The sequence below is a fragment of the Mytilus galloprovincialis genome, chromosome 3 (genome assembly GCF_965363235.1).
Source record: "Mytilus galloprovincialis chromosome 3, xbMytGall1.hap1.1, whole genome shotgun sequence".
Taxonomy (NCBI): domain Eukaryota; kingdom Metazoa; phylum Mollusca; class Bivalvia; order Mytilida; family Mytilidae; genus Mytilus; species Mytilus galloprovincialis.
Window position 1 is genome coordinate 91,462,738 of NC_134840.1, and position 243,793 is coordinate 91,706,530.

General features: G+C 35.1%; 2 protein-coding genes and 121 non-coding genes across 123 annotated transcripts; 62 read left to right on the plus strand and 61 right to left on the minus strand.

Moving 5' to 3' along the window:
- Positions 1 to 10,322: 10,322 nt before the first annotated feature.
- LOC143069373 (glypican-6-like) lies at positions 10,323 to 43,463 on the minus strand. The gene is made up of 8 exons (XM_076243969.1): positions 43,094 to 43,463; positions 37,753 to 37,917; positions 32,688 to 33,079; positions 26,519 to 26,684; positions 19,072 to 19,202; positions 14,558 to 15,015; positions 12,648 to 12,823; positions 10,323 to 10,924 (listed from the first exon to the last, which is right to left on the minus strand). The coding sequence occupies exons 1-8, from the start codon at positions 43,254 to 43,256 to the stop codon at positions 10,527 to 10,529; spliced, it is 2,049 nt and encodes a 682-aa protein (XP_076100084.1). The 5' UTR covers positions 43,257 to 43,463; the 3' UTR covers positions 10,323 to 10,526.
- Positions 43,464 to 118,973: 75,510 nt separating this feature from the next.
- Trnar-ucg (transfer RNA arginine (anticodon UCG)) lies at positions 118,974 to 119,046 on the plus strand. Its single transcript has one exon. It is a non-coding gene; the product is annotated as a tRNA-Arg (tRNA).
- A 552-nt stretch (positions 119,047 to 119,598) lies between these two features.
- On the minus strand, positions 119,599 to 119,671 carry Trnak-cuu (transfer RNA lysine (anticodon CUU)). The gene has a single exon. It is a non-coding gene; the product is annotated as a tRNA-Lys (tRNA).
- A 438-nt stretch (positions 119,672 to 120,109) lies between these two features.
- Positions 120,110 to 120,182, plus strand: Trnar-ucg (transfer RNA arginine (anticodon UCG)). The gene has a single exon. It is a non-coding gene; the product is annotated as a tRNA-Arg (tRNA).
- Positions 120,183 to 120,734: 552 nt separating this feature from the next.
- Trnak-cuu (transfer RNA lysine (anticodon CUU)) lies at positions 120,735 to 120,807 on the minus strand. Its single transcript has one exon. It is a non-coding gene; the product is annotated as a tRNA-Lys (tRNA).
- Positions 120,808 to 121,245: 438 nt separating this feature from the next.
- Trnar-ucg (transfer RNA arginine (anticodon UCG)) lies at positions 121,246 to 121,318 on the plus strand. The gene has a single exon. It is a non-coding gene; the product is annotated as a tRNA-Arg (tRNA).
- A 552-nt stretch (positions 121,319 to 121,870) lies between these two features.
- Positions 121,871 to 121,943, minus strand: Trnak-cuu (transfer RNA lysine (anticodon CUU)). The gene has a single exon. It is a non-coding gene; the product is annotated as a tRNA-Lys (tRNA).
- A 438-nt stretch (positions 121,944 to 122,381) lies between these two features.
- On the plus strand, positions 122,382 to 122,454 carry Trnar-ucg (transfer RNA arginine (anticodon UCG)). The gene has a single exon. It is a non-coding gene; the product is annotated as a tRNA-Arg (tRNA).
- A 552-nt stretch (positions 122,455 to 123,006) lies between these two features.
- Trnak-cuu (transfer RNA lysine (anticodon CUU)) lies at positions 123,007 to 123,079 on the minus strand. Its single transcript has one exon. It is a non-coding gene; the product is annotated as a tRNA-Lys (tRNA).
- Positions 123,080 to 123,517: 438 nt separating this feature from the next.
- Positions 123,518 to 123,590, plus strand: Trnar-ucg (transfer RNA arginine (anticodon UCG)). The gene has a single exon. It is a non-coding gene; the product is annotated as a tRNA-Arg (tRNA).
- A 552-nt stretch (positions 123,591 to 124,142) lies between these two features.
- Trnak-cuu (transfer RNA lysine (anticodon CUU)) lies at positions 124,143 to 124,215 on the minus strand. The gene has a single exon. It is a non-coding gene; the product is annotated as a tRNA-Lys (tRNA).
- Positions 124,216 to 124,653: 438 nt separating this feature from the next.
- Positions 124,654 to 124,726, plus strand: Trnar-ucg (transfer RNA arginine (anticodon UCG)). The gene has a single exon. It is a non-coding gene; the product is annotated as a tRNA-Arg (tRNA).
- Positions 124,727 to 125,278: 552 nt separating this feature from the next.
- Trnak-cuu (transfer RNA lysine (anticodon CUU)) lies at positions 125,279 to 125,351 on the minus strand. Its single transcript has one exon. It is a non-coding gene; the product is annotated as a tRNA-Lys (tRNA).
- Positions 125,352 to 125,789: 438 nt separating this feature from the next.
- Positions 125,790 to 125,862, plus strand: Trnar-ucg (transfer RNA arginine (anticodon UCG)). The gene has a single exon. It is a non-coding gene; the product is annotated as a tRNA-Arg (tRNA).
- A 552-nt stretch (positions 125,863 to 126,414) lies between these two features.
- Trnak-cuu (transfer RNA lysine (anticodon CUU)) lies at positions 126,415 to 126,487 on the minus strand. Its single transcript has one exon. It is a non-coding gene; the product is annotated as a tRNA-Lys (tRNA).
- A 438-nt stretch (positions 126,488 to 126,925) lies between these two features.
- On the plus strand, positions 126,926 to 126,998 carry Trnar-ucg (transfer RNA arginine (anticodon UCG)). Its single transcript has one exon. It is a non-coding gene; the product is annotated as a tRNA-Arg (tRNA).
- Positions 126,999 to 127,550: 552 nt separating this feature from the next.
- Trnak-cuu (transfer RNA lysine (anticodon CUU)) lies at positions 127,551 to 127,623 on the minus strand. The gene has a single exon. It is a non-coding gene; the product is annotated as a tRNA-Lys (tRNA).
- Positions 127,624 to 128,061: 438 nt separating this feature from the next.
- On the plus strand, positions 128,062 to 128,134 carry Trnar-ucg (transfer RNA arginine (anticodon UCG)). Its single transcript has one exon. It is a non-coding gene; the product is annotated as a tRNA-Arg (tRNA).
- Positions 128,135 to 128,686: 552 nt separating this feature from the next.
- Positions 128,687 to 128,759, minus strand: Trnak-cuu (transfer RNA lysine (anticodon CUU)). Its single transcript has one exon. It is a non-coding gene; the product is annotated as a tRNA-Lys (tRNA).
- Positions 128,760 to 129,197: 438 nt separating this feature from the next.
- Positions 129,198 to 129,270, plus strand: Trnar-ucg (transfer RNA arginine (anticodon UCG)). The gene has a single exon. It is a non-coding gene; the product is annotated as a tRNA-Arg (tRNA).
- A 552-nt stretch (positions 129,271 to 129,822) lies between these two features.
- Trnak-cuu (transfer RNA lysine (anticodon CUU)) lies at positions 129,823 to 129,895 on the minus strand. The gene has a single exon. It is a non-coding gene; the product is annotated as a tRNA-Lys (tRNA).
- Positions 129,896 to 130,333: 438 nt separating this feature from the next.
- Positions 130,334 to 130,406, plus strand: Trnar-ucg (transfer RNA arginine (anticodon UCG)). The gene has a single exon. It is a non-coding gene; the product is annotated as a tRNA-Arg (tRNA).
- Positions 130,407 to 130,958: 552 nt separating this feature from the next.
- Trnak-cuu (transfer RNA lysine (anticodon CUU)) lies at positions 130,959 to 131,031 on the minus strand. The gene has a single exon. It is a non-coding gene; the product is annotated as a tRNA-Lys (tRNA).
- Positions 131,032 to 131,469: 438 nt separating this feature from the next.
- Trnar-ucg (transfer RNA arginine (anticodon UCG)) lies at positions 131,470 to 131,542 on the plus strand. Its single transcript has one exon. It is a non-coding gene; the product is annotated as a tRNA-Arg (tRNA).
- A 552-nt stretch (positions 131,543 to 132,094) lies between these two features.
- Trnak-cuu (transfer RNA lysine (anticodon CUU)) lies at positions 132,095 to 132,167 on the minus strand. The gene has a single exon. It is a non-coding gene; the product is annotated as a tRNA-Lys (tRNA).
- A 438-nt stretch (positions 132,168 to 132,605) lies between these two features.
- Trnar-ucg (transfer RNA arginine (anticodon UCG)) lies at positions 132,606 to 132,678 on the plus strand. The gene has a single exon. It is a non-coding gene; the product is annotated as a tRNA-Arg (tRNA).
- A 552-nt stretch (positions 132,679 to 133,230) lies between these two features.
- Trnak-cuu (transfer RNA lysine (anticodon CUU)) lies at positions 133,231 to 133,303 on the minus strand. The gene has a single exon. It is a non-coding gene; the product is annotated as a tRNA-Lys (tRNA).
- A 438-nt stretch (positions 133,304 to 133,741) lies between these two features.
- On the plus strand, positions 133,742 to 133,814 carry Trnar-ucg (transfer RNA arginine (anticodon UCG)). The gene has a single exon. It is a non-coding gene; the product is annotated as a tRNA-Arg (tRNA).
- Positions 133,815 to 134,366: 552 nt separating this feature from the next.
- Positions 134,367 to 134,439, minus strand: Trnak-cuu (transfer RNA lysine (anticodon CUU)). Its single transcript has one exon. It is a non-coding gene; the product is annotated as a tRNA-Lys (tRNA).
- Positions 134,440 to 134,873: 434 nt separating this feature from the next.
- Trnar-ucg (transfer RNA arginine (anticodon UCG)) lies at positions 134,874 to 134,946 on the plus strand. The gene has a single exon. It is a non-coding gene; the product is annotated as a tRNA-Arg (tRNA).
- Positions 134,947 to 135,498: 552 nt separating this feature from the next.
- Positions 135,499 to 135,571, minus strand: Trnak-cuu (transfer RNA lysine (anticodon CUU)). Its single transcript has one exon. It is a non-coding gene; the product is annotated as a tRNA-Lys (tRNA).
- Positions 135,572 to 136,005: 434 nt separating this feature from the next.
- Positions 136,006 to 136,078, plus strand: Trnar-ucg (transfer RNA arginine (anticodon UCG)). The gene has a single exon. It is a non-coding gene; the product is annotated as a tRNA-Arg (tRNA).
- A 551-nt stretch (positions 136,079 to 136,629) lies between these two features.
- On the minus strand, positions 136,630 to 136,702 carry Trnak-cuu (transfer RNA lysine (anticodon CUU)). The gene has a single exon. It is a non-coding gene; the product is annotated as a tRNA-Lys (tRNA).
- A 438-nt stretch (positions 136,703 to 137,140) lies between these two features.
- Trnar-ucg (transfer RNA arginine (anticodon UCG)) lies at positions 137,141 to 137,213 on the plus strand. Its single transcript has one exon. It is a non-coding gene; the product is annotated as a tRNA-Arg (tRNA).
- A 551-nt stretch (positions 137,214 to 137,764) lies between these two features.
- Trnak-cuu (transfer RNA lysine (anticodon CUU)) lies at positions 137,765 to 137,837 on the minus strand. The gene has a single exon. It is a non-coding gene; the product is annotated as a tRNA-Lys (tRNA).
- Positions 137,838 to 138,271: 434 nt separating this feature from the next.
- Trnar-ucg (transfer RNA arginine (anticodon UCG)) lies at positions 138,272 to 138,344 on the plus strand. The gene has a single exon. It is a non-coding gene; the product is annotated as a tRNA-Arg (tRNA).
- A 550-nt stretch (positions 138,345 to 138,894) lies between these two features.
- Positions 138,895 to 138,967, minus strand: Trnak-cuu (transfer RNA lysine (anticodon CUU)). Its single transcript has one exon. It is a non-coding gene; the product is annotated as a tRNA-Lys (tRNA).
- A 438-nt stretch (positions 138,968 to 139,405) lies between these two features.
- Positions 139,406 to 139,478, plus strand: Trnar-ucg (transfer RNA arginine (anticodon UCG)). Its single transcript has one exon. It is a non-coding gene; the product is annotated as a tRNA-Arg (tRNA).
- Positions 139,479 to 140,030: 552 nt separating this feature from the next.
- On the minus strand, positions 140,031 to 140,103 carry Trnak-cuu (transfer RNA lysine (anticodon CUU)). The gene has a single exon. It is a non-coding gene; the product is annotated as a tRNA-Lys (tRNA).
- Positions 140,104 to 140,537: 434 nt separating this feature from the next.
- Positions 140,538 to 140,610, plus strand: Trnar-ucg (transfer RNA arginine (anticodon UCG)). Its single transcript has one exon. It is a non-coding gene; the product is annotated as a tRNA-Arg (tRNA).
- A 551-nt stretch (positions 140,611 to 141,161) lies between these two features.
- Trnak-cuu (transfer RNA lysine (anticodon CUU)) lies at positions 141,162 to 141,234 on the minus strand. The gene has a single exon. It is a non-coding gene; the product is annotated as a tRNA-Lys (tRNA).
- Positions 141,235 to 141,672: 438 nt separating this feature from the next.
- Trnar-ucg (transfer RNA arginine (anticodon UCG)) lies at positions 141,673 to 141,745 on the plus strand. The gene has a single exon. It is a non-coding gene; the product is annotated as a tRNA-Arg (tRNA).
- A 552-nt stretch (positions 141,746 to 142,297) lies between these two features.
- Positions 142,298 to 142,370, minus strand: Trnak-cuu (transfer RNA lysine (anticodon CUU)). The gene has a single exon. It is a non-coding gene; the product is annotated as a tRNA-Lys (tRNA).
- A 434-nt stretch (positions 142,371 to 142,804) lies between these two features.
- Positions 142,805 to 142,877, plus strand: Trnar-ucg (transfer RNA arginine (anticodon UCG)). Its single transcript has one exon. It is a non-coding gene; the product is annotated as a tRNA-Arg (tRNA).
- Positions 142,878 to 143,428: 551 nt separating this feature from the next.
- Positions 143,429 to 143,501, minus strand: Trnak-cuu (transfer RNA lysine (anticodon CUU)). Its single transcript has one exon. It is a non-coding gene; the product is annotated as a tRNA-Lys (tRNA).
- Positions 143,502 to 143,939: 438 nt separating this feature from the next.
- On the plus strand, positions 143,940 to 144,012 carry Trnar-ucg (transfer RNA arginine (anticodon UCG)). The gene has a single exon. It is a non-coding gene; the product is annotated as a tRNA-Arg (tRNA).
- Positions 144,013 to 144,564: 552 nt separating this feature from the next.
- Trnak-cuu (transfer RNA lysine (anticodon CUU)) lies at positions 144,565 to 144,637 on the minus strand. The gene has a single exon. It is a non-coding gene; the product is annotated as a tRNA-Lys (tRNA).
- A 438-nt stretch (positions 144,638 to 145,075) lies between these two features.
- On the plus strand, positions 145,076 to 145,148 carry Trnar-ucg (transfer RNA arginine (anticodon UCG)). The gene has a single exon. It is a non-coding gene; the product is annotated as a tRNA-Arg (tRNA).
- A 552-nt stretch (positions 145,149 to 145,700) lies between these two features.
- On the minus strand, positions 145,701 to 145,773 carry Trnak-cuu (transfer RNA lysine (anticodon CUU)). Its single transcript has one exon. It is a non-coding gene; the product is annotated as a tRNA-Lys (tRNA).
- A 438-nt stretch (positions 145,774 to 146,211) lies between these two features.
- Trnar-ucg (transfer RNA arginine (anticodon UCG)) lies at positions 146,212 to 146,284 on the plus strand. The gene has a single exon. It is a non-coding gene; the product is annotated as a tRNA-Arg (tRNA).
- Positions 146,285 to 146,836: 552 nt separating this feature from the next.
- On the minus strand, positions 146,837 to 146,909 carry Trnak-cuu (transfer RNA lysine (anticodon CUU)). The gene has a single exon. It is a non-coding gene; the product is annotated as a tRNA-Lys (tRNA).
- Positions 146,910 to 147,347: 438 nt separating this feature from the next.
- Trnar-ucg (transfer RNA arginine (anticodon UCG)) lies at positions 147,348 to 147,420 on the plus strand. Its single transcript has one exon. It is a non-coding gene; the product is annotated as a tRNA-Arg (tRNA).
- Positions 147,421 to 147,972: 552 nt separating this feature from the next.
- Positions 147,973 to 148,045, minus strand: Trnak-cuu (transfer RNA lysine (anticodon CUU)). Its single transcript has one exon. It is a non-coding gene; the product is annotated as a tRNA-Lys (tRNA).
- Positions 148,046 to 148,483: 438 nt separating this feature from the next.
- Positions 148,484 to 148,556, plus strand: Trnar-ucg (transfer RNA arginine (anticodon UCG)). Its single transcript has one exon. It is a non-coding gene; the product is annotated as a tRNA-Arg (tRNA).
- A 552-nt stretch (positions 148,557 to 149,108) lies between these two features.
- Trnak-cuu (transfer RNA lysine (anticodon CUU)) lies at positions 149,109 to 149,181 on the minus strand. Its single transcript has one exon. It is a non-coding gene; the product is annotated as a tRNA-Lys (tRNA).
- Positions 149,182 to 149,619: 438 nt separating this feature from the next.
- Positions 149,620 to 149,692, plus strand: Trnar-ucg (transfer RNA arginine (anticodon UCG)). Its single transcript has one exon. It is a non-coding gene; the product is annotated as a tRNA-Arg (tRNA).
- Positions 149,693 to 150,244: 552 nt separating this feature from the next.
- Positions 150,245 to 150,317, minus strand: Trnak-cuu (transfer RNA lysine (anticodon CUU)). The gene has a single exon. It is a non-coding gene; the product is annotated as a tRNA-Lys (tRNA).
- Positions 150,318 to 150,755: 438 nt separating this feature from the next.
- Positions 150,756 to 150,828, plus strand: Trnar-ucg (transfer RNA arginine (anticodon UCG)). Its single transcript has one exon. It is a non-coding gene; the product is annotated as a tRNA-Arg (tRNA).
- A 552-nt stretch (positions 150,829 to 151,380) lies between these two features.
- On the minus strand, positions 151,381 to 151,453 carry Trnak-cuu (transfer RNA lysine (anticodon CUU)). The gene has a single exon. It is a non-coding gene; the product is annotated as a tRNA-Lys (tRNA).
- A 438-nt stretch (positions 151,454 to 151,891) lies between these two features.
- Positions 151,892 to 151,964, plus strand: Trnar-ucg (transfer RNA arginine (anticodon UCG)). The gene has a single exon. It is a non-coding gene; the product is annotated as a tRNA-Arg (tRNA).
- A 552-nt stretch (positions 151,965 to 152,516) lies between these two features.
- Positions 152,517 to 152,589, minus strand: Trnak-cuu (transfer RNA lysine (anticodon CUU)). Its single transcript has one exon. It is a non-coding gene; the product is annotated as a tRNA-Lys (tRNA).
- Positions 152,590 to 153,027: 438 nt separating this feature from the next.
- Trnar-ucg (transfer RNA arginine (anticodon UCG)) lies at positions 153,028 to 153,100 on the plus strand. The gene has a single exon. It is a non-coding gene; the product is annotated as a tRNA-Arg (tRNA).
- A 552-nt stretch (positions 153,101 to 153,652) lies between these two features.
- On the minus strand, positions 153,653 to 153,725 carry Trnak-cuu (transfer RNA lysine (anticodon CUU)). Its single transcript has one exon. It is a non-coding gene; the product is annotated as a tRNA-Lys (tRNA).
- A 438-nt stretch (positions 153,726 to 154,163) lies between these two features.
- Positions 154,164 to 154,236, plus strand: Trnar-ucg (transfer RNA arginine (anticodon UCG)). Its single transcript has one exon. It is a non-coding gene; the product is annotated as a tRNA-Arg (tRNA).
- A 552-nt stretch (positions 154,237 to 154,788) lies between these two features.
- Positions 154,789 to 154,861, minus strand: Trnak-cuu (transfer RNA lysine (anticodon CUU)). Its single transcript has one exon. It is a non-coding gene; the product is annotated as a tRNA-Lys (tRNA).
- A 438-nt stretch (positions 154,862 to 155,299) lies between these two features.
- On the plus strand, positions 155,300 to 155,372 carry Trnar-ucg (transfer RNA arginine (anticodon UCG)). Its single transcript has one exon. It is a non-coding gene; the product is annotated as a tRNA-Arg (tRNA).
- Positions 155,373 to 155,924: 552 nt separating this feature from the next.
- On the minus strand, positions 155,925 to 155,997 carry Trnak-cuu (transfer RNA lysine (anticodon CUU)). Its single transcript has one exon. It is a non-coding gene; the product is annotated as a tRNA-Lys (tRNA).
- A 438-nt stretch (positions 155,998 to 156,435) lies between these two features.
- On the plus strand, positions 156,436 to 156,508 carry Trnar-ucg (transfer RNA arginine (anticodon UCG)). Its single transcript has one exon. It is a non-coding gene; the product is annotated as a tRNA-Arg (tRNA).
- Positions 156,509 to 157,060: 552 nt separating this feature from the next.
- Positions 157,061 to 157,133, minus strand: Trnak-cuu (transfer RNA lysine (anticodon CUU)). The gene has a single exon. It is a non-coding gene; the product is annotated as a tRNA-Lys (tRNA).
- Positions 157,134 to 157,571: 438 nt separating this feature from the next.
- Positions 157,572 to 157,644, plus strand: Trnar-ucg (transfer RNA arginine (anticodon UCG)). The gene has a single exon. It is a non-coding gene; the product is annotated as a tRNA-Arg (tRNA).
- Positions 157,645 to 158,196: 552 nt separating this feature from the next.
- Trnak-cuu (transfer RNA lysine (anticodon CUU)) lies at positions 158,197 to 158,269 on the minus strand. Its single transcript has one exon. It is a non-coding gene; the product is annotated as a tRNA-Lys (tRNA).
- A 435-nt stretch (positions 158,270 to 158,704) lies between these two features.
- Positions 158,705 to 158,777, plus strand: Trnar-ucg (transfer RNA arginine (anticodon UCG)). Its single transcript has one exon. It is a non-coding gene; the product is annotated as a tRNA-Arg (tRNA).
- A 551-nt stretch (positions 158,778 to 159,328) lies between these two features.
- On the minus strand, positions 159,329 to 159,401 carry Trnak-cuu (transfer RNA lysine (anticodon CUU)). Its single transcript has one exon. It is a non-coding gene; the product is annotated as a tRNA-Lys (tRNA).
- Positions 159,402 to 159,839: 438 nt separating this feature from the next.
- Positions 159,840 to 159,912, plus strand: Trnar-ucg (transfer RNA arginine (anticodon UCG)). The gene has a single exon. It is a non-coding gene; the product is annotated as a tRNA-Arg (tRNA).
- Positions 159,913 to 160,464: 552 nt separating this feature from the next.
- Trnak-cuu (transfer RNA lysine (anticodon CUU)) lies at positions 160,465 to 160,537 on the minus strand. The gene has a single exon. It is a non-coding gene; the product is annotated as a tRNA-Lys (tRNA).
- A 434-nt stretch (positions 160,538 to 160,971) lies between these two features.
- Trnar-ucg (transfer RNA arginine (anticodon UCG)) lies at positions 160,972 to 161,044 on the plus strand. The gene has a single exon. It is a non-coding gene; the product is annotated as a tRNA-Arg (tRNA).
- Positions 161,045 to 161,597: 553 nt separating this feature from the next.
- Positions 161,598 to 161,670, minus strand: Trnak-cuu (transfer RNA lysine (anticodon CUU)). Its single transcript has one exon. It is a non-coding gene; the product is annotated as a tRNA-Lys (tRNA).
- A 434-nt stretch (positions 161,671 to 162,104) lies between these two features.
- Trnar-ucg (transfer RNA arginine (anticodon UCG)) lies at positions 162,105 to 162,177 on the plus strand. Its single transcript has one exon. It is a non-coding gene; the product is annotated as a tRNA-Arg (tRNA).
- A 551-nt stretch (positions 162,178 to 162,728) lies between these two features.
- Positions 162,729 to 162,801, minus strand: Trnak-cuu (transfer RNA lysine (anticodon CUU)). Its single transcript has one exon. It is a non-coding gene; the product is annotated as a tRNA-Lys (tRNA).
- A 434-nt stretch (positions 162,802 to 163,235) lies between these two features.
- On the plus strand, positions 163,236 to 163,308 carry Trnar-ucg (transfer RNA arginine (anticodon UCG)). Its single transcript has one exon. It is a non-coding gene; the product is annotated as a tRNA-Arg (tRNA).
- Positions 163,309 to 163,859: 551 nt separating this feature from the next.
- Positions 163,860 to 163,932, minus strand: Trnak-cuu (transfer RNA lysine (anticodon CUU)). The gene has a single exon. It is a non-coding gene; the product is annotated as a tRNA-Lys (tRNA).
- Positions 163,933 to 164,366: 434 nt separating this feature from the next.
- On the plus strand, positions 164,367 to 164,439 carry Trnar-ucg (transfer RNA arginine (anticodon UCG)). Its single transcript has one exon. It is a non-coding gene; the product is annotated as a tRNA-Arg (tRNA).
- A 551-nt stretch (positions 164,440 to 164,990) lies between these two features.
- Trnak-cuu (transfer RNA lysine (anticodon CUU)) lies at positions 164,991 to 165,063 on the minus strand. Its single transcript has one exon. It is a non-coding gene; the product is annotated as a tRNA-Lys (tRNA).
- A 4,618-nt stretch (positions 165,064 to 169,681) lies between these two features.
- Positions 169,682 to 169,754, plus strand: Trnar-ucg (transfer RNA arginine (anticodon UCG)). The gene has a single exon. It is a non-coding gene; the product is annotated as a tRNA-Arg (tRNA).
- A 552-nt stretch (positions 169,755 to 170,306) lies between these two features.
- Positions 170,307 to 170,379, minus strand: Trnak-cuu (transfer RNA lysine (anticodon CUU)). Its single transcript has one exon. It is a non-coding gene; the product is annotated as a tRNA-Lys (tRNA).
- A 434-nt stretch (positions 170,380 to 170,813) lies between these two features.
- On the plus strand, positions 170,814 to 170,886 carry Trnar-ucg (transfer RNA arginine (anticodon UCG)). The gene has a single exon. It is a non-coding gene; the product is annotated as a tRNA-Arg (tRNA).
- Positions 170,887 to 177,837: 6,951 nt separating this feature from the next.
- On the plus strand, positions 177,838 to 177,910 carry Trnar-ucg (transfer RNA arginine (anticodon UCG)). The gene has a single exon. It is a non-coding gene; the product is annotated as a tRNA-Arg (tRNA).
- A 550-nt stretch (positions 177,911 to 178,460) lies between these two features.
- Positions 178,461 to 178,533, minus strand: Trnak-cuu (transfer RNA lysine (anticodon CUU)). The gene has a single exon. It is a non-coding gene; the product is annotated as a tRNA-Lys (tRNA).
- Positions 178,534 to 178,967: 434 nt separating this feature from the next.
- Trnar-ucg (transfer RNA arginine (anticodon UCG)) lies at positions 178,968 to 179,040 on the plus strand. Its single transcript has one exon. It is a non-coding gene; the product is annotated as a tRNA-Arg (tRNA).
- Positions 179,041 to 179,592: 552 nt separating this feature from the next.
- Positions 179,593 to 179,665, minus strand: Trnak-cuu (transfer RNA lysine (anticodon CUU)). Its single transcript has one exon. It is a non-coding gene; the product is annotated as a tRNA-Lys (tRNA).
- A 434-nt stretch (positions 179,666 to 180,099) lies between these two features.
- Trnar-ucg (transfer RNA arginine (anticodon UCG)) lies at positions 180,100 to 180,172 on the plus strand. The gene has a single exon. It is a non-coding gene; the product is annotated as a tRNA-Arg (tRNA).
- A 551-nt stretch (positions 180,173 to 180,723) lies between these two features.
- On the minus strand, positions 180,724 to 180,796 carry Trnak-cuu (transfer RNA lysine (anticodon CUU)). The gene has a single exon. It is a non-coding gene; the product is annotated as a tRNA-Lys (tRNA).
- Positions 180,797 to 181,230: 434 nt separating this feature from the next.
- Positions 181,231 to 181,303, plus strand: Trnar-ucg (transfer RNA arginine (anticodon UCG)). Its single transcript has one exon. It is a non-coding gene; the product is annotated as a tRNA-Arg (tRNA).
- Positions 181,304 to 181,855: 552 nt separating this feature from the next.
- Trnak-cuu (transfer RNA lysine (anticodon CUU)) lies at positions 181,856 to 181,928 on the minus strand. The gene has a single exon. It is a non-coding gene; the product is annotated as a tRNA-Lys (tRNA).
- Positions 181,929 to 182,362: 434 nt separating this feature from the next.
- On the plus strand, positions 182,363 to 182,435 carry Trnar-ucg (transfer RNA arginine (anticodon UCG)). The gene has a single exon. It is a non-coding gene; the product is annotated as a tRNA-Arg (tRNA).
- Positions 182,436 to 182,987: 552 nt separating this feature from the next.
- Positions 182,988 to 183,060, minus strand: Trnak-cuu (transfer RNA lysine (anticodon CUU)). Its single transcript has one exon. It is a non-coding gene; the product is annotated as a tRNA-Lys (tRNA).
- A 434-nt stretch (positions 183,061 to 183,494) lies between these two features.
- Trnar-ucg (transfer RNA arginine (anticodon UCG)) lies at positions 183,495 to 183,567 on the plus strand. Its single transcript has one exon. It is a non-coding gene; the product is annotated as a tRNA-Arg (tRNA).
- A 552-nt stretch (positions 183,568 to 184,119) lies between these two features.
- Positions 184,120 to 184,192, minus strand: Trnak-cuu (transfer RNA lysine (anticodon CUU)). Its single transcript has one exon. It is a non-coding gene; the product is annotated as a tRNA-Lys (tRNA).
- A 434-nt stretch (positions 184,193 to 184,626) lies between these two features.
- On the plus strand, positions 184,627 to 184,699 carry Trnar-ucg (transfer RNA arginine (anticodon UCG)). The gene has a single exon. It is a non-coding gene; the product is annotated as a tRNA-Arg (tRNA).
- Positions 184,700 to 185,418: 719 nt separating this feature from the next.
- Positions 185,419 to 185,491, minus strand: Trnak-cuu (transfer RNA lysine (anticodon CUU)). Its single transcript has one exon. It is a non-coding gene; the product is annotated as a tRNA-Lys (tRNA).
- Positions 185,492 to 185,925: 434 nt separating this feature from the next.
- On the plus strand, positions 185,926 to 185,998 carry Trnar-ucg (transfer RNA arginine (anticodon UCG)). The gene has a single exon. It is a non-coding gene; the product is annotated as a tRNA-Arg (tRNA).
- Positions 185,999 to 186,548: 550 nt separating this feature from the next.
- On the minus strand, positions 186,549 to 186,621 carry Trnak-cuu (transfer RNA lysine (anticodon CUU)). The gene has a single exon. It is a non-coding gene; the product is annotated as a tRNA-Lys (tRNA).
- A 434-nt stretch (positions 186,622 to 187,055) lies between these two features.
- Positions 187,056 to 187,128, plus strand: Trnar-ucg (transfer RNA arginine (anticodon UCG)). Its single transcript has one exon. It is a non-coding gene; the product is annotated as a tRNA-Arg (tRNA).
- A 552-nt stretch (positions 187,129 to 187,680) lies between these two features.
- On the minus strand, positions 187,681 to 187,753 carry Trnak-cuu (transfer RNA lysine (anticodon CUU)). The gene has a single exon. It is a non-coding gene; the product is annotated as a tRNA-Lys (tRNA).
- Positions 187,754 to 188,187: 434 nt separating this feature from the next.
- On the plus strand, positions 188,188 to 188,260 carry Trnar-ucg (transfer RNA arginine (anticodon UCG)). Its single transcript has one exon. It is a non-coding gene; the product is annotated as a tRNA-Arg (tRNA).
- Positions 188,261 to 188,812: 552 nt separating this feature from the next.
- Trnak-cuu (transfer RNA lysine (anticodon CUU)) lies at positions 188,813 to 188,885 on the minus strand. Its single transcript has one exon. It is a non-coding gene; the product is annotated as a tRNA-Lys (tRNA).
- Positions 188,886 to 189,319: 434 nt separating this feature from the next.
- Trnar-ucg (transfer RNA arginine (anticodon UCG)) lies at positions 189,320 to 189,392 on the plus strand. Its single transcript has one exon. It is a non-coding gene; the product is annotated as a tRNA-Arg (tRNA).
- A 552-nt stretch (positions 189,393 to 189,944) lies between these two features.
- Positions 189,945 to 190,017, minus strand: Trnak-cuu (transfer RNA lysine (anticodon CUU)). Its single transcript has one exon. It is a non-coding gene; the product is annotated as a tRNA-Lys (tRNA).
- A 434-nt stretch (positions 190,018 to 190,451) lies between these two features.
- On the plus strand, positions 190,452 to 190,524 carry Trnar-ucg (transfer RNA arginine (anticodon UCG)). The gene has a single exon. It is a non-coding gene; the product is annotated as a tRNA-Arg (tRNA).
- Positions 190,525 to 191,076: 552 nt separating this feature from the next.
- On the minus strand, positions 191,077 to 191,149 carry Trnak-cuu (transfer RNA lysine (anticodon CUU)). Its single transcript has one exon. It is a non-coding gene; the product is annotated as a tRNA-Lys (tRNA).
- A 434-nt stretch (positions 191,150 to 191,583) lies between these two features.
- On the plus strand, positions 191,584 to 191,656 carry Trnar-ucg (transfer RNA arginine (anticodon UCG)). The gene has a single exon. It is a non-coding gene; the product is annotated as a tRNA-Arg (tRNA).
- Positions 191,657 to 192,206: 550 nt separating this feature from the next.
- Positions 192,207 to 192,279, minus strand: Trnak-cuu (transfer RNA lysine (anticodon CUU)). Its single transcript has one exon. It is a non-coding gene; the product is annotated as a tRNA-Lys (tRNA).
- Positions 192,280 to 192,713: 434 nt separating this feature from the next.
- Trnar-ucg (transfer RNA arginine (anticodon UCG)) lies at positions 192,714 to 192,786 on the plus strand. The gene has a single exon. It is a non-coding gene; the product is annotated as a tRNA-Arg (tRNA).
- A 552-nt stretch (positions 192,787 to 193,338) lies between these two features.
- Positions 193,339 to 193,411, minus strand: Trnak-cuu (transfer RNA lysine (anticodon CUU)). Its single transcript has one exon. It is a non-coding gene; the product is annotated as a tRNA-Lys (tRNA).
- A 434-nt stretch (positions 193,412 to 193,845) lies between these two features.
- Positions 193,846 to 193,918, plus strand: Trnar-ucg (transfer RNA arginine (anticodon UCG)). The gene has a single exon. It is a non-coding gene; the product is annotated as a tRNA-Arg (tRNA).
- A 552-nt stretch (positions 193,919 to 194,470) lies between these two features.
- On the minus strand, positions 194,471 to 194,543 carry Trnak-cuu (transfer RNA lysine (anticodon CUU)). The gene has a single exon. It is a non-coding gene; the product is annotated as a tRNA-Lys (tRNA).
- A 434-nt stretch (positions 194,544 to 194,977) lies between these two features.
- Positions 194,978 to 195,050, plus strand: Trnar-ucg (transfer RNA arginine (anticodon UCG)). Its single transcript has one exon. It is a non-coding gene; the product is annotated as a tRNA-Arg (tRNA).
- Positions 195,051 to 195,602: 552 nt separating this feature from the next.
- Positions 195,603 to 195,675, minus strand: Trnak-cuu (transfer RNA lysine (anticodon CUU)). Its single transcript has one exon. It is a non-coding gene; the product is annotated as a tRNA-Lys (tRNA).
- A 434-nt stretch (positions 195,676 to 196,109) lies between these two features.
- On the plus strand, positions 196,110 to 196,182 carry Trnar-ucg (transfer RNA arginine (anticodon UCG)). Its single transcript has one exon. It is a non-coding gene; the product is annotated as a tRNA-Arg (tRNA).
- A 550-nt stretch (positions 196,183 to 196,732) lies between these two features.
- On the minus strand, positions 196,733 to 196,805 carry Trnak-cuu (transfer RNA lysine (anticodon CUU)). The gene has a single exon. It is a non-coding gene; the product is annotated as a tRNA-Lys (tRNA).
- A 434-nt stretch (positions 196,806 to 197,239) lies between these two features.
- Trnar-ucg (transfer RNA arginine (anticodon UCG)) lies at positions 197,240 to 197,312 on the plus strand. Its single transcript has one exon. It is a non-coding gene; the product is annotated as a tRNA-Arg (tRNA).
- A 552-nt stretch (positions 197,313 to 197,864) lies between these two features.
- On the minus strand, positions 197,865 to 197,973 carry Trnak-cuu (transfer RNA lysine (anticodon CUU)). The gene is made up of 2 exons: positions 197,937 to 197,973; positions 197,865 to 197,900 (listed from the first exon to the last, which is right to left on the minus strand). It is a non-coding gene; the product is annotated as a tRNA-Lys (tRNA).
- A 10,595-nt stretch (positions 197,974 to 208,568) lies between these two features.
- On the plus strand, positions 208,569 to 243,085 carry LOC143069374 (glypican-5-like). The gene is made up of 7 exons (XM_076243970.1): positions 208,569 to 209,104; positions 211,721 to 211,897; positions 229,826 to 230,529; positions 236,572 to 236,837; positions 237,796 to 237,898; positions 241,196 to 241,394; positions 242,793 to 243,085. The coding sequence occupies exons 1-7, from the start codon at positions 208,948 to 208,950 to the stop codon at positions 242,906 to 242,908; spliced, it is 1,722 nt and encodes a 573-aa protein (XP_076100085.1). The 5' UTR covers positions 208,569 to 208,947; the 3' UTR covers positions 242,909 to 243,085.
- Positions 243,086 to 243,793: the final 708 nt, after the last annotated feature.

Here is a 243,793-nt window from a genome sequence, read left to right on the forward strand (position 1 = left end):
ACTTACTCTATAATGGTATTTTTTTGCTTTACGATAACCTTTGCGTTTGGTATAACATTCACTGTTAAAATATTTTTTACGATGATTATATTTTTTACAACCATGTTTTTTGACATTGCTAGTAGTTTTAATCAACATATCAGCACATTCAGCAGCATTCTTAATAATACTAATATTTATCCCATTTGGCCTTGTATAGTACATATTACAATTTTCAACTATATCATTAATTGTTACAATGTTTGTATTTTTGGGATCAATGTCTGCCAGTCTAACTAAAAGTTCATCTATCTTGTTAACATCTAGGTTTTCTTGGAATACTGTAGCCCGGTCTCTAAACCATTTAGGTTTGGTATGTGATTCATTATCACTTTTTTCTCCACACTGAACACAGTCAGATCTACCGGTAGTATCAGCACACTGAGCACAGTCAGATAAGCAACGAAAAACTGTCAAAGATTTGAGTTGTCGCCCGTTGACCGATATGTGGAAACGGTAGTCGTTCCCACATCAGCCCAAGTTGCAAAATATTTTATTTAGTTACCTTGTTGAGGTAACAATTCACACGCGTATTACACAACTGAAACAAGTAAGTTTTTTTTTGAGTTACAGCTTAAAACCAACAAGAATTAGCGGTTTTTTTTTCAGACTTCATACTATTTATTCCACAACAAATTAAAATACAGAAATGATCGAAATCCATTTTTATCTGTTCCTTTTCAATACAAAGAACCGTTGATATCCCATTTGGCCTTGTATAGTACATATTCGCTTAAGTGAAGCACGGACACAACACCACACATTTTATACCGGACTGAGATATACAAAAGAAATGCTCTAAATAAAAACCAGATGCTCCGCAGGGCGTAGCTTTATACGACCGCAGAGGTTGAACCCTGAACGGTTGGGGCAAGTATGGACACAACATTCAAGCTGGATTCAGCTCTAAATTTGGATTGTGATTAAATAGTTGACACAGCATAGGTTTCTGACACAGAATGAATGTGTTCTAATGAACTTAAAATTTTTGTTTTCTCTTAGAGCAATTCACTATGCTGTTGAATATTAATCCTCTCAAAAAAAATGTTTGAAGAAATTTTCTTTTTTATTTCAAATGAGAAAAATTGAACCCAATTTTTTTAATCACATCCCCCTTTCCCTTATTCCAAAACTAATCTCAATTAATTAAAATTTCTAATGGAGTTTGCAACAATAACTACTCATTTAAATACATCATAAAATATTAAGATGTAAAAAAACTGCTTGCTATCACTGAATGGTAAAGATTATTTTAATTTATCAGTTGGTAGTAAAAAGTGAATATACATTGTATATTGTATATAACAAAGATTTAAGTTGATTCTGGACAAAGAAAGATAACTCCAATTAAAAAAATATCTTGCTATTGCACAATATTTTGCAATTAGATATTTCTTGCTTACTATTCTGGACAAAGAAAGATAACTCAAATTAAAAAAAAAAATTGCTATTTCACAATATTGTGCAATTAGATATTTCTTGCCATTGCGCAATACTGTGCAATTGAAAAGACTTGCTATTGCACAATACTTAATATAATAATTTTAGACCCTGATTTGGACCAACTTGAAAACTGGGCCCATAATAAAAAATCTAAGTACATTTTTGGATTCAGCATATCAAAGAACCCCAAGATTTCAATTTTTGTTAAAATCAGACTAAGTTTAATTTTGGACCCTTTGGACTTTAGTGTAGACCAATTTGAAAACAGGACCAAAAATGAAGAATCTACATACACAGTTAGATTTGGTATATCAAAGAACCCCATTTATTCAATTTTTGATGAAATCAAACAAAGTTTAATTTTGGACCCCGATTTGGACCAACTTGAAAACTGGGCCAATAATCAAGAATCTAAGTACATTTTTAGATTCAGCATATCAAAGAACCTAACTGATTCATTTTTTGTCAAAATCAAACTAAGTTTAATTTTGGACCCTTTGGACCTTAATGTAGACCAATTTGAAAACGGGACCAAAAGTTAAGAATCTACATACACAGTCATGACAGTTAGATTCGGCATATCAAAGAACCCCAATTATTCAATTTTGATGAAATCAAACAAAGTTTAATTTTGGACCCTTTGGGCCCCTATTCTGTTGGGACCAAAACTCCCAAAATCAATACCAACCTTCCTTTTATGGTCATAAACCTTGTGTTTAAATTTCATAGATTTCTATTTACTTATACTAACGTTATGGTGCGAAAACCAAGAAAAATGCTTATTTGGGTCCCTTTTTGGCCCCTAATTCCTAAACTGTTGGGACCTAAACTCCCAAAATCAATACCAACCTTCCTTTTGTAGTCATTAACATTGTGTTTAAATATCATTGATTTCTATTTACTTAAACTAAAGTTATTGTGCGAAAACCAAGAATAATGCTTATTTGGGCCCTTTTTTGGCCCCTAATTCCTAAACTGTTGAAACCAAAACTCCCAAAATCAATCCCAACCGTTCTTTTGTGGTCATAAACCTTGTGTCAAAATTTCATAGATTTCTATTAACTTAAACTAAAGTTATAGTGCGAAAACCAAGAAAATGCTTATTTGGGCCCTTTTTGGCCCCTAATTCCTAAAATGTTGGGACCAAAACTCCCAAAATCATTACCAACCTTCCTTTTGTGGTCAAAAATCTTGTGTTAAAATTTCATAGATTTCCATTCACTTTTACTAAAGTTAGAGTGCGAAAACTAAAAGTATTCGGACGACGACGACGACGACGACGACGCAGACGACGACGCCAACGTGATAGCAATATACGACGAAAAATTTTTCAAATTTTGCGGTCGTATAAAAAAATCAATCTTCCAAATTCAATCATTCAATGAGATTTTCAAACTCAACACCAAACAATGCAATAAATGACAGGACAAGGAATTATCAGAAAATACTTGCCACTGGACGTTGAGCAACTTAATATCGACCATTTCATCTGCAATTGAAACCTTCTGTTAAGTCCGAAACATATATAGATATACTGTTCCCAGGTAAATAGTACTTGTAATTTTGTTTATAAATTGGCTTTTACAGCATTTCTGTCTTCATGAAATAGTTTAGTCGTTGAGCTGTGCAATCAGTAGTTACACATTGTAGTTTGCGGATAACGAGGAGCTGGATATGTTATGCCTGAGACGAGTTTTTGATTAATTTTGTCCTACATTAAACCTGTTTTTGTTAAGTATGAACTTTACAATCCTTGAACAGTTTTCATAATAAAACTAAATCTTATAAAATGAATTTGTAGTATTGGATCTCTGCTCTGGGACATTTGTTTTCACATTCGAGCTAATTTACATTTGTATCTATAATGACCAAGCATACACTCGTTTTGTGAAAAGTCAGATTTCTTGAACGGCTTTGCATGTGAAAATACATTTTTTTTAAAACTTATTTGATGATTTGAATGTTATCATTATATAAATACAATACACAGATATATGATTGAAATTATCTGTACCTTTCAATAAATACATTTCACTACTGTTTCAGGTTAGATGAAGATTGATGCCTGTTAAAACGTTTAAATCCGCTGCCTTTTTATGCACCTAACTTAAGTCAGGAGTCTGTTGTTCAGTGGTTGTCGTTTCTTGGTGTGGTTCAAAAGTTTTGCATAGATTAGCCCGTATTTTTTCTATTTTAATTGCTGTACACTAGTCATTTTTGGGCTCTTCATAGCTTGCTGTTTGGTGTGAGCAATTCTCCGTGTTGAAGGTCGTACCTTGATCTATAATTGTTTACTTTTTATACATTGTGAGTTTGTGACTTTGAATATAGAGTTGTCTCTTTGTCAATCATAGCACATCTTCTTATTTATATAAACAGTTTTAAAATGTTTAAGTATGCTTAAATATGCACCCCTTCTGCATATGTAAGCAAACACAATGTGTTTAAACTAATTATCAGTAAACTATACATGTTTGTAAATGTACTAATGTGTTGTTGTATTATAATAAATGAAAGGAATAAACAGTATACTTCACCGTGTCTAATAAAGTACCCTGGCAAACAATTGTTTGGTCTTGATAAAATCTACTACCCAGTATGGTGACAGACCACCTACAGACATGGAAATATGTCGGATTCATGGTTATTTGCATGAATTTGTAGAATGTACATACTTATATTACTATTTTCGATTGAAAGATGTCATATTTTCTTTATCCGTACTAGATTAAGGGAGCACTCTTTATCAGATGTATTTTTTAGTTATGTCTTCATCTTCAATTATACAATGAATTTTTAATATTTTGATATCCCTAGTAGTTATTCTACCTAACTTTTTAAGAATCTATTGTAAAGTTGTTCCAAGATGCAGTAGACCAGACAGAGCAGTTGAAAGTGACCTACTTTTGCTGTAATATCTTTACTTAGGTGCATTTAAATGTGGGATTAGTGTATTGCATTGTCTTGTCCTGGAAATAAGCTCTGCTGTGAAACTTATGATCAATTCACCACGAATTAAGAAAAATTAAAATACCACTTATGTATCAGTGGTTTGCCTTCTTTGAATAAATAGTTTTTAATCATAATCAATTCAAAAACATCTGGTTGTGAAATGAAATTAATTTCTGCCTTACATTATGGACTGATGTATATTCTGGATGAAAGCAAATAATGTGATATGCATAAACCATGTTTAACATAAAACTAATTTTTCAACAGGCCACAAGGTAACAATTCTGCATGGAGACATGTCTCAATTTTATCAATGTGTGGCCTACTCATATTTCCTTTTCTTTCAATTGCTGCCCACATCCAATATGATGAATATTCTGGCATATAGAGTTAGTCAGTTTATTGTAACTACATTAGATGACATATGGATTGGTTTTTAATTCCAGTGGGAAACATTACATATGTATCAGTTTGAGAATATTTTAATGTGATATGAATATGCTCTGTACTACACAAACATGCCAAGTTTGATTTTTAATATGCTTGTTAACAAGTAACAGTCAGCAAGAAAATATGTCAGCAGACCCCCAAAAAATATTCCAAATGCAAGCAGGAACAAATAATATTATATGCAGTTCTAAGATGCAAGCCAAATGATCTTTGTTCTTACTGACAAATGCTGTGTTCTAACAAGGAAGCAGCAAATACCAATTTTCCAAGTCTTTGATTTTATCTAGCCTATGATTGAACCAACAACATCAGACAATCGAGCAGAGCATCCTACCATGAGAACAGAGGAGGTTCAATTGAAACTTCAACATCAGGCATCCCAGCAGAATACCCTACCATGAGAACAGATGAGGTTTTTTGTAAAAGGAAGTCAGTTACATTCTGTTACATTGAAAGGAGGTTTATTTTGATGATCTATAAATCAGTTTGCCTATTTGAATCAGTACATTTGTAATTATCATTTTTTAGAGTTTCAATTATTGTGGTTCTACTGTTGGAAAGATATAATAAATTCTTTAGGCAACTTAAACATTGAAAATACAAATACAAGATATTGTTATTGTTTATAGTTTTATTTCAGTAAAATAAAGTCCTCGTTACACTGAGTTGAGGAATACATGTTCCTACACGTATAACAACAATGTGTACAGGCTCTGGAAAAGTCAACAAGGATTGAATGTCAAGGCAGTCCTATCAATAAATATTATCCAGATAACTAATGCATTCTATAGAAATTATGTTAATGATTTGTGTACTTCCATTTTGATAGTCAGGAAACCGGTCGATTGTGATATTGCTGTGAGAACTTGCTTAAAATTTTTTTATTTTCAAATGCTATTGAAATGGTAGAAAAGACATGGAGTAATATATGTATATCAAAAGAACTGTTAATAATAAATATTTTTCAGTTTTTTAGGTTTTTTTTTAGACCAAAAGTAAATGAGTGAATTTGAAGACCTTCACCTTGAAATTTACAATTCAATCCTTGTTCACCTACCAGAACAATTTGTATTTCAATGAAGTTTGATTTTATGAAATAAAAAAAATCACATCCCTTTGAACTTACTATCTTTAAATGTCTATAATTTTCACATAAATATGTCAACAAATTACTGTTATATTTCAACAATCATGCAAATACATATAAAATCATATTTATTGATGATGCATGAACAAAAATATGATGAAAAGCCGATTACATTTTGTTAGAGAATTAAATAATAATACTTCCTTCTCTCTTCAGTTTAAGTTTCATATCAATTGATTGCAAACTTTCTTTTAAAACCTTATGGATTAGTCTCTGAACTTTATCTCAAGTTTGTAGCACAATTTGTTATCAATGAAATTTCTGCACCTGATTGAGTTCAGAGAATATACCATGGTTATAGGACTTGACACTTTTTTACTTTCATGGTAGCACAAAGAAAGATAATGGCTGGATTAATCTAGTCCTACTAAAATGTTTTAATGCTGTTTAATTTTTAGGCTACACACAGGACTATAAAAAGAATAGTTTGTGTCCTTCCAAAAGAAAGTATGCATAGAATATCTAATTATTTATATTGAATGCAATATTACTTTCAAAATTGATTCTAAAAATGTTACAGTTGGTACATGTAAGTTCAATTATGTTGCTTTTCATCATATTTTCAACAAAACAAAAAGTTTATATCTACAAAGGTGGGGTTATGATGAAGTTACAAAAATACTTTTTTTGCATGTATAATAACTCCCAATAATTTAGCCAGCTAAGCAAAACATCAATAAGTGTAAAATGGATTTCTTACAACTGAAAGAAATAAAACCAGAAAATTACGGCTAGTTTGTATGATCAGCAACCTGCACATTACAACCAAACCGTTTTTACAAAAAGAAAATGTACTTCAAAAAACAGATACTAAAAGGATATGTAATTTTAAAGTCAATGTATAATGCTGAACAACCCTTTTAAAACAACTTTGGCTACATGTATCAGTAACAGTACTGATGAAATTCACGTCTAAATTGTGTAATTTATCCAAGAAGAAATATTTCAGACTGAATGTATTTTAAATCAATACTGCTGTAGTTAAAAATATGTTTTTCCCAAATGTATACCATTACATAATTCAATCTATATCGAGATTACTATCAAGAGAAGATGATACAAAAACTGCATATCATTTAAGTTATGAACTGAGATTATTTCAATCGACTAGACATTAACAAAACATCTATTTCAAACAATATTGATATATATAACAAAACAGTAGATGAAACTGCTGAACTCAATTCTAAAATAAAACAGAATTAACTTTTCTTTAATCATATTTTATAAAATAAACTAAACATGAATGATTGTAAGTAGAAGAGCTAGAAATCTTTGTCAGGCCACAATGGCAACTGTCCGAAAGCTACTAAGTAATTTTGATAGCTTTTCTATAAAGCAATTTTTAAACTACTGCATACATTAAAATGTGCAATTTTATTGCACTATTAACTTTTTCATCATCGTAAAAATTTCAGAAAGCTCGTTTAAAGTTTTGCAAAATACATTTAAAAAGAACAAATTTGTATGTACTTACACTAGCATCCAGTGTAATTACAAAAGACAATAACAACATACACATATAAAGCTATTTACACAAGTTTTCAACCAGAGATTTATTACAGCAAAAAATAAATAAATACACTAACCTTTGGTTCATAACTAACACATATAAGAAGTAAACAAAAAAATTGTAAGTAAGTGTGTATCAACCACAAGGAAAAATACAGTCCTCATGGTACTGTCACTTAGAAATAAACAAAGAGCCCAATTCAGCCATTTAGCAGGAACATTGATTTTGTTCTTGTGTACTTAGGCTTGAATCATTTAGATAAATAAATTACGGTTTCTTAGCCTCAACTTATACTAAAAATATATGCTTTTTATATTTGTCAAATTTGATAGAAAATCTTGAACTTTATCGTACTTGCAAAATAGTTCAAAGACAAACAGTAATTGTATACTTTGGCACATAATTTATTTACTGTTTGTTCTCCTTACCCCACTTTATTTTCAGTTAAGTATTTAAATACTGCATAAACATTGAAGATAAAAATATATAAATCATACAAAAAGGAAATTTTTCACTGAACTTTCAGTACAATTTCTTTAAAAAAATGCTTGTATAATACCTATTAACATATTATTACCCGAGACTAAAAAATAGCTTGTTTCTCTGGCAGACTTTCATAATTAAAAACTAAGCTTAGAAGACAAGAGTAAAATTGCTCATAAAAATAGTACCTTGTGAAATAATGCCATGAATAAAATACAAATTATCTAAAATGAAATGGGTTTATAAAAATTGTTTATTGCAATTTTTTTTTTGTATTTGTAAAAGCATTGCGGAATACAAGATAAGATAAAGTGTGCTAAAAATAATAATCTTAAAATGTGCACAAAAATTAAAATGATGAATATTCCCCTGAGAAAACTCATATCCTAAAGAGCATTTAAAATTTTCTGCTAGTAAATTGATTTTAGACTTAAACTTTTGTATAAACATCCTGTTAAATCTCAGTAGAATAATGCTGAGTTTGAAGATTGCTCGTTATTTCTCACTGTGCAAAAATAGCAAACTTTTGGAAAAATGGAAAATAAGGTTGTTCCATCAAAAGCTCTTGTTTATTTGTTTATACTTTCATGTAAATGTAGCACATTATATGAAACCTGCTGTAAAATGCATAAATTTTAACAAAATGAGTGGTTAAAATATACAGAAGATATACTGTTATGATTGTTTTTGGTTTGTTGTCCCTACCTAGTCAGTGAAATTGGATATGTTTTCAATTGTGCCTAATTGGAGAGCCTTTCCATTGATAGCTTAACCCACAAGTTTGCTATTCAGAAGTTCAAACTTTCCCGATTGGTTGAAATCAAATGAGTATCTCAGTCTAAAATCTATTTACTAGCGTTAAAAAAAGCAGTAAAAACTTTAGCTTGATTTTGACACATTGAGGTATTTTCACTTTTGGTTGGTACATGCAGCGTAATGAGAACTTAAAACATGATCATATCAGAAATTAGTTATTAAATCAAAAACTTATGATCAAAATGTGACATAAGTCTAAGAACAAGCCACAACATTTTTTTTGTGATATGTCTTTTGTTATAAAAAAAAAAGCAAAAAATATCATATTTACAGCACAACACAGAAAAATGTCTGCTAACTGGCAATTATTAATTTGACAGTAACTTTTGATTACATAACAAGCAATGATCTTATACAGCTAATACAGGGTACAAATTGTTAGGCTACAAATCAATGCAAAACACATATCATCACATAATATACATGTAATAGAAATTAACACTGCTGCTTTTTAAAAATACATCATTGTTTTAAAGCTATTTACACAATCAATTCCTTTCTGTTGGAACATAGCACTTTTGTAAGTATATATCACATCTTATCTTACAATTTTATATTTTGATGTATTTTGCAGCGTAAACAATATTAGAAATGAAGGCAAATAGTTCAGACAATTATTGCTTTCATTTTTTTGTTTGTTTACTATCACACTGATTGATCTTTCAAGAAATAAAATCTCGTTGTTTTTTCTTTTCTTTATCTTTTTATAAAATGATGTAGTAAAATAACTATCAATTAAAAATAATTTTTATATAGATTTTTCAGATATAAGATGTAAGAATTTTCTAAATTTACAAATGTCATTAAGATGGAAAAACATAGTAAAAAATATTTCATGTGCTAAAATTTATTCTTTGTTTAGTATGGTAATAATCCTTAACAATTATGTCTGCCATTTATATAAATTTTTGATACTCAATTAAATCAAACAGGGAATCTAAATTGATAGTGTGGAGCAAAAAAAATTGCCTAAAGATTAATCCTATTTAAATTTTTTTTTTTGATAGATGAAAATGTGAATGACCCAATATAGAATTTTAATATGCAAATAATGCTTCTAGCAACATTTAACTACAATTGTACAATTTACAGACCGTTGTTATTTTTCTTCGTTGAAATAAAATTGAAAATGGAAATGGGGAAAAACTGCTTTAATAATATGATCAAAAATTACTTATGCAGCAGTTCATTTGTTATGAGGGGTAACAATATTGTAATGATAAAACAAGCTTCTTTTCTATGACCACACATCTTCTGTGACTCTTGACAAATCAATAACATGAGTCCCTTTTTTGCCAAACATGTGACAATTTGGGCAATATTTAATGATTTAACTTTGACTGAGGTACATGTTTATGATCAATTTTTGTCTTTTTGGGCACTCTAACCAGAAGTGTTTTCCTATTTTTTTTAAAGGAATTAGCAAATCTTTACCAAGTTTTCAAGAATCTTTGCAGATATTCCTTCAAGTGCACTTTTTCTTCATATCACATATTCTCTTGACTGCATCACAGAGTATGAACACATACATCTATCACCCTGACAATGACCTACTCTTTTTAGATGATTTTTTATGATATTTGTACAATGCAACATAAAAAACAGGACACAGAAATTGTAAGTACAGTCCAATATGCTGAACAATTTGTTTGTGCCTATTTGCTATATAAAAGTATCCACAACTCATAAAACTGCCCATAACATTGTGAAAAGAGTGATTAAACAGGATATGGATATAGATGACAGATTGTTTGCTGAATTTTGATTCCCTCCTCGAGGCTGGTTATTACCTGAAACAGGTCTCGGTGTTGTTTTTATATTATGATATTCTGGGCCGAAATCAAAGGGTTTTTCTTTATTTCCTGTTGGATCAGACTTTGTAGGAACTTTGCCGCCGTGTCCGTGTTTATTTTTATTCCAGTGATTTTTATTTTTGTGATAATCTTCATCGTCTCCCCTGTCTGCTCCATCACCAGACCCACTTCCTTCAATTATGCCACTTCCTGTTTCCCGATTAAATCCACTTCCTGTTTCTAAATCATCGTCACCACTGGAATCACCACTGTGATCAGTCACTGTTTCTGATGGAAGAAAAATAATTAAGATTTTCACAACTGCAGGATATTCAATAAATAATCAGCATTTTGATTATTTTGTTTATTATCATTATCACAAAATTATGTAAATAATAAAATGCCCTTATTTGACAATAATTTTTACGCAATAGCTCATTTCTCTTATAACTGGCTAAAAGAAAATCTTCTTTGTTCACTTTGGTCAACAACTGTCCAAGTTCTTCAGAGGTACTGTACTGTTTGAATGTGAATGTTGTACCCCCTCCCCCCCTCAAAAAAATAAAATAAAAAAATAGTGGATTTCCATGGTATCTATTGTCTTACAATGGTACAGTATTTTTCATTTTGCTTTTCCCACCTATCATTTATTGTTTCGACTTCATATTAACCATGTGTGCAAGAATAATACTGGTTCTGTCTAATATATCAAGGTATTGAGGTTTATAGCTGTTTTATGGACAGATAATTATCAGTTAATGTATTTTTCATTTGTTTAATCTCTTGGTATCAACACATATAGCAGAAGAAATTGAAAATTGAAAGACATGAATTAAATATTTAAAAGGGGTCACTGAACTTGGTCCTATTCAATAAATCTTTAACATGACGCAAGACTAAAATATTTTATGATTTTTTTAAAAACCCAACCCCCCTTTTTTTTGATTGACATGGTTCCATGTTGAGTACAATAAAGCAAATGTATAGATTACATGTTATATTTCTATTGGAGCTTGAGGGAATAAAATGTTACTGATACACCCCTCTCCAGATAAAGAAATAGTTGTATTATCTTTATTTCATCATTGCATAAGTAATAATATTTTTAAAACCTGTATTTTACGTAATGCAATACATTTAAGTATTCCAGTGGTTTTTAAAAGACGGTGTAAAGCTTTTTTCATTTGATAATGATGGGAAGTGATTGTTCTGAGAAAGTTTTTAACTAAGAACATTCCTGTGGGTTATCAAGAGTGATCTTCTTATCACACTGATGAAAACTTAACCTTGGAAGTTTATATGTACCAATTCAACAATAATTATTAAACTGCTTTTACAGTGTGGCATTTTGACTTCTTGTCTTGTATCAAATTAAACATCATCAAGGTTGTTAACAATTAGGAGCCATCAATAGACAATGAGTTCGATGCATTTCCATCAAAAACTCTGGTTTTAGTGAACGTCATTTGTGCATTTAGGGACGTCGTCACTTCCATTCCAATGTTGAGCAAGTGGTTGGAAAACTATAATTCTCTATTGTACGAATTATTCGGCAAATTGAATTCTCAAAATTGTCAATCAGCATTGCTATCATTAGGGAATTGTCATTAAGTACCTACAGAACAACCATTATTTCTAGTTTATCCTGCACAATGATGATCACTAAGACGCTTGATGAACGTAAATAGTGCAGGGATACCCCTCTATCTGGTAAATGACGTCATAAAGGCGCATATAATTGACGAGTTTTTCCTCGGTGACAGATGAACTCGAAAGTGGTCTATTATTTAAGACACTGTTTGGATTTGCAAAATGTACAGGTTTCTTAAATCAATTTTTTTGGTTCTGTTTTCTGTTAACTATCAGGAAATCTTTTTTTAACAGGATATCTATAAATGTACAATATATTGATTTACATTTACCTCTGATATATCAAATCCTAAATTCACAGGTTATGTTTTATCAGACAAAAAAAAATCAAAATTCCTATTCTGTGGTTATCAGTTATTACCTGTGTATATATATGTGACATCACCACCTTTGTAGGCTGTTTGTAATTTATCTGTGATAATTTTCAGCTGTATTTTTTGTTGTTCTATGATGTAATTGGCCTCGTTCACGTCCACTGTCACTTCTGGATTGTTTATTTGGTTAATTACACCATCTTTCTGGACCTCAGCCTCATACCTATAAATAAAGAAACAAATAAATAACAAAGATAATAAATAACTAAGCTGAAAAGTACAAATTGACTGAAATATATGCAGGTAAGAGATGTTATTGATCCCAAAAGATACATAAGGTCAAAAAGATATACAATAATGACTTGTTTCAAGTATTTCAAACATACAATTTTATGAGGACTTAGTGAAATGACTCAATGTTATCAATTGAAAAAGGTTTCCATAGACTAACATTAGTGTGATTTCTCAGATTTCATTTACACTTCACACTAACACTAGTTAAAGGCTTCAGCAAACAAAAATCTGATCAACTTTTTTCTGGGTTTGTAAACAGAAACACATTTGTTTTGCCAATACTTCAGCTATAGTTTGCTTTCTACACTTCTGTCCATAAATAAGTGTGCACAGCAAAACTTCACACTTGAGACTGGAAAGAAGCAGGTAACTAGACTTTCTGTGATAATGATTTACTTCAAAGCACTGCATTAACTAGACATACACTATAAAAATCTGTTCAATCTTAAAGTACATCCACAAAATCAATCAAAACAGGATTTATATTATACATGGGAAATCTTATAGCCTTCAACTGAGATTAAAACATGTTACAAAGATAGAATTACTATGCATTTTTTAATAAGGGACAATTAAAAAATAAGCCAAGTATATCCAATTCCCACATTTTTTACAAGTTACAGAACTTTTTTCTCTCATTTTCCATAGGTATTCATATATCTATTACATGTGAATCATTTGTCATTATTTTTTCTTGTCCAATTAGCAAGTACAAGTTTGATTTTCATGCCTGCATGAGAACAACATTTATGTTTCATTAGCATATGTTTTGTTTCGCATCATAACTATGCATGTGGAAATTTGGTGGTACAAAATTGTAACAAAGTATAACTAGCACCCAACACAACCAGCATCAAGTAGCTGGTCATTATCCACTTAAACCTTGAAATACTGTCAAACAAGACCACAGAAAGGGTTTGAGTCCTGCTCCCTTCATTTAAAAATTCCAAGAATGCAACTTATTTTCATTATGAAAATTCTGCAAGGCCTAAATGTCAGTGACTTTTTCCTCTTTCATAAAAAATGACCTTGAAAAGGTTATTTCAGCAGTTTTTGAATTCTAAAAATCAAAACAACAAGCCAACTGAATTACAATATCATTACCAACTCAACAACTAGCCCCAAAATTACTTTAAAAGCATCAATCATTGTAATACATGCTCTCATGAAGTAAGTAGTACATCGATTACAAAGTGCCATAAATTAGCATGTCAAATATTTTAAAAGAACAATGAACTTTGGAACTGAGGTAAAGGTAAAATGAAACGACAAAGTTCAGGTTCATATCATGAATTAACTGATACAAAATATTTTCAATCTACAATGTATCCTTAACAGTCTGATATACAGAGGAATTTTAGTATCACTAAAAATCTTTAAAGAGCATAGTTTCATCAAAATTTTAAAAACTTCAGGTTTGTAAATTTTACACATTTCCCTTTCCCAAACTTATATATTTATTAAAGTTCCACGAAAATCAGTTCTGTAAATATCTAACCTTTCAGCAATATTAAACTATCTCTTATTGGTGTGATGACTTTAAATAGATTACAAAACATGTTGCTGTGTACCCTATTTTTTAACCTGGACATATTTGATGCATATTCATGGATTTCAGTCATATGCAAATTGATGAATAATTAAGGTTTCAGAGATTACAAACCTAGCACGATCTTGTCCATTCCAACATTCATCATCATTATCAGGCTGTGCTGCTATCTTGTCATCATTACAAACAGAATATGGAAGCTGTATCCAGAAATCTTTGGCAGCCTTGACCTTGTCCTTAATATCTCTCACTAACCGGTCTAAACTGGTACCTGCAGCTGTTGTTGGTTTGACATTTTTGCCTCCTGGTGGTTTGTACTGTCCAACGAAATGTTGGTCGTATGGGTTTTTCTTTTCAGCAGCATCCCCAGTTTCTGGTACAACTTCACCTGCACCAAAATTGAGTTTACCTCCAAAAGGGTTCTCTTGTGGATCATCAGCCTGGTGGACCGGTGTAATTGGAGGTTGTCCATGATGATCTTGGGTGGGAGTGCCTACAGTGGAGTTATCAGCAGATCTCTTTCCTCTTACCCCAGAAGACTGTGTCCTAGGTTTCCCACATCCTTCAAATATCTGAAGAAAAAATAATTAATTCATGTACTTAAATCTCAGATAAATAATTCTGTTAAATTCATATTCAGAACAGTCTGTTTCAAGACATATTCAAGATTGGATATCAAACAACTTATTACCATAAATATACAATCAAAATTTGCATTATTTGATTATTTTTTTTTTCAATATTCATGTTATAGCATACATGTATGTCAGTCAATTGTTGTACTCTATATTAGAACATTTATAATCCTTAATATGGGGTAAAAAAATAAAGGCCTCAGGTAATCATATAAGCTTAACAGTAACTTTGTCTTTGTCTCATGTTTATTGATTCACTACATGGAGACCATAAAATTCAGACATACTGCTCCACTAATGGATCTACAACCATAACTTATCTCAAGCATAGTAATCTACTGCTGGTAAGAGATATTATGTTTCATGTATAGAAGATACTCTACTGGACCCCTCTCAAACCACTTCTATTCTTCCAAGCTCACTAATCAAAACCTGAGAAATTATTTGTATAGATCTGCTTTAACAATTAAGTTTAAGACAAAGATTTGCATCATAAAGTAAACCTTGTATCATTAAATGAAAAAATCAATGTACATTCTGATACATGATATACAATCTAGACATGGTTCAAGCTACAGATGGGTTAGTTAAGACATTGTTCTAATTATTATGGTTCTTGAAAAAACATGGTTTCGGCTTAAGCAATGAAATAATTGTTTCAGGCGCACAGCTGGGTCCAGTTAGACATGGCTCTTGCTGCTTATAACCCATAGTTTTGAACAGCTTTTAAGTTTATAAGGGTTTACTTTAAAAATAAGTTAATAAAGGTTATGTATAATATAGGGTTCTAGTGACTTAAAGTTTAGTTTAACATATTTCAAGTTTAAGCTGTCATGGCTGTAGGTTTACTAAGCTTGATTATATTAAGTTTTCCACAAGGTTATGGTACAACAAAACAAAATGCCATTTTACAAGGTTACCCTGTGCATTTAAATCTGACGAATTGACTATTTATATACAATTGTACAGCATGTCAATGATCTATATTGGTAAAAGACATGCACCTATTGGTCATGTGGTGAAATCTGTTGAACCAAGGGCTCATTTGGCAAACTTACAAGTCATTTTATCTCCATGATCTAAAAATACTTTTTCGAGGTACATGGATGATAGAACCTGTCAGGTAGACATTTAAATTATGTTCATTTCTCTCTTATCCAGATTGTTCACTAAAATGACACAAAGGCCCAAATTCATTCCTTGAAAGAAAAGCCACTTAAAACAGCAAACAGATAGGATATAACTGATCGAAAGATTAGACTTCATACAAATCTATTGTGTGTAAAAAAGTGATTTCCTTCTTAAAATTGATTTAACAGACCTGCTCAATTTAAGGAATGTCTTAATGTATTTTCACCTTAATCAATCTGGCAATGCATGCATCTGACCTGCTTCATTAGGTTTCTTCAATTTGTTCAGACAAAGTAGAAAATGAAATTTCTATTTAATCCAATAATGGTCCATTATTAACGCTAAATCTGCAGGTAGACTAGTCAGCCTTCATGCATTAATAATCATTATCTAACCTCAGATTCACCCAGTCTTTAGTATCTATTAAATCAAAATTCTTTTGCATGTTACATTTTTTGTACATCAAAGGTAATTAGAGAGCTTAGATAATTTGTGTGGCCAAGTATCCTTTTTAACAAACCGATATTTGTGTCACATTGTCACTTCTTATTGCATTTCATTTTCTATTATTTACAAAGAATGAAGTCTGGTATAAAGCAATATAAATTTCTGTTATTAAGAATGGCACAATTGAGAATCTGTTCTCTTTGAAATACTAGTCACATTACAAAAATATCAATATTAAATTCTTTAGTGAATAGTATTAATTCAATGGACTATATTTCTTGCTTTTTATGTTCAATCAATGAAGACGTGAACCAGTTATTCCATTTGAAAATTATTTGGTATTAAAGAAGTATTTGTAAAAATACTTTTCTTCTAAAAAGTTATCCTAAAAGCATTCATTTATTTTCATTTTACAAATTGTTTTTTATATTTTGCTTAATTTCAGATAATTGTGTTTAAAACAATTATAATAATATAATAGTAGCTAGGTAAATGATAATCAACCTCTTCCCCCTCCCATTTATGTTTTGGATGTAAATTCACTGATCCCCTTTTCTAGATTTATAAAAAATACTTTACTTCACACAAACATATCTACGAATGGCATATATCTCTTTTGACAGAAGTATAATTGAAATCCATTCTTTAGTTTTATGGAAAAATTCATAACCAAAATGGCATGCAACTCAAAACATAACGTTATTTGTGGGGGAACTTCCATATTTGATATAAAGACCAATTATAATTCCTATAGTATAAGTATCTATTTTGAAAAACCCCACACTATAAGTACCTAGAATTGGAAGGAAAAAAATGAACACCTCTTTAAATAAGGTAGACATTTTTATTAGAAAACTGCGAGATTAGTTGGAATTGGGAATAAAAGAATCAATGCACAAATGGTAGCTTTCTAAATAATTTTGAATAAATCAAAAAGACCTATTTTTCTTTTTTCTATTTTGAAACTTCACAGGTCATAGACAATTCCCTTTGGTAAACAGAAAAGATGTAGGAATGGTTTAGTAATTAACAAGAAATGAATCAACATGCTTTAAAGTAACATATTTAAGGATTGACAGAAATGTTCTATAACTGTAACTGTCAGAATGGGTTTTCCACACATTGTTTACAATGCTTAGGCTGTGGTAATTAAAACTAGAAGATTGGTTGCATAACCACATGGCTTTAGTGCATGTATCATCATTCAATACGGAGGGTCCCAACCTCAAAAAAAGTTTTACATCTGTGCTAAAAGTCTGCAGGAGATGTACTTTCTGTCTGTTAAATATGAGGCTCCTGGTCTGTGATTAATGAATGTATTTGATGCATGTAATGGCAAAGAATTCCTCTATATTAAATTTCCATTAATTGCCAATAAGAGCTACATTAAGGCAGGTTGTTGAAGCTTCTTCAAGAGCTCCATTTACTACATTAATTTGTAATTTATTAAGATTACAGACTACACATGCATTCTGTAGTAACTTGTACATTAAGATGCATATTTTTGAAATGAATTCCAGATCCCATTTTTTTTCGATAAATCATAAAATAGAAATCCATAAAACAAAGCAGTATCTATTTTATTGGACATAAATTGCCATCTAAGATAATTTTAAGGTGATAAAACCTCATCATTTTCTAAAAAGACATCAAGAAAAGAAGTTTAACTGCCTGCTGTTAAATGTCCTTAGATCAACAAGCTTCTGTTAAGGATGAATAAAACATGAATAGACTATTCAAATGATTATTTCATAAAAGAAGTGAATTATGACTGTTTTTAAGGTCAGGATCAAAGGTAGAAAAAAGAGACCAGATAATTTTTTACAGTGACCCCAATCCCAAGACCTTAATACAAAATCACAATAGATTGCAAGTCACACAAATTTGATGATTAAAGTCTTAGGAACTATTACCTATTACTTCTAAATAAGGAACTTTTATGTGTCCAAAACTTGTTAACTATATTCAGTATTAAAATGATAAATTTTACAAAACAAAAGACTTAAGATAATCTTTATATCTAATAGATGGACCTTAAACCAAAAGAAATAATCTAAACCCATGTCCCCTGCTAATGTTACTTTATGAAACAAAAGCTGACCCCAGTCATATGCTTTGTAATTAAAGTAGGTTTAAACTAATGTCTTTTTATGATCTGGGGAAATTTGTTTTCATTTAATAAATGTAGCACTTTCCTCTAATTATAAAGTAATAAAAACCAAACAAGAAAGACACATGTCCATATCATTTTAAAATTTTCAATTAAACTCAATCTTTCAATCATTTTGATCTGATGAATTATCTTTTCTAAACATTTAACTTTCTTTCCAATCTTTCTTTACCGACCCACTAGACTAGCTTCCACTGCTTCAATCCAGTCACAACTTGTTTTGTTGTAAGAGACCTTATACTAACCTGATCACGGACTGTGATGCTGTTCTCTTGAAGGATCATGATGGCATCAGAGATTTTCACATCTATCGGATCAACAACAGATTCAATGTTGAAAGGTCCCTCCAATCGTATTGCTAACTGTTTCATAGCCTCTGAAAAAAAAAATTTAATGGTTAAGCAAACAAAAATCTATTTGCATTTTTTAAATCATGTGTCTTTCATACATCTATATAAAAGTGCAAAACATCATTATCTTTTTTTATTATTTTTGTATAAGCTTCTCTATATAACAATATTGTGCTTTTTTGTTCTGCTATCTGTAAGATTAAAAGACATCATAAAACAAACTTTAACTCTTTTTATAGTTAAATCAATTACTTGTTTTCAGCAAGAGTCACTTTTTAAATAATGTCTATAGATCAAGACCGCAACTAAGTGGCCTTATTCCATCAAGAAATAATGTCAATAGATAAAATTTGATTTCCACTTTTTATATGTTATTATCTTTCAATTCTGGGCGTTTTAATAGCCTTAAAATATACAGGTCTCTTATCTAGTAGATGTACATTAAAAGAATTTTAAATCAAAATTGTGCCTTCCGAAATTTTAGATTACATAACCTATAAGAACTATGCATGTTGACAATTAAATCAAGCCATTGCATATTATTTTCTAGGTTTACGTGTTGTTGAAATTGTTAAGATGCATGTGCACAATTGCACAACACCATTTATATTTAAGTAGCATGGCATGTTTTCTTTGTTAATTCAAAGAATACTTCTGTATTCATGGGCAGAGTCCTTCATTTTTTTATCTTTTCACCTGATGGGAATTCTCATTTTCCGAAAGCCATTTTGATATCACGTAATGAGCCTATACATCTATGTTCCATCAATGTAAAAGACCGCTGCTGAGTTTTATAAAATGTGAGTGATAACTGCAAGAGACACTTCATTACACAATCATGGGAATTAAACTTTAAGCAATTATCTGGAACAATAACTGTTTTGTAGTAACTTTTCACAAGTAATCAACATTTTCACTTTTATCTGTATTTTACGGTCTTTTAAATTGATTTTTGGTGTTCAATAATAAATCTATTGTATGATCTCTTCATTTCCATATCCCAGGATACTTTTATCTAGTAATTAATTTGTAAAATTACAACTTCTTTCTCAATGGACTGCTCGTTCACCATAAATAGATGCTTTGGGGATTTGCAAAATAAGCATTCATTGCATGTATCTTCAAATGGCCAAAAATCATTAAATCAGAACTTGGCTGGAAAGTTTACTGTTGAAATGGCTACAAGGGTGTACTTAAGATATTATGAGGAGATTTTTGTCTATGTAAAAATCTGATTATGAACCCCATCATACCAAGTTTCAACAAACATCAATGCCACACACAACACAAAAATGAAAAGGATAAGATCAACATGAAATTGTTTCTTTAAGCCCCCTCTCTATCATGGACATGTTTGGCAGTATACTTTATAAGAACATTGCTGATAAGGTTTAAAGGCAAGTAACCTTCTACATCAACTGTAGGTCAATTGGTAAAGGTCATTTTGATGGTGGGACAGATTAAAGCAGCCATTTCATGATAGTATACTTTATCAAACTGATCAGGTTCACCAAACGATAGAAATCTTATAATGTGCCTTCTTCAGTTAACTTTATCCTTTATTTAGTTTTTTGAAACATCCATAAAATACTTCACCTTAAATGACCTTCAGTTATATGAATATATCTTATCAAAACACCTTTGTTAAACAAACATAAAACCTATATATATCACCTGACCAAATGACTAATTTTACATGTCAAAATTGATAATCGGAAAGAAATATTGGCCTTTGATGTTAAAACCTCAGTATATATTCTCAAATAGAAAGATCTTTAACAAATTATGATATAGGATATCAGGTACAAGTCACCTCCATTGTGAGTCCAGTCTGAGAGCTTATTAAATGTAACTCAACCATATATAATTTATCTATAAAACAAATCTAAACCTTTATATAAGCCAAATACAGAAAATAAATCTGATGAAAATATTTAAAGTGGAAATCAATTAGTCATGCTAGTTACGATTTTAAGGTGTGAAGTATTTAATGAAAGGGCTTAAGTTTCCTTCTTTCACCTTATTTCTGCTGACCAACTCAAGTTTTTGAACTGAATTCCACCCTTCCCCCCAAACTGAATGTAATGATTGACAGTCTTATCATTTGAACCATAACTTCTGAAATCACATCTGGTGCATGAAAAGATAATAATGATATCATTTACTAAGCTTTGATCAATATTGTTTACTTTTGAACCCAGTTGTTAACCAAATCTCCGACCAGGTCTGTTTACACAATGATAGGGGTAAGACTATGTCCAATATTGAAAATTATGGCTATCATAAATTACACGGTACTCAAGTACGACAACAGTACCCTTAAACAGTCATTTACAAAGGCTCAATAACTGACATTCTTCTAGTCTGTTCTACAGCTATTCTCATAACATTTCAAAACAAATATATCACACATTTCCACCAATCTGTTAATTAAAATTACTTATATCTGGATGTACAATTTGAACCTCACCTGTGCACAGATAACAGACAGATTTCAATCAAACAGAGGATTTTTTTTCTTTTTTGGAATTTTGCCGATAGTCTACTAGAATAGATCTCAGCTTAAGAAAAAATCACAATCTTCCTTTGATGTAGCAATACAATAACTTGTAAATATTTGTCTTGATAAATAACTAATTAAATGTATTAGGGATGTACCCCAGAGTTCTGTAAATGGGATGATTTTATCATCAAAATAATTTCCTTTGTTAGTACATGTATAGTATATAGTGCTCCACGGGAAACCTGTTTCCTACATAGTTATCTACTAACCTATTTTTGACACAGGAAGATGTGGATCTTGAATATTATTCCCCAATTTTAAGTTGTGACAGATATAATCAATAACAACATATTGAGGTATATGAACAGAACCCAGAATACTACAGACGGATACATAAATGAAAAGTCATGCTATGGAAAATGTAGTTTCTAGAAAACATTTTCAAATTGAAATATTCTCTTATTGAGTTATAAGGTATAATGTGCCTTCCTTATCCTTGGCCTTAATATTTATTTTTATCTAAAATGGAATAACATAAACATTATTTTTAGGTGTGACTTATCTTTAAACTATAAAAGCATTGATGATCTAATTCATATGAACTTGAATTCAATTCAGGTCATAAAACGCGGAAACTTTTTTTAACTTTTATACATAATTTCCTGTCACCAAGTTTTTTACAGATCTATTCAACAAATTTGTACACAAAAGAATGAAAAATGAAAATTACAGATTTAGGACAGATAGAATACCGCCTACAACATTATCATGGAGATCAGAGTGTATAGTAGGAAAAGACTTTTTCTGGATCCAGGCAATTTTCTATTTTAAAGTGCTGACCTCACAATTAAAACTTGAACCTTCTTTATCAAACAAATATTTGAACTATTCAGTATGTCATCAAATCAATATTTGCTTTAGTTTCCCAACACTTCTCCATACTTGACAAAATAGGACTGTAAATAATGCGCATATTTAAACTTCCGACGACAACGATGAAAAAATGAAAAGGTGGGTTGTTAAATAACAAGAGACAGTGACGAGACTGAATCACACCGCATACCTGAGGGTTAGAAATGTAAACATACAAGTGTTTAAACAAAGTCAAAAATGTTCCCACTTGGAATATTTTTTATAGAAAATTGACGCCATAATTTCTGTACATTACTTTAACCAAATAGAGAAAAGCTTCACAAATAACCCTCTGTCACACGTAATAAGCCAATTTCTACAGAGATCAAGACCTCTAAACTGAAGCACATATTATGGCCATTTATCATTAATTACAACAAGTGATTTATCATAATTTTTGCAACCTTTCAAATTCAGTTAACAAACAATTTACACACAAAACTCTTTTTTAAGTGATATTTTGCCTGTTATTTTATTTAGTTAATATCTGAAAGGCAATCATCATAATTGACAACCATAAATGAAGGCTCTGATGATTCATGGAAATTAGGGGGATCAATTTGGGATTTACATAAAAAAATAAATTGCTCACTACTATTACCGAAACGATATAAAGTTAGCTGATTGAAAAAAAATTTCAACTTCTAATCTGTTCGATACAAAAAAATACATTTAAATGTCTTGCAATATGTTTAAAATAAAACCATGCATCTGCAGATCAGTGCATGTACATCTGTTCCCGTCTTTCATTTCATATTTAAATCCATACCCTTTTTTTAAAGAATGAAAAAAGATGACGTTTATGGTTTGAATGACTTTCTTAAATGATTTTAATCTCAATCTAAGAAACATAAGCTACATTTTATAAATATTCACAAAATAGGTTCAGGTTTCCAATATTTGAAAACAAATAAACATGTCACACTTATAAAACTTATTTTTGGACTATAAACACCTTCACAAAATATTTATTCTTGAACTCAAGATGTCATTTTAAGGCTATAATCCTCAACTAATTTTTGAAATACCAAACACTGAAGTTTCAATCAAGAATACACAACAAATACATGAACATTTTTAAAAGATATTGAATTAAAAGACTCATTTGGTTATGGATGGCATAAATGTAGTTCCAAGTTATTAGCAATACATGTACTTATCAGTTATCAATTTAATTTTGTTTGGAATGAGAAGATCTTGGGAATTTTTAATCAGTTGGTAAAGTGGGGGGTTGGTATTCAGACATTTTTGTTTATAAAAAGGGAAATCAAATCCCAGGATTCTAAAGTCCTCACTGGATCTTCAAATGGTTATACACTTTATACTTTAACATTACCAGAAATTTGAAAATCTTCATTTGGTAAAACTTAGATTTAGTTATTTTAATTAGCCCTAACCCTACCTACCCAGAAAATAGCTGCCTACTCAAAATCTTTTATTGTCCTGATCTGAAAATATTTTTTTTTTTATTCAGATAGGCATGGACAATAAACATCTGATACTTAAATTTCTCTTTGCCAAAAAAAGAAAATGCTAACCTACCGTATCCACTGTCTCGATGTTGGGTAGGGTTTGGGCAAACTGAAATATTTTTAAGTGTGGCCTTAACATGTATTTCATTTTGTTATATCTCTATAATGTAGCGTGTTCTGTTCAAAAGGTACCAGCTTTATAAAGTCATAAGGTCCGGTATTTTACATGCACAATGTGACTTCTTTTTATTATTGCAGTAAATGTAACCCCAAAACCTAATAAAAAACAATAGACAATAAATATTAAATCTCATTTTTTTTACAGCTTATTATCTACCAACAACCTGCGAAATAAATCTTTTAACCATAAATGTCAACTGAAATTTCATATTTCATAAATTCCTATAAATTTTAATAGGTTCTAAAATGACTTGAACGATTATGTGATTTATGTAAATCAACATATTTGGGGTGCTTTAAATGTTGCAGAATCAGTAAGGGATGGTACTAGCCTTTATTAAAATGGTAGCATGTTTTTTTGGTATTCTAAAGGGTTCATATATATATATATTTGTATGTGAGTATTTAATGAAAAACGAAACTATACAGAATGGGTAAAATTATTAAGAAACTCAATTAAGTTCTGATCTACATTTCACGAGAGATTGCTTAATTTCAGACCATATAGATGGGAAGCATGGTTTTCTGCTTAGTTCCAATAATAAACCAATAAATCTGGCAAGAAAAGTAGGGCAAGAGAGAGCCACAATGCAATTTTCCATATTAATTATTCTAAGGGGCATAATTACTCCCGTATAAGTAGTGGATTAGCAATAATGATCACACAAGTCTTAGATTTCAACAATATATACATTTGAAATATTTTTATAAAACTATGAAAATAATAAAATTGAGAATGGAAATGGGGAATGTGCCAAAGAAACAACAACCCGACCATAGAGCAGACAACAGCATGAATGTATGTACTTGAGTACTTGAAAAGGTTATTTCCTTTTAATTTATTATTTACACATCCAAGGGGCACAACTTCAATAGAAACAGCTGATCAATGTTGCAAAGGGGACATAACTAATGGGGACATACCGGTAACTAATGGAGACATAACAGGGTTCAATATTAAAACTGTTAAATCATGTTGGCCCTTCCCCCTCATAGCAAAAAAACATGACACATAACTTGTCCCAAAAGGGGACAATAATGAATGTCCAACTAGTTTTACTAATGAAGGAATTCCATGCCGTCTTCTCACAGAACCCGACAATCAATACTTTCCTGTAATATTATTTTTAGCAAATGTCATGATGAATTTTTGATGTTATTTGTATGCTACTTTGCCCCTCTAATAATGGGTGTAATTTGTGCTTAATTCAGTAATTTTTATAGAAGATTACAGGTCCATTCAAGGATTTGAACATTACATTCAAAATATTGTATACATTGAAGCTTTTTAAAAAATGTTTATTCCTACTTTATCATTTTTCTTTTCCTTTTCAGACAACATAATTGATATATCTATATATAGTGTCCTTTTATTCATAAATTACGGGCTTGTTTAATATACTTGTTAAGTATTTTAAAGTGTCATGACTCCCGTTTATGTTTTCTTTTTTTCTAAAGTAATATAGTATAAAATTCCTTCCACATGATGTAATTACACCATGACAGATCGGTCTTTCTCGGTTATACAATATAAGGTGATTACTGCTGACATATGGCAGATTCTGATTTCAAACACCCTTAAAATATTCAATACTTTGACTTAAATGTGATACTTTTTTCTTGTTCAAAAGTCAATTAGGTCTGGTGACAGATTGCGTCTATTCTCGCAGTCTTATCCAGTCTGATATACATGTGCTCCCAGCTGTCTTACAGATGACCTCGACATTATAAGGAGACAAAACACGAAGAAGTGTCACAGCAATTTATAATGATGAAAGTAGTGTTATAAAGTACCACTGCACATTAAGAAAACCGCAGAATGCCAAAGATTTTTGCAACATTACTGAAGTTTTTAACATGTCTTTGAATCATTTTAAATATTTCGCGTTTCAACTTTCTCTTTTCTCACTGTGTGGATTTCCTTTAATGATGATGGGGTTAACTGAGGGAAAAGTATCTTCAAAAACTGTCATTTCAAGATTCTTCAGGACTGTATTTCCTATTGTCAATATACTAGAGTTTAATAAGATTTTCAATTCAATTTTACAGTCTATCTCTAGTGGCAACAGACTTGACTTTTATAAATACAATTTAAATGTGGAATGCCAAAAAAAGATTTCATTTCTTTACCACAGAAAGTAATAAAAAATCTTATTACTTGAATTATTCTGGAAATTTATAAATTGTATACCAGTTTATCTTTTTATACATGCAGGTGCCATTACTAAAAGCAACTGCAGTTTTGTGGTTGTTTCGTTATTAACCAAGATCTTACCAATATAATCATTCCAAAGAATATTAAGTTCTGCATGGTAAGCTAAACATCCCTTCATGGTATTCAGACAGTAATTGTTGCATGGCTTGGTTTGTGTAAGGCCTCGGCACTGTGGACAGTAGGACATTCTCATTAATGCTTTGGTACAGGCTGGTGTTGGTCGAAGCTAAAAATAAAATGGCAATTTTACTTAGTACACAAATGTGAACGACAAATACTCATTAATCATTCAGTTTTAACCTTAGTTTAAACTGTTTGTGGAAGTTATATTTTCATAAGCCTTTTCAGCAAATCTAAGTTGACAACTGGTGAAAAATTCTGACATTAGCAATCAACAATCAGTGAAAACCTCAAAACAATATTTCAATCTGATGCCTTAATTTATTAAGTATTAAAATTAAGCAATCTACACCCCAAATTCATGACAAAGAGAGAAGCCATGATGCTTGGGATCTCGCTGAATTTACCAAACAAATTTAATCAAGTGTTTACCGGCCCAGACCAGTTTCTACTGGATTCCAGCATCGGGTAACTTATTTAATTTAGGTATTCTCTAATCAATTAATTGACACTTATTGACTTAATAGTAAATCATTAATTGAAAACAAAATTAACTTCCATTAATATATGCATGTACTCTCAACACCAAAAATCAAGATATATAATACTGAACTAAAAAACTTCATTATAAAATGTGTATTCCATTCTGATCAATTGGTAATAAAAGAAAATCTTGATTGTTACCACCACTATCCTAGTTATAAAATCAATAATTATTTTTTTGTTTTACTCCATGTGGGCTGGCACATAGGGTGACTAACATCAGAATGAACGTGTCTGCAATGACATTAACTCAACTTCTCAACCTAAATCCAATATTAAACATGTGATATCATATTAAGATATATTATATATTCATCATAGTTTAATTAAGATATGTTCCAACTTTCAGAACCCATTGCATAATCTAGTACAGGCTGCAATATGCTGCAACATATTGTCGAGACAAAGTTAAGACCTCAAGAAAGACATGTCTGCTACGTCTGTGACCAATTTTATCTACATACACCTTTCTTCAGATGCACCCATTCATAATGACATTGTTTCAAAAGAGCTTTATTTGGAAGATCCCATTGATACAGTTATGAACTGATACTTCACATAGAATTTAAATACAGACATTTCATGATTTTGTTTGAGATAAGATAGGGTAATTTTCATTAACATTTATATGCAATTATGGTAAAGGCATCAAAGACATGGACTCTGAATTATTTATAATTTATTAGGCTTAAAAATCAGTGTTAGCTAGACATGGATGGTTTATTAATTTTACAGATCCACACACAATTTTTCTAATAAAAACTTTGTCTGCTATGTCTGTCTTAATCTTAGCCCAAACATATACTCACACTACTACAAATGCTTGCCTATGAATTTGTAAAAACATGAAAACATTTAATCTAAGTTCTTTCATGATTAGTCTTGCCTCTAACACTTAAATTTTGTAAATTTATAGTTTTAATCTTTTTTTAACAATCAATGAAATTTATTTTTAAATTGTATTAAAAAGCTACCTGACTCAAATAAGACCAGAGTATGACTACAAATGTTTTTATTATGCATACATCTGCTCTGCCTCTACCATCATCAATATGTTGTGCCTAAAGGAATTGTATGTGTTTTATTGGTGTATCTAAAGAATTGCACGAAATCACAACAAAATGAAACCACAACAACTGTCTTCCATGAGCTGACTAATTGGAAAAGTAATTTGGTCATTTCAACTATTTAAACCTGTGCTTAGACAAATAAATCTACTGATTTCAATATCTAATGCAATAACTGGAAAGATTTTCATATAACTGGGAGACTTGAGTCTAAAAATATGTAGTAGTCTAAAGAATAGACAGAAAACGAAATTGCATAACAATCATTGTCAATGCATGCCTCTATCCATAATTCTAAGAAATCCTACTTTAAGTCAAGTGTATTCTGAACTTTTTTTGTGTTGTCAGAGCTCCAGATAAGCTGCGTATTTGCGTGATCCCGCTATACAAATAATAAAAAACCCAATGCAATTGCCCATTGTTGGGTTCAATAACCCAATTAATTCAAAGGGAAACCCAATTATATGCCAAAAACATTAGTTCTCAACCCTTTTATTGGCTACAGTTTACGTTATTTACCCTTATCTGTTTACAGTCGTTGCGTAAATCTTTAATTTTTTATAATATTCATAATTGGAAATTTCCTTTCGTCCTAAAAATAAATCCCTGCATCAAGTAGCTGAAATGGGTCCCTGTTGGAGTTTTCCATTGCTTAATAAGTACACGTTTTTTAAAACATTTCAATCTTCTCGGCGTTTATCCATTAGCATGTGTCATGAAGTCATATTTGTTTCGAATTGCTCGGGATTTATCATAACATACATTGAATTCAAACAAAAGTGTATGTCCGATAAAAATATTGAATAGAAGCATGTTTTCTGCTTCTTTTGAAAAGCTGAGGGAATGTACTGATGATAACAAGACCCAACCAGTTTTATTAGGAAGCGTCCTCGAACGCACGGGCGTGTATGCATACCTTAAAAAGAACATTGCAATCAAACATCAGGTTTTCGTCAAAAAAAAAAACAGTTGGAAAAAGTGAAAGGCCAAATCAATTATGACATGATAAACATGATAAAGCACCAGAAACCTAAAGTTCTAGTAAAAGACAACTAAACCAGTAGATTTATGTAAATTGAATAAAACTTAAACATTCATGTATAATTAGAGTTCTTATACTATTTTTATTTCATTTTACGGTTAATTTATGAATACACATATACAGGCACTGTCACTGGTCTCAGAATTTATTATATAAAGGTACATGACGTGTGCCTGTGAATACACATATCCATTTTTGTGAGAAAACACAAAACTGGCAGAAAGTTTAAAACGGGACACAAATTGAACCTACTATTGCTCCTCAGTGAATAAACCAAATAAAACAGCTAGCAAATAACCCTAAACCAAATAAAACAGCTAAACAAAGAAAGAAACACATTTAAGATGGAAAAAAATCTGGGGTTGATATTGCCTAAATATTCAATATTGTGTTGATGAAAAAACCCAATACATTAAGGAGCTTGGTGGTGAAAAACCCAATTTGATATTAACATGAGGGGTGAACTGGAATTGATAATGCAATAAAAAAACTTTATCACCCAATTATATAAGAAAATGGTGGGTAAAAACCCCAATTTGTGAATCCTTATCTGGAGCTCTGGTTGTTATGAAATTTACGTTCTATATGTACAATCAATTCTAATTTGTTTTCCTCAAGCTTTTTACATTCTATGATGAATAAGGTATATAAATAGGCTGATAAAGAGTAAATGTTGTTCATTTCAATTTAAGTACTTAATGGACTTGTTTTAGAGTTACAGTACCAAAATAAATGTATTTCAAGAGTACTTTTTGACACATTTAGATCTTAAGTGTCTTATGTATAATATATTGCCACTCATTTACTTTTTGTACAAAGTTTTACATTTACACCATCAAAGATAAAATAATCTTAGCAAAAATTAAATAACTGCAAGTAAAACATGCAAATATGATAAAAGTGTTTTGAAACAGCCATTAAATCACTGCACCTCAAGCCATTCTGTATGAATAAAATATTACAATGTAATAAAATGTGAACTGAGTTCAACTGCTGCTTTCATGTTCCCTATTTAATGTCTACCTTCATTTATTGAAGAATTCAACCACTGTTTACAAATAAACAACTGTCATTTGGAAAATAAAAACAAAACATTTAGTAAAACTTTAGGGAGATTTGTGTTCTTAACACTGTTTCAGACCATTCACTGCTACATGGACAGTGAAACATGGTAGAATATATAAGTGTGACATGATCATCATCAATAACAAAACCATTACCCAATTCACGATCCATCCCCTTCAAACAAGTACCTACATTAGATAATCTCTTTACAATGTAAGTCTTTTCATATATTTCTTCAAACTAGGAAGACTGGCAGAAACATGCATAAGAAAAAAACTCAAGAGTTTTTTCTGATATTTTTACCACTGCATGAGGAATTTCACAAAGAATGACAGAAATCTGAATCACAGATCCTTCCTGAAATTTGTTGAAGGACAAGAGGACATGTGGTCGAACTACAATGATTCATCAGACAGACCACAACAAGTCTAACCAAAAATGTAGGAAACAATCTTATCTGTGAAATCAGGAAAAATTAACAAATTTCCCTGTACATTATTCTATTATTATATTATTTTTTTCAAAATTTAGTGATTTTGTTTACTCTATAAACATAAATGTAAGAATAATCAGGTACAAAATTTAAGTCTGAATCTGATAAAAATGTGGCAATATTTTTTTGTTTTTATTCTGATTATATATAAATTCCATAAAAGGGGATCAGACATTTTGTTTATCTACATGTAATGTTTGTTTATCTATTTTTCAACAGATGAGTGGCCAATAACTTTATGCTTGCCCAAAGTAGTGATAGCATGGTAGAGAAAATGAATAAATGCTAAATAACACATACATGTAACAGTTAATTCAAAATCTTCACAGAATTTACTCATCATGGTGTGATTTTTATATAGGAACATTTATTTGAAAGGGACTAGTATCCAGACACAGATATTCAGACAGACAAATGAACCTACTGACATAGAATAAAAGCATGTTTAGCTGATTAAACAAGTTTTATCCTAATTTCACAATGTCGATGTTATCCAATGAATTTTCCAGCCTAATAAATTTGAAGTCTTATGTTTTGGCAAGGCTTTTGTAAGCCTTAAAGTTGTTTAAATGCAAGGTATATATTATACTTAAGTACGCCTATCAATTTTCCAACCAGTATATGACATGAACTTGAGGCAATTCATTTTTCACAATGAAGGTCAAAAACCTCACTGAATTCTATTCCTTATCAATCAGTCCAGACTTCATAGGACAAGTTAGGGAAAGGTCCTTTGTGTCAAGAATACTTAATCTTCATTCTTCAGTAGTCTTGTGGAGATATTTTCATCACATATGCAGTGATTTCAACACATTCATATAAGTAATTCTTAAGTTCTAAAGAAAAATATATTTGGTGGAAAAATTTACCAGGTCACTGATCAATTTTTTTTTTCAGCTAATGAAACTAACTGGTTTTGATCTTTTTTATGTTTTGTTTTGTCTATTTCTGAAAACATCTGGCGAATAAAACAAGGAACTTTGGAATTAGTATAAATGTTTTTTCTACTGTAACAACATGATGAAATCCCTGGCCTCTGCATGCTAATGAATATATCTTTGGACTTAAGGATTTAAGAAAATCTGGCTTGATTTGCATGTCAGAGTCCAGACTTTTTAAGTATGGACTCATCTTAATGAGAACTCTTAACTGTGAATTACGGAGGGAAAAGACTTTTTTCTGTAACATCAATGTTTTGTTTTCTTCCATACCCAAGTGTTCAAACAATTTCCCCAAGTTTGTAGCTTCACAGAAATGTGTTTCATACAGCGTACCTGTGTGAAACACTGAGATAACTGGAGTCAATTGTATGTATTAGCTTAAGTAAATAAATGTATGAAAACTGTAACCTATGCTGGCAACAGAGAAATGTTGTTTCATATCACAAAGTTCAGATACAGAAAACAACAGAGTTGTGTTTGTCTTTCACAGGGGTCAGGATGAACTTGTTTGCAGAAGTTTACAGCCTATATGTTTTACTATTACACTTCAAATAAAGTATTTGTATCAAATATATTAAAACTGTTGTGTACATGTTCGTGGCATCACAATCTCATAATTCCAAATCGTTACATTTTTTTTAATGATAAACTAAAATAATTAACCATTCAAACTCCAAATATACAAAGAACCGGTGAGAAAATGTCTTATCTAATGTTGGCGTTTTCGTTTGAATGTGAAAAAAAAAGTTATATGTTTTATATTATTTCATACATGTGATACAGACAAAATTTTAACAAAGGCCTTGTAATTCATAACAAAAATTTACATGAAAAAAGTTCTTTAGAGAATGGATGCAAGTCTTTCTTTCCTAACATTAGTCTAAAACTAATCAAATATTCTATGGATCATAAGCCATGAGCAGAGTAAACTATAATACTTTATTCTTAAATTAAATACCTTTGCAACTTCTAGAATGACATCTCTACCAATGGCCAAACCTTGCACAAATGTTCTTGCAGCAATAAAAGATCGCCTTACTTGGCTGGATAATTTTTGAGGCACAGCTCCAAAAGGTTTCAACTGGTCCATTTTGCTAGTCACACACTTAAGATAAACATCATCAAATTTATGTTGAACATTTAATAACTGGAACATTCGCCGCAATAAGTTTTCGAAAAATTTGTCTAATGTGGAAGTAAGGCTTTTGTCTGTTCCTTTATAATACTTCAGTAAATCTTCAAATAATTGTGTAAATATTTCTGCATTTTCTCTATAAAGTAACCCATATGTTTTAACAAACATTTCATGTAAGTCTTTCTTGGCATTGTGTAATAATTCTGTAAAAAATTCTGAAAAAGAACAAAACAATTAATTAATATTACAAATGTATATTCTGTTAAAACAAGTGAAACTGCGAGCTACTGCTCACTGATGATACCCCCGCCGCAAGTGGATAATATTAATAGTGTAAAAATATGCAAGTGTTCGGTAAACAGGAAGTTGTCGAGTGATGAATCTGAAAATGCATCACACGGTATAGCTGACTTATAAAAATCCTGAAACCAAATTTCAGAAATCCTTGTATTGTAGTTCCTGAGAAAAATGTGACGAAAATTTTTTACTTGGTTATCATGTGTAAAATCATACAAGTGTTCGGTAAACAGGAAGTTGTCGAGTGATGAATCTGAAAACGCATCACACGGTATAGCTGACTTATATAAATCCTGAAACCAAATTTCAGAAATCCTTGTATTGTAGTTCCTGAGAAAAATGTGACGAAAATTTTCAACTTGGCTATCATGTGTAAAATCATACAAGTGTTCGGTAAACAGGAAGTTGTCGAGTGATGAATCTGAAAACGCATCACACGGTATAGCTGACTTATATAAATCCTGAAACCAAATTTCAGAAATCCTTGTATTGTAGTTCCTGAGAAAAATGTGACGAAAATTTTCAACTTGGCTATCATGTGTAAAATCAGACAAGTGTTCGGTAAACAGGAAGTTGTCAAGTGATGAATCTGAAAACGCATCACACGGTATGGCTGACATATATAAATGTTGATACCAAATTACAGAAAGGGTGGATGTGTAGTTCCTGAGAAAAATGTGACGAAAGTTTCATGGGACGGACTGACTGACGGACTGACGGACTGATGGACGGACGGATGGAAGGACTGACAGACAGAGGTAAAACAGTATACCCCCCCTTTTTTAAAGCGGGGGTATAATAAACAATTATAAAAATGTATAGTGTAAAAAAGGCTTTACATAATGAAATTCTTTTACCAGTGGATTCTGATGACTATATATGGGTAGTTTAGAGCAGGTGTTATAAATGTAAATTAAAATGAATCCTTTTTTAATGCTTAAATTGACCATTTAACTTAACTTCTTTACAGTGTTAACTTGAAAGCCTGAGATTATCAAACAGACATAAAAGAAAGAAATAGATATGCATTATAATTGTCCTATATGACCTAAAAGCTTTTATTCAACATTTTTATTGAATTGAGACTTTGGTAGCTTTCATCTGTGCACAATCTATCCCCAATGAAGTTATTAACAAAGCTTTTTAATCTTGAACAATATACTTTCACCCAGTGCCATTCTAAGACTTATATATATATATCTCTATTTAGCATTATTAAAGTACACGTAACAATGACCTGTATTATCTTTAGGCATTCAGAAAGTTTTCATTTCAATTTCATTCACATATTTACGATTGTTCATCTTTGATTTATTTTTGCACTTTGATGTACTTTTCATTGATCTACCTTATGCACATTTCTGATCTGGCAGCTACAATAAAAACATGTTTTTGATATCATTTGAGATAGCCTATCAAAATGCATTACTTGAGTAACAGGCTTTCAAAGCAAACAAAATATATGACGCAGATCAAATTCAAGTTGATCCGGCTATATAATTTATTCTCTTCATCTCACAAACTAAGTTTCAAATTTTTATGAAAGTAATATATTAACTCAGTACATTGTATAAATGCATACTAATGCATACCAGTTGCCTATTGAATTAGAAGAATATACATACATTTCAGCTCTGTCATATTTACATAAATAATATAAGGTTGTCCTTCCACTTATAGGAAACCTTTAAGCATGACAAATTGAAATCAGGGGTTAAGATTCTCATTTTCTGCTAATACAATGAAGAGATTGTCGGACTAATGAAAATCCTGAACTTTCATTCAGGAATTCATAAATATTAAAATGAATTTCGAAAAGCCAATACACATATGTTGAAGAATGTACCCAGCAGCGATAACCTCCTTAACTTATACTAAGATATCAAATGTATGTACAAAAGTGTCAGTTCTCAGGTCACATTTACATCATATTCAGTCATTAAGTGTACAAAAGAAAAAAATATTTTATCAATGGAAAATGAATGAACATTCCATAGTGTTCTTAAACAAAGAATTTTACAGCAATATTTCTAACTAAGAAAGTTTAAAATTTTGATAAATATATACTAGACTAGTACACATATGATTAGTTGGCAAAAAATTGATATAAAACTTGTTTGCTTTAACTCCAACTTTTGTCTAAAGGTTACAGATTTTTAACTAAGGTTTGGCTTGGTAGTTGCATTATTGATGCGTACCTGCATTGCTTTCAATTCTTAACAGTTTTGAAATAGAAATTTTTAGTTCAGAACACTTTGAAATTATTGTGAAAACTGAGATGATTCACTAAAATAAAAACTCCCATTTCAAATTTCAATATCATTATTAGAATGCAGCATTTCCTGAAACCATAATAATCAATATTGCATTTGTGTCCATGCCATAATATCGAATAATTGCAATAATAAATACAACCAAAGATTCTGAATTAACAGACCAATTTACATAAAACATTAGCCATTAGTGGAATGGAAGACAGGAAAAATGTAAATGCACATGTATACATGTACATCTTAGAACACATATGCTTTTATCAACATATGGTAACTGTTTCATGTACAAATGTACTTGTACATAAATGTACAGGTCATTCAATGAATAATTGTCGTGTACATGTCAGTCATGTAACCATGACAGTGTATCTACGGAAGTTCTTTGAAAATCCTGTGGTCAACCAGAGTGTCATTTCTATCATTAATATTATATTACTCAGACAATGTCCACCTTTATTGACTTGTGAATGTAACAGATGACCATTATATGAGATCATGATTTCTAATCGATAGGCATTTATTATAAGTTACATATGTAACAGCTTTTAACAAAAAATCTCTCCTTAATTACTACATTTATTTATCTGTCTGCACGTCTCAGCCAGATTACAATTACAGATGTAGAAGCCAGTAATTCTGTCATGGGTCTTCCACGGCTGTCTTTTCATAATGGCACCAAACCGTAAGAAAATTTACAGATTTTTTGGCATTGGGATTTTTACAGATGATGTTGGTGTTAGAAAGTTTGGCCTCCGTTCATACAATATGACTGTTAATTAGTTTTCCACCCTACCATCAGACATAATGATTTCCATTAACAGTTTGGTATTGCACAAAACCATTTTGCTGATTATTTTTCTCAGACTTGGAGTTGATTAGCCGAAGACAAGTGAGGATTATTCACTTGCGACAAAATTGGCGATAATCAACGATTTTTCCTCGATACATCTTAATTCCATTCTGTGAATGGATATCAGATAATCACAAAGATGGCTAGGTATCCTAATCCTCTTGTCAACATGGCTTATAGAAATATGCATCTTTGATGAAGACATGATCTATTATTTATTTATCTACCTTATTAATTAACAATCCTCAATAACACTTTCAACATCAAACAAAACCTTATTGATTAGATAAGACACAAAGAAGGTCCAAAGATTTTTCTATATAACAAGGTTATTAAAGTGATAAACATACCACCTTCAATCGGGTTCAGATTTTCTCATTATTTTGAAAACCATATAGAAAAATTTCTAAGGGATTAACACAGTATTATATATGTCTTTATGACTATAACTATATAAGCTTTATACATGTAGCTGGGTAACGATTTCATAGGGAATCAGTGTAAACATGGTTGAACAGAAGTAGTAATAGCAATGAGTTTCTTTAACATACATGTACATTGTAAATACCAATCATCGCAACAAATAAAAGGCATTTTGTTGTAATATTCTTGTAAAACATGTATATTAGTTTTGTTTACTTTGTTTCAGAGCTATTTAGAATGGAGAAATATTAACCTTAGAACTAGGATAGTTGGAAATTTTGGGCACAAAAAGCCAGAAAATTGGTTGACACAAGACTGATCTTTGTTTAAATGTACTTTTAAGTAGACAGCAATATGATAAAAGGGGAGTGAAAGAGTACCCCCTTTTTCAGATACAAGTGTAAACTTACATGTACCTTTTGTGTATAGCTCAACTCAGGATAATTTTTTGCTTGCATTTAGTAAAGACACTTGTCTCATATCAAAAAGACTTACATACATTGACCTTTTTTGTTTGATATAATTATGCTGCTATTTCATTGAAGAATACCTAACATCTACTTAAAAAAAATATCTAAAACGGATTCTTGTTAATGTCAGGATTTTCTAGATCTACGCAAATTAGAAATGAAGATGAGAAACAGACTGTTTGAAGGCTGGTTTAGTACAATGTATCAACTATATTCTGATAGGGTCAGCATTTTCTCCATCAATAGTTAATGAAGTGGAACATCTGAATGTATGATGCTTCAAGCTGACATTAGAATAAAGATTTTGTCAATCATTCAACAAAGATCAGGAAGAACTGAAAATAGCCAAAAGGATTCAAGTGTTCATTTTTAAAGATACATTCTTATCAAAACCATGTTTCTCTGATTTTGACACTCATATTTTTTGTCGATCATTCAGATCAAGATCAAGAAAAAAGATGCTTAAGGATTGAGAAATGATTCAAGTATTCATTGTCTACTAGTTTTCCACAAGCATCTTCTTTACAGACAAGACTGTTATCTTCCTCTTGCCTAAAAAACAGCCAAGAACTTACCATCAAATTTTCTTGTTCTTGATACAAAAGTACTCTGTACATATCTAAATGACTGGTCTACTAAACTATCATATTCCTTGGCACTTAATTCACGTAATTTAATTTCCATGTCTCTTGTACAACATGTGTACCCATCTCCACGTGGACACACCTCTAAATGGTCTCCTGAAATCACACAAAAGTTTATATGTCAAAAATTTCAGTTACAAATTAAATGTACAGACAGTATCTTTCTTCATCATTATTATAGTCGATATTAAGAGTTCCTGCATACATGTATGTATGTTAAACAGTTAAGCTGACCACAATCATAATGGAATAGATTAGGCTTCAAATGTGAAACTCTTCAAAAATATTTTAAGATCAGATTTCAATGCAAATGTTGTATATTCAATATAAGACTCATAAATACAGACATGACAGAAGACATGCACGACACTGTTTATTAGTTCAACTATTAATTATATAAAGTCTAAATGTTCAAAAGCCGCTTGAAATTTAAACAAAAATAAAGGTATAGCAAAATGATTAAAACACAATAAATAATTGATACACAATTTAATTGTAATTAATTCATTTTTGTATGAGACACAGTACATGTACATGAGACAAGAGAAATGAGAAATTTAATAAAACCTCTCAGACAAAAGTTGCAATATTAAAAGTGCCGGAAACTACCTCAAGAATTACCCCTCCCCTCCCCAAGTGTTTGGACTTCTACAATTACTATTTTAACCTCAAGTCAAATTCTTCACTGTCTAATTTTTACCTTAAAACAGTACCATCTAGTAGAACCCTATTAATTAAAATTTTCCTTATTTTGTCATAATGAATTTATCATTAGGCAAAAACTTCTTTAGCAATGCATTACATGTCTAATGAAATAATGCATCCATTTGAAATATTGCATACCACCAGTTAATGTACATGTAATTAATTGTCACTCTTTTTTACAATTATGCAGATGAAACATGAATTACTACACCATGGAAACTCTCTACCTAAGTGATATACAGCATACAAAGTGTTGTAACAATATACAAAAGTAACAGGATTATTTTCTTGCAATTAACAATCACACATCTTTGATAAATTTGTAATTACTTTACAATTAACAAATTGATTGACCAAATATACATGTATCTTCATCAATCAATGCCTGTGGCTAATCTTTTAGACACCTGATAAGTTTCAGTGATCACAGATAACTTCCAACATTTCTATCAATTTCTGTTCTCAGAGGTTATAAACTGATAATTTATCTTCAAAACAATGAAAATTATTTCACTTATTTATGATTCAAAATTTGACATTTGTCTATAACTTTCCTTTGTCATGTTTGTTGAAAGTACTTAAAATAATTTTGAAGATGTGAAACAATTATTTATGCTCCCTATGGCCATTTTAAATCAATATAACTGCAAAAAGATTTTTGTCAGTTAAATAATTTGTACATGTTGTATACATACACGTAACCTCAAAAACTTTTCTCATTAACATACAAGTATAAAACAAAACAAAACTTGATAAATAAAAACTTGTGCTGTCCTGAAGTAAAGTGTATCTTATATAATTGCATAGCAATATAATGTGTCCCACAGAAAGTAACCAAAAGCTAGCGTGCAATAAATTCCAATATTGCACTAGTGCAATAAATCTTCAAAATTCATGATGTCACCAACGACAAAATCTTAGTTTAAACCAATTTTTACTTTCAAATATTATATTGCTATTCAATAAAAGGGTTATTGCATGAATATTGGGGAATATTGTCCCTCGTAGAACATACATTGCACTTGCAAGCTCATGCAATATAAAATTCTACTCTGGACAATATTCCCCAATATTCATGATATTCATGCAATAACCCTATAATATTATCTGATACTATGTTTAATTTATGGATACGGTATAGGTATTTCATGTCAACTCGCATGCTTCTGTTTCATTCAACCTTGTTAAATAATAGCAAAAAATAAACCTATAAATTTTATTTTAATAGACTAGACACAAATTTAACTTTAAATGTTTTACAGCAGGTCAACAAGTAAACTGGAATCATTTAAATGCCTTTTTGCTAAAGAAAATAATTTTAAATTTTTAACAGCTAGTGAAGCGAAAAATTGTCTGCAAATGAGAAATTGTATAAAGAAGATCTTGTCCTGTGATCATCTCATGAGGTCTGTCAAATACTATAGATAAGGATCTAGGGATAATCCACCTTCAGGGAATTTTGACAAGTTCACAATCACTAGTCATAGTGTGACAAAATAATTACTAAATCTTGAACAAAGCTATGTACAATAATTACATGTAATACCATTTAACAGGTTTTTTTCAGTAAATAGCCTTAAGTCATCGGAGATCACATGACACTCAGGGGTAATTTTTTGTAAGGGATCAATTTATTATTTGAAATAACTGTAAGGTAATCAGGCAAACACTTTACAAGTCAAACTAAGAAAAATATTTAGTGACTTAATCCTTCTTTTTAAGTGCTAAAGCTTTGATCTAGTATAAATAAGGATTTTTAGTATGTTTTTGTAATGTTATTGCAATCTTAATGTGTGAGATTTGACAATTTACTGTTTACTTCAGAAGGAAAAACATAAGACAATCCATACTTATACTAAGGTGTCACAGAATATGTAAACATGAAGTGATATGACATCCAAATGTTTTTTGCAAATCATGACAATTCTGTGTGATGCACAATCTTAGTTTTTCAACACACATTGAATACTAATTTTGTAATATAATTTAAATCTCTGCAGGACATGTAACCCAACCCAATCCTATCTTCAGTTTTTATCTGAAGGAATTTAGTTGAAAAATATCCAAAAAATATTGAATTCCATCATTCATTTTGTACATGTGTAAATAGCTTTCAAGTTCAGTTACAATCATCAAGTTTATAAAAGTTGAACAGTGCTACACTGTAGGTTAATGCATTTTATCTTGTAAGACAAAAAATATATACCTTGAATTTGAATGTACTAAATATAAGCTTCTGTTGTTACCTTTTTTCCCTTATTTTAAAAAAAAATATTGTTGCATCAAAAAATACTTGGTTGGACAAAAATATATGTACATGTACAAATGTGCCATATTGGTTCTAGTTTCTCAATGTACTGCTTAAACAAATTGGTTAAACTTTTTTTTTTACCATTTTTCTGAATAAGAGCTTAATATTTCCAGTACTTTGTCAAAACTTTATAAAAAAAAAAAAAAAAAAAAAAAAAAAAAAAAAGAAGATGGTTGATGTGGCAGGTTTTAGGAACCCAAGACCATGAAGACAGTACACGAGAAACTGATTTAATTCTTTGCCTTAATCACAAAGGTCATTTTTACAGGGTCATCAGATGTCCACTTCAGTTCATAACAGCAGGTGCCCTCAGTGAATTAAACATGTCAGATATGTGACCTGTAATTATCACATGTATTATACAATCCAATGGTGTCCCATAAAAGGTTCACATAAGAAGTGTTACATTTTTTACCTCCATCACTTTAGTGAATGATAACAAGGGCCATGATACTGTCAATATCAGGTGATAATAAATACAAAATGTTAATTCATATCATGTGAAAATTTACATAGGTAATCAGCTTTATATTCAAAATACCAACAATTTATGCAAAAATGTCTTTAGCACAAAGGCTGTCTTATAAACTACAGGAACAAAAAATGTCTCAGTTTTCAATTGGTTTTGTAAGGAATGAACAATATACACCTAAACTGTTTGACAATTTAGGAACTTTTAATTAATATAAAACAACTTTAAAGCTGTGCAATGTGTAAAAAACACTGAAAATTTTGGGAGGCATATTCTATAGTTTCCTCTATAACTAGAGTAAAAATTTCTTCTGCATGTACATCTCTTAATTTGTATTCATCCCAAAGTATATGCATAGTCTACAAGTACAAAATGCAGAAACATCCCTTAATCTGTATGATATCAAAATGTACAGAAGCAAACATTCAGCATTACATGTATATACCAAATTCAAAAGCTTCAGAAACAGTATAAAATTCTTTCAGATTAAACACAATTGGTCATTATCTAAACCAATGGCCAGAGAATAGACAAATTTACATGTAGTAGGAAAATGATTTACGATCTAGCCAGGGGTAAACAACACAAGGGTAGTGTTTGATGTTGTTGATTTACTCACTTTTTCATGGAAATTTAATGTGCTGATTACTGACCTTTTATTGTACTTTATTGTAAAAGTGATTAATACTATAATTTGTACCTGTCCAACTTAAATGGTCACTAGTCGTAAAATGGCTTTACACTATAACCAATACTCAAATTAGCAGGATAAAAGCCTAGGCTCAATTTAACAAGAATGTAGCTAATTACGTGTTTGTGCACCCTGTACAACATGTGTAATCATTTTAAACATGCATGAACAATGAACATTTAAAGATAAATGCAATAGGGTTATATTGGCATGGGACTTGCCAAAACAATCACCTCATACATTGAAGGATACAAAAATGGGGGAACCTCACATTTTTTGTTAAAAGAAATTTTAAATTGACATTTTTTGTTAAAAGAAATTTTAAATTGTGCAGATGAAAATTAATTGAAAAGGTAACAATATTTGTTTTCACTTTTGAATCATGTAATTCTTAACGTTACATGTAAAAGGTAGTAAAGACTAAAAATCTCTTATTGATGAAATTAAACCAATGTTGTAATGAATGATAAATAATAGCTACATGTATAGACAATAATTGGAACAGAGGCATTATAACACCAACTTCTGATCAACTATAGCAGGTCATTTTATACTTGTTAACCCATCCTGAAATAAGACTTAATTGCACTCTCTGGAAAGACAAGAGTTTGACCATTTTTCTTTCAGACTTTAAATGATATCTTGAGACACATAAAGAGGATTAGCAGTATACAATATATCCTTTATGTAAAAAAAAAAGTTTGCTGTAGGGAAAACCTTCTTTAAATTTAATTGTCAACTTACACCCAACAAGGATTACCTACAGGACATATATATCTTCAAAAATTTCAAATATTTTAATGTTAAGACTTGTATATATATATATATGTAATAATGGCATGGTAAGATCTACAGTTTATATTAATGAAATGTATTTGTTTTTATGTACTATAACTAATTGAGAAAATCAGAACACATATTTAAGTGTAATATTAATAAAGAAATACATTTGTTTATGATGTATGATACTACTTGATGATTTGTTTACTTAGTTTGAGATCTGGTCTTTGTGAGTGTAAATGTTAGCAATGCTGTCGATGTTAATTTTGTGTAGAATTTGTGGAATGAATGAATGAAAACACGTGTTTTGTACCTGATATTGCCTGGATGGGAACTTCATTTTCATTTCCTCCTTTTTCTGTGTAGGCTCTTTTCACCTCAATACAAGGTAAACTGTTCAAACAATTAGCACACGCGATAAAAAACGTCAGTACACACCAACACAACCCTTGATTTACTGTCAGTTTGGCGGCCATTATATTTTTCTTCCGACAAAAACAAAAGATTTCTGTATATTCACCTTACATTTGAACAGAAAGTACACAATATTAATATTAAAACATAAAGAAAATCACTGCTTATTATCCATTAATTTGAATATTTATGTAGTAATCCACATTTTAAGTCGAATCATTATCCCGTTACTCAGTTGTGATGATCATCTTCCATATCTGTTTACCAGTCTGCTGTTCCGTTGACCTCCCCCGGCAATATGTACACAAATAGCCACTAGGAGCTGTCAAAACAATCAGAATTGATATGTCAATTTTAATTTGATCACCAAAAGATAAAAAGTGAACAATCAAAGACAAATGGAAATATTGTTTTTTCGATTCTTCGATAAAAAGTGAAATATTTGAAACTAAAAAATTGGGGTATCAATTGGAACAGCTCGACTTCCTTCTCAATGAGTGCATTAAAACAGCTGATGTGATTGGTTGTTTCACAAGTAGTGGCATATATTAATTATAAAATATTAGGTCATCGGTGCCAAGTTATAAAAGGGAGTAAAGTGTCAGTTTAGATAAATGAAAAAAAAACTTAAAAAAAGCTTAAAATTACGTGATTTTTTTCCATTGCTTAAAACAGAGAAAAAAAAAATCAGTTTTAAACTTTTTGAACTGGAAAAAACTTAAATCCCACAAAACGTTAACTGAATAGAAGTTTCCATTATCATCAATATTAGTCCGGCCGATCGGTGAAAAAATTGCTCAAAGAATGAGGAAAGCACCAATTTTTACATGATGGTACATTTTTGTGTACTGAGCAATTTTAGCTATGGACCCACCCTTAAAATTCAAAATGGCGGCTTATTTCAAGATGGCTGCCGTACGTTCTAAAATATTTTCAAATATTGCACAAACCACAGATGATTTGATGCTAGAAGCACAAAAATCAACATATTTTAATGACTTGGTGTACTAAGCAAGATTTTGTTTTGATCTATCTTTGATATACATAATGGCGGCTATTTTCAAAATGGCCGCCTTGAAAAATAAGCAAATATTCATTTTTGAGAATTGACCTGAATATAAGCATTTTATTGATTTAAAGTGTCATTTATAGTATCTGTCCCAGTTCTGTCCTTTTTGATTTTGCCTTCCTTGTCATTTCATACACAAAGTAGTTGCTTTCATAAAAAGCTGCAGTCGTAGCTTCATTAAAAGCTGCACTCTGTGTTGTCTTGGGTCACACATAAAAGCTGTGGTTTGGGATTTATCTGCCTTAAGATATTATTCAGTGCCTATCTTTTTTCTTGGGTCGCAATATTTTGCTATTTGAGATATTAAACTGTGAACTGAGATTCATTTAAACACATATCAGTGAAATGGCAGGAATTGAGGACAACACGGACAAGAACATTAAAATGGCAGAAACTGAATCACTTGGGGATATGGAGAAACCACAGCTGAAGACGTTTTAACAGAGGACAGCTCAGAAATTACTATTAAACTATTGTACCAGGAATTTTTAGCAGATAGAAAATCTAATGCTCAAAGAACAGTTGAGATTTACCGCAATATAAAACAGAGCGACGCGCGAATTGATAAGATATGTGTTGGTCACATTACGTTTAAAGCTGAACAGAAAGAGGCAATGAATATTAATAACGAACAGATGAGAGCAATATCTCGGCAACTTCAGCAGTCTGAAGACATGATAGACCACAAGGCTAGTAATAATTGCTTGGCGGAATTGATGGTAAGACCAATACGATATTCAATGTTGTGGTGAGATGAATGGACAAGCTGACAACAACTGAGGAAGGAGACACAGTTCAATTTAAAAGTGCATTTGAACAGCAGGGTACCTTCCAACAACTGGCATCTGTTGTAAATGAATTATTGGACAATCGAAATATAGAAGTTAAAAATCCTCTAATGGACACATCATCTAAGCCAAAATGTGACCTTAGCCAGTACAACGCAAGTTTACCAAAAGTACACAACAAAATCCATGCCTTGGGTCTTTCCCCAATTGTAGTTCACATGAACCATCAACCGCACCAACTATGTTGAAGTTGTCTTCACCATAAGTCAAAAGTCAAAAGTCCTATGTCAGGGCCCTTGGCCCTGCATGAGACAGTTCAAATTATTCAACAACAATCTCTATTTAAGAAAATACTACAAACCTCTAGTACTAATCATGTGTCTTCTTACGCGAACTGACCATCTACTATGAGTCAATAATATTAAGTTAAGAGCAGCACACCATTACAGAAACAATTGGCTGCAAGTGGATTCTATCAAGCTTCTCCAATGCTGAATGCAGTGCCTAATACTTACGGTATCATCCCTGTCGAGTCAATAACAAATCCCACATTTATCACTCCAATTATGACAACCTCGTCAGCGAAACCAAAAGAGTGTAGCAACACCTCTTCTTCAGACTCCTCATTGGAGAGACAATATACCCGATGGACCCAAGGGACCGGAGCCGAAGCCCACCTCCCAAAAAATGCAAAAACTCAATTGGAGAGGATCCATGACTTGGGCGGCGTTCATTTACCAATTTGAACGAACTGTCGGTAGATAACAATGGTAAAACAGGAAAAATGTGTGTATGTCCCAGATTTCCAGGCTGATGTTGGCTTTGAGTACGCTCGCAAGGTAAACACAGATGATAATCCAAGGCCTTAAAAAAAGCATTCATTTGGAGCAGCGCTTCAGCAAGAAAGATCAAACCGGATTGGAACTGAAGCAATCCGTTGAGGATGTAAAGACAAAGATTATATAAGGCATGTTCTAGAGAGGAACCCAGAAACATTCAACAAGGCGATTAAAACAATTGAAAACTAATTGCAAACCAGATGGCCTTATATGGATCAAATGGTGCCAATTATGACCATCGACAAGTCTACTTTGCTGATGGCGCAGTATCACCGACCGATAAAAGAAATATGAGCAGTCCTTTGGATAAAGAGGTGCATAACTTCACACAAATTGTCACAAAACTAACTGATGTTATGCTTTCAACTAATCAGCATAACCGTGGATTGGCCGATCAATATAACATCGGTTCTTCTGATCAAGTAATCATGGAAGATCACCAGTTAAATGGTAGATCACCTGATCAATCTACACGTGGAAGATCTCCTGAGCAATACAATCGCGGTAGATCGCAAGATAGAAATACACCCAACCTTAATGCCTATCGATCAGCAACACCCCCCACTAAGCTAGATATCAACCAGGCAGAAGCTAGCGAACAATAGCTAGCGAACAATAAGCCAGCGAACAATAAGGCGATATATCGAGAAACCAAAAAACAGAATAAGACAACAACGGCCGTTAAATAAAAAAATATTTAAAAAGGCAGAAAATCAGTTAAAATATAGCAATTTAAACTCAATTTTGAAATGGTTTTTATCCAATCTATTGATTTAACAAGTCGCATAACTTTTTAGGCTAATATTCAGTACCACAATAACTATGCATCTATCAACGGATTATTTGTAGGTGTAGGGCCACCTATGCACCCTCTTCAATTTAGAACGTATGTAAAAGTAGTCCTACCCTGTAAAATATAGCACCTTTTATGTCATTGTTTAATCTAGAGCTCAAAATTTGAAAAAAATGTCAAAAAATTAGGAGGGTCGGCCTATTCCAGGGCTTCTAGAGAAAAATAATGAGGGGTGTCACGGGGAATGACTATATAGGTCTTGTAGAGGAGAAACAGGCGCTTCTTTTGCGCTAGATATCGAAGGGCGCTATGTTCAAAAATCTGAAACTAGAGCTCAAAATTTGAAAAAAATGTCAAAAAATTAGGGGGGTCGGCCTATTCTAGGACTTCTAGAGAAAAATAATGAGGGGTGTCACGGGTTATGACTATATATGTCTTGTAGAGGAGAAACAGGCGCTTCTTTTGCACTAAGTATCGAAGGGCGCTATGTTCAAAAATCTGAAACTAGAGCTCAAAGTTCGAAAAAAATGTCCAAAAAATGGGGGTAGGGTCGGCCTATTCCAGGAGTTCTAGAGAAAAATAATGAGGGGTGTCACGGGATATGACTATATAGGTCTTGTAGAAGAGAAACAGGCGTTTCTTTTGCGCTAGGTATCGAAGGGCGCTATGTTCAAAAATCTGAAACTAGAGCTCAAAATTTGAAAAAAATGTCAAAACATTTGGGGGGGTCGGCCTATTCCAGGGCTTCTAGAGAAAACTAATGAGGGGTGTCACGGAGAATGACTATATAGGTCTTGTAGAAGAGAAACAGGCGCTTCTTTTGCACTATGTATCGAAGGGCGCTATGTTCAAAAATCTGAAACTAGAGCTCAAAATTCGAAAAAAATGTCCAAAAAATGGGGGTAGGGTCGGCCTATTCCAGGAGTTCTAGAGAAAAATAATGAGGGGTGTCACGGGGTATGACTATATAGGTCTTGTAGAAGAGAAACAGGCGCTTCTTTTGCGCTATGTATTGAAGGGCGCTATGTTCAAAAATCTGAAACTAGAGCTCAAAATTCGAAAAAAATGTCCAAAAAATGGGGGTAGGGTCGGCCTATTCCAGGAGTTCTAGAGAAAAATAATGAGGGGTGTCACGGGGTATGACTATATAGGTCTTGTAGAGGAGAAACAGGCACTTCTTTTGCGCTAGGTATCGAAGGGCGCTATGTTCAAAAATCTGAAACTAGAGCTCAAAATTCGAAAAAAATGTCAAAAAATTAGGGGGGTCGGCCTATTCCAGGAGTTCTAGAGAAAAATAATGAGGGGTGTCACGGAGAATGACTATATAGGTCTTGTAGAAGAGACACAGGCGCTTCTTTTGCGCTAGGTATCGAAGGGCGCTATGTTCAAAAATCTGAAACTAGAGCTCAAAATTGGAAAAAAATGTCAAAAAATTAGGGGGATCGGCCTATTCTAGGACTTTTAGAGAAAAATAATGAGGGGTGTCACGGGGTATGACTATATAGGTCTTGTAGAAGAGAAACAGGCGCTTCTTTTGCGCTACGTATAGAAGGGCGCTATGTTCAACAATCTGAAACTAGAGCTCAAAATTTGAAAAAAATGTCAAAAAAATAGGGGGGTCGGCCTATTCTAGGACTTCTAGAGAAAAATTATGAGGGGTGTCACGGGGAATGACTATATAGGCCTTGAAGAGGAGAAACAGGCGCTTCTTTTGCGCTAGGTATCGAAGGGCGCTATGTTCAAAAATCTCAAATTAGAGCTTAAAATTTGAAAAAAATGTCAAAAAATTAGGGGGGTCGGCCTATTCTAGGACTTCTAGAGAAAAATAATGAGGAGTGTCACGGGGTATGACTATATAGGTCTTGTAGAAGAGAAACAGGCGCTTCTTTTGCACTAGGTATCGAAGGGCGCTATGTTCAAAAATCTGAAACTAGAGCTCAAAATTCGAAAAAGAATGTCAAAAAAATGGGGGTAGGGTCGGCCTATTCCAGGAGTTCTAGAGAAAAATAATGAGGGGTGTCACGGGGTATGACTATATAGGTCTTGTAGAGGAGAAACAGGCGCTTCTTTTGCGCTAGGTATCGAAGGGCGCTATGTTCAAAAATCTGAAACTAGGGCTCAAGATTCGAAAAAAATGTCAAAAAATTAGGGGGTCGGCCTATTCCACGGCTTCTAGAGAAAAATAATGAGGGGTGTCACGAAGAATGACTATATAGGTCTTGTAGAAGAGAAACAGGCGCTTCTTTTGCGCTAGGTATCGAAAGGGCGCTATGTTCAAAAATCTGAAACTAGAGCTCAAAATTTGAAAAAAATGTCAAAAAATTAGGGGGGTCGGCCTATTCTAGGGCTTCTAGAGAAAAATAATGAGGGGTGTCACGGGAAATGACTATATATGTCTTGTAGAGGAGAAACAGGCGCTTCTTTTGCGCTAGGTATCGAAGGGCGCTATGTTCAAAAATCTGAAACTAGAGCTCAAAATTTGAAAAAAATGTCAAAAAATTTGGGGGGTCGGCCTATTCTAGGACTTCTAGAGAAAAATATTGAGGGGTGTCACGGGGTATGACTATATAGGTCTTGTAGAAAAGAAACAGGCGCTTCTTTTGCACTAGGTATCGAAGGGCGCTATGTTCAAAAATCTGAAACTAGAGCTCAAAATTCGAAAAAAATGTCCAAAAAATGGGGGTAGGGTCGGCCTATTCCAGGAGATCTAGAGAAAACTAATGAGGGGTGTCACGGAGAATGACTATATAGGTCTTGTAGAAGAGAAACAGGCGCTTCTTTTGCACTATGTATCGAAGGGCGCTATGTTCAAAAATCTGAAACTAGAGCTCAAAATTCGAAAAAAATGTCCAAAAAATGGGGGTAGGGTCGGCCTATTCCAGGAGTTCTAGAGAAAAATAATGAGGGGTGTCACGGGGTATGACTATATAGGTCTTGTAGAAGAGAAACAGGCGCTTCTTTTGCGCTATGTATCGAAGGGCGCTATGTTCAAAAATCTGAAACTAGAGCTCAAAATTCAAAAAAAATGTCCAAAAAATGGGGGTAGGGTCGGCCTATTCCAGGAGTTCTAGAGAAAAATAATGAGGGGTGTCACGGGGTATGACTATATAGGTCTTGTAGAAGAGAAACAGGCACTTCTTTTGCGCTAGGTATCGAAGGGCGCTATGTTCAAAAATCTGAAACTAGAGCTCAAAATTCGAAAAAAATGTCAAAAAATTAGGGGGGTCGGCCTATTCCAGGAGTTCTAGAGAAAAATAATGAGGGGTGTCACGGAGAATGACTATATAGGTCTTGTAGAAGAGACACAGGCGCTTCTTTTGCGCTAGGTATCGAAGGGCGCTATGTTCAAAAATCTGAAACTAGAGCTCAAAATTGGAAAAAAATGTCAAAAAATTAGGGGGGTCGGCCTATTCTAGGACTTTTAGAGAAAAATAATGAGGGGTGTCACGGGGTATGACTATATAGGTCTTGTAGAAGAGAAACAGGCGCTTCTTTTGCGCTACGTATAGAAGGGCGCTATGTTCAACAATCTGAAACTAGAGCTCAAAATTTGAAAAAAATGTCAAAAAAATAGGGGGGTCGGCCTATTCTAGGACTTCTAGAGAAAAATAATGAGGGGTGTCACGGGGAATGACTATATAGGTCTTGAAGAGGAGAAACAGGCGCTTCTTTTGCGCTAGGTATTGAAGGGCGCTATGTTCAAAAATCTGAAATCAGAGCTTAAAATTTGAAAAAAAATGTCAAAAAATTAGGGGGGTCGGCCTATTCTAGGACTTCTAGAGAAAAATAATGAGGAGTGTCACGGGGTATGACTATATAGGTCTTGTAGAAGAGAAACAGGCGCTTCTTTTGCACTAGGTATCGAAGGGCGCTATGTTGAAAAATCTGAAACTAGAGCTCAAAATTCGAAAAAGAATGTCCAAAAAATGGGGGTAGGGTCGGCCTATTCCAGGAGTTCTAGAGAAAAATAATGAGGGGTGTCACGGGGTATGACTATATAGGTCTTGTAGAGGAGAAACAGGCGCATCTTTTGCGCTAGGTATCGAAGGGCGCTATGTTCAAAAATCTGAAACTAGGGCTCAAGATTCGAAAAAAATGTCAAAAAATTAGGGGGGTCGGCCTATTCCACGGCTTCTAGAGAAAAATAATGAGGGGTGTCACGAAGAATGACTATATAGGTCTTGTAGAAGAGAAACAGGCGCTTCCTTTGCGCTAGGTATCGAAAGGGTGCTATGTTCAAAAATCTGAAACTAGAGCTCAAAATTTGAAAAAAATGTCAAAAAATTAGGGGGGTCGGCCTATTCTAGGGCTTCTAGAGAAAAATAATGAGGGGTGTCACGGGAAATGACTATATATATATGTCTTGTAGAGGAGAAACAGGCGCTTCTTTTGCGCTAGGTATCGAAGGGCGCTATGTTCAAAAATCTGAAACTAGAGCTCAAAATTTGAAAAAAATGTCAAAAAATTTGGGGGGTCGGCCTATTCTAGGACTTTTAGAGAAAAATATTGAGGGGTGTCACGGGATATGACTATATAGGTCTTGTAGAAAAGAAACAGGCGCTTCTTTTGCACTAGGTATCGAAGGGCGCTATGTTCAAAAATCTGAAACTAGAGCTTAAAATTCGAAAAAAATGTCCAAAAAATGGGGGTAGGGTCGGCCTATTCCAGGAGTTCTAGAGAAAAATAATGAGGGGTGTCACGGGATATGACTATATAGGTCTTGTAGAAGAAAAACAGGCGCTTCTTTTGCGCTAGGTATCGAAGGGCGCTATGTTCAAAAATCTGAAACTAGAGCTCAAAATTTGAAAAAAATGTCAAAAAATTAGGGGGTCGGCCTATTCCAGGGCTTCTAGAGAAAAATAATGAGGGGTGTCACGGGGAATGACTATATAGCTCTTGTAGAGGAGAAACAGGCGCTTCTTTTGCGCTAGGTATCGAAGGGCGCTATGTTCAAAAATCTGAAACTAGAGCTCAAAATTTGAAAAAAATGTCAAAAAAATAGGGGGGTCGGCCTATTCTAGGACTTCTAGAGAAAAATAATGAGGGGTTTCACGGGGAATGACTATATAGGTCTTGTAGAGGAGAAACAGGCGCTTCTTTTGCGCTAAGTATCGAAGGGCGCTATGTTCAAAAATCTGAAACTAGAGCTCAAGATTCGAAAAAAATGTCAAAAAATTAGGGGGGTCGGCCTATTCCACGGCTTCTAGAGAAAATTAATGAGGGGTGTCACGAAGAATGACTATATAGGTCTTGTAGAAGAGAAACAGGCGCTTCTCTTGCGCTAGGTATCGAAGGGCGCTATGTTCAAAAATCTGAATCTAGAGCTCAAAATTTGAAAAAAATGTCAAAAAATTAGGGGGGTCGGCCTATTCTAGGACTTCTAGAGAAAAATAATGAGGGGTGTCACGGGAAATGACTATATAAGTCTTGTAGAGGAGTAACAGGCGCTTCTTTTGCGCTAGGTATCGAAGGGCGCTATGTTCAAAAATCTGAAACTAGAGCTCAAAATTTGAAAAAAATGTCAAAAAATTTGGGGGGTCGGCCTATTCTAGGACTTCTAGAGAAAAATAATGAGGGGTGTCACGGGGTATGACTATATAGGTCTTGTAGAAAAGAAACAGGCGCTTCTTTTGCACTAGGTATCGAAGGGCGCTATGTTCAAAAATCTGAAACTAGAGCTCAAAATTCGAAAAAAATGTCCAAAAAATGGGGGTAGGGTCGGCCTATTCCAGGAGTTCTAGAGAAAAATAATAAGGGGTGTCACGGGATATGACTATATAGGTCTTGTAGAAGAGAAACAGGCGCTTCTTTTGCGCTATGTATCGAAGGGCGCTATGTTCAAAAATCTGAAACTAGAGCTCAAGATTCGAAAAAAATGTCAAAAAATTAGGGGGGTCGGCCTATTCCAGGGCTTCTAGAGAAAAATAATGAGGGGTGTCACGGGGAATGACTATATAGCTCTTGTAGAGGAGAAACAGCCGCTTCTTTTGCGCTAGGTATCGAAGGGCGCTATGTTCAAAAATCTGAAACTAGAGCTCAAAATTTGAAAAAAATGTCAAAAAAATAGGGGGGTCGGCCTATTCTAGGACTTATAGAGAAAAATAATGAGGGGTTTCACGGGGAATGACTATATAGGTCTTGTAGAGGAGAAACAGGCCCTTCTTTTGCGCTAGGTATCGAAGGGCGCTATGTTCAAAAATCTGAAACTAGAGCTCAAGATTCGAAAAAAATGTCAAAAAATTAGGGGGGTCGGCCTATTCCACGGCTTCTAGAGAAAAATAATGAGGGGTGTCACGAAGAATGACTATATAGGTCTTGTAGGAGAGAAATAGGCGCTTCTCTTGCGCTAGGTATCGAAGGGCGCTATGTTCAAAAATCTGAAACTAGAGCTCAAAATTTGAAAAAAATGTCAAAAAATTAGGGGGGTCGGCCTATTCTAGGACTTCTAGAGAAAAATAATGAGGGGTGTCACGGGTAATGACTATATAGGTCTTGTAGAAGAGAAACAGGCACTTCTTTTGCGCTAGGTATCGAAGGGCGCTATGTTCAAAAATCTGAAACTAGAGCTCAAAATTCGAAAAAAATGTCCAAAAAATGGGGGTAGGGTCGGCCTATTCCAGGAGTTCTAGAGAAAAATAATAAGGGGTGTCACGGGATATGACTATATAGGTCTTGTAGAAGAGAAACAGGCGCTTCTTTTGCGCTAGGTATCGAAGGGCGCTATGTTCAAAAATCTGAAACTAGAGCTCAAGATTCGAAAAAAATGTCAAAAAATTAGGGGGGTCGGCCTATTCCAGGGCTTCTAGAGAAAAATAATGAGGGGTGTCACGGAGAATGACTATATAGGTCTTGTAGAAGAGAAACAGGCGCTTCTTTTGCGCTAGGTATCGAAGGGCGCTATATTCAAAAATCTGAAACTAGAGCTCAAAATTTGAAAAAAATGTCCAAAAATTAGGGGGGTCGGCCTATTCTAGGGCTTCTAGAGAAAAATAATGAGGGGTGTCACGGGGAATGACTATATAGGTCTTGTAGAAGAGAAACAGGCGCATCTTTTGCGCTAGGTATCGAATGGTGCTATGTTCAAAAATCTGAAACTAGAGCTCAAAATTTGAAAAAAATGTCAAAAAATTTGGGGGGTCGGCCTATTCTAGGACTTCTAGAGAAAAATAATGAGGGGTGTCGCGGGGTATGACTATAAAGTTCTTGTAGAAAAGAAACAGGCGCTTCTTTTGCACTAGGTATCGAAGGGCGCTATGTTCAAAAATCTGAAACTAGAGCTCAAAATTCGAAAAAAATGTCCAAAAAATGGGGGTAGGGTCGGCCTATTCCAGGATTTCTAGAGAAAAATAATGAGGGTTGTCACGGGATATGACTATATAGGTCTTGTAGAAGAGAAACAGGCGCTTCTTTTGCGCTAGGTATTGAAGGGCGCTATGTTCAAAAATCTGAAACTAGAGCTCAAAATTTGAAAAAAATGTCAAAAAATTAGGGGGGTCGGCCTATTCCAGGGCTTCTAGAGAAAAATAATGAGGGGTGTCACGGGGAATGACTATATAGCTCTTGTAGAGGAGAAACAGGCGCTTCTTTTGCGCTAGGTATCGAAGGGCGCTATGTTCAAAAATCTGAAACTAGAGCTCAAAATTTGAAAAAAATGTCAAAAAAATAGGGGGGTCGGCCTATTCTAGGACTTCTAGAGAAAAATAATGAGGGGTTTCACGGGGAATGACTATATAGGTCTTGTAGAGGAGAAACAGGCGCTTCTTTTGCGCTAGGTATCGAAGGGCGCTATGTTCAAAAATCTGAAACTAGAGCTCAAGATTCGAAAAAAATGTCAAAAAATTAGGGGGGTCGGCCTATTCCACGGCTTCTAGAGAAAAATAATGAGGGGTGTCACGAAGAATGACTATATAGGTCTTGTAGAAGAGAAATAGGCGCTTCTCTTGCGCTAGGTATCGAAGGGCGCTATGTTCAAAAATCTGAAACTAGAGCTCAAAATTTGAAAAAAATGTCAAAAAATTAGGGGGGTCGGCCTATTATAGGACTTCTAGAGAAAAATAATGAGGGGTGTCACGGGTAATGACTATATAGGTCTTGTAGAGGAGTAACAGGCGCTTCTTTTGCGCTAGGTATCGAAGGGCGCTATGTTCAAAAATCTGAAACTAGAGCTCAAAATTTGAAAAAAATGTCAAAAAATTTGGGGGGTCGGCCTATTCTAGGACTTCTAGAGAAAAATAATGAGGGGTGTCACGGGGTATGACTATATAGGTCTTGTAGAAAAGAAACAGGCGCTTCTTTTGCACTAGGTATCGAAGGGCGCTATGTTCAAAAATCTGAAACTAGAGCTCAAAATTCGAAAAAAATGTCCAAAAAATGGGGGTAGGGTCGGCCTATTCCAGGAGTTCTAGAGAAAAATAATAAGGGGTGTCACGGGATATGACTATATAGGTCTTGTAGAAGAGAAACAGGCGCTTCTTTTGCGCTAGGTATCGAAGGGCGCTATGTTCAAAAATCTGAAACTAGAGCTCAAGATTCGAAAAAAATATCAAAAAATTAGGGGGGTCGGCCTATTCCAGGGCTTCTAGAGAAAAATAATGAGGGGTGTCACGGAGAATGACTATATAGGTCTTGTAGAAGAGAAACAGGCGCTTCTTTTGCGCTAGGTATCGAAGGGCGCTATATTCAAAAATCTGAAACTAGAGCTCAAAATTTGAAAAAAATGTCAAAAAATTAGGGGGGTCGGCCTATTCTAGGGCTTCTAGAGAAAAATAATGAGGGGTGTCACGGGGAATGACTATATAGGTCTTGTAGAAGAGAAACAGGCGCATCTTTTGCGCTAGGTATTGAATGGCGCTATGTTCAAAAATCTGAAACTTGAGCTCAAAATTTGAAAAAAATGTCAAAAAATTTGGGGGGTCGGCCTATTCTAGGACTTCTAGAGAAAAATAATGAGGGGTGTCGCGGGGTATGACTATATAGGTCTTGTAGAAAAGAAACAGGCGCTTCTTTTGCACTAGGTATCGAAGGGCGCTATGTTCAAAAATCTGAAACTAGAGCTCAAAATTCGAAAAAAATGTCCAAAAAATGGGGGTAGGGTCGGCCTATTCCAGGAGTTCTAGAGAAAAATAATGAGGGTTGTCACGGGATATGACTATATAGGTCTTGTAGAAGAGAAACAGGCGCTTCTTTTGCGCTAGGTATTGAAGGGCGCTATGTTCAAAAATCTGAAACTAGAGCTCAAAATTTGAAAAAAATGTCAAAAAATTAGGGGGGTCGGCCTATTCCAGGGCTTCTAGAGAAAAATAATGAGGGGTGTCACGGGGAATGACTATATAGGTCTTGTAGAGGAGAAACAGGCGCTTCTTTTGCGCTAGGTATCGAAGGGCGCTATGGTCAAAAATCTGAAACTAGAGCTCAAAATTTGAAAAAAATGTCAAAAAAATAGGGGGGTCGGCCTATTCTAGGACTTCTAGAGAAAAATAATGAGGGGTGTCACGGGGAATGACTATATAGGTCTTGTAGAGGAGAAACAGGCGCTTCTTTTGCGCTATGTATCGAAGGGCGCTATGTTCAAAAATCTGAAACTAGAGCTCAAAATTTTAAAAAAATGTCAAACAATTAGGGGGGTCGGCTTATTCTAGGACTTCTAGAGAAAAATAATGAGGGGTGTCACGAGGAATGACTATATAGGTCTTGTAGAAAAGAAACAGGCGCTTCTTTTGCGCTAGGTATCGAAGGGTGCTATGTTCAAAAATCTGAAACTAGAGCTCAAAATTTGAAAAAAATGTCAAAAAATTAGGGAGGTCGGCCTATTCTAGGGCTTCTAGAGAAAAATAATGAGGGGTAACACGGGGTATCACTATATAGGTCTTGTAGAAGAGAAACAGGCGCTTCTTTTGCACTAGGTATCGAAGGGCGCTATGTTCAAAAATCTGAAACTAGAGCTCAAAATTTGAAAAAAATGTCAAAAAATTAGGGGGGTCGGCCTATTCCAGGGCTTCTAGAGAAAAATAATGAGGAGTGTCACGGAGATTGACTATATAGGTCTTGTAGAGGAGAAACAGGCGCTTCTTTTGCGCTAGGTATCGAAGGGCGCTATGTTCAAAAATCTGAAACTAGAGTTCAAAATTCGAAAAAAATGTCAAAAAAATAGGGGGGTCGGCCTATTCTAGGACTTCTAGAGAAAAATAATGAGGAGTGTCACGGAGAATGACTATATAGGTCTTGTAGAGGAGAAACAGGCGCTTCTTTTGCGCTAGGTATCGAAGGGCGCTATGTTCAAAAATCTGAAACTAGAGCTCAAGATTCGAAAAAAATGTCAAAAAATTAGGGGGGTCGGCCTTTTCCAGGGCTTCTAGAGAAAAATAATGAGGGGTGTCACGGAGAATGACTATATAGGTCTTGTAGAAAAGAAACAGGCGCTTCTTTTGCGCTAGGTATCGAAGGGCGCTATGTTCAAAAATCTGAAACTAGAGCTCAAAATTTGAAAAAAATGTCAAAAAATTAGGGGGGTCGGCCTATTCTAGGGCTTCTAGAGAAAAATAATGAGGGGTGTCACGGGGAATGAATATATAGGTCTTGTAGAGGAGAAACAGGCGCTTCTTTTGCGCTAGGTATCGAAGGGCGCTATGTTCAAAAATCTGAAACTAGAGCTCAAAATTTGAAAAAAATGTCAAAAAATTAGGGGGGTCGGCCTATTCTAGGGCTTCTAGAGAAAAATAATGAGGGGTGTCACGGGGAATGAATATATAGGTCTTGTAGAGGAGAAACAGGCGCTTCTTTTGCGCTAGGTATCGAAGGGCGCTATGTTCAAAAATCTGAAACTAGAGCTCAAAATTTGAAAAAAATGTCAAAAAATTAGGGAGGTCGGCCTATTCTAGGACTTCTAGAGAAAAATAATGAGGGGTAACACGGGATATCACTATATAGGTCTTGTAGAAGAGAAACAGGCGCTTCTTTTGCACTAGGTATCGAAGGGTGCTATGGTCAAAAATCTGAAACTAGAGCTCAAAATTTGAAAAAAATGTCAAAAAATTAGGGAGGTCGGCCTATTCTAGGGCTTCTAGAGAAAAATAATGAGGGGTAACACGGGGTATCACTATATAGGTCTTGTAGAAGAGAAACAGGCGCTTCTTTTGCACTAGGTATCGAAGGGCGCTATGTTCAAAAATCTGAAACTAGAGCTCAAAATTTGAAAAAAATGTCAAAAAATTAGGGGGGTCGGCCTATTCCAGGGCTTCTAGAGAAAAATAATGAGGAGTGTCACGGAGAATGACTATATAGGTCTTGTAGAGGAGAAACAGGCGCTTCTTTTGCGCTAGGTATCGAAGGGCGCTATGTTCAAAAATCTGAAACTAGAGTTCAAAATTCGAAAAAAATGTCAAAAAAATAGGGGGGTCGGCCTATTCTAGGACTTCTAGAGAAAAATAATGAGGAGTGTCACGGAGAATGACTATATAGGTCTTGTAGAGGAGAAACAGGCGCTTCTTTTGCGCTAGGTATCGAAGGGCGCTATGTTCAAAAATCTGAAACTAGAGCTCAAGATTCGAAAAAAATGTCAAAAAATTAGGGGGGTCGGCCTTTTCCAGGGCTTCTAGAGAAAAATAATGAGGGGTGTCACGGAGAATGACTATATAGGTCTTGTAGAAAAGAAACAGGCGCTTCTTTTGCACTAGGTATCGAAGGGCGCTATGTTCAAAAATCTGAAACTAGAGCTCAAAATTCGAAAAAAATGTCCAAAAAATGGGGGTAAGGTCGGCCTATTCCAGGAGTTCTAGAGAAAGATAATGAGGGGTGTCATGGGGTATGACTATATAGGTCTTGTAGAAGAGAAACAGGCTCTTCTTTTGCGCTAGGTATCGAAGGGCACTTTGTTCAAAAATCTGAAACTAGAGCTCAAAATTTAAAAAAAAGGCAAACAATTAGGGGGTCGTTTCATCTACAAAGACTCATTAGTGACGCTCGAATCAAAATAATGATTGAAAGGCCAAAATAAAGAACATTGAGAACATAACATTCCTAGTAGTTTTGCAAAATACAGGTAAGGCAGTCTATTCCTGGTGTAGAAAAACCTTAGTTTTTTCAAAAATTCAAAACGGTGTTAATTTATAAGATTATATCAATGATAAGCAAAGTCAACACAAGTGCTGACTACTGGGCTGGTGATACCCTCGGGGAAATAAATCTCTACCAGCAATGGCGTCGACTCAGTGGTTGCATTTTAAGTTTTAACTCATCATAGATACCAGTATTTAAATTTTATATTTACGCCAGACGCGCATTTCGTCTACAATATATCAGTGAATGTCTTGTGAAGGAAAAACAGGCGCATCGTTTGCGTAAGACTTCAAAAGGTGCTATAGAAAAAGGAAGATGTGGTGTGAGTGCCAATGAGACAACTCTCCATCCAAATAACAATTTAAAAAGTAAACCATTATAGGTTAAAGTATACGGCCTTCAACACGGAGCCTTGGCTCACACCGAACAACAAGCTATAAAGAGCCCCAACATTACTAGTGTAAAACCATTCAAACGGGAAAACCAACGGTCTAATCTATATAAGCAAAACGAGAAACGAGAAACACGTATATATTACATAAACAAACGACAACTACTGTACATCAGATTCCTGACTTAGGACAGGTGCAAACATTTGCAGCGGGATTAAACGTTTTAATGGATCCAAACCTTCTCCCTTTTTCTGAAACAATAGCATAACATCACAACATAGAAAAACACACGATAAAATATCAATTGGTAGACTTAACTCAATCAAAAAACGTATGATTACACAATGAACGAATATATTTGATCTGCAACATCTGAATACAAATGCATAGTTAATTAAATATTAGAGACAAAAATTCATGAACAAAAAGCTAACAAACAAATTTAAACAAAGCCATGGCAGGACATCACTGAGAAATATTTAACCCTTCGAAAATATTGATCAATATTCACTTTAGAAAAAAACCGGTTTTAAAAAAAATAACTATAATCTTGAAGTTTATACAAATGTAGTAAGAATAATGCTATGTTCAATTTTGTCGAAAGGAACTAAAAACTTTTAATGAAAAACTCAACTGTCAGACAAGAACGCGAAAACCAAAAAAAAACATATCATAGTCAGCAAAGACTAATTTGCAATTTCTTGTCATATAAAGTCATAATTTCCCCATCCGAATAACATGATAAAAGAGTTTGTAAAATGTGTTATGTAAATACTGATAAAAAAATGCTGATTACTGGCTGATTTTCTTTTTCAAGGGTATGTCGAAAAGAAAACGACGAAGATAAAAAGAACTTTAGTGCGAATGGCAGCTGGTATATAACCAAATTGGAATTGAAATTAAAAAACACTCTTTATTTTTTTATGATATAATTTGTTAAAATAGAACTAGTTAAACACTATTTAAATATCACCTGAGTTTGATCAATAATTATCGACTCGATAAGTTCTTATCTGCACATCCAGCTCCTGTACCCGTACACAGCAAAACATGTGTTTCATCCTCATTGTTTTCAACACTTTAAATAACCAAGTTTATAAAGTTATGTGACTGACACCTTGAAATAGGTCCTCCACAACTCATAACAGCAGCAGGATGGCAGATTATCAGCATGAGAGAGGCAGGAATGTCGCTGTGACAATTGCACGTATTGTCGTTCATCACTTTTCCACTATAAGTCGTTTAGAGAATAAAAATTAGGCAATACACGATATAAAAGACTATCCGAGAAAAAAAGACCCCCTATACCACCTGCTAGGGAAAATCAAGCATGATGAAGCTTAGTCAGAAAGAAACCCATTGCATACAATACAATCCTGGAAAGAGAGAGGTGGGCATACAGGAGCCTTTTAACAATAATTGTTCGAGATTGAATCATCTCTACTGGTTATTGTGCGATAAGACCATTTCAGGGACGTTTGCTTACGAACAGACACACAGTTATCCGTATCAAATGTAGTGCAGAGCTCGCCAAAATTGGAAATTAGCATCTTGGAGGAAGATTCAATGTTCAAATGGAATTAGGCTCATCTTTCTTGGCCAGATCGTAGCCCGGATTTGAACCATATCGAGCATATTTGGGACACTATTGGGCGGAAAGTGCACAAAAGGACACACCAGTTCAAACACATCATGAAATAAACAATGCCCTTCATCAGAAATGGTTAATGCTACCTTTACATTACTTTATTAGCCGATTCATGGCAGGAATCAAAAGACGTTGAGATGCGGTAATTCGTTTGATTGGAGGCTGCGCACAAAGTACTATTTCTTTGGCGTATAACGACCAACCATGATGCGAACAGTCATCTGAAGATTAATTTTGAAATACCTGACATTGTAAAGTTCGACTACAGTAAAAGTTGAAAAATGCATTTTTTGTACAAAAAACACTACATTTTGTTATTAAAATTGTGGTTGCCAATGTTATCATAAACTATGTTTCAATAATATCCTACACATATTTTATTATATTTCATCCAAAAAAAGAGGCTGATTTTTCAAGTTTTAAAAAATCAAGGTGCTGCAATACTTTTTTCCATGTGTATATATAATACAGCCGTGCGTAAGATGGGTCCATTAGGGTTGTTAACTAAGCGTCTTTTTGAAATAAGTCACTCGCCTATTGCAAATAAGCAGTCGATGCTCAACATAAGAATACAACGACTCGCAACTATGTGAGTTAAAGAACATAGGTTGTTAACTATGCACTATATAACCGACTTCATCTAGTCAGCCGTTTAACAAACCTCATCTTCACAAAAGTACAAATCGGTATAGGTGTCTCTATAGAAAAGTTTGTTAAACGGATAAAATATTTCGACGTAAATTCGAGAAACGATGCTTGATCGTTGTTCGTTTGACTGAAACTTGGATTACAGTTCTGTTTCAACAGAATAAAGAATTCACGTTTATTCTTCGCATCATTTATGTTTTACTTGCCAATATGACTAAGTGCCGCCCAAGACCAAGAAGTTGTGATGATCCAGGTTGCTTTTCATTCCATATTCAAGTCAAGCATTTTCATAAAACTATGGACGGAAAAGATTACCGAATTCAACAACAAAGAGATCAATGTACTATGTATAATACACTGCGTTGATGCCTACTCTATCGATCCCGTAAGATTTGAGGAAACTCGAGTTTTTCTCGATCACTGAGATCATACCATGATGGGGAAGATGAACTAATACTTTAAAGCCAAATATATTCGCACTTGCGTGATTGGTACTTTAGATGATCTCTTAACCAACAAAAACACCACCAAACAGAGACCGACTTAGGACATGTGGCCGCAACTTATAAGAAATATGAAAGATAATAAGGTGAAGTGTAACTTGTATGCAGACATACTAATTATACAGCAGGGTCAGTTCCGCGTGATTACCAATTCCAGAATTTTAACAATGAGGAAAAACAGGGTTCCCGAACTTCTGAATACCGCGTATCGCATCTATAATCGTATAATTGGGGTGATGTAAATGATCTCTTGGAGGAATGGAAAGGTATTCTCAGTCATTTATTTTTTGGTTCAAACAATAAGACATGGAGTCACAACCTCTATTTTCAAACACAAAGGTTCGTGGTTCCATCTCCGTTTCTGGGAGACAATTTCAGGGACCAAATTTTCGGCTCTTCATTCACACCATTTGCGAGTATTATCTTCTGGAACAACGATAGTCTGTCGGAAGGATACGCGACTGATCACGTGTTAAAAGAGAGCCATACCACTTGCACGTAAAAGACAACTTGTTAGCTTCAAAAAAAGAGCAGGCTAATGGCGCTACAAGGCAGCACTCGCACAATAAAAGTAGAAAGGGGTATGATTACTAGTAATTTAACTCATAATAACTTGTTTCCGAAATAACTATGATTTAACTAACATCTCTAGAAGGTCTAAATTCTTGATGATTCTCCAAGACTGTAAAGGTTATGAAAATGTAAAGGTTACTACTTGTAACCAATGATTCAGCGGTTTTCTCTGATAAATCAGAGTAACTACTATGAATATATGCTGCATTCTATTAAACAAGAGATGTCGACGTGCATCAATTTAATTTGCGTGCATGCCGGTGCTATTGAGAGGAGTGACTTGCGGGTACACATTGTCTGTAGGTGAAATTATGATATGTATTCTTAAAAAAACGATAGTATTGACGGGTAAGTTATAACTAGATGATTGTGAGGATTGAATAAAAAAAATATAATTTGACGGATTTCTTAATCTTAACGAACATTTACGGATTTGTTTGCTAAATCTCTTCCACCACCTTTTTATAAGAGGAATCTTCTGCAATTTTATCATGATGACCTATATAAATGTCATTTTTTGTGAGTATGAATCTAAAATTTCTCAATTTTTATATCGAAACTATCCAGTTATGTATCCAAAATTCTTCTAAAGTCTTGTAAGTGCTCGTTCATTTCCGGAACAAATGGCTTTTAGCTTTGTATTACTTTTCCTTTCTTAAAATAGAAATAAATGACTTCTTAACTATGTGAGAGATGTATTAATCATAGAAAGATGTCAAAGTGACGTGACATTACATTGAGTGCGGCACATAGTAAACGCCATGTGTGTGGTATTTACGAGAGGTATGAGTATGATGCAACGTATTACCCTCAATTTTTAAGGTTTCAATATCTACTCTAGTTTGTCTCAACACATCTCACTCCGTGAATCTATTCAATTTCTCTTTCTTGTTCTTCTTGTTTTGCTTACCAAACATTCATCACCTGGATCTCAGCTGCCGTTTTATTTTCGTGAAGTTAACAAATCAATGGTTCTGCATGTTTGAATTTGTGGTCATACTTGTCCAGCTTGTTCATTATTTTATTTTCACGTTCTTTTATTGCTGCATCATATTTTATTTGCATCCATTTTATATCCGTTTCATACGTGCTTTTGAATGAACCAACATTTCATTACAGAATCCGAAATGGCCCTCAGAGGTTTCAGGATGGTGATATTGTGGTAATTCATGTTCCAGTATCTGAAGAAACTATTCTTGATCGTCCTTTTTATCAATGACCCTTTCTGTTGTTACTTTCCCTGAAAAGTATTATTCAAGTTGGATGACCGTTTCCGATGGATTTGGGCTCTTTTTGGTGAGTCGTCCAAGTTCGTCCCAAAGATGTCCCATTGGCGATAATCTGAAGACAATACTGGCCACGGCAACACTCGAATGCGATTATTCTCCAAAATTCATTAAAATGTGTTTACAACGGGCGTTTTCTGTTTAAAATGTAGTTTAACGGTGCCTTCGGAGAAACGGGAGAACTAGTGGAGCCAGAATTTCGTTCCTATACCCTTTTGCATTTAGGTTTCCTTCCCTTATTGTCAGATCGGGGCGTTCCTGGTAGGTTATCCATCCCATACCATTAATTCGCCACCCTAAAGCCAATTTGTTTCCTGTACGCACGCATCAAAAAGCATGCCTTGTACCTGCGGCAGACCATGTCTCTGCCATCGATAAATGTCAAGTTGAATTTCGATTCAGCGGTAAAAAGGATTAGTCTCCATGTTAGTCTATGTCATCGAATCCGTACCCTCTCCATTCAACTCGCGACATCCTTCGATTCTGCGTAAGGATAGATCACTTCAACGAACGACGAGCTCTTAGGCTGCCCAGATGAAGTCGGTTACAAACTGTTTGCACATATAGCCTATTTTTGTTTCTTCCATGAGTTTCTCCAAATTGATTACGGAGATAAATAATGCGGATTTGCCAATCTTCACATAACTTCGTTTCATTAAGTTGAAACCTCGGGGACGTTAAAATGTTGTACCAGTATCTCTAAGACGAGCATTTAGCGCCTTTCAAAGTCATTCTAGAGACATTAAATAGTGCTCGATACATTTAATGATCAAAAGGACAACTCAGTTCCATCTCTATAAAGGTAAATGGTTGAAAAAATGCGTATATGTTTGAAATCGGAAAATGGCGTAAAGTTATCTTCGAATTTAAAAGAAAATACAAAATGATCATGAATAGATTATTCAGGTCATTAGTTTTAATCGTGAAAATATTACAAACTAATATATTAAATATATTTTACTTAAAAAGCAAAGTAATGTTTCTTTTTTTATATATACACATGGAAAAAAGTATTGCAAAATATTGATTTTTTAAAACTTGAATAATCAGCCTTTATTTTGGATGGAATATGATAAAATATTTGTAAAATAATATTGAAACATAGGTTATGAAAACATTGGCATTTTAACGAACAAAAAATGTTTGAAAACAAAAATATTTATCTAACCACAATTCTAAAAACAAAATGAGGTGTTTTTTTGTACAAAGAACTGCATTTTACAACTTTTACTGTAGTCGAACTTTACAATGTCAGACATTTCAAAATTAATCTTAAGATGATTGTTCACATCATGGTTAATCGTTATACGCCAAAGAAAAAGCACTTTGTGCGCAGTCTCCATTTAAACCGCCACTTAACGTCTTATGAATTCTGCCATAAATCGACTAATTTGTTGCTTAGGTAGCAGCAACCATTTCTGATGAAGGGCATTGTTTATTTCATCACGTGTTTGGACTGGGGTGTCCTTTTGTGCAAATTACGCCCAATAGTGTCCCATACATCCTTGATATGGTTCAAATCCGGGCTATGATTGGACCAAGGAAAATAAATAGAATTCCATTTGAACAATGGATCTTCCTCCACGATGCTTATTTCCAATTTTGTCGAGCTCTGCACTACATTTGATACGAATAACTGTGTGTCTGTTCGTAAGCAAACGTCCCTGAAATGGTCTTATCGCACAATAACCAGAAGGAATGATTCAATCTCGAACAATTATTGTTAAAAGGCTCCTGCATGCCCACCCCTCTCTTTTCAGGATTGTATTGTATGCAATGGGTTTCGTTCTGACTAAGCTTCATCATGCTTGATTTTCCCTAGCAGGTGGCATAGGGGGTCTTTTTGGTCTCGGATAGTCTTTTATATCGTGTATTTTTATTCTCTAAACGACTAATAGTGGAAAAGTGATGACCGACAATACGTACAGTTGTCACAGCGACATTCCTGCCTCTCTCATGCTGATAATCTACCATCTTGCTGCGGTTAAGAGTTGTGGAGGACCTATTTCAAGGTGTCAATCACATAACTTTATAAACTTGGTTATTTAAAGTGTTGAAAACAATGAGGATGAAACACATGTTTTGCTGTGTACGGGTACAGGAGCTGCATGTGCAGATAAGAACTTATCGAGTCGATAATTATTGATCAAACTCAGGTGATATTTAAATAGTGTTTAACTAGTTCTATTTTAACAAATTATATCATAAAAAAATAAAGAGTGTTTTTTTAATTTCAATTCCAATTTGGTTATATACCAGTTGGCAATCGCACTAAAGTTTTTTTTATCTTCGTCGTTTTCTTTTCGACATACCCTTGAAAAAGAAAATCAGCCAGTAATCAGCATTTTTTTATCAGTATTTACATAACACATTTTACAAAATACTTTTTTCCATGTGTATACATGTACATCTATTTTTATCAGACAACACCCGCACGTGGACGAGGGTACTTATACCGTCTTTAAGGTTGTGGCGCTTGTATTGTCATTGATAAAGTTAACTGGTCTGTATGTAGTTTTACTATCATACTTTTTTAACAATGCAGTATTCTTTGCTGATTTTGGTTATCTGGTACAAAACCTCCGATATGAAAAAAACTTTTGAAAGAATAAAAAGTAGACTGTCTATTAAGTATGTAAGTGTATATAGAACTTTAGGTTATATACCAGCTGGTATTCGCACTAAAGTTCTTTCATCTTCGTCGTTTTCTTTTCGAAATACCCTTGAAAAAGAAAATCAGCCAGTAATCAGCATTCTTTTTATCAGTATTTACATAACACATTTTACAAACTCTTTTATCATGTTATTCGGATGGGGAAATTATGACTTTATATAACAAGATTTTGAAAATTAGTTTTTACTGACTCTGATATGTTGGTTTTTTTTTTTTTTTTTGGTTTTCGCGTTCTTGTCTTACAGTTGAGTTTTTGTTTTTTTTAGTTCCTTTCGACAAAATTGAACATAGCACCTTTTGAAGTCTTACGCAAACGATACGCCTGTTTTCCCTTCACAGGACATTCATTGATATATTGTAGACGAAACGCGCGTCTGGCGTAAATATAAAATTAAAATACTGGTATCTTTGATGAGTTAAAACTTAAAATGCAACCTCTGAGTCGATGCCACTGCTGGTAAAGATTTATTTCCCCGAGGGTATCACCATCCCAGTAGTTGGCACTTGTGTGTTGACTTGGCTTATCATTAATATAATCTTATAAATTAACACCGCTTTGAATTTTTGAAAAAAACTAAGGTTTTTCTACACCAGGAATAAACTGTCTTACCTGTATTTGGCAAAACTGCTAGGAATGTTTGGTTCTCAATGATCTTCAACTTCGTCCTTTATTTTGGCCTTTCAACCATTATTTTGATTCGAGCGTCACTAATGAGACTTTTGTAGACGAAACGCGCGTCTGGTATTGATGATGAGTTTTTTTTTTGTTATGCCGCTGTTGGGTGACCCCCCTAATTTTTTGACATTTTGTTCAAATTTTGGGGTCTAGTTTCAGATTTATGAACATAGTGCCCTTCGATACCTAGCGGAAAAGAAGCGCATGTTTCTCCTCTACAAGACCTTTATAGTCATACACCATGGCACTCCTCATTATTTTTCTCTAGAAGCCCTGGAATAGGCCGACCCCCCTAATGTTTTGACATTTTCTTCAAATTTTGAGCTCTAGTTTCAGATTTTTGAACATAGCGCCCTTCGATACCTAGCGCAAAAGAAGCGCCTGTTTCTCTTCTACAAGACCTATATAGTCATACCCCGTGACACCCCTCATTATTTTTCTCAAGAACTCCTGGAATAGGCCGACCCCCTATTTTTTTGACATTTTTTTCGAATTTTGAGCTCTAGTTTCAGATTTTTGAACATAGCGCCCTTGGATACCTAGCGCAAAAGAAGCGCCTGTTTCTCTTCTACAAGACCTATATAGTCATACCCCGTGATACCCCTCATTATTTTTCCCTAGAACTCCTGGAATAGGCCGACCCTACCCCCATTTTTTGGACATTTTTTTCGAATTTTGAGCTCTAGTTTCAGATTTTTGAACATAGCGCCCTTCGATACAAAGCGCAAAAGAAGCGCCTATTTCTCTTCTACAAGACCTATATAGTCATACCCGTGACACCCTTCATTATTTTTCTCTAGAACTCCTGGAATAGGCCGACCCTACCCCCATTTTTTGGACATTTTTTTCGAATTTTGAGCTCTAGTTTCAGATTTTTGAACATAGCGCCCTTTGATACCTAGTGCAAAAGAAGCGCCTGTTTCTCTTCTACAAGACCTATATAGTCATACCCCGTGACACCCCTCATTATTTTTCTCTAGAAGCCCTAGAATAGGCCGACCCCCCTAATTTTTTGACATTTTCTTCAAATTTTGAGCTCTAGTTTCAGATTTTTGAACATAGCGCCCTTCGATACCTAGCGCAAAAGAAGCGCCTGTTTCTCCTCTACAAGACCTATATAGTCATTTCCCGTGACACTCCTCATTTTTTTTCTCTAGAAGTCCTAGAATAGGCCGACCCCCCTATTTTTTTGACATTTTTTCAAATTTTGAGCTCTAGTTTCAGATTTTTGAACATAGCGCCCTTCGATACCTAGCGCAAAAGAAACGCCTGTTTCTCTTCTACAAGACCTATATAGTCATACCCCGTGACACCCCTCATTATTTTTCTCTAGAAGCCCTAGAATAGGCCGACCCCCTTATTTTTTGACATTTTTTTCAAATTTTGAGCTCTAGTTTCAGATTTTTGAACATAGCGCCCTTCGATACTAGTGCAAAAGAAGCGCCTGTTTCTCTTCTACAAGACCTATATAGTCATACCCCGTGACACCCCTCATTATTTTTCTCTAGAAGTCCTAGAATAGGCCGACCCCCCTAATTTTTTGACATTTTTTTCAAATTTTGAGCTCTAGTTTCAGATTTTTGAACATAGCGCCCTTCGATACCTAGCGCAAAAGAAGTGCCTGTTTCTCCTCTACAAGACTTATATAGTCATTCCCCGTGACACCCCTCATTATTTTTCTCTAGAAGTCCTAGAATAGGCCGACCCCCCTATTTTTTTGACTTTTTTTTCAAATTTTGAGCTCTAGTTTCGGATTTTTGAACATAGCGCCCTTCGATACCTAGTGCAAAAGAAGCGCCTGTTTCTCTTCTACAAGACCTATATAGTCATACCCCGTGACACCCCTCATTATTTTTCTCTAGAAGTCCTAGAATAGGCCGACCCCCCTAATTTTTTGACATTTTTTTCAAATTTTGAGCTCTAGTTTCAGATTTTTGAACATAGCGCCCTTCGATACCTAGCGCAAAAGAAGCGCCTGTTTCTCCTCTACAAGACCTATATAGTCATTCCCCGTGACACCCCTCATTATTTTTCTCTAGAAGTCCTAGAATAGGCCGACCCCCCTAATTTTTTGACATTTTTTTCAAATTTTGAGCTCTAGTTTCAGATTTTTGAACATAGCGCCCTTCGATACTTAGCGCAAAAGAAGCGCCTGTTTCTCTTCTACAAGACCTATATAGTCATTCTCCGTGACACCCCTCATTATTTTTCTCTAGAACTCCTGGAATAGGCCGACCCCCCTAATTTTTTGACATTTTTTTCGAATTTTGAGCTCTAGTTTCAGAGTTTTGAACATAGCGCCCTTGGATACCTAGCGCAAAAGAAGCGCCTGTTTCTCTTCTACAAAACCTATATAGTCATACCCCGTGATACCCCTCATTATTTTTCCCTAGAACTCCTGGAATAGGCCGACCCTACCCCCATTTTTTGGACATTTTTTTCGAATTTTGAGCTCTAGTTTCAGATTTTTGAACATAGCGCCCTTTGATACCTAGTGCAAAAGATGCGCCTGTTTCTCTTCTACAAGACCTATATAGTCATACCCCGTGACACCCCTCATTATTTTTCTCTAGAAGCCCTAGAATAGGCCGACCCCCCTAATTTTTTGACATTTTTTTCAAATTTTGAGCTCTAGTTTCGGATTTTTGAACATAGCGCCCTTCGATACCTAGTGCAAAAGAAGCGCCTGTTTCTCTTCTACAAGACCTATATAGTCATACCCCGTGACACCCCTCATTATTTTTCTCTAGAAGTCCTAGAATAGGCCGACCCCCCTAATTTTTTGACATTTTTTTCAAATTTTGAGCTCTAGTTTCAGATTTTTGAACATAGCGCCCTTCGATACCTAGCGCAAAAGAAGCGCCTGTTTCTCCTCTACAAGACCTATATAGTCATTCCCCGTGACACCCCTCATTATTTTTCTCTAGAAGTCCTAGAATAGGCCGACCCCCCTAATTTTTTGACATTTTTTTCAAATTTTGAGCTCTAGTTTCAGATTTTTGAACATAGCGCCCTTCGATACTTAGCGCAAAAGAAGCGCCTGTTTCTCTTCTACAAGACCTATATAGTCATTCTCCGTGACACCCCTCATTATTTTTCTCTAGAACTCCTGGAATAGGCCGACCCCCCTAATTTTTTGACATTTTTTTCGAATTTTGAGCTCTAGTTTCAGAGTTTTGAACATAGCGCCCTTGGATACCTAGCGCAAAAGAAGCGCCTGTTTCTCTTCTACAAAACCTATATAGTCATACCCCGTGATACCCCTCATTATTTTTCCCTAGAACTCCTGGAATAGGCCGACCCTACCCCCATTTTTTGGACATTTTTTTCGAATTTTGAGCTCTAGTTTCAGATTTTTGAACATAGCGCCCTTTGATACCTAGTGCAAAAGATGCGCCTGTTTCTCTTCTACAAGACCTATATAGTCATACCCCGTGACACCCCTCATTATTTTTCTCTAGAAGCCCTAGAATAGGCCGACCCCCCTAATTTTTTGACATTTTTTTCAAATTTTGAGCTCTAGTTTCAGATTTTTGAACATAGCGCCCTTCGATACCTAGCGCAAAAGAAACGCCTGTTTCTCTTCTACAAGACCTATATAGTCATACCCCGTGACACCCCTCATTATTTTTCTCTAGAAGCCCTAGAATAGGCCGACCCCCCTATTTTTTGACATTTTTTTTCAAATTTTGAGCTCTAGTTTCAGATTTTTGAACATAGCGCCCTTCGATACCTAGTGCAAAAGAAGCGCCTGTTTCTCTTCTACAAAACCTATATAGTCATACCCCGTGACACCCCTCATTATTTTTCTCTAGAAGTCCTGGAATAGGCCGACCCCCCTAATTTTTTGACATTTTTTTCAAATTTTGAGCTCTAGTTTCAGATTTTTGAACATAGCGCCCTTCGATACCTAGCGCAAAAGAAGCGCCTGCTTCTCCTCTACAAGACCTATATAGTCATTCCCCGTGACACCCCTCGTTATTTTTCTCTAGAAGTCCTAGAATAGGCCGACCCCCTTATTTTTTTGACATTTTTTTCAAATTTTGAGCTCTAGTTTCAGATTTTTGAACATAGCGCCCTTCGATACCTAGTGCAAAAGAAGCGCCTGTTTCTCTTCTACAAGACCTATATAGTCATACCCCGTGACACCCCTCATTATTTTTCTCTAGAACTCCTGGAATAGGCCGACCCCCCTAATTTTTTGACATTTTTTTCAAATTTTGAGCTCTAGTTTCAGATTTTTGAACATAGCGCCCTTCGATACCTAGCGCAAAAGAACCGCCTGTTTCTCTTCTACAAGACCTATATAGTCATTCTCCGTGACACCCCTCATTATTTTTCTCTAGAAGCCCTAGAATAGGCCGACCCCCCTATTTTTTGACATTTTTTTCAAATTTTGAGCTCTAGTTTCAGATTTTTGAACATAGCGCCCTTCGATACCTAGCGCAAAAGAAGCGCCTGTTTCTCTTCTACAAAACCTATATAGTCATACCCCGTGATACCCCTAATTATTTTTCCCTAGAACTCCTGGAATAGGCCGACCCTACCCCCATTTTTTGGACATTTTTTTCGAATTTTGAGCTCTAGTTTCAGATTTTTGAACATAGCGCCCTTCGATACCTAGCGCAAAAGAAGCGCCTGTTTCTCTTCTACAAGACCTATATAGTCATACCCCGTGACACCCCTCATTATTTTTCTCTAGAACTCCTGGAATAGGCCGACCCTACCCCCATTTTTTGGACATTTTTTTCGAATTTTGAGCTCTAGTTTCAGATTTTTGAACATAGCGCCCTTTGATACCTAGTGCAAAAGAAGCGCCTGTTTCTCTTCTACAAGACCTATATAGTCATACCCCGTGACACCCCTCATTATTTTTCTCTAGAAGCCCTAGAATAGGCCGACCCCCTAATTTTTTGACATTTTTTTCAAATTTTGAGCTCTAGTTTCAGATTTTTGAACATAGCACCCTTCGATACCTAGCGCAAAAGAAACGCCTGTTTCTCTTCTACAAGACCTATATAGTCATACCCCGTGACACCCCTCATTATTTTTCTCTAGAAGCCCTAGAATAGGCCGACCCCCCTATTTTTTGACATTTTTTTCAAATTTTGAGCTCTAGTTTCAGATTTTTGAACATAGAGCCCTTCGATACCTAGTGCAAAAGAAGCGCCTGTTTCTCTTCTACAAGACCTATATAGTCATACCTCGTGACACCCCTCATTATTTTTCTCTAGAAGTCCTGGAATAGGCCGACCCCCCTAATTTTTTGACATTTTTTTCGAATTTTGAGCTCTAGTTTCAGATTTTTGAACATAGCGCCCTTCGATAACTAGCGCAAAAGAAGCGCCTGTTTCTCCTCTACAAGACCTCTATAGTCATTCCCCGTGACACCCCTCATTATTTTTCTCTAGAAGTCCTAGAATAGGCCGACCCCCCTAATTTTTTGACATTTTTTTCAAATTTTGAGCTCTAGTTTCAGATTTTTGAACATAGCGCCCTTCGATACCTAGCGCAAAAGAAGCACCTGTTTCTCTTCTACAAGACCTATATAGTCATTCTCCGTGACACCCCTCATTATTTTTCTCTAGAACTCCTGGAATAGGCCGACCCTACCCCCATTTTTTGGACATTTTTTTCGAATTTTGAGCTCTAGTTTCAGATTTTTGAACATAGCGCCCTTGGATACCTAGCGCAAAAGAAGCGCCTGTTTCTCTTCTACAAGACCTATATAGTCATACCCCGTGATACCCCTCATTATTTTTCCCTAGAACTCCTGGAATAGGCCGACCCTACCGCCATTTTTTGGACATTTTTTTCGAATTTTGAGCTCTAGTTTCAGATTTTTGAACATAGCGCCCTTCGATACCTAGCGCAAAAGACGCCTGTTTCTCTTCTACAAAACCTATATAGTCATACCTTGTGACACCCCTCATTATTTTTCCCTAGAACTCCTGGAATAGGCCGACCCTACCCCCATTTTTTGGACATTTTTTTCGAATTTTGAGCTCTAGTTTCAGATTTTTGAACACAGCGCCCTTTGATACCTAGTGCAAAAGAAGAGCCTGTTTCTCTTCTACAAGACCTATATAGTCATACCCCGTGACACCCCTCATTATTTTTCTCTAGAAGCCCGAGAATAGGCCGACCCCCCTACTTTTTTGACATTTTTTTCAAATTTTGAGCTCTAGTTTCAGATTTTGGAACATAGCGCCCTTCGATACCTAGTGCAAAAGAAGCGCCTGTTTCTCTTCTACAAGACCTATATAGTCATACCTCGTGACACCCCTCATTATTTTTCTCTAGAAGTCCTAGAATAGGCCGACCTCCCTAATTTTTTGACATTTTTTTCAAATTTTGAGCTCTAGTTTCAGATTTTTGAACATAGCGCCCTTCGATACCTAGCGCAAAAGAAGCGCCTGTTTCTCTTCTACAAGACCTATATAGTCATACCCCGTGACACCCCTCATTATTTTTCTCTAGAACTCCTGGAATAGGCCGACCCTACCCCCATTTTTTTGACATTTTTTTCGAATTTTGAGGTCTAGTTTCAGATTTTTGAACATAGCGCCCTTCGATACCTAGTGCAAAAGAAGCGCCTGTTTCTCTTCTACAAGACCTATATAGTCATACCCCGTGACACCCCTCATTATTTTTCTCTAGAAGCCCTAGAATAGGCCGACCCCCCTAATTTTTTTACATTTTTTTCAAATTTTGAGCTCTAGTTTCAGATTTTTGAACATAGCGCCCTTCGATACCTAGCGCAAAAGAAACGCCTGTTTCTCTTCTACAAGACCTATATAGTCATACCCCGTGACACCCCTCATTATTTTTCTCTAGAAGTCCTAGAATAGGCCGACCCCCCTAATTTTTTGACATTTTTTTCAAATTTTGAGCTCTAGTTTCAGATTTTTGAACATAGCGCCCTTTGATACCTAGCGCAAAAGAAGCGCTTGTTTCTCCTCTACAAGACCTATATAGTCATTCCCCGTGACACCCCTCATTATTTTTCTCTAGAAGTCCTAGAATAGGCCGACCCCCCTAATTTTTTGACATTTTTTTCAAATTTTGAGCTCTAGTTTCAGATTTTTGAACATAGCGCCCTTCGATACCTAGTGCAAAAGAAGCGCCTGTTTCTCCTCTACAAGACCTATATAGTCATACCCCGTGACACCCCTCATTATTTTTCTCTAGAAATCCTAGAATAGGCCGACCCCCCTAATTTTTTGACATTTTTTTCAAATTTTGAGCTCTAGTTTCAGATTTTTGAACATAGCGCCCTTCGATACCTAGCGCAAAAGAAGCGCCTGTTTCTCCTCTACAAGACCTATATAGTCATTCCCCATGACACCCCTCATTATTTTTCTCTAGAAGCCCTGGAATAGGCCGACCCTCCTAATTTTTTGACATTTTTTTCAAATTTTGAGCTCTAGATTAAACAATGACATAAAAGGTGCTATATTTTACAGGGTAGGACTACTTTTACATATGTTCTAAATTGAAGAGGGTGCATAGGTGGCCCTACACCTACAAATAATCCGTTGATAGATGCATAGTTATTGTGGTACTGAATATTAGCCTAAAAAGTTATGCGACTTGTTAAATCAATAGATTGGATAAAAACCATTTCAAAATTGAGTTTAAATTGCTATATTTTAACTGATTTTCTGCCTTTTTAAATATTTTTTTATTTAACGGCCGTTGTTGTCTTATTCTGTTTTTTTGGTTTCTCGATATATCGCCTTATTGTTCGCTGGCTTATTGTTCGCTAGCTATTGTTCGCTAGCTTCTGCCTGGTGACAGAATACAGAGTGTCTCTATATATTAAAGTAGTTTAATCGTAGTTTACATGTAGATAAACGCGAAAAATTATTGTCCTCTATATGGAGGTATAATAATTGTGGTTCTTGCGATCTAAACACCATGATATGGAGAACGCTCTGATTGGCTTATTTATTTTTCATTTTGTTATATCATACGATTGGTTGTATTTGTGCATCTTTCAAACCGGAAGTCTTTTCTATGACTATAAGTCAGTCCGATGACGGAATCATATCCGGACTCCTTTTTGTCGTTTTTCTCCCAAAACAACTCAATCTGATTAATCATAAGAATGGATGACAAATGCGGCTATGCATGTTACCTATAGGACACAGAGGCATGATGATTGATTTATTGTGGAAGGAAGAGAAGCGACACACAAAATGAGGTCTTCTCGTTTAATAGTATAGATAGTATAGATACAATGTAGATATGTCCTATTTAAAACGCTATATTTCGTTAATAGAACACATTACTTATATACATGATCAACTGTCCAAATTAGTGACCATAATCTTTCTTGCGTAAGGTCACAGCCGAAACGTCGTGGAACAAATGTTTACAATGTGTCTATTAAGAGCTGGAAAAAATATTAAAACATATAATAAAATATCAGTTGCAACTCATATGTATACAATTCAGAATTATAACAGTTAACTCCCTTTGCATGTAAGTTATAGCCTGGTATCCCGGCTCGATATCTAGCTCAGTATTACGAAGAGTTATCGTTATTATGCTTCAAATACAATTTATATGTATTTAATATCACATTTTTATTAAAACCATAGGCTATTCCATGGGCCCCTTTTGTGGGGAAAAATGTTTGGTTATGATAGGGAATCACTGCATGAATCTTGACTGGAGCGAGCCCCCTATTTAAGTCGGCCAGTGTAGTCAGTGGGCCTCCTCTTATGAAAAGTTCTGAATCCGCCACTGAAAACTCAGAAGTTGCTACTAAATATCAATATCTTTATATTATGTGTAGTAGATAAGTCAATAACACAAAAGACCAATCTGATATCGTGTATATGTCAGAATTTTAGTTCATATTTTTTTATAAGATGATATGTCTGCATGATATGCTAAACACTTACAATTTAACATGTATGGCAACACACAAATCTACTGAATAGTAAAGAACCATAAGATGCAGTCACCCTTTTTGGTGCTTCTGTAACATAAATACATCTAGTCGAAAACAATGATACGTAGGTGCTTTTAAAGGTTTTATCGAGTGGTGAAAATGTCTGTACCAAGTCAGGAATATGACAGGTGCTGTCCATGCGTTTGATGTGTTTTGTCATTTGATTTTGCCATTTGATTAGGGACTTTCCGTTTTGAATTTTCCTCGGAGTTCAGTATTTTTGTGATTTTACTTATTACATTACCTATTATATATTACTGTACGTGAACTTGTTTTTACACAATACCCCTTTGACCGGCCTATACTCATGGTTTGGCGTATTCGGATGAAAATGTGAGTTATAAATACCAGAGAACTATGTCTTTTGTTAAATAATAACACGGCTTCATTATTATTTACAAATTAAATGTTTTCGTGTGAATATTGAAACCATCCTTGTTAGGAACGCACAGTGCTACTAAACTTTCAAGAGCAGTCTAATTAGAATGAGATCATGCTTGATATTTTGGCTTCAGCTAATCTGTTTGAATATTTAGGATTATCTAAAGGAGAAGAAGAAGAAAAATATTTCTTCTCTTATGTGGTGTTTGAGTATTTATCTCTTTAATTATATATTATTCATATAACATACATATATCAATTTCAAAATTTATATATTTATGCATTACAGACTTTGATTTGTGATTGTAGTTACATGGTTATGAACATTAAAAGGGTCTACATTAAAGAGTTTATTCTCGACATCAGAATCAGTGAATGTATCCAAAACAGGCTTTTCTAAGCCAGTAAATAAATATGGTCATTTATTAAGGATTTTAATTTAAGTTGGAATCTGTAAAAGGTAAAACTGATATATTTTGACTAGGTGTGGCCATGATTTTCCTGTCGTTAGGTCATATTATCTTCGTTTTCCTTTCTTTTTTATTTTCACTTTTTCATATTTCTTTAGAATTAACTGTCTTAATATAGTCCGGCCGATTGGTGCAGATATAGAGCAGAATTGCTCACTTGATGAGGAAAGCGTGAAACTTTGCATAGTAGTTCTTGATTATATACCCTTTGATTTCAGCTATGGACCCACTCTGAAAAATCCAAAATGGCTGCCATTTTCAAGATGGCGGAAAAACGGTATAAATATCAAGATTGTCCTATAGGTATTCTATATAATTTCGGAGATTTAAAGAAATGATTCTTTAAAAATGGACTTCATGTTCTTAAATTTATAATCAATTAATTTCAAAATATAAAAAAACATATTTTGTTGTTTCTAGAACACATACATTTGCAAATATGGCTGCATATACAAAAACAAAAAGAGAAATTCAAAAAGTTAATCAATTTGTTACATGTTATTGTAATTGTTCTTTGAACGCTTTCAGTTTTAATGGTTGGAATGAAATAGGTTGAAACTAGTCGATTGAACTTTAATATATGTCGGTTAAATGTGGTGGAATAGTAAGTTACTCATCTGAGCTTTGAGGCAGTGCCGAGGGCACCTTGTCTCGTGTCTCTTCAATGCCACGTCTTACGTCATGTATCGAGTTTTCATCTGCCGTACCCACTGCATCGTCAAATTATTCTATGTACTCCATAGATGTACCTTTCTTCAGGGGGATAAGACGATTGCATTCACTTAAAACGGTTAAGGGTCAACTATTTCCTTTTCCAACTACGTGCGAAACGAATTCGCAATTATTCGCGAGCATGGTCCTAGAATTCACTCCTGGTCAGCACTTTTATTAGTTTTAATGGTAACAGTCATTTTTGAGTTTGGCGGAACTGTGATGGTTCGTTTTATGCAAACTTGCTGAGTTGAAATCTCGTTTTCATTGTTAACAAATGCCGCATTTATCACTCTATTGTTGATGGTAATTGTGGGAGCACTCAGGTTTATCACTGCGCTCAGTGTGTCCAAAGTATCTACCATAAGTATAGTATCGTCTGTTAAAGGCTCTATGCACACATCCAATTGTATGTTTACTCTATTAATGTCAAGAGTCGTTCTTTATAATCTTCCCAAATGACAAGCTGTTAACCCACACCACGTAGCGTTACGTTCTCGAAATCTCATTTTTTTTGCCGGAATTAATTTCTCATTTACTAATGTTATCATTGCAGCAGTGTCCACAATCATGCTCACATTCTGGTCATGTATAGTACCTCTTACTGCTAAGCTCTTTCACATGGTTCGTCTGATGACAATATCTGACGAGGACGTGGGCATCTGATCGATTTTGTGATGAGGTGATTTTTCATGGCCAATAGACTTTGTTGCACTTTGATTTGCTCCGTATCCTAGTGAAGGTGACCGTTGTCTGAAATAACCTGGATTTCTGGAGTTTGTCCGTGGAGATGCTAACCATATGATATCTAACCAGGCAGAAGCTAGCGAACAATAGCTAGCGAACAATAAGCCAGCGAACAATAAGGCGATATATCGAGAAACCAAAAAAACAGAATAAGACAACAACGGCCGTTAAATAAAAAAATATTTAAAAAGGCAGAAAATCAGTTAAAATATAGCAATTTAAACTCAATTTTGAAATGGTTTTTATCCAATCTATTGATTTAACAAGTCGCATAACTTTTTAGGCTAATATTCAGTACCACAATAACTATGCATCTATCAACGGATTATTTGTAGGTGTAGGGCCACCTATGCACCCTCTTCAATTTAGAACATATGTAAAAGTAGTCCTACCCTGTAAAATATAGCACCTTTTATGTCATTGTTTAATCTAGAGCTCAAAATTTGAAAAAAATGTCAAAAAATTAGGAGGGTCGGCCTATTCCAGGGCTTCTAGAGAAAAATAATGAGGGGTGTCATGGGGAATGACTATATAGGTCTTGTAGAGGAGAAACAGGCGCTTCTTTTGCGCTAGGTATCGAAGGGCGCTATGTTCAAAAATCTGAAACTAGAGCTCAAAATTTGAAAAAAATGTCAAAAAATTAGGGGGGTCGGCCTATTCTAGGATTTCTAGAGAAAAATAATGAGGGGTGTCACGGGGTATGACTATATAGGTCTTGTAGAGGAGAAACAGGCGCTTCTTTTGCACTAGGTATCGAAGGGCGCTATGTTCAAAAATCTGAAACTAGAGCTCAAAATTTGAAAAAAATGTCAAAAAATTAGGGGGGTCGGCCTATTCTAGGACTTCTAGAGAAAAATAATGAGGGGTGTCACGGGGAATGACTATATAGGTCTTGTAGAGGAGAAACAAGCGCTTCTTTTGCGCTAGGTATCAAAGGGCGCTATGTTCAAAAATCTGAAACTAGAGCTCAAAATTTGAAAAAAATGTCAAAAAATTAGGGGGGTCGGCCTATTCTAGGACTTCTAGAGAAAAATAATGAGGGGTGTCACGGGGTATGACTATATAGGTCTTGTAGAAGAGAAACAGGCGTTTCTTTTGCGCTAGGTATCGAAGGGCGCTATGTTCAAAAATCTGAAACTAGAGCTCAAAATTTGAAAAAAATGTAAAAAAATTAGGGGGGTCGGCCTATTCTAGGGCTTCTAGAGAAAAATAATGAGGGGTGTCACGGGGTATGACTATATAGGTCTTGTAGAAGAGAAACAGGCGCTTCTTTTGCACTAGGTATCGAAGGGCGCTATGTTCAAAAATCTGAAACTAGACCTCAAAATTCGAAAAAAATGTCAAAAAAATGGGGGTAGGGTCGGCCTATTCCAGGAGTTCTAGAGAAAAATAATGAGGGGTGTCACGGGGTATGACTATATAGGTCTTGTAGAAGAGAAACAGGCGCTTCTTTTGCGCTAGGTATCGAAGGGCGCTATGTTCAAAAATCTGAAACTAGAGCTCAAAATTTGAAAAAAATGTCAAAAAATTAGGGAGGTCGGCCTATTCTAGGACTTCTAGAGAAAAATAATGAGGGGTGTCACGAGGTATGACTATATAGGTCTTGTAGAAGAGAAACAGGCGCTTCTTTTGCACTAGGTATCGAAGGGCGCTATGTTCCAAAATCTGAAACTAGAGCTCAAAATTTGAAAAAAATGTCAAAAAAGTAGGGGGGTCGGCCTATTCTCGGGCTTCTAGAGAAAAATAATGAGGGGTGTCACGGGGTATGACTATATAGGTCTTGTAGAAGAGAAACAGGCTCTTCTTTTGCACTAGGTATCAAAGGGCGCTGTGTTCAAAAATCTGAAACTAGAGCTCAAAATTCGAAAAAAATGTCCAAAAAATGGGGGTAGGGTCGGCCTATTCCAGGAGTTCTAGGGAAAAATAATGAGGGGTGTCACAAGGTATGACTATATAGGTTTTGTAGAAGAGAAACAGGCGTCTTTTGCGCTAGGTATCGAAGGGCGCTATGTTCAAAAATCTGAAACTAGAGCTCAAAATTCGAAAAAAATGTCCAAAAAATGGCGGTAGGGTCGGCCTATTCCAGGAGTTCTAGGGAAAAATAATGAGGGGTATCACGGGGTATGACTATATAGGTCTTGTAGAAGAGAAACAGGCGCTTCTTTTGCGCTAGGTATCCAAGGGCGCTATGTTCAAAAATCTGAAACTAGAGCTCAAAATTCGAAAAAAATGTCCAAAAAATGGGGGTAGGGTCGGCCTATTCCAGGAGTTCTAGAGAAAAATAATGAGGGGTGTCACGGAGAATGACTATATAGGTCTTGTAGAAGAGAAACAGGTGCTTCTTTTGCGCTAGGTATCGAAGGGCGCTATGTTCAAAAATCTGAAACTAGAGCTCAAAATTTGAAAAAAATGTCAAAAAATTAGGGGGGTCGGCCTATTCTAGGACTTCTAGAGAAAAATAATGAGGGGTGTCACGGGGAATGACTATAGAGGTCTTGTAGAGGAGAAACAGGCGCTTCTTTTGCGCTAGTTATCGAAGGGCGCTATGTTCAAAAATCTGAAACTAGAGCTCAAAATTCGAAAAAAATGTCAAAAAATTAGGGGGGTCGGCCTATTCCAGGACTTCTAGAGAAAAATAATGAGGGGTGTCACGAGGTATGACTATATAGGTCTTGTAGAAGAGAAACAGGCGCTTCTTTTGCACTAGGTATCGAAGGGCTCTATGTTCAAAAATCTGAAACTAGAGCTCAAAATTTGAAAAAAATGTCAAAAAATAGGGGGGTCGGCCTATTCTAGGGCTTCTAGAGAAAAATAATGAGGGGTGTCACGGGGTATGACTATATAGGTCTTGTAGAAGAGAAACAGGCGTTTCTTTTGCGCTAGGTATCGAAGGGTGCTATGTTCAAAAATCTGAAACTAGAGCTCAAAATTTGAAAAAAATGTCAAAAAATTAGGGGGTCGGCCTATTCTAGGGCTTCTAGAGAAAAATAATGAGGGGTGTCACGGGGTATGACTATATAGGTCTTGTAGAAGAGAAACAGGCGCTTCTTTTGCACTAGGTATCAAAGGGCGCTATGTTCAAAAATCTGAAACTAGAGCTCAAAATTCGAAAAAAATGTCCAAAAAATGGGGGTAGGGTCGGCCTATTCCAGGAGTTCTAGAGAAAAATAATGAGGGGTGTCACGGGGTATGACTATATAGGTCTTGTAGAAGAGAAACAGGCGCTTCTTTTGCGCTAGGTATCGAAGGGCGCTATGTTCAAAAATCTGAAACTAGAGCTCAAAATTCGAAAAAAATGTCCAAAAAATGGGGGTAGGGTCGGCCTATTCCAGGAGTTCTAGGGAAAAATAATTAGGGGTATCACGGGGTATGACTATATAGGTTTTGTAGAAGAGAAACAGGCGCTTCTTTTGCGCTAGGTATCGAAGGGCGCTATGTTCAAAAATCTGAAACTAGAGCTCAAAATTTGAAAAAAATGTCAAAAAATAGGGGGGTCGGCCTATTCTAGGGCTTCTAGAGAAAAATAATGAGGGGTGTCACGGAGAATGACTATATAGGTCTTGTAGAAGAGAAACAGGCGGTTCTTTTGCGCTAGGTATCGAAGGGCGCTATGTTCAAAAATCTGAAACTAGAGCTCAAAATTTGAAAAAAATGTCAAAAAATTAGGGGGGTCGGCCTATTCCAGGAGTTCTAGAGAAAAATAATGAGGGGTGTCACGGGGTATGACTATATAGGTCTTGTAGAAGAGAAACAGGCGCTTCTTTTGCACTAGGTATCGAAGGGCGCTATGTTCAAAAATCTGAAACTAGAGCTCAAAATTTGAAAAAAATGTCAAAAAAATAAGGGGGTCGGCCTATTCTAGGACTTCTAGAGAAAAATAACGAGGGGTGTCACGGGGAATGACTATATAGGTCTTGTAGAGGAGAAGCAGGCGCTTCTTTTGCGCTAGGTATCGAAGGGCGCTATGTTCAAAAATCTGAAACTAGAGCTCAAAATTTGAAAAAAATGTCAAAAAATTAGGGGGGTCGGCCTATTCCAGGACTTCTAGAGAAAAATAATGAGGGGTGTCACGGGGTATGACTATATAGGTTTTGTAGAAGAGAAACAGGCGCTTCTTTTGCACTAGGTATCGAAGGGCGCTATGTTCAAAAATCTGAAACTAGAGCTCAAAATTTGAAAAAAAATGTCAAAAAATAGGGGGGTCGGCCTATTCTAGGGCTTCTAGAGAAAAATAATGAGGGGTGTCACGGGGTATGACTATATAGGTCTTGTAGAAGAGAAACAGGCGTTTCTTTTGCGCTAGGTATCGAAGGGCGCTATGTTCAAAAATCTGAAACTAGAGCTCAAAATTTGAAAAAAATGTCAAAAAATTAGGGGGGTCGGCCTATTCTAGGGCTTCTAGAGAAAAATAATGAGGGGTGTCACGGGGTATGACTATATAGGTCTTGTAGAAGAGAAACAGGCGCATCTTTTGCACTAGGTATCAAAGGGCGCTATGTTCAAAAATCTGAAACTAGAGCTCAAAATTCGAAAAAAATGTCCAAAAAATGGGGGTAGGGTCGGCCTATTCCAGGAGTTCTAGGGAAAAATAATGAGGGGTATCACGGGGTATGACTATATAGGTTTTGTAGAAGAGAAACAGGCGCTTCTTTTGCGCTAGGTATCCAAGGGCGCTATGTTCAAAACTCTGAAACTAGAGCTCAAAATTCGAAAAAAATGTCAAAAAATTAGGGGGGTCGGCCTATTCCAGGAGTTCTAGAGAAAAATAATGAGGGGTGTCACGGAGAATGACTATATAGGTCTTGTAGAAGAGAAACAGGCGCTTCTTTTGCGCTAAGTATCGAAGGGCGCTATGTTCAAAAATCTGAAACTAGAGCTCAAAATTTGAAAAAAATGTCAAAAAATTAGGGGGGTCGGCCTATTCTAGGACTTCTAGAGAAAAATAATGAGGGGTGTCACGGGGAATGACTATATAGGTCTTGTAGAGGAGAAACAGGCGCTTCTTTTGCGCTAGGTATCGAAGGGCGCTATGTTCAAAAATCTGAAACTAGAGCTCAAAATTTGAAAAAAATGTCAAAAAAATAGGGGGGTCGGCCTATTCTAGGACTTCTAGAGAAAAATAATGAGGGGTGTCACGGGGAATGACTATATAAGTCTTGTAGAGGAGAAACAGGCACTTCTTTTGCGCTAGGTATCGAAGGGCGCTATGTTCAAAAATCTGAAACTAGAGCTCAAAATTTGAAAAAAATGTCAAAAAATTAGGGGGGTCGGCCTATTCTAGGACTTCTAGAGAAAAATAATGAGGGGTGTCACGGGGTATGACTATATAGGTCTTGTAGAAGAGAAACAGGCGCTTCTTTTGCACTAGTATCGAAGGGCGCTATGTTCAAAAATCTGAAACTAGAGCTCAAAATTTGAAAAAAATGTCAAAAAATAAGGGGGTCGGCCTATTCTAGGGCTTCTAGAGAAAAATAATGAGGGGTGTCACGGGGTATGACTATATAGGTCTTGTAGAAGAGAAACAGGCGTTTCTTTTGCGCTAGGTATCGAAGGGCGCTATGTTCAAAAATCTGAAACTAGAGCTCAAAATTTGAAAAAATGTCAAAAAAATAGGGGGGTCGGCCTATTCTAGGACTTCTAGAGAAAAAAAATGAGGAGTGTCACGGGAAATGACTATATAGGTCTTGTAGAGGAGAAACAGGCGCTTCTTTTGCGCTAGGTATCGAAGGGCGCTATGTTCAAAAATCTGAAACTAGAGCTCAAAATTTGAAGAAAATGTCAAAAAATTAGGGGGGTCGGCCTATTCTAGGGCTTCTAGAGAAAAATAATGAGGGGTGTCACGGGGTATGACTATATAGGTCTTGTAGAAGAGAAACAGGCGCTTCTTTTGCACTAGGTATCAAAGGGCGCTATGTTCAAAAATCTGAAACTAGAGCTCAAAATTCGAAAAAAATGTCCAAAAAATGGGGGTAGGGTCGGCCTATTCCAGGAGTTCTAGAGAAAAATAATGAAGGGTGTCACGGGTATGACTATATAGGTCTTGTAGAAGAGAAATAGGCGCTTCTTTTGCGCTTTGTATCGAAGGGCGCTATGTTCAAAAATCTGAAACTAGAGCTCAAAATTCGAAAAAAATGTCCAAAAAATGGGGGTAGGGTCGGCCTATTCCAGGAGTTCTAGGGAAAAATAATGAGGGGTATCACGGGGTATGACTATATAGGTCTTGTAGAAGAGAAACAGGCGCTTCTTTTGCGCTAGGTATCCAAGGGCGCTATGTTCAAAAATCTGAAACTAGAGCTCAAAATTCGAAAAAAATGTCAAAAAAATAGGGGGTCGGCCTATTCCAGGAGTTCTTGAGAAAAATAATGAGGGGTGTCACGGGGTATGACTATATAGGTCTTGTAGAAGAGAAACAGGCGCTTCTTTTGCGCTAGGTATCGAAGGGCGCTATGTTCAAAAATCTGAAACTAGAGCTCAAAATTTGAAGAAAATGTCAAAACATTAGGGGGGTCGGCCTATTCCAGGGCTTCTAGAGAAAAATAATGAGGAGTGCCATGGTGTATGACTATAAAGGTCTTGTAGAGGAGAAACATGCGCTTCTTTTCCGCTAGGTATCGAAGGGCACTATGTTCATAAATCTGAAACTAGACCCCAAAATTTGAACAAAATGTCAAAAAATTAGGGGGGTCACCCAACAGCGGCATAACAAAAAAAAAACTCATCATCAATACCAGACGCGCGTTTCGTCTACAAAAGTCTCATTAGTGACGCTCGAATCAAAATAATGGTTGAAAGGCCAAAATAAAGGACGAAGTTGAAGATCATTGAGAACCAAACATTCCTAGCAGTTTTGCCAAATACAGGTAAGACAGTTTATTCCTGGTGTAGAAAAACCTTAGTTTTTTTCAAAAATTCAAAGCGGTGTTAATTTATAAGATTATATTAATGATAAGCCAAGTCAACACACAAGTGCCAACTACTGGGATGGTGATACCCTCGGGGAAATAAATCTTTACCAGCAGTGGCATCGACTCAGAGGTTGCATTTTAAGTTTTAACTCATCAAAGATACCAGTATTTTAATTTTATATTTACGCCAGACGCGCGTTTCGTCTACAATATATCAATGAATGTCCTGTGAAGGGAAAACAGGCGTATCGTTTGCGTAAGACTTCAAAAGGTGCTATGTTCAATTTTGTCGAAAGGAACTAAAAAAAACAAAAACTCAACTGTAAGACAAGAACGCGAAAACCAAAAAAAAAAAAAAAAACCAACATATCAGAGTCAGTAAAAACTAATTTTCAAAATCTTGTTATATAAAGTCATAATTTCCCCATCCGAATAACATGATAAAAGAGTTTGTAAAATGTGTTATGTAAATACTGATAAAAAGAATGCTGATTACTGGCTGATTTTCTTTTTCAAGGGTATTTCGAAAAGAAAACGACGAAGATGAAAGAACTTTAGTGCGAATACCAGCTGGTATATAACCTAAAGTTCTATATACACTTACATACTTAATAGACAGTCTACTTTTTATTCTTTCAAAAGTTTTTTTCATATCGGAGGTTTTGTACCAGATAACCAAAATCAGCAAAGAATACTGCATTGTTAAAAAAGTATGATAGTAAAACTACATACAGACCAGTTAACTTTATCAATGACAATACAAGCGCCACAACCTTAAAGACGGTATAAGTACCCTCGTCCACGTGCGGGTGTTGTCTGATAAAAATAGATGTACATGTATACACATGGAAAAAAGTATTTTGTAAAATGTGTTATGTAAATACTGATAAAAAAATGCTGATTACTGGCTGATTTTCTTTTTCAAGGGTATGTCGAAAAGAAAACGACGAAGATAAAAAAAACTTTAGTGCGATTGCCAACTGGTATATAACCAAATTGGAATTGAAATTAAAAAAACACTCTTTATTTTTTTATGATATAATTTGTTAAAATAGAACTAGTTAAACACTATTTAAATATCACCTGAGTTTGATCAATAATTATCGACTCGATAAGTTCTTATCTGCACATGCAGCTCCTGTACCCGTACACAGCAAAACATGTGTTTCATCCTCATTGTTTTCAACACTTTAAATAACCAAGTTTATAAAGTTATGTGATTGACACCTTGAAATAGGTCCTCCACAACTCTTAACCGCAGCAAGATGGTAGATTATCAGCATGAGAGAGGCAGGAATGTCGCTGTGACAACTGTACGTATTGTCGGTCATCACTTTTCCACTATTAGTCGTTTAGAGAATAAAAATACACGATATAAAAGACTATCCGAGACCAAAAAGACCCCCTATGCCACCTGCTAGGGAAAATCAAGCATGATGAAGCTTAGTCAGAACGAAACCCATTGCATACAATACAATCCTGAAAAGAGAGGGGTGGGCATGCAGGAGCCTTTTAACAATAATTGTTCGAGATTGAATCATTCCTTCTGGTTATTGTGCGATAAGACCATTTCAGGGACGTTTGCTTACGAACAGACACACAGTTATTCGTATCAAATGTAGTGCAGAGCTCGACAAAATTGGAAATAAGCATCGTGGAGGAAGATCCATTGTTCAAATGGAATTCTATTTATTTTCCTTGGTCCAATCATAGCCCGGATTTGAACCATATCAAGGATGTATGGGACACTATTGGGCGTAATTTGCACAAAAGGACACCCCAGTCCAAACACGTGATGAAATAAACAATGCCCTTCATCAGAAATGGTTGCTGCTACCTAAGCAACAAATTAGTCGATTTATGGCAGAATTCATAAGACGTTAAGTGGCGGTTTAAATGGAGACTGCGCACAAAGTGCTTTTTCTTTGGCGTATAACGATTAACCATGATGTGAACAATCATCTTAAGATTAATTTTGAAATGTCTGACATTGTAAAGTTCGACTACAGTAAAAGTTGTAAAATGCAGTTCTTTGTACAAAAAAACACCTCATTTTGTTTTTAGAATTGTGGTTAGATAAATATTTTTGTTTTCAAACATTTTTTGTTCGTTAAAATGCCAATGTTTTCATAACCTATGTTTCAATATTATTTTACAAATATTTTATCATATTCCATCCAAAATAAAGGCTGATTATTCAAGTTTTAAAAAATCAATATTTTGCAATACTTTTTTCCATGTGTATATATAAAAAAAGAAACATTACTTTGCTTTTTAAGTAAAATATATTTAATATATTAGTTTGTAATATTTTCACGATTAAAACTAATGACCTGAATAATCTATTCATGATCATTTTGTATTTTCTTTTAAATTCGAAGATAACTTTACGCCATTTTCCGATTTCAAACATATACGCATTTTTTCAACCATTTACCTTTATAGAGATGGAACTGAGTTGTCCTTTTGATCATTAAATGTATCGAGCACTATTTAATGTCTCTAGAATGACTTTGAAAGGCGCTAAATGCTCGTCTTAGAGATACTGGTACAACATTTTAACGTCCCCGAGGTTTCAACTTAATGAAACGAAGTTATGTGAAGATTGGCAAATCCGCATTATTTATCTCCGTAATCAATTTGGAGAAACTCATGGAAGAAACAAAAATAGGCTATATGTGCAAACAGTTTGTAACCGACTTCATCTGGGCAGCCTAAGAGCTCGTCGTTCGTTGAAGTGATCTATCCTTACGCAGAATCGAAGGATGTCGCGAGTTGAATGGAGAGGGTACGGATTCGATGACATAGACTAACATGGAGACTAATCCTTTTTACCGCTGAATCGAAATTCAACTTGACATTTATCGATGGCAGAGACATGGTCTGCCGCAGGTACAAGGCATGCTTTTTGATGCGTGCGTACAGGAAACAAATTGGCTTTAGGGTGGCGAATTAATGGTATGGGATGGATAACCTACCAGGAACGCCCCGATCTGACAATAAGGGAAGGAAACCTAAATGCAAAAGGGTATAGGAACGAAATTCTGGCTCCACTAGTTCTCCCGTTTCTCCGAAGGCACCGTTAAACTACATTTTAAACAGAAAACGCCCGTTGTAAACACATTTTAATGAATTTTGGAGAATAATCGCATTCGAGTGTTGCCGTGGCCAGTATTGTCTTCAGATTATCGCCAATGGGACATCTTTGGGACGAACTTGGACGACTCACCAAAAAGAGCCCAAATCCATCGGAAACGGTCATCCAACTTGAATAATACTTTTCAGGGAAAGTAACAACAGAAAGGGTCATTGATAAAAAGGACGATCAAGAATAGTTTCTTCAGATACTGGAACATGAATTACCACAATATCACCATCCTGAAACCTCTGAGGGCCATTTCGGATTCTGTAATGAAATGTTGGTTCATTCAAAAGCACGTATGAAACGGATATAAAATGGATGCAAATAAAATATGATGCAGCAATAAAAGAACGTGAAAATAAAATAATGAACAAGCTGGACAAGTATGACCACAAATTCAAACATGCAGAACCATTGATTTGTTAACTTCACGAAAATAAAACGGCAGCTGAGATCCAGGTGATGAATGTTTGGTAAGCAAAACAAGAAGAACAAGAAAGAGAAATTGAATAGATTCACGGAGTGAGATGTGTTGAGACAAACTAGAGTAGATATTGAAACCTTAAAAATTGAGGGTAATACGTTGCATCATACTCATACCTCTCGTAAATACCACACACATGGCGTTTACTATGTGCCGCACTCAATGTAATGTCACGTCACTTTGACATCTTTCTATGATTAATACATCTCTCACATAGTTAAGAAGTCATTTATTTCTATTTTAAGAAAGGAAAAGTAATACAAAGCTAAAAGCCATTTGTTCCGGAAATGAACGAGCACTTACAAGACTTTAGAAGAATTTTGGATACATAACTGGATAGTTTCGATATAAAAATTGAGAAATTTTAGATTCATACTCACAAAAAATGACATTTATATAGGTCATCATGATAAAATTGCAGAAGATTCCTCTTATAAAAAGGTGGTGGAAGAGATTTAGCAAACAAATCCGTAAATGTTCGTTAAGATTAAGAAATCCGTCAAATTATATTTTTTTTATTCAATCCTCACAATCATCTAGTTATAACTTACCCGTCAATACTATCGTTTTTTTAAGAATACATATCATAATTTCACCTACAGACAATGTGTACCCGCAAGTCACTCCTCTCAATAGCACCGGCATGCACGCAAATTAAATTGATGCACGTCGACATCTCTTGTTTAATAGAATGCAGCATATATTCATAGTAGTTACTCTGATTTATCAGAGAAAACCGCTGAATCATTGGTTACAAGTAGTAACCTTTACATTTTCATAACCTTTACAGTCTTGGAGAATCATCAAGAATTTAGACCTTCTAGAGATGTTAGTTAAATCATAGTTATTTCGGAAACAAGTTATTATGAGTTAAATTACTAGTAATCATACCCCTTTCTACTTTTATTGTGCGAGTGCTGCCTTGTAGCGCCATTAGCCTGCTCTTTTTTTGAAGCTAACAAGTTGTCTTTTACGTGCAAGTGGTATGGCTCTCTTTTAACACGTGATCAGTCGCGTATCCTTCCGACAGACTATCGTTGTTCCAGAAGATAATACTCGCAAATGGTGTGAATGAAGAGCCGAAAATTTGGTCCCTGAAATTGTCTCCCAGAAACGGAGATGGAACCACGAACCTTTGTGTTTGAAAATAGAGGTTGTGACTCCATGTCTTATTGTTTGAACCAAAAAATAAATGACTGAGAATACCTTTCCATTCCTCCAAGAGATCATTTACATCACCCCAATTATACGATTATAGATGCGATACGCGGTATTCAGAAGTTCGGGAACCCTGTTTTTCCTCATTGTTAAAATTCTGGAATTGGTAATCACGCGGAACTGACCCTGCTGTATAATTAGTATGTCTGCATACAAGTTACACTTCACCTTATTATCTTTCATATTTCTTATAAGTTGCGGCCACATGTCCTAAGTCGGTCTCTGTTTGGTGGTGTTTTTGTTGGTTAAGAGATCATCTAAAGTACCAATCACGCAAGTGCGAATATATTTGGCTTTAAAGTATTAGTTCATCTTCCCCATCATGGTATGATCTCAGTGATCGAGAAAAACTCGAGTTTCCTCAAATCTTACGGGATCGATAGAGTAGGCATCAACGCAGTGTATTATACATAGTACATTGATCTCTTTGTTGTTGAATTCGGTAATCTTTTCCGTCCATAGTTTTATGAAAATGCTTGACTTGAATATGGAATGAAAAGCAACCTGGATCATCACAACTTCTTGGTCTTGGGCGGCACTTAGTCATATTGGCAAGTAAAACATAAATGATGCGAAGAATAAACGTGAATTCTTTATTCTGTTGAAACAGAACTGTAATCCAAGTTTCAGTCAAACGAACAACGATCAAGCATCGTTTCTCGAATTTACGTCGAAATATTTTATCCGTTTAACAAACTTTTCTATAGAGACACCTATACCGATTTGTACTTTTGTGAAGATGAGGTTTGTTAAACGGCTGACTAGATGAAGTCGGTTATATAGTGCATAGTTAACAACCTATGTTCTTTAACTCACATAGTTGCGAGTCGTTGTATTCTTATGTTGAGCATCGACTGCTTATTTGCAATAGGCGAGTGACTTATTTCAAAAAGACGCTTAGTTAACAACCCTAATGGACCCATCTTACGCACGGCTGTATTATATATACACATGGAAAAAAGTATTGCAGCACCTTGATTTTTTAAAACTTGAAAAATCAGCCTCTTTTTTTGGATGAAATATAATAAAATATGTGTAGGATATTATTGAAACATAGTTTATGATAACATTGGCAACCACAATTTTAATAACAAAATGTAGTGTTTTTTGTACAAAAAATGCATTTTTCAACTTTTACTGTAGTCGAACTTTACAATGTCAGGTATTTCAAAATTAATCTTCAGATGACTGTTCGCATCATGGTTGGTCGTTATACGCCAAAGAAATAGTACTTTGTGCGCAGCCTCCAATCAAACGAATTACCGCATCTCAACGTCTTTTGATTCCTGCCATGAATCGGCTAATAAAGTAATGTAAAGGTAGCATTAACCATTTCTGATGAAGGGCATTGTTTATTTCATGATGTGTTTGAACTGGTGTGTCCTTTTGTGCACTTTCCGCCCAATAGTGTCCCAAATATGCTCGATATGGTTCAAATCCGGGCTACGATCTGGCCAAGAAAGATGAGCCTAATTCCATTTGAACATTGAATCTTCCTCCAAGATGCTAATTTCCAATTTTGGCGAGCTCTGCACTACATTTGATACGGATAACTGTGTGTCTGTTCGTAAGCAAACGTCCCTGAAATGGTCTTATCGCACAATAACCAGTAGAGATGATTCAATCTCGAACAATTATTGTTAAAAGGCTCCTGTATGCCCACCTCTCTCTTTCCAGGATTGTATTGTATGCAATGGGTTTCTTTCTGACTAAGCTTCATCATGCTTGATTTTCCCTAGCAGGTGGTATAGGGGGTCTTTTTTTCTCGGATAGTCTTTTATATCGTGTATTGCCTAATTTTTATTCTCTAAACGACTTATAGTGGAAAAGTGATGAACGACAATACGTGCAATTGTCACAGCGACATTCCTGCCTCTCTCATGCTGATAATCTGCCATCCTGCTGCTGTTATGAGTTGTGGAGGACCTATTTCAAGGTGTCAGTCACATAACTTTATAAACTTGGTTATTTAAAGTGTTGAAAACAATGAGGATGAAACACATGTTTTGCTGTGTACGGGTACAGGAGCTGGATGTGCAGATAAGAACTTATCGAGTCGATAATTATTGATCAAACTCAGGTGATATTTAAATAGTGTTTAACTAGTTCTATTTTAACAAATTATATCATAAAAAAATAAAGAGTGTTTTTTAATTTCAATTCCAATTTGGTTATATACCAGCTGCCATTCGCACTAAAGTTCTTTTTATCTTCGTCGTTTTCTTTTCGACATACCCTTGAAAAAGAAAATCAGCCAGTAATCAGCATTTTTTTATCAGTATTTACATAACACATTTTACAAACTCTTTTATCATGTTATTCGGATGGGGAAATTATGACTTTATATGACAAGAAATTGCAAATTAGTCTTTGCTGACTATGATATGTTTTTTTTTGGTTTTCGCGTTCTTGTCTGACAGTTGAGTTTTTCATTAAAAGTTTTTAGTTCCTTTCGACAAAATTGAACATAGCATTATTCTTACTACATTTGTATAAACTTCAAGATTATAGTTATTTTTTTTAAAACCGGTTTTTTTCTAAAGTGAATATTGATCAATATTTTCGAAGGGTTAAATATTTCTCAGTGATGTCCTGCCATGGCTTTGTTTAAATTTGTTTGTTAGCTTTTTGTTCATGAATTTTTGTCTCTAATATTTAATTAACTATGCATTTGTATTCAGATGTTGCAGATCAAATATATTCGTTCATTGTGTAATCATACGTTTTTTGATTGAGTTAAGTCTACCAATTGATATTTTATCGTGTGTTTTTCTATGTTGTGATGTTATGCTATTGTTTCAGAAAAAGGGAGAAGGTTTGGATCCATTAAAACGTTTAATCCCGCTGCAAATGTTTGCACCTGTCCTAAGTCAGGAATCTGATGTACAGTAGTTGTCGTTTGTTTATGTAATATATACGTGTTTCTCGTTTCTCGTTTTGCTTATATAGATTAGACCGTTGGTTTTCCCGTTTGAATGGTTTTACACTAGTAATGTTGGGGCTCTTTATAGCTTGTTGTTCGGTGTGAGCCAAGGCTCCGTGTTGAAGGCCGTATACTTTAACCTATAATGGTTTACTTTTTAAATTGTTATTTGGATGGAGAGTTGTCTCATTGGCACTCACACCACATCTTCCTTTTTCTATAGCACCTTTTGAAGTCTTACGCAAACGATGCGCCTGTTTTTCCTTCACAAGACATTCACTGATATATTGTAGACGAAATGCGCGTCTGGCGTAAATATAAAATTTAAATACTGGTATCTATGATGAGTTAAAACTTAAAATGCAACCACTGAGTCGACGCCATTGCTGGTAGAGATTTATTTCCCCGAGGGTATCACCAGCCCAGTAGTCAGCACTTGTGTTGACTTTGCTTATCATTGATATAATCTTATAAATTAACACCGTTTTGAATTTTTGAAAAAACTAAGGTTTTTCTACACCAGGAATAGACTGCCTTACCTGTATTTTGCAAAACTACTAGGAATGTTATGTTCTCAATGTTCTTTATTTTGGCCTTTCAATCATTATTTTGATTCGAGCGTCACTAATGAGTCTTTGTAGATGAAACGACCCCCTAATTGTTTGCCTTTTTTTTAAATTTTGAGCTCTAGTTTCAGATTTTTGAACAAAGTGCCCTTCGATACCTAGCGCAAAAGAAGAGCCTGTTTCTCTTCTACAAGACCTATATAGTCATACCCCATGACACCCCTCATTATCTTTCTCTAGAACTCCTGGAATAGGCCGACCTTACCCCCATTTTTTGGACATTTTTTTCGAATTTTGAGCTCTAGTTTCAGATTTTTGAACATAGCGCCCTTCGATACCTAGTGCAAAAGAAGCGCCTGTTTCTTTTCTACAAGACCTATATAGTCATTCTCCGTGACACCCCTCATTATTTTTCTCTAGAAGCCCTGGAAAAGGCCGACCCCCCTAATTTTTTGACATTTTTTTCGAATCTTGAGCTCTAGTTTCAGATTTTTGAACATAGCGCCCTTCGATACCTAGCGCAAAAGAAGCGCCTGTTTCTCCTCTACAAGACCTATATAGTCATTCTCCGTGACACTCCTCATTATTTTTCTCTAGAAGTCCTAGAATAGGCCGACCCCCCTATTTTTTTGACATTTTTTTCGAATTTTGAACTCTAGTTTCAGATTTTTGAACATAGCGCCCTTCGATACCTAGCGCAAAAGAAGCGCCTGTTTCTCCTCTACAAGACCTATATAGTCATTCTCCGTGACACTCCTCATTATTTTTCTCTAGAAGCCCTGGAATAGGCCGACCCCCCTAATTTTTTGACATTTTTTTCAAATTTTGAGCTCTAGTTTCAGATTTTTGAACATAGCGCCCTTCGATACCTAGTGCAAAAGAAGCGCCTGTTTCTCTTCTACAAGACCTATATAGTGATACCCCGTGTTACCCCTCATTATTTTTCTCTAGAAGCCCTAGAATAGGCCGACCTCCCTAATTTTTTGACATTTTTTTCAAATTTTGAGCTCTAGTTTCAGATTTTTGACCATAGCACCCTTCGATACCTAGTGCAAAAGAAGCGCCTGTTTCTCTTCTACAAGACCTATATAGTGATATCCCGTGTTACCCCTCATTATTTTTCTCTAGAAGTCCTAGAATAGGCCGACCTCCCTAATTTTTTGACATTTTTTTCAAATTTTGAGCTCTAGTTTCAGATTTTTGAACATAGCGCCCTTCGATACCTAGCGCAAAAGAAGCGCCTGTTTCTCCTCTACAAGACCTATATATTCATTCCCCGTGACACCCCTCATTATTTTTCTCTAGAAGCCCTAGAATAGGCCGACCCCCCTAATTTTTTGACATTTTTTTCAAATTTTGAGCTCTAGTTTCAGATTTTTGAACATAGCGCCCTTCGATACCTAGCGCAAAAGAAGCGCCTGTTTCTCCTCTACAAGACCTATATATTCATTCCCCGTGACACCCCTCATTATTTTTCTCTAGAAGCCCTAGAATAGGCCGACCCCCCTAATTTTTTGACATTTTTTTCAAATTTTGAGCTCTAGTTTCAGATTTTTGAACATAGCGCCCTTCGATACCTAGCGCAAAAGAAGCGCCTGTTTCTTTTCTACAAGACCTATATAGTCATTCTCCGTGACACCCCTCATTATTTTTCTCTAGAAGCCCTGGAAAAGGCCGACCCCCCTAATTTTTTGACATTTTTTTCGAATCTTGAGCTCTAGTTTCAGATTTTTGAACATAGCGCCCTTCGATACCTAGCGCAAAAGAAGCGCCTGTTTCTCCTCTACAAGACCTATATAGTCATTCTCCGTGACACTCCTCATTATTTTTCTCTAGAAGTCCTAGAATAGGCCGACCCCCCTATTTTTTTGACATTTTTTTCGAATTTTGAACTCTAGTTTCAGATTTTTGAACATAGCGCCCTTCGATACCTAGCGCAAAAGAAGCGCCTGTTTCTCCTCTACAAGACCTATATAGTCAATCTCCGTGACACTCCTCATTATTTTTCTCTAGAAGCCCTGGAATAGGCCGACCCCCCTAATTTTTTGACATTTTTTTCAAATTTTGAGCTCTAGTTTCAGATTTTTGAACATAGCGCCCTTCGATACCTAGTGCAAAAGAAGCGCCTGTTTCTCTTCTACAAGACCTATATAGTGATACCCCGTGTTACCCCTCATTATTTTTCTCTAGAAGCCCTAGAATAGGCCGACCTCCCTAATTTTTTGACATTTTTTTCAAATTTTGAGCTCTAGTTTCAGATTTTTGAACATAGCACCCTTCGATACCTAGCGCAAAAGAAGCGCCTGTTTCTCCTCTACAAGACCTATATAGTCATTCCTCGTGACACCCCTCATTATTTTTCTCTAGAAGTCCTAGAATAAGCCGACCCCCCTAATTGTTTGACATTTTTTTAAAATTTTGAGCTCTAGTTTCAGATTTTTGAACATAGCGCCCTTCGATACATAGCGCAAAAGAAGCGCCTGTTTCTCCTCTACAAGACCTATATAGTCATTCCCCGTGACACCCCTCATTATTTTTCTCTAGAAGTCCTAGAATAGGCCGACCCCCCTATTTTTTTGACATTTTTTTCAAATTTTGAGCTCTAGTTTCAGATTTTTGACCATAGCGCCCTTCGATACCTAGCGCAAAAGAAGCGCCTGTTTCTCCTCTACAAGACCTATATAGTCATTCCCCGTGACACCCCTCATTATTTTTCTCTAGAAGCCCTGGAATAGGCCGACCCCCCTAATTTTTTGACATTTTTTTCAAATTTTGAGCTCTAGTTTCAGATTTTTGAACATAGCGCCCTTCAATACCTAGCGCAAAAGAAGCGCCTGTTTCTCTTCTACAAGACCTATATAGTCATATCCCGTGACAACCCTCATTATTTTTCTCTAGAACTCCTGGAATAGGCCGACCCTACCCCCATTTTTTGGACATTTTTTTCGAATTTTGAGCTCTAGTTTCAGATTTTTGAACATAGCGCCCTTCGATACCTAGTGCAAAAGAAGCGCCTGTTTCTTTTCTACAAGACCTATATAGTCATACCCCGCGACACCCCTCATTATTTTTCTCTAGAAGTCCTAGAATAGGCCGACCCCCCAAATTTTTTGACATTTTTTTCAAATTTTGAGCTCAAGTTTCAGATTTTTGAACATAGCGCCATTCAATACCTAGCGCAAAAGATGCGCCTGTTTCTCTTCTACAAGACCTATATAGTCATTCCCCGTGACACCCCTCATTATTTTTCTCTAGAAGCCCTAGAATAGGCCGACCCCCCTAATTTTTTGACATTTTTTTCAAATTTTGAGCTCTAGTTTCAGATTTTTGAATATAGCGCCCTTCGATACCTAGCGCAAAAGAAGCGCCTGTTTCTCTTCTACAAGACCTATATAGTCATTCTCCGTGACACCCCTCATTATTTTTCTCTAGAAGCCCTGGAATAGGCCGACCCCCCTAATTTTTTGATATTTTTTTCGAATCTTGAGCTCTAGTTTCAGATTTTTGAACATAGCGCCCTTCGATACCTAGCGCAAAAGAAGCGCCTGTTTCTCTTCTACAAGACCTATATAGTCATATCCCGTGACACCCCTTATTATTTTTCTCTAGAACTCCTGGAATAGGCCGACCCTACCCCCATTTTTTGGACATTTTTTTCGAATTTTGAGCTCTAGTTTCAGATTTTTGAACATAGCGCCCTTCGATACCTAGTGCAAAAGAAGCGCCTGTTTCTTTTCTACAAGACCTATATAGTCATACCCCGTGACACCCCTCATTATTTTTCTCTAGAAGTCCTAGAATAGGCCGACCCCCCAAATTTTTTGACATTTTTTTCAAATTTTGAGCTCTAGTTTCAGATTTTTGAACATAGCGCCCTTCGATACCTAGCGCAAAAGAAGCGCCTGTTACTCCTCTACAAGACCTATATAGTCATTACCCGTGACACCCCTCATTATTTTTCTCTAGAAGTCCTATAATAGGCCGACCCCCCTAATTTTTTGACATTTTTTTCAAATTTTGAGCTCTAGTTTCAGATTTTTGAACATAGCGCCCTTCGATACCTAGCGCAAGAGAAGCGCCTATTTCTCTTCTACAAGACCTATATAGTCATTCTTCGTGACACCCCTCATTATTTTTCTCTAGAAGCCGTGGAATAGGCCGACCCCCCTAATTTTTTGACATTTTTTTCGAATCTTGAGCTCTAGTTTCAGATTTTTGAACATAGCGCCCTTCGATACCTAGCGCAAAAGAAGCGCCTGTTTCTCCTCTACAAGACCTATATAGTCATTCCCCGTGAAACCCCTCATTATTTTTCTCTAGAAGTCCTAGAATAGGCCGACCCCCCTATTTTTTTGACATTTTTTTCAAATTTTGAGCTCTAGTTTCAGATTTTTGAACATAGCGCCCTTCGATACCTAGCGCAAAAGAAGCGCCTGTTTCTCCTCTACAAGAGCTATATAGTCATTCCCCGTGACACCCCTCATTATTTTTCTCTAGAAGCCCTGGAATAGGCCGACCCCCCTAATTTTTTGACATTTTTTTCAAATTTTGAGCTCTAGTTTCAGATTTTTGAACATAGCGCCCTTCAATACCTAGCGCAAAAGAAGCGCCTGTTTCTCTTCTACAAGACCTATATAGTCATATCCCGTGACAACCCTCATTATTTTTCTCTAGAAATCCTGGAATAGGCCGACCCTACCCCCATTTTTTGGACATTTTTTTCGAATTTTGAGCTCTAGTTTCAGATTTTTGAACATAGCGCCCTTCGATACCTAGTGCAAAAGAAGCGCCTGTTTCTTTTCTACAAGAACTTTATAGTCATACCCCGCGACACCCCTCATTATTTTTCTCTAGAAGTCCTAGAATAGGCCGACCCCCCAAATTTTTTGACATTTTTTTCAAATTTTGAGCTCTAGTTTCAGATTTTTGAACATAGCACCATTCGATACCTAGCGCAAAAGATGCGCCTGTTTCTCTTCTACAAGACCTATATAGTCATTCCCCGTGACACCCCTCATTATTTTTCTCTAGAAGCCCTAGAATAGGCCGACCCCCCTAATTTTTGGACATTTTTTTCAAATTTTGAGCTCTAGTTTCAGATTTTTGAATATAGCGCCCTTCGATACCTAGCGCAAAAGAAGCGCCTGTTTCTCTTCTACAAGACCTATATAGTCATTCTCCGTGACACCCCTCATTATTTTTCTCTAGAAGCCCTGGAATAGGCCGACCCCCCTAATTTTTTGACATTTTTTTCGAATCTTGAGCTCTAGTTTCAGATTTTTGAACATAGCGCCCTTCGATACCTAGCGCAAAAGAAGCGCCTGTTTCTCTTCTACAAGACCTATATAGTCATATCCCGTGACACCCCTTATTATTTTTCTCTAGAACTCCTGGAATAGGCCGACCCTACCCCCATTTTTTGGACATTTTTTTCGAATTTTGAGCTCTAGTTTCAGATTTTTGAACATAGCGCCCTTCGATACCTAGCGCAAAAGAAGTGCCTGTTTCTCTTCTACAAGACCTATATAGTCATTACCCGTGACACCCCTCATTATTTTTCTCTAGAAGTCCTAGAATAGGCCGACCCCCCTAATTTTTTGACATTTTTTTCAAATTTTGAGCTCTAGTTTCAGATTTTTGAACATAGCGCCCTTCGATACCTAGCGCAAGAGAAGCGCCTATTTCTCTCCTACAAGACCTATATAGTCATTCTTCGTGACACCCCTCATTATTTTTCTCTAGAAGCCGTGGAATAGGCCGACCCCCCTAATTTTTTGACATTTTTTTCGAATCTTGAGCTCTAGTTTCAGATTTTTGAACATAGCGCCCTTCGATACCTAGCGCAAAAGAAGGGCCTGTTTCTCCTCTACAAGACCTATATAGTCATTCCCCGTGAAACCCCTCATTATTTTTCTCTATAAGTCCTAGAATAGGCCGACCCCCCTATTTTTTTGACATTTTTTTCAAATTTTGAGCTCTAGTTTCAGATTTTTGAACATAGCGCCCTTCGATACCTAGCGCAAAAGAAGCGGCTGTTTCTCCTCTACAAGAGCTATATAGTCATTCCCCGTGACACCCCTCATTATTTTTCTCTAGAAGCCCTGGAATAGGCCGACCCCCCTAATTTTTTGACATTTTTTTCGAATCTTGAGCTCTAGTTTCAGATTTTTGAACATAGCGCCCTTCGATACATAGCGCAAAAGAAGCGCCTGTTTCTCTTCTACAAGACCTATATAGTCATATCCCGTGACACCCCTTATTATTTTTCTCTAGAACTCCTGGAATAGGCCGACCCTACCCCCATTTTTTGGACATTTTTTTCGAATTTTGAGCTCTAGTTTCAGATTTTTGAACATAGCGCCCTTCGATACCTAGTGCAAAAGAAGCGCCTGTTTCTTTTCTACAAGACCTATATAGTCATACCCCGTGACACCCCTCATTATTTTTCTCTAGAAGTCCTAGAATAGGCCGACCCCCCAAATTTTTTGACATTTTTTTCAAATTTTGAGCTCTAGTTTCAGATTTTTGAACATAGCGCCCTTCGATACCTAGCGCAAAAGAAGCGCCTGTTACTCCTCTACAAGACTTATATAGTCATTTCCCGTGACACCCCTCATTATTTTTCTCTAGAAGTCCTAGAATAGGCCGACCCCCCTAATTTTTTGACATTTTTTTCAAATTTTGAGCTCTAGATTCAGATTTTTGAACATAGCGCCCTTCGATACCTAGCGCAAGAGAAGCGCCTGTTTCTCTTCTACAAGACCTATATAGTCATTCTTCGTGACACCCCTCATTAATTTTCTCTAGAAGCCGTGGAATAGGCCGACCCCCCTAATTTTTTGACATTTTTTTCGAATCTTGAGCTCTAGTTTCAGATTTTTGAACATAGCGCCCTTCGATACTTAGCGCAAAAGAAGCGCCTGTTTCTCCTCTACAAGACCTATATAGTCATTCCCCGTGAAACCCCTCATTATTTTTCTCTAGAAGTCCTAGAATAGGCCGACCCCCCTATTTTTTTGACATTTTTTTCAAATTTTGAGCTCTAGTTTCAGATTTTTGAACATAGCGCCCTTCGATACCTAGCGCAAAAGAAGCGCCTGTTTCTCCTCTACAAGAGCTATATAGTCATTCCCCGTGACACCCCTCATTATTTTTCTCTAGAAGCCCTGGAATAGGCCGACCCCCTAATTTTTTGACATTTTTTTCAAATTTTGAGCTCTAGTTTCAGATTTTTGAACATAGCGCCCTTCGATACCTAGCGCAAAAGAAGCGCCTGTTTTTCTTCTACAAGACCTATATAGTCATATCCCGTGACACCCCTCATTATTTTTCTCTAGAACTCCTGGAATAGGCCGACCCTACCCCCATTTTTTGGACATTTTTTTCGAATTTTGAGCTCTAGTTTCAGATTTTTGAACATAGCGCCCTTCGATACCTAGTGCAAAAGAAGCGCCTGTTTCTTTTCTACAAGACCTATATAGTCATATCCCGTGACACCCCTCAATATTTTTCTCTAAAAGTCCTAGAATAGGCCGACCCCCCAAATTTTTTGACATTTTTTTCAAATTTTGAGCTCTAGTTTCAGATTTTTGAACATAGCGCCCTTCGATACCTAGCGCAAAAGAAGCGCCTGTTTCTCCTCTACAAGACATATATATATAGTCATTTCCCGTGACACCCCTCATTATTTTTCTCTAGAAGCCCTAGAATAGGCCGACCCCCCTAATTTTTTGACATTTTTTTCAAATTTTGAGCTCTAGTTTCAGATTTTTGAACATAGCACCCTTTCGATACCTAGCGCAAAGGAAGCGCCTGTTTCTCTTCTACAAGACCTATATAGTCATTCTTCGTGACACCCCTCATTATTTTTCTCTAGAAGCCGTGGAATAGGCCGACCCCCCTAATTTTTTGACATTTTTTTCGAATCTTGAGCCCTAGTTTCAGATTTTTGAACATAGCGCCCTTCGATACCTAGCGCAAAAGATGCGCCTGTTTCTCCTCTACAAGACCTATATAGTCATACCCCGTGACACCCCTCATTATTTTTCTCTAGAACTCCTGGAATAGGCCGACCCTACCCCCATTTTTTGGACATTCTTTTTCGAATTTTGAGCTCTAGTTTCAGATTTTTCAACATAGCGCCCTTCGATACCTAGTGCAAAAGAAGCGCCTGTTTCTCTTCTACAAGACCTATATAGTCATACCCCGTGACACTCCTCATTATTTTTCTCTAGAAGTCCTAGAATAGGCCGACCCCCCTAATTTTTTGACATTTTTTTTCAAATTTTAAGCTCTGATTTCAGATTTTTGAACATAGCGCCCTTCAATACCTAGCGCAAAAGAAGCGCCTGTTTCTCCTCTTCAAGACCTATATAGTCATTCCCCGTGACACCCCTCATTATTTTTCTCTAGAAGTCCTAGAATAGGCCGACCCCCCTATTTTTTTGACATTTTTTTCAAATTTTGAGCTCTAGTTTCAGATTGTTGAACATAGCGCCCTTCTATACGTAGCGCAAAAGAAGCGCCTGTTTCTCTTCTACAAGACCTATATAGTCATACCCCGTGACACCCCTCATTATTTTTCTCTAAAAGTCCTAGAATAGGCCGACCCCCCTAATTTTTTGACATTTTTTTCCAATTTTGAGCTCTAGTTTCAGATTTTTGAACATAGCGCCCTTCGATACCTAGCGCAAAAGAAGCGCCTGTGTCTCTTCTACAAGACCTATATAGTCATTCTCCGTGACACCCCTCATTATTTTTCTCTAGAACTCCTGGAATAGGCCGACCCCCCTAATTTTTTGACATTTTTTTCGAATTTTGAGCTCTAGTTTCAGATTTTTGAACATAGCGCCCTTCGATACCTAGCGCAAAAGAAGTGCCTGTTTCTCTTCTACAAGACCTATATAGTCATACCCCGTGACACCCCTCATTATTTTTCTCTAGAACTCCTGGAATAGGCCGACCCTACCCCCATTTTTTGGACATTTTTTTTGAATTTTGAGCTCTAGTTTCAGATTTTTGAACATAGCGCCCTTCGATACATAGCGCAAAAGAAGCGCCTGTTTCTCTTCTACAAGACCTATATAGTCATACCCCGTGACACCCCTCATTATTTTTCTCTAGAACTCCTGGAATAGGCCGACCCTACCCCCATTTTTTGGACATTTTTTTCGAATTTTGAGCTCTAGTTTCAGATTTTTGAACATAGCGCCCTTCGATACATAGTGCAAAAGAAGCGCCTGTTTCTCTTCTACAAGACCTATATAGTCATTCTCCGTGACACCCCTCATTAGTTTTCTCTAGATCTCCTGGAATAGGCCGACCCTACCCCCATTTTTTGGACATTTTTTTCGAATTTTGAGCTCTAGTTTCAGATTTTTGAACATAGCGCCCTTCGATACCTAGTGCAAAAGAAGCGCCTGTTTCTTTTCTACAAGACCTATATAGTCATACCCCGTGACACCCCTCAATATTTTTCTCTAGAAGTCCTAGAATAGGCCGACCCCCCAAATTTTTTGACATTTTTTTCAAATTTTGAGCTCTAGTTTCAGATTTTTGAACATAGCGCCCTTCGATACCTAGCGCAAAAGAAGCGCCTGTTTCTCCTCTACAAGACATATATAGTCATTTCCCGTGACACCCCTCATTATTTTTCTCTAGAAGCCCTAGAATAGGCCGACCCCCCTAATTTTTTGACATTTTTTTCAAATTTTGAGCTCTAGTTTCAGATTTTTGAACATAGCGCCCTTTCGATACCTAGCGCAAAAGAAGCGCCTGTTTCTCTTCTACAAGACCTATATAGTCATTCTTCGTGACACCCCTCATTATTTTTCTCTAGAAGCCGTGGAATAGGCCGACCCCCTAATTTTTTGACATTTTTTTCGAATCTTGAGCCCTAGTTTCAGATTTTTGAACATAGCGCCCTTCGATACCTAGCGCAAAAGAAGCGCCTGTTTCTCCTCTACAAGACCTATATAGTCATACCCCGTGACACCCCTCATTATTTTTCTCTAGAACTCCTGGAATAGGCCGACCCTACCCCCATTTTTTTGACATTCTTTTTCGAATTTTGAGCTCTAGTTTCAGATTTTTGAACATAGCGCCCTTCGATACCTAGTGCAAAAGAAGCGCCTGTTTCTCTTCTACAAGACCTATATAGTCATACCCCGTGACACTCCTCATTATTTTTCTCTAGAAGTCCTAGAATAGGCCGACCCCCCTAATTTTTTGACATTTTTTTCAAATTTTAAGCTCTAATTTGAGATTTTTGAACATAGCGCCCTTCGATACCTAGCGCAAAAGAAGCGCCTGTTTCTCCTCTTCAAGGCCTATATAGTCATTCCCCGTGACACCCCTCATAATTTTTCTCTAGAAGTCCTAGAATAGGCCGACCCCCCTATTTTTTTGACATTTTTTTCAAATTTTGAGCTCTAGTTTCAGATTGTTGAACATAGCGCCCTTCTATACGTAGCGCAAAAGAAGCGCCTGTTTCTCTTCTACAAGACCTATATAGTCAAACCCCGTGACACCCCTCATTATTTTTCTCTAAAAGTCCTAGAATAGGCCGATCCCCCTAATTTTTTGACATTTTTTTCCAATTTTGAGCTCTAGTTTCAGATTTTTGAACATAGCGCCCTTCGATACCTAGCGCAAAAGAAGCGCCTGTGTCTCTTCTACAAGACCTATATAGTCATTCTCCGTGACACCCCTCATTATTTTTCTCTAGAACTCCTGGAATAGGCCGACCCCCCTAATTTTTTGACATTTTTTTCGAATTTTGAGCTCTAGTTTCAGATTTTTGAACATAGCGCCCTTCGATACCTAGCGCAAAAGAAGTGCCTGTTTCTCCTCTACAAGACCTATATAGTCATACCCCGTGACACCCCTCATTATTTTTCTCTAGAACTCCTGGAATAGGCCGACCCTACCCCCATTTTTTGGACATTTTTTTCGAATTTTGAGCTCTAGTTTCAGATTTTTGAACATAGCGCCCTTCAATACATAGCGCAAAAGAAGCGCCTGTTTCTCTTCTACAAGACCTATATAGTCATACCCCGTGACACCCCTCATTATTTTTCTCTAGAACTCCTGGAATAGGCCGACCCTACCCCCATTTTTTGGACATTTTTTTCGAATTTTGAGCTCTAGTTTCAGATTTTTGAACATAGCGCCCTTCGATACATAGTGCAAAAGAAGCGCCTGTTTCTCTTCTACAAGACCTATATAGTCATTCTCCGTGACACCCCTCATTAGTTTTCTCTAGAAGCCCTGGAATAGGCCGACCCCCCCAAATGTTTTGACATTTTTTTCAAATTTTGAGCTCTAGTTTCAGATTTTTGAACATAGCGCCCTTCGATACCTAGCGCAAAAGAAACGCCTGTTTCTCTTCTACAAGACCTATATAGTCATATCCCGTGACACCCCTCATTATTTTTCTCTAGAACTCCTGGAATAGGCCGACCCTACCCCCATTTTTTGGACATTTTTTTCGAACTTTGAGCTCTAGTTTCAGATTTTTGAACATAGCGCCCTTCGATACTTAGTGCAAAAGAAGCGCCTGTTTCTCCTCTACAAGACATATATAGTCATAACCCGTGACACCCCTCATTATTTTTCTCTAGAAGTCCTAGAATAGGCCGACCCCCCTAATTTTTTGACATTTTTTTCAAATTTTGAGCTCTAGTTTCAGATTTTTGAACATAGCGCCCTTCGATATCTAGCGCAAAAGAAGCGCCTGTTTCTCCTCTACAAGACCTATATAGTCATTCCCCGTGACACCCCTCATTATTTTTCTCTAGAAGCCCTGGAATAGGCCGACCCTCCTAATTTTTTGACATTTTTTTCAAATTTTGAGCTCTAGATTAAACAATGACATAAAAGGTGCTATATTTTACAGGGTAGGACTACTTTTACATACGTTCTAAATTGAAGAGGGTGCATAGGTGGCCCTACACCTACAAATAATCCGTTGATAGATGCATAGTTATTGTGGTACTGAATATTAGCCTAAAAAGTTATGCGACTTGTTAAATCAATAGATTGGATAAAAACCATTTCAAAATTGAGTTTAAATTGCTATATTTTAACTGATTTTCTGCCTTTTTAAATATTTTTTTATTTAACGGCCGTTGTTGTCTTATTCTGTTTTTTGGTTTCTCGATATATCGCCTTATTGTTCGCTGGCTTATTGTTCGCTAGCTATTGTTCGCTAGCTTCTGCCTGGTTATTCTGTCTACTGTTTTCTTTGAGATGTTTACTATTTAAGGGGTCATACGGCACTGTTGTATATATATTAAAATAAGTAAAACATTTGACACAAGTACAATCAATCGTATGATGGATAACAAAAATGGAAAAAATAAGCCTTTCAAAGCGTTCTCCATATCATGGTGTTTAGATCGCAAGAATCACAACTATTATACCTCCTTAGAGAAGACAATTAATTTTCGCGTTTATCTACATGTAATCAACGATTATACTACTTTAATATATGGAGACTCTCTGTATTCTGTCAGGGACTATGTTAGTATGTTAGTATAGAAAGTCGGCCCTGATTCTGTCTACTGGTTTTTTTTTTTTTTAAATGTTTACTAATTAAGGGGTCATACAACTTGCATATATATATTAAAATAAGAAAAAAATGCTGAACTTCATCTAAAACTACCTCGACCAAAAACTTTAACCTGAAGCGGGACAGACACGGACGGACGGACGAACAAACGAACGGATGTACAGACTGGAAAACATGATGCCCAGATATGGGGCATAAACATTTATTGTTGAAAGGGAAAATAGTGATTCAACAAAAATGAAAGTTAGGTAGAGATTAGAAGTAGGCAGGACATTTTTCGGGGCGTCGGGATCTGTAGTTTTTAAGCTCGGGATTTGAGGATTGATCCTTACGGGATCCAGGAATATATTTTTTGATTTCGGGATTTCGGGATATGCATTTCTTTAAATTCTGCATCTCGGGATTTCATGGTTTTTAGCCCGAGATTTCGGGATCAGGACCCCTCCGACCACCCCTCAAATTATCCTTAGTCATTTATACATGATTCATATCCTACCATTGGCATGTTAATTAGGCTCTCAAAAGATTGTCCTAGATGCATATTTTATTAGACTAATAATGGTCTATATATAAGCAGTTCCATTTATTTCATGTTTGAAACGGTGCAAATTGTTAATTTGATTTAACTTTTACCAAAAGAAGCATTGTAGTAAAGGAGAAGAATAATTGTGGTCTGAGGCCAGACACAAGAGAAATAATTGAATTTAACTGAAAGGAAACGAATATCGGACTTTGGAAAAAGGGAGAGGGCTTTTGATACCTTTTATAAAATTCTACATACATAATATACAAAAAAACAGTCCACAAGCTGTATATGCCCGCGATTTCGCGGGTGTGTTCTAGTATAATATATATAAAGTGCCTAGAAAATCAACCTAACGATGTTAGAGTAGATTTGATTCATAACATCCTCCCCAGCGCCGGGGCTGGAACCTGTACTTTATTTTCTAACTTCTACGACAACACCGCCTAGCATTGCGCAGAGACCTTATATATATATTATATATATAATTTGTTTCGTTTGAACAAAGTGAAGTGCGAACGTAACCTAATCTAACATGTCAACATATTTTGCTACTGGCTGTATATGTCACACGGGAACATGCCAATATTCCGTAACCTAGAAAAGCCATTTATCAGAAAAGTACACGCAAAAAAACTTCAAACAAACAAAAAACTCAACAACAACAAAATCGGATAAAGAACTAATAGGGACACTGGATATGGATCAACGGAAACAGTTGTTTTGTTTCTGTATGTGTATGAAAAAAAAATGTTGCCTAAATTCGGGCACTTTCCCCCTCTTTAAGTGACAACTATCTTAAAGAATAAAAATAGACAATTGCAAGCTTACCGAAGATACAGATTACCTTTAGGTACACACTCAATGAAATCAGCTGTAAACCTCATAAAATTAAAGACACTATATACGGTAGCGCAAATGTGAATAAAAGGAGGTATGAGGTAAATGACAACAACCAAACGACATCAGGTTTTAATAAGATATGTAACAGTTAATTCGGTCCGGACGTAAATTTGTCCCGGACCAGTTTCCTAGTTATTCAAGTCCATGACCATACTTTTATTGGAAAGGCTTGTAAAATATATATTTTAAAAAAAAATGTATAAAATAGAACGACGAAGACTGAACTGAATAATATTCTTTAGTACTTAATAATTTCTTTATAATATATATGTTACAGTGAATTTGTATAATCAGGGATTATGTAGAATCCCTGATTTTTCAGAGAATATATAGAATCACTAAATTCATTAGTAATTATACATAATCCCTGAAAATGACCAGTGATTTTATAAAATCACTGATAATTTTAATTATTATTCTACAAATTCCCTAATATATATATGATTTCAGGGAATATCAATAATAAAAAGCTCCAAAGATGATGAAACAAATTATATATTTTTTTTCTTATTCCTTGGAAGTTTAAGTAAACAGTTTTCATTCCTGATCTACTATGTGAATCTTGCGTGATGAGTTTTTACCTTTATATTTTATTCAAGTGTTGAACCTCATTATGTTACTAACAAATATAAAGCTCGACACAAGCACAGATGTTGCTTGGGTTGACGAAAAAATATGCCTAGGAGTTAATGCAAATTGCAGAGAAAAAACAAAATGCAAGATATTGATATATCTCATACAAATTCCACTACTGGTTCCAGGAAAGGGAGATCCCAAAAACTAAATGACCTTATTCACAAAAAGACTGAAGAATAATAACGCCTTGCCATATAGCATGGAATCCTGCTCGGATCTTTAATACAAGAAATCAGTTTGAGATTTTTTCCTTCATATAATCCCTAAAATAACCAGTGATTATACATAATTCCTGAAAAAATTTAGAGATTCTACATAATCCCTGATTATACAAATTCACTGTAACATATATATAGCCAGTATAAATGTGAACAATTCTTAACTTCAGGAGAAACGAAGCATTGAAATGTATGATGGCAATGGAGCCATCGTTCACATACATGTACTAATATTATTAGCAAAAGCGGATGTATGTCTATCTCGACCGGAATCTCTTTTGTCTTTTTATTTTTGTTAACAAAGACATAAACCGTTTACACAGAGGAGAAAGGAAGTGGGAAGGGATTGTGAGGGATAATCCGTTTGAAAATCGTTGAACGCTATTGACTTTTTTGTTTTAGGCATTTAATATTCAATCCAAGAAAAGGAAGGGCCAATAAACCCGGAATTTACTTTACACCAAATATAAAAAAGAAGATGTGGTATGATTGCCAATGAGCCAACTCTCCACAAGAGACCAACATGACACATAAATTAAAACTATAGGTCACCATACGGCCTTCAACAATGAGCAAAGCCCATACCACATAGTCAGCTATATAAGGCCCCGAAATGACAATGTAAAACAATTCAAACGACAAAACTAACGGTCTTATTTATTAAAAAAAAATGAAAAAAAGTCTTTCAATATATACTTAAATGCATACTGCTACAACTCAAATAGGCCAATGCGAGTACTTTAAGGTTCTAACACTATTAAGCCTCATTTATAAACAGACCAACTAGAAGATAGTGCCATTTCACAGTTATGACACGTTTTGAGGATTAACAACAATTGTATAAGAAGGACATCGTTTTGCAAATTCGGAATTATGTTTGATGCATATTTTCTTTCGGATACAAAATTATTCATTTTGGTTCAACATGTAATATATACGCACGAAATGGTTTTGCCATTTTATAAAGGACTTTCCGTTTTGAATTTCCCTCGCAGTTAGTTATTTTTATTATTTTGTCATTTTTGCTTTTAATTCGTATAAATTTTCATTTTCTAAATGTCTTAAAAGTCAATTAATAATTTCATCTGGCAAAGTTGACCATAGTAAGTGTATATAAGAAAATCGAGAGCAAACCGAACAGGTTATTCCCCCACTTGACATTCAAACAAAACAAAACAAAACACACACACACACACACACACATACAAAAAAAAAACCCAGACATATTCCTACCAATTACTGAATAGAGCAATGGAATAGGCAGCAAATTTGGTGCAAAAGTAATGATAATATAGAAATGGATTCACTACGAACGGATTATTTTCACTATTACGGACGTCCTAGAGAATATGATTCTTCTAAAATGATTGAAAAATGGAGCATTTTCATGAAACATCGAAGTTAGGAATTGAAAGCAAGAAAATAATTCACCTGAGCACGAAACGTAATGATCGAACCTCAACGAAATTCCAGGTAACAACAACAACAAATGAGAAGTTTAGTATTCCAGAAAAAAAAAACGATATAAAGAAAGCCATAACATTTAATGTTTAGCGATGGAAATCTTGAATTATCTTCGACTAGTTATAGAAAACGAGGATGTTAAACCGTTGTGAATCGATGGAATTTTTCTTCCATGGAATGATAATAAGGACAGACATGAAGACAATAGGATACATAGAATATTAATTTATTCACTTCTTACATTAATTGTACATATAGGATCAGCTCATACTGAATCTGAATGTCGATACCATATGTTACAACCCCCTCCCCCTGTCAGACATTTTGGATGCAGCAATACCAATTAAACAAAAAAATAATATTTATACATGCTATGTTTATAAGACATATACCCTTATTAATTCAATTAATTTAAGTTAATATAACATACAGGCAACATAAGAGAGTGGAACAGTTGGCATCGCGATTGAGTGCTTCCAATGGTACGAAAGAAATGACAATTAAATGAAGCAACTGGTCAAGATCCTCAGGATTCATGGGACCAGGAAAACTAAATTCATCTACGTTAAATTAAGTTAGAAGACTACATAGTTTTAAATTGTAGCTCCACACAAAGCTTTGATGATCGAACATTTATCGTCTCGCTATGAAAATGAAAGAAAAGACAGCAAAAAAAACTTTTTTAAATCACAAAATATCAATTCACATCAATAAGACAAATTAAAACATCGCGGCATTGCCTAAAGTTGTGAGATTTTATAATATCCTGTGGTTCATAAGTGTTTCTCGTTTTTATATAGATTAGACCGTTAATTTTTCCGTTTGAATGGTTTTACATTGCACTTGTAATTTTTGGGGCCCTTAATAGCTCCGCCAAGGCTCCGTGTTGAAAGCCGTACCTTGACCTATAATGGTTTACTCTTATAAATTGATACTTGGATGGAGAGTTGTCTCATTGGCACTCATACCACATCTTCCTATATCTAGTACTATATACTATTTATATCTGAACCATTGACTTGGGTGGACTTATTTCTCCCGTTTGATTTTATAATACGTTTCGAATGTATTCAATAAGTTCTATCAGCTTTATTGTTTATCTTATATATGTTTCTATTTGCAGTCCCTTCGGCTCATAAGGTTTTTTGTTGTAGTGTATGATTTGTACTATATTACATGTATCAATTGGTGTAGGCTTTTTTTTAGGTGTGAGTTTTGTTTTGTTAGTTTAAACCAATTTTTATTTTTATATTTCTATACAATACAAGGGTTATTGCATGAATATTGGGGAATATTCATGCAATAACCCTATACTAAGTAATACTCATACGCTATCTCTTTCTCATCTCTTGTTCAACATTTTTATTCGAATATATTACACAGAAAGCATATAAACTTGAGGGATTGGCAGATCACTCAGGGGAAATTTTAAACAGAGAACCACCAGACAAACCTGCTTAATTTGATAACACAGAAGAGAAAAGTGAAATAGATATATCAGAGGAAAAATTGAACTTGGTGAAATAAAGAAAGCAGTATACAAGTTCAAAAATGGTAAATCAGCTGGAGTAGACACCATCCGTGCAGAACTCCTAAAGTCAGATGTAGAAACAACAGCTAATTCTACACACAATACTTAGTAGTATATGAGAGGAAGAAGTTATACCTATGGACTGGGAAGAAGGACTACTGGTTAAACGTGCAAAAAAGTGATTTGAAGAATTTCAACAACTGGAGAGGTATATTTTTACTATCTGTAACCGCAAAAGTGTTCCTTCGAGTTATTGTCAAGCGAATAATAGATGCTTTAGATGACATCATGCGGAAAGAAAAAGAAGGTTTTAAAGCCAATAAAGGGTGTAATGACCACATATTCACACTAAGAAACATCATAGAACAGTGCATATAATGACAACACAACATCTTCATAAATTTTGTTGACTTTGAAAAGGCTTTTGATACTTTGGACAGAGACAGCATGTGGGGAATAATGAGAACATACGGAATACCAGATAAAATAATTAACATGATCGAACTGTTTTATAACAACTATAGTTGTGTCCTATACAATGGAATCCAATCCACCTGGTTCAATGTACAATGACGAGTAAAACAAGGATGAATCATCTCTCCCCTTCATTTTCTCATTGTCATCGACTGGTGCATGAGAAGAACACTTGGGAATAGAACAACTGGAATAAGATGGTGGATGAACACAATCTTAGAAGACCTATATTTTGCAATCGACATATGCCTATTATTAACGAATCGAACAAACATGCAGAACAAAACATCAATACAACATGAAACTGCTCTGTCTGTAGGTTTAAAGAGAAACACATAAAAGAAAAAGATAATCAGCCTAAATGACAAAAATATAAAACAACTAATAACACTTAAAGGAAATAACATCTATATAGATGAAGTGGAAAATTTTACATATCTTGGCACCAATATCAGCCAGGACAACAGAACTAGCAAAGATATAATGGCAAGGATCAATAAGCCAGAACATCTTCCTGTAATCTGTAATCTCCGAACAATATGGAAAACAACATCAATATCCAGGTCAACAAACATCAAATCTATAATAGCAATGTGAAATCAGTTTTGCTATAAGGTGCAGAGTCAAGGATAGTTATCTGATCAGACTTCAACAAACTGTCATCATTCCATAATACGTGTCTTCGTAAAATTTGCAAGATATTCTGGCCAAAAACCATCAGTTATAAACCCTATACAACATATCTTTACAAAGAAATATCAGAGTCGAAATTAAATACATGCGATGTAAATGAATTGGTCATGAAAAGACATTTAGATGACATAACAAGGATAGCTCTTCGTTGGACACCAGCTGAGGGGAACAGAAAGAGAGCGAGACCAAAAGAAACATGGAGGCGCATAATAGAGAGTGAACTGAGAATCATTGGCATGACATGGGGAAAGACAGAAAGAAAGACACAAGACAGGCAACAGTGGAGGGCTTTGGAAGTGGCTTAATCTGCAAGTGTACACGAAGAGGATTAAGAAAGTAAGTAAGTAAGTAAGAAGGTAAATAAAAGAAGGCACCGTGTACGACGGAAGACAAAAAATGAAACTATCGAAAATATAATAAGCGCAGTGTTAGGTTCAAATTCACCACGTAACTAACATTCAAAAATCCAAAGTGAAATATTAAAATGTCGTTTTAAGCCAGCTATAATGAGATAAATATTAAATTGATAATTTAATCCTTTTTTGGAAATTGGAAATTGATACAATAAAATAGAAAATATATGTGACTCTGTTTACATAGCTACAAGTATGCAATCCAGCTATAAACTCGTCTAGCTTATTTTTTTTTTATGTATTATAAGATTATAATGGTTAAAAAAAAAGTAAAAAAACAAAAATACCGAACTCGAATGAAAAAAAGTAGAGTGGTTCAAAGGTCGATTGAGAGGAGGTTACAAACTTAAACCGAGGGAAACACATCAACTATAGCAGGAAAGTAACGTAACAACAGAAATTCTGAATTGCAACAAAATCAAACATACATACGACATTCAAACATTCACAATTATTTTCACAATACCAATCCAAATAATTATGTTTATGACGGTATTGAAAGGCTATTTTGAATTATTACGACGTCATAATATTTTGGACTAACAAAATACTTTATCCATGTAAAATGGAAATTAAAAGGACTATACTGAAAAATAAGACATATGTGAAATGTACAGAACTTACAGAATTTCCTTATCAAACTGAGATACTAGTAGTTATTTTTAGCAAATAGAAACATTCATCAAATAGTATATATATTTTGAAACTTTCAAACTGAAGGGTTATCTTAAATTTCATTTAAATCTGATCTATGCGTCGTTACCCTTTCATTCAGTATTGTATTATTCTAGTGGACTGTTAGTCACGAGGGTGTTACTAGCCCAGTAGCAAATACTTCGGTACTTGTGTGAAAAGATATCATGTTATTAAAATTAGAGTTTACTGTTCGTACTTTTGGAAATTATTCTGAATAAGCAATTTCTACATTTCAGCCTTGGGTATATTTGAAAAGATATTTATTGCTGATTTGTGTTTGATGCAGAAAATTGTTATGTTAAAGCTAAAAACGATCCAATTTATACGCTCCCAGAAAAACTTTCAATGATTAACTTAATGATCAATCTAATTAAAATATTGATCTCTAATTTCGTTATACTTCATATATAGTATACCGAGATCAATATTTTAATTAAATTGCTTAATGATTATATTCTTACATTCGAGTATTGTATTTTTTGTGTTTTAAAATCTACTTTTGTTGACTTGTTTTACCTTTTTCATTTGTAGAAAAATACAGCTATACAGTCTGTCTTTTTCATCGTATACAGTAAGTAAAATTACGAAATTGAAGCGACTATTAGGACTCATTTTGTTTAGCAAGGGGTCAAATAAAGGAGTGAAAGGTTGTAACATGTTTTACATTTAACTTAAAAGAGGGATAAAAGATACTAGAGGGAGAGTCAAACTCATAGATGAAAATAAACTGACAACGCCATGGCTAAAAATAAAAACAAACAGACAAATAATAGTACAGAAGACATAGAAAACTAAAGACTAAGCAACACTAACCCAATCAAAAACTTGGGGGATCTCAGGTGATCCAAAAGGGTTAGCACATCCTGCTCCACATGTGACACCCGTCGTGTTGCTTTTGTTATTTCAAATCCGGTAAATAGTCTAATTTGGTAGGTCACATTCGTGAAAAGGGAAAGGGCATTGTAGTTACGACATAAGGAACATATCCGATATCATCTGGGAAACGGTTATTCCGTAATGGTCAACCAACTCGTGATGGCGTCCGTAAAATTTACGAAGGGATAATTTCAACTTCATCATTTGGAGCCCTTGGTTTAATAGCTTTCTTGTGAGTAGCAATCCTCTATCAAGGAAATCATGATAGGAAATACAAGCCAAGTTATTTAACAGATTGATATTTGTATGGCTCATAATAATAATAACGTCCATATTTTATGGAAACTTCTGGCCAAAGTGAACCTCTGTTTTGACCTATAAATGTATTTGAATAGATGTCAAAATCAAAGTAGAGTTATCCCGCTTTACACAGCTGGCTGTTCAATCCAAACAGTTTGTTTTGTCATTTGTATAGTTGTAATCATAATCAGAAGAGAAAACAAATAGGACTTATCAAAGATACCAGGCTTATACTAGTAATTATAAAACATTTGGTCTGGTAATGAAATAGTCACTATAAAAACGTCCAAGTAATCAAATACTAGTTGTCAAAAACTGAATGAGTGGGCTCACAAATCTGATTTAGTACTTGACAATCTTAGTATAATCTAAATATGTTCTCAACAAATTGCTCGACCAGTCTTGACTATCTTGACCAGACTCGGGCAGTCACAACCTGTCTTGAACTTTTAATTTAGTCTTGACTGGTCTAAATCAGCCCATCTATCTCAATTATATATTGATCTTACAAAATTCCTGGTTATTTGGTAGTTTGGTTTATTGCTGTCAAAAGTAATGATTTGATTAATAGGCTAGAATAGCGAAAATTTCCAGTTCGGACTAAATTCAGAAAGTCCCCGTTATAAAGGCAACAGTAGTATACCGCTGTTCAAAACTCATAAATCTATGGACAAAAAACAAAATCGGAGTAACAAACTAAAACTGAGGGAAACGCATTAAATGTTAGAGAACAACGACACAACATTAAAATGTAACACACACAACAACGGACTAAGCATTAGACAAAATCCGATGAGAATAACCAATATAACATGAAAACCAAATACATGAATTTGGGATAGAAAAGTACCGTGACACGTCTTATAGTAATGTGAATTCACATTCAAAAATAAATTTCTATACATTTTTCAAATCAACATGGATTGTCTGTTACTCTAGTTGATCTTCAGCAATCTCAATTTTATATTGATCTTACAGAACGACAGGTTATTTAGTACTTTGGTTCATTGCTGTCAAATTTAAGGATTTAGTAACGATAGATTTAAAAAAAAACTGAAATTTTCAGTTCGAACTAAATTCTGTTAGTCACTTTTAAAAATTTCAATGACTTTTACAAATCAACTTGGATTTTCAAATGACAACTAGTATTGATCTTACATAATGCCAGGTTGCTTGAAAGTTTGGTTAATTGGTGTCAAATTTTTGGATTTAATCCATACACAGCTACTTTTGCATAGATACTATTTCTGTACTAAAAATATGTAGTACTGGAAATTTACTTTTAATATTTAGTACTATTTCTTTACTTAAAAATTATTGTAATATTTAGGTACTTGTATTTTACAGTACTTGATTTGTACTAAATATTTTGGTACAGAAATAATACAATCTTCCATGTTTGAAAATCATAAATTTAAGAGATTTGAAATAGAAAAACTTTCAAAATGCTGAAAATGTAATGGTAGTAACCAAAAATCTGTAGTACCTAAATTTCAAGTACAAATAAAATACTGTAAAAAACAGGTACCTAAATATTACAATAATTTTAAAGTAACAAAATAGTACTGATTATTAAAAGTAAATTTCCAGTACTACAGATTTTTAGTACAGAAATAGTACCTATGCAAAAGTAGCTGTGTAGGTAGGAGAAGCTTTCAGTTTAGCTAAATTCTGAGAGTGGCCTTTAAAATTTTGTATAGTTTTTTCAAATCAACTTGGATTTTCATCAAACTTTATAGCTATCTCAATTATTATTGATCTTACAAGATGACAGGCTAATTGGTAGTTTGGTTTATTTCTGTCAACTTATATGAATTAATTAGAAGTTAAAAAAGGTACAATTTTCAGTTTTGATTTATCATAGTCAAATCATAGCCTTTTTTGCTTTAAAAAGATCATTATTTCTTTCTTGAAAACTATAAAAGATACAGCAACATTGTATATTTGAAATATAAACATGCTCTGTTAAAAAAATTGAAGCATTTTTATGAAAAACTAGTAAATGATAAACTATTAAATATAAAGGATAACAGCTCACTATTTATAAACATGTAAAAATAAATAATACGGAAGAAAAATATTTAACTTGCTCAAAACTTGAATTCAGAAAACTGATAACAAAATTTAGATTGAGATTAACAAAGATTCAATGACCATAATTTATTTATAGAAAAGGAAAGTTACCTTAAAATACCAAGAGAAGAAAGATTATACAAAAACTGTAAACAAATTGAAGATGAAATTCATTTCTTTTTATATTGTAATTGAAACCATAATAATAGAAAAGTTTATTTTGATTTTTTGATAAATGAGAATATCCACTTTATAAATTTAAATGACATAGCTAAAATAACATATATACTCAACCCAATTTCACACTTTCACGTAAATAAGCTAGGATCCTTTTTAAAACAGTCTATTGAACTGAGGACAGGGGACTCTTAAAATATTTACTTTTATTGTGTTTATTAATGATCTTGTTGTTATTTATTATTTTCATTTTGTTCTGTTGTGTCACATACTATAAATAAGTAGTTTTATGGCAAAAAAGATTTGAATTGAATTGAAAAATTAATTAAGACAATAATATGATAATATGCTTCCTTAAAGTCCAATTTTACCTAAATTAATAGGGTATTTTGAAATTAGAATACATGTATATTAAAGGTAGATGACCAATGTAAATTGCAAATATACACTGTTTTCTTCAAGATAAAATCTCTAGAGATATGACAACCATACAAAAACAGGGAAATTAGATAACTATTGCCCCTGAATTGGCAAAATCTTTAAAAAGATACTAAGTAATTAGTAATTGAGATCTTTGTTAATCTCAATTGAATCTTTGTTAATCTCAATACATGTAATTTTAAATAAGAGTTCAAATTCACCATAAAAGAAGTTTCTTTCATTTGATGATTATTACTTTATTTTTAAAGTTAATGTCCAACTTATTTTGTCTCTTAATAAGTTAAACCATATGCATATGAAAATATCATGTATGTCCATGATAACATATTAAATATGTTGATGTATGATAAAAACAAAACAAAGAGCCGATATGTCATACTTAAACATTGATTAAATTTGCAAATCAAACAATTACTATAGTAAATATCATTTAGGTGTGTTACCTATTATAAAGCACATGTATACTGAGAATAAAAAGATTAGCAGCATGCATAATTAATTTAATATATTTTAACAAACAAAACTATAATTTTAAATATGGCAAATAAACATAAGTATACAATCTAAACTATTTTATTGGTTGTACACATTTTTTGTGTGGATATTTAGTTGATAAATCTGTTTGTTTGATGACAATAGTTTGAATAAATCTGCATGTCAAATGGTTACCAAAGGTGCAAAAGTGGAGACCCTATGCTTGTAGTGGATGAAAAATATTGCATGGCTCCTAAGTTTAATAAAAGTTGCTAGCTTACAGTTCTGTAATGTTAAGCAATAGAGATAAAAAGTGTATCTCTATTTATGAATATACACCTAACAGCTATGATAATTCAACTAAGGGTTACCGTAGCTTTTTCAAAACCAATATGTTTGAAATCAAATAACAACCTAAGGTTTGCCAATATCTAGGAATATAACTTACATTTGGTACCTCTTAGAGTTTCATATATATCCATCATTCAGCTAGGATGTCCGAGCAACACTTACACAACACTTACAAGAGAGTAACTTCACTGAATAGGAGAAGAAAAGTTTTTAGATCGAGGGGGTAAATTCAGTAAATAAATATACGTCATTAGGGACCGCCCATGGAACCGCCCATTTGGGGGAGAGCTTTCTGTACAGAACTCAAAACATGTGCTCCTCTGATTGGTAGATAATGTTTGTAATTAATATTTTTTATACGACGTTCGATTCATTAGGCTAGCAAATTTTGTATTGTGTTTCTTGACCATTTTTGATTACGTCAAGAGCAGATTATTCAGAGAGAAGGCAAAATGCCACTATCCAGATTTGCGATGTTAATTTAAGTTCTATTTTGCCCGAACGTAGTACTAAGACCGCGTGGCCTAATGGATAAGGCGTCTGACTTCGAATCAGAAGATTGCGAGTTCGAGTCTCGTCGTGGTCGAAGACTTTTTGCAGTAGCATGACCGAGGAATTTCGGCAGGCGATTTCTAAATAGCGATCCGTATTCACACGGCAATCTCAAAGTCAGCACAAGTTTTCGATCAACAAATATAAGATATCTTTGCAAATATATTTTTTTCTTCTTCCTGAAATGAAAAATAAAATGCAGTCAATATATATATTTACATCTTTTGTATACCTGATTGCCATCTGGCATTACGATCAACCACACTCGTTTCGATGTCGTCGAAATATAAGGCGTAAATTGAATGCGCGATCTTGAAAAAAGATTTTCAATGGAATCGGCATGCAGAGTCCGATTTCGTGTTTTGATTTTGAAAAAAAAAAAAGACACCTTTTGCACGAAGTTCACGGGTACGGCTGCGATCAAGTAAAATGATAGCAGGAAATCGTGCACTTTTATAGACCACCGTTTATGAAATCGATTTATGTCTAATAAACATTAGGTGGCACATATCAAACTAACTAGATTGCAGTTATCGTGTATGTTTCCGTCTTCCACAATTTGCCAAACGATACAATAAAAATTAACCGCCCAACGTGGGGCTCGAACCCACGACCCCGAGATTAAGAGTCTCGTGCTCTACCGACTGAGCTAGCCGGGCAGATGTGTACCAATTGTAAAGAAATAGGTGTCGTTTGTGAGAAGCGGCCAGTGCGATAGTATTTTTGCGTCAACCTGTTTGCCTATGGCTATTTGTTACATCTAAAGAACAAACGCACAACTATTTTATCAGTTCCATTGATTTTATATTGAAAAGACACAAATTCTATCAGCTTCAGTGTGAAAACAATGTTGGCGCCAAAATCTCAGAAATGTTTCATTGTCAGTAATATCGAGCCCAGTAATAATGTGAATGTATTATAAAGCATATATGTATATACGATTATACGTTCGATTCATTAGGCTAGCAAATTTTGTATTGTGTTTCTTGACCATTTTTGATTACGTCAAGAGCAGATTATTCAGAGAGAAGGCAAAATGCCACTATCCAGATTTGCGATGTTAATTTAAGTTCTATTTTGCCCGAACGTAGTACTAAGACCGCGTGGCCTAATGGATAAGGCGTCTGACTTCGAATCAGAAGATTGCGAGTTCGAGTCTCGTCGTGGTCGAAGACTTTTTGCAGTAGCATGACCGAGGAATTTCGGCAGGCGATTTCTAAATAGCGATCCGTATTCACACGGCAATCTCAAAGTCAGCACAAGTTTTCGATCAACAAATATAAGATATCTTTGCAAATATATTTTTTTCTTCTTCCTGAAATGAAAAATAAAATGCAGTCAATATATATATTTACATCTTTTGTATACCTGATTGCCATCTGGCATTACGATCAACCACACTCGTTTCGATGTCGTCGAAATATAAGGCGTAAATTGAATGCGCGATCTTGAAAAAAGATTTTCAATGGAATCGGCATGCAGAGTCCGATTTCGTGTTTTGATTTTGAAAAAAAAAAAAGACACCTTTTGCACGAAGTTCACGGGTACGGCTGCGATCAAGTAAAATGATAGCAGGAAATCGTGCACTTTTATAGACCACCGTTTATGAAATCGATTTATGTCTAATAAACATTAGGTGGCACATATCAAACTAACTAGATTGCAGTTATCGTGTATGTTTCCGTCTTCCACAATTTGCCAAACGATACAATAAAAATTAACCGCCCAACGTGGGGCTCGAACCCACGACCCCGAGATTAAGAGTCTCGTGCTCTACCGACTGAGCTAGCCGGGCAGATGTGTACCAATTGTAAAGAAATAGGTGTCGTTTGTGAGAAGCGGCCAGTGCGATAGTATTTTTGCGTCAACCTGTTTGCCTATGGCTATTTGTTACATCTAAAGAACAAACGCACAACTATTTTATCAGTTCCATTGATTTTATATTGAAAAGACACAAATTCTATCAGCTTCAGTGTGAAAACAATGTTGGCGCCAAAATCTCAGAAATGTTTCATTGTCAGTAATATCGAGCCCAGTAATAATGTGAATGTATTATAAAGCATATATGTATATACGATTATACGTTCGATTCATTAGGCTAGCAAATTTTGTATTGTGTTTCTTGACCATTTTTGATTACGTCAAGAGCAGATTATTCAGAGAGAAGGCAAAATGCCACTATCCAGATTTGCGATGTTAATTTAAGTTCTATTTTGCCCGAACGTAGTACTAAGACCGCGTGGCCTAATGGATAAGGCGTCTGACTTCGAATCAGAAGATTGCGAGTTCGAGTCTCGTCGTGGTCGAAGACTTTTTGCAGTAGCATGACCGAGGAATTTCGGCAGGCGATTTCTAAATAGCGATCCGTATTCACACGGCAATCTCAAAGTCAGCACAAGTTTTCGATCAACAAATATAAGATATCTTTGCAAATATATTTTTTTCTTCTTCCTGAAATGAAAAATAAAATGCAGTCAATATATATATTTACATCTTTTGTATACCTGATTGCCATCTGGCATTACGATCAACCACACTCGTTTCGATGTCGTCGAAATATAAGGCGTAAATTGAATGCGCGATCTTGAAAAAAGATTTTCAATGGAATCGGCATGCAGAGTCCGATTTCGTGTTTTGATTTTGAAAAAAAAAAAAGACACCTTTTGCACGAAGTTCACGGGTACGGCTGCGATCAAGTAAAATGATAGCAGGAAATCGTGCACTTTTATAGACCACCGTTTATGAAATCGATTTATGTCTAATAAACATTAGGTGGCACATATCAAACTAACTAGATTGCAGTTATCGTGTATGTTTCCGTCTTCCACAATTTGCCAAACGATACAATAAAAATTAACCGCCCAACGTGGGGCTCGAACCCACGACCCCGAGATTAAGAGTCTCGTGCTCTACCGACTGAGCTAGCCGGGCAGATGTGTACCAATTGTAAAGAAATAGGTGTCGTTTGTGAGAAGCGGCCAGTGCGATAGTATTTTTGCGTCAACCTGTTTGCCTATGGCTATTTGTTACATCTAAAGAACAAACGCACAACTATTTTATCAGTTCCATTGATTTTATATTGAAAAGACACAAATTCTATCAGCTTCAGTGTGAAAACAATGTTGGCGCCAAAATCTCAGAAATGTTTCATTGTCAGTAATATCGAGCCCAGTAATAATGTGAATGTATTATAAAGCATATATGTATATACGATTATACGTTCGATTCATTAGGCTAGCAAATTTTGTATTGTGTTTCTTGACCATTTTTGATTACGTCAAGAGCAGATTATTCAGAGAGAAGGCAAAATGCCACTATCCAGATTTGCGATGTTAATTTAAGTTCTATTTTGCCCGAACGTAGTACTAAGACCGCGTGGCCTAATGGATAAGGCGTCTGACTTCGAATCAGAAGATTGCGAGTTCGAGTCTCGTCGTGGTCGAAGACTTTTTGCAGTAGCATGACCGAGGAATTTCGGCAGGCGATTTCTAAATAGCGATCCGTATTCACACGGCAATCTCAAAGTCAGCACAAGTTTTCGATCAACAAATATAAGATATCTTTGCAAATATATTTTTTTCTTCTTCCTGAAATGAAAAATAAAATGCAGTCAATATATATATTTACATCTTTTGTATACCTGATTGCCATCTGGCATTACGATCAACCACACTCGTTTCGATGTCGTCGAAATATAAGGCGTAAATTGAATGCGCGATCTTGAAAAAAGATTTTCAATGGAATCGGCATGCAGAGTCCGATTTCGTGTTTTGATTTTGAAAAAAAAAAAAGACACCTTTTGCACGAAGTTCACGGGTACGGCTGCGATCAAGTAAAATGATAGCAGGAAATCGTGCACTTTTATAGACCACCGTTTATGAAATCGATTTATGTCTAATAAACATTAGGTGGCACATATCAAACTAACTAGATTGCAGTTATCGTGTATGTTTCCGTCTTCCACAATTTGCCAAACGATACAATAAAAATTAACCGCCCAACGTGGGGCTCGAACCCACGACCCCGAGATTAAGAGTCTCGTGCTCTACCGACTGAGCTAGCCGGGCAGATGTGTACCAATTGTAAAGAAATAGGTGTCGTTTGTGAGAAGCGGCCAGTGCGATAGTATTTTTGCGTCAACCTGTTTGCCTATGGCTATTTGTTACATCTAAAGAACAAACGCACAACTATTTTATCAGTTCCATTGATTTTATATTGAAAAGACACAAATTCTATCAGCTTCAGTGTGAAAACAATGTTGGCGCCAAAATCTCAGAAATGTTTCATTGTCAGTAATATCGAGCCCAGTAATAATGTGAATGTATTATAAAGCATATATGTATATACGATTATACGTTCGATTCATTAGGCTAGCAAATTTTGTATTGTGTTTCTTGACCATTTTTGATTACGTCAAGAGCAGATTATTCAGAGAGAAGGCAAAATGCCACTATCCAGATTTGCGATGTTAATTTAAGTTCTATTTTGCCCGAACGTAGTACTAAGACCGCGTGGCCTAATGGATAAGGCGTCTGACTTCGAATCAGAAGATTGCGAGTTCGAGTCTCGTCGTGGTCGAAGACTTTTTGCAGTAGCATGACCGAGGAATTTCGGCAGGCGATTTCTAAATAGCGATCCGTATTCACACGGCAATCTCAAAGTCAGCACAAGTTTTCGATCAACAAATATAAGATATCTTTGCAAATATATTTTTTTCTTCTTCCTGAAATGAAAAATAAAATGCAGTCAATATATATATTTACATCTTTTGTATACCTGATTGCCATCTGGCATTACGATCAACCACACTCGTTTCGATGTCGTCGAAATATAAGGCGTAAATTGAATGCGCGATCTTGAAAAAAGATTTTCAATGGAATCGGCATGCAGAGTCCGATTTCGTGTTTTGATTTTGAAAAAAAAAAAAGACACCTTTTGCACGAAGTTCACGGGTACGGCTGCGATCAAGTAAAATGATAGCAGGAAATCGTGCACTTTTATAGACCACCGTTTATGAAATCGATTTATGTCTAATAAACATTAGGTGGCACATATCAAACTAACTAGATTGCAGTTATCGTGTATGTTTCCGTCTTCCACAATTTGCCAAACGATACAATAAAAATTAACCGCCCAACGTGGGGCTCGAACCCACGACCCCGAGATTAAGAGTCTCGTGCTCTACCGACTGAGCTAGCCGGGCAGATGTGTACCAATTGTAAAGAAATAGGTGTCGTTTGTGAGAAGCGGCCAGTGCGATAGTATTTTTGCGTCAACCTGTTTGCCTATGGCTATTTGTTACATCTAAAGAACAAACGCACAACTATTTTATCAGTTCCATTGATTTTATATTGAAAAGACACAAATTCTATCAGCTTCAGTGTGAAAACAATGTTGGCGCCAAAATCTCAGAAATGTTTCATTGTCAGTAATATCGAGCCCAGTAATAATGTGAATGTATTATAAAGCATATATGTATATACGATTATACGTTCGATTCATTAGGCTAGCAAATTTTGTATTGTGTTTCTTGACCATTTTTGATTACGTCAAGAGCAGATTATTCAGAGAGAAGGCAAAATGCCACTATCCAGATTTGCGATGTTAATTTAAGTTCTATTTTGCCCGAACGTAGTACTAAGACCGCGTGGCCTAATGGATAAGGCGTCTGACTTCGAATCAGAAGATTGCGAGTTCGAGTCTCGTCGTGGTCGAAGACTTTTTGCAGTAGCATGACCGAGGAATTTCGGCAGGCGATTTCTAAATAGCGATCCGTATTCACACGGCAATCTCAAAGTCAGCACAAGTTTTCGATCAACAAATATAAGATATCTTTGCAAATATATTTTTTTCTTCTTCCTGAAATGAAAAATAAAATGCAGTCAATATATATATTTACATCTTTTGTATACCTGATTGCCATCTGGCATTACGATCAACCACACTCGTTTCGATGTCGTCGAAATATAAGGCGTAAATTGAATGCGCGATCTTGAAAAAAGATTTTCAATGGAATCGGCATGCAGAGTCCGATTTCGTGTTTTGATTTTGAAAAAAAAAAAAGACACCTTTTGCACGAAGTTCACGGGTACGGCTGCGATCAAGTAAAATGATAGCAGGAAATCGTGCACTTTTATAGACCACCGTTTATGAAATCGATTTATGTCTAATAAACATTAGGTGGCACATATCAAACTAACTAGATTGCAGTTATCGTGTATGTTTCCGTCTTCCACAATTTGCCAAACGATACAATAAAAATTAACCGCCCAACGTGGGGCTCGAACCCACGACCCCGAGATTAAGAGTCTCGTGCTCTACCGACTGAGCTAGCCGGGCAGATGTGTACCAATTGTAAAGAAATAGGTGTCGTTTGTGAGAAGCGGCCAGTGCGATAGTATTTTTGCGTCAACCTGTTTGCCTATGGCTATTTGTTACATCTAAAGAACAAACGCACAACTATTTTATCAGTTCCATTGATTTTATATTGAAAAGACACAAATTCTATCAGCTTCAGTGTGAAAACAATGTTGGCGCCAAAATCTCAGAAATGTTTCATTGTCAGTAATATCGAGCCCAGTAATAATGTGAATGTATTATAAAGCATATATGTATATACGATTATACGTTCGATTCATTAGGCTAGCAAATTTTGTATTGTGTTTCTTGACCATTTTTGATTACGTCAAGAGCAGATTATTCAGAGAGAAGGCAAAATGCCACTATCCAGATTTGCGATGTTAATTTAAGTTCTATTTTGCCCGAACGTAGTACTAAGACCGCGTGGCCTAATGGATAAGGCGTCTGACTTCGAATCAGAAGATTGCGAGTTCGAGTCTCGTCGTGGTCGAAGACTTTTTGCAGTAGCATGACCGAGGAATTTCGGCAGGCGATTTCTAAATAGCGATCCGTATTCACACGGCAATCTCAAAGTCAGCACAAGTTTTCGATCAACAAATATAAGATATCTTTGCAAATATATTTTTTTCTTCTTCCTGAAATGAAAAATAAAATGCAGTCAATATATATATTTACATCTTTTGTATACCTGATTGCCATCTGGCATTACGATCAACCACACTCGTTTCGATGTCGTCGAAATATAAGGCGTAAATTGAATGCGCGATCTTGAAAAAAGATTTTCAATGGAATCGGCATGCAGAGTCCGATTTCGTGTTTTGATTTTGAAAAAAAAAAAAGACACCTTTTGCACGAAGTTCACGGGTACGGCTGCGATCAAGTAAAATGATAGCAGGAAATCGTGCACTTTTATAGACCACCGTTTATGAAATCGATTTATGTCTAATAAACATTAGGTGGCACATATCAAACTAACTAGATTGCAGTTATCGTGTATGTTTCCGTCTTCCACAATTTGCCAAACGATACAATAAAAATTAACCGCCCAACGTGGGGCTCGAACCCACGACCCCGAGATTAAGAGTCTCGTGCTCTACCGACTGAGCTAGCCGGGCAGATGTGTACCAATTGTAAAGAAATAGGTGTCGTTTGTGAGAAGCGGCCAGTGCGATAGTATTTTTGCGTCAACCTGTTTGCCTATGGCTATTTGTTACATCTAAAGAACAAACGCACAACTATTTTATCAGTTCCATTGATTTTATATTGAAAAGACACAAATTCTATCAGCTTCAGTGTGAAAACAATGTTGGCGCCAAAATCTCAGAAATGTTTCATTGTCAGTAATATCGAGCCCAGTAATAATGTGAATGTATTATAAAGCATATATGTATATACGATTATACGTTCGATTCATTAGGCTAGCAAATTTTGTATTGTGTTTCTTGACCATTTTTGATTACGTCAAGAGCAGATTATTCAGAGAGAAGGCAAAATGCCACTATCCAGATTTGCGATGTTAATTTAAGTTCTATTTTGCCCGAACGTAGTACTAAGACCGCGTGGCCTAATGGATAAGGCGTCTGACTTCGAATCAGAAGATTGCGAGTTCGAGTCTCGTCGTGGTCGAAGACTTTTTGCAGTAGCATGACCGAGGAATTTCGGCAGGCGATTTCTAAATAGCGATCCGTATTCACACGGCAATCTCAAAGTCAGCACAAGTTTTCGATCAACAAATATAAGATATCTTTGCAAATATATTTTTTTCTTCTTCCTGAAATGAAAAATAAAATGCAGTCAATATATATATTTACATCTTTTGTATACCTGATTGCCATCTGGCATTACGATCAACCACACTCGTTTCGATGTCGTCGAAATATAAGGCGTAAATTGAATGCGCGATCTTGAAAAAAGATTTTCAATGGAATCGGCATGCAGAGTCCGATTTCGTGTTTTGATTTTGAAAAAAAAAAAAGACACCTTTTGCACGAAGTTCACGGGTACGGCTGCGATCAAGTAAAATGATAGCAGGAAATCGTGCACTTTTATAGACCACCGTTTATGAAATCGATTTATGTCTAATAAACATTAGGTGGCACATATCAAACTAACTAGATTGCAGTTATCGTGTATGTTTCCGTCTTCCACAATTTGCCAAACGATACAATAAAAATTAACCGCCCAACGTGGGGCTCGAACCCACGACCCCGAGATTAAGAGTCTCGTGCTCTACCGACTGAGCTAGCCGGGCAGATGTGTACCAATTGTAAAGAAATAGGTGTCGTTTGTGAGAAGCGGCCAGTGCGATAGTATTTTTGCGTCAACCTGTTTGCCTATGGCTATTTGTTACATCTAAAGAACAAACGCACAACTATTTTATCAGTTCCATTGATTTTATATTGAAAAGACACAAATTCTATCAGCTTCAGTGTGAAAACAATGTTGGCGCCAAAATCTCAGAAATGTTTCATTGTCAGTAATATCGAGCCCAGTAATAATGTGAATGTATTATAAAGCATATATGTATATACGATTATACGTTCGATTCATTAGGCTAGCAAATTTTGTATTGTGTTTCTTGACCATTTTTGATTACGTCAAGAGCAGATTATTCAGAGAGAAGGCAAAATGCCACTATCCAGATTTGCGATGTTAATTTAAGTTCTATTTTGCCCGAACGTAGTACTAAGACCGCGTGGCCTAATGGATAAGGCGTCTGACTTCGAATCAGAAGATTGCGAGTTCGAGTCTCGTCGTGGTCGAAGACTTTTTGCAGTAGCATGACCGAGGAATTTCGGCAGGCGATTTCTAAATAGCGATCCGTATTCACACGGCAATCTCAAAGTCAGCACAAGTTTTCGATCAACAAATATAAGATATCTTTGCAAATATATTTTTTTCTTCTTCCTGAAATGAAAAATAAAATGCAGTCAATATATATATTTACATCTTTTGTATACCTGATTGCCATCTGGCATTACGATCAACCACACTCGTTTCGATGTCGTCGAAATATAAGGCGTAAATTGAATGCGCGATCTTGAAAAAAGATTTTCAATGGAATCGGCATGCAGAGTCCGATTTCGTGTTTTGATTTTGAAAAAAAAAAAAGACACCTTTTGCACGAAGTTCACGGGTACGGCTGCGATCAAGTAAAATGATAGCAGGAAATCGTGCACTTTTATAGACCACCGTTTATGAAATCGATTTATGTCTAATAAACATTAGGTGGCACATATCAAACTAACTAGATTGCAGTTATCGTGTATGTTTCCGTCTTCCACAATTTGCCAAACGATACAATAAAAATTAACCGCCCAACGTGGGGCTCGAACCCACGACCCCGAGATTAAGAGTCTCGTGCTCTACCGACTGAGCTAGCCGGGCAGATGTGTACCAATTGTAAAGAAATAGGTGTCGTTTGTGAGAAGCGGCCAGTGCGATAGTATTTTTGCGTCAACCTGTTTGCCTATGGCTATTTGTTACATCTAAAGAACAAACGCACAACTATTTTATCAGTTCCATTGATTTTATATTGAAAAGACACAAATTCTATCAGCTTCAGTGTGAAAACAATGTTGGCGCCAAAATCTCAGAAATGTTTCATTGTCAGTAATATCGAGCCCAGTAATAATGTGAATGTATTATAAAGCATATATGTATATACGATTATACGTTCGATTCATTAGGCTAGCAAATTTTGTATTGTGTTTCTTGACCATTTTTGATTACGTCAAGAGCAGATTATTCAGAGAGAAGGCAAAATGCCACTATCCAGATTTGCGATGTTAATTTAAGTTCTATTTTGCCCGAACGTAGTACTAAGACCGCGTGGCCTAATGGATAAGGCGTCTGACTTCGAATCAGAAGATTGCGAGTTCGAGTCTCGTCGTGGTCGAAGACTTTTTGCAGTAGCATGACCGAGGAATTTCGGCAGGCGATTTCTAAATAGCGATCCGTATTCACACGGCAATCTCAAAGTCAGCACAAGTTTTCGATCAACAAATATAAGATATCTTTGCAAATATATTTTTTTCTTCTTCCTGAAATGAAAAATAAAATGCAGTCAATATATATATTTACATCTTTTGTATACCTGATTGCCATCTGGCATTACGATCAACCACACTCGTTTCGATGTCGTCGAAATATAAGGCGTAAATTGAATGCGCGATCTTGAAAAAAGATTTTCAATGGAATCGGCATGCAGAGTCCGATTTCGTGTTTTGATTTTGAAAAAAAAAAAAGACACCTTTTGCACGAAGTTCACGGGTACGGCTGCGATCAAGTAAAATGATAGCAGGAAATCGTGCACTTTTATAGACCACCGTTTATGAAATCGATTTATGTCTAATAAACATTAGGTGGCACATATCAAACTAACTAGATTGCAGTTATCGTGTATGTTTCCGTCTTCCACAATTTGCCAAACGATACAATAAAAATTAACCGCCCAACGTGGGGCTCGAACCCACGACCCCGAGATTAAGAGTCTCGTGCTCTACCGACTGAGCTAGCCGGGCAGATGTGTACCAATTGTAAAGAAATAGGTGTCGTTTGTGAGAAGCGGCCAGTGCGATAGTATTTTTGCGTCAACCTGTTTGCCTATGGCTATTTGTTACATCTAAAGAACAAACGCACAACTATTTTATCAGTTCCATTGATTTTATATTGAAAAGACACAAATTCTATCAGCTTCAGTGTGAAAACAATGTTGGCGCCAAAATCTCAGAAATGTTTCATTGTCAGTAATATCGAGCCCAGTAATAATGTGAATGTATTATAAAGCATATATGTATATACGATTATACGTTCGATTCATTAGGCTAGCAAATTTTGTATTGTGTTTCTTGACCATTTTTGATTACGTCAAGAGCAGATTATTCAGAGAGAAGGCAAAATGCCACTATCCAGATTTGCGATGTTAATTTAAGTTCTATTTTGCCCGAACGTAGTACTAAGACCGCGTGGCCTAATGGATAAGGCGTCTGACTTCGAATCAGAAGATTGCGAGTTCGAGTCTCGTCGTGGTCGAAGACTTTTTGCAGTAGCATGACCGAGGAATTTCGGCAGGCGATTTCTAAATAGCGATCCGTATTCACACGGCAATCTCAAAGTCAGCACAAGTTTTCGATCAACAAATATAAGATATCTTTGCAAATATATTTTTTTCTTCTTCCTGAAATGAAAAATAAAATGCAGTCAATATATATATTTACATCTTTTGTATACCTGATTGCCATCTGGCATTACGATCAACCACACTCGTTTCGATGTCGTCGAAATATAAGGCGTAAATTGAATGCGCGATCTTGAAAAAAGATTTTCAATGGAATCGGCATGCAGAGTCCGATTTCGTGTTTTGATTTTGAAAAAAAAAAAAGACACCTTTTGCACGAAGTTCACGGGTACGGCTGCGATCAAGTAAAATGATAGCAGGAAATCGTGCACTTTTATAGACCACCGTTTATGAAATCGATTTATGTCTAATAAACATTAGGTGGCACATATCAAACTAACTAGATTGCAGTTATCGTGTATGTTTCCGTCTTCCACAATTTGCCAAACGATACAATAAAAATTAACCGCCCAACGTGGGGCTCGAACCCACGACCCCGAGATTAAGAGTCTCGTGCTCTACCGACTGAGCTAGCCGGGCAGATGTGTACCAATTGTAAAGAAATAGGTGTCGTTTGTGAGAAGCGGCCAGTGCGATAGTATTTTTGCGTCAACCTGTTTGCCTATGGCTATTTGTTACATCTAAAGAACAAACGCACAACTATTTTATCAGTTCCATTGATTTTATATTGAAAAGACACAAATTCTATCAGCTTCAGTGTGAAAACAATGTTGGCGCCAAAATCTCAGAAATGTTTCATTGTCAGTAATATCGAGCCCAGTAATAATGTGAATGTATTATAAAGCATATATGTATATACGATTATACGTTCGATTCATTAGGCTAGCAAATTTTGTATTGTGTTTCTTGACCATTTTTGATTACGTCAAGAGCAGATTATTCAGAGAGAAGGCAAAATGCCACTATCCAGATTTGCGATGTTAATTTAAGTTCTATTTTGCCCGAACGTAGTACTAAGACCGCGTGGCCTAATGGATAAGGCGTCTGACTTCGAATCAGAAGATTGCGAGTTCGAGTCTCGTCGTGGTCGAAGACTTTTTGCAGTAGCATGACCGAGGAATTTCGGCAGGCGATTTCTAAATAGCGATCCGTATTCACACGGCAATCTCAAAGTCAGCACAAGTTTTCGATCAACAAATATAAGATATCTTTGCAAATATATTTTTTTCTTCTTCCTGAAATGAAAAATAAAATGCAGTCAATATATATATTTACATCTTTTGTATACCTGATTGCCATCTGGCATTACGATCAACCACACTCGTTTCGATGTCGTCGAAATATAAGGCGTAAATTGAATGCGCGATCTTGAAAAAAGATTTTCAATGGAATCGGCATGCAGAGTCCGATTTCGTGTTTTGATTTTGAAAAAAAAAAAAGACACCTTTTGCACGAAGTTCACGGGTACGGCTGCGATCAAGTAAAATGATAGCAGGAAATCGTGCACTTTTATAGACCACCGTTTATGAAATCGATTTATGTCTAATAAACATTAGGTGGCACATATCAAACTAACTAGATTGCAGTTATCGTGTATGTTTCCGTCTTCCACAATTTGCCAAACGATACAATAAAAATTAACCGCCCAACGTGGGGCTCGAACCCACGACCCCGAGATTAAGAGTCTCGTGCTCTACCGACTGAGCTAGCCGGGCAGATGTGTACCAATTGTAAAGAAATAGGTGTCGTTTGTGAGAAGCGGCCAGTGCGATAGTATTTTTGCGTCAACCTGTTTGCCTATGGCTATTTGTTACATCTAAAGAACAAACGCACAACTATTTTATCAGTTCCATTGATTTTATATTGAAAAGACACAAATTCTATCAGCTTCAGTGTGAAAACAATGTTGGCGCCAAAATCTCAGAAATGTTTCATTGTCAGTAATATCGAGCCCAGTAATAATGTGAATGTATTATAAAGCATATATGTATATACGATTATACGTTCGATTCATTAGGCTAGCAAATTTTGTATTGTGTTTCTTGACCATTTTTGATTACGTCAAGAGCAGATTATTCAGAGAGAAGGCAAAATGCCACTATCCAGATTTGCGATGTTAATTTAAGTTCTATTTTGCCCGAACGTAGTACTAAGACCGCGTGGCCTAATGGATAAGGCGTCTGACTTCGAATCAGAAGATTGCGAGTTCGAGTCTCGTCGTGGTCGAAGACTTTTTGCAGTAGCATGACCGAGGAATTTCGGCAGGCGATTTCTAAATAGCGATCCGTATTCACACGGCAATCTCAAAGTCAGCACAAGTTTTCGATCAACAAATATAAGATATCTTTGCAAATATATTTTTTTCTTCTTCCTGAAATGAAAAATAAAATGCAGTCAATATATATATTTACATCTTTTGTATACCTGATTGCCATCTGGCATTACGATCAACCACACTCGTTTCGATGTCGTCGAAATATAAGGCGTAAATTGAATGCGCGATCTTGAAAAAAGATTTTCAATGGAATCGGCATGCAGAGTCCGATTTCGTGTTTTGATTTTGAAAAAAAAAAAAGACACCTTTTGCACGAAGTTCACGGGTACGGCTGCGATCAAGTAAAATGATAGCAGGAAATCGTGCACTTTTATAGACCACCGTTTATGAAATCGATTTATGTCTAATAAACATTAGGTGGCACATATCAAACTAACTAGATTGCAGTTATCGTGTATGTTTCCGTCTTCCACAATTTGCCAAACGATACAATAAAAATTAACCGCCCAACGTGGGGCTCGAACCCACGACCCCGAGATTAAGAGTCTCGTGCTCTACCGACTGAGCTAGCCGGGCAGATGTGTACCAATTGTAAAGAAATAGGTGTCGTTTGTGAGAAGCGGCCAGTGCGATAGTATTTTTGCGTCAACCTGTTTGCCTATGGCTATTTGTTACATCTAAAGAACAAACGCACAACTATTTTATCAGTTCCATTGATTTTATATTGAAAAGACACAAATTCTATCAGCTTCAGTGTGAAAACAATGTTGGCGCCAAAATCTCAGAAATGTTTCATTGTCAGTAATATCGAGCCCAGTAATAATGTGAATGTATTATAAAGCATATATGTATATACGATTATACGTTCGATTCATTAGGCTAGCAAATTTTGTATTGTGTTTCTTGACCATTTTTGATTACGTCAAGAGCAGATTATTCAGAGAGAAGGCAAAATGCCACTATCCAGATTTGCGATGTTAATTTAAGTTCTATTTTGCCCGAACGTAGTACTAAGACCGCGTGGCCTAATGGATAAGGCGTCTGACTTCGAATCAGAAGATTGCGAGTTCGAGTCTCGTCGTGGTCGAAGACTTTTTGCAGTAGCATGACCGAGGAATTTCGGCAGGCGATTTCTAAATAGCGATCCGTATTCACACGGCAATCTCAAAGTCAGCACAAGTTTTCGATCAACAAATATAAGATATCTTTGCAAATATATTTTTTTCTTCTTCCTGAAATGAAAAATAAAATGCAGTCAATATATATATTTACATCTTTTGTATACCTGATTGCCATCTGGCATTACGATCAACCACACTCGTTTCGATGTCGTCGAAATATAAGGCGTAAATTGAATGCGCGATCTTGAAAAAAGATTTTCAATGGAATCGGCATGCAGAGTCCGATTTCGTGTTTTGATTTTGAAAAAAAAAAAAGACACCTTTTGCACGAAGTTCACGGGTACGGCTGCGATCAAGTAAAATGATAGCAGGAAATCGTGCACTTTTATAGACCACCGTTTATGAAATCGATTTATGTCTAATAAACATTAGGTGGCACATATCAAACTAACTAGATTGCAGTTATCGTGTATGTTTCCGTCTTCCACAATTTGCCAAACGATACAATAAAAATTAACCGCCCAACGTGGGGCTCGAACCCACGACCCCGAGATTAAGAGTCTCGTGCTCTACCGACTGAGCTAGCCGGGCAGATGTGTACCAATTGTAAAGAAATAGGTGTCGTTTGTGAGAAGCGGCCAGTGCGATAGTATTTTTGCGTCAACCTGTTTGCCTATGGCTATTTGTTACATCTAAAGAACAAACGCACAACTATTTTATCAGTTCCATTGATTTTATATTGAAAAGACACAAATTCTATCAGCTTCAGTGTGAAAACAATGTTGGCGCCAAAATCTCAGAAATGTTTCATTGTCAGTAATATCGAGCCCAGTAATAATGTGAATGTATTATAAAGCATATATGTATATACGATTATACGTTCGATTCATTAGGCTAGCAAATTTTGTATTGTGTTTCTTGACCATTTTTGATTACGTCAAGAGCAGATTATTCAGAGAGAAGGCAAAATGCCACTATCCAGATTTGCGATGTTTAAGTTCTATTTTGCCCGAACGTAGTACTAAGACCGCGTGGCCTAATGGATAAGGCGTCTGACTTCGAATCAGAAGATTGCGAGTTCGAGTCTCGTCGTGGTCGAAGACTTTTTGCAGTAGCATGACCGAGGAATTTCGGCAGGCGATTTCTAAATAGCGATCCGTATTCACACGGCAATCTCAAAGTCAGCACAAGTTTTCGATCAACAAATATAAGATATCTTTGCAAATATATTTTTTTCTTCTTCCTGAAATGAAAAATAAAATGCAGTCAATATATATATTTACATCTTTTGTATACCTGATTGCCATCTGGCATTACGATCAACCACACTCGTTTCGATGTCGTCGAAATATAAGGCGTAAATTGAATGCGCGATCTTGAAAAAAGATTTTCAATGGAATCGGCATGCAGAGTCCGATTTCGTGTTTTGATTTTGAAAAAAAAAAAAGACACCTTTTGCACGAAGTTCACGGGTACGGCTGCGATCAAGTAAAATGATAGCAGGAAATCGTGCACTTTTATAGACCACCGTTTATGAAATCGATTTATGTCTAATAAACATTAGGTGGCACATATCAAACTAACTAGATTGCAGTTATCGTGTATGTTTCCGTCTTCCACAATTTGCCAAACGATACAATAAAAATTAACCGCCCAACGTGGGGCTCGAACCCACGACCCCGAGATTAAGAGTCTCGTGCTCTACCAACTGAGCTAGCCGGGCAGATGTGTACCAATTGTAAAGAAATAGGTGTCGTTTGTGAGAAGCGGCCAGTGCGATAGTATTTTTGCGTCAACCTGTTTGCCTATGGCTATTTGTTACATCTAAAGAACAAACGCACAACTATTTTATCAGTTCCATTGATTTTATATTGAAAAGACACAAATTCTATCAGCTTCAGTGTGAAAACAATGTTGGCGCCAAAATCTCAGAAATGTTTCATTGTCAGTAATATCGAGCCCAGTAATAATGTGAATGTATTATAAAGCATATATGTATATACGATTATACGTTCGATTCATTAGGCTAGCAAATTTTGTATTGTGTTTCTTGACCATTTTTGATTACGTCAAGAGCAGATTATTCAGAGAGAAGGCAAAATGCCACTATCCAGATTTGCGATGTTTAAGTTCTATTTTGCCCGAACGTAGTACTAAGACCGCGTGGCCTAATGGATAAGGCGTCTGACTTCGAATCAGAAGATTGCGAGTTCGAGTCTCGTCGTGGTCGAAGACTTTTTGCAGTAGCATGACCGAGGAATTTCGGCAGGCGATTTCTAAATAGCGATCCGTATTCACACGGCAATCTCAAAGTCAGCACAAGTTTTCGATCAACAAATATAAGATATCTTTGCAAATATATTTTTTTCTTCTTCCTGAAATGAAAAATAAAATGCAGTCAATATATATATTTACATCTTTTGTATACCTGATTGCCATCTGGCATTACGATCAACCACACTCGTTTCGATGTCGTCGAAATATAAGGCGTAAATTGAATGCGCGATCTTGAAAAAAGATTTTCAATGGAATCGGCATGCAGAGTCCGATTTCGTGTTTTGATTTTGAAAAAAAAAAAGACACCTTTTGCACGAAGTTCACGGGTACGGCTGCGATCAAGTAAAATGATAGCAGGAAATCGTGCACTTTTATAGACCACCGTTTATGAAATCGATTTATGTCTTATAAACATTAGGTGGCACATATCAAACTAACTAGATTGCAGTTATCGTGTATGTTTCCGTCTTCCACAATTTGCCAAACGATACAATAAAAATTAACCGCCCAACGTGGGGCTCGAACCCACGACCCCGAGATTAAGAGTCTCGTGCTCTACCGACTGAGCTAGCCGGGCAGATGTGTACCAATTGTAAAGAAATAGGTGTCGTTTGTGAGAAGCGGCCAGTGCGATAGTATTTTTGCGTCAACCTGTTTGCCTATGGCTATTTGTTACATCTAAAGAACAAACGCACAACTATTTTATCAGTTCCATTGATTTTATATTGAAAAGACACAAATTCTATCAGCTTCAGTGTGAAAACAATGTTGGCGCCAAAATCTCAGAAATGTTTCATTGTCAGTAATATCGAGCCCAGTAATAATGTGAATGTATTATAAAGCATATATGTATATACGATTATACGTTCGATTCATTAGGCTAGCAAATTTTGTATTGTGTTTCTTGACCATTTTTGATTACGTCAAGAGCAGATTATTCAGAGAGAAGGCAAAATGCCACTATCCAGATTTGCGATGTTAATTTAAGTTCTATTTTGCCCGAACGTAGTACTAAGACCGCGTGGCCTAATGGATAAGGCGTCTGACTTCGAATCAGAAGATTGCGAGTTCGAGTCTCGTCGTGGTCGAAGACTTTTTGCAGTAGCATGACCGAGGAATTTCGGCAGGCGATTTCTAAATAGCGATCCGTATTCACACGGCAATCTCAAAGTCAGCACAAGTTTTCGATCAACAAATATAAGATATCTTTGCAAATATATTTTTTTCTTCTTCCTGAAATGAAAAATAAAATGCAGTCAATATATATATTTACATCTTTTGTATACCTGATTGCCATCTGGCATTACGATCAACCACACTCGTTTCGATGTCGTCGAAATATAAGGCGTAAATTGAATGCGCGATCTTGAAAAAAGATTTTCAATGGAATCGGCATGCAGAGTCCGATTTCGTGTTTTGATTTTGAAAAAAAAAAAGACACCTTTTGCACGAAGTTCACGGGTACGGCTGCGATCAAGTAAAATGATAGCAGGAAATCGTGCACTTTTATAGACCACCGTTTATGAAATCGATTTATGTCTAATAAACATTAGGTGGCACATATCAAACTAACTAGATTGCAGTTATCGTGTATGTTTCCGTCTTCCACAATTTGCCAAACGATACAATAAAAATTAACCGCCCAACGTGGGGCTCGAACCCACGACCCCGAGATTAAGAGTCTCGTGCTCTACCGACTGAGCTAGCCGGGCAGATGTGTACCAATTGTAAAGAAATAGGTGTCGTTTGTGAGAAGCGGCCAGTGCGATAGTATTTTTGCGTCAACCTGTTTGCCTATGGCTATTTGTTACATCTAAAGAACAAACGCACAACTATTTTATCAGTTCCATTGATTTTATATTGAAAAGACACAAATTCTATCAGCTTCAGTGTGAAAACAATGTTGGCGCCAAAATCTCAGAAATGTTTCATTGTCAGTAATATCGAGCCCAGTAATAATGTGAATGTATTATAAAGCATATATGTATATACGATTATACGTTCGATTCATTAGGCTAGCAAATTTTGTATTGTGTTTCTTGACCATTTTTGATTACGTCAAGAGCAGATTATTCAGAGAGAAGGCAAAATGCCACTATCCAGATTTGCGATGTTTAAGTTCTATTTTGCCCGAACGTAGTACTAAGACCGCGTGGCCTAATGGATAAGGCGTCTGACTTCGAATCAGAAGATTGCGAGTTCGAGTCTCGTCGTGGTCGAAGACTTTTTGCAGTAGCATGACCGAGGAATTTCGGCAGGCGATTTCTAAATAGCGATCCGTATTCACACGGCAATCTCAAAGTCAGCACAAGTTTTCGATCAACAAATATAAGATATCTTTGCAAATATATTTTTTTCTTCTTCCTGAAATGAAAAATAAAATGCAGTCAATATATATATTTACATCTTTTGTATACCTGATTGCCATCTGGCATTACGATCAACCACACTCGTTTCGATGTCGTCGAAATATAAGGCGTAAATTGAATGCGCGATCTTGAAAAAAGATTTTCAATGGAATCGGCATGCAGAGTCCGATTTCGTGTTTTGATTTTGAAAAAAAAAAGACACCTTTTGCACGAAGTTCACGGGTACGGCTGCGATCAAGTAAAATGATAGCAGGAAATCGTGCACTTTTATAGACCACCGTTTATGAAATCGATTTATGTCTAATAAACATTAGGTGGCACATATCAAACTAACTAGATTGCAGTTATCGTGTATGTTTCCGTCTTCCACAATTTGCCAAACGATACAATAAAAATTAACCGCCCAACGTGGGGCTCGAACCCACGACCCCGAGATTAAGAGTCTCGTGCTCTACCGACTGAGCTAGCCGGGCAGATGTGTACCAATTGTAAAGAAATAGGTGTCGTTTGTGAGAAGCGGCCAGTGCGATAGTATTTTTGCGTCAACCTGTTTGCCTATGGCTATTTGTTACATCTAAAGAACAAACGCACAACTATTTTATCAGTTCCATTGATTTTATATTGAAAAGACACAAATTCTATCAGCTTCAGTGTGAAAACAATGTTGGCGCCAAAATCTCAGAAATGTTTCATTGTCAGTAATATCGAGCCCAGTAATAATGTGAATGTATTATAAAGCATATATGTATATACGATTATACGTTCGATTCATTAGGCTAGCAAATTTTGTATTGTGTTTCTTGACCATTTTTGATTACGTCAAGAGCAGATTATTCAGAGAGAAGGCAAAATGCCACTATCCAGATTTGCGATGTTAATTTAAGTTCTATTTTGCCCGAACGTAGTACTAAGACCGCGTGGCCTAATGGATAAGGCGTCTGACTTCGAATCAGAAGATTGCGAGTTCGAGTCTCGTCGTGGTCGAAGACTTTTTGCAGTAGCATGACCGAGGAATTTCGGCAGGCGATTTCTAAATAGCGATCCGTATTCACACGGCAATCTCAAAGTCAGCACAAGTTTTCGATCAACAAATATAAGATATCTTTGCAAATATATTTTTTTCTTCTTCCTGAAATGAAAAATAAAATGCAGTCAATATATATATTTACATCTTTTGTATACCTGATTGCCATCTGGCATTACGATCAACCACACTCGTTTCGATGTCGTCGAAATATAAGGCGTAAATTGAATGCGCGATCTTGAAAAAAGATTTTCAATGGAATCGGCATGCAGAGTCCGATTTCGTGTTTTGATTTTGAAAAAAAAAAAAGACACCTTTTGCACGAAGTTCACGGGTACGGCTGCGATCAAGTAAAATGATAGCAGGAAATCGTGCACTTTTATAGACCACCGTTTATGAAATCGATTTATGTCTAATAAACATTAGGTGGCACATATCAAACTAACTAGATTGCAGTTATCGTGTATGTTTCCGTCTTCCACAATTTGCCAAACGATACAATAAAAATTAACCGCCCAACGTGGGGCTCGAACCCACGACCCCGAGATTAAGAGTCTCGTGCTCTACCGACTGAGCTAGCCGGGCAGATGTGTACCAATTGTAAAGAAATAGGTGTCGTTTGTGAGAAGCGGCCAGTGCGATAGTATTTTTGCGTCAACCTGTTTGCCTATGGCTATTTGTTACATCTAAAGAACAAACGCACAACTATTTTATCAGTTCCATTGATTTTATATTGAAAAGACACAAATTCTATCAGCTTCAGTGTGAAAACAATGTTGGCGCCAAAATCTCAGAAATGTTTCATTGTCAGTAATATCGAGCCCAGTAATAATGTGAATGTATTATAAAGCATATATGTATATACGATTATACGTTCGATTCATTAGGCTAGCAAATTTTGTATTGTGTTTCTTGACCATTTTTGATTACGTCAAGAGCAGATTATTCAGAGAGAAGGCAAAATGCCACTATCCAGATTTGCGATGTTTAAGTTCTATTTTGCCCGAACGTAGTACTAAGACCGCGTGGCCTAATGGATAAGGCGTCTGACTTCGAATCAGAAGATTGCGAGTTCGAGTCTCGTCGTGGTCGAAGACTTTTTGCAGTAGCATGACCGAGGAATTTCGGCAGGCGATTTCTAAATAGCGATCCGTATTCACACGGCAATCTCAAAGTCAGCACAAGTTTTCGATCAACAAATATAAGATATCTTTGCAAATATATTTTTTTCTTCTTCCTGAAATGAAAAATAAAATGCAGTCAATATATATATTTACATCTTTTGTATACCTGATTGCCATCTGGCATTACGATCAACCACACTCGTTTCGATGTCGTCGAAATATAAGGCGTAAATTGAATGCGCGATCTTGAAAAAAGATTTTCAATGGAATCGGCATGCAGAGTCCGATTTCGTGTTTTGATTTTGAAAAAAAAAAAGACACCTTTTGCACGAAGTTCACGGGTACGGCTGCGATCAAGTAAAATGATAGCAGGAAATCGTGCACTTTTATAGACCACCGTTTATGAAATCGATTTATGTCTAATAAACATTAGGTGGCACATATCAAACTAACTAGATTGCAGTTATCGTGTATGTTTCCGTCTTCCACAATTTGCCAAACGATACAATAAAAATTAACCGCCCAACGTGGGGCTCGAACCCACGACCCCGAGATTAAGAGTCTCGTGCTCTACCGACTGAGCTAGCCGGGCAGATGTGTACCAATTGTAAAGAAATAGGTGTCGTTTGTGAGAAGCGGCCAGTGCGATAGTATTTTTGCGTCAACCTGTTTGCCTATGGCTATTTGTTACATCTAAAGAACAAACGCACAACTATTTTATCAGTTCCATTGATTTTATATTGAAAAGACACAAATTCTATCAGCTTCAGTGTGAAAACAATGTTGGCGCCAAAATCTCAGAAATGTTTCATTGTCAGTAATATCGAGCCCAGTAATAATGTGAATGTATTATAAAGCATATATGTATATACGATTATACGTTCGATTCATTAGGCTAGCAAATTTTGTATTGTGTTTCTTGACCATTTTTGATTACGTCAAGAGCAGATTATTCAGAGAGAAGGCAAAATGCCACTATCCAGATTTGCGATGTTAATTTAAGTTCTATTTTGCCCGAACGTAGTACTAAGACCGCGTGGCCTAATGGATAAGGCGTCTGACTTCGAATCAGAAGATTGCGAGTTCGAGTCTCGTCGTGGTCGAAGACTTTTTGCAGTAGCATGACCGAGGAATTTCGGCAGGCGATTTCTAAATAGCGATCCGTATTCACACGGCAATCTCAAAGTCAGCACAAGTTTTCGATCAACAAATATAAGATATCTTTGCAAATATATTTTTTTCTTCTTCCTGAAATGAAAAATAAAATGCAGTCAATATATATATTTACATCTTTTGTATACCTGATTGCCATCTGGCATTACGATCAACCACACTCGTTTCGATGTCGTCGAAATATAAGGCGTAAATTGAATGCGCGATCTTGAAAAAAGATTTTCAATGGAATCGGCATGCAGAGTCCGATTTCGTGTTTTGATTTTGAAAAAAAAAAAAGACACCTTTTGCACGAAGTTCACGGGTACGGCTGCGATCAAGTAAAATGATAGCAGGAAATCGTGCACTTTTATAGACCACCGTTTATGAAATCGATTTATGTCTAATAAACATTAGGTGGCACATATCAAACTAACTAGATTGCAGTTATCGTGTATGTTTCCGTCTTCCACAATTTGCCAAACGATACAATAAAAATTAACCGCCCAACGTGGGGCTCGAACCCACGACCCCGAGATTAAGAGTCTCGTGCTCTACCGACTGAGCTAGCCGGGCAGATGTGTACCAATTGTAAAGAAATAGGTGTCGTTTGTGAGAAGCGGCCAGTGCGATAGTATTTTTGCGTCAACCTGTTTGCCTATGGCTATTTGTTACATCTAAAGAACAAACGCACAACTATTTTATCAGTTCCATTGATTTTATATTGAAAAGACACAAATTCTATCAGCTTCAGTGTGAAAACAATGTTGGCGCCAAAATCTCAGAAATGTTTCATTGTCAGTAATATCGAGCCCAGTAATAATGTGAATGTATTATAAAGCATATATGTATATACGATTATACGTTCGATTCATTAGGCTAGCAAATTTTGTATTGTGTTTCTTGACCATTTTTGATTACGTCAAGAGCAGATTATTCAGAGAGAAGGCAAAATGCCACTATCCAGATTTGCGATGTTTAAGTTCTATTTTGCCCGAACGTAGTACTAAGACCGCGTGGCCTAATGGATAAGGCGTCTGACTTCGAATCAGAAGATTGCGAGTTCGAGTCTCGTCGTGGTCGAAGACTTTTTGCAGTAGCATGACCGAGGAATTTCGGCAGGCGATTTCTAAATAGCGATCCGTATTCACACGGCAATCTCAAAGTCAGCACAAGTTTTCGATCAACAAATATAAGATATCTTTGCAAATATATTTTTTTCTTCTTCCTGAAATGAAAAATAAAATGCAGTCAATATATATATTTACATCTTTTGTATACCTGATTGCCATCTGGCATTACGATCAACCACACTCGTTTCGATGTCGTCGAAATATAAGGCGTAAATTGAATGCGCGATCTTGAAAAAAGATTTTCAATGGAATCGGCATGCAGAGTCCGATTTCGTGTTTTGATTTTGAAAAAAAAAAAGACACCTTTTGCACGAAGTTCACGGGTACGGCTGCGATCAAGTAAAATGATAGCAGGAAATCGTGCACTTTTATAGACCACCGTTTATGAAATCGATTTATGTCTAATAAACATTAGGTGGCACATATCAAACTAACTAGATTGCAGTTATCGTGTATGTTTCCGTCTTCCACAATTTGCCAAACGATACAATAAAAATTAACCGCCCAACGTGGGGCTCGAACCCACGACCCCGAGATTAAGAGTCTCGTGCTCTACCGACTGAGCTAGCCGGGCAGATGTGTACCAATTGTAAAGAAATAGGTGTCGTTTGTGAGAAGCGGCCAGTGCGATAGTATTTTTGCGTCAACCTGTTTGCCTATGGCTATTTGTTACATCTAAAGAACAAACGCACAACTATTTTATCAGTTCCATTGATTTTATATTGAAAAGACACAAATTCTATCAGCTTCAGTGTGAAAACAATGTTGGCGCCAAAATCTCAGAAATGTTTCATTGTCAGTAATATCGAGCCCAGTAATAATGTGAATGTATTATAAAGCATATATGTATATACGATTATACGTTCGATTCATTAGGCTAGCAAATTTTGTATTGTGTTTCTTGACCATTTTTGATTACGTCAAGAGCAGATTATTCAGAGAGAAGGCAAAATGCCACTATCCAGATTTGCGATGTTAATTTAAGTTCTATTTTGCCCGAACGTAGTACTAAGACCGCGTGGCCTAATGGATAAGGCGTCTGACTTCGAATCAGAAGATTGCGAGTTCGAGTCTCGTCGTGGTCGAAGACTTTTTGCAGTAGCATGACCGAGGAATTTCGGCAGGCGATTTCTAAATAGCGATCCGTATTCACACGGCAATCTCAAAGTCAGCACAAGTTTTCGATCAACAAATATAAGATATCTTTGCAAATATATTTTTTTCTTCTTCCTGAAATGAAAAATAAAATGCAGTCAATATATATATTTACATCTTTTGTATACCTGATTGCCATCTGGCATTACGATCAACCACACTCGTTTCGATGTCGTCGAAATATAAGGCGTAAATTGAATGCGCGATCTTGAAAAAAGATTTTCAATGGAATCGGCATGCAGAGTCCGATTTCGTGTTTTGATTTTGAAAAAAAAAAAAGACACCTTTTGCACGAAGTTCACGGGTACGGCTGCGATCAAGTAAAATGATAGCAGGAAATCGTGCACTTTTATAGACCACCGTTTATGAAATCGATTTATGTCTAATAAACATTAGGTGGCACATATCAAACTAACTAGATTGCAGTTATCGTGTATGTTTCCGTCTTCCACAATTTGCCAAACGATACAATAAAAATTAACCGCCCAACGTGGGGCTCGAACCCACGACCCCGAGATTAAGAGTCTCGTGCTCTACCGACTGAGCTAGCCGGGCAGATGTGTACCAATTGTAAAGAAATAGGTGTCGTTTGTGAGAAGCGGCCAGTGCGATAGTATTTTTGCGTCAACCTGTTTGCCTATGGCTATTTGTTACATCTAAAGAACAAACGCACAACTATTTTATCAGTTCCATTGATTTTATATTGAAAAGACACAAATTCTATCAGCTTCAGTGTGAAAACAATGTTGGCGCCAAAATCTCAGAAATGTTTCATTGTCAGTAATATCGAGCCCAGTAATAATGTGAATGTATTATAAAGCATATATGTATATACGATTATACGTTCGATTCATTAGGCTAGCAAATTTTGTATTGTGTTTCTTGACCATTTTTGATTACGTCAAGAGCAGATTATTCAGAGAGAAGGCAAAATGCCACTATCCAGATTTGCGATGTTAATTTAAGTTCTATTTTGCCCGAACGTAGTACTAAGACCGCGTGGCCTAATGGATAAGGCGTCTGACTTCGAATCAGAAGATTGCGAGTTCGAGTCTCGTCGTGGTCGAAGACTTTTTGCAGTAGCATGACCGAGGAATTTCGGCAGGCGATTTCTAAATAGCGATCCGTATTCACACGGCAATCTCAAAGTCAGCACAAGTTTTCGATCAACAAATATAAGATATCTTTGCAAATATATTTTTTTCTTCTTCCTGAAATGAAAAATAAAATGCAGTCAATATATATATTTACATCTTTTGTATACCTGATTGCCATCTGGCATTACGATCAACCACACTCGTTTCGATGTCGTCGAAATATAAGGCGTAAATTGAATGCGCGATCTTGAAAAAAGATTTTCAATGGAATCGGCATGCAGAGTCCGATTTCGTGTTTTGATTTTGAAAAAAAAAAAAGACACCTTTTGCACGAAGTTCACGGGTACGGCTGCGATCAAGTAAAATGATAGCAGGAAATCGTGCACTTTTATAGACCACCGTTTATGAAATCGATTTATGTCTAATAAACATTAGGTGGCACATATCAAACTAACTAGATTGCAGTTATCGTGTATGTTTCCGTCTTCCACAATTTGCCAAACGATACAATAAAAATTAACCGCCCAACGTGGGGCTCGAACCCACGACCCCGAGATTAAGAGTCTCGTGCTCTACCGACTGAGCTAGCCGGGCAGATGTGTACCAATTGTAAAGAAATAGGTGTCGTTTGTGAGAAGCGGCCAGTGCGATAGTATTTTTGCGTCAACCTGTTTGCCTATGGCTATTTGTTACATCTAAAGAACAAACGCACAACTATTTTATCAGTTCCATTGATTTTATATTGAAAAGACACAAATTCTATCAGCTTCAGTGTGAAAACAATGTTGGCGCCAAAATCTCAGAAATGTTTCATTGTCAGTAATATCGAGCCCAGTAATAATGTGAATGTATTATAAAGCATATATGTATATACGATTATACGTTCGATTCATTAGGCTAGCAAATTTTGTATTGTGTTTCTTGACCATTTTTGATTACGTCAAGAGCAGATTATTCAGAGAGAAGGCAAAATGCCACTATCCAGATTTGCGATGTTAATTTAAGTTCTATTTTGCCCGAACGTAGTACTAAGACCGCGTGGCCTAATGGATAAGGCGTCTGACTTCGAATCAGAAGATTGCGAGTTCGAGTCTCGTCGTGGTCGAAGACTTTTTGCAGTAGCATGACCGAGGAATTTCGGCAGGCGATTTCTAAATAGCGATCCGTATTCACACGGCAATCTCAAAGTCAGCACAAGTTTTCGATCAACAAATATAAGATATCTTTGCAAATATATTTTTTTCTTCTTCCTGAAATGAAAAATAAAATGCAGTCAATATATATATTTACATCTTTTGTATACCTGATTGCCATCTGGCATTACGATCAACCACACTCGTTTCGATGTCGTCGAAATATAAGGCGTAAATTGAATGCGCGATCTTGAAAAAAGATTTTCAATGGAATCGGCATGCAGAGTCCGATTTCGTGTTTTGATTTTGAAAAAAAAAAAAGACACCTTTTGCACGAAGTTCACGGGTACGGCTGCGATCAAGTAAAATGATAGCAGGAAATCGTGCACTTTTATAGACCACCGTTTATGAAATCGATTTATGTCTAATAAACATTAGGTGGCACATATCAAACTAACTAGATTGCAGTTATCGTGTATGTTTCCGTCTTCCACAATTTGCCAAACGATACAATAAAAATTAACCGCCCAACGTGGGGCTCGAACCCACGACCCCGAGATTAAGAGTCTCGTGCTCTACCGACTGAGCTAGCCGGGCAGATGTGTACCAATTGTAAAGAAATAGGTGTCGTTTGTGAGAAGCGGCCAGTGCGATAGTATTTTTGCGTCAACCTGTTTGCCTATGGCTATTTGTTACATCTAAAGAACAAACGCACAACTATTTTATCAGTTCCATTGATTTTATATTGAAAAGACACAAATTCTATCAGCTTCAGTGTGAAAACAATGTTGGCGCCAAAATCTCAGAAATGTTTCATTGTCAGTAATATCGAGCCCAGTAATAATGTGAATGTATTATAAAGCATATATGTATATACGATTATACGTTCGATTCATTAGGCTAGCAAATTTTGTATTGTGTTTCTTGACCATTTTTGATTACGTCAAGAGCAGATTATTCAGAGAGAAGGCAAAATGCCACTATCCAGATTTGCGATGTTAATTTAAGTTCTATTTTGCCCGAACGTAGTACTAAGACCGCGTGGCCTAATGGATAAGGCGTCTGACTTCGAATCAGAAGATTGCGAGTTCGAGTCTCGTCGTGGTCGAAGACTTTTTGCAGTAGCATGACCGAGGAATTTCGGCAGGCGATTTCTAAATAGCGATCCGTATTCACACGGCAATCTCAAAGTCAGCACAAGTTTTCGATCAACAAATATAAGATATCTTTGCAAATATATTTTTTTCTTCTTCCTGAAATGAAAAATAAAATGCAGTCAATATATATATTTACATCTTTTGTATACCTGATTGCCATCTGGCATTACGATCAACCACACTCGTTTCGATGTCGTCGAAATATAAGGCGTAAATTGAATGCGCGATCTTGAAAAAAGATTTTCAATGGAATCGGCATGCAGAGTCCGATTTCGTGTTTTGATTTTGAAAAAAAAAAAAGACACCTTTTGCACGAAGTTCACGGGTACGGCTGCGATCAAGTAAAATGATAGCAGGAAATCGTGCACTTTTATAGACCACCGTTTATGAAATCGATTTATGTCTAATAAACATTAGGTGGCACATATCAAACTAACTAGATTGCAGTTATCGTGTATGTTTCCGTCTTCCACAATTTGCCAAACGATACAATAAAAATTAACCGCCCAACGTGGGGCTCGAACCCACGACCCCGAGATTAAGAGTCTCGTGCTCTACCGACTGAGCTAGCCGGGCAGATGTGTACCAATTGTAAAGAAATAGGTGTCGTTTGTGAGAAGCGGCCAGTGCGATAGTATTTTTGCGTCAACCTGTTTGCCTATGGCTATTTGTTACATCTAAAGAACAAACGCACAACTATTTTATCAGTTCCATTGATTTTATATTGAAAAGACACAAATTCTATCAGCTTCAGTGTGAAAACAATGTTGGCGCCAAAATCTCAGAAATGTTTCATTGTCAGTAATATCGAGCCCAGTAATAATGTGAATGTATTATAAAGCATATATGTATATACGATTATACGTTCGATTCATTAGGCTAGCAAATTTTGTATTGTGTTTCTTGACCATTTTTGATTACGTCAAGAGCAGATTATTCAGAGAGAAGGCAAAATGCCACTATCCAGATTTGCGATGTTAATTTAAGTTCTATTTTGCCCGAACGTAGTACTAAGACCGCGTGGCCTAATGGATAAGGCGTCTGACTTCGAATCAGAAGATTGCGAGTTCGAGTCTCGTCGTGGTCGAAGACTTTTTGCAGTAGCATGACCGAGGAATTTCGGCAGGCGATTTCTAAATAGCGATCCGTATTCACACGGCAATCTCAAAGTCAGCACAAGTTTTCGATCAACAAATATAAGATATCTTTGCAAATATATTTTTTTCTTCTTCCTGAAATGAAAAATAAAATGCAGTCAATATATATATTTACATCTTTTGTATACCTGATTGCCATCTGGCATTACGATCAACCACACTCGTTTCGATGTCGTCGAAATATAAGGCGTAAATTGAATGCGCGATCTTGAAAAAAGATTTTCAATGGAATCGGCATGCAGAGTCCGATTTCGTGTTTTGATTTTGAAAAAAAAAAAAGACACCTTTTGCACGAAGTTCACGGGTACGGCTGCGATCAAGTAAAATGATAGCAGGAAATCGTGCACTTTTATAGACCACCGTTTATGAAATCGATTTATGTCTAATAAACATTAGGTGGCACATATCAAACTAACTAGATTGCAGTTATCGTGTATGTTTCCGTCTTCCACAATTTGCCAAACGATACAATAAAAATTAACCGCCCAACGTGGGGCTCGAACCCACGACCCCGAGATTAAGAGTCTCGTGCTCTACCGACTGAGCTAGCCGGGCAGATGTGTACCAATTGTAAAGAAATAGGTGTCGTTTGTGAGAAGCGGCCAGTGCGATAGTATTTTTGCGTCAACCTGTTTGCCTATGGCTATTTGTTACATCTAAAGAACAAACGCACAACTATTTTATCAGTTCCATTGATTTTATATTGAAAAGACACAAATTCTATCAGCTTCAGTGTGAAAACAATGTTGGCGCCAAAATCTCAGAAATGTTTCATTGTCAGTAATATCGAGCCCAGTAATAATGTGAATGTATTATAAAGCATATATGTATATACGATTATACGTTCGATTCATTAGGCTAGCAAATTTTGTATTGTGTTTCTTGACCATTTTTGATTACGTCAAGAGCAGATTATTCAGAGAGAAGGCAAAATGCCACTATCCAGATTTGCGATGTTAATTTAAGTTCTATTTTGCCCGAACGTAGTACTAAGACCGCGTGGCCTAATGGATAAGGCGTCTGACTTCGAATCAGAAGATTGCGAGTTCGAGTCTCGTCGTGGTCGAAGACTTTTTGCAGTAGCATGACCGAGGAATTTCGGCAGGCGATTTCTAAATAGCGATCCGTATTCACACGGCAATCTCAAAGTCAGCACAAGTTTTCGATCAACAAATATAAGATATCTTTGCAAATATATTTTTTTCTTCTTCCTGAAATGAAAAATAAAATGCAGTCAATATATATATTTACATCTTTTGTATACCTGATTGCCATCTGGCATTACGATCAACCACACTCGTTTCGATGTCGTCGAAATATAAGGCGTAAATTGAATGCGCGATCTTGAAAAAAGATTTTCAATGGAATCGGCATGCAGAGTCCGATTTCGTGTTTTGATTTTGAAAAAAAAAAAAGACACCTTTTGCACGAAGTTCACGGGTACGGCTGCGATCAAGTAAAATGATAGCAGGAAATCGTGCACTTTTATAGACCACCGTTTATGAAATCGATTTATGTCTAATAAACATTAGGTGGCACATATCAAACTAACTAGATTGCAGTTATCGTGTATGTTTCCGTCTTCCACAATTTGCCAAACGATACAATAAAAATTAACCGCCCAACGTGGGGCTCGAACCCACGACCCCGAGATTAAGAGTCTCGTGCTCTACCGACTGAGCTAGCCGGGCAGATGTGTACCAATTGTAAAGAAATAGGTGTCGTTTGTGAGAAGCGGCCAGTGCGATAGTATTTTTGCGTCAACCTGTTTGCCTATGGCTATTTGTTACATCTAAAGAACAAACGCACAACTATTTTATCAGTTCCATTGATTTTATATTGAAAAGACACAAATTCTATCAGCTTCAGTGTGAAAACAATGTTGGCGCCAAAATCTCAGAAATGTTTCATTGTCAGTAATATCGAGCCCAGTAATAATGTGAATGTATTATAAAGCATATATGTATATACGATTATACGTTCGATTCATTAGGCTAGCAAATTTTGTATTGTGTTTCTTGACCATTTTTGATTACGTCAAGAGCAGATTATTCAGAGAGAAGGCAAAATGCCACTATCCAGATTTGCGATGTTAATTTAAGTTCTATTTTGCCCGAACGTAGTACTAAGACCGCGTGGCCTAATGGATAAGGCGTCTGACTTCGAATCAGAAGATTGCGAGTTCGAGTCTCGTCGTGGTCGAAGACTTTTTGCAGTAGCATGACCGAGGAATTTCGGCAGGCGATTTCTAAATAGCGATCCGTATTCACACGGCAATCTCAAAGTCAGCACAAGTTTTCGATCAACAAATATAAGATATCTTTGCAAATATATTTTTTTCTTCTTCCTGAAATGAAAAATAAAATGCAGTCAATATATATATTTACATCTTTTGTATACCTGATTGCCATCTGGCATTACGATCAACCACACTCGTTTCGATGTCGTCGAAATATAAGGCGTAAATTGAATGCGCGATCTTGAAAAAAGATTTTCAATGGAATCGGCATGCAGAGTCCGATTTCGTGTTTTGATTTTGAAAAAAAAAAAAGACACCTTTTGCACGAAGTTCACGGGTACGGCTGCGATCAAGTAAAATGATAGCAGGAAATCGTGCACTTTTATAGACCACCGTTTATGAAATCGATTTATGTCTAATAAACATTAGGTGGCACATATCAAACTAACTAGATTGCAGTTATCGTGTATGTTTCCGTCTTCCACAATTTGCCAAACGATACAATAAAAATTAACCGCCCAACGTGGGGCTCGAACCCACGACCCCGAGATTAAGAGTCTCGTGCTCTACCGACTGAGCTAGCCGGGCAGATGTGTACCAATTGTAAAGAAATAGGTGTCGTTTGTGAGAAGCGGCCAGTGCGATAGTATTTTTGCGTCAACCTGTTTGCCTATGGCTATTTGTTACATCTAAAGAACAAACGCACAACTATTTTATCAGTTCCATTGATTTTATATTGAAAAGACACAAATTCTATCAGCTTCAGTGTGAAAACAATGTTGGCGCCAAAATCTCAGAAATGTTTCATTGTCAGTAATATCGAGCCCAGTAATAATGTGAATGTATTATAAAGCATATATGTATATACGATTATACGTTCGATTCATTAGGCTAGCAAATTTTGTATTGTGTTTCTTGACCATTTTTGATTACGTCAAGAGCAGATTATTCAGAGAGAAGGCAAAATGCCACTATCCAGATTTGCGATGTTAATTTAAGTTCTATTTTGCCCGAACGTAGTACTAAGACCGCGTGGCCTAATGGATAAGGCGTCTGACTTCGAATCAGAAGATTGCGAGTTCGAGTCTCGTCGTGGTCGAAGACTTTTTGCAGTAGCATGACCGAGGAATTTCGGCAGGCGATTTCTAAATAGCGATCCGTATTCACACGGCAATCTCAAAGTCAGCACAAGTTTTCGATCAACAAATATAAGATATCTTTGCAAATATATTTTTTTCTTCTTCCTGAAATGAAAAATAAAATGCAGTCAATATATATATTTACATCTTTTGTATACCTGATTGCCATCTGGCATTACGATCAACCACACTCGTTTCGATGTCGTCGAAATATAAGGCGTAAATTGAATGCGCGATCTTGAAAAAAGATTTTCAATGGAATCGGCATGCAGAGTCCGATTTCGTGTTTTGATTTTGAAAAAAAAAAAAGACACCTTTTGCACGAAGTTCACGGGTACGGCTGCGATCAAGTAAAATGATAGCAGGAAATCGTGCACTTTTATAGACCACCGTTTATGAAATCGATTTATGTCTAATAAACATTAGGTGGCACATATCAAACTAACTAGATTGCAGTTATCGTGTATGTTTCCGTCTTCCACAATTTGCCAAACGATACAATAAAAATTAACCGCCCAACGTGGGGCTCGAACCCACGACCCCGAGATTAAGAGTCTCGTGCTCTACCGACTGAGCTAGCCGGGCAGATGTGTACCAATTGTAAAGAAATAGGTGTCGTTTGTGAGAAGCGGCCAGTGCGATAGTATTTTTGCGTCAACCTGTTTGCCTATGGCTATTTGTTACATCTAAAGAACAAACGCACAACTATTTTATCAGTTCCATTGATTTTATATTGAAAAGACACAAATTCTATCAGCTTCAGTGTGAAAACAATGTTGGCGCCAAAATCTCAGAAATGTTTCATTGTCAGTAATATCGAGCCCAGTAATAATGTGAATGTATTATAAAGCATATATGTATATACGATTATACGTTCGATTCATTAGGCTAGCAAATTTTGTATTGTGTTTCTTGACCATTTTTGATTACGTCAAGAGCAGATTATTCAGAGAGAAGGCAAAATGCCACTATCCAGATTTGCGATGTTAATTTAAGTTCTATTTTGCCCGAACGTAGTACTAAGACCGCGTGGCCTAATGGATAAGGCGTCTGACTTCGAATCAGAAGATTGCGAGTTCGAGTCTCGTCGTGGTCGAAGACTTTTTGCAGTAGCATGACCGAGGAATTTCGGCAGGCGATTTCTAAATAGCGATCCGTATTCACACGGCAATCTCAAAGTCAGCACAAGTTTTCGATCAACAAATATAAGATATCTTTGCAAATATATTTTTTTCTTCTTCCTGAAATGAAAAATAAAATGCAGTCAATATATATATTTACATCTTTTGTATACCTGATTGCCATCTGGCATTACGATCAACCACACTCGTTTCGATGTCGTCGAAATATAAGGCGTAAATTGAATGCGCGATCTTGAAAAAAGATTTTCAATGGAATCGGCATGCAGAGTCCGATTTCGTGTTTTGATTTTGAAAAAAAAAAAAGACACCTTTTGCACGAAGTTCACGGGTACGGCTGCGATCAAGTAAAATGATAGCAGGAAATCGTGCACTTTTATAGACCACCGTTTATGAAATCGATTTATGTCTAATAAACATTAGGTGGCACATATCAAACTAACTAGATTGCAGTTATCGTGTATGTTTCCGTCTTCCACAATTTGCCAAACGATACAATAAAAATTAACCGCCCAACGTGGGGCTCGAACCCACGACCCCGAGATTAAGAGTCTCGTGCTCTACCGACTGAGCTAGCCGGGCAGATGTGTACCAATTGTAAAGAAATAGGTGTCGTTTGTGAGAAGCGGCCAGTGCGATAGTATTTTTGCGTCAACCTGTTTGCCTATGGCTATTTGTTACATCTAAAGAACAAACGCACAACTATTTTATCAGTTCCATTGATTTTATATTGAAAAGACACAAATTCTATCAGCTTCAGTGTGAAAACAATGTTGGCGCCAAAATCTCAGAAATGTTTCATTGTCAGTAATATCGAGCCCAGTAATAATGTGAATGTATTATAAAGCATATATGTATATACGATTATACGTTCGATTCATTAGGCTAGCAAATTTTGTATTGTGTTTCTTGACCATTTTTGATTACGTCAAGAGCAGATTATTCAGAGAGAAGGCAAAATGCCACTATCCAGATTTGCGATGTTAATTTAAGTTCTATTTTGCCCGAACGTAGTACTAAGACCGCGTGGCCTAATGGATAAGGCGTCTGACTTCGAATCAGAAGATTGCGAGTTCGAGTCTCGTCGTGGTCGAAGACTTTTTGCAGTAGCATGACCGAGGAATTTCGGCAGGCGATTTCTAAATAGCGATCCGTATTCACACGGCAATCTCAAAGTCAGCACAAGTTTTCGATCAACAAATATAAGATATCTTTGCAAATATATTTTTTTCTTCTTCCTGAAATGAAAAATAAAATGCAGTCAATATATATATTTACATCTTTTGTATACCTGATTGCCATCTGGCATTACGATCAACCACACTCGTTTCGATGTCGTCGAAATATAAGGCGTAAATTGAATGCGCGATCTTGAAAAAAGATTTTCAATGGAATCGGCATGCAGAGTCCGATTTCGTGTTTTGATTTTGAAAAAAAAAAAAGACACCTTTTGCACGAAGTTCACGGGTACGGCTGCGATCAAGTAAAATGATAGCAGGAAATCGTGCACTTTTATAGACCACCGTTTATGAAATCGATTTATGTCTAATAAACATTAGGTGGCACATATCAAACTAACTAGATTGCAGTTATCGTGTATGTTTCCGTCTTCCACAATTTGCCAAACGATACAATAAAAATTAACCGCCCAACGTGGGGCTCGAACCCACGACCCCGAGATTAAGAGTCTCGTGCTCTACCGACTGAGCTAGCCGGGCAGATGTGTACCAATTGTAAAGAAATAGGTGTCGTTTGTGAGAAGCGGCCAGTGCGATAGTATTTTTGCGTCAACCTGTTTGCCTATGGCTATTTGTTACATCTAAAGAACAAACGCACAACTATTTTATCAGTTCCATTGATTTTATATTGAAAAGACACAAATTCTATCAGCTTCAGTGTGAAAACAATGTTGGCGCCAAAATCTCAGAAATGTTTCATTGTCAGTAATATCGAGCCCAGTAATAATGTGAATGTATTATAAAGCATATATGTATATACGATTATACGTTCGATTCATTAGGCTAGCAAATTTTGTATTGTGTTTCTTGACCATTTTTGATTACGTCAAGAGCAGATTATTCAGAGAGAAGGCAAAATGCCACTATCCAGATTTGCGATGTTAATTTAAGTTCTATTTTGCCCGAACGTAGTACTAAGACCGCGTGGCCTAATGGATAAGGCGTCTGACTTCGAATCAGAAGATTGCGAGTTCGAGTCTCGTCGTGGTCGAAGACTTTTTGCAGTAGCATGACCGAGGAATTTCGGCAGGCGATTTCTAAATAGCGATCCGTATTCACACGGCAATCTCAAAGTCAGCACAAGTTTTCGATCAACAAATATAAGATATCTTTGCAAATATATTTTTTTCTTCTTCCTGAAATGAAAAATAAAATGCAGTCAATATATATATTTACATCTTTTGTATACCTGATTGCCATCTGGCATTACGATCAACCACACTCGTTTCGATGTCGTCGAAATATAAGGCGTAAATTGAATGCGCGATCTTGAAAAAAGATTTTCAATGGAATCGGCATGCAGAGTCCGATTTCGTGTTTTGATTTTGAAAAAAAAAAAAGACACCTTTTGCACGAAGTTCACGGGTACGGCTGCGATCAAGTAAAATGATAGCAGGAAATCGTGCACTTTTATAGACCACCGTTTATGAAATCGATTTATGTCTAATAAACATTAGGTGGCACATATCAAACTAACTAGATTGCAGTTATCGTGTATGTTTCCGTCTTCCACAATTTGCCAAACGATACAATAAAAATTAACCGCCCAACGTGGGGCTCGAACCCACGACCCCGAGATTAAGAGTCTCGTGCTCTACCGACTGAGCTAGCCGGGCAGATGTGTACCAATTGTAAAGAAATAGGTGTCGTTTGTGAGAAGCGGCCAGTGCGATAGTATTTTTGCGTCAACCTGTTTGCCTATGGCTATTTGTTACATCTAAAGAACAAACGCACAACTATTTTATCAGTTCCATTGATTTTATATTGAAAAGACACAAATTCTATCAGCTTCAGTGTGAAAACAATGTTGGCGCCAAAATCTCAGAAATGTTTCATTGTCAGTAATATCGAGCCCAGTAATAATGTGAATGTATTATAAAGCATATATGTATATACGATTATACGTTCGATTCATTAGGCTAGCAAATTTTGTATTGTGTTTCTTGACCATTTTTGATTACGTCAAGAGCAGATTATTCAGAGAGAAGGCAAAATGCCACTATCCAGATTTGCGATGTTAATTTAAGTTCTATTTTGCCCGAACGTAGTACTAAGACCGCGTGGCCTAATGGATAAGGCGTCTGACTTCGAATCAGAAGATTGCGAGTTCGAGTCTCGTCGTGGTCGAAGACTTTTTGCAGTAGCATGACCGAGGAATTTCGGCAGGCGATTTCTAAATAGCGATCCGTATTCACACGGCAATCTCAAAGTCAGCACAAGTTTTCGATCAACAAATATAAGATATCTTTGCAAATATATTTTTTTCTTCTTCCTGAAATGAAAAATAAAATGCAGTCAATATATATATTTACATCTTTTGTATACCTGATTGCCATCTGGCATTACGATCAACCACACTCGTTTCGATGTCGTCGAAATATAAGGCGTAAATTGAATGCGCGATCTTGAAAAAAGATTTTCAATGGAATCGGCATGCAGAGTCCGATTTCGTGTTTTGATTTTGAAAAAAAAAAAAGACACCTTTTGCACGAAGTTCACGGGTACGGCTGCGATCAAGTAAAATGATAGCAGGAAATCGTGCACTTTTATAGACCACCGTTTATGAAATCGATTTATGTCTAATAAACATTAGGTGGCACATATCAAACTAACTAGATTGCAGTTATCGTGTATGTTTCCGTCTTCCACAATTTGCCAAACGATACAATAAAAATTAACCGCCCAACGTGGGGCTCGAACCCACGACCCCGAGATTAAGAGTCTCGTGCTCTACCGACTGAGCTAGCCGGGCAGATGTGTACCAATTGTAAAGAAATAGGTGTCGTTTGTGAGAAGCGGCCAGTGCGATAGTATTTTTGCGTCAACCTGTTTGCCTATGGCTATTTGTTACATCTAAAGAACAAACGCACAACTATTTTATCAGTTCCATTGATTTTATATTGAAAAGACACAAATTCTATCAGCTTCAGTGTGAAAACAATGTTGGCGCCAAAATCTCAGAAATGTTTCATTGTCAGTAATATCGAGCCCAGTAATAATGTGAATGTATTATAAAGCATATATGTATATACGATTATACGTTCGATTCATTAGGCTAGCAAATTTTGTATTGTGTTTCTTGACCATTTTTGATTACGTCAAGAGCAGATTATTCAGAGAGAAGGCAAAATGCCACTATCCAGATTTGCGATGTTAATTTAAGTTCTATTTTGCCCGAACGTAGTACTAAGACCGCGTGGCCTAATGGATAAGGCGTCTGACTTCGAATCAGAAGATTGCGAGTTCGAGTCTCGTCGTGGTCGAAGACTTTTTGCAGTAGCATGACCGAGGAATTTCGGCAGGCGATTTCTAAATAGCGATCCGTATTCACACGGCAATCTCAAAGTCAGCACAAGTTTTCGATCAACAAATATAAGATATCTTTGCAAATATATTTTTTTCTTCTTCCTGAAATGAAAAATAAAATGCAGTCAATATATATATTTACATCTTTTGTATACCTGATTGCCATCTGGCATTACGATCAACCACACTCGTTTCGATGTCGTCGAAATATAAGGCGTAAATTGAATGCGCGATCTTGAAAAAAGATTTTCAATGGAATCGGCATGCAGAGTCCGATTTCGTGTTTTGATTTTGAAAAAAAAAAAAGACACCTTTTGCACGAAGTTCACGGGTACGGCTGCGATCAAGTAAAATGATAGCAGGAAATCGTGCACTTTTATAGACCACCGTTTATGAAATCGATTTATGTCTAATAAACATTAGGTGGCACATATCAAACTAACTAGATTGCAGTTATCGTGTATGTTTCCGTCTTCCACAATTTGCCAAACGATACAATAAAAATTAACCGCCCAACGTGGGGCTCGAACCCACGACCCCGAGATTAAGAGTCTCGTGCTCTACCGACTGAGCTAGCCGGGCAGATGTGTACCAATTGTAAAGAAATAGGTGTCGTTTGTGAGAAGCGGCCAGTGCGATAGTATTTTTGCGTCAACCTGTTTGCCTATGGCTATTTGTTACATCTAAAGAACAAACGCACAACTATTTTATCAGTTCCATTGATTTTATATTGAAAAGACACAAATTCTATCAGCTTCAGTGTGAAAACAATGTTGGCGCCAAAATCTCAGAAATGTTTCATTGTCAGTAATATCGAGCCCAGTAATAATGTGAATGTATTATAAAGCATATATGTATATACGATTATACGTTCGATTCATTAGGCTAGCAAATTTTGTATTGTGTTTCTTGACCATTTTTGATTACGTCAAGAGCAGATTATTCAGAGAGAAGGCAAAATGCCACTATCCAGATTTGCGATGTTATAAGTTCTATTTTGCCCGAACGTAGTACTAAGACCGCGTGGCCTAATGGATAAGGCGTCTGACTTCGAATCAGAAGATTGCGAGTTCGAGTCTCGTCGTGGTCGAAGACTTTTTGCAGTAGCATGACCGAGGAATTTCGGCAGGCGATTTCTAAATAGCGATCCGTATTCACACGGCAATCTCAAAGTCAGCACAAGTTTTCGATCAACAAATATAAGATATCTTTGCAAATATATTTTTTTCTTCTTCCTGAAATGAAAAATAAAATGCAGTCAATATATATATTTACATCTTTTGTATACCTGATTGCCATCTGGCATTACGATCAACCACACTCGTTTCGATGTCGTCGAAATATAAGGCGTAAATTGAATGCGCGATCTTGAAAAAAGATTTTCAATGGAATCGGCATGCAGAGTCCGATTTCGTGTTTTGATTTTGAAAAAAAAAAAGACACCTTTTGCACGAAGTTCACGGGTACGGCTGCGATCAAGTAAAATGATAGCAGGAAATCGTGCACTTTTATAGACCACCGTTTATGAAATCGATTTATGTCTAATAAACATTAGGTGGCACATATCAAACTAACTAGATTGCAGTTATCGTGTATGTTTCCGTCTTCCACAATTTGCCAAACGATACAATAAAAATTAACCGCCCAACGTGGGGCTCGAACCCACGACCCCGAGATTAAGAGTCTCGTGCTCTACCGACTGAGCTAGCCGGGCAGATGTGTACCAATTGTAAAGAAATAGGTGTCGTTTGTGAGAAGCGGCCAGTGCGATAGTATTTTTGCGTCAACCTGTTTGCCTATGGCTATTTGTTACATCTAAAGAACAAACGCACAACTATTTTATCAGTTCCATTGATTTTATATTGAAAAGACACAAATTCTATCAGCTTCAGTGTGAAAACAATGTTGGCGCCAAAATCTCAGAAATGTTTCATTGTCAGTAATATCGAGCCCAGTAATAATGTGAATGTATTATAAAGCATATATGTATATACGATTATACGTTCGATTCATTAGGCTAGCAAATTTTGTATTGTGTTTCTTGACCATTTTTGATTACGTCAAGAGCAGATTATTCAGAGAGAAGGCAAAATGCCACTATCCAGATTTGCGATGTTAATTTAAGTTCTATTTTGCCCGAACGTAGTACTAAGACCGCGTGGCCTAATGGATAAGGCGTCTGACTTCGAATCAGAAGATTGCGAGTTCGAGTCTCGTCGTGGTCGAAGACTTTTTGCAGTAGCATGACCGAGGAATTTCGGCAGGCGATTTCTAAATAGCGATCCGTATTCACACGGCAATCTCAAAGTCAGCACAAGTTTTCGATCAACAAATATAAGATATCTTTGCAAATATATTTTTTTCTTCTTCCTGAAATGAAAAATAAAATGCAGTCAATATATATATTTACATCTTTTGTATACCTGATTGCCATCTGGCATTACGATCAACCACACTCGTTTCGATGTCGTCGAAATATAAGGCGTAAATTGAATGCGCGATCTTGAAAAAAGATTTTCAATGGAATCGGCATGCAGAGTCCGATTTCGTGTTTTGATTTTGAAAAAAAAAAAAGACACCTTTTGCACGAAGTTCACGGGTACGGCTGCGATCAAGTAAAATGATAGCAGGAAATCGTGCACTTTTATAGACCACCGTTTATGAAATCGATTTATGTCTAATAAACATTAGGTGGCACATATCAAACTAACTAGATTGCAGTTATCGTGTATGTTTCCGTCTTCCACAATTTGCCAAACGATACAATAAAAATTAACCGCCCAACGTGGGGCTCGAACCCACGACCCCGAGATTAAGAGTCTCGTGCTCTACCGACTGAGCTAGCCGGGCAGATGTGTACCAATTGTAAAGAAATAGGTGTCGTTTGTGAGAAGCGGCCAGTGCGATAGTATTTTTGCGTCAACCTGTTTGCCTATGGCTATTTGTTACATCTAAAGAACAAACGCACAACTATTTTATCAGTTCCATTGATTTTATATTGAAAAGACACAAATTCTATCAGCTTCAGTGTGAAAACAATGTTGGCGCCAAAATCTCAGAAATGTTTCATTGTCAGTAATATCGAGCCCAGTAATAATGTGAATGTATTATAAAGCATATATGTATATACGATTATACGTTCGATTCATTAGGCTAGCAAATTTTGTATTGTGTTTCTTGACCATTTTTGATTACGTCAAGAGCAGATTATTCAGAGAGAAGGCAAAATGCCACTATCCAGATTTGCGATGTTTAAGTTCTATTTTGCCCGAACGTAGTACTAAGACCGCGTGGCCTAATGGATAAGGCGTCTGACTTCGAATCAGAAGATTGCGAGTTCGAGTCTCGTCGTGGTCGAAGACTTTTTGCAGTAGCATGACCGAGGAATTTCGGCAGGCGATTTCTAAATAGCGATCCGTATTCACACGGCAATCTCAAAGTCAGCACAAGTTTTCGATCAACAAATATAAGATATCTTTGCAAATATATTTTTTTCTTCTTCCTGAAATGAAAAATAAAATGCAGTCAATATATATATTTACATCTTTTGTATACCTGATTGCCATCTGGCATTACGATCAACCACACTCGTTTCGATGTCGTCGAAATATAAGGCGTAAATTGAATGCGCGATCTTGAAAAAAGATTTTCAATGGAATCGGCATGCAGAGTCCGATTTCGTGTTTTGATTTTGAAAAAAAAAAAAAGACACCTTTTGCACGAAGTTCACGGGTACGGCTGCGATCAAGTAAAATGATAGCAGGAAATCGTGCACTTTTATAGACCACCGTTTATGAAATCGATTTATGTCTAATAAACATTAGGTGGCACATATCAAACTAACTAGATTGCAGTTATCGTGTATGTTTCCGTCTTCCACAATTTTCCAAACGAAACAATAAAAATTAACCGCCCAACGTGGGGCTCGAACCCACGACCCCGAGATTAAGAGTCTCGTGCTCTACCGACTGAGCTAGCCGGGCAGATGTGTACCAATTGTAAAGAAATAGGTGTCGTTTGTGAGAAGCGGCCAGTGCGATAGTATTTTTGCGTCAACCTGTTTGCCTATGGCTATTTGTTACATCTAAAGAACAAACGCACAACTATTTTATCAGTTCCATTGATTTTATATTGAAAAGACACAAATTCTATCAGCTTCAGTGTGAAAACAATGTTGGCGCCAAAATCTCAGAAATGTTTCATTGTCAGTAATATCGAGCCCAGTAATAATGTGAATGTATTATAAAGCATATATGTATATACGATTATACGTTCGATTCATTAGGCTAGCAAATTTTGTATTGTGTTTCTTGACCATTTTTGATTACGTCAAGAGCAGATTATTCAGAGAGAAGGCAAAATGCCACTATCCAGATTTGCGATGTTTAAGTTCTATTTTGCCCGAACGTAGTACTAAGACCGCGTGGCCTAATGGATAAGGCGTCTGACTTCGAATCAGAAGATTGCGAGTTCGAGTCTCGTCGTGGTCGAAGACTTTTTGCAGTAGCATGACCGAGGAATTTCGGCAGGCGATTTCTAAATAGCGATCCGTATTCACACGGCAATCTCAAAGTCAGCACAAGTTTTCGATCAACAAATATAAGATATCTTTGCAAATATATTTTTTTCTTCTTCCTGAAATGAAAAATAAAATGCAGTCAATATATATATTTACATCTTTTGTATACCTGATTGCCATCTGGCATTACGATCAACCACACTCGTTTCGATGTCGTCGAAATATAAGGCGTGAATTGAATGCGCGATCTTGAAAAAAGATTTTCAATGGAATCGGCATGCAGAGTCCGATTTCGTGTTTTGATTTTGAAAAAAAAAAAGACACCTTTTGCACGAAGTTCACGGGTACGGCTGCGATCAAGTAAAATGATAGCAGGAAATCGTGCACTTTTATAGACCACCGTTTATGAAATCGATTTATGTCTAATAAACATTAGGTGGCACATATCAAACTAACTAGATTGCAGTTATCGTGTATGTTTCCGTCTTCCACAATTTGCCAAACGATACAATAAAAATTAACCGCCCAACGTGGGGCTCGAACCCACGACCCCGAGATTAAGAGTCTCGTGCTCTACCGACTGAGCTAGCCGGGCAGATGTGTACCAATTGTAAAGAAATAGGTGTCGTTTGTGAGAAGCGGCCAGTGCGATAGTATTTTTGCGTCAACCTGTTTGCCTATGGCTATTTGTTACATCTAAAGAACAAACGCACAACTATTTTATCAGTTCCATTGATTTTATATTGAAAAGACACAAATTCTATCAGCTTCAGTGTGAAAACAATGTTGGCGCCAAAATCTCAGAAATGTTTCATTGTCAGTAATATCGAGCCCAGTAATAATGTGAATGTATTATAAAGCATATATGTATATACGATTATACGTTCGATTCATTAGGCTAGCAAATTTTGTATTGTGTTTCTTGACCATTTTTGATTACGTCAAGAGCAGATTATTCAGAGAGAAGGCAAAATGCCACTATCCAGATTTGCGATGTTTAAGTTCTATTTTGCCCGAACGTAGTACTAAGACCGCGTGGCCTAATGGATAAGGCGTCTGACTTCGAATCAGAAGATTGCGAGTTCGAGTCTCGTCGTGGTCGAAGACTTTTTGCAGTAGCATGACCGAGGAATTTCGGCAGGCGATTTCTAAATAGCGATCCGTATTCACACGGCAATCTCAAAGTCAGCACAAGTTTTCGATCAACAAATATAAGATATCTTTGCAAATATATTTTTTTCTTCTTCCTGAAATGAAAAATAAAATGCAGTCAATATATATATTTACATCTTTTGTATACCTGATTGCCATCTGGCATTACGATCAACCACACTCGTTTCGATGTCGTCGAAATATAAGGCGTGAATTGAATGCGCGATCTTGAAAAAAGATTTTCAATGGAATCGGCATGCAGAGTCCGATTTCGTGTTTTGATTTTGAAAAAAAAAAAGACACCTTTTGCACGAAGTTCACGGGTACGGCTGCGATCAAGTAAAATGATAGCAGGAAATCGTGCACTTTTATAGACCACCGTTTATGAAATCGATTTATGTCTAATAAACATTAGGTGGCACATATCAAACTAACTAGATTGCAGTTATCGTGTATGTTTCCGTCTTCCACAATTTGCCAAACGATACAATAAAAATTAACCGCCCAACGTGGGGCTCGAACCCACGACCCCGAGATTAAGAGTCTCGTGCTCTACCGACTGAGCTAGCCGGGCAGATGTGTACCAATTGTAAAGAAATAGGTGTCGTTTGTGAGAAGCGGCCAGTGCGATAGTATTTTTGCGTCAACCTGTTTGCCTATGGCTATTTGTTACATCTAAAGAACAAACGCACAACTATTTTATCAGTTCCATTGATTTTATATTGAAAAGACACAAATTCTATCAGCTTCAGTGTGAAAACAATGTTGGCGCCAAAATCTCAGAAATGTTTCATTGTCAGTAATATCGAGCCCAGTAATAATGTGAATGTATTATAAAGCATATATGTATATACGATTATACGTTCGATTCATTAGGCTAGCAAATTTTGTATTGTGTTTCTTGACCATTTTTGATTACGTCAAGAGCAGATTATTCAGAGAGAAGGCAAAATGCCACTATCCAGATTTGCGATGTTTAAGTTCTATTTTGCCCGAACGTAGTACTAAGACCGCGTGGCCTAATGGATAAGGCGTCTGACTTCGAATCAGAAGATTGCGAGTTCGAGTCTCGTCGTGGTCGAAGACTTTTTGCAGTAGCATGACCGAGGAATTTCGGCAGGCGATTTCTAAATAGCGATCCGTATTCACACGGCAATCTCAAAGTCAGCACAAGTTTTCGATCAACAAATATAAGATATCTTTGCAAATATATTTTTTTCTTCTTCCTGAAATGAAAAATAAAATGCAGTCAATATATATATTTACATCTTTTGTATACCTGATTGCCATCTGGCATTACGATCAACCACACTCGTTTCGATGTCGTCGAAATATAAGGCGTAAATTGAATGCGCGATCTTGAAAAAAGATTTTCAATGGAATCGGCATGCAGAGTCCGATTTCGTGTTTTGATTTTGAAAAAAAAAAAGACACCTTTTGCACGAAGTTCACGGGTACGGCTGCGATCAAGTAAAATGATAGCAGGAAATCGTGCACTTTTATAGACCACCGTTTATGAAATCGATTTATGTCTAATAAACATTAGGTGGCACATATCAAACTAACTAGATTGCAGTTATCGTGTATGTTTCCGTCTTCCACAATTTGCCAAACGAAACAATAAAAATTAAACGCCCAACGTGGGGCTCGAACCCACGACCCCGAGATTAAGAGTCTCGTGCTCTACCGACTGAGCTAGCCGGGCAGATGTGTACCAATTGTAAAGAAATAGGTGTCGTTTGTGAGAAGCGGCCAGTGCGATAGTATTTTTGGGTCAACCTGTTTGCCTATGGCTATTTGTTACATCTAAAGAACAAACGCACAACTATTTTATCAGTTCCATTGATTTTATATTGAAAAGACACAAATTCTATCAGCTTCAGTGTGAAAACAATGTTGGCGCCAAAATCTCAGAAATGTTTCATTGTCAGTAATATCGAGCCCAGTAATAATGTGAATGTATTATAAAGCATATATGTATATACGATTATACGTTCGATTCATTAGGCTAGCAAAGGACAAGGTATGATAAGGGCCGTTTCTGGCCCCCCTTTTTCCAGAATTTTTAAACTTTGAAGTTTAAACCCATCACGCCTGTGTAATGAACTGCAGTATCTGATCGTCCATGTAGAACCTTATTTTTAGGTGTTATGTACTCAAATATGTTCAAACTGAGACCTTGAAAAGCCCTAAACGACGAAAAGTGTAAAAAATCTACAATTTCGTCATGTTCGGAGACAAAATTTAACATCAGCGCCAACGTAGACCATCTTGAAATTTTCAACCATCAACTGTACTGTTATGTATCTTTCACATAATAAAATATCATGATGGTCTACGTTGGCGCTCATGTCTAAAAATTTGAAAAATAATCCGATTGTTTACATATTTTGACAAGTCATTATAATACGTCAAAGTGAACGGCACGGGTACGAAATTATTCCGGGATCCATAATTGATCAGAATATCACGTACGGTTTTTTTTTATGTCGTATGCAGTCATCAAGACATGTTACTCTCTTAAAGAAATATGTTGTACGTGAAATTAGACCCATGATGATCAAAATAGTCTAACACTGTGCAGCCAAATACAGAGTTGTGTCCCTTGAAATATGGTGAATTAATTTTTATTCATTATAATTTTCAAATATTCAACGAAATCTTACAAATGAATTTTATAATAAATTCTCAATATATTCAAACTCTCTTTGTAGTTCTGAAGAAAATTATTCCATCAAAACCTATATATTTTGCACTTTGAAGTTTTCTATTTAACCATCTACAGCAAAAATAGATTTATGTATCATAGCCATTTCGTGCATGTTTTTGTGTTTTGAAGGATTAAGACTTCACAAGGGCATTGTCCTTAACTTAGTAATAAATTGAACAGACAAATAAGAATATTCAAATCACTTGTTGATACACTAAAATCTGCGTACAGCACTAAACTAATACATTTTGCAAGTGAAGTTAGTATTGAATCCAAAATATGATATGTAATTATAAACATAACTCCAGGTAAAGAGCAGTTGATACTGAAATTAAGTTAACTACACTTATACTATACTGTAAATTATGTATTTCCAGCCTATTCAGATATCGATACACCAATGATTTTTCTTATATATGTGTCAGAGCACTCTTTTGACAAGATGTTATCATAGTACACACGTAGCATTCAATAGACTCAGATCCTATATGGATTATCAAATAAAACATGCTATAGCGAAATTACTTTTAACATATTTTACTTGCATAAATACAAATTGGATAAGACCCATGGCAAACAAACTTATGAAGTATGCGCGAAAATAAAAAAACATGTGTATTTGTTTGCCATTTCGAATGTGTATTTTGTTTTGTCTGGAGTTCTGTGTAAGTGAGTGACAAAATTTCAAGCCAAACTTATACCGATTCCTGGAGTGCACTGGTACTTCTTACCTAGCTGTTTAATGTACATGTAAACTATATCCTCTTAATTCTATTTCACATTCCCCCTCCCCTCAAGGAACAAAATGTCGAGCACGTTCGTTAATTTAGATCTGTCGGTACATCCAACCGTCCGTTCGTCTGTTTCTGTCCGGACATATACAACTAGCTATCTCCTTCAGTTTTTGACCTAAAAAGCTTTTTATCTTTGATTTTTTTTTTTTAAATTCTTTAAATGTCCGGTATTTTTGTTTTCCCTCTTACTTGCTATTGAAGGCACAACTTGCACTTCTAGTACTACAGTTTAATGTCCCTAATGCAATAAATGAGATTTTTTTAGTCACTTCAAATATTTATTCAATACCGGAAAGGTTGAACTTGGTGAATACTACAGCCGATTTCATTGAGTGTGAAGTCAAAGGTAATATTTTTAGTTAGCTTGCTTGTTAGATGAACCATAAAGTCATTGTTAGGTCAGGTTAACTTCCCTCCTTTAAGAATATACTAGTCCAGCAGATTACCAATCTATATGTCTGATGGACTATGCTACTTCGAAAGGAGGGTAGTAAACCTGACATAATAATGACTTCACGTTTTAGCTAACAAGCAAGCTTACCAAAGATTTTACCTTTGGATTCACACTCAATGAAATCGGCTGTAAATCTTGAAAGTTGAAACCTTTTTGCTGGACATGCAGTCCTGCAAGTGAAGACATTCAGAATGAAAATAATAAATAGATCAACATTGAAAGGAAAATTAAGGTTGAAAACGAGTGCACCCGCACGAGCGAGGATCGAACTCACAACCTCAGTGTTGACTGGCTAGTGATTACAGAAATAACTTCTTAGACCACTCGGCCACCGAGACCCTTTAATGAAGTATGTCTACGTTTCTAATCAAATTCGAATGTTTTGGGGTTTCATGAAATACTACTTACCAACAACTGTTTCATTAAAAAAAGCATAACATTTTGGATAAGATAAGGAGATGAGGTATGATTGCACATGATACTATACACCGGCGATCAATGTGCTAATTTTAGATATATATCGTAGAAATAATGAATTTTTAGAGAAGCTTAAAGATGTCCATGCCTCTTTCGTCTACATATCTTAATGAGTTTTAACGTCTTAAACCCTGACCTCAACGAAAACCTTTGAACTTTGTTTTCAGCATTTCAGTCTTTAAAATATTGTGTTAAGTGTTAAAAAGTTCACAGTGTACGATTTTTTAAGTGACAAACAATGACATTGTACAGGCTATGCATATTTGCTATACATATTGTATAAATCTGATACTGAATCTTCAATAGTTGTTCTAATCCATTTGCGTTTTTTAATGTACCGGTAATCATCATGTAAATGTGAAATGCTATATTCATAAACATCAACTATTATTTATGAATAATAAGTGTACCACTTCTTATATAACTTTAAGTTTTTTTATGCCCCAGTTATGGGCATTATGTTTTCTGGTCTGTGCATCCGTCTGTTCGTTCGTCCGTTAATCCGTCTGTTCGTTCGTCCTTTAATCCGTCCGCCCATCCGTCCTTTAATCCGTCCGCCCGTCCGTCCGTTCGTCCATCTGTCCCGCTTCATGTTACAGTTTTTGGTCGAGGTAGTTTTTGATGAAGTTGAAGTCCAATTAACTTGAAATTTAGTACACATGTTCCCTATGATATGATATTTCTAATGTTAATGCCAAATTAGAGATGTTGTCCCATTTTCACGGTATACTATAATTGGGACACATTCTTGTTTATTTTACCTATTAACTTGTTAATGTTTATACTTACTAATTGCTATGTGACAATATGATTTGTATTTATTCTTTTTTTTTAATAAACCGACCATTTCCTTGATAGCTATCTTTTGTTTAATACTAAAATTGAGAATGAAATGGGGAATGTGTCAAAGAGACAACAACCCGACCAGAGGCTCCTGACTTGGGACATGCGCAAAAATGCGGCGGGGTTAAACATTTTTTTTTTGAGATCTCAACCCTGTTTTTGGTAACAGCATATGATTTAATATTTACATCATCAAGATATAATAATAATGCCAAAAACCTACTTCAGTTTACAAAAAAAATAATTATTTAACCGTTGCTAAGCACTATTTTGGTTGCTAATCTTTTTATCAGCATGATATACAATTGATTTGCTTTCATTTCCTTCCTGCTAAATTAATCTTGCATGTATTAACCAATCTAAATTTATTTTACTCTAATTTGTACTATTAAAAATCAAAAGGTTTTTTTTTGTAGTTCAATTTAATTTCTATCTTTTTCGGCTGTTGCTAAGCAACTTTTAGGTTGCTATGGTCAATTTCATTTTCTTGAAAAAAGTAATGATGACTCAGACATTATGTATATGAAAGAAAAATCATTTACAGTTGCTAAATCTTTAAATATTGCTATATTTATACCTCATATGGCCGAAATTACAAATTTTTGAACCGTTGCTAGGAAAAATTTTTGTTGCTAGGTTGTTGCTAAGCATTTTTAAACTGAAATCGAAGTGCCTTTCCATTTGAAAACTCAAGTTAGTGTTGAACAAACAATACTATTTTGAATTATGCTAATGTGTAATGAGAAAGCAATGCATATGTGATAATTTGGCTATTTATTTAAACCGTTGCTAGGCAACCTTCCTTTCACCGGAACATAAAAAAATCATAGTTTTGAATAGTTTCTATACTAAGGCTATCAATGACGTATATATAAACTTATTTGGGAAGGGGGCCAAAAACGCCTCTTATCATACCTTGTCCTTTTGTATTGTGTTTCTTGACCATTTTTGATTACGTCAAGAGCAGATTATTCAGAGAGAAGGCAAAATGCCACTATCCAGATTTGCGATGTTTAAGTTCTATTTTGCCCGAACGTAGTACTAAGACCGCGTGGCCTAATGGATAAGGCGTCTGACTTCGAATCAGAAGATTGCGAGTTCGAGTCTCGTCGTGGTCGAAGACTTTTTGCAGTAGCATGACCGAGGAATTTCGGCAGGCGATTTCTAAATAGCGATCCGTATTCACACGGCAATCTCAAAGTCAGCACAAGTTTTCGATCAACAAATATAAGATATCTTTGCAAATATATTTTTTTCTTCTTCCTGAAATGAAAAATAAAATGCAGTCAATATATATATTTACATCTTTTGTATACCTGATTGCCATCTGGCATTACGATCAACCACACTCGTTTCGATGTCGTCGAAATATAAGGCGTAAATTGAATGCGCGATCTTGAAAAAAGATTTTCAATGGAATCGGCATGCAGAGTCCGATTTCGTGTTTTGATTTTGAAAAAAAAAAAAGACACCTTTTGCACGAAGTTCACGGGTACGGCTGCGATCAAGTAAAATGATAGCAGGAAATCGTGCACTTTTATAGACCACCGTTTATGAAATCGATTTATGTCTAATAAACATTAGGTGGCACATATCAAACTAACTAGATTGCAGTTATCGTGTATGTTTCCGTCTTCCACAATTTGCCAAACGATACAATAAAAATTAACCGCCCAACGTGGGGCTCGAACCCACGACCCCGAGATTAAGAGTCTCGTGCTCTACCGACTGAGCTAGCCGGGCAGATGTGTACCAATTGTAAAGAAATAGGTGTCGTTTGTGAGAAGCGGCCAGTGCGATAGTATTTTTGCGTCAACCTGTTTGCCTATGGCTATTTGTTACATCTAAAGAACAAACGCACAACTATTTTATCAGTTCCATTGATTTTATATTGAAAAGACACAAATTCTATCAGCTTCAGTGTGAAAACAATGTTGGCGCCAAAATCTCAGAAATGTTTCATTGTCAGTAATATCGAGCCCAGTAATAATGTGAATGTATTATAAAGCATATATGTATATACGATTATACGTTCGATTCATTAGGCTAGCAAATTTTGTATTGTGTTTCTTGACCATTTTTGATTACGTCAAGAGCAGATTATTCAGAGAGAAGGCAAAATGCCACTATCCAGATTTGCGATGTTTAAGTTCTATTTTGCCCGAACGTAGTACTAAGACCGCGTGGCCTAATGGATAAGGCGTCTGACTTCGAATCAGAAGATTGCGAGTTCGAGTCTCGTCGTGGTCGAAGACTTTTTGCAGTAGCATGACCGAGGAATTTCGGCAGGCGATTTCTAAATAGCGATCCGTATTCACACGGCAATCTCAAAGTCAGCACAAGTTTTCGATCAACAAATATAAGATATCTTTGCAAATATATTTTTTTCTTCTTCCTGAAATGAAAAATAAAATGCAGTCAATATATATATTTACATCTTTTGTATACCTGATTGCCATCTGGCATTACGATCAACCACACTCGTTTCGATGTCGTCGAAATATAAGGCGTAAATTGAATGCGCGATCTTGAAAAAAGATTTTCAATGGAATCGGCATGCAGAGTCCGATTTCGTGTTTTGATTTTGAAAAAAAAAAAGACACCTTTTGCACGAAGTTCACGGGTACGGCTGCGATCAAGTAAAATGATAGCAGGAAATCGTGCACTTTTATAGACCACCGTTTATGAAATCGATTTATGTCTAATAAACATTAGGTGGCACATATCAAACTAACTAGATTGCAGTTATCGTGTATGTTTCCGTCTTCCACAATTTGCCAAACGAAACAATAAAAATTAACCGCCCAACGTGGGGCTCGAACCCACGACCCCGAGATTAAGAGTCTCGTGCTCTTTTTTTTTTTTATCTTTATTAAAATCAAACATCACATTACATAAATAAAATCATTGAAATGTATCTATCACAGTTGAGTTACACAATACAATACATTTCTAATTACATAATACAAATTCTATTTTACAGTTATCTAAGATTATAGTTCATTATTACATCAGAGATCAAATATAATCACATCACTGTCTGTTTTCTGCAGTATAGAATTATGCAGTAGGAAATGCTTTTCAAATATGTTGCTCATATTCTTCATTTGACACAAATATTCATTAAAATAAGTCACATAATGCTTCAATGTGTATTGAAAAAATCTTAAAATATCAATATTCTTCACATTATTTTTTACAAGATTTCTTCTTCTAAATATACAGTAACGTGCAACTGATAACATAAAGTTAACAAAACTGGCATTCACACCATTGATTGTCACAGTTAAACCGAGCATAAATATTTGTTCATATACAACAGAATTCACTTGATCTGAATCACAAGTATCTAATAATAACTCTACTTTTGTAATCAAATACTGATGAAAGTCATATAATTCAGAACACTTTATAAACAAATGCATAATATCTTCTATTTCATTACAACAAATATCACACAAATCATTATCTACCAACTTCATTTTTAATAAACGTTCGTTTGTAAATATACAACAGTGAGCTATTTTAAAATCAAGCTCCGTCATTAATGACGGTTTCCAAAACATATTAACTATTTTCCATACTTTATGCATAATACTTTCATCATCTTGAAAGATATTCATCCATTTGTCAACAGATTTTGGTTGCTGACACAATTTATCTATAACAAGACAATATAACTGTTTTGATGAACACATCTTAAAATCAACAAGTTTACAATTCATATTCAAATTAATGTCAATATTTCTATTGTTTGTTCTATGATACACCTCAGTCCCTACAGTTTTAGTCCACAATTCTGGTAAAGCAGACTGAAGTGATCTATAACGTTTTATAATACTATCTATATCATATTCATCATTCCCATTAGCAACAATTTCTACAATAGCGTTTAGAGGTAAAAACCCAGGTTTCACCTCATAACAAATGTCTTTCAACTGAATTATTCCAGCCTCTATAAAATCATTCCATAAAATTGTTTTCCCACATATCAAAATTTCTGAATTACAAAACAACGGTTGATTATAAATATTTTCAACTGTATAATCAAATGACACATTTTCTCGTATAAAGCAAAATGATTTTAACATTTCTTTGTATATCACAGGAATACAAGACATATATTTATCTTTTAATGACATGAATACAATGTCTTCTGCCAATTTCATATTCAATACTTTGGAAATAAAATACCTAAAAATGTCTTTCCATATTACTTTATAATCTTCATTTAAAAATCTGGCTAAAAACTTCAATCTAAAAGCACAAATTTTTGATTTAATATCAGGCAGTTGTAAACCACCTTTGTTTTTATCACAAATAATAGTATTATACTGTACAAGGTGTGCACCACCATTCCACACAAAGTTAACACATAGTCTCTTCATTTCTTCAATAGCCCATTCAGGCATAGAAGTAACAAATAAATTATACCACAATCTAGACATTAACAGAGAGGTTATTACATTTACTCTACCATGTATTGTCAATTTTCTTTGTATCCACATATTTAATAACATCTTGATTTTATTTAGTTTTCCTCTCCAATTCAATTCATTACATACATGTTCATTTTTGCCAATATAAACACCTAATAACAAAATTTCATTTTCACAAATTTTGAGACCATGGCAATTTTGTTCATTTTCTGTCATACAACCTTTCCCAATAGGCATTATTTCTGACTTTTGCCTATTTATTTTAGCACCAGAACATTTACCATACAATTCAAATACATTAAATACTTCATCAATTGACTTCTTATCAGATACAGTTACAGTAGTATCATCAGCATGTTGAAACATTTTACACACTTTTTCTGACATTGGAATATTAATTCCGGAAATATTACAATTATTGCTAATCATACATTGTAAAGGCTCAGCTGCCAAAACATATAACAGAGCACTAATTGGACAGCCTTGTCTTATCCCATTCTTAATAGCAAAATACTTGGTTAAAAAACCATTACATTTTACAGAGCTATTTATTTCATTATAAAAAATTGTAATCCATTTAATAAAACTTTCACCAAAACCAAATTTCTTTAATACACTTAACATGTACTCATGACTAAGCCTATCAAAGGCTTTTTCTTGGTCAGCTTTTACAATATATCCTTCCATATCATCATTTTCTACTAAAGTTATAATATCTCGTACATTTGCAATACTATTAGAAATATCTCTTCCTACTATACAACATGTTTGATTTTCAGACACTATTTTTGGCAATACTTTTTTAAATCTATTTGCCATGACACGAGCTAAAATTTTGTAATCAACTTGCAGTAATGAAATAGGTCTATAATTTTTAATACCTCTTTTATCACCTTTTTTCTTAAAAATTAAACTGATAACACCAGATCTCATTGATCTTGATAAAATACCTTCATCATAAACAGCATTAAAAACTTTATATAAAATCTCTCTAAGTGAATCGTAAAAAGTACAATAAAATTCTGTAGTAAGTCCATCTGAGCCTGGGCTCTTATTCTTAGACATCGATGATAAGGCCTCAGCAATTTCATTAAATGTTATATCTGAGTCACAAATCTCTTTATCATCGTCATCAACCTTTTTATCAACATGTTGTAAAAAATCACATAGTTTATCAGTTTCTATCTCAACACAAGAGTACAACTCTTTGTAAAAATTATATTCAATATCTAAAATTCCATCAGTATCATTTACAATTTCATCATTTGCATTATACAATTCTTTCACAGAATTACTTTCCTGTCTATACTTTTCTAAGTTTAGAAAATATTTTGTATTTTTGTCACCCTCTGTAGCCCATGTGGCTTTAGATCGTAAAATAGCACCTTTACATTTATCTAATTCATATTTACTAAGATCTAATTGCAATGTTTCTAATCTAGTTACATCTATATCTATACCACTTGCTTGTAAAGCACATAACCTTTGTATTTTATTTTGTATATAAAAAAATTCCCTTTTCTTTTCCTTAACTAAATCTGAAGAAAAAACTTGAGAATATCTCTTAATTCTATATTTCAAATTATCCCACCAAATAAGTGGTTCACTGTCATATAAAGAACAATTCATAGATTCAACTATAATCTCTTTAACTCTTTTTACATAATTTACATTTGACAATACAGTATTATTCAACACCCATATTCCAGGGCCTCGTTCAACAACACAAAAGTTAAAATTCATAAAAACATATGTATGATCACTAAAGCTTGTTTCATTATAATACACATTTTGTACATTTGGTGATAAGGATTTACTAATTAAAAAATAGTCTATTCTACTCTGCTGCAATATATTATTACATATTCTTTTCCAAGAAAATATTTTTTTACATTCATTTCTTGCTCTCCATACATCATATATATTACAATTACACATGGTTTTATTTAATTCTCTATATGCCTCATCAATACAATGTTTAGATTTACCTCCTTTGTCTAAGTTTGACAGAGTTGTATTAAAATCTCCTCCTATTATAACATTTTGTAAATTTTCAATATAACTGTTAACAAACTTAAAATATCTTGCTCTTTCTATACAATTATTAGGTGCATAAACAGATACAAAATTAAAAATTTGACCATCTGTTTCATATGAAACATGTATAAACCTTCCTTCATCATCTTTATATACTAATTTTGTTTTATCTTTTACACTATTAGCAACCATGATAGCAACACCTTGCCTACTATTATAACCATTACATTCATATATTTTCCCTTCATACATATTTTGTATTCCATCAACATATGATTTATCCCAGAAAGTCTCTTGCAACAAAGCAAAAGTAGCCCTTCTATCATATAAAACAGATACAAAATTTTGAAAATTATTCACATTTTTTAAACCATTACAATTAAACGAACAAATCAGCACCATTATAATACAAATAAAATAATAAAATTTGTTATCCATTTTTATTTTTATTTTCAGACACCTGAGAGCTTCTACCAGCATTAACATTAGGTTTAGGATTCAACGGCGACCTTCTTGTAAGCTTTCGTTGTTGCTTTTTATATTTTCTAAGCTCTTTAGCAGAGAGAGAAAACACATCAACCTCTTCGTTTGTGTTACCTCCTTCATCCATGTTTTCTTCAACACAGATAGAGGAGTCATCATCACCATTACCACTACCACCCTCTGTGTTGTTTAATGTAACATCACAAAGGGTGTCGTTTCGTTTTTCCCAATGATCGGGATCAAAATCTCCAAAATCTAAATCTTCATTAACAGCTTTTTTTTCACCTAGAAGAGTGCTATCTCCGTTACGTTTAACTTTTTTGCCAGTTTTTTCATCTTTTTTCTCTTCCTCAACGGCACTAACACTAGGAGCAGAGATATCAACACCATCATCATCTTTCACATCTACATCAGTATTTTCATCTGACTCGGAACAATTATCTTCCGAATTAGCAATTTTTCTCTTTCTTGTCTCATGCTGTACACTATTTTCCATGTGCACGACGGCTTCAACAATCAATTCATTTTTGTTATTATGAATATCATCCACCAGACCTTCACTTTCTGGTACATCAACACTTTTAACCTCGGTTTGTTCTGACACTTCATTATTGGTTTCTTCTTGCGAAGTACTCATATCGTTGACTCCCGTTGCTTCCACGTTGTTAACCTCATTCACGCAACTACATGCGATTTTATCACAAACATTGCACTTAGCAATGATTGGCTGCGGTCGCGTTTTCAAATTGTCTCCCTTCTTACATTTACATTTCAACGGTAGTTCATGACAATGTTCACACTTTGCTGCACGACACCTTCTCGCAACATGACCCTGTTCTCCACAACCACCACAAATAATGTAAGGACAGTTTTTGTGAACATGTTCAGGTGAATAGCATTCTGAACATACCTTTGTCTGGTTATTGTGAACACATTTGTAATACTTTGTGTTTTTACCAACCTTAAAAGGCATACTCCATGGAAGTGCAATAATATGAGGTGGAAAAACACATTTGACAAATCGCGTTCCATCGGCTACCTGCGTACCCGGTACAACTCTTCTAAATACTGGTGAAACGATTTTAATTCCCCTATCTCTTAACATGTCTATAATATCGTCATCATCAATGAATGCTGGGATGTACATGAAAGACACAACTGTCGTATCTGAGTACATTAACGAACATTCGTAATCTTTGTCTAAAATCTCAACTCCACTAAGTATTTTTGTTGCATTAGACTTTGAGTCAAGCGTAACATCGTACGAAGAGGTATCATCCTTAACCACAGCAAGAACAGAGTTCAAACCTGTGACATGCTCAATTGCCCTTATCACAGAAATTGCTTGCACATTTTCTGTTGATATTCCTATAACACGAATAGTACAGTCTCTCGAATATCTTTTTATCTCCATGACATAATTTTCTTTACTCTTAGGAACTTTCTCAGGCCCTTTCCCAAATCCTTGTGGTCCTTTTCCAAAATATTCATTTGCGCCGGTCATTTTGGTTTTTCGAAAGCAAGTTCACCCCTAAACAGACGAGTGCACCGCTCCACCCCCCTTTCACCAAACGACTAAATCGCCGGTGTAAGGGGTTTAAATGTTAAATAATTGTTAATAAATACTCGTATTCATAAACGGAAGTATAACAATGTTTGAAAATACCTTTCAATATGAAATTAAGTCCATTTATACACTGAAAACAGAAAAATCACATCGGAGGAATGTAAACAACATCTACGTCCGGCTGTGCTTCATTCAGCTATCCGCCTAGAGTCTCGTGCTCTACCGACTGAGCTAGCCGGGCAGATGTGTACCAATTGTAAAGAAATAGGTGTCGTTTGTGAGAAGCGGCCAGTGCGATAGTATTTTTGCGTCAACCTGTTTGCCTATGGCTATTTGTTACATCTAAAGAACAAACGCACAACTATTTTATCAGTTCCATTGATTTTATATTGAAAAGACACAAATTCTATCAGCTTCAGTGTGAAAACAATGTTGGCGCCAAAATCTCAGAAATGTTTCATTGTCAGTAATATCGAGCCCAGTAATAATGTGAATGTATTATAAAGCATATATGTATATACGATTATACGTTCGATTCATTAGGCTAGCAAATTTTGTATTGTGTTTCTTGACCATTTTTGATTACGTCAAGAGCAGATTATTCAGAGAGAAGGCAAAATGCCACTATCCAGATTTGCGATGTTTAAGTTCTATTTTGCCCGAACGTAGTACTAAGACCGCGTGGCCTAATGGATAAGGCGTCTGACTTCGAATCAGAAGATTGCGAGTTCGAGTCTCGTCGTGGTCGAAGACTTTTTGCAGTAGCATGACCGAGGAATTTCGGCAGGCGATTTCTAAATAGCGATCCGTATTCACACGGCAATCTCAAAGTCAGCACAAGTTTTCGATCAACAAATATAAGATATCTTTGCAAATATATTTTTTTCTTCTTCCTGAAATGAAAAATAAAATGCAGTCAATATATATATTTACATCTTTTGTATACCTGATTGCCATCTGGCATTACGATCAACCACACTCGTTTCGATGTCGTCGAAATATAAGGCGTAAATTGAATGCGCGATCTTGAAAAAAGATTTTCAATGGAATCGGCATGCAGAGTCCGATTTCGTGTTTTGATTTTGAAAAAAAAAAGACACCTTTTGCACGAAGTTCACGGGTACGGCTGCGATCAAGTAAAATGATAGCAGGAAATCGTGCACTTTTATAGACCACCGTTTATGAAATCGATTTATGTCTAATAAACATTAGGTGGCACATATCAAACTAACTAGATTGCAGTTATCGTGTATGTTTCCGTCTTCCACAATTTGCCAAACGATACAATAAAAATTAACCGCCCAACGTGGGGCTCGAACCCACGACCCCGAGATTAAGAGTCTCGTGCTCTACCGACTGAGCTAGCCGGGCAGATGTGTACCAATTGTAAAGAAATAGGTGTCGTTTGTGAGAAGCGGCCAGTGCGATAGTATTTTTGCGTCAACCTGTTTGCCTATGGCTATTTGTTACATCTAAAGAACAAACGCACAACTATTTTATCAGTTCCATTGATTTTATATTGAAAAGACACAAATTCTATCAGCTTCAGTGTGAAAACAATGTTGGCGCCAAAATCTCAGAAATGTTTCATTGTCAGTAATATCGAGCCCAGTAATAATGTGAATGTATTATAAAGCATATATGTATATACGATTATACGTTCGATTCATTAGGCTAGCAAATTTTGTATTGTGTTTCTTGACCATTTTTGATTACGTCAAGAGCAGATTATTCAGAGAGAAGGCAAAATGCCACTATCCAGATTTGCGATGTTTAAGTTCTATTTTGCCCGAACGTAGTACTAAGACCGCGTGGCCTAATGGATAAGGCGTCTGACTTCGAATCAGAAGATTGCGAGTTCGAGTCTCGTCGTGGTCGAAGACTTTTTGCAGTAGCATGACCGAGGAATTTCGGCAGGCGATTTCTAAATAGCGATCCGTATTCACACGGCAATCTCAAAGTCAGCACAAGTTTTCGATCAACAAATATAAGATATCTTTGCAAATATATTTTTTTCTTCTTCCTGAAATGAAAAATAAAATGCAGTCAATATATATATTTACATCTTTTGTATACCTGATTGCCATCTGGCATTACGATCAACCACACTCGTTTCGATGTCGTCGAAATATAAGGCGTAAATTGAATGCGCGATCTTGAAAAAAGATTTTCAATGGAATCGGCATGCAGAGTCCGATTTCGTGTTTTGATTTTGAAAAAAAAAAAAGACACCTTTTGCACGAAGTTCACGGGTACGGCTGCGATCAAGTAAAATGATAGCAGGAAATCGTGCACTTTTATAGACCACCGTTTATGAAATCGATTTATGTCTAATAAACATTAGGTGGCACATATCAAACTAACTAGATTGCAGTTATCGTGTATGTTTCCGTCTTCCACAATTTGCCAAACGATACAATAAAAATTAACCGCCCAACGTGGGGCTCGAACCCACGACCCCGAGATTAAGAGTCTCGTGCTCTACCGACTGAGCTAGCCGGGCAGATGTGTACCAATTGTAAAGAAATAGGTGTCGTTTGTGAGAAGCGGCCAGTGCGATAGTATTTTTGCGTCAACCTGTTTGCCTATGGCTATTTGTTACATCTAAAGAACAAACGCACAACTATTTTATCAGTTCCATTGATTTTATATTGAAAAGACACAAATTCTATCAGCTTCAGTGTGAAAACAATGTTGGCGCCAAAATCTCAGAAATGTTTCATTGTCAGTAATATCGAGCCCAGTAATAATGTGAATGTATTATAAAGCATATATGTATATACGATTATACGTTCGATTCATTAGGCTAGCAAATTTTGTATTGTGTTTCTTGACCATTTTTGATTACGTCAAGAGCAGATTATTCAGAGAGAAGGCAAAATGCCACTATCCAGATTTGCGATGTTTAAGTTCTATTTTGCCCGAACGTAGTACTAAGACCGCGTGGCCTAATGGATAAGGCGTCTGACTTCGAATCAGAAGATTGCGAGTTCGAGTCTCGTCGTGGTCGAAGACTTTTTGCAGTAGCATGACCGAGGAATTTCGGCAGGCGATTTCTAAATAGCGATCCGTATTCACACGGCAATCTCAAAGTCAGCACAAGTTTTCGATCAACAAATATAAGATATCTTTGCAAATGTATTTTTTTCTTCTTCCTGAAATGAAAAATAAAATGCAGTCAATATATATATTTACATCTTTTGTATACCTGATTGCCATCTGGCATTACGATCAACCACACTCGTTTCGATGTCGTCGAAATATAAGGCGTAAATTGAATGCGCGATCTTGAAAAAAGATTTTCAATGGAATCGGCATGCAGAGTCCGATTTCGTGTTTTGATTTTGAAAAAAAAAAAGACACCTTTTGCACGAAGTTCACGGGTACGGCTGCGATCAAGTAAAATGATAGCAGGAAATCGTGCACTTTTATAGACCACCGTTTATGAAATCGATTTATGTCTAATAAACATTAGGTGGCACATATCAAACTAACTAGATTGCAGTTATCGTGTATGTTTCCGTCTTCCACAATTTGCCAAACGATACAATAAAAATTAACCGCCCAACGTGGGGCTCGAACCCACGACCCCGAGATTAAGAGTCTCGTGCTCTACCGACTGAGCTAGCCGGGCAGATGTGTACCAATTGTAAAGAAATAGGTGTCGTTTGTGAGAAGCGGCCAGTGCGATAGTATTTTTGCGTCAACCTGTTTGCCTATGGCTATTTGTTACATCTAAAGAACAAACGCACAACTATTTTATCAGTTCCATTGATTTTATATTGAAAAGACACAAATTCTATCAGCTTCAGTGTGAAAACAATGTTGGCGCCAAAATCTCAGAAATGTTTCATTGTCAGTAATATCGAGCCCAGTAATAATGTGAATGTATTATAAAGCATATATGTATATACGATTATACGTTCGATTCATTAGGCTAGCAAATTTTGTATTGTGTTTCTTGACCATTTTTGATTACGTCAAGAGCAGATTATTCAGAGAGAAGGCAAAATGCCACTATCCAGATTTGCGATGTTTAAGTTCTATTTTGCCCGAACGTAGTACTAAGACCGCGTGGCCTAATGGATAAGGCGTCTGACTTCGAATCAGAAGATTGCGAGTTCGAGTCTCGTCGTGGTCGAAGACTTTTTGCAGTAGCATGACCGAGGAATTTCGGCAGGCGATTTCTAAATAGCGATCCGTATTCACACGGCAATCTCAAAGTCAGCACAAGTTTTCGATCAACAAATATAAGATATCTTTGCAAATATATTTTTTTCTTCTTCCTGAAATGAAAAATAAAATGCAGTCAATATATATATTTACATCTTTTGTATACCTGATTGCCATCTGGCATTACGATCAACCACACTCGTTTCGATGTCGTCGAAATATAAGGCGTAAATTGAATGCGCGATCTTGAAAAAAGATTTTCAATGGAATCGGCATGCAGAGTCCGATTTCGTGTTTTGATTTTGAAAAAAAAAAAAGACACCTTTTGCACGAAGTTCACGGGTACGGCTGCGATCAAGTAAAATGATAGCAGGAAATCGTGCACTTTTATAGACCACCGTTTATGAAATCGATTTATGTCTAATAAACATTAGGTGGCACATATCAAACTAACTAGATTGCAGTTATCGTGTATGTTTCCGTCTTCCACAATTTGCCAAACGATACAATAAAAATTAACCGCCCAACGTGGGGCTCGAACCCACGACCCCGAGATTAAGAGTCTCGTGCTCTACCGACTGAGCTAGCCGGGCAGATGTGTACCAATTGTAAAGAAATAGGTGTCGTTTGTGAGAAGCGGCCAGTGCGATAGTATTTTTGCGTCAACCTGTTTGCCTATGGCTATTTGTTACATCTAAAGAACAAACGCACAACTATTTTATCAGTTCCATTGATTTTATATTGAAAAGACACAAATTCTATCAGCTTCAGTGTGAAAACAATGTTGGCGCCAAAATCTCAGAAATGTTTCATTGTCAGTAATATCGAGCCCAGTAATAATGTGAATGTATTATAAAGCATATATGTATATACGATTATACGTTCGATTCATTAGGCTAGCAAATTTTGTATTGTGTTTCTTGACCATTTTTGATTACGTCAAGAGCAGATTATTCAGAGAGAAGGCAAAATGCCACTATCCAGATTTGCGATGTTTAAGTTCTATTTTGCCCGAACGTAGTACTAAGACCGCGTGGCCTAATGGATAAGGCGTCTGACTTCGAATCAGAAGATTGCGAGTTCGAGTCTCGTCGTGGTCGAAGACTTTTTGCAGTAGCATGACCGAGGAATTTCGGCAGGCGATTTCTAAATAGCGATCCGTATTCACACGGCAATCTCAAAGTCAGCACAAGTTTTCGATCAACAAATATAAGATATCTTTGCAAATATATTTTTTTCTTCTTCCTGAAATGAAAAATAAAATGCAGTCAATATATATATTTACATCTTTTGTATACCTGATTGCCATCTGGCATTACGATCAACCACACTCGTTTCGATGTCGTCGAAATATAAGGCGTAAATTGAATGCGCGATCTTGAAAAAAGATTTTCAATGGAATCGGCATGCAGAGTCCGATTTCGTGTTTTGATTTTGAAAAAAAAAAAAGACACCTTTTGCACGAAGTTCACGGGTACGGCTGCGATCAAGTAAAATGATAGCAGGAAATCGTGCACTTTTATAGACCACCGTTTATGAAATCGATTTATGTCTAATAAACATTAGGTGGCACATATCAAACTAACTAGATTGCAGTTATCGTGTATGTTTCCGTCTTCCACAATTTGCCAAACGATACAATAAAAATTAACCGCCCAACGTGGGGCTCGAACCCACGACCCCCAGATTAAGAGTCTCGTGCTCTATCGACTGAGCTAGCCGGGCAGATGTGTACCAATTGTAAAGAAATAGGCGTCGTTTGTGAGAAGCGGCCAGTGCGATAGTATTTTTGCGTCAACCTGTTTGCCTATGGCTATTTGTTACATCTAAAGAACAAACGCACAACTATTTTATCAGTTCCATTGATTTTATATTGAAAAGACACAAATTCTATCAGCTTCAGTGTGAAAACAATGTTGGCGCCAAAATCTCAGAAATGTTTCATTGTCAGTAATATCGAGCCCAGTAATAATGTGAATGTATTATAAAGCATATATGTATATACGATTATACGTTCGATTCATTAGGCTAGCAAATTTTGTATTGTGTTTCTTGACCATTTTTGATTACGTCAAGAGCAGATTATTCAGAGAGAAGGCAAAATGCCACTATCCAGATTTGCGATGTTTAAGTTCTATTTTGCCCGAACGTAGTACTAAGACCGCGTGGCCTAATGGATAAGGCGTCTGACTTCGAATCAGAAGATTGCGAGTTCGAGTCTCGTCGTGGTCGAAGACTTTTTGCAGTAGCATGACCGAGGAATTTCGGCAGGCGATTTCTAAATAGCGATCCGTATTCACACGGCAATCTCAAAGTCAGCACAAGTTTTCGATCAACAAATATAAGATATCTTTGCAAATATATTTTTTTCTTCTTCCTGAAATGAAAAATAAAATGCAGTCAATATATATATTTACATCTTTTGTATACCTGATTGCCATCTGGCATTACGATCAACCACACTCGTTTCGATGTCGTCGAAATATAAGGCGTAAATTGAATGCGCGATCTTGAAAAAAGATTTTCAATGGAATCGGCATGCAGAGTCCGATTTCGTGTTTTGATTTTGAAAAAAAAAAAAGACACCTTTTGCACGAAGTTCACGGGTACGGCTGCGATCAAGTAAAATGATAGCAGGAAATCGTGCACTTTTATAGACCACCGTTTATGAAATCGATTTATGTCTAATAAACATTAGGTGGCACATATCAAACTAACTAGATTGCAGTTATCGTGTATGTTTCCGTCTTCCACAATTTGCCAAACGATACAATAAAAATTAACCGCCCAACGTGGGGCTCGAACCCACGACCCCCAGATTAAGAGTCTCGTGCTCTACCGACTGAGCTAGCCGGGCAGATGTGTACCAATTGTAAAGAAATAGGCGTCGTTTGTGAGAAGCGGCCAGTGCGATAGTATTTTTGCGTCAACCTGTTTGCCTATGGCTATTTGTTACATCTAAAGAACAAACGCACAACTATTTTATCAGTTCCATTGATTTTATATTGAAAAGACACAAATTCTATCAGCTTCAGTGTGAAAACAATGTTGGCGCCAAAATCTCAGAAATGTTTCATTGTCAGTAATATCGAGCCCAGTAATAATGTGAATGTATTATAAAGCATATATGTATATACGATTATACGTTCGATTCATTAGGCTAGCAAATTTTGTATTGTGTTTCTTGACCATTTTTGATTACGTCAAGAGCAGATTATTCAGAGAGAAGGCAAAATGCCACTATCCAGATTTGCGATGTTTAAGTTCTATTTTGCCCGAACGTAGTACTAAGACCGCGTGGCCTAATGGATAAGGCGTCTGACTTCGAATCAGAAGATTGCGAGTTCGAGTCTCGTCGTGGTCGAAGACTTTTTGCAGTAGCATGACCGAGGAATTTCGGCAGGCGATTTCTAAATAGCGATCCGTATTCACACGGCAATCTCAAAGTCAGCACAAGTTTTCGATCAACAAATATAAGATATCTTTGCAAATATATTTTTTTCTTCTTCCTGAAATGAAAAATAAAATGCAGTCAATATATATATTTACATCTTTTGTATACCTGATTGCCATCTGGCATTACGATCAACCACACTCGTTTCGATGTCGTCGAAATATAAGGCGTAAATTGAATGCGCGATCTTGAAAAAAGATTTTCAATGGAATCGGCATGCAGAGTCCGATTTCGTGTTTTGATTTTGAAAAAAAAAAAGACACCTTTTGCACGAAGTTCACGGGTACCAGTGGCGGATGCAGGAATTTTCGAAAGGGGGGGGGTGCTAGCCCAGGGCAAAGGGGGGGGTGCAGGGGGGGTGCAAACATATGTCCCGATTCAAATGCATTGATCGGCCAAAATAAAGGGGGGGTGCGGACCCCCGGAACCCCCCCTCTGGATCCGCCACTGCGTACGGCTGCGATCAAGTAAAATGATAGCAGGAAATCGTGCACTTTTATAGACCACCGTTTATGAAATCGATTTATGTCTAATAAACATTAGGTGGCACATATCAAACTAACTAGATTGCAGTTATCGTGTATGTTTCCGTCTTCCACAATTTGCCAAACGATACAATAAAAATTAACCGCCCAACGTGGGGCTCGAACCCACGACCCCGAGATTAAGAGTCTCGTGCTCTACCGACTGAGCTAGCCGGGCAGATGTGTACCAATTGTAAAGAAATAGGCGTCGTTTGTGAGAAGCGGCCAGTGCGATAGTATTTTTGCGTCAACCTGTTTGCCTATGGCTATTTGTTACATCTAAAGAACAAACGCACAACTATTTTATCAGTTCCATTGATTTTATATTGAAAAGACACAAATTCTATCAGCTTCAGTGTGAAAACAATGTTGGCGCCAAAATCTCAGAAATGTTTCATTGTCAGTAATATCGAGCCCAGTAATAATGTGAATGTATTATAAAGCATATATGTATATACGATTATACGTTCGATTCATTAGGCTAGCAAATTTTGTATTGTGTTTCTTGACCATTTTTGATTACGTCAAGAGCAGATTATTCAGAGAGAAGGCAAAATGCCACTATCCAGATTTGCGATGTTTAAGTTCTATTTTGCCCGAACGTAGTACTAAGACCGCGTGGCCTAATGGATAAGGCGTCTGACTTCGAATCAGAAGATTGCGAGTTCGAGTCTCGTCGTGGTCGAAGACTTTTTGCAGTAGCATGACCGAGGAATTTCGGCAGGCGATTTCTAAATAGCGATCCGTATTCACACGGCAATCTCAAAGTCAGCACAAGTTTTCGATCAACAAATATAAGATATCTTTGCAAATATATTTTTTTCTTCTTCCTGAAATGAAAAATAAAATGCAGTCAATATATATATTTACATCTTTTGTATACCTGATTGCCATCTGGCATTACGATCAACCACACTCGTTTCGATGTCGTCGAAATATAAGGCGTAAATTGAATGCGCGATCTTGAAAAAAGATTTTCAATGGAATCGGCATGCAGAGTCCGATTTCGTGTTTTGATTTTGAAAAAAAAAAGACACCTTTTGCACGAAGTTCACGGGTACGGCTGCGATCAAGTAAAATGATAGCAGGAAATCGTGCACTTTTATAGACCACCGTTTATGAAATCGATTTATGTCTAATAAACATTAGGTGGCACATATCAAACTAACTAGATTGCAGTTATCGTGTATGTTTCCGTCTTCCACAATTTGCCAAACGATACAATAAAAATTAACCGCCCAACGTGGGGCTCGAACCCACGACCCCGAGATTAAGAGTCTCGTGCTCTACCGACTGAGCTAGCCGGGCAGATGTGTACCAATTGTAAAGAAATAGGCGTCGTTTGTGAGAAGCGGCCAGTGCGATAGTATTTTTGCGTCAACCTGTTTGCCTATGGCTATTTGTTACATCTAAAGAACAAACGCACAACTATTTTATCAGTTCCATTGATTTTATATTGAAAAGACACAAATTCTATCAGCTTCAGTGTGAAAACAATGTTGGCGCCAAAATCTCAGAAATGTTTCATTGTCAGTAATATCGAGCCCAGTAATAATGTGAATGTATTATAAAGCATATATGTATATACGATTATACGTTCGATTCATTAGGCTAGCAAATTTTGTATTGTGTTTCTTGACCATTTTTGATTACGTCAAGAGCAGATTATTCAGAGAGAAGGCAAAATGCCACTATCCAGATTTGCGATGTTTAAGTTCTATTTTGCCCGAACGTAGTACTAAGACCGCGTGGCCTAATGGATAAGGCGTCTGACTTCGAATCAGAAGATTGCGAGTTCGAGTCTCGTCGTGGTCGAAGACTTTTTGCAGTAGCATGACCGAGGAATTTCGGCAGGCGATTTCTAAATAGCGATCCGTATTCACACGGCAATCTCAAAGTCAGCACAAGTTTTCGATCAACAAATATAAGATATCTTTGCAAATATATTTTTTTCTTCTTCCTGAAATGAAAAATAAAATGCAGTCAATATATATATTTACATCTTTTGTATACCTGATTGCCATCTGGCATTACGATCAACCACACTCGTTTCGATGTCGTCGAAATATAAGGCGTAAATTGAATGCGCGATCTTGAAAAAAGATTTTCAATGGAATCGGCATGCAGAGTCCGATTTCGTGTTTTGATTTTGAAAAAAAAAAAAGACACCTTTTGCACGAAGTTCACGGGTACGGCTGCGATCAAGTAAAATGATAGCAGGAAATCGTGCACTTTTATAGACCACCGTTTATGAAATCGATTTATGTCTAATAAACATTAGGTGGCACATATCAAACTAACTAGATTGCAGTTATCGTGTATGTTTCCGTCTTCCACAATTTGCCAAACGATACAATAAAAATTAACCGCCCAACGTGGGGCTCGAACCCACGACCCCGAGATTAAGAGTCTCGTGCTCTACCGACTGAGCTAGCCGGGCAGATGTGTACCAATTGTAAAGAAATAGGCGTCGTTTGTGAGAAGCGGCCAGTGCGATAGTATTTTTGCGTCAACCTGTTTGCCTATGGCTATTTGTTACATCTAAAGAACAAACGCACAACTATTTTATCAGTTCCATTGATTTTATATTGAAAAGACACAAATTCTATCAGCTTCAGTGTGAAAACAATGTTGGCGCCAAAATCTCAGAAATGTTTCATTGTCAGTAATATCGAGCCCAGTAATAATGTGAATGTATTATAAAGCATATATGTATATACGATTATACGTTCGATTCATTAGGCTAGCAAATTTTGTATTGTGTTTCTTGACCATTTTTGATTACGTCAAGAGCAGATTATTCAGAGAGAAGGCAAAATGCCACTATCCAGATTTGCGATGTTTAAGTTCTATTTTGCCCGAACGTAGTACTAAGACCGCGTGGCCTAATGGATAAGGCGTCTGACTTCGAATCAGAAGATTGCGAGTTCGAGTCTCGTCGTGGTCGAAGACTTTTTGCAGTAGCATGACCGAGGAATTTCGGCAGGCGATTTCTAAATAGCGATCCGTATTCACACGGCAATCTCAAAGTCAGCACAAGTTTTCGATCAACAAATATAAGATATCTTTGCAAATATATTTTTTTCTTCTTCCTGAAATGAAAAATAAAATGCAGTCAATATATATATTTACATCTTTTGTATACCTGATTGCCATCTGGCATTACGATCAACCACACTCGTTTCGATGTCGTCGAAATATAAGGCGTAAATTGAATGCGCGATCTTGAAAAAAGATTTTCAATGGAATCGGCATGCAGAGTCCGATTTCGTGTTTTGATTTTGAAAAAAAAAAAAGACACCTTTTGCACGAAGTTCACGGGTACGGCTGCGATCAAGTAAAATGATAGCAGGAAATCGTGCACTTTTATAGACCACCGTTTATGAAATCGATTTATGTCTAATAAACATTAGGTGGCACATATCAAACTAACTAGATTGCAGTTATCGTGTATGTTTCCGTCTTCCACAATTTGCCAAACGATACAATAAAAATTAACCGCCCAACGTGGGGCTCGAACCCACGACCCCGAGATTAAGAGTCTCGTGCTCTACCGACTGAGCTAGCCGGGCAGATGTGTACCAATTGTAAAGAAATAGGTGTCGTTTGTGAGAAGCGGCCAGTGCGATAGTATTTTTGCGTCAACCTGTTTGCCTATGGCTATTTGTTACATCTAAAGAACAAACGCACAACTATTTTATCAGTTCCATTGATTTTATATTGAAAAGACACAAATTCTATCAGCTTCAGTGTGAAAACAATGTTGGCGCCAAAATCTCAGAAATGTTTCATTGTCAGTAATATCGAGCCCAGTAATAATGTGAATGTATTATAAAGCATATATGTATATACGATTATACGTTCGATTCATTAGGCTAGCAAATTTTGTATTGTGTTTCTTGACCATTTTTGATTACGTCAAGAGCAGATTATTCAGAGAGAAGGCAAAATGCCACTATCCAGATTTGCGATGTTTAAGTTCTATTTTGCCCGAACGTAGTACTAAGACCGCGTGGCCTAATGGATAAGGCGTCTGACTTCGAATCAGAAGATTGCGAGTTCGAGTCTCGTCGTGGTCGAAGACTTTTTGCAGTAGCATGACCGAGGAATTTCGGCAGGCGATTTCTAAATAGCGATCCGTATTCACACGGCAATCTCAAAGTCAGCACAAGTTTTCGATCAACAAATATAAGATATCTTTGCAAATATATTTTTTTCTTCTTCCTGAAATGAAAAATAAAATGCAGTCAATATATATATTTACATCTTTTGTATACCTGATTGCCATCTGGCATTACGATCAACCACACTCGTTTCGATGTCGTCGAAATATAAGGCGTAAATTGAATGCGCGATCTTGAAAAAAGATTTTCAATGGAATCGGCATGCAGAGTCCGATTTCGTGTTTTGATTTTGAAAAAAAAAAAAGACACCTTTTGCACGAAGTTCACGGGTACGGCTGCGATCAAGTAAAATGATAGCAGGAAATCGTGCACTTTTATAGACCACCGTTTATGAAATCGATTTATGTCTAATAAACATTAGGTGGCACATATCAAACTAACTAGATTGCAGTTATCGTGTATGTTTCCGTCTTCCACAATTTGCCAAACGATACAATAAAAATTAACCGCCCAACGTGGGGCTCGAACCCACGACCCCGAGATTAAGAGTCTCGTGCTCTACCGACTGAGCTAGCCGGGCAGATGTGTACCAATTGTAAAGAAATAGGTGTCGTTTGTGAGAAGCGGCCAGTGCGATAGTATTTTTGCGTCAACCTGTTTGCCTATGGCTATTTGTTACATCTAAAGAACAAACGCACAACTATTTTATCAGTTCCATTGATTTTATATTGAAAAGACACAAATTCTATCAGCTTCAGTGTGAAAACAATGTTGGCGCCAAAATCTCAGAAATGTTTCATTGTCAGTAATATCGAGCCCAGTAATAATGTGAATGTATTATAAAGCATATATGTATATACGATTATACGTTCGATTCATTAGGCTAGCAAATTTTGTATTGTGTTTCTTGACCATTTTTGATTACGTCAAGAGCAGATTATTCAGAGAGAAGGCAAAATGCCACTATCCAGATTTGCGATGTTTAAGTTCTATTTTGCCCGAACGTAGTACTAAGACCGCGTGGCCTAATGGATAAGGCGTCTGACTTCGAATCAGAAGATTGCGAGTTCGAGTCTCGTCGTGGTCGAAGACTTTTTGCAGTAGCATGACCGAGGAATTTCGGCAGGCGATTTCTAAATAGCGATCCGTATTCACACGGCAATCTCAAAGTCAGCACAAGTTTTCGATCAACAAATATAAGATATCTTTGCAAATATATTTTTTTCTTCTTCCTGAAATGAAAAATAAAATGCAGTCAATATATATATTTACATCTTTTGTATACCTGATTGCCATCTGGCATTACGATCAACCACACTCGTTTCGATGTCGTCGAAATATAAGGCGTAAATTGAATGCGCGATCTTGAAAAAAGATTTTCAATGGAATCGGCATGCAGAGTCCGATTTCGTGTTTTGATTTTGAAAAAAAAAAAAGACACCTTTTGCACGAAGTTCACGGGTACGGCTGCGATCAAGTAAAATGATAGCAGGAAATCGTGCACTTTTATAGACCACCGTTTATGAAATCGATTTATGTCTAATAAACATTAGGTGGCACATATCAAACTAACTAGATTGCAGTTATCGTGTATGTTTCCGTCTTCCACAATTTGCCAAACGATACAATAAAAATTAACCGCCCAACGTGGGGCTCGAACCCACGACCCCGAGATTAAGAGTCTCGTGCTCTACCGACTGAGCTAGCCGGGCAGATGTGTACCAATTGTAAAGAAATAGGCGTCGTTTGTGAGAAGCGGCCAGTGCGATAGTATTTTTGCGTCAACCTGTTTGCCTATGGCTATTTGTTACATCTAAAGAACAAACGCACAACTATTTTATCAGTTCCATTGATTTTATATTGAAAAGACACAAATTCTATCAGCTTCAGTGTGAAAACAATGTTGGCGCCAAAATCTCAGAAATGTTTCATTGTCAGTAATATCGAGCCCAGTAATAATGTGAATGTATTATAAAGCATATATGTATATACGATTATACGTTCGATTCATTAGGCTAGCAAATTTTGTATTGTGTTTCTTGACCATTTTTGATTACGTCAAGAGCAGATTATTCAGAGAGAAGGCAAAATGCCACTATCCAGATTTGCGATGTTTAAGTTCTATTTTGCCCGAACGTAGTACTAAGACCGCGTGGCCTAATGGATAAGGCGTCTGACTTCGAATCAGAAGATTGCGAGTTCGAGTCTCGTCGTGGTCGAAGACTTTTTGCAGTAGCATGACCGAGGAATTTCGGCAGGCGATTTCTAAATAGCGATCCGTATTCACACGGCAATCTCAAAGTCAGCACAAGTTTTCGATCAACAAATATAAGATATCTTTGCAAATATATTTTTTTCTTCTTCCTGAAATGAAAAATAAAATGCAGTCAATATATATATTTACATCTTTTGTATACCTGATTGCCATCTGGCATTACGATCAACCACACTCGTTTCGATGTCGTCGAAATATAAGGCGTAAATTGAATGCGCGATCTTGAAAAAAGATTTTCAATGGAATCGGCATGCAGAGTCCGATTTCGTGTTTTGATTTTGAAAAAAAAAAGACACCTTTTGCACGAAGTTCACGGGTACGGCTGCGATCAAGTAAAATGATAGCAGGAAATCGTGCACTTTTATAGACCACCGTTTATGAAATCGATTTATGTCTAATAAACATTAGGTGGCACATATCAAACTAACTAGATTGCAGTTATCGTGTATGTTTCCGTCTTCCACAATTTGCCAAACGATACAATAAAAATTAACCGCCCAACGTGGGGCTCGAACCCACGACCCCGAGATTAAGAGTCTCGTGCTCTACCGACTGAGCTAGCCGGGCAGATGTGTACCAATTGTAAAGAAATAGGCGTCGTTTGTGAGAAGCGGCCAGTGCGATAGTATTTTTGCGTCAACCTGTTTGCCTATGGCTATTTGTTACATCTAAAGAACAAACGCACAACTATTTTATCAGTTCCATTGATTTTATATTGAAAAGACACAAATTCTATCAGCTTCAGTGTGAAAACAATGTTGGCGCCAAAATCTCAGAAATGTTTCATTGTCAGTAATATCGAGCCCAGTAATAATGTGAATGTATTATAAAGCATATATGTATATACGATTATACGTTCGATTCATTAGGCTAGCAAATTTTGTATTGTGTTTCTTGACCATTTTTGATTACGTCAAGAGCAGATTATTCAGAGAGAAGGCAAAATGCCACTATCCAGATTTGCGATGTTTAAGTTCTATTTTGCCCGAACGTAGTACTAAGACCGCGTGGCCTAATGGATAAGGCGTCTGACTTCGAATCAGAAGATTGCGAGTTCGAGTCTCGTCGTGGTCGAAGACTTTTTGCAGTAGCATGACCGAGGAATTTCGGCAGGCGATTTCTAAATAGCGATCCGTATTCACACGGCAATCTCAAAGTCAGCACAAGTTTTCGATCAACAAATATAAGATATCTTTGCAAATATATTTTTTTCTTCTTCCTGAAATGAAAAATAAAATGCAGTCAATATATATATTTACATCTTTTGTATACCTGATTGCCATCTGGCATTACGATCAACCACACTCGTTTCGATGTCGTCGAAATATAAGGCGTAAATTGAATGCGCGATCTTGAAAAAAGATTTTCAATGGAATCGGCATGCAGAGTCCGATTTCGTGTTTTGATTTTGAAAAAAAAAAAAGACACCTTTTGCACGAAGTTCACGGGTACGGCTGCGATCAAGTAAAATGATAGCAGGAAATCGTGCACTTTTATAGACCACCGTTTATGAAATCGATTTATGTCTAATAAACATTAGGTGGCACATATCAAACTAACTAGATTGCAGTTATCGTGTATGTTTCCGTCTTCCACAATTTGCCAAACGATACAATAAAAATTAACCGCCCAACGTGGGGCTCGAACCCACGACCCCGAGATTAAGAGTCTCGTGCTCTACCGACTGAGCTAGCCGGGCAGATGTGTACCAATTGTAAAGAAATAGGCGTCGTTTGTGAGAAGCGGCCAGTGCGATAGTATTTTTGCGTCAACCTGTTTGCCTATGGCTATTTGTTACATCTAAAGAACAAACGCACAACTATTTTATCAGTTCCATTGATTTTATATTGAAAAGACACAAATTCTATCAGCTTCAGTGTGAAAACAATGTTGGCGCCAAAATCTCAGAAATGTTTCATTGTCAGTAATATCGAGCCCAGTAATAATGTGAATGTATTATAAAGCATATATGTATATACGATTATACGTTCGATTCATTAGGCTAGCAAATTTTGTATTGTGTTTCTTGACCATTTTTGATTACGTCAAGAGCAGATTATTCAGAGAGAAGGCAAAATGCCACTATCCAGATTTGCGATGTTTAAGTTCTATTTTGCCCGAACGTAGTACTAAGACCGCGTGGCCTAATGGATAAGGCGTCTGACTTCGAATCAGAAGATTGCGAGTTCGAGTCTCGTCGTGGTCGAAGACTTTTTGCAGTAGCATGACCGAGGAATTTCGGCAGGCGATTTCTAAATAGCGATCCGTATTCACACGGCAATCTCAAAGTCAGCACAAGTTTTCGATCAACAAATATAAGATATCTTTGCAAATATATTTTTTTCTTCTTCCTGAAATGAAAAATAAAATGCAGTCAATATATATATTTACATCTTTTGTATACCTGATTGCCATCTGGCATTACGATCAACCACACTCGTTTCGATGTCGTCGAAATATAAGGCGTAAATTGAATGCGCGATCTTGAAAAAAGATTTTCAATGGAATCGGCATGCAGAGTCCGATTTCGTGTTTTGATTTTGAAAAAAAAAAAAGACACCTTTTGCACGAAGTTCACGGGTACGGCTGCGATCAAGTAAAATGATAGCAGGAAATCGTGCACTTTTATAGACCACCGTTTATGAAATCGATTTATGTCTAATAAACATTAGGTGGCACATATCAAACTAACTAGATTGCAGTTATCGTGTATGTTTCCGTCTTCCACAATTTGCCAAACGATACAATAAAAATTAACCGCCCAACGTGGGGCTCGAACCCACGACCCCGAGATTAAGAGTCTCGTGCTCTACCGACTGAGCTAGCCGGGCAGATGTGTACCAATTGTAAAGAAATAGGTGTCGTTTGTGAGAAGCGGCCAGTGCGATAGTATTTTTGCGTCAACCTGTTTGCCTATGGCTATTTGTTACATCTAAAGAACAAACGCACAACTATTTTATCAGTTCCATTGATTTTATATTGAAAAGACACAAATTCTATCAGCTTCAGTGTGAAAACAATGTTGGCGCCAAAATCTCAGAAATGTTTCATTGTCAGTAATATCGAGCCCAGTAATAATGTGAATGTATTATAAAGCATATATGTATATACGATTATACGTTCGATTCATTAGGCTAGCAAATTTTGTATTGTGTTTCTTGACCATTTTTGATTACGTCAAGAGCAGATTATTCAGAGAGAAGGCAAAATGCCACTATCCAGATTTGCGATGTTTAAGTTCTATTTTGCCCGAACGTAGTACTAAGACCGCGTGGCCTAATGGATAAGGCGTCTGACTTCGAATCAGAAGATTGCGAGTTCGAGTCTCGTCGTGGTCGAAGACTTTTTGCAGTAGCATGACCGAGGAATTTCGGCAGGCGATTTCTAAATAGCGATCCGTATTCACACGGCAATCTCAAAGTCAGCACAAGTTTTCGATCAACAAATATAAGATATCTTTGCAAATATATTTTTTTCTTCTTCCTGAAATGAAAAATAAAATGCAGTCAATATATATATTTACATCTTTTGTATACCTGATTGCCATCTGGCATTACGATCAACCACACTCGTTTCGATGTCGTCGAAATATAAGGCGTAAATTGAATGCGCGATCTTGAAAAAAGATTTTCAATGGAATCGGCATGCAGAGTCCGATTTCGTGTTTTGATTTTGAAAAAAAAAAAAGACACCTTTTGCACGAAGTTCACGGGTACGGCTGCGATCAAGTAAAATGATAGCAGGAAATCGTGCACTTTTATAGACCACCGTTTATGAAATCGATTTATGTCTAATAAACATTAGGTGGCACATATCAAACTAACTAGATTGCAGTTATCGTGTATGTTTCCGTCTTCCACAATTTGCCAAACGATACAATAAAAATTAACCGCCCAACGTGGGGCTCGAACCCACGACCCCGAGATTAAGAGTCTCGTGCTCTACCGACTGAGCTAGCCGGGCAGATGTGTACCAATTGTAAAGAAATAGGCGTCGTTTGTGAGAAGCGGCCAGTGCGATAGTATTTTTGCGTCAACCTGTTTGCCTATGGCTATTTGTTACATCTAAAGAACAAACGCACAACTATTTTATCAGTTCCATTGATTTTATATTGAAAAGACACAAATTCTATCAGCTTCAGTGTGAAAACAATGTTGGCGCCAAAATCTCAGAAATGTTTCATTGTCAGTAATATCGAGCCCAGTAATAATGTGAATGTATTATAAAGCATATATGTATATACGATTATACGTTCGATTCATTAGGCTAGCAAATTTTGTATTGTGTTTCTTGACCATTTTTGATTACGTCAAGAGCAGATTATTCAGAGAGAAGGCAAAATGCCACTATCCAGATTTGCGATGTTTAAGTTCTATTTTGCCCGAACGTAGTACTAAGACCGCGTGGCCTAATGGATAAGGCGTCTGACTTCGAATCAGAAGATTGCGAGTTCGAGTCTCGTCGTGGTCGAAGACTTTTTGCAGTAGCATGACCGAGGAATTTCGGCAGGCGATTTCTAAATAGCGATCCGTATTCACACGGCAATCTCAAAGTCAGCACAAGTTTTCGATCAACAAATATAAGATATCTTTGCAAATATATTTTTTTCTTCTTCCTGAAATGAAAAATAAAATGCAGTCAATATATATATTTACATCTTTTGTATACCTGATTGCCATCTGGCATTACGATCAACCACACTCGTTTCGATGTCGTCGAAATATAAGGCGTAAATTGAATGCGCGATCTTGAAAAAAGATTTTCAATGGAATCGGCATGCAGAGTCCGATTTCGTGTTTTGATTTTGAAAAAAAAAAGACACCTTTTGCACGAAGTTCACGGGTACGGCTGCGATCAAGTAAAATGATAGCAGGAAATCGTGCACTTTTATAGACCACCGTTTATGAAATCGATTTATGTCTAATAAACATTAGGTGGCACATATCAAACTAACTAGATTGCAGTTATCGTGTATGTTTCCGTCTTCCACAATTTGCCAAACGATACAATAAAAATTAACCGCCCAACGTGGGGCTCGAACCCACGACCCCGAGATTAAGAGTCTCGTGCTCTACCGACTGAGCTAGCCGGGCAGATGTGTACCAATTGTAAAGAAATAGGCGTCGTTTGTGAGAAGCGGCCAGTGCGATAGTATTTTTGCGTCAACCTGTTTGCCTATGGCTATTTGTTACATCTAAAGAACAAACGCACAACTATTTTATCAGTTCCATTGATTTTATATTGAAAAGACACAAATTCTATCAGCTTCAGTGTGAAAACAATGTTGGCGCCAAAATCTCAGAAATGTTTCATTGTCAGTAATATCGAGCCCAGTAATAATGTGAATGTATTATAAAGCATATATGTATATACGATTATACGTTCGATTCATTAGGCTAGCAAATTTTGTATTGTGTTTCTTGACCATTTTTGATTACGTCAAGAGCAGATTATTCAGAGAGAAGGCAAAATGCCACTATCCAGATTTGCGATGTTTAAGTTCTATTTTGCCCGAACGTAGTACTAAGACCGCGTGGCCTAATGGATAAGGCGTCTGACTTCGAATCAGAAGATTGCGAGTTCGAGTCTCGTCGTGGTCGAAGACTTTTTGCAGTAGCATGACCGAGGAATTTCGGCAGGCGATTTCTAAATAGCGATCCGTATTCACACGGCAATCTCAAAGTCAGCACAAGTTTTCGATCAACAAATATAAGATATCTTTGCAAATATATTTTTTTCTTCTTCCTGAAATGAAAAATAAAATGCAGTCAATATATATATTTACATCTTTTGTATACCTGATTGCCATCTGGCATTACGATCAACCACACTCGTTTCGATGTCGTCGAAATATAAGGCGTAAATTGAATGCGCGATCTTGAAAAAAGATTTTCAATGGAATCGGCATGCAGAGTCCGATTTCGTGTTTTGATTTTGAAAAAAAAAAAAGACACCTTTTGCACGAAGTTCACGGGTACGGCTGCGATCAAGTAAAATGATAGCAGGAAATCGTGCACTTTTATAGACCACCGTTTATGAAATCGATTTATGTCTAATAAACATTAGGTGGCACATATCAAACTAACTAGATTGCAGTTATCGTGTATGTTTCCGTCTTCCACAATTTGCCAAACGATACAATAAAAATTAACCGCCCAACGTGGGGCTCGAACCCACGACCCCGAGATTAAGAGTCTCGTGCTCTTTTTTTTTTCATCTTTATTGAAGAGTCTCGTGCTCAACCGACTGAGCTAGCCGGGCAGATGTTTACCAAATAGAAAGAAATAGGTGTCGTTTGTGAGAAGCGGTTAGTGCGATCTTTAATATATAAAAGATAAACTAGATCATGCAGTTATCGTGTATGTTCATCAGGTCGGGAACACTACCTTATATAGAAATGCATGAATTAGCATACTTATTACCTCGCACATGAAATTATTGATTTAGGTGTGACGAAATTTATTTTTACCTGGGTTTTTGACCAATCCACTAAATGAGTAACAATGCATGATGGACTACTACGTGTTTACAATCAACCAAATACACGTGTTATTTACTGAAATACAACACACTTTTTCGTGCAACGCGGGATTAACAATTTTGCTTAGTTTTTCATTTTTTGTATCCACATTTTTAATTCGTGATATAAAGTATTCGTTCCATGCTCAGATTAACGAAGAGTTGTTTGTATGCGGAGAAACAAGTGTTTGAATTACCCGTTATATAGCCATTAATATGTTTGATGATGACACGGATATCAGGTATTCGTCCACCAGACAGCAACGAAATAACAGTGAAAAACACAATTACTCATAAGACAAACTTACTACAGTAAAGTTAGCCGTCGATAACAGCCGGTGCTGATATTCATGAGGGTAGCAACTTTCGTATAGATAGTTTAAGAAAAGTGTGTGATCCTTGAATTTTGTGTTCGTAAAAAAGGCGGAGTTTGTCAAATATCTGATTGGGTCACTAAATTTTCTGAGTTTTCACTTTTTTTATGATTTACCTTCTTTTATGATTAAAAAGTAATTTTAATCGAGGAAAAGAATGTGTTCATTCGTTTGTCTTTAAGAAACAACAACGTATAAATATCAATCGGGGCCATTTATAGCCGATTATACGGTATTTTTTTCTCATTGTTGAAGGCATTATGATTGCCTATCGTTATTTACATCCACTTCATTTGAGCATAGGTGAATAGTTGTCCCATTGGCAATCATACCCCATCTCCTTATTTTTGTATACAAACATCTTTCAGAAAGTTTGGGTTTCCATTATGATATATTTGAATATTTACCGACGTCTGTGGAATACTATAAGTAATATTTTCTTATTGAGAATTTGACAGGTACAGAACATGCACAAAGCCTATATCATCCATCATATTTCATCCGAACAGCACAAGACCTTTTTAAATTATTGTCTGACATTGTTAACAAAATCTTTAGGTATTAATTTTTGACCTCAGAGTTTTAGACACATTTCAGTATTTGGAACTTTCAAACTTTCCTTTTCTTTTGAAGGTAGTGAGCCGCAACTGTAGTTTCATTTTGTTTTCGTCTTTTTTTCTAATGGAGATATTGTATTTTTGTTTAATGGACTCGGACATTCGCCAACCCTTATCAAATCTTTGATGATGTTATCCATGTTTATTTACGAAAAGGTGGGAACTTTGATATGTTTTGTGAAAATTACAGCGTTCGATATAAACCTATTATATTTCTTCTATTTATTGGATAAATTGTTTCTCCTTTTGTGTTTGAAATAAGTCCGTTTTGGTTTTTTGTTTTGTTGTTGATTTTTTTACACAAGTAATTTTTGGTCCATTTATAGGTTACTTTTCAGCATTGAATCTATGATTGATATAATAGATTGTGTCTTGGATGGAAATACCTCATACCTCATCTTCTTATTGCTATATTCAAAGCACGTTTGGGAAAAAAAACTTACTAGGTAATATGGCACCCACTATGATCCAGAGAATTTAAATGATTGGAGATATTGCACATACGTCAATAGGACAGCAGCCGAACGATAAAAACATCTATGATATAGATTTTTGGATAAAATAAGCAACAAACGGACTTTATCGATGGGTGAAACTATACAAAATATTTTAAACTATTTCCCGTCCCTGCTTTTTTTTTAGCATACTGAATATTATGATGCTCTTACTTTTAGTTCAGGCTCTTATAAAAAGTTAACACATCTAGTACGGATAGAAGTGTTTCAGCACCAGTTTTCGTTTTTTTCGAGGCAGAAATGTTTTTGGAATGACATTATACAGATTTAAAAGAGCTCAAAATGTTTTTATACAGGACAGTGGTCAATTCATCTGCAATTTCACTGTTTCCCGCCTTGAAATTATTGCATAGGTACAATGCATATAACAAAAGGAAAAACCTGTTCAACTATACTTTTACAAGGCGAAAAAGAAAGTCGAATCGTGAAGCCCATAAACAATACTTTTTTAATCTGAGCATGCAAATTGAAGATTATGTTATATATTTTACAATAAACATATTCGCAGAACAAAAATATTTATTTTGAGAGTCCCAGACACTATATCAAGTGACAGTTTTCCCACTAATTCCACGTGTTTTCAAGTAGTAGTAACTCGTAGTAGCCCACAATGCATTGTAGTTCATTGAGTCGATTGGTCAGTTTTTCAAGGCCATATTGGCCTTGTGTTTTGGAAATTACTATGCAAATATATTCTGACATCACGAAATCTAGAGTTCTCGACCTGTTTATGTCTTCTACAAAAATTAATAATGAAATGTGGGGCTGGAGACTCGCAGCATTACTGAGACATTTCGATATCCGCGACTACTAAAAGCGATCCGTAATCACTCAGCAATGGCAAAGTCAGCACAAATTTATGAAGAACAACATGATATAGTTGCATTTTTTTTTTTCTGAAATCAGAAAGCAAATTGCAGTCAATATCATCATCAGAATTAAGTTTCTTAGTTGAATGCCTGAAATTTTTAAATGCCTAGGCGTTAGCTTTGTCTAGTATGCCTAATATCACTCTTATATGCTAACATATACAAACTCATCTTCAATTATTGTTCAGAGTTGCTGTCTAATTTAAGTTTATCCAACATTACATTTGTCAGGCCCGTAGCCAGGAATTTCCAAAGGGGGGTTATTTGGCCTCAAAAACTCGACTTTAACAGTCACAATTCGAACAGAACGTTGACTTTAACAGTCATTATTTGTTTTCAAGGGTAGGTTCGTCCGAACCCCCCGAACCCCCCCCCCCCTTTGGCTACGGGTATGTTTGTTGTTGTTTTTTCCATCAGAGTTCAGTATTTTTGTTATTTTACTTTATTTTTGTAACTTTGTTCATTTTAAAACTTTAAGCCATCAACACGCATCCGATATGATATGTATACTTTTTGTCACATTTTTCGTATGTCTAGGTGATCCATCAATCAAGCCATCGTTTTATTATTATTTTTTTTTTGCACTTATATACATTTTGAAAGTTCAGAGTTGATTGGAATAATTTGTAAATGAATTTTAGATTTTTTTTGTATATGAAAGACACCGAATCTTACTCTCCGGAAAGAATCGATGATAAATATTTTTTTATGATATTACTTTCCTTAAATACGACACGTGTTTCCTATAGAATCAACTCATTATAGAAGAATTTTCAGTAGGTACGCAGAATAACAAAAAGTAAAATCACAAAAATACAAAACGCCGATGAAAATTCTTAACGGAAAGTGGCTAATGGCAAAATCAAAAGCTCAAACACATTAAATGAATGGATAATAACTGTCTCATTCCTGGCTTAGTGCAGGTATTTTCTTATGTACAAAAAAGTGGATTAAACCTGGTTTCATAGCTAGCTAATCTTCTCACTTGTATGACAGTCCTATAGAATTCCTTTATATTGACAACGATGTGTGAAAAAAAAATAGATATATAAAGTAAAAATGTAAAAAAAAAAAAAAAACAATTGGGTACAGTCGTCAATATTCTGTTATAATCTTAATCACTATAAAAACAAAGAAATATGTAACAAAGAACGCGTGAAATGTGTGAAAACACAAACATATCAACTGTTCTAAAATTAAACATACGCTTGTGAATATAGTAAATATTGTATAACAAGAATTCCTTTTATATTGCATAGTTTTATGATAGATGATTTTACATACTAGTTAGAAATTTGAAAACAAGTTAGAAAAAATAGACGAACAAAAGAAGTCATACAGTAGTAATAAAATGGCTTAAATTGTTGATATACCAACAAGAGTGAAAACATTTTTTTATTATCTGAATTGTATTTTCGTTTGAGAAGAACTAGCTTTCAGACCGCTCGTACCTCAAAGAAGATGCTCTTTAATTCCAACTAGTTCATTTAAGCCAAAAAAAGGAGCTAACGAATAGTAGTAAAAATACTGCAGTTATGTAGACTATTGTATGATTAACAATTTAAAATATTCTAAGCAATTCTTTCGTTTATGGATTATATTAAACATTTCTTTACTATTTTACCTGTCTGAAATTACATGTTTTGATGAAGTACATTTAGACGTAGGTGCCTTGAACATAAAAAAACTACCGCATGGCGAAATCGGTCCCCATGACAAGTTTCATACATCCATTCAACCTTTAGCGGTCTAACTGAATAACCGATATTCTTTATATTTTTTGTAAACTACAGTCAACCCTTGTGATCATATTGGAATTGAATATGGATCAAACGTTAATAGTCTGAATACTGGGTTTTTGGGGGAGGGGTGTATAGATAACAGAACAGCACAATAGATAAAGTTGATAAGACGTCAACTATAGACGATGATCCAGCAAAAAAAAATAAAGTAAAGCAAAACTTTTATAGGTTAACACATCACCTTCAATGATGAAGGATATCGAATACTGGTTAGCCTTTGCAATATATTTGAAAATTTTATGATTTATATCGACCTAATACCACCTAAAATAACATGCAAAATGAAAATTTAAACGAGCAACGACAGATTCATTGACAAGATGAAGAATGTGTGGTTAGAGATCATATTCAGAAACTTACACTGATTTTAACAGTGTCAAATTCGTCCTTGTAAGATCACATTTCAAAACAGAGGAATACATTTCAAAAGAAGGTGTCACTTGTTATGATATTCTACTAAATGACACAAACAAGGGGTTTAATTTCGTGGTGGATAACATTAAACTAGTGTACTATGTTGCATAACTTAGTCATGGTACATCGAGTAAGCTCTTCATTCAGAAAACCATTTATTTAACGACACCTCCGATTTTTTTTCAATGAGAACTGACGAAACGTGTCACTGTGCTTCCGTTTTTACACTAAATTTGCAATTTAAAATAGTTTATGAATGAAGTGGTGGTTTATTCATAGTTTATTTTTATAGCATATGTTGTATGTTTATTTTCTACTTAATTTAAGGTGGAAAATATTCTGAGAATAACATCTATATGGCATTAATTGACTAGTATTATGTAAATATGTAAATACGCAATTTTCTACATTTTACCGGAAACATGTAATACAATAAATGTCTCTGATTTTACAATGCAGGCTTCATTTTCAGTGGGCTTAGTAATAGTTGTTTTGTAAATTTGCATTGTTTTTTTCTGCTTGAAGTAAAGCACTTATTAACAACCGGGCGGACCACTTATCTTTGATTAGGGATAAGGCACTTTTTCTTTCGATAAAATAGAGCAGTATTGACATTTTATCAATCGACCATGCATTAGTCATGTTTGCCTCTTCGGAAAAATGACAGACTCGTCAGTCCATTCAAAATATATTAATAAAACCTGTGACTTAGTATTGGCTGGTACCAAAATGTAAAGGAAAAGTCAAGTACATGTACCATGAAGACCAAAATCCCTAAATAGTTGTGCTAATTATGGATATGACTTGGGCTAGAAAAGTCATAATGTTTTGCATGATTTTAAAGTTTTATTTACAGAATTACAGAATTTGATTGTATTAATGAAAATTCAAGTCAGGCAACTCAGAATTACGCTTATCTCATTGGGAAGATACCCTGATGAGGAAAAGAAAGCATACATAAACAACACTTTCGATTTACTATAATAGTCGATATATGTTTTGGAGAGTTTTGGCTTTCAAGGGTGCTATTGTGTTGATGAGCTCATTTTTTTCCATTATCTCGAGCTCAATCATCATCAACGTCTTCTTAAGAGTTTTCCTTGACTATTTGTATTTGCGTTCAAGCTTTAAAAGTAATCGAGTTTCCCCTGAAATACAATGAAAAATGTTGCTCGTCTTCAGCTGCAGGACTGTTATTATCGGTTTTTTTTTCGCATTTAAGGGCGTAAAAGGGAAGTTGGAAGGTTAAAGTGATGCGATTATCATGTCTGTCATTTTGGTGATCTAATCTTCTGAATTTCATATACATAATAGCAAATCATATTCTGAGAAAACAAACGTAACATGGTGATATAAGCCATAGTTCTATGAGTAAAACATCTATGCAATAACTTATTGGAAATACTTAATAAAAGAAAAGTTTTCTTCTCAATTTAAATCTTAAAAAAAAAATGTTTGGGAAACGCTTTCAATATTAATATGGAATTAACTAAATACTCGCTGCCGAAATTTACAGTATTTTACATGAAAGATTTGTATGAAATTGACTAAACATTTACTGCAGAGTGAATAAGTATATAACCAGATTAAACTATCATAATTTACTACGAATAGAAGTAGCTCTTAACCGTTTGAAAAACAATTTCCGGAAGCACTCTTTGAACTACTGTTTCTCTTGACGCTGTAGAGCAAGTCACTAGTTGATTTTCAAGTATATTTAAAAGTTGATATAAATAAAATCTTCTTGGAAACAAATACTTAAATCGATAATCTGGATTTTCCATTATTCCGTTCATTACGGGGCCATATACTTATTCGGATAATATTAAGCCTATGTCAAAAGTCCATGTCTCACCAATTTATTTTAGTTTCTATATATCTCTTATTCCAGCCATCCTTTGTTCGTGACCCAATGCCGAATATGACATAACCTCGACTTCCTCTTCATGACCAGTGGCGGATCCAGAAATTTTCATAAGTGGGGGCCCACTGACTGACCTAAGAGGGGGCCCCCTCCAGTCACGCTTCAGTGATTCCCTATATAAGCAACCAAATTTTTTCCCAAAAAGGGGGGGCCCGGGCCCCCCGGGCCCCCGCCCCCCCCCCTAAATCCGCCTATGATGACTGCGACTATTATTACTATGTTGTAGTAAAAATTGTTGATCAGTTTACATGTGTCTTATTCAGTAGAACAGGAAGTTTTTCAACGGCTAATAAAGCTCATGCAAAAAAAGTACGGCGGTATCAAAAAGGGAAGATTGCAAACTCATTCTATTGAATATTGAATTGAATTAGACATGATTGTTACAATCTTTTTTAATTTATGTTTAGTGAAGACTGGTGAAATAATTGGTTTAATATAGAAAAGGTGCATGTGAAATTCTACAAACTCTTGCTTAAGGATAAAATGCCTACGCCTGTTTTTATGATATATGGGCAAGAAAAACTTCCTGCAATTCTATATGAGTATACGTATTGTATAAATATAAAAAATGATATAACTTGGTTATCAAATGTTATATCCATTCTTGGAAAATCTGGATTGTCATTTGTGTGGGATACCCAATATTTTGTAATTGATACATGGCTATATAATATTGTTAAATAAAATATTGTTGATTTAATGGAAATGTTACACTAAAATGCTCGAATTTAAAAAAAAAAATAATAAAAAACTATCCAATGAATAAAAAAAACTGAATTTTTGAATTTAAATAATACGCATATTATGATGGTTGAGAACATGCATGACATCATAGATTTCATAGTCAGACTGGTATATGACAAGACATTGCAAGAGAAACTTGAAAATGCGTACTTTGTAAATCTGGAGATGTCGCAGATGGATGTCTCTACATTTTTACATGTATTTTAACTAATGCGGGTCTTAAAAAGTTATTATGAAAACAACATACAGAGCCAAATTCGTTAAAATTTAGTGACCTGATGAATAGAAAAAATCTTTCGGATCTTCAAAAATTGTGTACTTTTATAAGACAATTATCAATATACATATAGCTATAGGCTCTGCTGTTTAACTCATGTACTTGATAACATTTAGTTTAATCTGTATACTGTTTGTAAGAAATGTGCCTCTGTCTTCGTATAACTTTTGTATGCAGTCTGTGTATATGTACATTATGCTTTAATAATAATAATAACAATAATCTTTATTTGTCATATAAGTAACATTATACTTGTGACAACAACAATTAAATAACTGTGTTGAATGCACACATATCTATATACGGTGTATATATATATATACAAGTAAAACTAACTCAGAGTCCCCTGTCCTCAGCTCTAAAGACTGTTTTATAAAAGAACCTGTTTTTTTTTTCTCACTTGGTTTATATTAAATATTTATTGTTTGTTTCTCTATATATATCAATGTAATTTAATTTGTTGAGAAATAAATTATATAAATTTATATATTATCACCAGATCATGCAAAATCATGCTAATTCAAGTTAATTCTAAAACTGTATCCCTGGATTAATATCAACGAAAAACTCGAGTGAAAAACTTAAACCGATTAACTGCACGAATGTGTATCATGTGCGCACCGATTTATATATAAAGATAGATTCTATATGTTTTAGTGCCAAATCGGTGCATCTCAATTGAAAGTGCAATAAAGAATGCATTTTCAATTAAAATGCTTATGAGATTATTAACCAAGTGTTTTCTTTATAGTTCACATCGATTGAATTCTTAGTCGGATGTGGTTTCCGAAAGGGTGATTTTTACGTCATTCTACCAAATCATTTTTCCCATAATTAGTATAATATGTACTATATGAATGGAAAATAATAGAACCCAGATTAAGCGGACATACAAAAAAAAAAAAAACATATTCGAAAATCGGCAACATTCATTTAATTAAATCAAACGGTTATTACATTTTTTATTTGTTTTCCTTCTCATATATTGGTGTCTTTCATTTTACAATTTTTTGAAAGTTCTTCTATGAGGGTACGGCTATGGCCTGACCCCCCCCTTCTTTTGAAACATATGAACTTAAATCATAATTAACATTGATGACCAACATTGCCACTACGACTAAATGTAAAACATATTTTGTTATTATTTATAAGTGATATTGGCATAACGTCCAGTAGCATATATTTCACACCAAAAACGTCCAGTACCATATATTTCACACCAAAAATGCATAAGAAAAAGAGGCGGATTTAATCGAAAATAATCGTTTATCAAAAGTATAATGATTATTGGTCTTTAATAATGGCGACTTAGATTCGGGACGATTTATAAGAGATGTTATACAAACACGTCGTTTGTATACCCATATCTTCTTTTATTCATACATATATAAAAAAATGTATGCTTGTATTTTCTGTGTCATTTGTCTATCTACCTGAGACCGAAAGACGAGAAAATAAACAACTACAGATCGCTCTAGGAGTCCATGGCGTATAGTAAGCTATAAAAGACAATGACATCACAATTAAGATGTGAATTAGTTCATAAGAGAAAACCGACGGGCTAATTAATGCTAAAAACATTAATTAAACGTAACACACGACAACCGATGATTTTTCAATTGTGGTCGGGGTTGGATATATTGTATCTATTACTTTGAAGAATAATATCATTATACTTCAAGATCGATTTTCAGTCCTGCAACAGTTACCGTTCTTTAGTTATGTCCATGAACGTTGTCCGAATCAATTTGTACATAAAGACGCCCCCTTTTGTTTCCTCTTTATCTTAGTTATTTTCAGTGATTTTTGTCAATGTTTTTACTAATTTAATGTGTTCTTGCCCTCGTACTCAAAAAGAAAAAGAAAAAGGGGAGGTCCAATTTCGAAATATGTCCCAGTTCTTCTGTCCTAAGATTAAAAGAAAACAAACAATTTCTTCTGTATTTTTTTCACTCTTTTGTGAGTACATTCGAAATACTTCCATTTTTCAGAAAGTCATAAAAATGTTCTTACTTTACGAAAAATATTGAAATTAACAATATCATTCATTTGTCTATTTTGGAAAGTTAGGAAGTCGTCACCCTACCTTATAAAATTGTTTAAATTTTTCCACATATTTTTTTGTGTTTATCAACAGAAATCTGTTTATCTATAAATAAGATTAAAGTGAGATAATATAACAAAAAGGGGGAAAGAGTTTCAAACAAAATTTTACACTAATAAATTGCAATTTAGGATGGCTATCTAAATTTGATAAACAAGAATAACTAAACGAAATAAAAAAAAAAAAAGAAGAAGAATAAAACAGAACTTATTTCTCTAGACTTTGGTAATTTAGCACTGTGAACGAGTTTGAATATTAACCGCCTGGAGTAATATGTCAGCTAGAATTTGTTTTTTTTCTTCTCTTTTTCTTTTCAATTCTTCTGTGACTTTGAGGCAAAAACATAATAACTTGGCAAACTTTTTTGTTTGCTAGACGTGTTTTGTTTGTTTGTTTGTTTGTTTTTGTTTCTTTTTTGTCTCTGTCATATAACTTTAAAAGTTATGTTGTTTTTTTCTCGAAAAATTGTATTATTCTTATTATTTATTTATTTTTTACATTTGTTACTCTAATTATTTTGCCTCTTTTCGCTGAAATAAACTGATGATCTCAGATACTTAAAACTGAAACAATTTTAGAATTAGTGTGGGAAAAGCACTGAGGTGAAAGTTTCATTGATTAATCATTGGTGTGACCATTGTTTAAAAGTGCGTGGGCGAAAGCTGCTTTATTAAGTTTGTATTTTGATATAAAAGTGAAACAGTTATTATTTATATCTTGTAGAGTTTAAAATAAGACAGTGAAATATCAAAACAAAAGAAAGGTATGATCCATTCATTGAATAAGAGTTAATAATTTAATTTATAACCTGATAAAAATGTACCGCAGTCCAGTACATTCAGAACTTTGATTTAAAATTCAACCAATCAGAGGTGGTTTTACATCACGGTTATAATTACTCAGTTTTCGACAGGTAGCAGTCAATACACAATACTGTGAAACAGCTGAGTAGTAGTGTGGTTATGTTTCACAAGTAATACCATCAAAAGAATATGTAGTTTTATTGGAATATTTTCTGCAGCATGTAAGAGGGTAGTTTAGCATTTACGAAGAAGGATAGAGGAATTTTATTCACGATGGATTATAAAATAAACTTTCAATACCTGTGTTGTGTGCTTTTGTTCGGATTTTTAGATTCGATATTAGCAGAAAAAAACTGTAATCCTGTGCGAACAGAATTCCACAATCGAAAAATTGGACCTCCAGATTTGGTCCCAAATTTTGCAATTCACGGTAAGATTTTTTATTTAAATTTTAAAAACAGGGATAATGTGTATAAAATCATTTTTCAGGTGTGAACATGTGATTATTTGAGATAAACGCGTGTAACTTACGGATTAATCCTCAAAGGGAAAATACCCACCTGTACATAGGGATTAAACAAACAAAACACATATAATTAAATCATAAGCTTATTATCTAATTAATTGTATTAGTGCTACCAGAGAATTAATTCACACACTGTAAAAGATGATTACAGGTAGACAGGTACAATTTATGGGTGGCCAAAGGTGTCAAATGGAATGTCATGTCCCAATAGTTTCCTTTTTTGCTGGTATTTAAATACCCTAAAAGATAACATGCCTATGAAATGAAAAAAATATGCACTGGTTGTAACTCCAGTTTCAAAAGATAATTGATATGTATGCATGTGAATGTATTTAATTTTTATTAAAAAAAATCCTTGATCAGTTGATAAACATTTGTGACAGGAGTGTCTTTTGTTCTTTTGTTGACTGTATTGATCTACATGAACTTTCAGTTCTATTGAATTTTTATCTCTAATTATAGATATTTGAAATTTCTTTCGGAATTTGAATGAAAAATCATTGTTTTTTTTCGTTCTGTACTGCATGTCAACTTGTATTGAAACTATTACAGTGTGCACATGGAAACCATAATAAAAAGATACTTTTTTTGTGAAAAAAATAGACACTTAGAATAGAACCATTGTCCGATTATAATTTTAAGCAAAATTTAGTCAGGGTTAATAATAACTTTAGGCCATATTATGATGAAATACCTGATAAAAGAATATATATATACTAGGAAAATTAATAATTTTTTGTTTGGTTATTAATGCTTCAGCATGCAATTTCTTGTAATGTTTTACTAACAATTGAAATTATGGATTTCATCGAAAGTTTATTTTCAGTTGGTTAAAGAATCTTTGTATTTTAAAATTGATCCAGTATCTTTTGAACAAGGCCACACAGTCTGGTGTTTGTACTCGGGGATAAAGAGAAAAGTTTTATTGATATGCTTGTGTATCTTTATTCTTGATCATTTTTCAATGATTGAGGGGGAGGACAAGGGGGTACCCTTCTCCCTTCTCCCACCCCTCTTCTCCTTACTCCTACTCCCGTTCTCCTTTCTCCCATTAGAATAAAACATCTCCTTTTGAGATATTTTTTCTTGAAATATTAGAAATTTTTTTAAAAGGAGAGATATTTTATTTTTTCTCCTTTCTCCAACTTTTTCTCCTTTCTCCCAGCCTTCCTCTCCTTTCTCCTACCCCCTTTCTCCTTTCTCCCACCCCCTTTCTCCTTTCTCCTACCCCCTTTCTCCCTGTCTCCCTTACCCCTGTCCTCCCCCTAATGATTTATAACAGAGAAAAATTATAAAAAGACGGTATTACTCCAAGGGATTCCCCTGGGTTCATCACTAATGTATTAAAACCAGAAGCTTGCTAGCATTCACCAACATGATTGTACTTCTAGGCAATTATCAAAGAGATATTGATTTGAGTCCCTTATATCAGAATGGGTTTTAAGTAAACATTAGGAATAATGTTACATATATTAGTCCCCCTTGTATCTCTGGAAATCTTTTATATTTTGAATTTCTATACCAAAGCACATGTAAGAGGTATTGATTTGAGTCCCTTATATCAGAATGGGTTTTAAGTAAACATTAGGAATAATGTTACATATATTAGTCTCCCTTGTATCTCTGGAAATCTTTTATATTTTGAATTTCTATACCAAAGCACATGTAAGAGGTATTTATTTTTAGTAGTACATACTTGTAGCTAATATGAACTGCATCAGACAGGTTGTATATAGATACAGTATAAGATTAAATATACAGTTGTGTAAATAACTATTTCTGCATTAGGGATGCTTGTAAATAAAACTGGATTGTCACAGTTATGTAATATTGTTGATGTTTTTGTCTGCGCCCTTATGTTGTGTACTTTACCATGGTACATTTACTCTAAATTCAGTCAGCATGAAGTGAGAAAGAAAATGGATTTCTCAAATCTAAAATCAGAAGTTTTCTAAATTACTATAATATACATGATATAAATAAGAAGATGTGGTATGATTGTTAATGAGACAACTCTTCACTAGAGTCCTAATGACACAATTAATACTCTTTTCTGAAATTGGCAACAAAAGAGAACTATTTATTGATAATAGACAGTTAGGCTACTGTTTGAAATAGACACAAATCCCTGAGGTTCCAGTGATATGCATTTATGGTTAAAATATAAATGTAAAAAATAAATAATCTTTATGAATGTTTCAGAGGCTTTAAGTCTAAGCTTTAGAGTTTTCAAATCAATGAATGTATGGAAATTGACATTAAATAAATCAAACTTACCCCTAAGTACTTTTTATTTATTTGGAGATAAGATACTTTTCTCATTAATCTTGAAATTATACCGAATCTATATGCGAAATTGTTTTTCCTTAAAGATGTATAAACTGTTCCACGTTAAGATCATATAATCATTGTACAATATTGTATTATATATCTTTATTACAAAAGTCTATATTAACTATAGGTATACCTTTGAATTACATTAACATCAATATAATAGGTATCATTTTCTTTTACTTGTAGATAATGAAATCAAGATCTGTTTTGATCCATTAAGAGATCCAACAAGACTGTCATGTTGTTCAAAAGCAAGTGAACAACAATATGTTATTGCTGCTAAGAAATATCTTAAAGACAGTGTACGTTCTAAAACTGCCTTTTTAAAAAAGTCGATATTAGACCATATTTCACAGTTTGAAGGTAAGTTTTCATTCTTTTTGATTTCACAAGTTTTGTGTTTCCCCCCCTCCCTTCATCATTCAACTTACCATGTTAAGGCTGATTTAAGATTTTAGCTAAAACATGTCTTAGGCTTTGTGTTGAAGGCCATACATACCTTGACCTATAATGGTTTACTTTTATAAATTGTTATTTGGATGGAGAGTTGTCTCATTGGCACTCATACCACATCTTCCCTTATCTATATACTATGTATGGCATGCATTTATCATTTTTTGAAAAAAAAAGGGATTTTTGTTAGGTCCTTGATTAAAATAACCTTGGCTCGTAATACTAACAATTTGTAATGTACATGATTGTATGTATATTTTTAGTATATGAACTACTCTTATACCAACAATATACATAGATACAAGAAGATGTGGTATTAGTGCCAATGAGACAGCTCTCCATCAAAGTCAAAAGTAAACCATTTTAGGTCAAAGTAGGTCTTCAACACAAAGCCTTGGCTCACACTGAACAGCAAGCTGCATGTATAAAAGGCCCCAAAAATGACTATTACTAGTGTAAAATCATTCAAACAGGAAAACCAACAGTCTAATCTATATAATAGACAAGAAACACTAATGAACTACATCAACAAAAGACAACTACTGAACATCAGGATCCTGATACATGCATTACAAATGCAATGGGAAAAAGTCATGGCCATCACAATATGGAAAGAGATTGCAAAGTTTTATTGTTTACAATATTTATGTGGCTGGTTAGTACATGTGACATTAAACATGTTGATGAGTTTATTGAAGTTTATTTATATAACCTTTTTTTGTTATAAATTATACATATCATATATCATAATCATAATCATATATTGTTGACTCCAAAATACACATTTAAATAAAAATACACATTTAAATAAAAATACACATTTAAATACTAAATTGTATCTCTTCAATGTAACAAGTCTTCCTACTATTTAAAATAATTTATTATCAATTGGAAATGTCATTTCATTGTTTTATTTTATTGTTTGTCATTAAAATTAATTTGATATAACATTTAAATATCTCATAAGTCTCAACTGCTTATAAGTATTTGTTATGACTGATAATATTATGAAAGCTTTGTATGTGAATTTCTTTTGAAGCAAATCCTTGATTTTTTTCATAAAGGATTTAAAATTGTGAAATTGGTTATTATAACTTGAAAGAATAGAAACACATGTAGATTTGTACAAAATTTGTTGGGTAAATGTCAGCAAACAGCACTCGTATAACACACAACCAGGAAAATAAAGGTTGAGGTATATAAAGTCTTCACTGGTAAACATTTGTCCACACAAGCTCTAAACCATCTCTATTCTAGACCAAGTTTTGAATAAGTTAAAAGCAGACTATCAAATGCATTATCTGCCATCAATACTAGACTCTTTTATCAAGAACAGCACAAACTATCTAGATATTTATGTAATCAACAAAGAAAACCACTGACAAGGTTCCTGACTTGATATGTCCTCGTCCTTTGGTCTCTGGTGGATACTTGTCTCATTGGCTGTCATACCACATCTTATTTTTCAAAACATAATTTATATTTGGCATGGTTTTAACTACAAATCTCTCACTGTTTATCCTGTATATATAGGAAAATGTACAAATGAAAAAAAATCTTAACAGTTAGACTATATAAATGGCAATGTACTATATATACATTTTACATGTAATTACTGAAAACATGGGGTTTATTAGTTTTGAATGTGAAAGTGTCGAGTTTTGAAAATCGAAATGAAAACTGAAATCATATTCAGAGATGGAAAGGTTAGAACTTATTAATTTAAATTTTGAAAGGTCCTTAGACTTCGTAATAAACATTCACAATTTAGAACCTGGCTATAAACTTTATATCCTTGCTTAATTTTGTTCATTGGTACTAGATACAACAGAACATACAGAAAGAGCACATTGACATGATTATCCAAGTACATTTAGTCTATACTCCTACTGTTTGGTGAGGATGATAATTTGTTATTCTTCAGGAGACAATTATCCAATTAAAAGAACCAGGAAACATCTTTTGATGTATCACTTGCAAGAAAACAGAATACACATCTATTAAATCATGATGGTTGTAGTTCAAATTTAACATGACATCCCTGAAACTGATCTCTCAATCATACAAAGATGTAAATACAAATTAGCAGACAAAAATTGGCAGTTATTCAGTTTGTGTAACATTTTCTTTCTGTTTTTGATCAGATTGATATCATCTATTAGGGTTAAATCAAGAAAAAAATAAACTTCAGGACTTTTTCTGGATTTTTTTCTCCATCTCGCCTGGATTCAGGCCAATTTATTAATAGGTAATTCATGAATGAATTTAAACTATTACATAGTAATTAATTTTTCAAAGTGAAATTTGGATACTATCATATCTAGGAGATACTATTGGCACACTAGATTAATATTGGATTTATAGATTTTCTTTGATATTAATTTTTCATCATGATTAATATCAATGTGAAGAGTACATGCAAGTGCTGGGGATTTATTCATAAAGATTGCTGTTTCCAAAATCATATTTAAGACAACAGATCAAAGGGTAAAGTCCCCACCCATTTAATTTTTAGTTATTTTGATATTTTAAATTATAAAGAAGAGCTAGAACTTATTATGAAGAAGAGTTTTTTTTAAATGGCAAAAAAAAAAAGAAAAATAGTGTGGTTCTTTTGCTTTTCTTTTTGTCCTTTTATTTTATTGTCTTTATTTGTCTTTATTTGTCTTATTTAACTTTCCAATTCTGCCTTTGGTATCTTCCATACTCTCTGAAGGCCATACCTTGACCTGTAATGGTCTACTTTTATATTTGTTTCTTGGATGGAGAGTTGTCTCATTAGCACTCATATCACATCTTCCTGTATCTATTTGAAAATAAATCAAGATTTAGTGTAGGAAAAAATAGATTTACAGTACACTAAATGCTTTTTTCATTACTTTTTTCAGTTTTTTTGTTGGTTGAAAACAATGTACCAGTATATTTACCTGCAAATATCTTTTCCTTTTGTTATCATTGTGATTTTGGTGTTGTTTATTTGCTGTCTCATTGAAATATATATAAACCATTCTCTTGGATATTTTTCCTAAAGACATGTGCAGGAAGTTTTGTTTGTGCTGATATGAACTATATTTTATCGCCATGCATCTTTCCAAAATTGGCGAAAGCAATCCCAGACAACTTAAAATCATGTCATCCACATAACTGCACATCAGAATGACAAAATAATACTCCACTGCTCCAAATAACAATCACTTGCAGTTATGACGTAACACATTTTATGGAAAGTGCATTACTCTACGGATGTGCAAAATACATAAAGGAAAAATGAACAATGATAATGGTATATTGGTTGGCCAATCCCTTTATCCATGGTCTTCTCTTACTCAGCATAATGTTATGTGTACTTTGAAGTGATTTTCTTGTGTAGAAATTCCAATAGGGAAATGATTTTGTAAAAGATCATTCAACACATGTTCAATACTGAGTAGCTATAGGTAGATTTTCTTAATGTTTATGTTGTACATGAGACTACTTTACATAATTATGACCACCTTAGCTTATTGAAGTTTTGGTCCATCTGTCCATACAGAAAGAATTTAGGATTTATTAAAAAAAATTGTTAGATGCTAGTCTAGGAGAACAATTTTGTTGTACAGTTTATATGTCATTATGAAATAAATAGTACATCTTGGAAGAACTATGAAAAAAAAAATATATTGAGAAAATTAAGGACCATCAAACTTTTTCAGTACTCTATATGATACATATTAAAAAAATTCACATGATAATCAAACCAGAACCTTTAATGACACCCATGATGAAGGAATATGTTTGATGCATAGAATCTTTATGCTCAGAATAGCAAAAACTTTTTATTTTTTTTAAAGTTTCAGACTGTCTGACATGTCTGACAATTCTACTGACTGATGGAATAGAAATACTGACAATTGATGTCAGATGACATCTGATAATTGTTTGAAAAGTTCTGATTTCCTGTCATTTCTGTTAATCAGAAACGACTTAAATTGTTCCTTGTTTAGGAACTGTAATAATTATGTAAATATTGCTCATGGCAAACTGTTGACAGACTACACTAGTATAAACATTGCTTACATCCAATTTTAGGATCAGAAAATTGGTATATCTCTTGGTCTGTCCACAATCTTTCAACACAAGTTGTTGTTGAAAAAGCCTAAATGTTTAAATTTTTATCAAAAAGAGCGCTACACTCTAATATTAAATTGCAGACCATTTTTTCAAAAATTAAAAGAGGAAATATCTATTATTTGTAATCTTTAGTTATTTGGTCAGCTACATTATTATAATTATTTAGAAAAGTTAACACAATGCTTAGAATCAAAACGAGCAGAATTTGAAATTGGGCAGTGAGTCACTTAGGCAGCAACCATTTGATTTTCTGGGGGGGGCTATGGTTTTTTTTTCTGTACAAACTTTTTTTTTCGCCTACGGCGAAAAACAATCTATTTTTTTCGCGACAAGTCGAAAACAATTTTTTTCTTTCAATTTTAGCATTACATATAGTGGCAGCTGGGGGTGAAACAAACAATTTTTTTTTCTCAGAATCAAAAACAAATTATTTTTTTCTCCAAAAACTGGAAACAAACTTTTTTTTCCAAAAAAAACCATAGCCCCCCCCAGAAAATCAAATGGTTGCTGCCTTACTGTTCTAGAGTTATGTCCCTTTTACACTTTTAAGAATTGCAAACATTGTACATTGTAAATGAATTCTATTGAGTTTTATGTGATAATTGATGTCCATGTAAAGTGCTTTTGAACTTAAAATGAGTCTCCCTACAGTTCAGAAATTAGTCCTTATAAACTTGTTTATGGGGAACTTTCAAACAACTTTCAAATTATCACCTTTGTGATAAAATCTGTGTTTTAGGTGTTTAATGGGGAAACACTCTCAAGACCAGACTTAAGGTCCCAGCTACTAACTGCCCATAGTGTTAAATAAACAGTAGTAGATCAAGAAATTAGTCTGGAAGAGAGTCAGGTTCCCTGAAGGCGGTACATTTTTTAATTTCCGAATCATTTTTAAAATAGGGAAAAGAGCATAGTAGAATAGAAACTAAAACAGCAAAACACTCTTGTAAGACACTATTCTTTCCATAACGCTGCTGTACCAGTACATGTATTTAGATATTCTGAAGAGAACTGTTAACAGGAATGTTTGTTTAAAAGAATGAATTTGTTATGATTAACCGTTACTTGTCATAATGGACTGATATAAAGTTCATAGGTTAGATAGTAAAATAATTTATTGTAATAAAAAAATAATGCAAATCACATAGACAGAGCCTGAGGTAAATAAAGGTCACTTGCGGTTATTAGAGCAATCATGGTCATTTATCATATGTATGTATAAAATTAAATGAATAACAGTAGATAGAGTTTCAGTTGTTTGTCCCTAAAAATTAGTCCATACTACAAAGGTTTAGATAAAAATATCTGTTGCTGAAGGGCAGATAAATTATTGTTTTGTTTTCAGTATGATCTTGCAGGTGTACTTAAATAACTATACTTTGATGCAGCGCAACGTGGTGTTTGTTTGACAAAAACCTTACCGGTGGTCTGTAGCCTGAAAAACTTGCTAGAAACTTGTAACCCTTTGAACTACAATAATTTCAATTTTATGAAACCTTAACAATATGGCACCGACTGATACAAGTGAAAATTTAAACTACCTCTACCAATACATTTTGTACATGCAGAATAACTCCTTTTTACGTTAAGTTCCAAATTAAAAATGAGGGTGATTCTAAAAAATATGATTTAAAGAAAAATTCCAACAACAGGGAGTTCTTTCCTTGTGACCCCTCAATGATAGAAAAGGGAATATACAATATGGAAACTTGTTGTTTCTCAAATTCATGCAATTTAAAACTTTCTCTTTGTATAACTGACAGTTGATAGTTATGTCATGTATTTTTACTATTAATTCTTGTAATAATGGTATAGTGACATCTATTGCACATTGAGGTTAAGAATGTGACACTGCTAATTACATTTTGCATATAAAAACAAATTTCTGACAGATCTAACAGCCACTTACATCATCCACGCAATCGTTCAAAAATCTCTGGGACATTTCTCAATCCTGGACCAATCTGTCATTTGTTCATCCACTATTAACTATGCCAGAATTCAGAAACCATAAAAATTCTTGCGCCTGATATATTGTTGTGTCTATTGTGTTGACTAAGAATTTTCTATCCCCAAGAATAGATTACCTAAGCTGTGTTTGGCAAAACCTTTGGAATTTGGGAATCCCCAATGCTCTTCAATTTTGTACTTGATTTGGCCTTGCTTAAAAACTGTTTTGAATGGATCGTAACTGATGAGTCTTTTGTAGATGAAAAGTATGTCTGGGCTTCAAAATTATAAGCTTGGTATCTTTAAGAGTGCTTGCTTATAAACACTAGTTAATAATTCTATTTTATTTCTTTATAGTCCAGTAGACAATAGTACAGACAAAAGTTGCTAGTCATTTGAATGATACATGTATTTGTTGAGACCAGTTTCTTTTTTGTCACATTTAGAATCCTTTTCAATCATGTGAGATTTTCTTATGATCCTTAGATGTCTATTTTTGTGAACTTTTGTTGTCAGGTTGCTGTGTCGTTGACATTCGCCCCACGTCTTCTTTTATTCATAGAGAAAACTGTTGGAAAAAACCATTGATAAAAAGATTTGATGGCCGTAAAAAGATTTAAACTGTATATATATATTGTACATTTAGATAAAGTCTACATTCCTTTGTGATTATGCACAACTTAAACTATGGACTCTTTTATGTGACAAAGGTACACATACAAATCAGATTGACAAACATGCAGTAATGTTTCATTAGGTAACAAAAAATTTCCAGCAATTTTTGCCATTACATGTTCCAGCAATATAAAGGAATATTAGGACTTTTAAACTCTCCATACACCTGGTCCGTGTAAATGGTAATAAATTATGAGTAATTTGCATATTTGAACTTGTATGTCTTAAGGCAGTACAATTTCAAAGTGTGACCTTCTGTCTGCCATCTGTTAGTATTGATGCATATCATAAGTCTTTTTTCTTGTTTCACATGTCCCAGTTTAACCGAGGAATAACTTGAAATAACTGTATACAACGTTGTTTATTAACAAATTATACAACTGTTTATGGAAATGTGTAAATGCGTTGCAGTTTTTGGTCATGGAAAAAAACACCTTTGTGCATAAACTTTGTCATTTACTGATGAAAACACTCCTTGTTGGCCATGTTAAATAATTGTATCAAAGAACTTCAAACGTTTATTGGGAGATTGAATGAAACTTGTTTAGACCAGCCTCGACCAGTTTAAGGAAATCAAAGTCTCATATTTGCAAGGGTTTTAGGCAGTATGAATGTTGATAATATTAAACATGATATGGCTCTATGTCAAATTATATTAGATCATTTTTTAACCACAATTACTCATGCAAGATTTTCTGAAAATATATGGAAAGTGATAGGCTAAGATGTAAAATTCAAGATTTAATGGCTAAAGTGTCATATTGTCTAGAGGCTTCAAGAACTATTGATTCCTTTAATAATCATATTTGTACATATTTTTTCTTATGTTTAAGATGTTCAATAGAGGTAGTGTACTGTAACCACAATGAAAACACTTACAACCATACTTTACTTACTATTTACTATATTTCCCTACTCTATATTTCATTTACCTTGTATATGTCTGTTCGACCCATCCAATGAATATTTCAAGTCACACTTTTTCATGTACCATTGTGTACTACTGAAAAAAAATGACTTTATATTTAATTACCGTCTTTAAAGTGATGATTTGTAGTGTCGTGTGGATACTTTTTCATTCATAAACCTACTTTCTATTTGCCATATCTTCAATTTTTTAATGGCCCTGCAATATGTAAAATGAACTTGCTTGTCACAATTTTCTTTAAAAAAAACTCCCGAACAGATGCCTTCATACTTGGTCAGTAGATTGACAGAGATCAGTTGTAATTTATGAGCACATGTTTATTTTTTTCTGATACTTTGAAAAGTGACTGTGTGTATGCTTAGAACAACAATGCACAAATACATGTACATTTTGGTTAATCTTGTGTGTGACTGTATTTATACATCTTATAGTTTTTTGACTGGATAAAAATATTTTCCAAACACTTTAACGATTCTATGGCATCAGTTTTATTTTTTAATACAAAGGGTATATAATCGACTGTCTTTTTAGTAGTTAATGATACATGTAGCACATGTAGAAAACATTATGTGAGGTTTAGGTTTCTAATTGAGTATAACATCCATAATTCAAAATAACTAAAAATTATTAATGTGTGGGATTCAGTTTACATTTGGCATATATGTAACAGTTGCTTGAACATTGTCCAAATATTAGAACAAATTTAAAATTGATAATGACATGTCCTATTATTTCATAGTTTATATTGCCAATATTAGTGTAAATTGGTCATGTGACTGCCATAGAATATGAAATACTTCCAAATTCAAATTTCCATGTAGAATTAAAGTTTAATAGCTTTCTGTGTTGAATTCTTTAACTGATGAGCTGTGAAGTCTCTGCTTGAAGAGGCATTAATATTTCACCATATCAAATCGTTTTGAAAGAAAAATTTGTAAAATTTGTGAAAAAAACCTCAGAATGCTGATTTTTGAAGATACGGATCTTAAAATGTTTCAGTTAGTAATACCCAAATAATTTCAAATAAGTGTCACTGCTAGTCTTTTCAATGTTTCAGAGTTGTAAACAGGTGCACATGTTTATCTTCGTAACAAATTTATGTTTCAAATCTCAACAGTAGCTTTGAATTTATATTTAGTTTTTTGTCTGAAATGACAGAACTTCACACTGAGAAGAAGAATTAGTTTTTAGTTAGTCAGATTTTAATGGAAAATTGAATTTGGAAAGGCAGAGAGACCTATTTATTTATTAAATACCACAGGCTCATTTATATATTTCACTAAAGTTTGAAGTAATCTGTTTAGCATAAGTATGTTTTACCTATTCATATAGGTAATAGAACATTTAATCTGCCGCTTGTGTAGATTTTATGAATTCAAGCTGCAGTGAATGGGAGTGATGCCAAACTTAAAAAATAACACCAGCAGGGGTATAATGAAGTTGGATTTTCCTTTTCATATGCTAATACAGTGGAAACAGGTATGCAATGATCAAAAGAAACACACACGACCTAACGACAGGTAGAGTGTGGACAAAGGAATTTGTTTTTAGGTCATATTTACATCACAGCCTGATTTAGAATTAAATATGTGAGTACGTAGGTGGCAAGTTTATGACACAACGGAAATGTCCTGGTTGTTGATCACCTGTCCAGATGAACTTTGCCCTTCCATATCTTTTGTCTGTTGACTTTTATTTGACCACAAAAGAAACACAAGCATTATCCTTATAAGACATGTTTAATTATGTGATTACAAATGACTTATCATTCGTCTGATTACTTATACCAATAACAATTTTCAGGATCTTTTTAGTCATGGTTTTATCAAGTAAATTTCAACCGTTTTTTTCTGAAAGGACATTTTCTTTTCAGATGATATAGTAGCTATGCAACTTTCAATGTATATGGGAATGTTTGTAAACATAAACATCTTCAGTTCATTCTTTCATACCATATACAGTTAATAGCTGTATAATTATGAGGTTATGTGTTAATTGTAAGAGGTTTCTAAAACAAGAGGATAAGAGACATTGCAGATACCAAACACCTTCTCAACAGACAGTAGTAATAACATTAACGGTACCAATTTTCCTGCACCAAATGCGCATTTCAACAATACATGTCTCTTCAGTGATGCTCGTGGCCAAAATATTTGAAATCCAAAGCTTATATGAAAGATGAAGAGCTATAATCCAAAAGGTCCAAGAAGTATAGCCAAATCCGTGTAAGGAATCAGAGCTTTGCATGAGGGAGATACATTCCTTAATTTATAATAATTTCTAACATATTGTAACAGCAAATTTATATAACACAAAAATCCGTATTTTCATGCCAGTACCGAAGTACTGGCTACTGGGCTGGTGATACCCTTGGGGATTAATGTCCAATCCCTGAATTAAGGTATGGAATGAATGGTCTGGGAAATTTTAGGGTCAAAAGGACAAAGGTCAAAATTTGTACTTTATTTGTTTTTCCATTGTAACAGTTAAACAGGAAATATTGGCTATTCATTTTTAATTAGGGCCCCGCCGACGGCGGGTCGCCCTATAGTGATCAGTCTGTCCGTCCGTCCGTCCGTCCGTCCGTCTGTCCTTCCGTCCGTCCGTCTGTCCGTCCGTCCGTCCGTCCGTCCGTCCGTCCGTAAGTAACACTTTTGTGTCCGCTCCATATCTAGAGAACTGTTATGATTTCATACTTAATACTTAACATGATTATTAACCAACACCAGAGGGTGTGTCATGTTGTATGTACAACTTCCTAGGTCAAAGGTCAAGGTCAAAAACTTTGGTTTCAGTTGACAACCCCGTGTCCTGTGGTGAAGATCGTGTCCGCTCCATATCTAGATAACCATTATGATTTCAAAGTTTATACTTGACATCCATTTTAACAACCACCAGAGGGTGTGTCATGATGTATGTACAACTTCCTAGGTCAAAGGTCAAGGTCAAAAACTTTGGTTTCGAGTTGACAATCCTGTGTCCTGTGGTGAAGATCGTGTCCGCTCCATATCTAGATAATCGTTATGATTTCAAAGTATATACATGTCATACATTTTAACCACCACCAGAGGGCGTGTCATGATGTATGTACAACTTCCTAGGTCAAAGGTCAACGTCAAAAAAACTTTGGTTTCAGTTGACAACCCTGTGTCCTGTGGTGAAGATTGTGTCCGCTCTATATCTTGAGAACCGTTATGATTTCAAATATTATACTTGACATCCATTTTAACCAACACCAGAGGGTGTGTCATGATGTATGTACCACTTCCTAGGTCAAAGGTCTGTCTGTCTGTTGGTCTGTCCATCGCTAACAAATTTGATTCACATTATATTTTGAGAGGACAGCTGTTATTATTTCATACTTTATACCTGACAAACATTTTCAACTTAACATATATATTAACCAACACAAGAGAATGTGTCATAATGTATGCATCCTAGGTCTAAGATCAGTCTGTCGGTCTGTCCATCCGTTCGTTGTTCTTAACAAATTGTGTCCGCTCTACCTCTCGAGAACCATTAATATTTCATACTTTCTACCTCTCGAGAACCATTAATATTTCATACTTTATACTTGGTGGGTCATAATATATTGAAGGCATAATTCTAAAAATATGTGACAAATATCAATTGGGCAGCACCTTTAAACATATTGTTCAAACATCAATCCATATATCCAGAAGTCACCTTAGAGTAGTAAACAATGAGTTCACATCATGCAGTCATATCACTATTATACTATGAAAGTAAGATGAGAATATTTATCAGTTTTAACTTAAAATCTTAGATCAAAATCACACATGAGACTATGTAATAACTTCAAATAATGCTTCATATCAGATTATCCATACAACTTATTTACCCAACGTTATTGACAGCGGGGCCCACAGAGATGGCTCCCATCTCAATGATATCTAGTTACAGTTAAAATCAGGGATTGCATTACCCTTGTTACATCCAAGCAGGAAATATTAGCCATTCTTTTTTCAATAGAATGAATAAGAATCAGGAATGGTTTCTCCCTTCATTGTTACATCAAAACAGGAAATATAGGCCATTCCTATTTTTTTGATTTTTGTGATCTTAGCCAAAAGTTGGAACAACTTAATAAGGAAGTGTTTAAATCTTCAGATTATAATGTCTTGTTGATGCTTGTAATTGCACTAGCTTAACAAATATTCAATTGCCCTTACTGTTTTCTTAGAAAAAAAGAAATCTATCACTGTTTTAAGATGGATTTATGGTCTTTGCTGTAAACTTGTATGCCAATAGATCTTCCATCTCAACTATTAAAATACTATGACAGGAAGCCAATTTTATGGTAATGTTTAATTGCTGTATAGTGTACAGTGAATTGCATCATGATCCTTGTATGTGAAATCTATATAGTCGGAGAGTTAATGATATATTGACAATTAATAAAAGGAGTTGTGGGGTATACAGCAACCCAAAGACAGGATCCAGAGGGCAACATATAGTCTTCATCAATATACATGTGTCTTAACAATTTTGTCAAACTCTATATCTCTATCCATAGTATATACATGATATAGAACTGGTGAATAATTTAACTAAAACAATCACAGATCTGTCATTGCAAATAGGTGGATGTCACTCTACATCAATTGTACAGGGATTGGTTAAAATAACCTAACATGGATTTTTAAAAGTTATATATTTTTATAGATCTGAAGGTTGTGTATCTCATGGCTACAAGTTGTTTCAGTTGTGTTCTGTTAATGCTTTTGATTGATTTGGTTTCAATTCTTGTTGGTTTAGTAAATCGAGTAGATCCTGACAATTGATTTCTCTGTATTAAAGGTAGACCATAGTTGTATATGGATAATTTGATTCCCTGGATCCATGTATTTGTTGACACCAACATTTGTTATGCAATATGCCCAGCCTCCGTATTGTGGAAAAATATACAAAAAGTATCTGGAATTTTATTTACATAATGGTAGAATGGAATGCTGATTATGACAAACTTTGGAATTTTTAAGCCACAATATAGGGATTGTAACTGATGATTGATTATATGCCCTAAGCACATTACAGATGCAGTAAATCATTGCAATCCAAACAATAATTAGATTAAAATCCACTCATTTTTGAAACTTCATTAGATTGGGGGCAAAAAATATAATTGTAGCAGGGTTAACTTATAAGGACATGGTTTGAGATTATTTCTAGTGGTATAATCCTTCACCAATTTTTTTTCAAAGGATGGATTAATATAATTTAAATTTCTATCTTCAATCTTTCAACTCTATTCAGGATATAAATATATTTGTATGGTATGAATTTTAATTATATTGAAACCAACTTTGCACTAGTTTAAGATATGAAGGTTGGTACAAGAAAACATTATTAACTAGTTAAAGTTGACTTTGGATGGTTTGGCTGTTTGGCATTTTTTAATGCTCTTAAATCATTTGATATATTAGGCATCTGAACCTTTTTGTCAAAAGCATACCTAATGAAGGTTATTTTAAAAATACCATTACTCATAGTTACACCAAAGGTTCAAATACATTGATTCTTGGTTTTTTTCACCAGTTTTCTTTGAAATGTCAAGTTTTGATACCTCTTTTGAACTCTAATGCATTTTTTCCATCTCTATGTTATTCCATACAGGTACACCTGACTTTTGTCCTATTTATATAAAGATTTAATATACAAAAAATGACACTGCTTGTTTACAGATGACAGCTCTCGTTAAATTTTCGCTTCAAAGATGAAAATATTTTTGTCACTTCTAAGATGAAAAAGGTTTCCTAACTTCAAAGGTGAATATTTTTTGCTACTTCAAAGATGAAAGTGTTTTTGTCACTTTAAAGATGAAATATTTTCTTGTTGTGTTTTTCAGAGATTCTGATGTTTTCTAAATGTTTTATTAGTGACAATGTTTTTCTTGATGCTTCAGAAATAAGTTTTTCTTATTTTTGCACTAGACATACCATATTATTTTTGGGTCACATAGAGACAACATGTTTTTAGCTCACCTGTCCTGAAGGGACAAGTGAGCTTATGCCATCACTTGGCGTCCGTCGTCGTCCGTCGTCTGTCGTCCGTCGTCTGTCGTCTGTAATCGTCTGTCGTCGTAAACTATTTCAAGAATCTTCTCCTCTGAAACTACTGGGCCAAATACTTTCAAACTTAAACTGAATGTTCCTTAGGGTATCTAATTTATAAATTGTATCCGAAGTTTTGATCTATCAACAAACATGGTCGCCATTGCTAAAAATAGAACATGGGGTCAAATGCAGTTTTTGGCTTATAACTCAAAAACCAAAGCATTTAGAGCAAGTCTGACATGGGGTAATATTGTTTATCAGGTCAAGATCTATCTGCCCTGAAATTTTCAGATGAATCAGACAACCCGTTGTTGGGTTGCTGCCCCTGAATTGGTAATTTTAACGAAATTTTGCTGTTTTTGGTTATTATCTTGAATATTATTATAGATAGAAATAAACTGTAAACAGGAATAATGTTCAGCAAAGTAAGATTTACAAATAAGTCAAATGACGGAAATGGTCAGTTGACCCCTTTAGGAGTTATTGCCCTTTATAGTCAATTTTTAACCATTTTTCGTAAATCTTAGTAATCTTTTACAAAAATCTTTTCCTCTGAAACTACTGGGCCAAATACTTCCAAACTTTAACTGAATGTTCCTTAGGGTATCTAGTTTGTAAATTGTATCCGAAGTTGTGATCTATCAACAAACATGGTCGCCATTGCTAAAAATAGAACATAGGGGTCAAATGCAGTTTTTGGCTTATAACTCAAAAACCAAAGCATTTAGAGCAAATCTGACATGGGATAATATTGTTTATCAGGTCAAGATCTATCTGCCCTGAAATTTTCAGATGAATCAGACAACCTGTTGTTGGGTTACTGCCCCTGAATTGGTAATTTTAAAGAAATTTTGCTGTTTTTGGTTACTATCTTGAATATTATTATAGATAGAGATAAACTGTAAACAGCAATAATGTTCAGCAAAGTAAGATTTACAAATAAGTCAACATGACGGAAATGGTCAGTTGACCCCTTTAGGAGTTATTGCCCTTTATAGTCAATTTTTAACTATTTTTCGTAAATCTTAGTAATCTTTTACAAAAATCTTCTCCTCTGAAACTACTGGGCCAAATACTTCCAAATTTTAACTGAATGTTACTTAGGGTATCTAGTTTGTAAATTGTATCCGAAGTTATGATCTATCAACAAACATGGTCGCCATTGCTAAAAATAGAACATGGGGTCAAATGCAGTTTTTGGCTTATAACTCAAAAACCAAAGCATTTAGAGCAAATCTGACATTGGGTAATATTGTTTATCAGGTCAAGATCTATCTGCCCTGAAATTTTCAGATGAATCAGACAACCTGTTGTTGGGTTGCTGCCCCTGAATTGATAATTTTAAGGAAATTTTGCTGTTTTTGTTTATTATCTTGAATATAATTATAGATAGAAATAAACTGTAAACAGCAATAATGTTCAGCAAAGTAAGATCTTCAATTAAGTCAATTTGACCAAAATTGTCAATTGACCCCTTAAGGAGTTATTGCCCTTTAAAGACTTTTTTCACAATTTGTTCATCATGTTGACTTACTTTAAAAAATCTTCTCCTTTGAAACTGCTGTATCAATTTCAGCCAAACTTAGGCTAAATGGGTTTCAGAGTATCTAGTATAAATTTTATATTTTATTTCCTTGTATGTCAAGAAACATAGCTCCTATGGCTAAAATAGAACATAGGAGAAAATGATTAATTTTTTTTGGCTTTTGAAGAAAATAGGACGATCCAAAAAACATTTAAATAAATTGAAAAGCCAAAATAATCATTGATGAGAGATTTAACCAAAAGAATTAAGGTGAGCGATTCAGGCTCTTGAGAGCCTCTTGTTTTGGTCTCTTCTGAATATGTAAGGTTGTGTTGTGTCAGAGATAACACTGTTTTTTTTTTGTTTTTGAAGAGATGACACTGTATAATTGACACTGATGAGTGTGTGCACTCACTCCCACAATCACCCAAAAGATTACATGCGGTTTTATAAATTACAATGTTTTCTTATTGTTTCATAAATTACAATGTTTTCTTATTGTTTCATAAATTACAATGTTTTCTTATTGTTTCATAAATTACAATGTTTTCTTATTGTTTCATAAATTACAATTTTTTCTTGTTGTTTCTCAAATTACAAGGTGTTAATGTAGTTCCATAGATTACACTGTTTTCTTCTTGTTTCATAAATAACCATGTTTCTTGTTATTTCATAAATAAAAAATTACAAGGTTTTTTTTCTGGTTTCAGTAATTACACTTTTTGTATCTAAATGACTTCAATGTTTTCTTGTATTTAAAATACTACTCTAAAATACTACAAAGTTTTCTCCTTGTTTCAAAAAATACAAAGTTTGTCTTGTTATACCTGAAATTAAAATGTTTCGTCTTGTTTCTAAATTACATTGTTGTTTGGGTGACTCAGGAGTGACTATGTGGTGTTTTATTATGAAAAATATATACTTCAAATGTGTTTTATATAAAAGAAAAGTAAATGACTAGTCAAAGGAGGAAATTATGTGATATATATCAATGCATATTCTTACAGGTTTAGCGGTTATTACTTCCTCCTTCTATTGAATTTATAAGGGTTTTTTATTTATCATGTAAAAAAAAGATCAAAGGTGTTTAAATAATCTTTGAACAAAATGAAATAATGAGGGATTTATAACATAACTCCATTGTTTACACTTCAGCTTATTGGAGTACCACTTAATGCTATTGATGCATGTAAATTTGAATTCCGTGTGAAAACTTTAACCATGTTAGGAATGTGAGAATTCAGGTTATAAAGATAAAGCGGTTTTATTCAGAAATAGTTTTATGCTGGTGCCTTTAGACTTGTAAATTCAGGCACCTCTACTAATTTAAGGAATAACGACAAAAGTCTTGAATTTTAGATAAAGTTCAGTGCTACAATGTATTGTTTATCGGTGTTCATCTGAAATCACCTAGTTATCCCATCTTAAGTTCAATCACTTATTTAAACCAGGACTGAATTTGAATTATGTTTACTGTGTATTTATTATCCCTAATAAATACATGTATAACAAAGTATTTTACCTAAGGGGGGCAATTTAGGTCATAATTGATGTAGATTTATATACAAGTTTGGGTTGAGATCATTTGATAATAAAATTTTTGAATAAGTGTTTGCCTCTTCTATCACCATTTTAGATTGATGATATTCAAGATTTTTTGTAAATATTTGGTGATATTTCAAAGAAGGAAAAGAAAATTGTCAAAAAATAAAACACGAAGATTTTGGTACAACTACTGTGAGAAAACTATATTGAAGTTTATTTGACATAAGTCAATTTATATTCCTTTTATTATGGCAGATTTGTTCACTTTTAGGGTATCATTTTTTGTGAATTGATGAAAAAAAACCTGACTTTTGTTGATATTTAATTTTGTAGTTTTGGTAAACCAAAATGTATTCAGACTTGTAAGAATTTTGTGCTTTGTAAAACGATTCATATTGCTGCTAACCTCAATTTACCAATCAAATTCATGAAAATTGCTCCCCAGAAAACTGTTGTCTCTTTGACTACTTTAAATTAGTTTCTTCTAGGCAGTATTATATAGTGAATCACAATCTCAGTATACTATATAATCATGATGATAACTAAAAGCTTTACTTATGCAAAAAATCAACCTTGCAACATGTAAAAAAACAAAATAAATAAACCATATGAAACAATAAATCAATTAAGGTACAATGAGAGCCTTCTTTCTTCATCTCTGTTTGTTGAAGATATTGCCTACTTGAAACCTAGAGGTTGTTGATAGGTGTAATATTTTGATGAATTTTCTTTGCCATCATAGATATCAGATCTAGATTTATTTGAAAGACTGTACTAAAAAATAAACAATATTCACTTGTTCTACACTTTCTTAGATAGTTTTAATTTACAGGTTTCTTTGGTATCGAATAGTTCAAAACTTATCTTTCCACCTTCTTCAATTTATTTATATTAAGTTCCCACAACTTTTAGCATACATTGGAGTTAACAAATACATTGTCACCCAATAATATTGATACGATTATTATCATATCTCATTTCTTGCAGTATTTTTATGTTATTTAATATTTTTTTTCTTTATTTTACAGAAAGATTATCTTCATTAATTCTTTTATCTGAGAACAAAACTTCAGTGACTTTAGAAGATCTTTATAAAATTCCAAAGTCAGAATATAGTCAAACTGTATCAGAATTCTTTTCACAGATACGACTGTTCATGAAACAAAAACAAGTGAGTTTATATGCCTCTGTTGCAACGTTTTATGACAATATATTTCCATCAGTGTTGAAGTACAATCTTCATAGTGGGAAAGTTTTGACTTTGACGCCAGAACAGACTTCATGCTTGCGATGGAAACGACAAGACATTGTTCCGGTACCATTTGGAAAAACCCAATACAATATTTCACACAGTTTACAACATACAATGTCAAATGTGAAATCATACATAGAAGTGCTTTCTCTAGTTGTTGAAGCCATTAACTTGACTGATAATGCTTCAGTCACAGAAAAATGTGTTCACCAAGTGACTCAGCTCCAGTTTTGTTCACGTTGTCAAAACGAAACCACTGTGTTACCATGTAAAGGATTATGTTTGAATACAATGAGAAGATGTCTAGCACAGTTTTCCATTTTACATCAAGACTGGAAAAAACTGATGATGTCGGTTGTTCGGCTGGATGGTGGACAAAGCGATAAATACAATGTGGAAGCAATACTACAACAACTGAGTCATGATATTGATATGTCAATCAAACATGCAGTTCGTAACATTGCAGTTACTTATAATGTTGTAAGTATAGATTGTTATAAATATACTTTTATTGAGTAATGCCTACACCCTCCTCCGAATCTGTCTACAGCTGAAATTTTAGTTTTCTATCAACCAATGCTTACCAGTGTTTATTTTGAATGTGACCTACCTAATGGGACTTGTTACTGGTTCTTTTACTAACATGAGCAACATGCTGGTGCCAAATGTGGAGCAGGATCTGCTTACCCTTCCAGAGCACCCAAGTTCACCTCAGTTTTTTGGTGGGGTTCATGTTGCTTAGACTTTTTCTGCACTGTAACATTAATATGATTTTTCAAATTTTGCATTTTGTGTGTTTTATATGGATGTCTGGTTTGAATTAATTAACAACTTATCTTTAAACTTTTGTTGGGTTGTGTGTGCTTGTCCTGATTTAGATAGAATGTTGACCAAGTTGTCTTTTATGTTATATTGGGTTGGTGTCTTCTTGACATTACCCCACACCTTCTGTTCAATTTTTTAGGAGGGATGGATTTTATTTAGTCTGTGTGTTGTATATATTTCCTGATATGTATGTCCTGCCAATATTTTTAAGCCAGATTTAGCACAGCAGTTAAATTCATTTATATTGATGGAGAATATATTTCTTTTACAATCAAGATGAACCTGTCATTTCTGACTAGTTTGTGACAGTGATGGTCCTATAAAGGTACAATTCTTGTCATTTCCTGTCAACAGTTTAACATGAAGGCCATTTTTGTCTATTTTTGCATTTCCGTTTTAACAGTTGTTTTCAAGTTTAAAGCAATGATATCAGTGACAAGCCCTCCCACTTTAAATTCAGGTCTAAATCTAGTTGAAATATATGCTTTATAGGCTTGATGAATATCCTATATGTCTATACTCAGTGTCTCCAGTCATGATATGGATAGACTCCTGGCCCCTAAATATATATCACAACAAAGATGAACTTCAAACAAAATTAGATAAACAAAATAAAAAATCGCAAAAAATATAATATCATCATTATTTTCCTTTTTTGGTTGTGAAGATTATCCTGAATTTACAAATTGATATGGAAATTAAGCCACTCTACTAATATTGCCATTAACGGTAATACTGTCAAATTACACCTCTAAAGCTTTTTGTTGGAACACAATCTATTTCCATTTATTGTTCAACAGAAGAGATCTGCTATTATAATAGATAATTATGTATTGAATAACTCTAATTTATTTACTAATAGTTTTAAAAGATATTATGTTTAAAACACCAATAAGTAGAAGTTAGTTATTTTAAAAGATATTATGTTTAAAACACCAATTAGTAGAAGTCAGTTATTTTCTAAAGAAGACATTAGGCTTGCACAAAGAGTAATGAATGTATAAGAGCTTTTTTCTCAATATTGCATGTATCCAGATTTCACTGTAAATATATAATTATGTTTTTTTGTCACACATGCAACTTAATTTTACTATTAGATGCTAGATGCATGCACGTAAATGAAGTACTTTTCTGGAAGCCAACGATAATTAGTTCAAAACCATTATGATGTTTAGCAGTGTAACACCCAATGCATGTAAAATTGCTTTTTAATGGATGCTGAGAATCAGACAGAGAGAGACCTGTTGTGAAATGCTCTTTTAGTAAAATTGCTAAATTTGATGTCAGATGTAGCAATGGTCATGATACCAATCAAAAGCACTCCTAAGAAACACTTCTTTTATGAGTGCGTGTGTTTATAGAACTAGCATTTACTGAACACACAATGAGTGCTTCAACACTACATATACATTTTTTAGGATACATTTCCTTGTGACAGATAATTTTGAAAGTTTTACATAAATCAATTATATCACTGTTTAGGCAAAGTTTCCTGAGAGCACCCCCAGTACATGGTGGGGTTCATGTTGCTCAGCCTTTAGTTTTCTATCTTGTGTTTTGTGTACTGTTGTTTGCTTGTCTGTTTATTTTTTAGCCATCAGGTGACGTCAGTTTATTTTCGTCTTACAAGTTTGAATGTCCCCTTTGTGATTGTTTGCATCCCTCTAAAATATATGGGAAACTGGGTGAAATGAGGGATTTTGATTGCTAGTTGTAAGCAGGGAAATGTTTGAAAGGGTAAGAAATTATACCTAGTGGATGTCATCTATGAACCTTTTTTGGAGGTGTTGCTGACAGCGGGAGTGATATTGATATTACTCACAAGATATTATTACCTGAAATGACATCCTTTTATATGTAACAAAAAATAATAATTAAACGAGCTCACTTGACTATTCCTGAAAACTATATGTTGACATTTAGATATGATTTTGTTGATTTTTTATGTTGTTTGACATGTTTGGTAGCTGTTTTGACAGAAATTGTCCTATTAACAGTACTAGTCTTGTCATTGACTGTCAACAATTTTACATGAGGGCCTTTCATGCTTTTTTTTTGCATTTCCTTTTCAACAGACTCTGCTTTCAAGTTTTTGAAATTAATGTTTACAAAAAAAAATCTTTTATGCATATTAAAGTTTTTAAATTTTTAAAACACTGAAACATCTATTCTTACAATGATTTTCATGGATATCCATATATCTAATAGCAAATCACTCTTTGGGTGGGGGAGGGGGAGGGTCCTGCAAAGAGATTCCCATTAGATAACTAGTTATAAGTTTAAAATTGAATGAAATTTTCTAAGTCACAATGAAATACATTTTGAATATAAGTTTAAAATTGAATGAAATTTTCTAAGTCACAATGAAATACATTTTGAATATTTTCTTTATATTTAAGTAAAGAAGATTCTCTTGTTAATCAAACATTGCTGTAAAGTCATTGCAAGTGTTTTGATTTAACTTTTCATGGGACAAATTGTTCTGCAAAATTTTATTTTTTTACATTTTCTGCTTGATTCTGTTCATTCTGAGGCATCAAATTTACATTCTCTCCCTGATTCTGTTCATTCCGATGCATCAAATTTACATTTTCAAGATTTTATCTTCATCACAAAAGTAGCTAAAATTTCCAATTTTACAGTATGCATTTCAAACAAAGTTATCAGATAAAGACTGACACCACAATCATATGCAACCAAAAAAATTGGATTCAAGAACGAATTTATAGATATCAGTACTTGACAGTCGTAGGTGTGTGTGTACGTTAAGTCATGCTGATAGCATTAAGTGAAGCTGATTTCGTGACCTGCTTTGATAAAAAGCAAAAAATAAAGCAATTTTTGTTACAATGACTCTTTATTGCCAGAACATTTCATAGATATTTGGCAAAATTAAGATGTAATTTTTCATTTGTTAACTCCCAAAGATATTACTTCTGTTTTTTCAAAGACATGAGAGATAGAAACTTTGGTACAAAACAGACTGTTGGAAACACGAAAATCTATTAAAACTTTGACATTTGAAAGATGTTTTTCATATATTATCTCATCAACTTGTATTTAGTTTGTAATTTTTGAGTATTTGATTGAGTGATTATTCTGTCTCTCAGATTCATCTTTCAGATTAGTCTGTTTTTTTAAACATTGGCTCGATTGCAATGATACAATTTTATAAATTACTTTCCACTATGAAATCATGGCTGCATTCAGATGGATTTTTAATTTAGTGGTTTTAAGTAAACAAGTGTAGGATTGTATATGAATTCATAATAAGAACATTTCAATGTTTCTGCAATTGCAAGAATTTCAATAATTGGTTTGTTTGTGAGGCAATTTTGGTAACAGGGTTCTAGCTTGTTCTATACTGAATGTTTACCCAATATACACAAGCAAAGAATTTGATGTTGTAAGGAATGCTCTTCACTTCAAAAGCAAATATTTGTCCACGTGGAAAGTGGTCTTTAATTTGTGTCTTTAGTCCTGCTGCTACAAATCTTTTTATTTATCATTTTGAAAGCCAATTTTCGCTGTTATTTAAACTGTATTATACCCTGCTTAAATGAGGAAAAATGTTGTTTGCATTTGGACAAAAGAAGTTCTTCATTATAGAAAATTATCAGCAAGTTTTGACGTAGATATTTTATTTATGAAATAGGTATTCAATTCATTAGATAGGTTTGAAAAAGGTCAATATGCTAGACAGTCTGACAATGTTAAAGTTTGTCAATAAAGTAAATTTTTTCTCCTCACTAAGTTAACTTGGTATTTATAAACAGCTTAATCTTGTTTGGACTATCTATTTTAAATTGAATTACCCAAGTATTTTAGTTTCATAAGTAAAGCGAGCTTATCATTGGACTGTAAATTGTAAATTGACTTTCAATTTATACTTAGCAGATGACTAATATTTCCAACTTTATATAGATGGTCAGAAAGTAGACCACAAAGTTGTGAAATGTTAGAACTTCTATCATAAAAATTGCTGCTTGGGCTAATTCCAACAGTCCATGAAGCTACAAAAGAGGGGGGATTAAGTCAGATTTGTAACAGTTCTGTAAGCAATGTGTATTTGTGCATCCTGTTCTAAGTATGATTTAGATGAGATTAATTGAAAGAAAAAATAAATATTAAATCAACAAAGCTGCTTGTTTTGTTTTCAGTTGTTATCCTTGTTGAAATCTGTTTTGTAAAGTTCATCACTTTACTGAAAACTTATGGTAACAATATAGAAGTAAAAAATACTGAAATTGACTACATTTGTTAACAGTGTTTTATATACTTCTTGGACATCTGGGTACAGGATAGTGGTAGGGTAGGCTTTTCACGATTTTATTCCAGATATCTCAGTTGCATACATACAAGATTACAGCCTGGAAGTGAAGAAGTTTTTCAAAATTTATACCACTTTTGGAATGAGACTTTTTCTCACCGTGTGACATGTTACCTTATATATTTACTGTTGAATATTTCACTTCAATCGCAGAATCACATACCAGTGATCTGGTAGCATATTTATAGCACATCAAAGTAAAATATGGTACAACAAAGTGGTTTCCTGTATTACTTTATACCATTACAATGAACAATTATGGGAACTAAGCTTGTTTTTCAAGACGTACATGATGATAAAAGCCCTATGTTTCTGGTTTGACTAGTGCAAGGGTATTTTAAATGTTAAAGCATTATTGTAAATATCCATCAGCAAAGACATGGATTTAATTGACATGAATGCAGGTTGTCATGTCAAGTAGATACTAAAAAAGGCAGCTTTAGTTTTCACTAGGTTGTCAGATATATCAACAGATGGTGGAAAAAATGGCAGAGTTTGATAAAAAATGAAATAAACCATTAATTTGGAAGAAATTTGAAACTTGAAAAGTGTTACACTCACTCATTAGGCAGTTCAAAGTGAGAAATACAGATAAACATGCCAGCCTTGTGTTGTGGTAGTTGATGATAGGGGAATTCTATACTGCTTAGACTCTAATTAGCTCAAGTGCTTAAAGTCTAACACCAGCATCTATGGCATCTACCTCATTTGTCAAGACAGACCAGAAATTATCTAATAGCTTTACACCTGTGACCATTCTATTGCTGTGGTATACTAGACAATAGTCAATTTGTAAACAGTGAAATTCTTCCTTGTTCCAATTTCCTGCTTCCCTGGTTTTTTCAAGATGAAGATGAAAAATCAGTTCAGTGACTTCAGTGTCTGAAGTATCATGGAGGAAATCCTTTTATTGGAAACAAACCTTTAAAAAATATAATTTCCGGAATGTCCTATATTAAAAACTTTTTCAAGAAATGATTGCTTAATGTTCTGTTATAAATTACTATGTACTAGCAAGTGATACAACAGTTCTACATGGTGTCTTTTAAAACCAGCTAATTTCTTAAGAACAGTGGCTGATGCATCTTGTACTTTACCATTAGACAGTTGATGTGACAGATTTATATAACCTGTAGCGTTCTAAACCATTGCACTCTACAGATGTTATTGCCAAGGCAGATTGATTCCATTTAAACCATACCAATTTATGTCAATGGAATTGATTTTGCTATCATTACAAAAAACAGTTGCAGATGTAAAATTGCATAAATGTTTGTCACTGTATGAAAAGTATTCTTTACAAAAGTATGACATCTTGATCTTGTGAAGTCTGTAATTTATTTTATTTTTATATAATTTTTTTATAGGCTAAAGGTTTGTGTGATATTTCCGCAGCAGACACACAAATTCCAATCAGAACCGCTTCAAGTGAGCTGGGAACACAACTCAAGCATAACAGAAACCGTAGAACAATGGGTGGAGACCTAAACGATCAAGTCCTACAAGTGAAAGAACAACTTCTTATTTCAATGAATATTTTTAGCACTCTTTCTGAAGATATTTGTGAGCAAAAACTATTTTATGACCAGGATCCAGATAGTAATACCTGTTGGAATGGTACTTTGGTTGGCAGGTAATTTTAACTACTATATATATTAATTGCATATGAATAAAGAAGGATGTGAGGATAGATTTAAATGAGACTGCAACACAACAAAGATTACCTAACCTTTATATCTTAAGAATACCAAAAGTCACTAAACCTTTGTACTCTGTGGTCTGGTGGTATCTTGCTAGCTTTGAGTATAGGCGGCCAAGGGATCAATTCCCTACTGGTTAAAAACAACGAAAGACTTGAAATTGGCATTTGCTGCTTCTCAAATTAGCATGAAGCAAGATGAAGAGTAAGAGGAAAGAGTAGTCTGTTTGTACAAAGCAGGGTGTAAATTCATATCGCATTATCATGTTCTCAGCCTGAATATGCGTTTGCTACTAGAAGTTAAAGACTACTACTTAAAGTTAACCCCCATAACTAAAGATACATTTATATGTGAAGGAATTCAATACTTAGGAATTAACTATTATGTTAGAAGGTTAATAGAAAGTTAATGCTGATCTTGTCAGTTTGGAACATGGTTATTAACTGTCTGGTGAATATTCCAGTTCAAACCTACATCAATGCTTGCTTGATCAACTGGTAACCTAATTCATTTACTATTTGAACACAAATTTGAATGTCAAAAGGGATTCTCTACCAATTTTCACATTGAGATATATTCATCAAATAGTTATTTTTACATTTATCTAAATAGGTTTGGAATATATCTAGTCTTTTATGAAATTCTCAGGAGAAAAAGTGATAAGCAAGAATGAAATTGTTTTTGAGATATCTTTGGACTCCAGGGAACAAAACAGGAGACAGCACTTATCTTTGTTTTATGGAATTTTGTTAGATGTCGTCTGCTGAAGACGTTGTTGATTGACAAAAAATTATCTAATTTGGGAATACAGGAATTAAGTAATATCAACATTTTTCCATTAGTTGCATTCTTTACATGATATTTTGAGGAGTTTATTCTGTTCTATTTTAGATTCACTGGTAATATAGAGCATCTTAAAGCATTTACCACGTCAGAGATGGATGTGGACCCACAATTAATAACAATGAGAGACAAACTGTCATTGACGAGAAATGTAAGTGACAATGTTATTATAAAAATGTATTAATAGAGATTGTATCAGAAATAATTATACACTACTGATATAAATGCTGATATTTATCATAAGTTACACTTCATTCCTTTTGTCTTATATCAAGGTCCATTGTATTTGTGAGGAATTGAGGTTTGGTAACTAGGACACCAGGGAAAGATAACTGGATGGCTTTCAAAATGCACTTAATGTAACCCAATCATGTTTGAAAAAACCAACCCTCCTCTCACATAAGACAGCAGTGTAACAGAACAACATAAGAACAAACTATAAAATGAGTTGAAAAAAACATATATAACAATACACAGACCAGACATGGCAGGGTATTTGTTTATATCCTTAAAAAGAAAATAGACCATATTAGTTCTTATGTTGTACTGATACACCCAGGTTAAGGGAGGGTTGGGATCCCTCTAACATCTAGGTACAATGACCTATAGTTGTTGATTTCTGTGTCATTTGTTCTCTTGTGGAGAGAAAAATGTCTCATTGCCAAACATACCACATCTTTTCTTTTTTATGTATTCGTTGATTAAGAAAAGAAAAAAATGGCAATTTAAGTTATAGTCATCAATAAAAAGCCAATAATCTTCATCCGAAGTGTCAGAAAAGACAGTGGTTGTTTAACATTTCTGGAATATTTGGGATAATAGAAAATCAGTTTTGTCCTAATGTCATTCTAGCAAGTCTTCATGGGTTAAAATCGATCAGAAGCCTGGAGATGATTATATAATACTGATTAAAGAAAAATAACCAATTTAAACTTTTAAGCCATAATGTGCCTTGAAAATTACTTTTAAATTATATGCCCACAATAGAAATTGAACCAAAACATTGGCCTTAATGTCAGTGACCCTGTTTGATTGAGATTTGTAATATACTGATTCATGGATAAATAAATACCTATGTTTTGACTATTTTATTGTAAATCCTCTGATTGATATCAAAACAACTGATACAGATTAAAAAGATAAAATGCACATCTAGGTAATATATCTATAATGTAGTTTATACTACTGTTGTATATATATTGTTATGACATTTGAATGATGGAGGTTAAAAAATAAACTTGTCAGAACCATGGGATACAATATGGTTGGGATCTGTAGGCATTGCCATGGAAGATAACCCATGCTGACACTTCTAAAAAAAATTATTCAAGCTCCGTTTTTTCTTCTCTGAACTTCGATCTATTTCTGATAACTGACAGTATTGCCTGATTGAAATCAAGTTTAAACGTTGCAAATGGTTTTTATGGAAAACAGATTGATTTTGTTTATAAATATCAATCACTACACTTTATTATTTTTTCAGTTACAATATTGTTATGGAAATCATCTTTCATTAGAAAATCATTGTGAAATTCAATATTCCAGTTAATGTTTAGAAATTATTTATCGGTCCCGGGTGAAGTATTAAAGAAAACATGGTAAACTAAAGTCTTCAGTATGAAATAGTATTTCCTCTTGAGTATTTAAACTAAAACCAATGAATGATCAAAATGGGATGAAAGTTTTATGGATTCTTTGTTGTCAGTGCATAATGTTGACAGACCAGTTGGTTTATTACAATTGATTGCACACAATTTTAAATAACAAATTTCAATATTTGCAGACGTCAACGGTTGAATTGACTGTGTGCAAATTAATTAATAATTACTTGTTCTATTGAATTTGAAAAAGAATTTTATGAAGTATAAGAATTTATGATAGATGTCAAAAAGTTCAGATATAATACAGTTTATCTTTTCAATTTAATTCATATTTAATTATGAATTTTAAGCAAACAACAGTTAATCATTCATATCTAATTAGCATAACCATCAAAATCTGCAGCTGTTCCATATGCTCAGACAAAACAACAGATTTTTAATGGAGCACCAAAAATTCCAGAATTTTCTAATCAGAATATGGATTTCAAATGAATTTCATATTATCCTCTTGTGATGTTACATTTGTGCAAAAAATTAGTTATCAAAAATCAAAGTAACTATGGGAGATTAATTATAAGAAAACATGCAGGTTGTGGTGCAGTTTTGCAGATAAATGAGTTTTCCAAAAGTATAATTAGGCGTTGCTAGACAAATTTGACTTAAAGTATTGATTTTTTTTTTTTTAAATTTCTTTTGGATTGATTTGTCCTCAAATTTGACTAGGTAAACATTTTGTTTTTCAGTTTGTCTTCTGTGTGGAAGACAGCTGTTTCATTGAGATAAAGAAATATAATTACTTGTCTTTCCCTTTGCTCTTGGTTTTCTGTATTTTCGGTGTGTTGCTGTAAGGATTTGGTGTGTTGTATACAAAAAAAAAAAAACAAGTGAAACTGCGAGCTACTGCTCACTGATGATACCCCCGCCGCAAGTGGATAATATTAATAGTGTAAAAATATGCAAGTGTTCGGTAAACAGGAAGTTGTCGAGTGATGAATCTGAAAACGCATCACACAGTATAGCTGACTTATAAAAATCCTGAAACCAAATTTCAGAAATCCTTGTATTGTAGTTCCTGAGAAAAATATGACGAAAATTTTTAACTTGGTTATCATGTGTAAAATCATACAAGTGTTCGGTAAACAGGAAGTTGTCGAGTGATGAATCTGAAAACGCATCACACGGTATAGCTGACTTATATAAATCCTGAAACCAAATTTCAGAAATCCTTGTATTGTAGTTCCTGAGAAAAATGTGACGAAAATTTTCAACTTGGCTATCATGTGTAAAATCATACAAGTGTTCCGTAAACAGGAAGTTGTCGAGTGATGAATCTGAAAACGCATCACACGGTATAGCTGACTTATATAAATCCTGAAACCAAATTTCAGAAATCCTTGTATTGTAGTTCCTGAGAAAAATGTGACGAAAATTTTCAATTTGGCTGTCATGTGTAAAATCAGACAAGTGTTCGATAAACAGGAAGTTGTCAAGTGATGAATCTGAAAACGCATCACACGGTATGGCTGACATATATAAATGTTGATACCAAATTACAGAAAGGGTGGATGTGTAGTTCCTGAGAAAAATGTGACGAAAGTTTCATGGGACGGACTGACTGACGGACTGATGGACGGACGGACGGACTGACGGACGGACTGACAGACAGAGGTAAAACAGTATACCCCCCCTTTTTTAAAGCGGGGGTATAAAAAAAAAAATTTCCTTCAGTACTTTCAGATGAACAAATTTGAATAGATAAACATTTTTAGTTTTAGTACAACTTGACTCACAAAATACTTTTCTTAAGTTGTTTACAAATTTGAATATTTTTATTTATTTATTTGCAGACGTTAGATACAGAACATCAAGAATACTCAATGATGTCAGATTCTTCAATTTTCAAGTATGGTAGCGGTGATGGAGGTATAAATGATGGTGGAGGCATCGTTCTAGAGACAGATGATGAGGATTTGAATGGATCGGGAAGTGGGAGTGGGGATGGAAGTGGTCAAACACCGAGCCCAATTGATGTCACCCTTGCACCAAGTAAGACAAGTTTAGAGCTGTTTAGAATTACATATCCTGTTAAAGTACATTTTAGTGTTGTTTCAAATTTTTATGGTTATGGACAAATCTGTGGTTTAGGGATTTGTGAATTGCCTGGCAGTTATAGACTTTGATCATTGTAAATCAATATAGAGATGTGTATACTAAACTTGGATATAAAATTTGGGGTTTATTATAGCTGTGAAATAACAAAAAAAAGTGTTTGCCTTCAATCTTCACTACGAATATTGTACATATAGCAATGCATTTCTAAATGCAGTAACTTAGTTGAAAACCTGATTCAGTTCAAGTTCATTCTCACTTGCTTCAAAACTTTGGAGCTTACTTTATACAAAGTCTTATCTTTTTTGTTAATTTGACATAATTCTACTCTCGGCTACACCTTAATTCTACTGATAACGTCTAGGGTGGAAATGCAACTACCCACCACTGGGAAAAAACATCAAATATCAAATGAAAAAGTGTCATACAGTTTCTGTATTTTCCCTCTCACAGACAAGAACAAGAATTAGATAATTTCACAGTTGCTATACAAATATCATGCAGGCATAGAGATGTTTAATGTTTGTTTCGAAGCATGTTAGATCTTCTGTTTAATCAATGACAATTTACTTGTTATTCATTCTGTATCATATGTGATGTTTCATGTGTAAAACATGGCTTTGAAAAAAAAGATAAATTATTGGTTTCCCGCTAATTCTAAATAAACCAGCACTTTTTTTTCTTTTCCTTTTTTTGAGAACACATCAGGACAACAAACAAAAAACAAGCAAACAACCTTCATTTAATCATAACATATGTTTGAAGTTGATCATTTTTATGTATAATTAGGTGTAATTACCAGAACATGGTTTTATTACTATGAGACATGTAATGCCAGCGAGTGTTCTATTTACAGTTTATTAACAATTAATAATTCGTCAGTCTCAATATCTGTAAACTTAGCTAAAGGAAGTATTAATTAGGAATTTTTATATAAATAGTTGTATTTGGGGAAAGGGTAGGGGTCACATGGAGAGAAGTTTTTCTTAAAATTGTAACTTAAGAAATCATTAAAGATTTATGCATAATAATATTAAATTTAAGTTGATGCAAAATATTTACAATAAAATCTGTCTTTAAATAGTCATCAAAATTTTGGATTTGAAAGGTGTTCTATTTTCACAGTTTTAAAGAAGAAAGAATATTCTCGTAGACAAATTTTGTGTTAACATAGGTTAAATGATTCAAGAATATTCACAATTTGTCCTTATATCATTGTAGAAAAAAATCCCATTTACATAAGGTTGATGTAGATAGGATTCATTGTTCTTAATCTTTAGTTGACAAAGTAATAAATTCAACTAGATTTTTAATGGATGTTGTCTTTATTTGTAGCCAAAAGCTTCAACAAACCTCCAAATAGAAATCAACGGCCTGAAAGTTCTGCCAGTTCAGTTTCTGTTTCCATGGTGATGGCTATTCTGACAGTTATAACAACATTGATATTATGACAGACGGCAGTTGACTGAAGAGTAAAGAACGGAGTGAGAAACTCGGAATAAAACTTCTATCATGTGATATTTGCAATTTTGTTAACTTTATGTATTATTGTAATGTATATGTGCCTTTATACATAACTAATATTAGCAGCATTCTTATAAGTATTTAAAAAAAAGCTTCTTGTCACACTGTCTTTATATTAACAACATTCTTTGGAAGAAAAATAAAACTGTGTTTTCATGACTAATTTGAAACACTTGCGGTTCAAAAGTATGGTTGACTTATCAGTAGTTGATGAATTTGATATAAATAATAAGAACATGCATAGATCAAAACTTCAATACATGAGAAACCAGATATATGGCCTTGAACCTTGAACAAGGTCCACTCATTTACAAACAGTGGTTGTTAATAATGTAAAAAAAAATGTGACAGTTGCTTTTAATCATAAACATACATAGTTATACATAATAGACAGAAACTATTTAATACATAAAAATAATGTGTGTGACTGTAGACAAATCTGTGTGTAGTTTGGAACAAGATTGCATTTAAGAGTCTAAAGCATTGTGGGTAAAAATTGTCAAAAGCATTAACCAAAACTACTGGTGAGGGAAAATCCCAGATAGTGAATATTAAGCCATCAATCCACTCCTATTCTGGTGTTTGAACAACAAAGTTACTCATAGAGCTTTAGATGCTAAAAATGTAAATTGCATTATATCATAACTTCTAATTGTTTAAAATTAAGAAAAGAATGAATGGCAGGGACCTGCTGCCTTATGTTATTCTTGATACATAATTTGAATAGCATAGATATGAAAAATTGACTGCTTCATCAGATAGTTCATAAATTTGATACATTGAATAATTGAAATTAATGGATTTGATAACAC

Excerpts from the sequence above, each read along its gene's own strand:
- LOC143069374 (XM_076243970.1), top strand. The coding sequence starts at position 208,948 with ATGGATTATAAAATAAACTTTCAATACCTGTGTTGTGTGCTTTTGTTC. Across the intron at positions 236,838-237,795 it reads AATGGTACTTTGGTTGGCAG|ATTCACTGGTAATATAGAGC; the intron begins GTAATTTTAACT and ends GTTCTATTTTAG. Across the intron at positions 241,395-242,792 it reads TGATGTCACCCTTGCACCAA|CCAAAAGCTTCAACAAACCT; the intron begins GTAAGACAAGTT and ends CTTTATTTGTAG.
- LOC143069373 (XM_076243969.1), bottom strand. The coding sequence starts at position 43,256 with ATGGCCGCCAAACTGACAGTAAATCAAGGGTTGTGTTGGTGTGTACTG. Across the intron at positions 12,824-14,557 it reads AATGGACAAGATCGTGCTAG|GTATGAGGCTGAGGTCCAGA; the intron begins GTTTGTAATCTC and ends CTTTATTTATAG. Across the intron at positions 10,925-12,647 it reads TGTCACATATATATACACAG|AAACAGTGACTGATCACAGT; the intron begins GTAATAACTGAT and ends TTCTTCCATCAG.